This window comes from Oncorhynchus keta, chromosome 16, assembly GCF_023373465.1.
Source record: "Oncorhynchus keta strain PuntledgeMale-10-30-2019 chromosome 16, Oket_V2, whole genome shotgun sequence".
Taxonomy (NCBI): Eukaryota; Metazoa; Chordata; class Actinopteri; order Salmoniformes; family Salmonidae; genus Oncorhynchus; species Oncorhynchus keta.
The window spans coordinates 543866-832223 of NC_068436.1; the positions used below are offsets into that span (position 1 = coordinate 543866).

Below are 288358 nucleotides of genomic sequence, written 5' to 3' on the forward strand. Positions count from 1 at the left end.
TAATGTTAAATAATGGTGCAATTGCCAACAGTGCTAGGCTTGTGTTTAACTGGTATGACGTACCCCCACAATTTATTTTGTCAGGACACCGAACGATACCATCTTACTTTCACCCCTGAGTATACCTTACATTTGCATTGCTGAACTTATCAATGACCTTTGAGTTCCAAGCTCGTACATGGATAAAAATGGAAAACAATTGCTAAAAAATTTAATGACAACGATGTTCCAGCTTCGGCATGTTTACTTAGTTTAGTCTGCATGTTATACATAACTATGGATGCACACAATGGACATTGTACTACATCTTCCCCTCTTATGAACCAGAAGTCAACATTCCTAACATTGGAAAAAAAAAAAAACTTCAATGCAATTTGAGAACAAGTATTCTTTAACAATGCAACTTCGCATCCAGAAACTATATGAAAGCATGAAATTACAGTCTGAACTCTTGGATAGTCTCTCTTTTTGCTGGGTATAGGTCCCCCCAACAGTATATTCTATTCATGTAATATAGTATTTTTGGGTGAGCTTGTGGTTCTGAGGATTCTCTCTCCACCCCCCTCTTTGTGCGTTGTCTGTGGCTGGATCTGGAAGTGCTCTGAGATCTTGTTCCTCCTCTGAGCCTGTGTCCACCACATTGAAGCGTGGTGCATTTGCATTCCGCTGTGCTGTTGCTGGTGTCTTTGAGGTTGTAATCCACACACGTTGACCTTCTCACAGCCCGGTGTCTGATTAAAGTCTACAGTTTGTGTTTGTTTCAGCTGTTTGTCCCTCAAGGAATGCCTTCCTGTTAGGCCATTGGGGATTGAGCTGAGCTGGCGAGACAGGCAATGGGGAACGCAGTCTCTTGCCCATAAGGAGCTCGACAGGCAACGGCCCATGATGCAGTGGTGTGACCCTGTTAGCTAACAGCCCTGTACGGATCCTTGTTCTTTTTCAACAGTCCCTTGACTGTTTTCACAGCCCTCTCAGACTCACAGTTGCTTTGTGCTGTGCGTGGTATTGGTTATTGGTCACGTGTGAAGTCCTGTTGTGCTGAAAAAGCAGAAAAGGAGCTTGTGGAGACCTGGGAAGCATTATCTTTAACCAGGACCTCAGTGACCCCTGGCAAAAATGTACTGTAATCCATTGATAACTCCAGCTGATGTGGTTATGGGTGTCTTTGCTATTTCAATGTATCTTGAATAGTAACCTACAACTAGCACATACGTCATTTTTCCAATAAAACATATATGCCGCTACCTTTTTCAATGGCCATGTGTCCCTCATGCACTCTGTCTAGCATTTCCGGTTGTAAAGTTTCTGGGATTACGATACGTTGTACTATCATGAGAAGGTCCATTACAGTGGAAGTCACTTTGATGAATCCAATAGGGCTTCAGCAGCTGATAAAATTGTACTTTATTAATCCCCCAGAGGGGAAATCTGATTGTACCAGTCAATACCAGTAAATAGACCATAAAAACACAAGGACATACAGACATTAAAAGCAGCACATCATAAATTAATATACAAAAAAACGAAGTGTTTGTGTTCAAAAGTCTCATGGCATATGGTAAGGAGGATCTGCGGAAACTTTTTGTTTTGGCCCTGGGTAAAATAAATCTGTCTGCCATCGCACTGCAATGTTCCAGGCAGGTACTGGGGCTAGTGTTGGCCTCTATACTTCTAAGCTTTTCGAGGAACCATTTATCCAGCAGTCCTGGTTGGTGCTGATGGTAGATCCAGCCTTCTTGATGATTTTGTTTAACCCCCCCCCAGCAGATTACACTGTAAAACAGCCACAACAAAAAAACATTTGGACCATTTTTGAGCAGATGTCAAAGGATCTGAGCTTCCTTAAAAAGAATAGCCTTTTTAAGAACCACGGAGGCAGTCTGCAGTGTAGCGGGTGAAGAGGAATGGTGACAAAAACGTCCCTTGTGGGGCACCTGTGTTAGTCATGATCATGTCTAAGAGAGTGGTTCTGTCGTCTTTTTTTTAACCTATCTTTTACTAGGCAAGTCAGTTAAGAACAAATTCATATTTACAATCACGGCCTACCCCAGCCAAACCCTAACTCGGATGACGCTGGGCCAATTGTGCGCCACCCTATGGGACTCCCAATCATGGCCGGTTGTGATACAGCCTGGAATCGAACCAGGGTCTGTAGTGATTCCTCTAGCACTGAGATGCAGTGCCTTAGACTACTGTAGGTACACTAGAGGTAGACAGTGACTGCATGAAGATAAAGTGCAGGACCCTGCTCAGCTATTCAGCACAGTCCTTGAGCACACAGGGTCTGACTCCATCCGGCACTGCAGCCTTCCTGGCATTTGTCAGTTTTAACTGTTTCCCTACCTGGTCAAGAGTAAATGCAGGACTGCTGCTGTAACCTCTCCATAGACCCTTCTGTCTTTCTGTGGAGAAATCGCAGTTATCAAAGCGTGCAAAGAACTGGTTGAGCTCATTAGCTGGTACCTCCACAGTTCCCTCAGCTGAACGCCCACCATATCCAGTCATGAGCTGCATCCCCTTCCACACCTCCCAGATGTTGTTGCGAGCAAATTGTTGCTCAATCTTACACTTGAAGTCCCTCTTCCCGGCCCGGATCTATTGTTTTAATTCCTTCTGTATCCATTTCACCCTGACTATGTCACCCATTGTTTTTTCATATTGAGTGTGTTCTTAATGTCTCTTGTAATCCATGGTTTGTTATTGGGGAAGCACTTCACAGCTCTCTGTGGAACAACATTATCCACACAGAAGTTGATATAGTCAGCAATACTGTTGGATAGAAGGTTTATGTCACCGCCAGAGGCATCAATGAATGTATTCCACTCAGTACACTCAAAGCATCTCCTCAAAGTTTCACAGCTGTCCTGTGACCATTTCTGTACCATGATGGTTCTGGGCTTCTGGTGCTGGACAAGTGGTCTGTACTTAGGCAGAAGGTGGATCGTATTGATGCAGTTTCTCCTGCCTGGGCAAATCCATCCATTCTGGAAACAGAAGACAAAGGGCTGTGAGACAAGAGCTTAATCCTGGACACATGAAAAGTAGGGTGTATACAGAGGGTACGGGGTAACAGCAGATGAACAGCAGTGGGACTAAGGACTCTAGAGATGGGGAAAGGACCAATGAAACAGGGGGAAAGTGGCAGGGGGTAACGATTCTTTACCGTGATGTTATTGAGTTCCCGGTAGTCGATACATGGACGCAGGGTCTTGTCCTTCTTCTCCACAAAGAAGAACCCTGCACCCGCAGGGGAGGCAGAACAGTGAATGCTCCCGGCAGCCAGAGAGTCCTCGTTGTATTCCTCCATGGCCTTGGTCTCAGGACCAGACAGGGAAAATAGCCAGCCTCGAGGCAGTGTAGAGCCCGGGAGGAGGTCAATAGCGCAGTCGTAAGAACGATGCGGAGGAAGAGAGGTAGCACGAGCCTTGCTGAAAACCTCCAGGTTATGGTACTCTTGAGGGAATGGCAGAGAAATCTGAGGCAGGATGTTCCAGGTGAGGCTGCACCGCCTTAAGGCAATGTGAGTGGTAAAACGGACTCCAACCCAGGATTGAAACCGTGGTCCAGTCAATAACGGGGTTGTGCTTCTGGAGCCATGAGAATTCCAAAACAACTGGGACGTGGGGAGATTCGATGAGGAGAAGATGTATCGACTCACTGTGATTTCTTGATACCCGCAAGTGAATGGGAATTGTGCTGTGCGTTCCCCTGCCAATGGAGTGGCCGTCCAGTGCTCTGGCGTATATGGGAATGGAGAGGAGTTCTGTGGAGATATCTAGCTCGGATACCAGGGTCGCGTCCATAAAACTTTAATCTGCCCCAGAGTCGATGAGCACCCGGAGAGAATTAGACCAGTCACCCCACAGCAGAAGAAAAAGGGAGTACAAGTAATGGGAGTTAGAAAATTCCCAGTCTGGTCCACCAGCGTACTCATTCCTACTGATGAGCCTGGTCTTTTGACTGGGCAGGTGGCTATGTAATGCCCCGCAGCACCACAATACAGACAACAGTTGGAGCTCAGCCTTCGTGAACGTTCCTTAGGCGATAATCTAGCTCTGCCTAGTTGCATAGGCTCCAGAGTAAATGAGTCACCCCTCGCCATTGATTCCCGAGGGAGTTCGGGTGGCTTCAGCTCCTCTCGGATATACAGACATCGGGGACTTCTTTGGAGGTGAGCAGGCAGCAGCGGATGAACGAGTGTGACCGAGATCCTCTCACTCCTGCGGTCCCGTAGATGCCTATCAATCCTAATTGTTAGGGCAATGAGGTGATCGAGGTCCAAAGGTAACTCCCGAGCTGCGAGATCGTCTTTTATCTCCTCCGACAGTCCGTGAAGGAAAGTATCGAATAGGGACTCCGGATTCCAGGCACTCTCGGTGGCCAACTGCGTAGTCTGCCACACTACTGGAGTCTTAACGTAATCCAAGTAGTTTTCAGGCCGCCTCTCTCCCGGGTATAGGAAAATCGAACACCATCCTCCCCTCCGCCATGAAAACTTTCAGATGACGACAAATGGCGGATTGTTGCTCCCAAACTGCCGTTGCCCAGGGGAGCGCCCTTCCAGACATTAGTGTAATCAGATACTCTATCATTGAGCGATCCGAAGGGAACGAAGACAGTTTCTCAGTGCTCAAAAACGAGGGAGCACTGAGAAAGTAACGCCCGGCAGGTTCCAGGATCCCCAGAATATCGCTCAGGAGGAGATAAGTGGGGTCCTCGGAGAGCCGGGTCGGCTGTACCAACCCACCACTGGTAGGGGAGTTACTGAGTGGCTTGGAGGTAATATAATAATAATATATGCCATTTAGCAGACGCTTTTATCCAAAGCGACTTACAGTCATGTGTGCATACATTCTACCTATGGGTGGTCCCGGGAATCGAACCCACTACCCTGGCGTTACAAGCGCCATGCTCTACCAACTGAGCCCTGTTTGGACTTTTCCTGTAAAGGATTGAGGATTATGTTTTCTCTGTTTGGACTTTAATAAACTCAGTTTCTGTTAAGTCGCTTTTGGGTCCTCACTCACCTGCATAACACTTTGAAAGGTTGGTCATGGCTCATATCAACACCATTATCCCAGAAACCCTAAGCCCACTGTAATTTGCATACCGCCCCAACAGATCCACAGATGATGCAATCTCTATTGCACTCCACACTGCCCTTTCCCACCTGGACAAAAGGAACACTTATGTGAGAATGCTATTCATTGACTACAGCTCAGCGTTCAACACCATAGTGCCCTCAAATCTCATCACTTAGCTAAGGATCCTGGGACTAAACACTTCCATCTGCAACTGGATCCTGGACTTCCTGACGGGCCCCCAAGTGGTGAGGGTAGGTAGCAACACATCTTACACGCTGACCCTCAACGCTGGAGCTCCCCAGGGGTGCATGCTCAGTCCCCTCCTGTACTCCTGTTCACCCACGACTGCATGGCCAGGCATGACTCCAACACCATCATTAAGTTTGCAGAATACACACAACAGTGTAGTAGACCTGATCACCAACAACGAAGAGACAGCCTATAGGGAGGAGGTCAGAGACCTGGCCGGGTGGTGCCAGAATAACAACCTATCTCTCAACGTAACCAAGACTAAGGAGATGATTGTGGACTACAGGAAAACGAGGACCGAGCACGCCCCCATTCTCATCGATGGGGCTGTAGTGGAGCAGGTTGAGAGCTTCAAGTTCCTTGGTGTCCACATCAACAACAAACTAGAATGGTCCAAACACACCAAGACAGTCGTGTAGAGAGCACAACAAAGCCTATTCCCCCTCAGGAAACTAAAAAGATTTGGCATGGGTCCTGAGATCCTCAAAAGGTTCTACAGCTGTAACATTGAGAGCATCCTGACTGGTTGCATCACTGCCTGGTACGGCAATTCCTCAGCCTCCGATCGCAAGGCACTACAAAGGGTAGTGCGTACAGCCCAGTACATCACTGGGGCGAAGCTGCCTGCCATCCAGGACCTCTACACCAGGCGGTGTCAGAGGAAGGCCCTAAAAAAGACCCCAGCCACCCCAGTCATAGACTGTTCTCTCTACAACCACATGGCAAGCGGTACCGGAGTGTCACAAGTCTAGGATATGTAATCAAATGGCTACCCGGACCCCCCCTGCAATCCCTCTTTCTATGCTGCTGATATATGTTTATCATACATGCAATGTCACTATAGCTATACACTCATGTACATACTACCTCAATTGGGCTGACCAACCACTGTTCCCACACATTGGCTAACCAGGCTATCTGCATTGTGTCCCACCCACCACACACCAACCCCTCTTTTACACTACTGCTACTCTCTATTCATCATATATGCATAGTCACTTTAACCATATCTACATGTACATACTACCTCAATCAACCTGACCCTGAATAACCGGTGTCTGTATGTAGCCTCACTACTTTTATAGCCTCGCTACTGTATATAGCCTATATTTTTTACTGTTGTTTTTATTTCTTTACCTAACTATTGTTAATACCTTTTTTGCACTATTGGTTAGAGCCTGTAAGTAAGCATTTCACTGTAAAGGTCTACTACACCTGTTGTATTTGGCGCACGTGACAAATAAACTTTGATTTGATTTGCCATTTTTTTTGCAAAGATTTCCGGTGATTCCACGTAGCCTTGTAGCATCACCGTCCATTTCCATTTAGTCCCAAGAAATGTAAACGAGATCCAGTCCTGTGACTCTTCAGCCACAGGGACGCTAAAGAAAGCATTAGCTAAATTAATTACTGATAAACAACAACTACCTGGAGGCACCTGGGATAAAATGGTAACATTGTTAGGCACCAGGGGTGCTCTAGCATGTACAGCATTGTTTACTAGTCTAAGGTCTTGCACAAAACGGTAATCACCAGATGGTTTCCTATCAGGTAAAATTGGTGTGTTTTACAAGGCTAATTCGGGGATGGAACCAGAGCGCCTCTTTCAACTAATGCACTATGAATTAGAATGATACCCTTTTCGGCTTCCTTGCTAAGAAGTTACTGAGATTTGTAAGATCTGTGGGTGCTTTTAGGAATTACCACAACTGGTGGAGCTCCTTTCATGTCTCCAATGTCAGTCTTTGATTTAGCCCACAGTTCTTCAGGGATATCTTTTAGCCAATCAATGTGTGAATTATATTGTAATACCACAGGCATGGTTTCAACGGGAATTCGTTATTTTCTTGGTGTTGTCATTGCAGTAGCTCATTATGGGGAATAGAAAGTTGCTGTAGAAGCTGACCACTGTCCTTACCCTTGCCAGGCCACCCAATCAGTTGCTTCCATCACTTTTTTCATCCAAATACCCACATCTTTCCAATGTTTTTCTGGAGCTTTTGATAAGCTACAATGGGGAACAGAGCCAGGGACTTCATACAAACTCATCTGAGTATCCATCAACAACACTCCAGCTGCTACAAAGTCTTCTCCTCTGTATACTCCATTCATGGTTATCTCCACTTTCTCTTTTTGTTTTGACCATCTCTGTTGGTATTCAGTGTCATCTTCGCATGAGGGAAAAGCAGCAGTACAATGTAGGTATTCAGCAGATAGTTTGAGTGGATCCTCTGCTCTACAGCCCAATTTTGCTGTGACATCTTGGGAAGAGTGCTTGAACAAGGGAGTAGATCAGCGTGGGAGAACTCAGCTGGTATGGCACCCACATCTATGGCGATACACTGGACAGCGACAGGATTTCCTAATGCCTGGCCGTCCTTGAGGTTGAGAATTTTTCAGTAGTATTCCAAATTGATAAAGACCCTTTATCCTCTTGAAAGTACGAAGGAAGATGTGTGTGTCCCCATTCATGTACAATGTTGTTCTGTGTAGTCTTCCAGGGGATATTAGGTGAATGACTTCAATGCAGGTGTTCAAAGCAGGTATGCAATGCAGGAATAAAAATATTATAATAATCTCTGGCTCTAGACTTTGTTGATGGCAAAAAGTCTAATTTCTTATCCGGTTTCAACATTGAAGTTCAAAATAACTATACAGAACAAAAATATAAACACAACATGTAAACACATCAATTTCAAAGATTTTACTGAGCTGCAGTAAGGAAATCAGTCAACTGAAATAAATTCATTAGGCCCTAATCAATGGATTTCACACGACTGGGCAGGGTTGCAGCCACTGGGGAGCCAGGCCCAGCCAATCAGAATGATTTTTTTTTACCACAAAAGGGCTTTATTACAGACAGAAATAGAAATACTCATCAGCAGGTTTAGACAGTCCAGTAAGTTAAGGAAGTCAGAAGCATGGATGTTAAAGTCTCCAAAAATTACAACCTTAGAGAGGTTGTTAGTTTAGAAAAACTCTGAGATAAAAGTCTACAGGGATTTGGTTGTTTACATTTAAAAGCAAGGCACTCAAAAGACTGAAAATCAGCAACAGCCGTTGGGTTTAAAAGAATGCAGTCTTTTTGTAAAACAAGAAGGCCTACACTGTAACCATGGCTGCACAGCTTTTTAAAAAAAGCATTTGTATCCATTAACATGGTAAAAAAAAAACAGTAACCTTCTCTGTGCCATGTTTCAGTGAGGCAGATCATGTCAAAGTCATTGTCATAGATAAACTCATACGGACATTTAACCCAATCCCGCTAAATCAGTGTCTTGCCACGTTTGTGTTGTTTCCCAATCTACTCTGTCACTCACTCTCCCCTCTTCTCTCTCTGTATTCAGATGGTAGGGACCAAGACATAACATATTACAAATCATATTTGTGCAATAGAGCCAACTAACACTGTTTATTGCTCTTCCTGCTATGTATCGTGTCATGAGTGATTGGCTGATATCTGACTGTCGTCTGATGGAGTGAGCCAAGGCATAATCTGTAGAGTTCTGAATTGTTTCTCTCCCCCTAAAATGTTTTTGCTGCAAGGGATATAGCCGTACATGTATTTCCTTCTTCAAAGTGTATCTAATGCAAGGGCCACTAGAGGAAGATGTTGTATAATGTAATTTCTATGAGATGCACCACTTCAAAAGAACTGAAAGGTCTTATGGAGAAAGGAAAGGATGTATATGACAATGAATGAGCAATAGTGTTTGAGTTTATTGTCAAGTCAGCATCGTCAGAATCGCTTCCCAGTTCCATGCAGAGTATCAGTGTAATGTATGGGAACCTTTGTTGGATATGGCAAAAGACATAGGTCATGGCGTGGAAAGCCAAGCGATTCATGCAGCACGAACAGAAAGCCAAAAACAAGACTATCAGGACCATGAAGACCACCGAGCCAGTCAGATCCATAGTCAGCACCTAACTGGTCAGGGCCATGGACAGCGCCTAGTCAGTCAGGACCAGAATACCTAACCCAAGACCTCACCTAGCTATAGGTGTGTGTGTGTGTGTGTGTGTGTGTGTGTGTGTGTGTGTGTGTGTGTGTGTGTGTGTGTGTGTGTGTGTGTGTGTGTGTGTGTGTGTGTGTGTGTGTGTGTGTGTGTGTGTGTGTGTGTGTGTTAGGCAGGATCAGAACACCTAACTCAAGACCTCACCTAGCTATAGGTGTGTGTGTGTGTGTGTGTGTGTGTGTGTGTGTGTGTGTGTGTGTGTGTGTGTGTGTGTGTGTGTGTGTGTGTGTGTGTGTGTGTGTGTGTGTGTGTGTGTGTGTGTGTGTGTGTGTGTGTGTGTGTGTTAGGCAGGATCAGAACACCTAACTCAAGACCTCACCTAGCTATAGGTGTGTGTCTCACAATGCCTCCTCATGCATGTCAAACAAATGTCCGTCAAAAGGGAGAAACATTCCACAGCTTTATTCAGAGGGAACTTGATCCTAATGTTCACTAAGTGTATATCATTATTCCCTCCTCAAATCTTGTTTCAAAACAGCACACATTTCCAATTGTTAGATGAATTATGTTAGATCAGATAATAACAACAGTTATGAATGTTTAGTTACAGTATGTCTGATTTAAACATAAAATCTGGTGCAAACCTACTGACCATCGACGTAAAAAACAACAACAAAGGAAGTAGTATACGTTATATAAGTATTTCCCAACAGTACATATATTTGTTGTGGCCCCAGAAAAGGAGCACTCTAAAAAGGAACATGATCAGGTTCCCCTCAACTAGTATAAGCAAACTAAAGACTGAAAAAAGGACATTCTCTATTTCCTGTTGAGGACACAATGGCATTCCTGCTTTGAATGAGAGTCCCCTTCTTTTTTTTTTTTGGTAGTGGCAGTCCCACTCCTCACGTCTTTGTTTTGTTTGTTGAAAAGATAGATATAGAGGGAGGAGAGAGTGTGCTCAAATAGCGGTGGTATATGTGTTCTGGATGCAGTGGCTTAGACCGTTAGACCACTGTTAGACCGCTACACTATACACTGATTTCTATAATAATAATAATAATAATAATAATAATAATAATTTAATAATAATTTCTCTTACAATGATAAAAGCTTTGGGACGTAGTGAAAAGTGCTATAAAAATTCAATTCAATTGTATCATCTATGAGTTTCACCTAAATAAATAAACATTATTATACAGTATATTGCTATTGTATTTATTACAGACTGACTCTCCCTCTTTAAATATGTCTGTAAAATACTGTATTAAATACTCTCAACCTTTGAAATAAAGCCTACCCCTTGAATACTTTTTGAATACTTTCTACCTGAATGCCAGTAGCAAGTACTTCTTTCTAACTTTGGTCATGATGTCAAATATTGTTATATTGTTTAGAATTTCTGGGATAATAACCAATAGTGAACCAGGAATAAGCAGTTGCTTGAATGGAGAGTGTATGGGTTGGCCTGGCACTCTGACAGTAAATAAGTAACTATAGTTTCAAACACAATTTTTGAACTTGTTCCATTTTTCAATATTTCCTCTCAAGGAATTAAATTCCTTCAAATATGAAGGCATTATTTCTGTAGTGCTGCAGATATTTCAGCATTTTAGATGTACCTTTTTTGCTTTAGACCAGGTAGATGGAATCGCTATTAATGAATTATACTACTAATATTGATCAATTTGCTCATTTGAGTGATTGTTTTTAATTGCATAATGGAGTTGTGTGTTTTGTAATTCCACAAGAGGAATATGCCTACTATTCCTTAGTTCACTTGTGTAGCCCTACAAACTGCTCAACTATGCAAGCAATAAGCCTAATCTACTAAGTAAACATCATTACTAGCCTACATAGACTACACCAACCTGGTTTCTGAAAGGTTCTGTGTTTATTTTCTTAGTCAACCTTGTGTTCTGTTTCGTTGTGTTCTTGAACGTCCTCCTGTCTTTCACTTTTGTTCATCGATTTCACCTGTGTTAGTTACTCACCTGGTCTCATCAGCTCCTTATTTAGGTCAGTTCATTCTGTTTGTAACTTTGTGAGCTATTGTTCGTTCTGACCCCGCAAAGCCTTTTAAAACCTAGCTTGTTTGTGAGGACCTGTTATAGCCTTCAGTCCTAGTTTTGATTCACCTGCCTGTTTGCCTACCTGTGTATGACCATTGCCTGCCTATGACCACATTTCCTGCCTTCTGTGAAGGCAAAATAAACACCTGCCGCGCTCTGCCAAGTATGCCCTCGAGTTCCGCACCATGGCTGCAGGGAGTGGAAGGAGTGAGGCTGCTTTACTTACCGTCGACTGAAGAGGGCTCAACAGGGAACTTCAGGCGGAGCTAGCCTGTAGAGGTGACCTGGAACTACATTGATGAAACACTCAAACGGTTTCATTCGTCCTTCTTCCCTGGCTGCGTCCAGCTTCTCCTTTGGACAAAAAAGACGGTGGTCTTCATCCATGTATTGATTACCGTTCCCTGAATGACGTCACGGTCAAGAGCCATTTCCCTCTGATCCCAGCAACCCTTGAACAAGGGGGCCGTGCCAACATCTATACAAAACTCGACCTGCAAAGTGCATATAACCTTGTCCATATGCGTGAAGGCGACGAATGGAAGACAGCCTTTATCACCGCACGAGGGCACTACGAATACCTGGCGGTGGATGCCTCCGAAGTAGGAGCCATACTCTCTCAGCGGATGGGAACACCTCTCAAATCACATCCCTGTGCCTTCTTCTCCAGGAAGCTTTCCTCCGCTGAGAGGAACTACGATGTGGGGAACAGAACTCCTCGTCATCAAACTGGCCCTCGAGGAGTGGAGCTACTGGTTGGAGGGGGCACAACATCCCTTTCTAATCCTAACAGATCATCGTAACCTGGAATATATCAGAGGGGCCAAAAGGTTAACCCCCAGTCAAGCCCGCTGGGCTCTCCACACGCTTCCATTTTCATGTTTCTACATCCCTAGAAAGAAAAACGTAAAAGCTGATGCTCTCTCCCATCAGTCTGACCTTCCGACCAGTAACTCAGACCCTACACCCATTCTTCCTTCCTCTTGCGTTATGGAACCGGTACAGTGGGAGGTTCACTCTGCCATACAAAAAGCCCTAACCTCAGACCCAGCTCCTCCTGAGACACGAGCTGGGAAGAGGTATGTACCAGCAGCTGTTAGACCCCAACTGATGCAATGGTATCACGTCCTTGGGGTCAGGACATCCGGGCATTACACAAACCACTGAACTTCTAGCCCGGAAGTTCTGGTGGTCATCACTGGCATCCGACGTAAGGGATTACGTACTCTCCTGTCCAGTCTGCGCCCAAACCAAAAGCCCTCATCTCCCTTCCGGTAAGCTTCAATCTTTGCCAATTCCCCACAGACCCTGGTCCCACATAGCAGTTGACTTCATCACAGACCTTCGTAAATCCTCTGGTAACACCACCATCCTTGTCATAGTAGACCGTTTAAATTGTTTTGTCTGGTTCCTCATTTACCTAACGCCATGGAATTGGCTGAGCGTGTGTTCTGGGTATGGGATTCCGGGGGACATCGTCTCTGACCGCGGGCCCTAGTGTGGCGAGCCTTCTGTGACCGACTGGGGGTTATCCTCAAGCTCTCCTCCGGGTACCATCCCCAGACCAACGGGCAGACGGAACGCCTGAACCAAGAAATAGGGAAGTACCTCCGCCAACAGTGTTCTGCCTCTCCACATGACTGGAGTCGGTATATGGCCTGGGCCGAATACGCTCAGAACTCACTCATGCATTCATCCCTCCACCTTAATCCGTTTCAGTCTGTACTTGGTTACCAACCCCCCATGTTTCCCTGGGAGGTGGAGCCTGGTACTGTCCCAGCTCTCGACGACTGGTTTCGGCGTAGTGAGCGGGTATGGGAGACTGCTCACCAGCATCTAATACCCAGAAAAGCATTGCCGACAGACGGCGCCGCCCTACGCCACTCTTTCACCCCGGACAGCGTGTGTGGCTCTCTACCAGAGACATCCGCCTCCCCTGCAAAAAGTTCTGTTCTCGCTTCATTGGTCCCTTCAAGATAACCCATCGCATCAACCCTGTCACGTACCGCCTCCAGTTAACCCGTCAGTATGAAATCTCCTCGTCCTTCCATGTGTCTCTGTTAAAACCAGTCACCTACAGTCCTCTTCATCCTCCAGTCTCTACCCGCAGTGTGCCCCCACCGTTGGACGTCGGAGGGGAACCTGCCTACGCCATTCAGGCCATCCTTAATTCCAAACGCCTGAGGGGCCGCATCCACTATCTAGTGGACTGGGAAGGTTATGGGCATCCTCGACCAGGACATCCTCAACCCAGAGATGATCCAGGCATTCCACTGTAACACCCCCTCCCCGAACAGACCCCCTGGACAGCCTCGACGCAGAACGTCGGGTCAGTCCACAACCTCGTCGAACCAGCCTGGCGGCCGCCTCTGCTCCCCCGCCCGCTCCACCCTCTGGTGCCGTTGGGTTGTCAGGAGCCTACCTTGGGGAGTGGGGGGTACTGAAAGGTTCTGTTTATTTTCTTAGTCAACCTTGTTCTGTTTCTTTGTGTTCTTGAACGTAGCCCTGTCTTTCATTTTTGTTCATTTATTTAACCTGTGTTAGTTACTCACCTGGTCTCATCAGCTCCTTTAGTTTAGTTCATTCTGTTTGTGCCTTTTGGGTGGTATTGTTCGTTTTGACTCTACTAAGCCTTTTCCTAGCTCGTTTGTGAGAACCTGTTATAGCCGTCAGTCCTAGTTTTGATTCACCTGCCTGTTTGCCTACCTGTGTATGACCATTGCCTGCCTATGACCACGTTTCCTGCCTTCCGCGAAGGCAAAATAAACAGCTGCCACGCTCTGCGCGTGAATCTATACTTCTTTCTCTCTGAGTATCCATTACAGTTTCATAGCATTTCATATTATTCTGTATGGAAATCCGAGACACTCCATTTTGTATAATATCTTACGTTTCATATGTATTAATTTGTGGATGTCCATCCATTTCATGTGATATGTTACGAATTGCAGTTAGTACAGTATGTTATGAATTAGTAAAACGCATATGTTATGAATTCCAATTTGCTGTGGCTAACATTAGGAGTGGGTAACAGGTGCGCTCTCTCGCTTTAATAGCTGGGTGCTCTGCCATATGACAATAACCATGCAATGAAACCCCAAGTTCAAGAAACATTGGAAACTCCAAAAAGTCACACAAAAAAGACAGATGTCCCCTCCTTTTCATCTTTTTATTTTCAGCTGGACAGGCATTTCGGCAGTTATGCCTTCATCAGACCAACAGATATTTCACCAGATGTATAAATGTGAAGCATCCGGTTGGCGTTTTCACTCACTACCAAATGTGGTGATGAGAGGAAAACCAGTGGGAGAAGATGAAGCGAAATGGATTTTGGCTGACATTCTGCTAATTATTATTATTGTTATTTTACAGTTGAAACATTTAATCTCCATACAATGTAATGTTTCCAAAACTAGAATATGTAACAGAGTGGACTGCGTTTTGGTTTTGTAGACTTTACCCTTTGACAAAGTTTCTAAAGGCATTGTTCAGGAGTGCAAGGGCGAATTGTGTTATTGCACACTTCACAGAGTAGGAGTTTCCTAACAGAAATATGCAAATAAAGGTTAGAATGCATTAATAGGGGCTCACTAGCTCGTTTTTGGTTGTACTCACCTTCTTGCTTGTTCTGCCCACTATGATTAATTTACTCCCATTTGAAAACGACAGGCTCTGGTCTATCTTGGGTTAGTTATGAAACTCGTTGCTTCTATTTTATGTAACCACACCAAACGTAACATATCATACTCATTTGAGTGGCCTGGATTTAAATTTACTATGTTACGTCTAGACTGAGACCAGTCTGCCTAGACAGGTAGTCTATAGTTCTATCGCCTGTCATTTGACTGTCAAATATTGTTATTTTCACCTGTTGCAATACCCCCGTATGGAGCTCGTGATTTTCAGAGGGTTGGCTGTAGGTGGAGTTACGGTCAAATATTGGGTGGTCCTGATCCTCTTCGATTAGGCTTCTATCTTCTCAAAGAACTGAGGGTTTGACTGAATGGTATACAGTAGGCTATGTGTCATGCGTTTTACACAGAACAGAAGAAAATGTAAACCAGTTTGGATTATTTCTTCATTTTTGGATGAATGTGGAGACGCGGTGCGCTCTCATTGAAAGGGAGGCTGCCTTTTGCACACCAAATGAAGTCATGAACGGCAGAACGATGATGTCATCGCCTGCACTTGCAGCTATATTCCCTATGCACTGATCGACGTACATACACAGCTGAGGGGTTCTCACCGTTTGCGAAAGTAATACGGATAGCCTTCCTTGGGAAGTGGGTCATGGAATAATCGGTTCACCTATTTTCTTCTAAAGGCTATATGTGAAAGCTTGGTTTTGAGAGTTAATTTGTCTGTTAAATTGGTATACTACTGTCGCCTGATAAAAACGTTTGACATGTTAAGATTCGTTTTTGGATACAGATAGCGGGAACATTTATTGTAAGAATAGGCTATAGCCTACATTTCCATTTTGCGTGATGCAGATCAAATGTGTGCTGTCAGGTTTATTGTGTGGTAGCCTACAGTTTTCAATAGGCCTAAATCAAGATTGAAATATCAAGAAGATGTGCACGTTTTGGAAATATATCAAAGTACGGAATAAAACATACTGTAAAACATGCTGCTCTGAGAAATTGGAAGTTGGTATCATTCATAGTGTCGCGGAGAGCGAAGCACTGAGACATGGATAAGTTTCTGCAGATCGCGCCACACTCCCTGGCCATAGTGCTGTCTCGGGTTGGCGCCGAAGAGTCGCCCGCGGTAACCGACAAGCTCCAGCAACATCACACGGGCTACGAGATATTTGCCGACTTCAAAGCTGTCAACATGCAGCACTTCTGGAATAAGAAAGTGACCGATGCGATATCGGAGACTTTTTTCCTAGGCTGGATTGACGAGGATGTCCTGCTGATCCAAGGGAAGGAACACCACCTTGAGGTGCTCAGAGCGGGATGGACGAGGCGGGCCCTCAAACCGCCCGGAGGTTTCGAGATCAAGTGCATCGGTAAGACTGTACTCAATCAATCCTATAGGCTATCTGTGATTATCATCATAATGCCATCCAGACAGGTTGTTGTCACTTCTTTGTTTTGTTTATTGAGTAGCCTAAAGTACGTTTCAGGTCATCTGAACACTGTGGTGGTCCACTCTGCACAATAGGATGGTGTGCCTCAACTTTAATGAATAACAGTAGGCCTTTCCCAATGTACACATTGAACCAACGTAGAATAGGCGTCGAATTGACATCTGTGCGCATTGGGTTGTGATCAAATGGAATGTGTGAGACTCATGGCGCCCAGGAGGAGTAATGGGAGAACCCTGAGGCCAGCAGAAGAGTAAAAATACATGTTAATTTACCTGTGGTTTCCTTAATTCCCACTTTCCTCACCATTGTTCTGCTAGTAAGGGAAATATGTGTGGGACTTGTATTTCAGGTAAACAATCAAAGCAGTAGAGATGCATGTGTGGCTAGAGCGAGTGGTGTGTGTGTGTGTGTGTGTGTGTATGTGTATACCATGAAGTTTGGGGACATGTGAAGATGAACCGAGGTGGTTGTCTAGTGCGGAAAACTTCAGGGTCGGTCACTCATAAATGCTTTGAAAGTCTGAACAAAATATACTTTTAGGGAGAGTAGGCTATGTGTGTTTTTTTTATGTACTGTAAGCAAGAAATCAAATACCTATTGAGAAACACCATTGCTTTGTGAAGAGACCAAGTTCAGGACCATGTAAACAACTATCTATCTCTCTCTCTTTCTACCACATCAACAATTTCAAAAGGATGGGAAAGTTGCAAAACAGTCAAATATTGATTGAGAAAAAGTTTCAAACAAGGGGAGATTCTGTGCTTATTTGTCCATGGAGGGGGGTACCATGCCCTCCCTGACCCTACTACCAAAGCAGCCAGCACTGATAAGCTTTGGAATGTTTCCCTGATAGCTAATAAATAACCACAGATGAATACAGTCTCTAATCTAATGAGGGCTCTATATTAATGCTCATGCAAGCTGCTAGTGTTACTTGTCTTGCTTGGCCAGCGCAGTGCTGAACATACTACAGATGTGGAAAACTCTGTCTGCTGACCCATCTTTCATATGACAAAACACAGTCATACTGTATCAGGTTCATGTCTTACTGAGTGCTGGAACTTGAATTCATATTCACAACAGTTAATAATCACATGCACATTGACTTGGCTTACAAGGTGAGGAAATAGAGCTTTTGAAATTGAAAACAATGGTTGGCTCTGGATAGCAAAGTTCAGAGTCACAAGTTGGTCTAAACTAATAAGTTTGTTGGTTGGAGTTAGCTGGTCTGCTACTCCCATGTCTAGAGAAACTAAGGTGGGGCTTAGAATCACTGGCAGATTCCAGAATTTTCCACATATTTCTAATTCCAATGTTAGGCCATTCTATTCTGTATGTGGCTCTGTTGGACATTTTCTGGTAGTGTTGTGTGGGTGGGCTGTACTTCAGCCCGCAATCCGTATCACATTCAGTACTTTCTTCTGCATAAACCTCTCCCATAGATGTGTGGGATGGCCATGGTTACGTAGACTAGCTAGAAGTCTAGGAAAGTTGTTTCTGTTTACTTGGGATACATGTATATCTGAGGTCTGCTTGTTCCTTTTCATTCTGAACACATACAGCATGCTAGTAGATACTCACAGACTTCCAGTCACTGCGCTAACGCTAGTTACTGGACACAGAGATTTAAAAATGGTATCCACAAGACTCTTGGGAAGTAGATCATTTTTATCATTGCCAAAATCCTGAAATAGCCCTTTAACGAGTGTTTTCTCACTTGCCAGAGTCTGTTTTTGTTTTTGTCGGTTTTTGTTAGGTGCAATTGTGAACAATAGTCATGTCAGACATCAAATAAATTTAATAGGCCATTAATAATTCACTGCAGATCAAGGATAAATTGTCCTACCGGCGATGTGGCTAGATGTTCATGCACTTGACATTTGAAGGTCTGAAGACCAAAGGGCTTAGGTTGATCAAGCCATGTGGGGTGGGCTTTGCCATTTGTAGAAGATAGAAAATCACATAAATTATTGTTTTTACATTTTCGCTTTAACCAGACAAAACTTTAAATGTATATTTGATGCCAATTGTCAATTGTGTTTGTCATATGGCATTTGGCTGATTATAAATTGCTGTAGTGTTGGGATGTCTTCAGTCCTGAACAATGTCCGGAATTGGTAAGCTACTGATTACTGAACAACTAAATATCACCCAAGGGGAGGTTGTGTTTCTTTGAATATCAAAGCTCTTGCATGTAATCTGATTTGTGAATTGCAGCATCCGGCAGCAAATGTTTTTTTGCTATTAGATGTGTGCATCCGTTGACAGTAGCCCCTTCTTCCCCATCATGTCATTGTGGTAGTCACTGAGTAACAAGGGGGGTAGTGGAGGCAGCTGCTCCATGTGCATACCCACTGGGCACAGATGTCAATTCCACGTTGGTTCAACGTTATTTCATTGAAACGACTTGGAAACCACGTTGATTCAACCAGTGTGTGCCCAGTGGGTAGGTACCCTTCATTCACTGACTATTTATCTGGCCCAATTTGACAGAGGTAGTGGAAGAATGTTGTCCTTGGTTTTCTCAAGGTTAAAACCCACACACACCCTTGAATTGAGGAAGGAAAGGCGCATCCCACCTCAGCAGGAAAGCCCATAGCAGCTGTGACTGTGGGGTTCTATTCGATTAAACTCTAACTGGTTAAGTCAAAAAACAACATCCAAAACAAAATGTGCATTCCTGTACTCAACAAAACAATGTTTTCACATTGAAGCCAAAATAAAACTATTGCAATTGGATTGAAACATGCTTTTTCTCGCTGTGCGGAAAAGCCTGTTTTTTTACTTGTCCCAGAAACCAGGTTACAAGTTGAATTGAATGAAAGTCCTTTGTTTCCATTTGCGGGCTTCTAACAAAGGGGCTACGAGAAGTGTCCCATGCAGGAAGGAAAGTAGAGGGTCTGTTCAGGAAAGGAACCGTGCTCAACACTGAAGCACTCTCCCCGATGGAAGGAAGAGGAGGGGCCTGGAAGAGAGAATTGGGGGAAACGATAGACGTCACAGAAATGATTCTGGCAGTATGTCCCAGGTGGTAACAGGAATGACTCTGGCTGTATTTCCAAAAGGGTGACAGGAATAACTCTGACAGTGTTTCTCAAGTGGTGGGTTGGGGCCCCACTGATGCGTTGAGAGTAATTCCTCTCTAGGGTTACAACTTAAGACTGGGTATCGGCCAGAAACATGTTTAATTACTTGGCGGTCGTGATGGAGGAAAAAACTTTTGAAATATATATTTTAAGTAGTATACTTTATTTAGCACTGTCTTTTTCTACATATTTGTGTTTACTTGGTGGGTCACAATAATATAACAAAACCTTTGGATGGGTCACACAATGCAAAGCTTTTTGTCGCCTGCTGCTCATTACTCTATCATTTGTATTCATAGTTATTTGGGATCCCCATTAGGTGGTGCGAACACATTAAAGCACTTACATTACATATATAAAAAGAGATGAAACAGTAACATTATTACACCACTACATACATATCTACAGTACAAAATGTATAATACCACCATACAACAATATTACAATGTATGCGTGTGTCTTTACCTTTGTGTGTGTCTCTTCACAGTTCCCGCTGCTCCATATAAGGTCTATTTTTCAGTGGTGGAAAACATAAGCAATTGTCATATTTGAGTAAAAATAAAGTTACCTTATTAATAGAAAAGGACTCAAGTAAAAGTGAAAGTCACCCAGTAAAATACTTATTGAGTAAAAGTCTTCAAGTATTTGGTTTTAATTATACTTAAGTATCAAAAGTAAAAGTAAATGTTCAAGTCACTTCAAAGTCCTTATATTAAGCAAACCAGATGGCGCCATTTTCTTGTTTTTTATTTATTTATGGAAAGCCAGTGGCACACTCCAACTCTCAGACATAATTTACAAATTAAGCATTTGTGTTTAGTGTGTCCTCCAGATCAGAGGCACTAGAGATGACCAGGGATGTTCTCTTGATAATTGTGTGAATTGGACCCTTTTCCTGTCCTGCTTAACATTCAAAATGTAATGAGTACTTTTGGGCGTCAGGGAAAATGTATGGAATGTAGTGAAGTAAAAGTAGTCAAAAATATAAATAGTAAAGTACACATACCCCCAAAAACTACTTAAGTAGTACTTTAAAGTATTTTTACTTAAGTACTTTACACCACTGGTATTTCTATCTGATTCTACTGCTTGCATCCGTTACCTGATGTGGAATAGAGTTCAATGTAGTCATGGCTCTATGTAGTACTGTGCACCTCCCATAGTCTGTTCTGGACTTGGGGATTGTGAAGAGACCTCTGGTGGCATGTCTTGTGGAGTATGCATCATGGCTTTCATGGTGGTAAATACAGTAGACATCACTCCCAGGTCCCTTAGTTACCTCACAAGGGCAGCACTCATAACCACATAACTTAATTTGAAGTTACTTTGAAATTATTTGTGCATGGAATTTCTTTAAATAATATCAACAAATTGTGTTTTAAAACAGCCATTTAAAGTCAATTGAACAGTTGGGTTGACAATGGCTTTCTAAAGGATCTGGAGAAAGTACTCAACAAAGAAGACAGCGATGAATACATTTTTCTCAGCTTTAATCCATTGTTATGATGAGCAGGTTCCAGGTGACTGACATTTCGATGTCAAGCTGATGTCCTCAGAGTGACCCAACACTTGCACTCAACTCCTATTTAGAGCCTAGTGCCCTATTGAGACACAACAACGTGCAAATAAACACAAGGTTTGGAGAAAGTGTGGGCAATCTTACCCTGTGAGGGGCCGATGTGGGGCCAGGCTTTTGCTCCAGCCAAACAATAGCACCTGATTCTACTAATCTAAGTTTTAATGGAAGACGATGAGCCTTCATGGAATTCAGTGATTCATTGGATGATTCGTAGAATCAGGTGTGTTACTGCAGTGTAGACCAAAAAACGGCACCCACAGAATTGCCCACACCAAATCTATAGCGATCTATACAGTAGTGATGTGTGACATCTTGGAGCAGGCTTAGTTTCTCAGAGATGTAGTACCTTAATGCTTCAAGACATGTCGGCTTGCCCCCTGAGGTCAATGTGGAAACTGTGAGAATTATTTTTTAAATAAAGGTGTTGGAATTATGCTTTTAATTCGTAAGGCTTTCTCAATCTCCTAACCTGTTTCAACTTGAACGTTCACTAGATTTTACATACAAAATTACAGACCTGTAAATAATAGTCCACATCCTGGATGTCTCTGATGTGTGATGGAAAGTGTTCTGTATTTACCCTCATTAGAACACTTCCTTCACTATGATTATGCCAGCAAATGGGGATACTCGGAAAACGAAAAGTACCGCATTTGGAAATGTTTTTTGGTACATGTCTAAAGCGTTTTCTTTTGTGTGGATGTTTGTTTGGAATATAAACTTTGGCAAAAGTTTCTGCACTTTTCGTGGCACCAAAATGTGTTGAATTGTAATTGTCTGCCCAGGCAGCCTACATTGACAAAGCCATAGAGGGAAGTTGATACTGCAGCTGCACTGACCTCATTGGACGATATCAAGTAGCAGTAGCAGATGTGGTTGCACATTGAATTAAGCATAATAAATAGTATTTTGTTTTCTCTCACACACGTACATACTCTTTTCAATTTCGGACCAAAACGGGAAGTTGGTCCCTAGCCTAATGCGGACCATATTTTGACCTATAGTGCATGTTTCCTATACAACGGTTCCATAGAAATTCTAGAATTTAGAAATTCTCCTTTGAACATGCTTCTTAGTCCAGGACAAGGCTTAATCTGTGTCTCGTCAACTGGACAGATTAAGTTTAGTCCAGGACTAAAAAGCATTCTGAATGGAGAATCTCTGTCTGGGAAACCGCATAGGCTTTTCATTTAGCTTTTCATTTAGCAGGGTGAGATTGCTAGTATTGCATTTTATCGCTGCATTCACCTTGCTTAAAACCTGAAGATGATTATTGATGAATTACCCCAGCCGAATGGCGAGTTTACTTGTCTTGTTACTATTTATTATACATAATTGGTTTAGCAGTATTAGGAACTGATTTGTTATTAGGCATATAATATAATTATTCATGCATGTATCTTTAACCGTCTGTCCACTTGGATTATTAACCAAGGAGAATCATGTCTCGTTAGTGAATTTTTAGATTTTATTTTTAATTAACATGCCTCTTGCTGTGGGCTTTTGGTCTCCCTTGCTGTAGAGAAAGAAAGGCATGGAATAAAGGCTCAGTGCACAATGTTTCTTCTAAGACCTCTTCTAACACTGTACTTCTTGTTCGCCAGCTAAGCGGAAGACTCATCTAAGGGGATAGCAGCCACCAGGGGGCACAACACCTGGTTGCATATAACCAGTGGCCCATCTTTTGAATTCTGCATGACCAGATGCACATTTAAGAGCAAGTACTAAAGGCACACCTTGTAAGGTGGACCAACTATTAAAGAGTGGGCCTTTACCACCAATCAAAATGTAAACAATGGTCACACTACATTTTACTTGCAAATAGTGCCTGATCTGTGCTCAATTAATGATATTTGTTTTTTTTTGAACCAGGCAAGTCAGTTAAGAACAAATTCTTATTTTACAATGACGGCCTACCCTGGCCAAATCCGGACCAATTGTGCACTACCCTATGGGACTCCCAATCACAGCCGTTTGTGATACAGCCCATGAACAAACCAGGGTCTGTAGTGACGCCTCTTGCACTGAGATGCAGTGCCTTAGACTGCTGCACCACTCAAGCCCCAGACAGTTCATTGAAATATAACTTTTTGTTGTAATTTAATAGTCATCATCTGTTTACAAACTGTCCAAGTGCCATAAGACAACAAAAACAACTTTGGTTATCACCAGGTAAGAGAGCTGTACTCATTTATTAAGTAATATTCTTTAAACAACCCTAGAGATTTACATTGTTTCCTCAATTGAAATTACTGGACATTTTACAGACTATGGCTTTAACACACACACACACACACACACACACACACACACACACACACACACACACACACACACACACACACACACACACACACACACACACACACACACACACACACACACACACACACACACACACACACAAATATAAAGAAATCCCAAATGCTTGCAAACTATGTATTTCATGTATTTAATAGTGTTTGAAAGTACATTCCAAATACTCAACAAATGCTGTTTCAAATGAGTAATTCAAATACAGCAGATATGTATTTGACCCATATCTGGCTCACTGGTGTGGAACTGAATTGATCTGAACTCGTCCCGGACCTGCTGTTTTCGACTCGTTCTCTCTACCACACCTGCTGTCTCTAACACTGAATGATCGGCTATGAAAAGCCAACAGACATTTACTCCTGAGGTGCTGACCTGTTGCACCCTCTACAACCACTGTGATTATTATTATTTGACCCTGCTGGTCATTTATGAACGTTTGAACATCTTGGCCATGTACTGTTAGAATCTCCACCCGGCACAGCCAGAAGAGGACTGTCCACCCCTCAGAGCCTGGTTCCTCTCTAGGTTTCTTCCTAGGTTCCTGCCTTTCTAGGGAGTTTTTCCTAGCCACCGTGCTTTGACATCTGCATTGCTTGCTGTTTGGGGTTATAGGCTGGTTTTCTGTACAGCACTTTGTGACATAGGCTGATGGAAAAGTGGCTTTATAAATACATTTGAACATTGTTGTACTCTACAATGCCTATTTCTCATACAGCAGCTTCAAAATGTCAGTCTTTTGTATTGCTTTTCCTTGCGTCTGCTGTCTGCCTGTGCCTGGCTCTGTCTGTTTGTCGGTAGTCTGTTCTGTGTCCATAGCTCCAACAACAACTCTTGGCTCTTTTAAGGGATGGCACTCAGGAGCAGCTATGAGATCATCGGACTGGGTTGTCATGGCTACGAGCGCTGTTAAAGCGCGATTGAGAAATAAGATGGCTGGTGTGTTGCGTCTCCCTCCTCCTCCTCTCTTCCTCTCCTATTTTCTCTTTGGTATGAATGAACTTCAACAAATTTGACACTGTCCCCTCCATCCCCCTCCCTCCCTCATCTCCTCTTTCATCCCTCCCTCATTTCTCCCTCCATCTATACTTATGAGTCAGCAGGCTCTGCAGCAAGCAATGGCCGCCACGCTAGAGAGACAATGACTGGGGGCTCCATTGTTAGCTGGGGGCTGTGTTCACACTCAAAAGAGCCCTTTGAGGGTCTTCAACAAAAACAAACGTGCTTTAATTAAGGAAGGCTCAGTTTCTGGAGTGGTTGGCCAAGTTCTTTCTGGCCAATGCACAGTCGCAGTGTCAGTCTGTGGAAACTTATTGTTGCGGGCCGTACATATGTAGTATTTTACTTTGAGACTGTTTGCTACAGCAGGAAAATAATCCTGAAGCAACAGGAAATGTGAATTATTGTGTGGATTATTGTAGGGGTTTATACATTGTTCTTTATGGCAAATCAAGTCTGAAATGTCACAAAGTGGAAATTAAAAACTTTAAAAGCGTTTTAAAAACAAAAATATACTACAAGTTTGCATTTCCTACAAGAACTGGGTGTGAATAAGTATACAGTACTAGTCAAAGGTTTGGACACACCTACTCATTCAAGGGTTTTTCTTAATTTTATTTTTTTACTATATTCTACATTGTAGAATAATAGTGAAGACATCAAAACTATGAAATAACACACGTGGAATCATGTAGTAACAAAAAAGTGTTCAACTGCCTTAATGACAGTTTTGCACACTCTTGGCATTCCCTCAACCAGCTTCATGAGGTAGTCACCTGGAATGCATTTGAATAACAGGGGTGCCTTGTTAAAAGTTCATTTGTTCGAATTTCTATCCTTCTTAATGTGTTTGAGCCGATCAGTTGTGTTGTGACAAGGTAGGGGTGGTATATAGAAGAAGCATGGAGGTGTGATGGTGTAGGGGTGCTTTGCTGGTGACATGGTCTGTGATTTATTTTGAATTGAAGGCACATTTAACCACCATGGCTACCGCAGCATTCTGCAGCGATATGCAATCCCATCTGGTTTGCGCATAGTGGGACTATCATTTGTTTTTCAACAGGCACACCTCCAGGCTGGGCTATTTGACCAAGAAGGAGAGTGATGGGCTCCCGAGTGGCGCAGCAGTCTAAGGCACTGCATCTCAGTGCAAGAGGCTTCACTAGAGTACCTGGTTTGAATCCAGGCTGTATCATGTCTGGCCGTGATTGGGAGTCCCATAGGGCGGCATACAATTGGCCCAGCGTTGTCGGGGTTTGCCGGAGTAGGCTGTCATTGTAAATAAGAATTTGTTTCTTAATTGACTTGCCTAGTTAAATAAAAGTTTTTAAAAAAGTGATGCATCAGATGACCTGGCCTCCACAATCACCCGACCTCAACCCAATTGAGATGGTTTGTGATGAGTTAGACCGCAGAGTGAAGGAAAAGCAGCCAACAATAACTCCTTCAAGACTGTTGGAAAAACATTCTTGGTGAAGCTGCTTTGAAGAATCTAAAATATATTTTGATTTAACACTTTTTTGGTTACTGCATGATTCCATGTGTGTTATTTCATAGTTTGATGTCTTCACTATTATTCTACAATGTAGAAATGATTAAAAATAAAGAAGAATCCTTGAATGAGTAGGTGCGTCCAAACTTTTGATTGGTACTGTAGGTGGAAGGCTAAGCTGTGACTGATCAATTTGTCTAATACAAAACACATTTGAAAGTGTGATAAAAGTGTCAATAGCTGTGCCTTTTAGGCATACTGTACAGTCAGTCATAGTTTTTTGTTGTTGTTGACATCTGCTGTGATGGCAGGAACCACGTACGGTCATGTACCACCATTAGCGGGCAAAGTAGGGTACATTAAGCTACTGAGAGGAGGCTATGACCACACTCAAACGCATGAACACAGATAAAATTGTATTTGACGTACATCATTGTCCGTTTTTTGTACGTCAAAAGTACAACTCAAGTCAACTATTTGGCAACGGACTGTCAGACACAAAGTCCCAGTGTGCCGATGGCCTACAGGTACGAACGACCACATTGAGATGCATGAACACAGATGAAATTGTGTATGACGTACATTGTTGTCCGTTTTTGTCTGTCAGCCCATCTCTATTTTTTGGGGACCAGTTGTATACTTTAAGGCAACCATATTGTGCAACTATTTTATGGACAATCATCTCTGTTGATATTCTTCTGGCAATAGATGACTCACATTCAAAAAACATTGGTTTAATCAGAATTTGCAGGCACAGCATCTCAGTGTGGCCATACCATGAGAGAACTACTGCCCGCTCTCATTGAAGCCACGGAGTTCAAGGCCGACCGCGGTACTGCAGGCTTTGTTAGCAGAAAACAGAAAATATCAAATTGTATTTGTCACATGTGCCGAATACAACAGGTGTAATGCTACAAGCCCATAACCAACAATGCAGTTTTAAGAAAAAAAAGTTAAGTAAAAAATAATTTAATCGAGGGCAAGGGAGTCTCGAGGTTTTGCTCGCCTGAGGTACAGTATCTCATTATAAGCTGTAGACCACACTATCTACCTAGTGAGTTTTCATATGTATTTTTCTTAGCTGTCTTACATATCACCACAGACTGATGCTGGCACTAAGACCACACTCAATGAGCTGTATACCGCCATAAGAAAACAGGGAAACACTCATCCAGAGGCAACGTTCCTAGTGTCCGGGGACTTTAACCTGTTACTCCTACCCCTACTTTTTCGAACATTCTGTTAAAAATCGCGCAACATTTCAGCGCCCTGCTGCTCATGCCAGGAATATAGTATATGCATATGATTAGTATGTGTGGATAGAAAACACTCAGACGTTTATAAAACTGGTTAAATCACGGCTGTGACTATAACAGAACGTGCGTTTCATCGAAAAGTGCAGGAAAATCTGATCACTGAAAATGGAAAAATATATCCATGCGCGACTTGAACCCATTGATAAAGGTGAACCACATTTAATGGGGCTGAGGTTGCAATACCTACAGCTTCCACACGATGTCTAGTCTTGTCATTTGCCTACTATTTGTTTCTTGGTCAAACAGACGCAAGGCAGCGCAGTTTTTCTCGGTCTCCGACCGGATAGTTTGGTTGAGATTTACCCGGACATTATTTCCAGACTGACAGCTAAAGAATATACTTTGCCTCGTGATCAATTTGATCGCTTATTAACGTTTACTAATACCTAAAGTTGCATTACAAAAGTATTTCGCAGTGTTTTGTGAAAGTTTATCGTCGACTTTTTTAATTAAAAAAATGACGTTACGTTATAAGACACTATTTTTTCCGTTTATCACACAGTCTTCATAGATCGATATCTAGGCTATATATGGACCGATTTAATCGAAAAAGACCCAATAGTGATTATGGGACATCTAGGAGTGCCAACAAAGAAGATGGTCAAAGGTAATGAATGTTTTATATTTTATTTGTGCGGTTTGTGTAGCGACGACTATGCTAATTATTTTGTTTACGTCCCCTGCGGGTCTTTTGGGGTGTTACATGCTATCAGATAATAGCTTCTCATGCTTTCGCCGAAAAGCATTTCAAAAATCTGACTTGTTGCCTGGATTCACAACGAGTGTAGCTTTAATTCAATACCCTGCATGTGTATTTTAATGAACGTTTGAGTTTTAACTAGTACTATTAGCATTTAGCGTAGAGCATTTGCATTTCCAGATGTCTAGATGGGACGCCTTCGTGTCAGGTAGGAGCAAGAGGTTAATGCAGTGAAACTTAAATCCGTTTTACCTCATTTCTATCAGCATGTAAAATGTGCAACCAGAGGAAATAAAACTTAGACTCGGAGAGCCGAGTCTAGGTCCAAGAGGCTTCCAAACAGCTTCTACCCCCAAGCCATAAGACTCCTGAACAGCTTATCAAATGGCTACCCCAGAATATTTGCATTGCCCCCCTCTTTATATGCTGCTGCTACTCTTTGTTATTATCTATGCATAGTCACGTTCATAATTCTACCTACATGTACATATTACCTCGACTAACCGGAGTCCCCGCACATTGACTCTGTACCAGTACCCCCTGTATATATCCGCGCTGTTGTTATTTTACTGCTGCTCTTTAATTATTTGTTACTTTTATTTCATACATTTTTAAGGTATTTTTCTTAACTGCATTGATGGTTAAGGGCTTGTAAAGTAAGCACTTTTCTGTAAGGACTACTACACCTGTTGTATTTGGCGCATGTGACAAATACAATTTTATTTGATATCCAAAAGTGTGTTTATATTTGGGGGCACAAGATACATATCATATATAGTGTGTCTTTTATGTACTGTATAACTAGCCTAAATATGGTTTAGTTTACTTACCCACAGAATAAGCATAGTTGCTAAAGATTCAGCTTTTTTCCTTTGAGGGTATCCTATGCTGTGGATATGCGGGAGGTACGGAAAGCTTGGCAGATTTGGTTACTGTTGATATCTGTTTCGGACAGATATGGTCTTGTTATTTATAATAATAACAATATATTTTGGTTAAGGGACAGATACAATTAAAACATTAACACATTGAATCATTAACATTCAGATGCATTGCACCATCATGCTTTAACGTGCACTAATTTAACTCCCATCGGTCTCGAGATGGGATTTAACATAGTAGAAAGGAAAAGTTATGTCATCTTGCTGAATCTACATTAAAGGCCCAATGCAGTCAAAATTCAGATTTCCTGAAACTCACACTGCACAAGTGTGGAACATTTGATCAGTGTTATTTCCTGATAGTCGCTGGTTGAAAATACAATCTACAACAGACTTTGCATGGGTGGAGTTATGGCCTGCCTAGTGGCATTACCAGGCGGCGAAAGTTAATAGACCAACAACAAAAAGATTTCCAAATCTATCTGCCAATAACAGCGAGTTTTCAGGTTACAATTTGGCCCCTCCAATTAGGTCACTCACTATAAGGACCACTCCTAGACAGTACCAAGCTAAATTCTTGCTTGAGAAATTGTTTTTTTGTTTCTTTTTTTTACAATTTTAATGGAAAAATATTACTGTAAGGAACTTAATTGTTACCCAGAAATTATTTGATATTGAGATAAAAACGTCTGGATGCCTTATGTGCCCCTGACATTTAGACAGTTTACAACCAAATTCATGCATGTAATTTTGAGTATGTTAATGTTTTTGTTTGTTGCATACCGTGCCTTGCGAAAGTATTCGGCCCCCTTGAACTTTGCGACCTTTTGCCACATTTCAGGCTTCAAACATAAAGATATAAAACTGTATTTTTTTGTGAAGAATCAACAACAAGTGGGACACAATCATGAAGTGGAACGACATTTATTGGATATTTCAAACTTTTTTAACAAATCAAAAACTGAAAAATTGGGCGTGCAAAATTATTCAGCCCCCTTAAGTTAATACTTTGTAGCGCCACCTTTTGCTGCGATTACAGCTGTAAGTCGCTTGGGGTATGTCTCTATCAGTTTTGCACATCGAGAGACTGATATTTTTTCCCATTCCTCCTTGCAAAACAGCTCGAGCTCAGTGAGGTTGGATGGAGAGCATTTGTGAACAGCAGTTTTCAGTTCTTTCCACAGATTCTCGATTGGATTCAGGTCTGGACTTTGACTTGGCCATTCTAACACCTGGATATGTTGGTCGTTCTGTAGCTCAGTTGGTAGAGCATGGCGCTTGTAACGCCAGGGTAGTGGGTTCAATCCCTGCGACCACCCATACGTAGAATGTATGCACACATGACTGTAAGTCGCTTTGGATAAAAGCGTCTGCTAAATGGCATATATTATTATATGTTTATTTTTGAACCATTCCATTGTAGATTTTGCTTTATGTTTTGGATCATTGTCTTGTTGGAAGACAAATCTCTGTCCCAGTCTCAGGTCTTTTGCAGACTCCATCAGGTTTTCTTCCAAAATGGTCCTGTATTTGGCTCCATCCATCTTCCCATCAATTTTAACCATCTTCCCTGTCTCTGCTGAAGAAAAGCAGGCCCAAACCATGATGCTGCCACCACCATGTTTGACAGTGGGGATGGTGTGTTCAGGGTGATGAGCTGTGTTGCTTTTACGCCAAACATAACATTTTGCCTTGTTGCCAAAAAGTTCAATTTTGGTTTCATCTGACCAGAGCCCCTTCTTCCACATGTTTGGTGTGTCTCCCAGGTGGCTTGTGGCAAACTTTAAACACTTTTTATGGATATCTTTAAGAAATGTCTTTCTTCTTGCCACTCTTCCATAAAGGCCAGATTTGTGCAATACACGACTGATTGTTGTCCTATGGACAGAGTCTCCCACCTCAGCTGTAGATCTCTGCAGTTCATCCAGAGTGATCATGGGCCTCTTGGCTGCATCTCTGATCAGTCTTCTCCTTGTATGAGCTGAAAATTTAGAGGGACGGCCAGGTCTTGGTAGATTTGCAGTGGTCTGATACTCCTTCCATTTCAATATTATCGCTTGCACAGTGCTCCTTGGGATGTTTAAAGCTTGGGAAATCTTTTTGTATCCAAATCCGGCTTTAAACTTCTTCACAACAGTATCTCGGACCTGCCTGGTGTGTTCCTTGTTCTTCATGATGCTCTCTGCGCTTTTAACAGACCTCTGAGACTATCACAGTGCAGGTGCATTTATACGGAGACTTGATTACACACAGGTGGATTGTATTTATCATCATTAGTCATTTAGGTCAACATTGGATCATTCAGGGATCCTCACTGAACTTCTGGAGAGAGTTTGCTGCACTGAAAGTAAAGGGGCTGAATAATTTTGCACGCCCAATTTTTCAGTTTTTAATTTGTTAAAAAAGTTTGAAATATCCAATAAATGTCATTCCACTTCATGATTGTGTCCCACTTGTTGTTGATTCTTCACAAAAAAATACAGTTTTATATCTTTATGTTTGAAGCCTGAAATGTGGCAAAATGTCGCAAAGTTCAAGGGGGCCGAATACTTTCGCAAGGCACTGTAAATAACATAATATTGTTTTTTCAACTGTGATTAAATGTACTCCATGGTGCAGAAGAAGTCAAGAATAGCCAAGAGTTCACGTGTCACGCCCTGACCATAGAGAGCCTTTTTATTCTCTATATTGGGTCGGGGTGTGACTAGGGTGGGTAATCTAGGTTGTTTTTTCTATGTTGGCCTGTTATGTTTCCCAATCAGAGGCAGCTGTTTATCGTTGTCTCTGATTGGGGATCATATTTAGGCAGCCATTTCCACACTGTGTTTTGTGGGATCTTGTTTCTGTATAGTTGCCTGTGAGCGAGCACGGCATGAACTTCACTGGTTGTGTGTTCGTTATTGTTTTTTGTTCGGTTCACTTTAATAAAAAGATGTCAAACCGATTTCATGCTGCACTTTGTTCCGAATGTATTTACGACGCTCGTGACATCACGCCATGACTCATGGAGGATGATGCCTGATAATAGCAAAGTTTCATTGAATTCACCCCCCAAAAAGTTTCATCTAATTAGGTGTGTGTGTGTGTGTGTGTGTGTAGAAGCCTCTCTGATCTCATTAATTTGTCTCTGCCATGGCCCGTATTAATTATTAACGTCCTTGAATTACAAAAAAATTGTCAATTTTGAGGGGAAAAGGATTAAACACCTTTGGCTCTGTACATACTCAAGTTGTACAACTGATGTACAACACATCTGGCACTACTGTTGTGATACAAGCATTTGTCTGCATAAAACTAATTACACAAGTGTTGTGGAGACACTGCACAATTGTTGTGTAAACATTTTGTGTGCAGACAAACTCTCCATTGTATCACAACAATATCAGTTATATCAAAACCTTTGCATCAAGTAAGTTGTACATCAGTTGTTCAACTTGAGTGTGTATGGGGTCTGTGGGTTGGGTGAAGCTGCATATCATCATGCCTCTAATCCCTGTCATCTTCCCTGAAATGTTATTACATCTGGAAAACTCATGTAGACTTCAGGGGAACTCCTGACTTTAAGTAACACTTTAAATCCTTGCCTTTTGGTCTATGATGATTTCATCTACAGTAGAATCTCAAAGATACAAAGCTCAGAGCTAAGGATTGACTGGTCTACCAAACATTGTTGTTGAAATACAACATTTATTAAATACAAAAATTGTCTTCTGTAGGCTACATAAATGTAGATGGGGTCTTACTCTATGATCGTGATGGGACACCTTTAAGTTGTCTTTAGTGGTATCACTCACAAGTGGGAATAAGGGAAAGAAGTCTGAAGCATGACATTTCAAGGAAGAATCCCTGTTGTTTAAAATTTATTTTTATTTAACTAGGAAAGTCAGTTAAGAACAAATTATTATTTACAATAATGGCTTACCCCAACGACGCTGGGCCAATTGTGCACCGCCCTATGGGACTCCCAATCACAGCCAGATGTGATGTAGCCTGGATTTGAACCAGGCACTGCAGTGACTCCTCTTGCATTGAGATGCTGTATCTTAGACCACTGCACCACTCAGGAGCCCATTTAAAAATTGTAAGCCAAGTAAAACTATACGCGGTTTTGAATAGAAATAAGAAATGTGAAATCAATTTAAGTAGGGACAACTGAGTGGCGGAGTGGTCTCAGGCACTGCATCTCAGTGATAGAGGCATCACTATAGACCCTGGTTCGATTCCAGGCTGTATCACAACCAGCTGTCCCATACGGTGGTGTACAATTGGCCCAGCGTAGTCGGGGTTTGGCTGGGGTAGACTGTCATTGTAAAATAAGAATTTGTTCTTAACTGACTTGCCTAGTTAAATGAAAATAATAGTGATGAAGCAAATCCTTGATGGTGTTTATGTTGTTTTATTTAATACCATTCATTGTTATACAGTGGTTATATAGAGGGGCTAATCATTTTAACAATTTCATCTAACAGCAGAGCTTTCATAGGCTGGGCCAGAAGCTGGGGGCGGAGCTTTGTTTTTTTTTCAGTTGCATGTAATGCAGGACTGTTCCTCAATTAGCATGGGACATGTCTCAAGAGGGTAGGGAGGGAGATGGTCTCATGCTTATCCTGCCCCCTTTCCTGCAGTGGCACTGCACAGCTGAGAGAGAGTTAGAGAGGGATGGAGAGCAACAGTGAGGGGGGTGGTTAAAAAAAAACACTCAGCCAGAGGCTCTCATCATTAGTACCTTAATAAATCGCTTGCAGGACACATGTGGCTGCTGCATTTTTGTGTGTGTGGATGTTATTTTCTTTCTTCTCCACTATACTTGTGTCCTCGGTCTCTCTCTCTCTCTCACTCGCTCCCCCCTACCCCTCCCCTTGTCTCAGTCACCCAGACACAGACACACGCATGCTCACGCAGAATCTCGCACAGTGGGCAGGCACGCACACACACACCCTTTCTTGAGGTTCTGGGAGCAGTGGCAGCTGCGGTGGTTACCGTTGAAAGACATTGGCCGTTGACTGGAGTTAGCTGTAGCCCTGTCGGTTGAATGAATGGATGCTCCAACGAGCCTCTTAGGATTGGATTCTCGTATTGGATTTTCACGAGAGAGGAGGAGGATATCTATTCTGGGATTTGTTTTATTTCTATGCGCTCCATCTTTTTTTTTCTCCCCACCCTTTCTCGGTGTGGTGTCGTCGAGGACGAGTGGGTCTTGCGCGGTGGATTTGGCCTCCGCTACACTCTGCAATCTATAGAGTTTTTCTGTGGAGGTCGGGGTAAAGGGCGCTATTCTTTCTCCTTTTTTCCTCAAAGGGGGGGCTCTTTTGTTTTCCGGGGCTCGGCCATGCGAGCCCTTATAGTTCCCATGGTGAATTGAGCTATTGTGGAGAAGAGCCTCGACAGCTAAACTGCCGATTCTCTACTCCCCTCTTCCCCCTCCTCCACAAAAAAACTCCATTCACCTGAATCAACCCCCCTCCAATCTTCTTTTCCCACACCTCCATCTCTCCTCGCCATCCTCTCTCCTTGCCTCCCATGCCCCATTTCCTTCATCCTTACCCCTGCCACCCCTCCCCTCCCGCAGCATAGCGGCTACGTAATGTGCCTCCCGACGCATGCGAACAGGGATGCTACAAATGGTGGTTTGGACTGATCGCTGACATAAAAAAAGGGTGATGCCTCGCGCAACCAGCACCGCCTCCGCCGCAATGGATCAGCCTGGGAAAACGCAGCAGATGCCAATCCACCGCAGTCTGGATTGAGGGGCGGCTGTAGTAGTTTGCCTGTGAATGAGAAAACGTGCGTGTGTGTGTATGCAAGCGTGCACGCTGGTCCTCCGTCATGTCTCTCGCCTGATCCCTTGCACCGGGCATCCTTGATGATTTTTAAATTTATTTTTAATTTAAGGTTTATTTAACTAGGCAAGTCCGTTAAGAACAAATTCTTATTTACAATGACGGCCTACCCCGGCCAAATCCGGGCGACGCTGGGCCAATTGTGCGTCGCCCTATGGGACTCCCAATCACGGCCGGATGTGATGCAGCCTGGTGTGGGGGAGGCACTAAGCCTCTGGTCGGCCTCCCCCCGAACACAGTAGTAGCCCCGTGGCAAGCCGCTTGCCCCAGGGGTCGCTATGAAAAAGACCCGCAGCACTAATTTGCGGCGGGCCTGGCCCAGTTCGGACCTGTCCGAGCGGCTGCCGGAGCGCACCCGCTCCCGGAGCGAGAAGGACTTCCGTCTCCAGCAGAAACACCACCACACTCCCCCTCCTCCACCCCACATCTCACCAGGTCCCCCCCGGGGCTACCAAATGCCAGGTGAGTCTGACAGCACCCCCCAACCACAACCACTACCATCCCTAATTCACCATCTTGTCAGATGTTGGCAAGCATGTGTGAAGTTGTACTTGAGGGTTAATAAGGTCTTGGTTTCTTCCAAGATCACATTTTTTCCAAGGCTACTATTGGGTTTCTATGGATATGGAATATGTGATGACAAAGGGTTGAGTTTGTGAGTGTCTGTGTTCTGTAATGCTTGTGAAATATAAAATAAAAAAGTTTAAGTGACATAGTAAAAGGGTAAAGACAATATTGGAATTGAATGGTCCCAGGCAAGGATATAGCATCATGGCGGTTTGGTTATTTATGAATTAAAACGGTAATATTAGGATTTTAGTACACACCAAGGGCAAAAATGGTAAGCAATGGAATGTTGTTGGAGCTACAGCTTTGAAACCCTCCCATCACAGATTTTTCTTTCCCCTTGAATCATGGGTTGAGGTGTGAGTGATCTGCATATCCATATAGCATGCACATTTCTGTGAGATGCTTGTCCATCTGGTACTGTTGTGTGAAGTGTCAGATAGGACTGTGAAATGGGGTATAATCAATAATGTAGTTCATGTCTATGTTTTTAATGACACCATGGTACGTTTTAAAGGGATATTTCACATTGCTTTTGTTTAAACAGCCAATCTAAAAAACAAAACATTTTCGGATGAAAATAATCTCTCCCGTTTAGCATATTTTCAATTTAATGTAGAAGTCATCTCAAAATAATGTAAAACCAAATCATTGTTGTGCAATACAATTCATTATATAGATGTTTTTGGCATGAAATATAAAAACATTCTAACCTTGGAGTTTGACTTTCATTGGCATGACTTGTTTAAATTGTGATGTTTCATCAGACTAACTAGCTACACGATCTCCTTGCTTGACTGCTTGACAAGCTAGCTAATTTATTAGCCAACATCAGCGACCTGTACTGAACAAAAATATAAACGCAACATGTAAAGTGTTGCTCCCATGTTTCATGAGCTGAAGTAAAAGATCACAGAAATGTTCCAAAAAGCTTATTTCTTTCATATGTTGTGCACAAATTTGTTTACATCCCTGTTAGTGACCATTTCTCCTTTGCCAAGATAATCCATCCACCTGACAGGTGTGGAATATCAAGAAGCTGATTAAACAGCATGATCGTTACACAGGTGAACCTTGTGCTGGGGACAATAAATGTGCAGTTTTGTCACACAACACAATGCCACAGATGTTTCAAGTTTTGAGGAAGCATGCTGAGTGCATGAATGTCCACCAGAGCTTTTGCCAGAGAACTGAATGCTAATTTCTCTACCATAAGCTGAATCCAAGGTTGTTTAAGAGAATTTGGCAGTATGTCCAACCAGCCCCACAACCGCAGACCACATGTAACCATGCCAGCCCAAGAACTCCACATCCGGCTTCTTCATCTGCAGGATTGTCTGAGACCAGCCACCTGGACAACTGATGAAACTGTGGGTTTGCACAACCAAATAATTTCTGCAGGGAAGCTCATCTGCATGCTCATCATCCTCACCAGGGTCTTGACATGACTGTAGTTTGGCGTTGTAATCGACTTCAGTGGGAAAATGCTCACCTTCGATGGCAACTGGCATGCTGGAGAAGTCTGTTCTTCACGGACGAATCCCGGTTTCAACTGTACTGGGGAGATGGCAGACAGCATGTATGGCATCGTGTGGGCGAGAAGTTCGCTGATGTCAGCGTTGCGAACAGAGTGCCCTGTGTTGCTGTGGGATTATGGTATGGGCAGGCATGAACTATAAACAATGAATTACAATAGCATTTTATCGATGTCAAGTTGAATGCACAGAGATACCGTAACGAGATCATGAAGCCCAATTGTCGTGCCATTCATCCGCCGCCATCACCTCATGTTTCAGCATGATAATCTGTACACAATTCCTGGATGCTGAAAATGTCCCACTTCTTCCATGGTCTGTACAATATACTCACCAGACATGTCACCCATTGAGCACATTTGGGATGCTCTGGATCGATTACAACTGTACCCTATACGTTCTTACCTTCCTTGAAGTAATCACAGACGTGAATTGGTTGGAAGTGTGAAAGTAATAGGATGGTACCTTGCTTACCTCCAGAAAACAAGGAAGGAAGGATGCATTTCTAAAGTATTGAAAGAAGTTCCTGGTGGTTCCTGTCCACTAAGCAAAATATAGTTGACAATACAGTAAAAAGGCATCTTTGTCTGACATTTAAGCCACGTTCATTTTCAGTTCTATGTGAAATAGTTTAAAATACAGTTGAAGTCGGAAGTTTACATACACCTTAGCCAAATTAATTTAAACTCAGTTTTTCCACAATTCCTGGCATTTTTAATCCTAGTAAAAATTCCCTGTCTTAGGTCAGTTAGCATCACCACTTTTATTTTAAGAATGTGAAATATCAGAATAATAGTAGAAAATGATTTATTATATATTTTATTTCTTTCAACACATTCCCAGTTGGTCAGAAGTTTACATACACTCATTTAGTATTTGGTAGCATTGTCTTTAGATTGTTTAACTTGGGTCAAATGTTTCATGTATGCTTGGGGTCATTGTCCCATTTGGAAGACCCATTTGTGACCAAGCTTTAACTTTGTGACTGATGTCTTGAGATGTTGCTTCAATATATTCACATAATTTTCCTCCTCATGATGGCATCTGTTTTGTGAAGTGCACCAGTCCATCCATAACATGAAGCTGCCACCCCGTGCTTCACGGTTGGGATGGTGTTCTTCAGCTTGCAAGCCTCTCCCTTTTTCCTCCAAACATAACAATGGTCATTATGGCCAAATAGTTCTATTTTTGTTTCATCAGACCGGAGGACATTTCTCCAAAAAGTACGATCTTTGTCCCCATGCGTGGTCACATAGTGTTTATACTATTGTTTGTACAGATGAATGTGGTACCTTCAGGCGTTTGGAAATTGCTCCCAAGTATGAACCAAACTTGTGAAGGTCTACCATTTTCTTCTGAGGTCTTGGCTGGTTTCTTTTGGTTTTCCCATGATGTCAAGCGTAGAGGCACTGAGTTTGATGGTAGGCCTTGAAATACATTCAACTTTAGATAGAATAACGTATGGAAAATGTATTATTGCACTTCTGTTAGCATTTTAAAAGCTTCTGAACTGGTAGTAATCATGTTCAATGGGTCAAATCAAGGCCAGCCCAAAAATCAACGGCCCAATAAAGGCCAGGGTGGACCAACTTAATGTCAACCATTTATCAATTTACATGGACGTCATGCGTCAGTCTGTACTCACTTGATGGGTGTAGATGGGTGATCTGTAGAAAAAGACAGCCAAACCAGCAATTAGGTTGGTGAAAATAAGTCATTTGTAGGGATCAACTTTGAATCTCATTGGATAGTACTTGAATAATTAATGACATGTAACGGGATGAATTTGAATAAGTGACATATGATAATCAGCCTTTACTCACAGAAATTCACTTACATTTTTAGAGAATCATAACTTTGACAGGGTTTCTCCACCCGTCAACTGATTGTTAGCTGATTCAGAATTTGAAAAGTACACAAAATCATAGAGGAAATAAGAACTTTACTAGTCCCATTTTCTATGGGATCAAAGTGATTTACATTTGTGGAAAGTGATTTATTATTTGGATTGGTGATTCACATTTGCAAATACATTTGGCTTGATATTGATCCCATAATAATACGAGTCTGGTAGCAGCAGTTGTGATGTGTGTGTGTGTATAACATGAATGTGTCTGTGTGGGTGGGTGGGTGGGTGAGTGCGTGTGTGCTAAAGTGCGGCGAGTTAGTGCAGGTGGTCAGTCCAGTTCAAGTGTTCAGCAGTCTGATGGCTTGTAGATAGAAACTGTCTCTGAGCTTGTTGGTGTCAGACCTCATGCTCCAATACCGTTTACCCGACGGTAAGGGAGTGAACAGCTCATAGCTGGAGTGTGTGGGGTCCTTGATGCTGCAGGACTTTCTCAGGCAACGCTTTGAGTAGATGTCCTGGATGGGTGGAAGCACGGTCCCACTGATGTACTTGGACGTCTTCACCACCTGCTGGAGGGCCTTGCAGTCGTAGACAAAACAATTCCCGTACCAGAACATGACGCAACCGTTCAGGATGCTCTCGATGGTGCAGTGGTAGTATTTGGAGAGAACCGGGAGTGGCATGCCAAATTTATTCAGCCCCCTTAGGAAGTAGAGGCGCTGTTGCGCCCTCTTGACAAGAGTGGTGGTGGTGTTGGTCCATGTCAAGTCCTCTGTGATGTGGACACAGAGGAACTTAAAACTGATGACTCTATCTACTGCGGTCTCGTTGATGGGGATCGGCCCATGGTCGCTGCTTCCTGAGGTCAACAATCAACTCCTTTTGTTATGATGTTGAGGGAGAGGTTGTTGTCCTGGCACCACAATGCCAGTTCACTTACCACTTCCTTATAGGCTGACTTGTGGTTGTTGGTTATCAGGCCTACAACCGTGGTGTCATCAGCAAACTTGATGATGGAGTTGGTGTCGTGCAAAGCCACGCAGTTGTGGGTGAACAGGGAGTACAGCAGAGGGCTGAGGACACTCCCCTGGGGAGGCCCTGTGTCAACATGTCACACATTAAGTTGCATGAACTTACTCTGTGTGCAATAATAGTGTTTGACAATGTTTTTTTGAATGACTACCTCATATCTGTACCCCACACATACAATTATATGTAAGGTCCCTCAGTCAACCAGTGAATTTCGAACACAGATTCAACCACAAAGACCATGAAGCTTTTCCAATGCCTCACAAAAAAGGGCACTTGTTGGTTGGTAGATGGGTAAAAAAAACAGACATTGAATATCCCTTTGAGCACAGTGAAGTTATTAATTACACTTTGGATGGTGTATCAATATACACCCAGTCACTCAGTTGCCAGAGAGGAAGGAAACCAATTCAGGGATTTCACAATGAGGCTAATGGTGACTTTAGAACAGTTAGAGTTTTATGGAGAAAACTGAGGATGGATCAACAACATTGTAGTTGCTCCACAATACTAACCTAAATGACAGAGTGAAAAGAGCATGCATTTTGTTTGCAATAAGGCATTAAAGTTAAACAGCTAAAACAATTGCTAAGAATGGAACTTTATGTTCTGAATACAAAGCATTATGTTTGGGGCAAATCTAACATAACACATCACTGAGTACCACTTCATTTTTCTAGCATGGTGGTGGCTGCATCATGTTATAGGTATGCTTGTCATTGGCAGGGATTAGGGTAGTTCTTTAGGATAAAAAATAAATGTAATAGAGCTAAGAACAGGCAAAATCCTAAAGGAAGACCTGGTTCATTCTGCTTTCCAACACACACTGGAAGAACAAATTCACCTTTCAGCAGGACAATAACCTAAAACACAAGGCCAAATATACACTGAAGATGCTTACCAAGACGACGACATTGAATGCTCCTGAGTGGCCTAGTTACAGTTTAGACTTAAATGGCAAGACTTGAAAATGGCTGTCTAGCAACGATCAATAACCAACTTAACACATCTTGTAGAATTTTGAAAATTATAATCTGCAAATATTGTACAATCCAGGTGTGCAAAGCTCTTAGACTTACCCAGAAAGACTCACAGCTGTAATCGCTGTCAAAGGTGAATCTAACATGTATTGAATCTAAAATGTAAATGAGATGTTTCTGTATACATTTTTTTCATACATATGCAAACATTTCTAGTGTATTTAAACAAATTTTGAATTCAGGCTGTAACACAATTAAATGTTGACTAAGTCAAGGGATATGCATATTATGCAGATGTGCTTGAAATCTAGCAAACAGATTCTAAAATTTGTTTGTCTTTGTGAAGTAGAGCTGGGCCTGCTTTCCCAAAAGCATCTGAAGGCTAAATGTTATTTCTGGCTCAATTCTTGGCTAGGACCATGTGGACCTGGGCCCCAGCTGCAGTTGAGGCGTGGGTAGAGAAATCAGGCCACGGTAGTGCTGCGGTGTTAGCCAGCCCTCTATGTAGTAATACGTATAGAGGAGAGGGAGGAGGCTGCGCATGAGTAAGCCCTTGTTCCCTGCCTCCAGTCAGCTGTTTGAGTTGTAGAAAATCAGTCAGCCACTAAGATGACGCCTCTTAAGCCTCTGGAACTGGTACTGTATATCTCTTTTTTTCTCTCTCTCTCTCTCTCTCTCGCTCTCTCTCGCTCTCTCTCGCTCTCTCTCTCTCTCTCTCTCTCTCCTCGCGCTCTCTCTCTCTCTCTCCTCGCTCTGTTACTCACTTTCAGGCCAAATCCTAATTACAGTTACGTGCAACTCAAACGTTCATTCAAATATTCAGTATACAGTATATCAATGAAGGATTTGTGTGACAGTTTGAGCTACTCATCTCGTTGTCTCACTCCACATTCATATACTGAACGAGGATAAAAAATAATCACCCTCATTCTGGCCATCCCAGATGCTGACATCACTGACTAACCTCTGTAGGATTTCCTCAGGATGATTGTATTAAGGGTAGCAGAGAGGAGCTTGAGAGATGGAAGCACTAATAGCTCTCTTCTCTGCATTCTTCAAACATGGACTGTACACAGGCAGCAGAGTTATCATTGTTGATGTTCTTATTAAATGCAAAAACTCAGTTGTTACTGTACAAATTAAGTTATTTTGCTTTTACGAGAAGCTGTAAATTCTAGATGGCATCAGCAAAATGTGACAGATGAATAATAGTAAAACCGGTGTCCTGTCAGGCAAGAATAAATTAATGAATGCAAAGCTTAACTGCCCTGTTTTCGTCATTGGACCTGTGATAGCCTCAATAACCAGGTTTCCATCCAACCATTTCATGTGGATGAATTACCTGACACGTGAAAAAAGTCACGATGGGCTGATGGAAACAACAGGAAATGCCGGTACAATTTATAAATGTCGACAGAATTTGTTCATTCGACATGATGGGGTCTTTTTGGTATGTGAATGCAAGTGTAGCTAATATTTTTTTAGCTAAGATATTTTTGTTCTACCAGTTTTCATGACTACCTACGTTTCCATCCACAAAAAGATATGTGCATTTACCAGCAGTGGTGGGTTTCCATCAAACTGCCTCGTTGTGAATAGCCTGTTAAGGAAGTTGAGAATTCAAGCAGCTTTTCGCAGCTTTTTGTTAAAAATCGTGCAACAATTCAGCGCCCTGCTATTCATGCCAGGAATATAGTATATGCATATGATTAGTATGTGTGGATAGAAAACACTCAGACGTTTCTAAAACTGGTTAAATCACGGCTGTGACTATAACAGAACGCGCGTTTCATCGAAAAGTGCATGAAAATATGATCACTGAAAGTGAAAAAAAATATCCATCCGCGACTTCAAGGAATTGTTTGAAAGTGAACCGAATTAAAGTAGGCCGAGGTTGCAGTGCCTACAGCTTCCACACGTTGTCTAGAGTCTTGTCATTTGATTCGCAATTGATTCTTGGTCTAACCGAATCAGGGGAATTCCTTCCCTCCGGTCTCCGACCGGATGTTTTGATCGAGCTCTCTTCGGACATGTTTTGGACACGGACAGCTAATGAATTTACATCGCCTCCTGATGAATTTTATCGCTTATTAACGTGTACTAATACCTAAAGTTGCATTACAAAAGTATTTCGAAGTGTTTTGTGAAAGTTTATCGTCGACTTTTTGAATTTTAAAAAATGACGTTACGTTATGAAACGCTATATTTTTCCGTTTATATAGTATTCTTAGATCGATATCTAGGCTATATATGGACCGATTTAATCGAAAAAAGACCCTAAATTATGTTTATGGGACATCTAGGAGTGCCAAGAAAGAAGCTCGTCAAAGGTAATGAATGTTTTATATTTTATTTCAGCGTTTTTGGTTTGCGCCGGCTAACGCAAAATCTGTCGTGTTAGGTGACGTTGCAGTATTTTGAGGGTGCATGGTATCAGATAATAGCTTCTCATGCTTTCGCCGAAAAGCATTTTACAAATCTGACTTGGTGGATAGATTCACAACGAGTGTAGCTTTAATTCAGTATATTGTATGTACATTTTTATGAAAGTTTGAGGTTTATCAACCTCTATAGGTGGCGCTCTTTAACATTTCCACTGATTGTGGTTCCCACCTCGGTACCACGTCCTTAAGAAGCTATAGCAAGCTGTGTGTAATGACTTATATACTTTGTCCTATAACGTTTAATTGATCAAATAAAAAACATAATTTATTTGTTTTATTCTGTCAATGGTTTTGCCACAAAAAGCCTTGCGATAAATGTCAAATTTGCCCACCCTGGTCTTGGCACTTGCACTCACTGAATGAACACACTGAATGAACACTTATTTTAACTTAATATAATACATCAATAAAATCAATTTAGACTCAAATAAATAATGAAATATGTTCAATTTGGTTTAAATAATGCAAAAACAAAGTGTCAGACAAGAAAGTAAAAGTGCAATATGTGCCATGTAAGAAAGCTAACGTTTAAGTTCCTTGCTCAGAACATGAGAACATATGAAAGCTGGTGGTTCCTTTTAACAGGAGTCTTCAATATTCCTAGGTAGGAAGGGGCCTCCCGGGTGGCGCAGTGGTTAAGGGCGCTGTACTGCAGCGCCAGCTGTGCCACCAGAGACTCTGGGTTCGTGCCCAGGCTCTGTCTTAACCAGCCGCGACCGGGAGGTCCATGGGGCGATGCACAATTGCATAGCGCCTCCCCAACCCATCGTGCACCTGCGGCTCCTGTGGCGGGCCGTGCACGCTAACCAAGGTTGCCAGGTGCACAGTGTTTTCTCCGACACATTGGTGCGGCTGGCTTCCGGGTTGGATGCTGCTGGGTTGTGTATCGGAGGATGCATGACTTCCAACCTTCGTCTCTCCCGAGCCCGTACAGGAGTTGTAGCAATGAGACAAGATAGTAGCTATTGGATACCACGAAAAAGGGGGGTAAAATTCCCCCAAAAATGTAGGTTGTAGGAATTATAGGACTATTTCATATTGGATGTTCTTATAGGCACTTTAGTATTGCCAGTGTAACAGTATAGCTTCCGTTCCTCTCCTCGCTCCTACCTGGCATCAAACAAGGAAAACGTTGACAACAACCAACGTTCCCCATGCAGAGCAAGGGGCACAACTACTCCAAGTCTCAGAGCGAGTGACGTTTGAAACGCTATTAGCGCGCACCCCGCTAACTAGCTAGCCATTTCACATCACATCGTTACACAAGCCTAATCTCGGGAGTTGATAGGCTTGAATTCATTAACAGCAGAGCTGCTGGCAAAATGCACTAAAGTGCTGTTTGAATGAATGCTTATGAGCCTGCCGGTGCCCACCATCGCTCAGTCACTCTGCTCTATGAAATCATAGACTTAATTATAACATAATAACACACAGAAATACAAGCCTTTGGTCATTAATATGGTCGAATCCGTGAAACTATCATCTCGAAAACAAAACATTTATTCTTTCAGTGAAATACGGAACTGTTCCGTATTTTATCTTAATGAGTGGCATCCATCAGTCTAAATATTCCTGTTACATTGCTCAACCTTCAATGAGTTCACAATGAGCCAGGCTGCCCAAACTGTTGCATAGACTCTGCGTGCAATGAACGCAAGAGAAGTGACACAATTTCACGTGGTTAATATATTGCCTGCTAACCTGGATTTCTTTTAGCTAAATATGCAGGTTTAAAAATATGTACTTCTGTGTATTGATTTTAAGAAAGGCATTGATGTTTATGGTTAGATACAAATGCGCACTGCACCGATTTATATGCAACGCAGGACATGCTAGATAAAGTAGTAATATCCTCAACCATGTGTAGTTATAACTAGTGATTATGATTGATTAAGTTTAATGCTAGCTAGCAACTTACCTTGGCTTTTTACCGCATTCGTGTAACAGGCGGGCTCTTCGTGAGGCAGGTGGTTAGAGCGTTGGACTAGTAACCGGAAGGTTGCAAGATTGAATCCCTAAGCTGACAAGGTAAAAATCTGTCGTTCTGCCCCTGAACAGGCAGGTAACCCACTGTTCCTAGGCCGTCATTGAAGTTACACCACCGCACTGTAATGTCACGCTAGCTATTGCTAGCAGGTGATTTATTGGTAATTAAATACTTCTTTATTGAAATATTAAGTGAATGTTTATTTTGTTACTACCTTAAAAGGTTTTATATAAAAAGGGTTGTACTTGTGTTCTGTATTTATAGATTTATTTCACTTCAGATTGAGGGCTTGTATCATTACTGTTGCTCCTATCTAAAATATATATTGTGTCCTACTTAACCAGTGAACATGTGGCTGTGACCAGCCTGTCATCACTGTTTGTTTATTTTCTTACTACCTTAAAAGGTTTTATATAAAAAGGGTTGTACTTGTGTTCTGTATTTATGGATTTATTTCACTTCAGATTGAGGGCTTGTATATCTTTTACTGCAGTTATGTCTTACTGTATTTTTGTTATTTTCTAAACACAACGCATTTATACTATGCAATCACTTTGTGCATTCAGTCTGATAGAGATATTCTGAGAGCAGTGAGCATGTGGCTGTGACCGTACTGTCAATGCCTGTCATCACTGTTTGATATATTTTACGACAGATAAAAAGTCAATCTGAAGTGTGGGTGTCTGTGTCTTTCTTCTGTGTGGCTATATGAAGTTTGTTACGCTCAGTGTGTATCAGTGGCGGTCGGTGCCGTTTAAGATGAGGGAGGGCGATAAAAAATGGTTATGAGCATGGCCTTATTTCTATTACAGCACATTGGATGACATTCATATTCCATTCACCAGCTCATATATGCCATTTAGCAGACGCTTTTATCCAAAGCGACTTACAGTCATGTGTGCATAAATTCTACGTATGGGTGGTCCCGGGAATCGAACCCACTACCCTGGCGTTACAAGCGCCATGCTCTACCAACTGAGCTACAGAAGGACCCCAGCTCAATGTAACATTGATAGGTTTAGGCTACTACAATGATACTCAAATGTTCCCTATAACCATCATGAGTTTGATACAACCTAGCCTATGAATGAAAGTTTACAATGTGAAAGGTCGAGAGAAATTTGAATAATCAAGGTGACAGACATCAACACATTCAACACCGCCTCGCACACTCTTGCCTGCATCTAGCTGATCTAGGGTGTAACCATTAGTCCAACAGTTGCAAACAAGAGTTTCTATTGAACAAATTCAGCTATGTTTATCCACGTTTCGTTACGTTTGCTTCCGTTTAACAAAAATACATTTAACAGAATCGGAGGAGTGAATACAAAGCTGATCACACGCAGACACAGTTCACTTTCATAACCGCCACATACAAACAGCATGATCCCTTTGATCATTGGATAGTTATTTCTCACATCTACACGCTCACCTTTGCCCTTGGCTTCTGGACTTGAGGACACAACACATCAGCTGTCTGTGACCAGGTGAAAAAACCTTTCCAAGCCAAACCTTCATAGCATAACCACTAATTGCTACACACATCCTACATCGTTGTCACCATATTAGCTGACATCAAGTCAACATAGCTACTAAAATGAATGCCTTAGTAAACCCGCTACAATCATGCGGTACAGTGTACAGTTAGCAAGCAGTTACACCTGCGGGCCTCGTTGGCAATAAATTAATCCAACCAAAAGGTTACCTTAGCTTGGAAGAGTTCCAGTGTTGAATAGTCAGCTAGGTAACATAGCATCCTTCTCAGTTTGAACCGGACGTTTGAGTAGGCTAAACTAGCTAGCTGCATTTGCTAGCTAAGTAAGTAAAAGTGGAGGACGGAAACTAGCTGTCCTCCGGCTACACCATGGTGCTACCCTACAGAGTGCTGTTGAGGCTTCTGTAGACCTTCATTGCGAAATAGTGTGTTTTTAATAAATGATTTGGTATAGTTTTATCTAAAAAGGATACATTTTTTTATGTTTAACTCTTTACATTTTTCTCCCCTGAGGAGCCTTTACTGGTGTGTATAAATAATATGCCATTAATTAGACACTTTTATCCTAAGTGACTCACATCCATGCGTGCTTACATTGAATGGGTGGCGCCAGCAGGAATCAAACCCACTATCCTGGCATTGCAAGCACCATGCTCTACCAACTGAGCCCCAGCTGAGTCACACAGAACTCAACTGTTGCGAGTCCCTTCCCTGATAATCACCCAGCTTGAGTCCTGAAGAGTTAGCTATCAGAACTTCCATAGCTCATGCAGCATTCAAAGATTGATCTATATTTCATCCACATGTCGTTCAAGTGCATGGATCTGTGATACACCACTTTTGAAACTGGCATGTTTACAAAGGGTTACAAAAACCCAGAATGGACATCACACTCTTTGTATAAGAAGGTGTATAATGTCACTTTTTTTCTTATTTTGTCTTGTTATTCTCTTTTCACTTTGTTTTCCCTTCTTTTATTTCTCAATTCTGTCCTTTGTTTTGTCTTTTTTTAATGTAGTTGCTTTTTCAAATCAAGTCTGATTTTGGTTTGACCACATTCTAAGAGTGTCAGATGAGCATTTAAAATATTCTACTGTTATCAATTAACACAATTTACCCTAGAGATCTTCAGAAGAATGGCAGTTGATGCAATTAATGTAATTGATATCAATGACCGAAAATAAATAATCTTCTTTAATATCTGAATGAAATGAGTAGAACCACAATGGACAAGTATTTGTTTACACTACAGCAAACCTCAATTGACGTCAGACACATTTAATCTGAGATTATGGCGATGCCCAAAAAGCAACCAAGGCAAAAGAGCTCAATTGGGATGCATTGTCACGTCAACTGCTTGAGAGAATGTGTGTGCATTACTGGTGGGGAGCTTTGAAAACTTGTGAATGCCGAACTTGATTGTGATTGGTTACACCTCCCTTGTCTTTGCGAGGACTAGTTAACTTGGAACCGGGCTCAGAGTATTCACGCTTGGGTTTCTGAAGGCTTTTGCTTTATAATATGGTGGGATCTGGCTAAATGTGTGGTGAGTGAAGGCAGGGATATTATATAAGGGGAGAGTAGAGCTCAATTAACCCCATTCTCCCCTATAGATGATCACCTTTGTGCCTCCTCATTTATATGGATACATTCAGAGGAAGGCAATTGGGTAACATTTATTGCATGGGACACTTTTAAATGTGCCTTTAGAGGTCACGCAATTCAATACTCATCTTTAAAACAAAAACAATTTAGGTCAAAGTAGTTCATATTAACAAAGGAAATAGAATAAATAACAGTACAGATGGATAGCAATAAAAACTGTACCATAAAGGCACGGAATTAATTGGAGGAAAAACAAAAAGAAATGGAGGATCTTATTCCGGGACAATCAAGTATAATGTATTATAAAAAATAAAGTGAATTGGATGGAAAATAAATAAAATATCACCAAATTATTTTGGAATCTTCGACATAGAAATGCTACCAAAAATAATTTACAGAAACAAATGATCTATGATTCACTAAATGATATTTTGAAAGCGTAAGCAAAGTACTTCTCTTTTCAGTCTCCTCCATTTCCACTAACTGAAGTTAACTGTAAGGAATTTTATCATAATAATAGTTTAAAATTAACAGCTGTACAGAAAGACTTGTGTGAAGGCCAAATTGCAGAGTGGGAACTTCTTGATGCAATTACAGTCTTTAGACCAGGGAAAACTCCAGGGCTGAATGGCATACCAGTTGAGGTATATGAAACCTTTTTTCTATCTACTCAAAGATCCACTATTGGCATGTTTAACCACTCCTAAATGGTAAACTATCAGGTACGCAGCAAGAAGGTTTGATTTCACTATTACTGAAACAGGACCCAGGTAGTAAGTATAAAGATCCTGTTCATTTAAAAAAACTGGAGGCCCCTTAGAATGGTGTTGTGATTCAGAAATCCTAGCTAAATGCATAGCACATAGAATTAAAAAGGTGTTGTCGGATGTTAGTCATCCTGATCATCCCAGCTTTTTTACATGGATGATACATTGGAGATAATGTAAGACGATTCATTGAAACAATAGAACACTATGAAAAATCTAGGAAACCAAGTCTGGTAATCATAGAAGATTTTGAAAAGGCTTTTGATAAAGTTTGACTAGAATTTATATATACATGTCTGGACTATTTTAATTTTGGCGAATCTCCGGGGTAAAGTTATGTATAGTTACCCCAGGTGTAAAATAACAAATAATGTCTACTTCTCAAATTATTCAACTGTCAAGAGGAGTAAAACAAGGTTGTCCGCTGTCGGTGTATCTATGTATCATGGCCATCGAAAAGTTAGCTATTAAAATCAAACAATAAAATCAAGGGGCTAGAAATCCAGAGCTTAAAAACAAAGGTGTCATTCCACGCTAACAACTGAAATGTCCTATTTTATCTGCAATCTGGATCCCTGCACAGCCTCATAGAGGATCTGTCACGCCTTGGTCATTGTATTTTGTGTTTTCGTTATATATTTCGTTAGGCCAGGGTGTGACATGGGTTTATGTTATTGTATTTTCGTATTGGGGTTTGTAGTATTTGGGATCGCGGCTGATTAGGGGTGTTGTATAGGCTTGGCTGCCTGAGGCGGTTCTCAATCAGAGTCAGGTGATTCTCGTTGTCGCTGATTGGGAACCGTATTTAGGTAGCCTGAGTTTCGCTTTGTATTTCGTGGGTGATTGTTCCTGTCTCTGTGTAGTTTCACCAGATAGGCTGTAATAGGTTTCTCGTTCTGTTTGTTGTTTTGTATTTTGTATTGTTATTTCATGTGTCACTTTTTCTATTAAAGTCATGAGTAACCACTACGCTGCATTTCGGTCCGACTCTCTTTCTACAAACGAAGAACGCCGTTACAAGGATCTAGATAATTTTTCTAACATCTCTGGATTACAACTGAACTATGATAATTGTACCATTTTACGTATTGGATTGCTAAAAAATACAACTTTACCATGTAGTTTACCAATAAAATGGTCTGATGGTGAAGTGGACATACCCGGCATTCATATCCCTAAAGAAATAAAGGAACTTACTACAACAAATTTGAACTAAAAGTTGACAAAACAATATATTTCTACCAAGGTCTATTTGTGGAGAAATCACCATGAGTAATTATTTAGTCATATCCCAGTTGACCTATTTACTTATGTGTTCAGGGGGGCATTTAAAAAATATATACAGTACCAGTCAAAAGTTTGGACACACCTACTCATTCAAGGGTTTTTCTTCATTTTTTTACTATTTTCTACAATGTAGAATAATAGTGAAGACATCAAAACTATGAAATAACTCATATGGAATCATGTAGTAACATGTTAAACAAATCCAAATATATTTAAAGTAGCCACCCTTTGCCTTGATGACAGCTTTGCACATGTTTTGCATTCTCTCAACCAGCTTCATGAGGTAGTCACCTGGAATGCGTTTAAATTAACAGGTGTGCCTTGTTAACAGTTAATTTGTGGAATTTCTTTCCTTAATGAGTTTGAGCCAATCAGTTGTGTTGTGACATGGCAGGGATGGTATACAGAACATAGCCCTATTTGGGAAAAGACCAAGTCCATATTATGGCAAGAACATCTAAAATAAGCAAAGAGAAACAACAGTCCACCATTACTTTTAGACATAAATGTCACTCAACCCGGAAAGTTTCTTCAAGTGCAGTCGAAAAAAAGAAAAAGCGCTATGATGAAACTGGCTCTCATGAGGACCGCCATAGAAAAAGAAGACCCAGAGTTACCTCTGCTGCAGAGGCTAAGTTCATTAGAGTTACCAGCCTCAGAAATTGCAGCCCAAATAAATGCTTCACAGAGTTCAAGTAACAGACACATCTCAACATCAACTATTCAGAGGAGACTGCGCGAATCAGGCTTTCATGGTCGAATTGCTGCAAATTAACCACTACTAAAGGACACCAATAAGAAGAAGAGACTTGCTTGGGCCAATAAACACGAGACGCAGAGTAGGTGAATGGATGACCTCTGTATGTCTGGTTCCCACTGTGAAACATGGAGGTGGTGGTGTGGGGGTGCTTTGCTGGTGACACTGTCAGTGATTCATTTAGAATTCAAGGCACACTTAACCAGCGTGGCTACCACAGCATTCTGCAGCGATACGCCATCCCATCTGGTTTGCACGTAGTGGGAATATAATTTGTTTTTCAACAGGACAGTGATCCAACACACCTCCTTTCTGTGTAAGGGCTAATTGACCAAGAAGGAGAGTGATGGAGTGCTGCATCAGATGACCTGGCCTCCACAATCACCCGACCTCAACCCAATTGAGATGGTTTGGGATGAGTTTGACAGCAGAGTGAAGGAAAAGCAGCCAACAAGTGCTCAGCATATGTGTGAACTCCTTCAAGACATTTGTAAAAGCATTCCTCAAGAAGCTGGTTGAGAGAATGCCAAGAGTGTGCAAAGCTGTCATCAAGGCAAAGGGTGGTTGCTTTGAGGAATCTGAAATATATTTAGATTTTTTTTTGATTTTTCTACACTTTTTTGGTTACTATGATTCCATATGTGTTATTTCATAGTTTTAATATCTTCACTATTATTCTACAATGTAGAAAAAAGTAAAAATAAAACCCTTGAATGAGAAGGTGTGTCCAAACTTTAACTGGGACTGTATATTAAAGCATTAATTAAACCTCCCACTAGATTCATCAGTCATACAAAAGTTATACTTAAACCTTCACTAGTTCTCCAGTAGGTTAGTAAGAATGACTCACCCCTTTTTACCTTTATCCAGATTACAGATTATTTGAAAATGGAACCTTTTTCAAAATACCACCCTTTCTAAAAAAAAACAAGCCATGCACAGCCGGTTCTAATTCCAGTTTCATCCTCCAAAAAAGACTGAACAAATATTACAACAAATAATATTTTTAAATTCAAATAATGCTATATTTAAATAATGCAATATTTATATATATAAAAAAAACAAATTATCTTGTCAATTATATTATGAATAAGAAAGGTGGAGTTACAGTGGGGCAAAAAAGTATTTAGTCAGCCACCAATTGTGCAAGTTCTCCCACTTAAAAAGATGAGGCCTGTCATTGTCATCATAGGTACATTTCAAGATCTCTAGAGCAGTGATGTTTTGGGGCTGTTGCTGGGCAACACAGACTTTCAACTCCCTCCAAAGATTTTCTATGGGGTTGAGATCTGGAGACTGGGTAGGCCACTCCAGGACCTTGAAATGCTTCTTACGAAGCCACTCCTTCGTTGCCCGGGCGGTGTGTTTGGGATCATTGTCAGCCAGCCACGTTTCATCTTCAATGCCCTTGCTGATGGAAGGAGGTTTTTACTCAAAATCTCACGATACATGGCCCCATTCATTCTTTCCTTTACACGGATAAGTCATCCTGGTCCTTTTGCAGAAAAACAGCCCCAAAGCATGATGTTTCCACCCCCATGCTTCACAGTAGGTATGGTGTTCTTTGGATGCAACTCAGCATTCTTTGTCCTCCAAACACAACGAGTTGAGTTTTTACCAAAAAGTTATATTTTGGTTTCATCTGACCATATGACATTCTCCCAATCTTCTTCTGGATCATCCAAATGCTCTCTAGCAAACTTCAGACGGGCCTGGACATGTACTGGCTTAAGCAGGGGGACACGTCTGGCACTGCGGCGTAGTGTGTTACTGATGGTAGGCTTTGTTACTTTGGTCCCAGCTCTTTGCAGGTCATTCACTAGGTCCCCCCGTGTGGTTCTGGGATTTTTGCTCACCGTTCTTGTGATCATTTTGACCCCACGGGGTGAGATCTTGCGTGGAGCCCCAGATCGAGGGAGATTATCAGTGGTCTTGTATGTCTTCCATTTCCTAATAATTGCTCCCACAGTTGATTTCTTTAAACCAAGCTGCTTACCTATTGCAGATTCAGTCTTCCCAGCCTGGTGCAGGTCTACAATTTTGTTTCTGGTGTCCTTTGACAGCTCTTTGGTCTTGGCCATAGTGGAGTTTGGAGTGTGACTGTTTGAGGTTGTGGACAGGTGTCTTTTATACTGATAACAAGTTCATACAGGTGCCATTAATACAGGTAACGAGTGGAGGACAGAGGAGCCTCTTAAAGAAGAAGTTACAGGTCTGTGAGAGCCAGAAATCTTGCTTGTTTGTAGGTGACCAAATACTTATTTTCCACCATAATTTGCAAATACATTAATTAAAAATCCTACAATGTGTTTTTCAGTTTTTTTTTTGTGTGATTTTGTCTGTCATAGTTGAAGTGTACCTATGATGAAAATTACAGGCCTCTCATCTTTTTAAGTGGGAGAACTTGCACAATTGGTGGCTGACTAAATACTTTTTTGCCCCACATGTGCAGTTACAAACATATATGGAAATGTTTGCTCTATCCAAAATTACAACAAACTGATTGCAGCATTACCACAAAAATGTAGGTGGCAAGTGGAAGGGGAAGAAGGTAGGGAACTTGTTTGTTTACCCTTTATTAAAGACCAAAAATGGCAACAACAAAAAATGTAATAAATAAGAAAAAACATAAGTTTTACTTGAGGACCAAAATGTTGAACATGGCGCCATAGAGGTTGCAAAATAGTTTTTTTCTTTCTTTGATGTGCTGTTTCTGTGGCACACGGTTTATGAACTGATACGCAATACAACGATTGGTTCAAAAAATGTTGTTTTTCAATTTAAATTACTATTGAAAATTCTTGCCACAAACAGAAGGTTATGTAAATGAGTCATACAACCATCTCAGATCTGCAGATTTTGCTACTAAGAGACAGAATCATTAGATAATTTGATTAATCTGTTATTGCCCCTATGTAGCTTGTTTCCGGTCACAGGTACAGGAATGGCTGAAAAATCACAACATTTACCTTAAATTAACCATACAAATAGCACTGTTGGGAGATTTGGAAAACCATAGTCAATCAACAATATAATAATACTTTTATTAGAAATATTCATCTTTAACAATCTGTAAATACTATGTGATTAGACAGGTTCAGAATTTATGTGAAACAGCACAGTTGAAAAAGATATGGCACATGGAAATCATTAAAGGGCGGTTTACAGAGATGAGTGGATGGACTGAGAGTGGGGTGGATTTAAAAGCTAATTTTATACATTACATCTAGTCATAACTATTATGTCAAAATATCCAATTACTGTATTGTTGCTACTGTAAAAAAAAAAGTGCCATGTATGTAGAATGTACATGTAACAACAAAATAAAAATATTTTTAAACAATGTTTATGGGGGTTGATGGGCCCCCCCAAAATATAAATAAAACACTTAATTGACATGACTTGAAAATGACCATATGGAGCAGTATTAGTTCTGGGAGGAGACTCGGTCATCAGGTGACAGCCAACTGGTGGAACGGGACAGACCGCCCACAGCATCAGCTGAGCTTTGCTACCATTCAGATTCGATCAGTTACTGAGTCCCGGGGCTGTATTATGTAGGAGTGCTGATCTAGGATCAGTTTTGCCTTTTAGATCATAGTAATTATAAGACTATTATCGGCAGGAGGGACCTGATTTCTAGATCAGCACTCCTACTCTGAGATTCTTGATAGATATGGGCCCAGGTTCTTCTCTTCTCTCCTACAGTTCATTCGCTGACTGTTGTCTATTTCTCCCTGCTGTAGGTGATGTGTCTCCCATCAGCATGTCTCCTATCAGCCAGTCCCAGTTCATCCCACTGGGGGAGATCCTGTGTCTGGCTATCTCAGCCATGAACTCTGCTCGCAAGCCCGTCAACCAGGAGGCCCTGATGGAACACCTCGCCACATGCTTCCCAGGTACAGTAGCTACAGGATCAAATTTCTAGCATTTGCTCAATGACTGTGGGTATCTGCTAGTATCTGCAGTCAGTGGGAGAAATGCAAAACTAACCCAAGAACAATGTCTAAGGGCAACTTCTTCACCCTATACAGTTGGCCTATAATTACACCCCAAGACTGTGTTCATTAGGCACTAAAAGTTAAAGAAACAGACTGAAATAAGGAGGAACTACCTTGCCCTCTCCAATAAGAAACATTATTTTTCATTTTCCATTGTGAAACATTTTTAAACACTTCCAGTTGCGTGCCCTAATTAACACAACCCCTGTTACCCCCTAAACACACACACACGCACAATGTCCTTATGGTAATGTATGCATTCATGACCCATTGATGGTGGTATAGAGGCAGTTTGTTTAAGGCATTCAAAATCCCTGTCCCCTTCACTCATTCCAGGGTTCTGAAAACAGACCATAATACCACACTGCAGCAGCATGTTTTATATGCTGAACAAAAAAAATGTAAAAAAGGAATTTCGGATTGTTCTTATTTTCCTCAATTAAGTTGAAAAAATAGGATGATCGAGCAGCAGTAAGGGCTCTTCGATACTGCACGGTACTGTCTTTCCTGGCTAGTCGGAAGACTTCCAGTTTGGTGTGGCGCCATTTCCATTCCAATTTTCTGGAAGCTTGCTTCAGTGCTCGTGTATTTTCTATATACCAGGGAGCTAGTTTCTTATGAGAAATGTTTGTTGGCTTTTCATAGCCGATCATTGAGAGTATCTCTACCGCTCCTGCTGTCTCTAGAGAGTTGAAAACAGCAGGTCTGGGACAAGGTAGCACGTCCGGTGAACAAGTCAGGGTTCCATAGCCGTAGGCAGAACAGTTGAAACTGGAGCAGCAGCACAGCTAGGTGGACTGGGGACAGCAAGGAGTCATCATGCCAGGTAGTCCTGAGGCATGGTCCTAGGGTCCTAGGCCTAGAGAAAGCGTTAGAGAGCGCATACTTAAATTCACACAGGACACCGGATAAGACAGGTGAAATACTCCAGATATAACAGACTGACCCTATTCCCCCGACACATAAACTACTGCAGCATAAATACTGGAGGCTGAGACAGGAGGGGTCAGAAGACACTGTGGCCCCATCCAATGATACCCATGGACAGGGCCAAACATGCAGGATATAATCCCACCAACTTTACCAAAGCACAGCCCCCACACCATTAGAGGGATATCTTACCATCCTGAGACGGAGCCGAGTATAGCCCACAAAGATCTCCATCACGGCACAACCCAAGGGGGGGCGCCAACCCAGACAGAAAGACCACGTCAGCGACTCAACCCACTCAAGTGACGCACCCCTCCTAGGGACGGCATGGAAGAAGAGAAGCTTGAGGCATGGAAGTCTCAAAGCTTGAGACAGCTGTGGCATTGTGTTGTGTGACAAAACTGCACATTTTAGAGTGGCCTTTCATTGTCCCCAGCACAAGGTGCGTCTGTGTAATGATCATGCTGTTTAATCAGCTTCTTGATATGCCACACCTGTCAGGTGGATGGATTATCTTGGCAGAGGAGAAATGTTCACTAACAGGCACAGCCTATTGCACAGCCTATTGCGGACAGTCTGAGCACCGATGGAGGGATTGTGCCTTCCTGGTGTAACTCGGGCAGTTGTTTTTGCCATTCTGTACCGTTCCCGCATGTGTGAGGTTCGGATGTACCATGTTGTTATACGTGGTCTGCCACTGCGAGGATGATCAGCTGCCCGTCCTGTCTCCCTGTAGTGCTGACTTAGGTGTCTCACAGTACGGACATTGCAATTTATTGCCCTGGCCACATCTGCAGTCCTCATGCCTCCTTGCTGCATGCCTAAGGCACGTTCACGCAGATAAGCAGGGACCCTGGACATGTTTCTTTTAATGTTTTCCAGAGTCAGTAGAAAGGCCTCTTTAGTGTCCTAAGTTTTCATAACCGTGACCTTAATTGCCTACCGTCTGTAAGCTGTTAGGGTCTTAACGACCATTCCACAGGTGCATGTTCATTAATTGTTTATGGTTCATTGAACAAGCATGGGAAACAGTGTTTAAACCCTTTACAATGAAGATCTGTGAAGTTATTTGGATTTTTACAAATTATCTTTGAAAGACAGGGTCCTGAAAAGGGGACTTTTTTTTGCTGAGTTTATATCAACCATATTAATTTGTGGGGCATTTAGATCACAATTTATATTTTTATTTTACTAGGCAAGTCAATTAAGAACAAATTCTTATTTTCAATGACGGCTTAGGAACAGTGGGTTAACTGCCTTGTTCAGGGGCAGAATGACAGATTTGTGCCTTGTCAGCTTGGGGAATCGATCCTGCAACCTTTCGGGTTACTACTAGTCCAACGCTCTAATCACTAGGCTACGCTGCCGCCGCAAAATGTCAAAACTACAGTTGTTGCATGTGAAAACTAAAAGAATAAGTCAATCACATTTATTTATATTGCCCTTTTTATGTCAGCAGATTTCACAAAGTTCTTAAAAAGAAACCCAGCCTAAAACCCTAAACAAACAATTCAGATGTAGAAGAAAGGCAGCAACCTATGAAGAAACCTAGTGACGAACCAGGCTCTGAGGGGTGGCCAGGCTGTGCCGGATGGAGATTATAAGAGTACATGGCCATTAAGGCCAGATTGTTCTTCAAGATGTTCAAATGTTCATAGATGACCAGTATGGTAAAATAAGAAAGACATAGGACAAAGTGATCTTCTGTCAGAAGATGGGAATAAAAAGCAGGATCATCTTAGGAAAGCAAAGCAACTCTGACTCAATCTAGCTGTGGGTTTCAGGTAAATAGATACACGATTTACATTAGTAAAACTTTCAGTGTGAATGATTTGAGTTTGATTTGAGTTGAATGATGATGATGTAATGATTAGAAGGTTGTTGGCTATTATTTGGGTAGAGAAATATGACAGCTCTAGTGATGATAGCTGCACAGCTATTTCCAGGTCTTTCCAGAGATGTTTGATCGGGTTCATGTCCAGGCGCTGGATGGGCCACTCAAGGACATTCAGAGACTTGTCCCAAAGCCACTCCTGTGTTGTCTTGACTGTGTGCTTCAGATCGTTGTCCCCAGTCTGAGGTCCTGAGGTCCTGAGCGCTCTCGAGCAGGTTTTCATCAAGGTTCTCTCTCTACTTTGCTCTGTTCATCTTTCCCCCGATCCCGTCCCTGCCGCTGAAAATCATCCCAACAGCATGATGCTGCCACCGTCTGATGCCAGGTTTCCTCCAGGTGTGACGCTTTGCATTCAGGTCAAGGAGTTTCATCAGACCAGAGAATCTTGATTCTCATCGTCTGTGAGTCCTTTAGGTGCCTTTTGGAAAACTCCAAGCAGGCTGTCATGTGCCTTTTACTGGGGAGTGGCTTCCGTCTGGCCACTCTACCACAAAGGCCTGATTTGGTGGAGTGCTGCAGAGATGGTTGTCCTTCTGGAAGGTTCTCCCATCTTCACAGAGGAACACTGGAGCACTGTCAGAGTGACCATCGGGTTCTTGGTCACCTCCCTGACCAAGGCCCTTCTCCCCGATTGCTCAGTTTGGCTGGGCAGCCAGCTCTAGGACGAGTCTTGGTGGTTCCAAACTTCTTCCATTTAGGAATGATGGAGGCCACTGTGTTCTTGGGGACCTTCAATGATGCAGACATTTTTTGGGACACTTTCCCAGATCTGTTCCTCGGCACAATCCTGTTTCGTGGGGCTCTACGGATGATTCCTCATGGCTTGGTTTTTGCTCTGACATGCACTGTCAACTGTGGGACCTACACACATGAGGTGTGTGCCTTTCCAAATCATGTCCAATCAATTGCATTTACCACAGATGGACTCCAATCAAGTTCTAGAAACAAGGATGATCAATGGAAACAGGGTGCACATGAGCTCAATTTCAAGTCTCATAGCAAAGGGTCTGAATACTTATGTAAATGAGGTATGTTTCTTACATTGTACATTTGCAAAAATGTCAACCTGTTTTTGCTTTAATTATGGGATATATGTCGATTTATGATAAAATATTTAATACATTTTAGAAACGGGCTATAAAGTAAAAGAATGTGGAAAAAGTCGAGGGGTTTGAATACTTTCTGAATTAACTGTATGTAAGACCTACTGATAGCTAGCTTTAGGCTAAAAGTACATTTCCTGAAGAAAATGTGGTGTGTAGTGCTAGCTTGTTTTAACTTCTTATGGTTGCAGGGGCAGTATTGAGTAGCCTGGATGGGAGGTTCCCAGAGTAAACAGGCATATTTATAATTAGTATTGGATAGAAAACACTCTGAAGTTTTAAAACTGTTTGAATGATTTCTGTGAGTATAACAGGCACCTGAGAAGAAATCCAAACAGGAAGTGAGAAATCTGAGGTTTGTCGATTTTCAACCCAGGCCCTATTGAATTCACACTGGGATATGGATGAAGTTGCACTTCCTAGGGCTTCCACTAGATGTCAACCATATTTAGAAACTTGAATGAGGCTTCTACTGTGTTGTGGGGCTGAATAAGACCTGAATGAGTCAGGTTCCTGGCAGAGAGCCATTTCCTGGTCACGGGCATTTCACATGATATCTACCTGCGTTCCATGACTTCTCTAGACACAAAGGAATTCTCTGGTTGGAACTTTATTGAACATTTATGATAACAACACCCTAAAGATAGATTCTATACTCAGTTTGAAATGTTTCTTTGACCTGTAATATAACGTTTTGAAGTTTTTGTCCGAAGTTATGCTGGACCTGTGTGAGTGTTTGGATATGTGTACCTAACGCCCTAACAAAAGTAGCTACTTGGATATAAATAATGGACATTATCGAACAAATCAAGCATTTATTGTGGAACTAGGATTCCTGGGAGTGCATTCTGATGAAGATCATCAAAGGTGAGGGAATATTTACAATGTGATTTCTGGTTTCTGTTGACTCCAACATGGCGGATTGTTTTATTTATTTTCTGAGTGCCTTCTCAAATTATTGCATGGTTTGCTTTTTCTGTAAAGTTTTTTTAAAAATCTGACACAGCGGTTGCATTAAGGAGAGGTATATCTATAATTCCATGTGTATAACTTGTATTATCATCTACATTTATGATGAGTATTTCTGTTGAATCGATGTGGCTGTGCAAAATCACTGGATGTTTTTGGAACTAGTGCACCAATGTAAACTCTGATTTTTTTTATATAAATATGAACTTTATCAAACATGCATGTATTGTGTAACATGAAGTCCTATGAGTGTCATCTGATGAAGATCATCAAAGGTTAGTGATTAATTTTATCTCTATTTGTGCTTTTTGTGACGCCTCTCTTTAGCTGGAAAAATGGCTGTGTTTTTCTGTGGCTTGGTGGTGACCTAACATAATCGTTTGTGGTGCTTTCGCTGTAAAGCCTATTTGAAATCGGACACTGTGGTGGGATTAACAACAAGATTACCTTAAAATGGTATGAAATACATGTGTGTTTGAGGAATTTGAATTATGAGATTTCTGTGGTTTTGAATTTGGTGCCCTGCACTTTCACTGGCTGTTGTCATATCGATCCCGCTAACGGGATTGCAGCCATAAGAAGTTTAAAGTATGTATGGTTTTGAAATATGTTATAGTAGTGGTAGTGTCTGCAGTAGTAATGACGGTGACTGATTATAGTTGGAAAAAGTAGGTAGATGAAATATAGAATAGCCTGAATATATGAATGTTGGTTTGGTTTATCTAGCTCGAACGGTTCAAGAGTTATTGTTGGTGAATTATTTTATTGAAATGTATGCAAATTTATATATTTGTACATTTTATTTAACTAGGAAAGTCAGATATTAAGAACAAATACTTATTTACAATGACGGCCTACACCGGCCAAACCCTAACCCAGACAACTCTGGGCCAATTGTGCGCCGGCCTATGGGACTCCCAATCAGGGCCGGTTGTGATACAGCCTGAAATTTAACCAGGGTCTGTAGTGATGCCTCTAGCACTGAACATTGGGTTTGTGTCTCTAGCTTGAACGGTTCAAGAGTTACCCAACAACAATAATTGTATTATATGCTATTGTATTCTCCTTCAAGTAGTTATAATTTATAGTGGAGCCCATTTCTAGACCAGAGTTAGTGAGAACCAGAGCTAGCTAGCTATGCCCAGGACCAGAGCTGGGGTCAGAGGAAGTGCAGACCAGACTGGTAGTTGTGGTCAGTAGGTCTGTAGTTGTGGTCAATAGTTGTGTTGCAGGATCATTGGGCCCTACAGTATAGATGTGGTCAGTACTTGTGGTCTATATGTGGTCAGCAGTTGTGTGGTTGTGGTCAGCAGTTGTGTGGTTCAGTTGTTTTGTGATCAGTGGTTGTGGTCAGTAGTTTTGATCAGTAGTTTGGTAAGTAGCTGTATATTCAGTAGTCGTGTGGTTGTGGTCAGTAGTTTTGTAGTTGTGTTCATTAGTTGTGTGGTCAGAAGTTCTGGTCAGTAGTTGTGTGGTTTTGGTCATTAGTTTAGGTCAGTAGTTGTGGGGTTGTGGTCAGTAGTTTTGGTCAGTGGTTTAGTAAGTAGTTGTTTATTCAGTAGTTGTGTGGTTGTGCCAGTGGTTGTGGTTCAGTAATTGTGTGGTTGTGGTCATTAATTTAGGTCAGTGGTTGTGGTTTGGTAAGAAGTTTTGCGGTTGTGGTCAGTAGTTTTTTGGTTGTGGTCAGTAGTTGTGTGGTTCAGTAGTTGTGTGGTCAGGAGTTATAGTCTGTAGTTGTGTTGTGGTAAGTAGTTGTGTGGTTGTGGTCAGTAGTTTTGGTCAGCAGTTTTGGTCAGTAGTTTTGGTCAGCAGTTTTGGTCAGTAGTTGTCTAGTTGTGGTCAATAGTTGTGTGGTCAGTAGTTGTGGTCTGTAGTTGTGGTGTACTGTAGTTGTGTGGTTGTGGTCAGCAGTTGAGTCAGTAGTTGGTGTTGTGGTCTATAGTTGTGGATAGAGGTGGTGTGTTGTGGTCAGAAGTTTTGGTAAATAGTTGTGTGATTCATTAGTTGTGGTCAGTAGTTATGGTCAGTGGTTGTGGTCAGTCGTTTTGTGGTTGTGGTCATTAGTTGTTTGGTTCAGTAGTTTTGTGGTCAGTGGTTGTGGCCAGTAGTTGTGTAGTCAGTAGTTTTGTAGTTGTGGTGAGTCGTTGTGTGGTTTTAGTCATTAGTTTAGGTCAGTAGTTGTGGGGTTGTGGCCTGTAGTTATGGTCAGTGGTTGTGTATTCAGTAGTTGTGTGGTTGTGGTCAGTAGTTTTGTGGTTGTGGTCAGTATTTGTGTGGTCAGGACTCCTGAACACACAAATACTGACCACAACCACACAACTACTGACCACAACTACTGACAAAAACTATTGACCACAACCACACAACTACTGACCACACATCTACTGAACCACAATCACACAACTACAGACCACAACACAACTACAGAACAACCATACGAACAGACAACGTCGAATAGTAACATTGATTTTTAGGAAGAATGCTACAAAACAAAGCCCAGAGAAGTTCTGGAGTTGGAAAACGTGAGCAATGTGAACATGATGGTTTTTGGTCTGTAGTTGTGTTGGGGTCAGTAGTTGTGCAGTTCTGGTCAGTAGTTATTTGGTTCAGTGGTTGTGGTCAGTAGTTATTTGGTTCAGTAGTTGAGGTCAGGAGTTATGGTCTGTAGTTGTGTTGTGGTCAGTAGTTGTGGGCATTAGTTGTGGTAATTAGTTGTGTTAATTAGTTGTGTGGTTGTGATCAGTAGTTATTGTCCGTGGTTGTGGTCAGTGGTTGTGGTCAGTGGTTTTGTGGTTGTGGTCAGTATTTGTGTGGTCAGTAGTTGTGTGATTCAGTAGTTGTGTGGTCAGTAGTTGAGAGCAGTGGTTGTGGGCATTAGTCGTGGTCTGTAGCTGTGTTGTTATGGTTGTGGGTAGTTACTGCACTCAGACCCACAAAACAAATTACTGCACTCTGACCCACAAAACGTATTTGCTAGATTCATGATAGTGTTAGACAAAGCAAGGAAAGTGAACTCTAAAATGCTATGTATTGTTATTGGAATTTGCAGCTGTTGTTGGTAAGCAATGAATCTGCTAGCTTTTGACATTACTTACTGTATCTATAAAGAGAGAGAGCTGTAACCTATCTATTGATTGGTAGAAGCTATTCCTTATCCGCTTTCAGATTTGAATAGCAGGGAAGTAGACAAAGAAGTCTTACCCTCTAACTTGTCTAAGTTGTTTTCCAAGTGGTCAAAGTAGAGGATGTGTTTCAAAGTTACATTGTTGCATTTACAGTGAATGGAATGTTTGAAGTGATGATGTCACAATGGGGCCTTTAGAATTATGAGGAAATGCCATGAAAGTGGTTGGAGGACTTAAAGTATAAAATATATCAAGAAGTTGTAGGTCAGCACACTGGTCCTGAACAGTCTACTCATTTTAAAGTTTGAACGGCATTTCTAGCTTAAACTGTGTAAGAGGTAGTAGCGACCTAAATAATAATAATAAAAAGTCAGAAGTATGACAAAGATTTAAAGTTGGGACTTTTGCTTTGCAAGTCCCACCTAAAAATACTTTACTCTTAAAATGTAAGTTCTAGAACTCTGGTTTTGAACTGCTGAATGTAAAACTTGTCTTTCCCCCGTCTGTGTTTCTCTCAGGTGTTCCAACACCGAGCTCGGAGATTCTGCGACACACCCTAAACATGCTGGTGCGAGAGAGGAAAATCTACCCAACACCTGAGGGCTACTTCATTGTTACTCCCCAGACCTACTTTATCACCCCCAACCTCATCCGATCCAACAGCAAGTGGTACCACCTGGACGACTGGCAGCAGCAACAGCAACAGCAGTGTACCTCCCCACAGTCGGGCACCATCACGCCCTCCACCCCGGGCTGCGTGAGGGAGAGGCCCAACCAGAAGAACCACGGGGACTCCTACAACACGTACCGCGATGATACGCCCATCCCTCAAGCCCCCACTTACCAGAGGAAGTCTCCCAAGGAGCCTCGGGGAGACCCCCCCTCCTACCCTCAGCCCCCTCCGGCTCCCGTTCAGATACCGACGTCACAGTTGCAAGATCCTTTGACGGACAAGAGCAAGAGTAATGCCCCCTTCCCCTACAAGACCGACACACTGACCAAAAAAAAGGAGGGTGGTGGCAGCAGCAGTGCCGAGAAGCAGTCAAAGAAGTTTGGGCTGAAGCTGTTCAGGTTGAGCTTCAAGAAGGACAAGCTGAGACAGCTGGCCACGTTCTCGGCCCAGTTCCCTCCCGAGGAATGGCCCCTCCGCGATGAAGATGCGCCTGCCATCACCATCCCCCGCACTGTGGAGATGGAGATCATCCGGCGGATCAACCCGGACCTGACGGTGGAGAATGTGGCACGCCACACGGCCGTGATGAAGAGACTGGAGGAGGAGCGTGCCCAGAGGAGAAAAGCAGGCAGCTCGGCTGAGCACAGTGCACGCAGCCGGAGGAGTCGTGGTCATCGTCGGGTGCCGCACGGCAAGTCCCGTTCACACAGCAAGACGCGCGCCTCCCGGGGCGACCCTTCCGATAGTTCCAACCTGGACATGGCCATGGTAGACAGGGATTACAGCCGCTTCTTCAGCCACTCGCTGGTGCGCTCCCCGCGTGAGGCCATGTACACCTTGGAGCGCAAAAGAAGTGGTGGGACTTACGTAGTCCACAGCAACCCCAACATCACAGAGTCCCACTTCCCCATCACCCCGGAGTGGGACGTGTCTGGGGAGTTGGCGAAAAGGAGGACAGAGATGCCTTTCCCCGAGCCCTCGCGCGGGACGTCCAGCGGGAGAGTGCACCGAAGCCACAGTCACACTCAAGAAGGAAGGAAGTCACGTGACGAGCTGACCGACCAGGCTAAGGAAAGGTCCCGCTCCATGGATAACGCTTTGAGCCCTCTGGACGGAATGGGCCCCTCCTCTTTGGGGATGTCAGAGGACTATGAGCGTAGTCCCGATGAACGAAGTCGTTACTACACAGACGATGGGACTTTGCGGGCCTCCCAGAAGTCACCCCACTATTCAAGGATCATGTTCTCGGCTGCTAAGTTCAATTCTGAAATGTGTGTGCCTGATGTGGGGAAGGGGAGCCTGGGGAAGGGGAGCCTGGGGAAGGGGAGCCTGGGGAAGGGGAGCCTGGGGAAGGGGAGCCTGGGGAAGGGGAGCCTAGGGAAGGGGAGCTTGGACGAGTCTAGGATCCGAAGCCCACTGGAAAGGAATAAGAGCAGAGACAGCTTGCCGGCCTACAGTGATCTGAAGGGACTCTCGCCCAAGTCCTCGGCGGACGACTACTTCCAGTGCAATACGTCAAACGAAACAATCCTTACCGCCCCTTCACCTCTGTCAAAAGCAGACCACGACACGTTAACCTTGTCTGAGGGAATCCGGAAGGGCACTCCAGCCGATCGCCACACCCCTCACCTTACCTCTCCCCTCACGATGGAATACAAAGAGGACTCTTTGGCAAAGGGGCAAAACGGCTCAAACCGATCAACACCAAGCCAGACCCCAGAGCCCATGACTAACGGACGTTTGACACAACACCAACACAACGTAGACCCTGGAGGGGGAGGCGGTGGTGGCGTGGCAGACAAGAGGAAGGAGATCTTCAGCAAGGACACTTTGTTCAAGCCTCCACACAACACATTGACTGCAGGCTACGTGGAGGGCACCTACACCAAGTCGGGCACCCTGCGAAAGACCCCACACATCAAATCAGCCGAGGTCCTTGACAATCTAGAGGCCCAGCAGCCTTCGAATTCAGCAGCTTCCCCCGCTTCCGCCCTGGTCCCCCAGGGCTCCGAGCCAGTGGTCCCGTCAGCCTCCGAGGCCGCCTTTGACTACTACAATGTGTCAGATGATGACGAGGAGGTGATGGCGGAGGACACCGCGCGGAAGGAGTTAGTGGTGGCAGAGGGCAAAGGGCACGGGGAGGGTGGGGGTGGAGTTGGAACCATGCAGTGGCTTCTGGAGCGGGAGAAGGAGCATAATCTGCAGCGCAAGTTTGAGACTAACCTCACGCTGCTCAGCCCCAAGGAGACAGAAAACAGTAGCAGCCAGAAGTCAGCGCATTCAGCACGTCTGGATAGCATGGACAGCAGCAGCGTGACTGTAGACAGTGGATTCAACTCCCCAAGGTAAGCTGAACCTAGTCTGTCCACTACAGCAACCAGAGGGTTATGACCAAAGAATACATATAGAAAGTGGATATAATCACAATCTGTAAAATGTAAACACAACTGGAGACAACTTTTGGAGGTATGTTTTGTACACTCCACTACGTATATGTGGCGACAGTACAAAATGTCACCTTTTATCTGAGGGTATGCAATTTATGTAACTAGTCCCTCCATTTGAAGGTGTCATTTGGACAAATTCATTTATGTTCAATTTAGTCAAAAGTTTAGTATTTGGTCCCATATTCCTAGCATGCAATGACTACATTAAGCTTGCAACTCTACAAACGTATTGGACGCATTTGCAGTTTGTTGATCTCAAATCCAAAATGCTGGAGGATAGAGACAAATTAAAAGTTTTAGCATCACTGTCCAAATAAATACGTATGTTTTTGGCACAACATTGTTACGGTATCTTACAATTTTTATTTATTTAACCTTTAAGGCAAGTCAGTTAAAAACAAATTCATATTTACCTTGATGGCCTTTTGCCTATCTAGCAAAACAGTGTAGGAACAGTTGCTAACTAACTGTAAAGAACTCGCTAACTGTGGGGGAAAACATTTCACTTACTTAGTTAGCCAGGTAGTGTACCTCTATTTTCTAGCAAACGTAATGTTGCCTCCCAAAGGGATAAGGTGGCTCCACTAAGGTTTTATTTGGATGTTTGTGATGTGTCCGCTTTCCAAGTGTATTAGCATTAGTAGAACAGACCCATTCTAAGCAATGTACACAGTAGTAGCATGCCAGTGGCTTGGCCATCCTATCCATGCATCATGTTACCACACACACTTGCTCAGAGCAGCTGTCTTTAGAATGGTATTAAAGTGATACTTCGAGATGTTTCCAATGAGGTCCTTTATCTACTTCCCTGGAGTCAGATGAACTCGTGGATACCATGTTTATGTCTGTAAGTCCAGTATGAAGTAAGCTAACTAGCGTTAGCATAATGACTGGAGGTCTATACGTATCTCGCTAGCACACAGAGACACGTAAAAATTATGATTTTCTTTGTCACTGGCAAGACATGTCAGCTTTTTTTAGCTATTTGTAAAAATGTCAAAAAACAATTGGTATATTGTGTGTAGACACAATATACCAATTGTTTTTCAACATTTTTACAAATAACAAAAAAATTATAAAAGCTGACATGTCTTGAGTCAAGTATTCAACCCCTTTGGTATACATTTACATTTAAGTCATTTAGCAGACGCTCTTATCCAGAGCGACTTACAAATTATCTGTAAGATCCCTGAATTTCAAACACAGATTCAACCAGAAAGACCAGGGAGGGCACCTGGTAGATGGGTAAATAAAATAAGACATTGAATATCCCTTACATTTTGGATGGTTTATCAATACACCCAGTCACTACAAAGATACAGGTGACCTGTATCTTTGAGAGGAAGGAAGGAAACCCCTCAGGTATTTCATCATGAGGCCAATGGTGACTTTAAAACAGTTCAAGTTTAATGGCTGTGATAAGAGAAACTGACGATGGAACAACAATATTGTAGTTACTCCACAACACTAACCTAATTGACAGAGTCAAAAGAAGGAAGCCTGTACAGAATAAAAAAATATTCCAATATATGCATCCACTGTTTGGAATAAGTCACTAAAGTTATATTGCAAACAATGTGGCAAAGCAATTACATTTTTGTCCTGAATACAAAGTGTTATGTTTGGAGTTCCACTCTCCATATTTTCAAGCATAGTGGTGGCATCATGTTATGGGTATGCTTGTAATTGTTAAGGACTGGGGAGTTTTTCTGGATAAAAAAGAAACGGAATGCCACTAATCACATTCAAAATCCTAGAGAAAAACCTGGCTCAGTCTGCTTTCCACCAGACACTGGGAGATTAATTCACCTTTCAGGAGGACAATAACCTAAAATACAAGGCCAAATTTCCACTGGAGTTTCTTACCAAGAAGACAGTGAATGTTCCTGAGTGGCCGAGTTACAGTTTTGACTTAGATCTGCTTGAGAATCTATGGCAAGAGCTAAAAATGGTTGAATAGTAATGATCAATTTGACAGAGCCTGAAGAATTTTGAAAGTAATTAGTGGCCAAATGCTGCGCAATCCAGGTATTCAAAGTTTGTAGAGACTAACCCAGAATGACTCACAACTGTAATTGCTGCCAAAGGTGATTCTAACATGTATGTTACTGTTGTATCTTTAATGAATCTTTTACAAATGTCAGAATTTTTCTTTCACTTTGACATTTGAGTATTTGGTATAGATCGTTGACAAAAAAGGACAATTAAATCCATTTTAATCCCACTTTGTAACACAACAAAATGTGGACAAAGTCAAGGGGTGTTAATACTTTATGATAGCACTGTACAGTGGGGCAAAAAAGTATTTAGTCAGCCACCAATTGTGCAAGTTCTCCCACTTAAAAATATGAGAGAGGCCTGTAATTAAATCTAGAAAATCACATTGTAGGATTTTTAATGAATTTATTTGCAAATTATGGTGGAAAATAACTATTTGGTCAATAACAAAAGTCTATCTCAATACTTTGTTATATACCCTTTGTTGGCAATGACAGAGGTCAAATGTTTTCTGTAAGTCTTCACAAGGTTTTCACACACTGTTGCTGGTATTTTGGCCCATTCCTCCATGCAGATCTCCTCTAGAGCAGTGATGTTTGGTGTCTGTTGCTGGGCAACATGGACTTTCAACTCCCTCCAAAGATTTTCTATGGGGTTGAGATCTGGAGACTGGCTAGGCCACTCCAGGACCTTGAAATGCTTCTTACGAAGCCACTCCTTAATTGCCCGGGCGATGTGTTTGGGATCATTGTCATGCTGAAAGACCCAGCCACGTTTCATCTTCAATGCCCTTGCTGATGGAAGAAGGTTTTCATTCAAAATCTCACGATACATGATACATAAGACATTTTGCCACAACTTTGGAAGTATTCTTGGGGTCATTGTCCATTTGGAAGACCCATTTGCGATCAAGCTTTAACTTCCTGACTGATGTCCTCATAATTTTCCTCCCTCATTTTGTGAAGTGCACCAGTCCCGTGCTTCACGGTTGGGATGGTGTTCTTTGGCTTGCAAGCCTCCCCCTTTTTCCTCCAAACATAACGATTGTCATTATGGCCAAACAGTTCTATTTTTGTTTCATCGGACCAGAGAACATTTCCTAAAAAATTACGATCTTTGTCCCCATGTGCAGTTGCAAACTGTCGTCTGGCTTTTTTATGGCGGTTTTGGAGCAGTAGCTTCTTCCTTGCTGAGCGGCCTGTCAGGTTATGTCGATATAGGACTCGTTTTACTGTGGATATAGATATTTTTGTACCTGTTTCCTCCAGCATCTTCACAAGGTCCTTTGCTAAATCAAATCAAATCAAATTTATTTATATAGCCCTTCGTACATCAGCTGATATCTCAAAGTGCTGTACAGAAACCCAGCCTAAAACCCCAAACAGCAAACAATGCAGGTGTAAAAGCACGGTGGCTAGGAAAAACTCCCTAGAAAGGCCAAAACCTAGGAAGAAACCTAGAGAGGAACCGGGCTATGTGGGGTGGCCAGTCCTCTTCTGGCTGTGCCGGGTAGAGATTATAACAGAACATGACCAAGATGTTCAAATGTTCATAAATGACCAGCATGGTCGAATAATAATAAGGCAGAACAGTTGAAACTGGAGCAGCAGCATGGCCAGGTGGACTGGGGACAGCAAGGAGTCCTCATGTCAGGTAGTCCTGGGACATGGTCCTAGGGCCCAGGCCAGTTGAAACTGGAGCAGCAGCATGGCCAGGTGGACTGGGGACAGCAAGGAGTCATCATGTCAGGTAGTCCTGGGGCATGGTCATAGGGCTCAGGTCCTCCGAGAGAGAGAAAGAAAGAGAGAAGGAGAGAATTAGAGAACGCACACTTAGATTCACACAGGACACCGAATAGGACAGGAGAAGTACTCCAGATATAACAAACTGACCCTAGCCCCCCGACACATAAACTACTGCAGCATAAATACTGGAGGCTGAGACAGGAGGGGTCAGGAGACACTGTGGCCCCATCCGAGGACACCCCCGGACAGGGCCAAACAGGAAGGATATAACCCCACCCACTTTGCCAAAGCACAGCCCCCACACCACTAGAGGGATATCTTCAACCACCAACTTACCATCCTGAGACAAGGCCGAGTATAGCCCACAAAGATCTCCGCCACGGCACAACCCAAGGGGAGGCGTCAACCCAGACAGGATGACCACAACAGTGAATCAACCCACCCAGGTGACGCACCCCCCCCAGGGACGGCACGAGAGAGCCCCAGCAAGCCAGTGACTCAGCCCCCGTAACAGGGTTAGAGGCAGAGAATCCCAGTGGAAAGAGGGGATCCGGCCAGGCAAAGACAGCAAGGGCGGTTCGTTGCTCCAGAGCCTTTCCGTTCACCTTCCCACTCCTGGGCCAGACTACACTCAATCATATGACCCACTGAAGAGATGAGTCTTCAGTAAAGACTTAAAGGTTGAGACCGAGTTTGCGTCTCTGACATGGGTAGGCAGACCGTTCCATAAAAATGGAGCTCTATAGGAGAAAGCCCTGCCTCCAGCTGTTTGCTTAGAAATTCTAGGGACAATTAGGAGGCCTGCGTCTTGTGACCGTAGCGTACGTGTAGGTATGTACGGCAGGACCAAATCAGAGAGGTAGGTAGGAGCAAGCCCATGTAATGCTTTGTAGGTTAGCAGTAAAACCTTGAAATCAGCCCTTGCTTTGACAGGAAGCCAGTGTAGAGAGGCTAGCACTGGAGTAATATGATCAAATTTTTTGGTTCTAGTCAGGATTCTAGCAGCCGTATTTAGCACTAACTGAAGTTTATTTAGTGCTTTATCCGGGTAGCCGGAAAATAGAGCATTGCAGTAGTCTAACCTAGAAGTGACAAAAGCATGGATTAATTTTTCTGCATCATTTTTGGACAGAAAGTTTCTGATTTTTGCAATGTTACGTAGATGGAAAAAGCTGTCCTCGAAATGGTCTTGATATGTTCTTCAAAAGAGAGATCAGGGTCCAGAGTAACGCCGAGGTCCTTCACAGTTTTATTTGAGACGACTGTACAACCATTAAGATTAATTGTCAGATTCAACAGAAGATCTCTTTGTTTCTTGGGACCTAGAACAAGCATCTCTGTTTTGTCCGAGTTTAATAGTAGAAAGTTTGCAGCCATCCACTTCCTTATGTCTGAAACACATGCTTCTAGCGAGGGCAATTTTGGGGCTTCACCATGTTTCATTGAAATGTACAGCTGTGTGTCATCCGCATAGCAGTGAAAGTTTACATTATGTTTTCGAATAACATCCCCAAGAGGTAAAATATATAGTGAAAACAATAGTGGTCCTAAAACAGAACCTTGAGGAACACCGAAATGTACAGTTGATTTGTCAGAGGACAAACCATTCACAGAGACAAACTGATATCTTTCCGACAGATAAGACCTAAACCAGGCCAGAACATGTCCGTGTAGACCAATTTGGGTTTCCAATCTCTCCAAAAGAATGTGGTGATCGATGGTATCAAAAGCAGCACTAAGGTCTAGGAGCACGAGGACAGATGCAGAGCCTCGGTCCGATGCCATTAAAATGTCATTTACCACCTTCACAAGTGCCGTCTCAGTGCTATGATGGGGTCTAAAACCAGACTGAAGCATTTCGTATACATTGTTTGTCTTCAGGAAGGCAGTGAGTTGCTGCGCAACAGCCTTCTCTAAAATCTTTGAGAGGAATGGAAGATTCGATATAGGCCGATAGTTTTTATATTTTCTGGGTCAAGGTTTGGCTTTTTCAAGAGAGGCTTTATTACTGCCACTTTTAGTGAGTTTGGTACACATCCAGTGGATAGAGAGCCGTTTATTATGTTCAACATAGGAGGGCCAAGCACAGGAAGCAGCTCTTTCAGTAGTTTAGTTGGAATAGGGTCCAGTATACAGCTTGAAGGTTTAGAGGCCATGATTATTTTCATCATTGTGTCAAGAGATATAGTACTAAAACACTTGAGCGTCTCTCTTGATCCTAGGTCCTGGCAGAGTTGTGCAGACTCAGGACAACTGAGGTTTGGAGGAATACGCAGGTTTAAAGAGGAGTCCGTAATTTGCTTTCTAATAATCATAATCTTTTCCTCAAAGAAGTTCATGAATTTATCACTGCTAAAGTGAAAGTCATCCTCTCTTGGGGAATGCTGCTTTTTAGTTAGCTTTGCCACAGTATCAAAAAGGAATTTCGGATTGTTCTTATTTTCCTCAATTAAGTTAGAAAAATAGGACGATCGAGCAGCAGTAAGGGCTCTTCGGTACTGTACGGTACCGTCCTTCCAAGCTAGTCGGAAGACTTCCAGTTTGGTGTGGCGCCATTTCCGTTCCAATCTTCTGGAAGCTTGCTTCAGAGCTCGGGTATTTTCTGTGTACCAGGGAGCTAGTTTCTTATGAGACATTTTTTTGTTTTTAGGGTGCAACTGCATCTAGGGTATTGCGCAAGGTTAAATTGAGATCCTCAGTTAGGTGGTTAACGGATTTTTGTCCTCTGGCGTCCTTGGGTAGGCAGAGGGAGTCTGGAAGGGCATCAAGGAATCTTTGTGTTGTCTGTGAATTTATAGCACGACTTTTGATGTTCCTTGGTTGGGGTCTGAGCAGATTATTTGTTGCAATTGCAAACGTAATAAAATGGTGGTCCGATAGTCCAGGATTATGAGGAAAACATTATGCTATTGTTCTGGGATTGATTTGCACTTTTCGCACAAGTACGTTCATCTCTAGGAGACAACGTGTCTCCTTCCTGAGCGGTATGACAGCTGCGTGGTCCCATGGTTATTTGTATGTGCGTACTATTGATTGTACAGATGATCGTGGTACCTTCAGACGTTTGGGAATTGCTCCCAAGGATGAACCAGACTTGTGGAGGTCTACAAGTTTTTGTCTGATTTATTTTGATTTTCCTATGATGTCAAGCAAAGAAGCACTGAGTTTGAAGGTAGGCCTTGAAATACATCCACAGGTACACCTCCAATTGGCTCAAATGATGTCAATTAGCCTATCAGAAGCTTCTACAGTCATGACATCATTTCCTGGAATTGTCCAAGCTTTTTAAACCTAGTGTATGTAAACTTCAGACTGGAATTGTGATAAGTGAAATAATATTTTGTTTACTGTTGGAAAAATGATTTGTCATGCACAAAGTAGATGTCCTAACCAACTTGCCAAAACTATAGTTTGTTGACAAGAAATTTGTGGAGTGGTTGAAAAATTAGTTATAGAATTTTAGAATCCAAAATTAGAATCCAACCTAAGTGTATGTAAACTTCTGACTTCAACTGTAACCAGCACAATTTGGGAGCGTATCAGGTTGTAATTTCTGTTGACATAAACGGTTGACTCATCATACTTGCGTGTGTCCTGATTTATACTCATGTATGCAACTTTTTGACAACACTTTCTGTAGTACAGCAATAACATAGTTTCAACAACACAATCAGTGCCATTAAGGAGAACAATTGGGGATGCTGCAAATGTTTAGTAATAATATGATACTGCTGGCTGACTCGTGGGTGTCTGTGGGTCTGGGAGGAGCTGTGTGTGTGTGTGTGTGTGTGTGTGTGTGTGTGTGTGTGTGTGTGTGTGTGTGTGTGTGTGTGTGTGTGTGTGTGTGTGTGTGTGTGTGTGTGTGTGTGTGTCTAGGAAGAGAAATGTGTGGCAATGCACTGAATTTGGAGCACAGCATGTTGGCTGTGTATTCTTCACGGCAAAATGATTTGACAACCCAAATCATTGCCCAGGCCAGATAGAAATGTGGATCCTTGTGTTTGACACATGGGGATTGGGATAGCCAAATGACAATTTTACACATTACCTTGAAAGAAGTCTTTGGACAAGCCTTTGCACCCAACCACTAATATTATTCTAACCAAAACACAATGTCCCCAAGTTAGTATGGTGTAAATTGCATGCCCAAATCCTCCCAAAGTAACTTTCAACTAAGTCATAGAGCTACACAATCCCATTTTTGGTTAGAAAGTGAAGCTGTTGGTGGCAGTGGCTAGTTTGCTTCCCACTTATTGCAAGTCTCCGTTGTCCCCATCCTCTAATTTTCTTTCTCTCTCCTTCTCTTTACTACATGGACGTGTCTCCCTATTACTGTCGTGGCAGGACACGTGAAAGCCTGGCTTCCAACACGTCAAGCATCATGGAGAGCAATAGACGACAGAATCCAGCATTGAGTCCGGGCCACATGGGCACCACCAGCAACGGTCCGCCGTTCAGCTTTCGCGCCATTCCTGAACCCCCCCGTACTGCACAGCCTGAGAAACTGCAGAAGTCTTCAACTTGCCTGGCGTCCATCACCAGCGTCTGACCTGATATACAGACTGACAGACATCAAGGCCTGAGATGGAGGAGGTGGATTATTAAGGTTATGGTAGGGACCGTTGGGGGTAATGAGCGGGGGGGTGGAGAAGGCAGAAGTTGGGTCACGTTGTGCCCCCACCTTCTCCTCACCCATCCACACACACATGTCCACCCTCCCTCACCCAACCCCCAGAAAATCCAACTACTACTGGGACTGTTAACCTCACAGGCATGGCTTCCAGAGACTGTTCCCACAGCTTCAAAAACTTCACTGCAAAAAACAAACAAACAAAATGACAACCATGAAATAACAAAAACTATCCTGACCAGATTCATTTTGTCTCCCATTGCAAGAGAGCCGATCAGGAATTATCTTGATATGGATTATATCAACTTTGATTTTTTGGGGGGGATTTCCAGATTCCTCAGTGTTGGTATTAGAGAAATGTTGATACATTTAGGATTGGAGTCACATTTGGGAAAATCTATACTTTTACATGTTATTTCCAATCCATGTCCAATGAAATGTTTTCTATCAAGAATTAGAAATAATTTATCAGGAGAATTATCATATTTGTATGTTGATGCACAGTATTAAAAATAATGAAGGAAGAGATGAGAAGGTGGAAAGGCAAAATGTCAGAGGTTCCGATTTGTGTAGCGCAAAGCAAAATAGGCTATTGTAGTTCTATCCATACAGTATAATTTATTCATAAGTACAATAATGTATACTCAAATCTTTTTTTTATATTTAAATGACCAAAATGAAATCGTTAAAACGAATATTGACAATTTAGTAAGGGAAAACAGTTGGTTTACATTGTTAGTTGAATTATTAAGTTTCCATCCTGAAGCACTAATGTGCCTTTTCTGTGGTATTTATGACTAAATTAAAAAAAAAAAAAAATCTTTACCCAACATATAATCTCAGGTCATAAGAATATTTTCTTGAACACACGCACACACACTCTGTCTGTAATCTTGTTGGAGGTGTGTGAGGAGTTGGCCTCGCTAATTAGTGGCTTGTTGAGTGTTGTAATTGGTTTGACAGGACTTTACTTTTATGTTTGTTTCAGATGTGTTTGCCTTTTCACAACATGTTTGCCAGAGTATGCATAGATAGACCATCAAATAAATGGTTGCAGCGGGGTGAAAATTGTAACTATATATCCCAGGGGTATAGGACAGACAAACACCTCCCTTAACACGTCTATCACTATCATTGCCAGAGCCATCAAGGCATTTATACAACTTATGTCTGCGGTGTTTATCTGAAATGAAGTGTTTTATGAAATTGATCAGCTCCTAAATTTGTTTTGCAAATTGCAAAATCTCTCCAAATATTAGAGCATGCGGACTAGTGATGGCTACCTTGCAAGAGAATAGTGAAGAGTTATTGCAGTCTTGCCTCTTTATTCACAATATTGTTTGTATCACAATACTGTAAGTATCGTGTATTGGAAATTTGTTTATCTTGTACAGGTGCTAAGATTTCTATAATGAAACGCTCTATTCAATCCGCAACGCTGAAGATCTGCTTTATAGCGTGACTGACAATTAAAGGCAATGTTTTGAAAGGACTTTACTTTATTGTAAATTGTCCTGAAACAAGTCCATGCATCAAAGCTACATTAGGGGTTAAGTTAATGACCTCCCACATGCAGAATTGCAATGTGCATTATTGAAGGAATTGATATATTTATGATGCCCATAAAACACAGTAAGTTTATCAGTCTTGCATGATAGTGATCAATTAATGAACTACACATCCAATTGTACAATTGTATTCACTTCTACTTTGAAACTCTTTTAAAAAAAAAGTTATCAACAGTCTCCTCCCAGTGGGCAAAAATGTTGGTTGAAATGTGATTAAATTTGTCATTTAACCTGACTACAACCAGTTAGAGATACCTTTTTCATAACAACGTCAAGATGCCTGGGAAAGACTGTAACCTGAATACAACGAGGTAAAGGTGTCTTTTTATGGTAGTTAAAAAAATATAAAAACATTATTTTACAGTCATTAGCTAATGACCTAACAAAATATGACCATGACATCACAAAATGTGAACCTGACGGCACTACAACCGGTTTTGCCCGCTGGGATGATTGTAAGGCAGGAAGATTCCATTTTTGTCATGACACAAACAGTGGTGTTCATTATAAAACAAGTGACATATCAACATGCTCGTGAATGTCATATATCACAAAGGCTATGTCAATCACTTAATCAATGTCTGGTAACTATAGGCCAATGGATGATCATGATCACACTTGATAAAAGATTCTGTGAAATCCTAGATTATTATCAAGTTAGTAACAGTGAGACAGAGTGGAGACAGGGAAAGATTAAATAATGGATAATGTAGATTAATCAATATAAGCATAGATTTTGTTTGCAGCCTCCATACAAAACTAGCTTGCTATTCAAGCCAGTTGCTGAGGCCGTAGTTAGTTCGTTTTGTTATCCTAACGTGTCTTTAGCATGATGTCTGCTATCAGAGATGGTGTGGGAATAATTTCTTTTTTCCTTTTTGGTAGCCTATTTGATTGGCAGGAGTCTTCCTTAGTCTATACTCATTTATTGATAGTCTTGCTCACAATAGGCAGGATGCAACATTTAGAAAGTTATAGATAATGAGGATTGTTTGTAAAAGTTGTTTCTAACTGCTTTCAGATAAATGTTGTGAGGGGAGCAACAATCATCCGAAAATCCACAGTGTTTAAACGTTACCGACATAGTTTAGGATGATTAGCCCTGAAGGTCTGTCTAGTGGGCATCTTATCTAATTAAAACATTAAGGTGTAACTGCTGGTAACTTGTTTAAAGATATTTATTTCATGGCTAATAAGCTATACTAGCCAAAGTCCATGAAATAAATATACTGTATGTCCTTTTATTTAAATTATTTTTAAAGAAGGGAATGCAATGCCACGTTCAAAGTTAGACATTTTAGCAATGAAAATACATTTACAATAGCCTATACTAGAGAACATCTACAAGTGATACTTTTGGATTGTTGAACATCTTTGAAGTCAGTAAGAACCAGATCTGAGTTCAAATACCATTTGAAATCTCTCAAATACTTTGAGGTTTTGCGTTAGCCTGCCTGGTGTACCAGGAGGGTGCCGTTTGCACTTTTGGGACTTTTGCAACAGGCAAACTCAATCAAGCACAACTAAGGTATTTGAAATTATTTTAAACCTAGGTTTGAAGAATCTGGACCTCATGATTATTGGGTTATTTCTTTCAGTGAATGTGTGCCTCGAGTGATTTGACTATAGTCAATTGACAAAGGTTCTGGGAAATGTTACTATACTCCATTTTGGGGTAAGCTATGTTTTTGGCCAAGGAATATTAGAGAGCTACAGTCATGGTCAAAAGTTTTGAAAATGACACAAATATTAATTTCCACAAAGTTTGCTGCTTCAGTGTATTTAGATATTTTTGTCAGATTTTACTATGGAATACTGAAGTATAATTACTAGCATTTCATAAGTGTCAAAGGCTTTTATTGACAATTACATGAAGTTGATGCAAAGAGTCAATATTTGCAGTGTTGACACTTCTTTTTCAAGACGTCTGTAAACCGCCCTGGAACGCTGTCAATTAACTTCTGGGCCACATCCTGACTGATGGCAGCCCATTCTTGCATAATCAATGCTTGGAATTTGTCAGAATTTGTGGGTTTTTGTTTGTCCACCCGCTTCTTGAGGATTGACCACAAATTCTCAATGAGATTAAGGTCTGGGGAGATTCCTGGCTATGGACCCAAAATATCTGTTTTGTCCTATATATGTTTTGTTCCCCGAGCCACTTAGTTGGTTGGCACTTTTGCCCTATTCCATCATACTGGAAAGGCATTGTTCGTCACCAAACTGTTCCTGGATGGTTGGGAGAAGTTGCTCTCGAAGAATGTCTTGGTACCATTCTTTATTCATGGCTGTGTTCTTAGGCAAAATTGTGAGTGAGCCCACTCCATTGGCTGAGAAGCAACCCCACACATGAATGGTCTCAGGATGCTTTACTGTTGGCATGACACAGGACTGATGGTACCTTGTCACCTTGTCTTCTCCGGACAAGCTTTTTTCCACATGCCCCAAACAATCGGAAAGGGGATTCATCACAGAAAATGACTTTTCCCCAGTCCTCAGCAGTCCAATCCCTGTACCTTTTGCAGAATATCAGTGTGTCCCTGATGTTTTTCCTGGAGAGAAGTAGCTTCTTTGCTGCCCTTCTTGACACCGGGCCATCCTCCAAAAGTCCTTCGCCTCACTGTGTGTGCAGATGCACTCACACCTGCCTGCTGCCATTCCTGAGCAAGCTCTGTACTGGCGGTGCCCCGATCCCACAGCTGAATCAACTTTAGGAGACGGTCCTGGTGCTTGCTGGACTTTCTTTGGCGCCCTGAAGCCTTCTTCACAACAATTGAACCGCTCTCCTTGAAATTCTTGATGATCCGATAAATGGTTGATTTAGGTGCAATCTCTCTAGCAGCAATATCCTTGCCTGTGAAGCCCTTTTTGTGCAAAGCAATGATGACTGCACGTGTTTCCTTGCAGGTAACCATGATTGAGAGAGGAAGAACATTGATTCCAAGCACCACCCTCCTATTGAAGTTTCCAGTCTGTTATTCTAACTCAATCAGCATGACAGATTGATCTCCAGCCTTGTCCTCGTCAACACTCACACCTGTTTAACAAGAGAATCACTGACATGTCAGCTGGTCCTTTTGTGGCAGGGCTGAAATATAGTGGAAATGTTTTATGGGATTCAGTTCATTTGCCTGGCAAAGAGGGACTTTGCAATTAATTGCAATTAATCTGATCACTCTTCATAACATTCTGGAGTATATGCAAATTGCAGTTATACAAACCGAGGCAGCAGACTTTGTGAAAATGTATATTTGTGTCATTCTCAACTTTAGGCTACGACTGTATACTGTATGTCTGGCAAGCAAAGCTTATAAAGTATCTGGTAAAGGAAATTCATGGGAGAAAGAGGATGACTGGATCCAGATTCCCACATTATTTTCATGTTGTAAGAAAAGGCTTAAGTTAAATTTAAACCACATAGCACTTTAAAGCACATTTAAAGGCAACCCTCCTGGAAAATGTATAATATTGACCGACAACAAGTCATTAGTGGTGCATTACCAAATAGTTCACTGACGGCGCCGTTGGATTCATATAAAAAGTGAATTGTAATGAACCTTTACTTACTCAACAGTAGAGTTGAAGGTGATAAGAGGGACAAAGGAGTTAGGCTACATGGTTGTTACACGAGAGCTCATTTACATGAGTAAATTGGGAAATCAAATGCATTTAATTACACTGAAACCACTTACAACAGTAATTTTTTCATAGTTAGTGGACCATTTGTTAATCCAGCTATAATGTAGCTACTACATTGTTATGGTCAAACATTCTTCTGCAGTGTGACCTAATCCTTCATCAGTGATAAATAAACAAGTTTTAGTGCTCCTCTGCTTTACCGTCTCCATTTGTAGACCTGGACTTTTGTGCACTGTCACTAAACTATAATGTTTTAGTAGACAAAATAGGAATGCAACACTTCCTCCAATGAAAACATTATATGGAAATGATATTGTTAACGTCAACTACTTATTTTACTGTACAGACTAAACATCATACAACTGACTACATTTTTTTTGTTGTTTTCCCCCTTTGCATTGAAGTAAGCTGCCTTAATAAAAACACCCTTGTGAATAATTGGCACAAACATTATACAACTGCAGAAGACATGGCAGTATGTATCTAAATGTGCATATTGGGTAGTGTGATGATGATGATTATACTGGGACAAAGAGGAATTCTGCTTTCAGACTTTGCAGTGCGGGTCATCATCTACTGCACTTCTACTGTGATGTTTGTTGATTTGTTTATGAGGACACACAAGGTACAGGTTTTAATCTCCTCGCCAATGTTTCAGTACAAAGTAATGGACTTGTATCGAGTGACCCTATATAACGACATCAATATCGAACTTTGTAAAATACATTTCAATAAAACCTCCCACTACCGCGTATGGATTATTCATTCTCCGATCCAAAGTTATGCATTCAGTGCTTTGAATGCATTTTAGGGGCATATTCCCCACTGTTTCAACTGTGCAGCTATTGCTGCTCGAATTACAATAAAGAACAGGTGGGGTCCTGTGTCCAATGATTGGATAATGCTTGAAAAGTGTTTTGGTGCAGCCTGCTCTCATAGACTAGACGTTACATAGTAAACGGTAAATCCGAGACACTCAAATATGAAACAGTATGTTACATTTGGTAAGGTTACATAAGACAGAAGGGTACTTAAAGGCAAAAATGAAAGGGAGCGTGGTTGGCTGGGTTGCGAATGTCTAACAACCCAAAGGCTGAGTGATCGAATCTCATCATTGACAATTTTAGCTAATTAGCAATTTTGCAACTACTTTCCAACTACTTAGATTAAACAGTTAAGGTTAGGGAAGGGTTAGCTAACATTTTAAGTCCTAACCTTAACCTTTTAACCTAACCCCTAGCCTAGCTAACGTTAGCTAGGTAGCTAACGTTAAATAGGTGGCTAACATTAGCCACAACAAATTGGAATTCATAACATATTGTCCGAATTGCAATTCGTTTACACATCATACAAATTGTTATTCGTAACATATCATACGGAATGGATGATGGACATCCACAAATATACCATACAAAACATAACATGTCATTCTAAATATGAAATGCTCTTGAGACCAGGTTTGTTGGTGGAGAAAGCTGACATTTCCAACCTATGCAATTTATATTAAAAAACAACTCATGAAGTGGCAATCCTGATGGTTGACATAGCTTTGTTGGGATGACATGGTATTTGTGTTGTTATGACCAGGGATGGGGTGAGTAATTGATTAATTAATTTTGAACTTGAAGATCTTGTCCCTGTCATTGACTTCCATAGTTTTTTGGTTAGCAGCAGCTAGTTAAAGAGATTGAACAGGATCTTAAAGATGCGTTATAAATGTTTTGTGTAATTTCAGTATGTAGTTTTGAAAATAGCGTTGACGATCGTAAGCGGGTCCACGAAAGGTGGGCACAATTATGTACAATGTTATCCACTTTGTATGATATGTTAAATCCTGCAACAACATGTTTTTATTAGCAATTCTTAAGCACTTACAAATTCATAACATATTGCATGAATTGGAATTCGTAACATATACGAATTGCAGGATGTTTTTTTACAGCCCATACACTACTAACCATGAAAAAAAGCACCAGACCATTATTCCTCATCCACCAAACTTTACAGTTGGCACTATACATTGGGGCATGTAGCGTTCTCCTAGCATCCGCCAAACCCAGATTAGTCCGTCGGACAGCCAGATGGGGAGGCGTGATTAATCACTACAGAGACTGCTCCAGAATCCAATGGCGGCGAGCTTTACACCACTCCAGCCGATGCTTGGCATTGCACATGGTGATCTTAGGCTTGTATGCGGCTGCCTAGCCATGAAAACCCATTTTATGAAGCTCCCGACGAACAGTTATTGTGGTGACTTTGCTTCCAGAGGTAGTTTGGAACTCGGTAGTGAGTGTTGCAACTCACTACCGCTTCAGCACTCGCGGTCCCGTTCTGTGAACTTGTGTGGCCTACCACCTCGCGGCTGAGCCGTTGTTGCTCCTAAATCTTTCCACTTCACAATGACAGCACTTACAGTTGACCGGGGCAGCTCTAGCAGGGCAGAAATTTGACGAACTGACTTGTTGGAAAGGTGGCATCCATTGACGGTGCCACGTTGAAAGTCGATGAGCTCTTCAGTAAGGTGTTTACTGACAATGTTTGACTATGGAGATTGAATGGCTGTGTGCTCGATTTTATACACTTGTTAGCAACAGGTGTGGCTGAAATAGTCGAATCCACTAATTTGAAGGGGTGTCCACATACTTTTATATATATATCGTGTATGTTAAGAATTCCCATTCATAGAATATGTTACAAAAAATAGAGGTAAGTCCTAGAATAGTACAGATATGAAATGAACATGTTTAACCTATTAATGTTGCATTTAGGTCCAACGATGTACTTTCCTAGAAGGCCTATTGATGTTTATTGTAATCTACACCTCGATTAGGTTTATAGAAATCATTATTTTGCTAAATTATTTTCAATTTGAGCTTCATTAATTCTATATTGCCTACACTTTCTCGTTCTGAACTTCTAATGCGAGTGGGGCGGGTGTGGCTTTGTTATAATGATCACAAGAGCAGCTGCTCAACGATTTGACAGCTCCAACGCTTCTGACACCGCCAAAACATCAGCTGTGCGGGTGTCGGCTATCATCGGTTAACGCTTGCGCTTGATCTGTTTGAATCTTGGCCTAATTAAAATGTTTACATTTGGAAACAGTGGCCAGGTGAATAAAACCAAAGCATGGGTTGCTGTCATACCTTGTCCATAGACTGCTGACAGCGTAAGGAAACTAATATGTCATTTGGGTGCACTATGCTTTAACAAGTCACAGAACATATTCTGACTGTATCAGTTTCACGGGCAACTAGCCACAGTAAGTTTAGTGATTGTACTGAATATCAACTGGCACCATATTTGCTTAAAGGTGTTCACTTCCTAGCCGGAGCAAGTTGTAGGATTCTTTGGTCATCATTTTGAAGGGAAAGGTCACTGGGAAAAAAAAGTGTACTTTTTTTCACACAAAGAAAATGATTTAAATGAATTTAGGAGTTGCCGCATTTCACATATCCAGGTGCTATATGGTCTCCTGTGCATTTTATTAGACGAGTGGCTCTTGTACACAATCATGAGCGTAGACTGTAAGGATGTTCACAATCCTTTTGTATTTTTCTCTTTATTTTCGTCGCTTTTGTTAACTCCCAATGCACCAGACTCATACACACACATGCTACCTCCACCACCTCTCTGACAGCAGAGCAAGACAGTGTGTCAACATCTAGGTGCTGTGTCTGTGGTACACAGTCATATATAAATATCTATTAAAATATCAGCCCCTACAAAGTTGACTAGTCAAATTCTAAATCAGTTCCCCTCAATTGCAGAAATTACCAGCACTTGATTTTAGGAGTTTGCAACAATATACCATTTTTAAGACCTCTGCATGGCTATTCATCTAAGATGTTACTTGGAAACTTGGGGCAGAAGCAAACCAAGGACTGTGGGAGACTTTCACTGCACAAAATTGTTTAATGTTTCGTAAAATATACTTTCATGTGATGCAGTAATGGCATCACTTTCTTGCAGCGCAAGTTTGTTGTAATTCCAGCCCTGGGGTAGTTTGCTGTAAAATTAAATGGTCACACAGCATTTGGACAGAATGCTGAAATATACAGATTGGTTAAGTAACCTTAATTTCCAGGCTTCCTCGCGTAATGAACGAGATTTGGGATGTATGGTAATGTGAGACTAGCCCGCAGTCTGCTAGGTAAAAAATATGTTGAGTAAGTTTTCCATCAAACTGACATTGAACATCAACAGCTTTTTTTGGTTGAATTCACAGAAAGTGGGCAACATACACAGTTTGTCTAATTTCAACCAGATTTCAACCACAAATCAACAATTTGGATTTCAAGGGTTGGTTAATTTCAAATTCGTTGACAACTCAATTAAATATCCACAAAAATATGATGTTGATTTGAGATTTCGTCAGGTTTTTGCCCCGAGGGGGAACATTTTGGGATTTTAGCGCCGCATAAAACATTCCTAAATTATAACAGTACTGAACCATACTGTAAATGAGTGAAATTAGTTTTTTTTTGTAATGTACAATATTAGAAAAAAGTTCCTATTTGTGTAAAAATGTTGTTTAAGTGTTGGTTATAGGTTTTAAATGGTGCTGTTGTTTTTAAAACACTATAAACATGGCCATCAGATTTGCACATTTTCTTGATATCTGCCTATACACAATGTTAAGATCTGCCAACCTTTTGAAGAGTAAAGCAAGATATACAGTGGGTGTTGCAAGATCTTTCACATGTAAAACAATTATATTTGACATCTTTCATTTGGCAAATTATTACACTTAAATGACCACCTTTTAAATCACTTGTTTAGTGAGGTTTGGACTTGACAGGTGTGCTGCACACTCTTAAAAAATACCTAGTAGAAACTTTGGGTATTTATGTGCTGGCTCTAAATAAATAAAAATACTAAGCATATAACTTTGATATCCTGTGTGTGCTTTTCTCTGTGGATATATTCTTGCATTGACCCTTTTGGAATTAGCACTGCAAACATCTGCTTGGAACCATTTTTTTTATCATCTTGGCTGCAAGGACTTTTGTTTGAACTTGACAGGATGTTGACCAGAAGGGAGTATTTATCAAGGGTTTCATGGTGTTTAGGTTTTAGTTTAGTTTTTATTCATGTTACACATTTTCATCTAAAACCTGAATTGCAGGTTTTGGATGAAATAATTATACTAGTGGTGGAGTTTAATGATGGAGTTATGGTAAACTTTTTTTGCTTTGTAATTCATAGATAGGTTTGTGTCCTATAATTCACCCGGGGTGTGTGAAATCATAAAATTGATTAAATCTTTTTTTTCCCCTCATCAATCTACACACAATACCCCATAATGACAAAGCAAAAACAGTTTTGAATTTTTTTGCACATTTATTTTTTTAAAAAGAGAAGAAAATTAAATATAAAAATTCCATAAGTATTCAAAACTTTTACTCAGTACTTTGTTGAAGCACCTTTGGCAGCGATTACAGCCTCAAGTCTTCTTGGGAATGACACTACAAGCTTGGCACACCTGTATTTGGGGAGTTTCTCCCATTCCTTGCAGATCCTCTCATGTCTGTCAGGTTGGATGAGGATCGTCGCTGCACAGCTATTTTCAGGTCTCTCCAGAGATGTTCAATCTGGTTCAAGTCTGGGCTCTGGCTGGGCCACTCAAGGACATTCAGAGACTTGTCCCAAAGCTGTGTTGTTTTGACTGTGTGCTTAGGGTCGTTGTCCTGTTGGAAGGTGAACCTTCGCCCCCAGTCTGAGGTCCTGAGCGTTCTGGGCAGGTTTTCATCAAGGAGCTTTCTGTATTTTTCTCCGTTCATCTTTCCCTCGATCCTGGCTAGTCTCCCAGCCCTTGCCTCTGAAAAACTTATCCACAGCATGATGCTGCCACCATGCTTCACTGTAGGGTTGGTGCAAGGTTTCCTCCAGACGTGACACTTGGCATTCAGGCCGAAGAGTTCAATCTTGGTTTCATCAGACCACATAATAATCTTGTTTCTCATGGTCTGAGAGTCTTTAGGTGCCTTTTGGCAAACTTCAAGCAGGCTGTCATGTGCCTTTTACTGGGGAGTGGCTTTTGTCTGGCCACTCTACCACAAAGGCCTGATTAGTGGAGTGCAGCAGAAATGATTGTCCTTCTGGAAGGTTCTCCCATGTCCACAGACGAACTCTGGAGCACTGTCAGAGTGACCAATGGAGTGAGCACTGTCAGTCAGAGTGACCAGAAGGTCCTTCTCCCCCGATTGCTCAGTTTGGCCGGGCAGCCAGCTCTCTTGTTCTTGGGGACCTTCAATGCTGCAGAAATGTTTTGGTACCCTTCCCCAGATCTGTGCCTCGACACAATCCTGTCTCGGAGCTCTACGGACAATTCCTTCGACCGCATGGCTTGGTTTTTGCTCTGACATGCAGTGTCAACTGTGTGACCTTATGAAGACAGGTGTGTGCCTTTCGCAATCATGTCCAATCAATTGAATTTACCACAGGTGGACTCCAAGTTGTAGAATCATCTCAAGGATGATCAATGGAAACAGGATGCACCTGAGCTCAATTTCGAGTCTCATAGCAAAGAGTCTGAATACTTATGTAAATAAGGTATTTCTGTTTTTCTATTTTATAAATTTGCAAACATTTCATAAAAACCTGTTTTCAGTTTGTCATTATAGAGTATTCTGTGTAGATTAATGAGGGGGAAAAGTAATTTAATACATTTTAGAACGAGGCCGTAACGTAACAAAATGTGGAAAAAGTCAACAGGTCTGAATACTTTCCGAATGCACTGTATATTAATATATGGGTTCAATTCAATCAAGCTTACATGCAGTACATTATTTTACCCAAATACATAAACTGTATCTTTTTATTACTCAAATAAAACAGCAGAATGATTTTGTGGTAATGTAATCAAATAGCAGACAGACTCCCTTCTCAAGTAAACCTTATGAAGGGCACGTTCCTCTGCCCATGCGTTGCTGATGCATTCCATATCTTGCAACACCTGGATAGGTATTTTCAGTATCAGCTAACCACATCCATTATGTTATAGCAATTTGTCATTTGATGACCCTGTCGATGACGTGGCAAGCAACCATTGATTGATGCCTGCAAGGTCTGAGCAGGGGAACGCGATCCATATGTTATAGCATGCCGCTTTTCAAACCAACTGGGAACTCAGAAAAATACAAGGTCAAATCATGACGTCAGTGATCTTCAGGTCGGAAAGTCAGAGCTCTAGAAAGAGGCCTGAGTTCCCGAGTTGGAATTCTGAGTTGCATGACCATTCAAATTTCCCAGCCGGAGCTGTTTTTTCCTGAGTTCCCAGTTGTTTTGAACGCACTGAAGTCGGAATTTGGAGATTCCCGATTTCTCATTTGTTTTGAACACAGCAACTATCTGATGCCCGACTGCACAGTCAGTGACGTGGCACGCAGACATTGGTTGATATATGCAGCATCTGAGCCGGGGAATGTGACCAATATCGGCCTCAGTCTCAAATCCAATCACCTTCAAGTACTACTATCTGGTGACTGAAGGAGCACGCTGCTTCAAAACAACTGGGAACTCAGAACTGGAAAATCTCAGACTTCCAACTTCAGTACGTTCAAGACAACTGGAAACTCTGAAAAAAACCTAGCTCCTTTTTTTTTGAACGGTCATCCAACTCAGGCATCTTTCCAAAACTCCGACCTGAAGATGACCGATGTCATGACTAGACCTTGTTCCCAGTTGTCTTGAAATCACCATTAAGAGGTTAGTGATGCACCCGTACCATATGACTAAACTAATATGAGGGCCTAGACCCATTTCAGTCCCTTGCCCCTACCTATGTCGTATAAAAGACCGGAAAGGACTAGATAAGGGTAAACAATATGTTGGTCTTCCTAGACCTGCAGTCGGCAGAGTGGGGATTCTTCCATATTGCTTTCACGTTTCCAGCCCTATCTGTGGAGACAAAAGGGGCTAGGTATTGAAATGGAATGTGGCCATTAAAACTTAATCTTCACTCCAGCCAACAGAAATTGCAGCAACAGCAACCTCTTGTGGCACAAGTAACAGCACCAGTGCCCTACATTGTTGTCATCAAAATCAGAAAGGTATTTTGCTTAGGGCCAGGATTCAATGTAATTCGCATTATAGCGAGCATGACCTTTAAATGTTAATGCAATCATTGTGAAAGCCAGAACATTGCCTTTAAAAAATGCATTGTCTATAAGTGTGATCGGATTGAATTGCATCCTAGTTTGGACCTCAAACATTGTACAAATATTTCTACTGTTGGCTTATATTGTGTTTTTTTTTATACAGATGGCAATTTTGATACTCATCACTGCATCCTGTAGGCTTATCAAAAGGTTGGCTGGACTTTGCTAAAGACCCATAGATCTCTTCATTACTCCATTTTTGTATACAAGGCCCTACTTCATAGACTTCCGTCTTATCTAATTTTGCTCTTGAAGTATAGACACCTGAGTTGCCTATAACCCCTTCACAGGATTGGTTAACACTTGATGTTCCTAGGGTCTCCACCGAGCTAGGTAAATATGCTTTTAGTTTTAATGCACCGTATTGCTGGAACAGAATTCTAAATACATTTGATCTTAATATTCTTGTGCTGTTCGGTATTGATTGGGTAATTATTAGTTTTTCGGGGTGATTTGTGATGTTTTACTTGTGCGTCCCATGACTGTATTTTGATTCATGTATATTTTTTGTATAATGTAGGTATTTGTGTTGCATTGTGCAGGACACATTTGAAAAAGAGGCCTAGGTCTCAATATGTCTTATGATAAAATAAAGGTCAAATAAAAACAATATTTACATGGTCATTTACCAGATGAAGGGTGAAATAATTTTACAAACTCCAAAAAACTACTTTTATTTTCTGTAGACAGCAGGTGGTACTGACTAGACAAAATGTGAGGACATTAAATTATTGAGGATGGTACAGTTTCTATGACAATGGAGCAGATTATTTTTTCATTGCACTCAATAGAACTAACAGTGTAAAATTAGACATGACCAATGTTGCCTCTAAGCGGTGCGCATGCTAGGCCTATATTATGACCAAATAGCCACAGTAGCCTACTTGACCACTGTTAAAACTAACTTAAAGCAGGTACAGTGTTCACAGTAAACGCGCTCCGGACGTTGCACAGAATATTCGCAACATTAAAGTTTGCGCTCAGCAGACCTGAAATTTGCTCAGTGATTTAAAAATATGTGGGAACATTGGACATGATGTAATCATGTTGTACAGCGACAGCTTATGGACAAAGGTAATACATACATGTTTCTCTATGGACAACCATATCACCAAAGGACAGTATTAAAAGTTATTAGCAAAAATGTATCATAACTCCATGCATTGAATTTGTAAAATTACAATATAATAATTGATTTACATGGTAGGCCTAATTACTTTGTAGGTACTGTCGGGTTCACCTACGGGTCATGAAAAGGGTTGTACCAAGATGTTTGATGTATTGGAATAATTTATTATTCTCATGTTGTATTAATAGAAGGGGAGGGGCTATAAGACCTCTTTGCCTCATTAAAAAGAGGCTCCTCTGAGTAATGTGTGACTGTGAAGAAGAAGCTCTGCAGGGGAGGGAAGGAGATAAGACTAGTCAAACATTCCACAATAAATCAACTTTGGGGAGTGGACGTTTACTGCTAAGTTTTAGATAACACTAAAAGCCATTGTGTATATAGCTTGGGAGGCAGGGTTTTGGTCTCAGGAGTAAAAAGCTAATGACGTAGGTAGTGACATCACCAGGCGAGACTGAGGATCTAACAAAACAACTTGAGACTTTTTGTTTGATGCAGAACTTACTCTGAAACATGCCTGCTATGTTCCTGATTGTCAACTTCTGTCTGCAATTGTATTAAAAGGTTTTGAATTATTTAATTAAATATATGGTCATAATGCATGCACCTATGTGTCATCTCCTCGTTGGTTTTTAGGAGCACATACCCACGTGGGTGATTGAAAGAGGAAGTGAGGTCCACACTTCAGGTAAAATAACAACCCAATGTTTATATCACAGGACAAATTAGCTAGCAACAGCAAAAGCTAGCTAAATTGTCATAAATGTTTGCTTATCAACCTGTCCCGAAATTAATGTAATTGGTTCAGAATTTGTTTTGATATTTCAACCTGTGTGTCCGGATCGCATCTGGTGTGGATGGGCAAAATCAACATGCGTGCGATGGCGCACATCTGGTCAGTATGTAACTGTACGCGCAGCAAATACATGCCAATTTCCACATGCTTTTGGAAACTTGGGCAGAAAAGTTAACTTCGACCCACTGAGAAAAAAGAGACAATGTTGAAGTGTAATTCAAAATGGAGAGTTGAAAATTAAAAGAAGTGAGGACCAGAACAGTGGCCTAATGTTTGGGAAAGATGTTTGTGTGATGATTTTGAGACACGATACAAATTTGACAGTCACAAGATGGGGAACTGTACTGTTCAGATGGATAATAAACTGTAAACTGCTATCACAATAAACTGTTCTCTGTAACAATGTGCCTAATCAGTGTAAAAAAAATGGGGGGGGGAGTAGGAGCGCCAAATAGTCCAGGTAGCCATTTGATTAGCTGTTCAGTAGTCTTGGGGGTAGAAGCTGATCAGAGGCGTTTTGAAACTAGACTTGGCGCTCCGGCACCGCTTGCCGTGTGGCAGAAGAGAGAACAGTCTATGACAAGGGTGGCAATATTTAGGGCCTTCCTCTTACACCCACCATCTGGTATATGGCAGGAAGCTCGGCCCCAATGATGTACTGGGCCGTACCCACTACACTCTGTAGCGTCTTGCTGTCAAAAGCCGAGCAGTTGCCATACCACTCAACCAGTGCTCTCGATGGTGCAGCTGTTGAACTTTTTGAGGATCTGATTACCCATGCCAAACATTTTCAGTCTCCTGAGGGGGACTGAAAAGATCATCGTCGTGCCCTCATCACAACTGTCTTGGTGTGTTTGGATCATGATATTTTGTTGGTGATGTGGACACCAAGGAACTTGAAGCTCTCACATTGAGGGAGACACTTCCAGGTCTCTGACGTCCTTCTTGTGGGCGGTCTCATCGTTGTTGGTGATCAGGCCTACCACCATTGTGTCATTTGCAAATTTAATGGTGTTGGAGCCGTGCCTGGCCGTGCAGTCGTGAGTGAACAGGGAGTACTAAGCACACAACACTGGGGCCCCTCAGGGGTGAGGATCAGTGTGGCAAATGTGTTGTCCAGTTTGAGGTGAATTATCACTGTTCTGATATCTAGAAGCTCGTTTCGGTCCTAATAGACGGTGGCAGAAACATTATGTACTAAGTTACAAATAACGCAACAAAAACACATACAAAATAGCACAATTGGTTAAGAGCCATCTCCTCTGGCACCATTATGATTATTTATAATATAATTAACTCCTGCAGAATTAAGCAGTTCTTGCAGCCGAACTGAAATCTTATCAGAAACATGTTAGGTCATTTTCACAGCTTTAATTCGTCAAACTGATGTCACGTGTACATTTTGCACAGAAAATCTTATTGCATTTTCACTTTATCACATATAGTTGGGTGGTTGCAGATGGGTTATTAGCAATTGCGGGCGGGTGAATAAAACAGCTGACCCGCACATCACTACCGGAGTGCACCTTTAAGCTTCTACAACTGGGCCTTTAATATATAGACAAAATGTCTGCCAAGTTAGAGAGGACACATCCTGTCTATCAGCATACCTGGAAACACTTTGTTGTTTGTTCAGCTTCCTGTTTAGCTGAAGCTGCCTTCCCCCTGGCTTCCTGTTTAGCTAAAGCTGCCTTCCCCCTGGCTTCCTGTTTAGCTGAAGCTGCCTTTCACCCTGTATCCACTCGATGCACAGTAAACTTTTTATTTTGTTGTCGCGTGTCTTGTCTTTCTTTACCTGCCTTTATCTTTCTAAGGGGGGAAAAAAAGATTGACACCTGAAGGATTGGAAGAGTTTGTTTGACGTGGATCTTTTTTTTGCTATTAGAGAAGAATATAGTCATTTTTTAAAGTGATGAATGAACATGACTGCAGGGAGAGATGAAAAGAGTATTGTACTGCATGTTCTGCCCACAGGAAAATTTAACTGTTGTTTAGTATTCTGAGGTCCTTCTGTAGCTCAGTTGGTAGAGCATGGTGCTTGTAACGCCAGGGTAGTGGGTTCGATCCCCGGGACCACCCATACGTAGAATGTATGCACACATGACTGTAAGTCGCTTTGGATAAAAGCGTCTGCTAAATGGCATATATTATTATTATATTTAGCATACACATCCTATCAACATACCACACATTTGTTACGCCAGGACAGGAGAAAAATGTTTTTAACCTACAAACAGAGTAAGCATTTGGTCATGTTCAGGTCAGGAAGAGCTTTCAATTGACCAACTTTGAAGCCTTATTTCTGCAGAATTAATTTAACAGGATTGTTTTTTTTCACAGAATAACTATAATGAACTTACACAATATCCGGCAATTTAAAAAATATCATCAATTTAAACCCACACAAAAGACAAATGTAACATAATCCCTTCAGAAATGCACTTTGACTACTCATTCAAGTATCCAACAAAATGTGTGGTTCTAGACATTGTAAAAATAATAAAATAAAAAGTTTAAAGAATAATGAGGGAGAAATGCTGGTGCTTGTAGATGAGTTGCACGTCCACGATTTGATTACTACACACTACCCCTGCAATCTACTCCCAAAACGTTATAGACATCCTCCGTTAAACTTTACACACAAGGGATCATTCAGTAAGAAACAGGGTTGGGGTCAATTCAACTTTCAAATCAATCAGTGCATTTAGGAAGTTTTTTTAAATTTAACATTTACAATTAGGATTTCACACTTCCCCAGTTGATGGAATTGAAATGTGAACTGACCCCTACTCTGAAGAAGAGTCAACTTCTTGACATCAGGCTGAAAGCATGACAGAGGTTTCAACCTCCAACATAAAATGTGATACTTAAGCCTACAAGTTTAAACCAAGTCCAACTTGAGCTAGAGTGATTGAGCAGTGGTGTTAAAAATTCAGCTAATACAATCCACAACCAAAACAAACACACATCTATTGCCCTCACTCAGAAGCTGGTACCAGGAGTGTGACCATAGGAGTGGCGAGACAGACCATAGGAGTTGGCGAGACAGCTAAAACCAATCTGGGACCAGGCAAATGAGGAGCTTCTTCAAACCTTTCTCCGTTCAGGATGTAAAGTACATCTCTTTGGTCAGCATTGATACAATGCAGGGGATCTGCTTCTTGGCATCGAAGCCGGGAGAGTTTGACGCAGACTCAAACTCTGTCGCCACCTTGTGGTTGACCCGGGTCAGGATGTGTTGGACCTCCAGCTCTTTGCTGTACTTGCCAATCATCTCACACAGAGATTGGATAAACCAGGAGCCAGTCTGAGTGTTTCTCCATGAGTAGTAGCCTGTGGGAAGACATGTGAGAGCACATAAGAGTCAAGGGCCTGGTTTGAATAATTCAGAAAATGCATCCATGCTCAGATAATAACAGATCTAAATTGGATGGATTGGTAAAGTAAGAGGGTGGTAGCCTTGCATTCACAGATCCAATTACTTATAGATCTGTGCACACCTCAAGGAAACCTGACTGGAGACTGCTTCTATGTGTGTGTGTGTGTGTGGCTTTGGAACATGTCTTGGACCTGGAGCTGTGGAGTAGGCATAGAGGAAGTCTGCTTCCACAGGGATCTTGGTTGAACTCCCATCTGAACTGCTGTCTGCCTCGATGCCCCCGTCCAGATCAGTACCTCTGCAAGCCTGCTTGTCACACACACGGGGGGAACAGGAGACATGGATCAGTCACAGTCACACACGAACGCAAAGGCTACCTTTTGAACAATCCCTCCCTCACCTCGTCCTGTCATCCAGGACCTCTATACCAGGCAGTGTCAGAGGAAGGCCCTAAAAATTGTCAGACTCCAGCCACCCTAGCCATAGACTGTTCTCTGCTACTGCACGGCAAGCGGTATAAGAGTGCCAATTCTAGATCCAAGAGGCTTCTAAACAGCTTCTAGCCCCAAGCCATAAGACTCAAATAAAATGGTTACCCAGACTATTTGCATTGCCCCCCCACCCCCTATTTTACACTGCTGATACTCTCTATTATCTATGCAGTCACTTTAATAACTACCTACATGTACATATTACCTAAAATACCTTAACTAACCGGTGCCCCCACACATCGACTGTGTACCGGTACCCCCTGTATATAGCCTCGCTATTCTTAATTTACTGCTGCTTTTTAATTATTTGTTACTTTTATTTCTTAGTATTTTTTTCTTAACTGCTTTGTTGGTTAAGGGCTTATAAGTAAGCATTTCACTGTAAGGTTGTATTCGGCGCATGTGACAAATACATTTTTTATTTGATTTGACTGTGGACGAGACGAACCTGTTTTGTCAGTAGGGTATTCAATTAGCCTCTATCTTATACCTTCTTTTAACCTTAACTTCATATTGTTGTTCTAGTGCTTTGGAACTACAAAAATCTCTGAAACTGGAAACACTTATCTCCCTCACTAGCTTTAAGCACCAGCTGTTAGAGCAGCTCACAGATTACTGCACCTGTGCATAGCCCATCTATAATTTAGCCAAACAACTACCTCTTTCCCTACTGTATTTATTTTATTTATTTTGCTCCTTTGCACCCCATTATTTTTATTTCTACTTTGCACATTCTTCCACTGCAAATCTACCATTCCAGTGTTTTACTTGCTATATTGTATTTACTTTGCCACCATGGCCTTTGTTTTGCCTTTACCTCCCTTATCTCACCTCATTTGCTCACATCGTATATAGACTTGTTTCTACTGTATTATTGAATGTATGTTTGTTTTACTCCGTGTGTAACTCTGTGTTGTTGTATGTGTCGAAATGCTTTGCTTTATCTTGGCCAGGTCGCAATTGTAAATGAGAACTTGTTCTCAACTTGCCTACCTGGTTAAATAAAGGTGAAATAAAAATAAATAAATAATAATGCCCACAGTACCTGGATGAAGAAGAGTTTGGGCTTGCCCACCAGCGAGTTGCAGCGGTCGCCCCGGAACAGGCTGGTGAGGCTCTTGAGCTCGATGGAGGCATCCGTCCCGAAGAACACGCCATCATCCCCGTGACTCAGCAGGACACACACGAACGAAGCGGAGCAGCTGTGGTCCTCCTTGGAGGCTGGAAACAGCATCAAGTTTTTAATTGGTCCTTCACAGAATTTAAAAGGCTCTATCTGCTGTTGCTACATATATTCTTTACTTATAAATGATTGATTATTGATGTACCCATTGATTCTTGAAGAACATAACATAAATTCCTCATGAGCTTAGTTAAACTGTCATACTCCATCAGAACCCAAAATATAAGCTTGCATTACTTCAATGTTTGTAAACAAAGTAAATGTAAACAGACACTGTACAGCGTTTTAAAGCATGGTTAAAACTATAATGTTGATATCATGAATGATCAGTCCTGGCATCCATAGCTCTGTCTATGAGTTGGGAATGGTTACATTTCTTCAGCCCCATCTCTCAACTTTTTACTGAAACATTTGTGGGGAAGGCGTTTTGTTATTGTTTCAACTGCAGATTGCCCCTTTAAAAAGGTAGACAAGAGCAGTAATTGAGACAATTTCCAGAACAACAAGAAGTGAGAAACGAGACGCTCATTTTCTTCACCAATGTTTTCACACAGCTATCACGTTGCAGGTGAGTGAATGAAGCGCAACAGACACAGAGCACATGTGCAGACACTGAGAGCGGATCGTTTTGCATCGTGCTCACCATGCTATGTTTTTGCTTAACCCTGTTGCTCGTGGAAACGCAATATTGTTGATTCTCAGTTTAAGTACAGGAGACCATGTACTTTCACTTGTTTTTATTGTGAATGGGCTGCTTTTAAAACGTAATTTACTGAATGTCTTCTGTGTATGATCTTTATACGAAGAAAAACCCATCTTCGTGGTGGTTGTCAGTGGTGGTGCTGACTTTCAAACATGCTTACCTGTGGTTAAAACATGCTTGATCTGGTCCACTTTCTGGTCATTGTAAACCTTCACCTTATAACCCAGTTTCCCAAACACCTTCATCACGTTGCCTGCATCCACATCTGTGCCATTGCGTACATTCATACCTTTAAAAACAAAGTAAAGTTATTAGACTAATTCAATTTGCTTTCTGGATATGTAATGTGTGTCATCATTGTGTACATACAGCCTTTACACAGTAGTGGAAAATGTACCTTATTGTCATACTTGAGTAAAAGTAAAGATACCTTAAAATGACAAGTAAAAGTGAGTCAACCAGTAAAATACTACTTGAGTAAGTCTAAAAGTTTTGGGTTTTAAATATAATTAAGTATCAAAAGTAAATGTAATTCCAAAAATATCGGGGCCTCCCGAGTGGCGAAGTGGTCTAAGGCACTGATTCGCAGTGCTAGCTGTGCCACTAGAGGCTCTGTTGCAGCCAGCCGCAACCGGGAGACCCATGGGGCGGCGCACAATTGGCCCAGCGTAGTCCGAGTAAGGGGAGGGCTTGGCCGGCGGGGATGTTCTTGTCCCATCGCTCACAAGCTCCTGTGGCAGGCCTGACACAGTCGCCAGGTGTATGGTGTTTCCTCCAACACATTGGTGTGGCTGGCTTCCGGGTTAAGCGGGCATTGTGTCAAGAAGCAGTGTGGCTTGGCTGAGTTGTGTTTCGGAGGATGCACGGCTCTTGACCTTCGCCTCTCCTGAGTCTGTATGGGAGTTGCAGCAATGGGACAATACTGTAAACTACCAATTGTAATACCATGAAAAAGGGGTAATATATATATATATATTTAAGTATCAAAAGGTAAAAACATAAATAATTGCAAATTCCTTATATAAAGCAAACCAGACAGAACCATTTTAATTTTATTTGGCTAGCCAGAGGCACACTCCAACACTCACACACATAATTTACAAAACAAGCATGTGTGTTCAGTGAGTCCTCCAGGTCAGAGGCAGTAGGGATGACCAGGGATGTTCTCTTGATAAGTGTGAATTGGACCATTTTCCTGTTCTGCTAAGCATTCAAAATGTAACATACTTTTGGATATCAGGGAAAATGTATGGAGTAAAAAGTACATTATTTTCTTTAGGAATGTAGTGAAGTAAAAGTTGTATAAAATCTGAATAGTAAAGTACAGATACTGCAAAAAAAACTACTTAAATAGTACTTTAAAGTATTTTTACTTTACATCACTGCCTTTACAAATATTCATACAGTAGTAACCCAGCAGACAAAGCTGGGTGAGGTAATGTCATTACAACCATTTTACATAATCATGTTATAATGATGTAATTTCAACTAGTTTCCTCCACTGAGAAGCTGAACAACAAGCTTTATGCAAATACAAAACATAAGTATTAGACATAGCCTACACCCGGAGTCTACAAATGAACGAACACAATACCTGTTCTTCTGTCAAAGTTCTTGTTGTTAATGATGATACACTGGCCAATGCTGGGGTAGCTGAGGCTGTACCTGAAGCTATGGGACTGAGGCTTGGCATCCACCTGCATAGACCCAGAGCCACCACAGGGGCCCTCTGACCTAGGAAACAAATAGATGCCACTTAGCAGACGCTTTCATCCAAAGTCACTTACATTTTCGTGCGTCATGCACACTGAGAATCCCTCTGAGAATTGAACGTACGACTTTGTCATTGGTAGCTCTTACCAACTGAGAAACACAGGACCACTGGGTTTTGAGTAAGTATACACTTGAACCGTTGAAATACTTTTGAGCATCCTTCCCTTAAAGTAATAACTGATCAGACATGTGGATTGTGTGGAAGCTGTGAGATGGTACCCTTACTTTGCATCTGTAGAATCAGTGATTACTTTAAGAAAGGGTGGAAGGATGCATTTCAAAAGCATTTCCCAGGCAGGCCCATAACCCAAAATTATCCCAGGGGTGTTGCCATGTGGCTGACCCTGTGCCTTCTCTCTCTCTCAGACTGTTAAGCAATATCTATGAATACAAATATAATACTTTTTCAAAAGAGATACAATAGATCTCCTTTTGTAAAACGTCTCTTTTTAGTCATATATATGGCTGTGTGTTCGTGTGTCAACTATAGGCGTGACACAATAACAATTTTGGCAATTTCCTGTATGTTGTCTAAGCATGGACCAAATATAGGCATCAAACTCCATGGCCGCAACACGATCATCAAGTAACAATGTCGCCTAATGTCCTGATTTCATTACAAAAATGTATGATAACATGTGGTCGTCCGAATGACTGGTGAATATCGCAACTCAAAACAACTTTACCACGGTTTGCTAGGCTACTTCGTAAAATACATGCATTGAGATAAACAAAGAATCTCACTCTTGTCCATCGCCCCGCCTAGCGTCAACGCAGTCCCCAGCACTCAACTCGTTTGCTGCTGACATGGTATTCTGCGAATCGATTTCAAACAAATGTCAGTGACTATATAAAAATGTTGTTAGTAAAGTTTTGGTCAGACCGTGCAAATGGCCACCCTTATATCAAGCCAATATATTGTATGCACATGTCTTCCTATAGTTCTTTGTTACAAACAACAGTCCGCAACCAACCAATAGTAGCGTCCGGAGTAAACAATATTAGAATACGTCACAATCGAAACCAATGTAAGGGGGCGTTCGGTTTCCACACTTCCACACAACTCATATGATCCCATTTAAAACAATATTGATAATAATAAACGTGTACATATAAATGGTGGCTCCATATTGGTGGGCTATATGCATTTGCAATATTTAATATCCATATTGCACGAATTCAGCATGTGCTCAATTAATTGGATTAGTAAAGGCACACTTCTAGCGCACTGGAACGCACCATACGTTCTTCCATGAAGTACGTAACATTTCGCTGAAAAACAACGTTTTCAACACGGGTTCCTGTAAGTAGATAGATTCAGTTCCTGCTTTAAGTCGAATTCTGTAACGTTAGCTAGCTAGCCAATTAGCTTAGTTTAGGAAACGTTAAGCAGGTTTGACATATTATTATACATTTTAGTGTTACTAGTAGTAACAACATTACATATTAAACTCAACTCCGGCGAAATGTGCAGTGTGTATGGCTAGTCTGATTTAATCAGGCTGTATACACATTTAATTGGTACCAATTCATACACAATCGAATGCTTGCATACAAATGTATGAATGTCGCTAAAACAATCTTGTCATTCTCACGGGCTGTCAGTCATTGCATCCAATGTGTCTGAATTTGAAAGTTGGCCCTAGCTAGGTACATTAATCCAGCCACATTCCATCCATTCTCTGCTAGGCCTAATAATGATTGGGCTTCACAATCACGTTGCTGTGAATGAAAAATCAGAGATGGAGCCATAGGTCTATTGTAATGCCTTCAGTATTGATCATTGCTAAGTTAGATATTAATAACACTAATCAAAAACTTGTTTTTATTTTATTTCTTACATGCAGAAATGACTGGTGGCAGCCAGCATCACATAGAAGATGAACAAAGGTGATTGGGAAAACAGATTGAAGAAGGTGGAAGAACTAGCTCAGTCCTTCCAGCAGTGTCCTTTGACCTCATGCTACAAACCTAGGCTGTCCCGGCCATGGCAGCCATCCTCCATATGGAAGCTCTTCCCTCGTCAATGTATGGCTATCAACTTTGCACAGAGTTGCAGAGAGGTATGCACCAGCATGTCTGGAGTAACATGGTGCCAGATCTGTTTGTGCTGTCATGTTTGACATTGACCATAGGATTTGACAAGAGAGCACAAACAGATCTGTGAGCAGGCTTTATGTCCTTTCGTGTGATGTGTGTTTCATTGCACTTCCGTTTTATATTACCTTTATTTAACTAGGCAAGTCAGTTAAGATCATATTATTATTTTCAATGACGACCTAGGAACATTGGGTTAACTGCCCTGTTCAGGGGCAGAATGACAGATTTGTACCTTGTCAGCTCGGGGATTCGACCATGCAACCTTTCGGTTACTAGTCCAACGCTCTAACCACTAGGCTACACTGCCGCCCCAATGAGTCATAATAACAGAAAAAATGACATTGTTTTCAGCTAACTGTAGTTTTGACTGCCCTCTAATTCAAAGGACGTACACGTGTTTGCACTTGAGAAGGAACAGGCAAAGATGGGTCAGAGGATCTTCCTGGTCACCAGTTACAGTGAGCTATGGCATTACTACAGGTATGTATAAGGTTACACCATTCACTTCAATACAACTTTATTTATACCTTCATAGGCAGTTAAGAAATAAGAAAGTCCTATTTGTCATAACTGAAGACTGTTAACCAATGGTACTACTGCACTTCAACCCTTTCAATTTCAACTAATTAGTACCTACAGGCAATCTCTGATGCATTGCTATGAGGTGATCCCAGAGGGGGCTGTTTGCAAGCTATATTTTGACTTGGAGTTCCACAGGCCCTCCAATAAGGGCTTTGATGGGAAGTGCATGGTGGCCTCCCTCATCCAGGTACGCAAACATTGAATGCTTCCTTCCCTCTCAAGTGCAAAATAGACTTGGGTCAAATATGTTGTTTATGGTGTTAGTTATGTCATTGTTATGACAATTTACTTTACACTGACATGACACACACAATGTTTAGATCAGCCTATTGGCGAGGCAAACTAGCTAGCAAACTGGCTAATCAAATGAATGGTTTGTGGCATGACAGTGTAAAGTCAGTTGCCATAAGGTGAAGCCAGCTGCCAAGACTGTTTAGGACAAATGTTATTTCATTGTTATGACAGTGTTATGTAGCCCTTATGACTGATGGTCCAAATGAAGTGGGGATCTGTAGAAAGTTGTTTTTTGTTGTACATTCTGAGGAATTAAATATTAATGTATCCACTCTCAAATTCATAGACAGAGCTATGGATGCAAATACTCACTTGCATAATTTTAATAATGTTTTGAGGCTATACAGTGTTTGTTTACAGCTACATTGTTTACAAACAATGGAGAAAAACAAGCTTATATTTTAGGTTCTGATGGTATGACAGTTCAACATAAGTTACATTCTTCAAGAATCAATACCGTTCAAAAGTTTGAGGTCACTTAGAAATGTCCTTGTTTTCCATGAAAACATATATGAAATTAGTTGCAAAATGAATAGGAAATATAGTCAAGACAAGGTTATAAATAATGATTTTTAATTGAAATAATAATTGTGTCCTTCAAACTTTGCTTTTGTCAAAGAATCCTCCATTTGCAGCAATTACAGCCTTGCAGACCTTTGGCATTCTAGTTGTCAATTTGTTGAGGTAATCTGAAGAGATTTCACCCCATGCTTCCTGAAGCACCTCCCACAAGTTGGACTGGCTTGATGGGCACTTCTTTATGTACCATACGGTCAAGCTGCTCCCACAACAGCTCAATAGGGCTGAGGTCCGGTGACTGTGCTGGCCACTCCATTATAGACAGAATACCAGCTGACTGCTTCTTCTCTAAATAGTTATTGCATAGTTTGGAGCTGTGCTTTGGGTTCCTGTTGTAGGAAAAAGTTGGCTCCAATTACGCACATACAGGGTATGGCATGACGTTGCAAAATGGAGTGTTAGCCTTCCTTCTTTAAAATCCCCTTTACAAATCCCCCACTTTACCACCACCAAAGCACCCCATGACCATCACATTGCCTCCACCATGCTTGACAGATGGTGTCAACACTCCTCCAGCATCTTTTCATTTTTTCTGCATCTCACGAACGTTGTTCTTTGTGATCTGAACACCTCAAACTTAGATTTGTCTGTCCATAACACTTTTTTTCCAAATCTTCCTCTGTCCAGTGTCTGTGTTCTTTTGCCCATATTAATCTTTTCTTTTTATTGGCCACTGAGATATGGCTTTTTCTTTGCAACTCTGTCTAAATGCCCAGCATCCCAGAGTCGCCTCTTCACTGTTGACATTGCGGGTACTATTTAATGAAGCTACCAGTTTAGGACTTGTGAGGCATCTGTTTCTCAAACTAGTCACTATAATGTACTTGTCCTCTTGCTCAGTTGTGCACCGGGGCCTCCCACTCCTGTTTCTATTCTGGTTAGGGCCAGTTTGTGCTGTTCTGTGAAGGGAGTAGTACACAGCGTTGCACGAGATATTAAGTTTCTTGGCAATTTATCGCATGGAATACCCTTCATTTCTCAGAACAAGAATAGACTGATGAGTTTCAGCCTGTAATCGAACCCACAGATGCTGATGCTCCACATACTCAACTCTTTCAAAAACAAGGACATTTCTAAGTGACCCCAAACTTTTGAATGGTAGTGTACATAATTTATTATAAAAGTCCAAAAATGGATGTAGCAATCAAAGATTGAACCTTTAATGTCGATGGTACATACTGCAACATGTTTATTAATATTTATATTTGGTAACGCTGTTTTCTCCTGTGTGTTTACAGTATGTGTGTGAGAAGCTGGAGGAGGTGTATGGGATTGAGTGCTCTGGGAAAGATGTTCTGAACCTTGACTCCAGCACAGAGGAAAAATTCAGTCGCCATCTCATCTTCATTTTACCAAATGCAGCTTTTAAGGATAACCTACATGTCGGTACGTAATCTCCTACTGTCTCTGATGAAAAAAGTGGAAACGAGACCGTAGATAGAGATATACAGTTGAAGTCAGAAGTTTACACCTTAGCTAAATACATTTAATCCTCGTAAAAATTCCCTGTCTTAGGTCAGTTAGGATCACCACTTTATTTTAAGAATGTGAAATGTCAGAATAATAGTAGAGAGAATGATTTATTTCATATTCTATTTATTTCCTCACATTCCCAGTGGGTCAGAAGTTTTCATACACTCAATTAGTATTTGGTAGCATTGCCTTTAAACTGTTGAACTTGGGTCAAACATTTTGGGTAGCCTTCCACAAGCTTCCCACAATAAGTTGGGGGAATGTTGGCCCATTCCTCCTGACAGAGTTGGTGTAACTGAAACAGGTTTGTTGTCCTCCTTGCTCGCACACACCTTTTCAGTTCTGCCCACAAAGTGCTTCACAGTTGGGATGGGTTCTTCGGCTTGCAAGCCTCCCCCTTTTTCCTGCTCACACAACGATGGTCATTATGGCCAAACAGTTGAATTTTTTTGGTTCATCAGACCAGAGGATATTTCTCCAAAAAGTACGATCTTTGTCCCCATGTGCAGTTGCGAACCGCAGTCTGGCTTTTTCAGGTTATGTCGATATAGGACCTGTTTTACTATGGATACTTTTGTACCGGTTTCCTCCAGTATCTTCACAAGGTCCTTTGCTTTTTGTTCTGGGATTGATTTGCACTTTTCGCACCAAAGCACGTTCATCTCTAGGAGATAGCGCTCACCAAGGAGACGCGTTCTATGACGGCTGCGTAGTCCCATGGTGTTTATACTTGCATGCTATTGTTTGTACAGATGAGCGTGGTACCTTCAGACATTTGGAAACTGCTCCCAAGGATGAACCAGACTTGTGGAGGTCTTGGCTGATTTATTTTTATTTTGCCATGTTGTCAAGCAAAGAGGGACAGAGTTTGAAGGTAGGGATTTAAATACATTCACAAGTACACCTCCAATTGACTCAAATGATGTCAATTAGCCTATCAGAAACTTCTAAAGCCATGACATAATTTTCTGGAATGTTCCAAGCTGTTTAAAGGCACAGTTAACTTAGTGTATGTCAACTTCTGACCCACTGGAATTGTGATACAGTGAATTATAAGTGAAATGATCTGTCTGTAAACAATTGTTGGAAAAATGACTTTTGTCATGCACAAAGGAGATGTCCTAACCGACTTACCAAAACTATAGTTTGTTTAACAATTCATTTCTGGAGAGGTTGAAAAACAAGTTTGAATGACACATGTAAACTTCCGACTTCAACTGTATACACTGAACAACAGTATAAACACAACATGTAAAGTGTTGGTCCCATGTTTCATGAACTGAAATTAAAGATCCCAGAAATGTTCTGTTGGCATGCTGACTGCAGGAATGTCCACCTGAGCAGTTGCCAGATAATTTCATGTTAATTCCTCTACCATAACGCCTCCAATGTCTTTTTAGAGAATTTGGCAGTATGTCCAACCAGCCTCACATCTGCAGACCACGTGTATGGCATCGTATGGGCGAGCAGTTTGCTGTTGTGAACAGAGTGCCCCTTTGTGGGGGTGGGGTTATGGTATGGGCAGGCATAAGCTATGGACAACAAACGCAATTAGATTTTATCGATGGCAATTTGAATGCACAAAAATACAGTGATGAGATCCTGAGGCCCATTTCTTTTGTGACCAACATATGCATATCTGTATTCCCAGTCATGTGATATTCATAGATTTGGGCCTAATTTATTTATTTCAATTGACTGATTTCCTCATATGAAATACTGTAACTCTGTAAAATCAATGAAATTGTTGCATGTTGATTTTATATTCTTGTTCATTTTCGATATTAAACTCAACTTCACAATATTATTGCTTCATATTGGAGGTAGAAAATAAAATGAATTTCTAATCCATGTAGGCTTGTGCTGATTTAAAAAAATATCTCTCATCAGTAAATCAAGTATGCATTTTGTCTTTTTTAAAGGGCAATTTATCCATTTGATTCTGCAACCAGTGCTGAGCGTGAATAGGAGGGGAAGTGAACTTGAGAATGACATGTGTGGAGTCACAGAGGACAGTGGCAAAAGGTCTGTCATTTGATGTTCTAAAACAAATTTTGGTAACACTTTATCTTATTATTCCAAGAGATTTAACGCAATTACTAACTAAGAAACTAATTGATAGATTCATTCAATACTACAACACAATACTTAAGGGTTTAGAAAAGTCAGGTCCATAATAATTGGCACCCTTGATAAATATTGGCACAAAATACTGTATAAAATAAATAATACAAATACTGAGATATATTGCATGTTCCATATAATGGAGAAATTATATTTTATACTAATACAATTGCTTAATGAAATATATTTTGTTTAAACAGTAATACAAAAATTCTCAAATATAGGGGTCAAAATAATTGGCCCCTCTCTTTTCAGTACACTAGCACCCTCCCCTTGTGAGGATAGCAAAACTGAGCTTAATTCTAAAATGTTTAATAAGGTTGGATTGAAGAGGGCAATCCATAAGAGCAGACAAAGGATATCAAGGATCTTGAAAGACTCTGTATGGAGGAATGGTCTAAGATCCTTCTCAACGTGTTCTCCAATCTCATTAAACATTTTCGAAAAAGGCTCAGTTTTGTTATACTCCATACATTGAAAACGGGGGTGCCAATAATTTTGACCCCTATCTTTCTTATGAAACAAAATCTCTTTCCCTGTGCAGTTATATTACTATAAAATAATATAATAAAAAAATGGAATTACATTGAGCATACAATATAGCTCAGTATTTGTATTATTTATCTTATACAGTCTTTTTATGGTTATCTTTATCAAGGGTACCAATAATTATGGACCTGACATTAAAATCCTATGTATTATTATTATTATTAGGGGGCTGATTGGAAGTCCACAGGCCAAGAGGCCCAGACAGGAAGAGAGGGACCTCAGCTTCCTGTTGGTGAAAAACAAGGACGGACATGATGGGCTTTTTGTTGACCTCGGTAAGTGTCACCTGAAGCATCTTGAAAAGTCGATTTTAACTTTACTTTCAAATGAGGCTTAAATAGTAGATACAAGCATTGAAAACTAATCTTTTTATCTTTGAATTTTGTTCTGTTTTAGATGATTATATCTCTATTTTATTGCTGTGTTTGTCCATCAATTATTAATTTTTTATAACCAGTCTATAGTTGTATGGAATTTGATTTATCTTGTCAATGCATTGTAAATTGTGTCAGTAATACTAATTTCCACTTGTTTGTGTTAATTTATGTTACAATGGATGAAATGTAGGTGTGTACACCAAGAACAGAAACTTCCGTCTCTACAAGTCATCTAAGGTGGGGAAGAATGTAGCCTTCACTGTCGCAGAGGACAACAAGTTCATCACCAAGCCTAAAAGGAACATCTCTATAGAGGAGAGCTTGTTCCAGTCCTCCTTAATCAGCAACGTAAGGTACAGATGAAGTGAAGGGTGGAGTTGCCCCTAGATTCTGATCTTTGGTCAGTTTAGCATTTTCCCCATAACTGGGCAGGTTGGCATTTATTGGGATGTCTCAGGGGATGGTGATCCTAGATCTGTACCTAGGGGAAACTTTACCCAGGAACTACAGGTGACTTGACTGTGTACTGACCTGGCAAAGCTGGTTGAAATCATTTAAAAAAAAATGCTATCAAACAAGCCCACTGAATGCTGGTTTCGTCATGCGACATTAAGTGGGAGGAAGAGCAGGGGTGTGTCTTGAAGATTAACATTTGGATTGAGATGGAAGTGCTTGACTATTCAACATGCTTAATATTCTGACATTTCAATTAGAGGTTCGACCGATTGTGATTTTTCAACGCCGATACCGATTATTGTTGTAATAATGACAATTACAACAATACTGAATTAACACTTATTTTAACTTAATATAATACATCAATAAAATCAATTTAGCCTCAAGTAAATAATGCAAAAACAAAGTGTTGGAGAAGAAAGTAAAAGTGCAATATATGCTATGTAAGAAAGCTAACGTTTCAGTTCCTTGCTCAGAACATGAGAACATATGAAAGCTGGTGGTTCCTTTTAACATGATTCTTCAATATTCCCAGGTAAGAAGTTTTAGGTTGTAGTTATTATAGGAATTATAGGACTATTTCCCTTCCCTCTATACCGTTTGTATTTCATTAACCTATGATTATTGGATGTTCTTATTGGCACTTTAGTATTGCTAGTGAAACAGTATAGCTTCCGTCCCTCTCGTTAGCGTATGCTAACTAGCTAGCCATTTCACTTCGGTTACACCAGCCTCATCTCGGGAGTTGATAGGCTTGAAGTAATAAACAGCGCAATGCTTGACGCACAACGAAGAGCTGCTGGCAAAAAACGCACAAAAGTGCTGTTTGAATGAATGTTTATGCGCCTGCTTCTGCCTACCACCGCTCAGTCAGATACTTGTATGGTCAGTCAGATTATATGCAACGTAGGACACACTACATAATATATAGTAATATCATCAACCATGTGTAGTTAACTAGTGATTATGATTGATTGTTTTTTATAAGTTAAGTTTAATGCTAGCTAGCAACTTACCTTGGCTTACTGCATTCGCGTCTCCTTGTGTAGTGCTACGAGAGAGAGGCAGGTCGTTATTGCGTTGGATTAGTTAACTGCAAGGTTGCAAGATTGGATCCCCTGAGCTGACAAGGTGAAAATCTGTCTTTCTGCCCCTGAACAAGGCAGTTAACCCACCGTTCCTAGGCCGTCATTGAAAATAAGAATGAGTTCTTAACCTGACTTGCCTAGTTAAATAAATAAAATAAAAAAAATTAAAAAATTAAATCAGCAAATCCGATTGTTGTGAAAACTTGAAATCGTCCCTAATTAATCGGTCGACCTCTAATTTCAATATTGGTCTGCAGTTTCACCGGTCAGAAGATTCTGACATGGGACCTCCATGACGAGAGGGATGGGATATGCCCCAAGCCTCATGCTCAGCTGGGTTCGACTTCACCCTGTGTTTCAGGTACTGACCCCAGAAGACAGAGCTGTGTGTGTGTGTTGTGTACGTGCGAGCAAAGTTGTTAATGACCTCACCCAAACCAGGTGAATCATTCTATAAAATACGAGATTATTTGTCACTGGTCTACACACAATACCCCATAATGTCATGGAATTATGTTTTTAGAAATGTTTACAATTGAAAAGCTGAAATGTCTTGAGTCAATAGGTATTCAACCCCTTTGTTATGGCAAGCCTAAATCAGTTCATAACAATTTGCTTAACAACTCAGATAATAAGTTACATGGACCCACTTTGTGCAATAATGGTGTTTAACACCATACTACCTCATCTCTGTACCCCACACATAATTGTATGACCCCTCAATCGAGCAATGAATTTCAAACACAGATTCAACCAGGGAGGTTTTCTAAACCCTCGCAAAATAGTGCACCTATTGGTAGAAAGGTCTTAATTATTTTTTTTTTTTAAAATAATGCAGACATTGAACATCCCTTTGAGCATAGTGAAGTTATTAATAAGGCTTTGGATGGTGTGTCAATACACCAAGTCACTACAAAGATAAAGGCATCCATCCCAACTCAGTGGCCAGATAGGAAGGAAACCACTCATGGATTTCACCATGAGGCCAATGATGACTTTAAAACAGTTAGAGTTTAATGGCTGTGACAGGAGAAAACTGAGGCTGGATCAACAAAATTGTAGTAACTCCACAATACTAACCTAAATGACAAAGTGAAAAGAAGGAAGCATGTACATAATAAAAAAATTGGCAAAATCCTAGAGGAAAACCTCCTTCATTCTGCTTTACATCAGACACTGGGAGATTAATTCACCTTTCACCATGACAATAACCTAAAACACAAGGCCACATCTACACTGGAGGTGCTTACCAAGAAGACAGTGAATGTTCCTGAGTGAACAAGTTACATTTTTGACCTGAAAATAGTTGTCTAGCAATGATCAACAACCAGTTGAACAGAGCTGAAAGAATTTTGAAAAGAATGTGGTAATGTTAAACAATCCAGATGTGGGAAGCTCTTAGACGTACCCAGTAAGACTCAGGGGTGTGAATAATTTTGTAAATTATTTCTGCATTTTATTTTAAATGAATGCTCCAAAAAAAAAAAACATATTTTCACTTTGTTATTATGAAGTATTGTGTGTAGATGGGTGAGAGAAAAAATCTGTTGAATACATTTTTTTTTCAGGCTGTAACACAACAAAATGTGAAATAAGTCAAGGGAATGAATACTCTGTGTGCAAAGCTGTCAAGGCGAAGGTTGGCTACTTTGAAGAATTTCAAATATAAAATATATTTTGATTTGTTTAACACTTTTTTTGGTTACTACATGATTCCATATGTTATTTAATAGTTTTGATGTCTTCACTATAATTCTAGAAAAGAGTAAAAATAAAGACAAACCCGGGAATGAGTAGGTGTGTCCAAACTTTTGACTGGTACTGTATATATATACAGACACAGATGAATACACTTTTGTATTTTGTATGCACTTTTGGGACTATTCCATTGCGCCAGGCAGGCTATGTCAAGCTCACGTCAAGTATTTTAAGGAATATGACATATGTATTTGACCCAGGTCTGAAGATTTCATTGCCAATGTTAAACTTCTGGCTAATACTGGTTTTGACTGAAGAAAACAGGGGTTATTGAATTTAATAGCCTTTCTATGAAAGATATTGTTTTGTTTGTCATCCTTCAATATAAGACTCTTTGGGAGGCTACCAGTGTTCTCCCCACAAAGAAGTGGACAACTTTGTTCTTTCTGTGGTGAAAAAGGATGGCATCCAAGGAAGTAAGTTTTTAAGCAGCTGTTAGATAAATACTGTATGTATTATTTTAGATGCACTGTATGTAATAGAGGTCGACCTATTATTAATTTTCAAAGCCGATACCGATTTATTGGAGGACCAAGAAAAGCAGATACCGATTAATCGGACGATATTTTACAATTTATTTGTAATAATGACAATTACAACAATACTGAATTAACACTCATTTTAACTTAATATAATACATCAATAAAATCAATTTTGCCTCAAATAAATAATGAAACATGTTCAATTTGGTTTAAATAATGCAAAAACAAAGTGTTGGAGAAGAAAGTAAAAGTGCAATATGTGTCATGTAAGAAAGCTAACATTTCAGTTCTAACATGAGTCTTCAATATTCCCAGGTAAGAAGTTTTAGGTTGTAGTTATAATGTGAATTATAGGACTATTTCTCTCTATACGATTTGTATTTCATATACCTTTCACTATAGGATATTCTTATAGGCACTTTAATATTGCCAGTGTAATAGCTTCCGTCCCTCTCCTCGCTCCTACCTGGGCTCGAACCAGGAACACATCGACAACAGTCACCCTCGAAGCAGTGTTACCCATGCAGAGCAAGGGGAACAACTACTTCAAGTCTCAGAGTGAGTGACGTTTGAAACGCTATTAGCGCGCACCCCGCTAACTAGCTAGCCATTTCACATCGGTTACACCAGTCTAATCTTGGGAGTTGATAGGCTTGAAGTCATAAACAGCGCAATGCTTGAAGCATTGCGAAGAGCTGCTGGCAAAACGCACGAAAGCGCTGTTTGAATGAATGCTTACGAGCCTGCTGGTGCCTACCACCGCTCAGTCAGACTGCTCTATCAAATCATAGACTTAATTATAATATAATAACACACAGAAATACGAGTCTTAGGTAATTAATATGGTCGAATCCGGAAATTATCATCTCGAAAACAAAACATTTATTCTTTCAGTGAAATACGGAACTGTTCCGTATTTTATCTAACGGGTAGCATCCATCAGTCTAAATATTCCTGTTACATTGCACAACCTTCAATGTTATGTCATAATTATGTAAAATTCTGGCAAATTTGTTCGCAACGAGCCAGGCGGCCCAAACTGTTGCATATACCCTGACTCTGCGTGCAATAAATGCAAGAGAAGTGAACACAATGTCACCTAAATATGCAGGTTTAAAAATGTATACTTCTGTGTATTGATTTTAAGAAAGGCATTGATGTTTATGGTTAGGTACAGTCGTGCAACGATTGTGCTTTTTCCCCCGCAAATGCACTTTTGTTAAATCATCCCCCATTTGGCGAAGTTGGCTGTCGTTGTTAGGAAGAAATAGTCTTCACACAGTAACACAATTTTCCTAGTTAAAAGAAATTCATGTTAGCAGGCAATATTAACTAAATATACAGGTTTAAAAAACTATACTTGTGTATTGATTTTAAGAAAGGCATTGATGTTTATGGTTAGGTACACGTTGGTGCAACGACAGTCCTTTTTCGCTAATGCACACCGCATCGATTATATGCAACGCAAGACACGCTAGATAACTAGTGATTATGATTGATTGTTTTATATAAGATAAGTTTAATGCTAGCTAGCAACTTACCGTGGCTTCTTACTTCATTCGCGTAACAGGCAGGCTCCTTGTGGAGTGCAATGTAAGGCAGGTGGTTTGAGCGTTGGACTAGTTAACCGTAAGGTTGCAAGACTGAATCACTGAGCTGACAAGGTAAAAATCTGTCATTCTGCCCCTGAACAAGGTAGTTCACCCACCGTTCCTAGGCCGTCATTAAAAATAAGTATGTTCTTAACTTCTTGATGCACCTGTTAGCGGGATCATTTTCGTCGACAACCGCTGAATTGCAGAGCGCCAAATTCAAATTAAATTACTAAAAATATTTAATTTTCATGAAATCACAAGTGCAATATAGCAAAACACAGCGTAGCTTGTTGTCAATCCACCTGGCATGTCAGATTTCAAAAAAGCTTTTATGTAAGGACATCTCTCTCAGTAGACAAAACATTACAAACAGCTAGCAGCCAAGTAGATTGTTTTTCTGACTTTCGTGACCAATCAAATGAATCGCTTACCTTTGATGATCTTCGGATGTTTGCACTCATGAGACTCCTGGTTACACAATAAATGTTCCTTTTGTTCCATAAAGATTATTTTTATATCCAAAATACCTCCATTTGGTTGGCGTGTTATGTTCAGAAATCCACAAGCTCGAGCGGTCACGACTGGGCAGACGAAAATTCCGTAAAGTTCATAGAAGCATGTAAAAGTTTTTTTATAATCAATCCTCAGGTTGTTTTTACAATATAATCGATAATATTTCAACCGGACTGTACCTTCTTCAATAGGAGAGAGGGAGAAAATGTCTGCTCCGCATTCCAAACGCTTCTGGCACCCAGCCATACAATGGTGCGGTGTGATCTTTCTCACTAATTTTTCAAAATAAAAGCCCGACACTATGTCTAAGACTGTTCACAACATGTGGAAGCCATAGGAAAAGGAATCTGGTTGATATCCCTTTAAATGGAGCGAAGGCAGGCAATGGAACAGAGAGCTTTCAGGAAAAACAGCACTTCCGGGTTGGATTTTCCTCAGGTTTTCGCCTGCAATATCAGTTCTGTTTTACTCACAGACAATATTTTGACAGTTTGAATCTTTTGAGTTTTTTCTATCCTAATCTGACAATTACATGCATATTCTAGATACTGGCCTGAGAAATAGGCAGTTTAATTTGGGTACGTTTTTCATCCAAACATCAAAATACTGCCCCCTACACTCAACAGGTTAACTGACTTGCCTAGTTAAAACCTCTTAAGCCCACCCGACACGCAGGCGTCCCATCTAGCCATCAGGAAATGCATATGCGCCACGCCAAATGCTAATAGCACTCGTTAAAACTCAAACGTTTTTAAAACACACATGCAGGGTACTGAATTAAAGCTACACTCGTTGTGAATCTAGCCAACAAGTCAGATTTTTAAAATGCTTTTCGGCGAAAGCATGAGAAGCTATTACCTGATAGCATGCAACACCCCGAAATACCTGAAGGGGACGTAAACAAAATAATTAGCATAGCCGGCGCTACACAAAACGCAGAAATAAAATTCATTACATTCATTACATTCATTAAACATTCATTACCTTTGACGAGCTTCTTTGTTGGCACTCCTATATGTCCCATAAACATCACTATTGGGTATTTTTTCGATTAAATCGGTCCATATATACCCAAAATATCGATCTATGAAAAGTGTGTGATCCAGAAAAAAACAGCGTTTTAAAACGCAACGTAATTTTTAAAATAAAAAAGTCGACGATAAACTTTCACAAAACACTTCGAAATACTTTTCTAATCCAACTTTAGGTATTAGTAAATGTTAATAATCTATCAAATTGATCACGGGGCGATGTGTATTCAATAGCTCCACATCTTCAAATCATGGTCGGAAATCTCTCTTCCAAAACATCCTGTCGGAGACCGGAAGGAATCTCTCTTATTCGTTTGACCAAGAAACAACCCCCAGGCAATTGACAAGACTGGCGACATCGTGTGGAAGCTGTAGGACTTGCGATCTCGGCCCCATCTAATTCGCTGTTCCATAGACAATACATGCAAGTGGCGCATTGATATTTTTTCCAGTTTTTGGTGATCAGTTTTCCTTGCGCTTTTCGACGAAACACACGTTCTGTTATAGTCACAGCCGTGATTTAACCAGTTTTAGAAAAACGTCAGTGTTTTCTATCCACACATACTAATCATATGCATATACTATATTCCTGGCATGAGTAGCAGGACGCTGAAATGTTGCGCGATTTTTAACAGAATGTTCGAAAAAGTAAGCCCTAAGCTTAAGTGGTTTTAAATAAAGGTTTTTAAATCGGTGTCCAAAAATACAGATTTCCGATTGTTATGAAAACTTGAAATCGGCCCTAATTAATCGGCCATTCCAATTTAATCGGTCGACCTCTAGTATATAATAAAACAATCTAACTGCTGCTGCATTAAAGATCTGTAGTGTATCAAATTAACCAAGTTGAAGTGTTGAAATATAAAAGTTTCCAATATTTTCCCTAACAGGCATACGACGGTGGAATTACTTTGTTTCAGAGCAGTTACTTGTCTACGACATCCTAAAGTACCGCTGGTGTCAGAATGTTCACCGGTGCCACAAAAGCAACAACATCATGTGAGTGTCTAGTTTGGAATTGAGGGGATCTGTCTCAGTAGTCCAAAGTGTCATCCTTCCTTCCTCTCCTTTTCTCCTTACTGGATTATGTATTGATCTAAAATAACTGGACGGGTGAAAGCAAATAGCCCTATAGGTGTCCACCATGTTCTTTCCACCTATCCTGTTCTTTCAGATCAGTGCAGTTGAAGGAGAGGAAGCCATTTAAATGCATCGTGATAAAGCCCTTTGTTACTGAATCCAGAGAGGAAGAGGCAAAGCATCTGTCCACGCGAAAATATAGCGTCAAGCAGTGGGAGTGGGGATTTTTGTATAGAGTTCAATGGAAGAGTGTTGTTTGGTCAACATAAAAAAATGTATTGCTAATTTGCTACTTGAGGCTTATTTGATTGAATTTAAGTTTTGTAATGTTTAGGTTGTTACAAATGTACATAAACAGTGGATTCGAAGGTATTCAGATCCCTTCCCCTTTTCCACATTTTGTTATGTTCTAATCTAAAATGTATGAAATTACAATTTTCATAAATCTACACACAATACCCCATAATGACAAATCGAAAACAGTTAAAAACATAAATACCTTAGTATTCAGAACCTTTGCTATGAGAGTCAAAATTGAGCTCAGGTGCATCCCGTTTCCATTGATCATCCTTGCGATGTTTCTACAAATTGATTGGAGTCCACCTGTGGTCAATTCAATTGATTGTGCATGATTTGTAAAGGCACACACCTGTCTATATAAGGTCCCACAGTTAACAGTGTATGTCAGAGCAAAAACCAAGCCATGAGGTCGAAAGCTCCGTGAATTTGTCCGTGGAGCCTCCCTGGAGCATTGTCCCCAGGGAGGTGACATTCTTAAATAGAAGAGTTTGAAACCCCAAGATGGTCATTCTGACAGAGATGGTCATTCTGACAGAGTTTCTCTGTGGAGATGGGAGAACAATCATCTCTGCAGCACTCCACCAATGATAGAGTGGCCAGATGGAAGCCACTCCTCAGTAAAAGGCACATGACACTCCTATTTGCCACATCTTCAATTTAAGCCTACTGGAGAGCGTGTGCCCTCAGGCCTGGGGGGAAGCTAAAGTCATTCTGTTACCCAAGAATAGTAAACCCCCTTTAGTGGCTCAAATAGTAGACCAATCAGCCTATTACCAACCCTTAGTAAACTTCTGGGAAAAAATTGTGCTTGACCAGATACAATGCTATTTCACAGTAAACAAAATGACAACAGCATTTCAGCATACTTATAGGGAAGGACATTCAACAAGCACAACACAAATGACCGATTGGCTGAGAGAAATTGACGATAAAATGATTGTGGGGGTTGTCTTGTTAGACTTCAGTGCCGCTTGTGACATTATCGATCATAGTCTGCTGCTGGAAAAAAGTATGTGTTATGACTTTACATCCCCTGCTATAATGTGGAGAAAGAGTTACTTGTCTAACAAAACACACAGGGAGTTCTTTAATGGCGGCCTCTCAAATATAATCCAGTTAGAATCAGGAATCACCCAGGGTAGCTGTTTAGGCCCTTTACTTTTTAAACTTGCCACGGACATGCCACGGACATGCCACGGACTTTGAGTAAAGAGTGTCTATGAGTAAAGAGTGTCTATGTATGCGGATGACTCAACACTATACACGTCAGCTACTACAGCGACTGAAATGATTGCAACCCTCAACAAAGAGCTGCAGTTAGTTTCAGAGCAGGTGGCAAGGAATAAGTTATCCCTAAATATTTCTAAAACTAAAAGCATTGTATTTGGAACCAAACACTCACTAATCCCTAAACCTCAACTAAATCTTGTAATAAATAATGTGAAAATTGAGATGACTAAACTGCTTGGAGTAACCCTGGATTGTAAACTGTCATGGTCAAAACATATTGATGCAGTAGTAGCTAAGATGGGGAGACTGTCTATAATAAAGTGATGCTCTGCCTTCCTAACAACACTATCAACGAGGCAGGTCCTACAGGCCCTAGTTTTGTTGCACCTTGACTACTGTTCAGTCGTGTGGTCAGGTGCCACAAAAAAAAGGTCTTAGGAAAATTGCAACTGGCTCAGAACAGGGCAGCATGGCTGGCCCTTGGATTTACACAGAGCGCGAATATTAATAATATGCATGTCAATCTCTCCTGGCTGAAAGTGGAAGAGATTGACTTCATCACTACTTTTATTTATGAGAAGTATTGACATGTTGAATGCACCAACCCATGCATACCCCACAAGACATGCTACAAGAGGTCTCTTCACAGTCCCCAAGTCCAGAACAGACTATGGGAGACACACAGTACTACATAGAGCCATGACTACATGGAACTCTATTCCACATCAAGTAACTGACGCAAGCAGTAGAATTCGATTTTAAAAAACAGATAAAAAAAAACACCTTATGGAACAGCGGAGACTGTGAAGCAACACAAACATTGGTAGAGACACACACACACACACACACGATAACATACGCACTACACATAAACATGGATTTAGTACTGTAGATATGTGGTAGTGGTGGAGTAGGGGCCTGAGGGCACACCGTGTGTTGTAAATGTATTGTAATGTTTTTTTTTTATTGTATAAACTGCCTCAATTTTGCTGGACCCCAAAAAGATTAGCTGCTGCTTTGGCATCTGTAATAAGTACAAATACAGCCGGCTTGAACTTTGCAAAAAAGGACTCTCAGACCATAAGAAACAAGATTCTCTGAACTCTTTGGCCTGAATTCCAAGCTTCACGTCTGGAGAAAACCTGACACCATCCACCATTATGGTGGTGGAGATGTATTTCAGTGACAGGGACTAGTCAGGATTGAGGGAAAGATGAACAGAGCAAATTACAGAGAGATTCTTGATGAAAACCTGCTCAGGACCTCACCTTCCAACAGGACAATGACCATGAGCACACATCCAAGATAACACAGGAATGTCCTTGAGTGGCCCAGCCAGAGCCCGGACTTGAACCCGAGCCAACATCTGGAGAGACCTGAAAATAGCTGTGCAGCGACATTCCCCATCCAACCAGACAGAGCTTGAGAGGATCTTCAGATTAGAATGGTAGAAACTCCCCAAATACAGGTGTGCCAAACTTGTAGCATCATACCCAAGAAGACTCGAGGCTGTAATCGCTGCCAAATGTGCTTCAGGACTGGCTACCCCTCATAGCCTGGTTTCTCTCTAGGTTTCTTCCTAAGTTCCGGCCTTTCAAGAAATTTTCCTAGCCACCGTGCTTCTACACCTGCATTGCTTGCTGTTTGGGGTTTTAGGCTAGGTTTCTATACAGCACTTTGACATCAGCTGATATAAGGAGGGCTTTATAAATACATTTGATTGATTGATTCAACAAAGTACTGAGTAAAGGGTCTGAATACTTATGTGAATGTAATAGTTCAGTTCAGTTTTTCAACATTTCAAAAAATCTGTTTTTGCTTTGTCATTATGGGGTATTGTGTGTAAATTGAGAAAAAAAGAATAAGGCTGTAGAGAAATGTCAAAATTCAAGGGGTCTGAATACTTTCCGAATGCACTGTAAGTGGACACATGGCATCCCTGCAACTGAGATTTTTTTTATATACACTGCTCAAAAAAATAAAGGGAATACTAAAATAACACATCCTAGATCTGAATAAATGAAATATTCTTATGAAATACTTTTTTCTTTACATAGTTGAATGTGCTGACAACAAAATCACACAAATTATCAATGGAAATCAAATTTATCAACCCATGGAGGTCTGGATTTGGAGTCACACTCAAAACTAAAGTGGATCACCACACTACAGGCTGATCCAACTTTGATGTAATGTCCTTAAAACAAGTCAAAATGAGGCTCAGTAGTGTGTGTGGCCTCCACGTGCCTGTATGACCTCCCTACAACTCCTGGACAGTCTGTGGTGGAACGTGGCGTTAGTGGATGGAGCGAGACATGATGTCCTAGATGTGCTCAATTGGATTCAGGTCTGGGGAACGGGCGGGCCAGTCCATAGCATCAATGCCTTCCTCTTGCAGGAACTGCTGACACACTCCAGCCACATGCATTGTCTTGCATTAGGAGGAACCCAGGACCAACCGCACCAGCATATGGTCTCACAAGGGGTCTGAGGATCTCATCTCGGTACCTAATGGCAGTCAGGCTACCTCTGGCGAGCACATGGAGGGCTGTGCGGCCCCCCAAAGAAATGCCACCCCACACCATGACTGACCCACCGCCAAACTGGTCATGCTGGAGGATGTTGCAGGCAGCAGAACGTTCAGTGGCGAATTTGCCAATCTTGGCGTTCTCTGGCAAATGCCAAACGTTCTGCACGGTGTTAGGCTGCGTAAGCACAACCGTCACCTGTGGACGTCAGGCCCTCATACCACCCTCATGGAGTCTGTTTCTGACCATTTGAGCAGACACATGCACATTTGTGACCTGCTGGAGGTCATTTTGCAGGGCTCTGGCAGTGCTCCTCCTACTCCTCATTGCACAAAGGCTGAGGTAGCGGTCCTGCTGCTGGGTTGTTGCCCTCCTACGGCCTCCTCAACGTCTCCTGATGTACTGGCCTGTCTCCTGGTAGCACCTCCATGCTCTGGACACTACGCTGACAGATACAGCAAACTGTCTAGCCACAGCTCGCATTGATGTGCCATCCTGGATGAGCTGCACTACCTGAGCCACTTGTGTGGGTTGTAGACTCCGTCTCATGCTACCACTAGCGTGAAAGCACCGCCAGCATTCAAAAGTGACCAAAACATCAGCCAGGAAGCATAGGAACTGAAAAGTGGTCTGTGGTCACCACCTGCAGAACCACTCCTTTATTGGGGGTGTCTTGCTAATTGCCTATAATTTCCACCTGTTGTCTATTCCATTTGCACAACAGCATGTGAAATTTGTCAATCAGTGTTGCTTCCTAAGTGGACAGTTTGATTTCACAGAAGTGTGATTGACTTGGAGTTACATTGTGTTGTTTAAGTGTTCCCTTTTTTTTTGAGCAGTGTATATATATTGGAGTTGTGCCTGTTGTTCACATGCAAATCTGCCCTCTCATTGGCTAGAATGTTCCCACCTGCTCCAATTGTTAGAGCACTCAATCCCGTCTCTTGTCAGTATATTGATACTCTTTGGTGAATCTAACGTTTTCTTGATTCCTTAACCACCTCCTCAAAATGCATCTGAGGAGATCCTTGATTCCTCCCCTAGGACCTTCTCTTGCCTCCTCCTCACAACAAGGAATTTACTTTTGTCCCCCTGACTGTTCTTTCTCTTTTTCCCCCACAGGATTCTGGTGGATCTTAAACAGGAGGTCTGGTACCAGAAATGTCATGACCCTGCTTGCAAGAGCTTCAGATCTTCTAGTATGTGCTGGTTTACATTGAAATATTATTGAAGTAATAATAGTGCAGACTTTGATTTCAATAGATCTAATGCTATTGACACACGTAGTCTTATCACCACAATCAAGAGCCTGTGTTTTAGGTGATTGGTGTACCAGTATGTCATGAATTGAAATGACTGGAACAGCAGGAAATCTTACAGATTGTGCCTTTTAAACCAGTCATTACTCTTCCAGGTTACCCATTACCACAGGACATCTGCATCAGCTACCTCATAACAATGGTGAGTTCTGCACCTGTTCCCCTCACTGCTACGAAAGTCTGATTCGCCTGTCACACTTGTAATTTTCTATTAAAATGGCCACATCACCACAAGAAACAGAAAGAGACTGTTGGGTACACAACTTCCTCTGGCTACATTTTATTTTTTATTTTACTAGGCAAGTCAGTTAAGAACAAATTCTTATTTTCAATGACGGCCTAGGAACAGTGGGTTAACCGCCTGTTCAGGGGCAGAATGACAGATTTGTACATTGTCAGCTTGGGGATTCGAACTTGCAACCTTTCGGTTACTAGTCCAACGCTCTAACCACTAGGCTACCCTACCTGCCGACCCACATGAATGGGTTTCAAAAAAGAATCCCACAATAACAAAAGTAAAAAAATAAAGCTATTAAGCTGTGTGTTTGTCTATTTGGTGGCAGGATGAGGAGGACCAGGCATATCTGATGGACGACGTGGGGAACATCGAGCTCAGCCAGACACTCCTAGTGGAGAAATACTTGGGGGGCCCGGCAGCAACACTTCTCCAGGGAGAAGACCGCGATCCCTGGGGGGATGACCAGGCTTACCTGGAGGCCCTGGAGGATGTTGAGAGAAGCACAGGCGATTTGGCAGAGGATGATGTCCCAGATGAGCTTCTGCTTCAAAACATGACTGAGTTTGAGTCCCTCAAAGATTTGTGCTTGTCGGCCACTAAGTGCTAAGTGCATTTTCCCTCAATTCTGTTCATGGAGAGACGGGGTGACCAGGCTTTTGCTCCAGCTCAGGGGGAACCCACCCCATTCAACTATTCGAGGGTTTGATGGTGTGTTGGTGGTGTCAGGTGCTGGGCTGGAACAAAAGCCTGCCAGCCTGTGAGTCTACAGGAGCAGAATGGAAGAAGACTGCATTAGAGGGAGGTTATACTTGTCCAACAGTTCATTTCTCATTTGTAATACAGGCTCCTGAGTGACGCAGTGGTCTAAGGCACTGCATCTTAGTGCTAAAGGAGTCACTACAGACCCTGGTTCGATTCCAGGCTGCATCACAACCGGCCGCACAATTTGCCCATTGTCGTCCGGGTTAGGCAGTCATTGTAAATAAGAATTTGTTCTTAACTGACTTGCCTGGTTAAATAAAGGCTAAATAAAAACATTGAAATTCAGTACAATCCTCAATTTCAATTACTGGCAGTTAATGCACTTTATAAAAGAGGTTTTTCCCAATTACCTAGGCCTATAGCAGGGATCTCCAACAGGTCGATCGCAAGGTGCAGATAGCTCGCAGCCCACCTATGAGTAGCAAGCCAAACAATTCTGAAAGTACATGCAATTATCATGTGTTCCACTGCAAAAGGTCATAAACAAATCTCACAAGTATCAGACACTGCAAGCTCTCAGCTACTATCTAGTCAATGCCGCATTGACATTATCAAACCCCTGGTCAGCCACTATTGGATTAAAAACCCAAACCAATATCTGCCATATTAATTTCCAGTAATATTGCATTTGTCTATCACTCTGTGTAGCCAGAAATACTTTCCCAAAACCTTTATCATTTGCAAACTTTGCCATGAAATGAGCAGCAGCAGTACACATTCCACAGATCTGCAATTAAAGGATAATTACACATGGATTTTTTAAGTTTCCTCCAGATTCAAGCATTGCCATGGACTCAGAACATCCAATTGTTTCTATATGAAAAAAAAAAAAAGTTAAGTAGCTCTCATGGAACAAAATGTTGGATGCGTTAGTGTGACAATTACCACAAATGTCTGGGAATATGCCATTAAAAAGAGCATCGTCAGCTGTGTAGTGCGCTGCACAATAAAGCACCTTGCTTTGAATGTCGGCCCTACTGGTTCTGATAGCGTAGAATTGTATATAGGATGTTTCTGATAACTGAACATTTACCAACTCCTTACCTGTTTTCTGGTCCTTGTTTGTTCTGGGTGATTTGACTGTGAACCATTTCTGCAAATTGAGTCACCAAGCATGGAAGGAAGCTAAAGTAATTCCACTGCCTAAAAATAGTAAAGCACACTTTGCTGGCCAATCAGTTTGCAGCCTGTTCTTAGTAAACTGATGGAGAAAATTGGGCTTGATCAAATACATTTTACATTTAGCAGAGCAACTTACAGTAGTGAGTGGATACATTTATTTGTACTGGTCACCCGTGCAAATTGCACCGACAATCCAGGCGTTGGAAGTGCCATGCTCTACCAACTGAGCCACACAAGGTAATTCTTCAGGCACTCAACTAGTACTGCATTGACTAGGATGAAAGATTGGTTGAAATAAATGGATAATAAGATGAGTTGGAGCTGTATTGTTAGATTTCAGGGTAGCCTTTGTTTGATCTTAAATTGTTAAAAACTCACTTGCTATGACTTTACGTCACCTGCAATCACATGGTTGGATAGTTATTTAGCCAATAGAACCCAGTGTCAAATGGATGTTTAACATCAGATATGTAAAGTGCAGTGTCCCTTAGGGCAATTGCCTTGGTCCGTTAAAGCCTCTATTTTTACAAATGATTTGCCACAGGTCGTACACGAAGCTAAAATGACTGTGGATGATTCCACACAACATATCAGCACCCAAAAGCCAGTGAGCTCACTGAAATAAAGAGTTAGTATCAGAATGAGTGTCTGTCCATCTGGTAATATGGTAAAGTGCGGCAAAGAAAGACCTAGCAAAGCTGCAGCTGGCTCAAAACAGCAGCCCATACATAAGATGCACGCCAGTCTATCCTGGGGTCAGGGTTCATGATGGATGAACCGCTTCTCTTCTAGTTTGAGAAATATTACTGCAAATGAAAATTCCAGGATTGTATGCATTATCAAATAGCATTTAGCTTAGACACCTATACATATCCCACAAGACATGCCACCAGGGGCCTCTTCACAGTCCCGAAGTCCAAAACGAATTCACAGCAACGCACACTATACAGAGCCATGAATGTATGGAACTCCCAATTACAATTACTCAAGCAAATATCAAAATTACATTTTGGAAACGGATTAAATATCTCATGGAGCAGAGGGAACTATCAGGCAACAAACATTTTTTAGATGCATTGTTTGTATATTGTATTTTTTTGTTATGTGACTGTCCTTGTCTATCAGTGTTTTGTTACTTGTCATGTTCTGTGTTTTTTGTGGACCCCGGGAAGAGTAGCAGATGCTTCTGAAAACACGAATGGGAATCTAAATAAACAAATAATGAATAAAGTTTCACGTTTTTTTGTGATGCCTGAAATCAGTTTCATCATAGTGTACATCTAAAATAATGTCTGTGTACAACAACAAAGTACAATGAAGCAGAGAGGTCTACAGTAGGACAAACAGGTTTATTTGGTACAGTGGAGTAAATGAAAAGGTATGAATTTTACTCCTGTACAAAAAAACATCGAAACCGAACTCTGTCGATTTAAGGAGAGCTCAAGTTCCTAGTATTGGCCGTCTGTGATGGTGTCTTGAAACATGATCAAGCAGATAAACCCAATCATGTACAGAACAATGTTAACACAATCATGTACAGAACAATGTTAACAAACAGGTCAATGTGCATCATGAGCACTTAATTCATTGTTAAATAACCTGAATTCATAAAGGACCCTTTTGTTCTTTGTTAGATCTCAAAGGAGACTGAAATGTCTATAGTGTGGTTCCTTATAGAGGTAAATGATGGTTAGGCCTAACAAATAAGTCACTATTTTTGTCCCAAAAAAACAAACTCAAGGGGCAAGCGAGCCATGGCTTGATACTGGCCAGCTTAACCTGATCATTCTCCAGGGTCTTTCATTAGGCATCAAATGGGAGAAAACATCTTCAAAACGGACGGTGAGTGTGCATTTCAAATGGACAAAAGTCAGTTCCACCACCTCCGATTGAAGCATTGGATTTGTGTAAGCATGGGCTATCTGGAAAGACCTTGCGCCATTTTACATCCATGGGGGGGGACAAGTGCACATTTCAGTGAGAGAATTGGGCTGCTAGGCTCCTGATTGATGCCTGCTGAATATGACCCAGGTATCACTTGGCCGAGAGGACTGTTTTCTATGGATAGAACAGGTCCCAGCGTGTGCATTTTGGCACATTGAGGCCACTGTAGTTTTCAAAGGACACTTACGGAATAAATGTTTCTGTGTGAGAGCAGAGACATTGGTGGCACTTTAGGTTGTGTGTTTTTGTTCTGGTATTGCACATGCAGTCTTTTATCCCTGCTGTGTGGGAGGCTTATTTCCTTTGCGGCCATTCACAAGATCCTAACACCTTTCTGAATGGACATCTTCCTACTTGTCTTGTGCTAAAATAGTTACGGAAGGTTCAGAAAGGTTTAGACAAGGCCTTCTGACAGTACAACGTTGAAAAACAAGGGAATGAAGAAAAAATAAAGAAAGAAAACATGCACTTCTACTGTAGGAGCCGTGACCCATTGAAGTCCTCTCGTGACTTTTCTACAGATACACTATTTACAGTAACATTCAATGATATTAAATATCAACTTAAATTAAAAGAAACAAACATTAGGCTGCTATAAATAGCTACTGTATTTCTCAAGTTGAACAAGACCGTACTAATATGTTGCGTATGGTGATTTGTCTCAGTCTTTCAACAACTGAAATGTCTGCATGGATGTAGTCTTGAAACATAAAAAAGCAGATACACAAACAAAAGAGAATAAAACTAAAATATATGTCAGAACTTAGAGATTAGTAAAAAACGGGTTAATTGAAACTGACAATTGAGGGATGACAGACTGAGATAGTCGAGAAATTCCTAACAGGCGACTCGATCGGCACTTGAAATGGCTCACAGGAATGGTTGACAGAGTCACATGGACAATAAGGCATGAACCTCTTCCCCCTTTCACTATGGCCTAAATATAAACAAATGTAGATAAACCTGTGCACTGCAATCTACTCCTAAAAGTGATTGCGCTGACATGCGCTGCGTTTATGGCAAACGTGATCTCTGTGAAATCACCTTTAAAAAAAGTCTAATCACAGTGCATGGGTCTACCTACGTTTGTTTGAATCGCGGTTTAACATAAGTCACTCTCTCTCACACACGCCATCTCTTCTACAGCACAAGGGGACCAAAGACACTATCACAGTAGACAAGAGAGGGCCACAACAGTCACCTCCGATGAGCATTACAGTCAAGGGGAGCAGGCTATGGTTTCCAGATTGTCACCCTCTGCTTCCCTTTCCCCTCTACCTGGGATTCACATCTTGATCTTGGCATAGAGCAGGTCAATCTGCTCTCGGAAGTGACTGCGGAGGTCTGTCCTCTTGGCCTTTAGCGTGGGCGTCAGGAGGCCGTTCTGGACGGAGAACATCTCCGTGTGCAGCGAGATATCTCTCACCTGCACGAGACAGCATGTTATTAATTATTCAGCTTATTATGTGTTTAGGATCCCATTGAGATGCAAATGTTGTTTAGTTTTTTCCCTCCAAGAGTACTCTGTGCTAGAGGCAGCATTATAATCATGCACAATTTGGAACCAACATCACTTGTGAGTGTTACCGTGTCTAAATGGTCCCTAAGGAATGTGTGGATCGTTAGGAAGGATTCCTCACCTGCTCAAAAGACTTCAGCCCCCCTTCTTTCCCCAGCCTCAGAATGTCCTCCAGAATGGCATTTTTCATCTCCTGGAAAGATAGGCACTTCAGACAAGGCAGTGTAGACAATACATCTTAATGGCTGTACTTAAAAAGTTCACTCAAATTTTCTTTCAGTATTTTGTTCTTTAGTCTATCATTAATACAGTCCCACCCAAAATGTGCATGTCAGAAGTCACATTTTCTATATGGAGCACTTTCAGTACAAACAAAATCTGTGATGCGTTTGAGATGAGATTGGTTCTGTTCTGATATCCACACTAGCATGCACAAAAATGGTAACCGTGCAAGCCTTCATTCTAAGGCTTTAAACGCAAATCTTATTTGTCACATGCGCCAAACACAACAGGTGCAGAGCTTACTGTGAAATGCTTACACAGAAGCTCTTGACCAACAACACAGTTCAATAAATAGAGTTAAGAAAATATTTACTAAATAAACTGAATAATATAAAAAGAATAACAAGGCTATATACAGAGGGTACCTGTACCGCGTGAATGTGCGGGGGTACATGTTAGCCAAGGTAATTTGTACATGTCGGCAGGGGTAAAGTGACTATGCATAGATAATAAGAAGAGTAACAGCAGTGTAAAAACAAGAGGGGGGGCATTTGATTAATTGTTCAGCAGACTTATGACTTGGGGGTAGAAGCTGTTAAGGAGCCTTTTGGACCTTGACTTGGCGTAGTCGAGACAACAGTCTAGAAAATAATTTTTTGGGGCGTTCCTCTGACACTGTATATACAGTATATACAGTATATACAGTCGGTCCTGGATGGCAGGAAGCTTGGCCCCAGTGATGTACTGGTGCATACGCACTACCCTCTAAGGGGGTATGGCATCACCATACCACGTAGTGATGCAACCGGTCAGAATGCTCTCAATGGTGCAGCTGTAGAATTTTCAGGATCTAGGGACCCATGCCATATTTTTTTCAGTCTCCTGAAGGAGGAAAAGGCATTGTCGTGCCCTCTTCGCGACTCTCTTGTTGTGTTTGGACCATGAGTTACTGTAGAGGCTCTGCAAGATCCAGTGACATTTTGCTGAGGACAACACTTGTTGAAGTGTAAGAGGTATGCTAGCATGGACTGTGGAAATCAGCCACTGAATACACTGTCAGGTAAATCTGCCATACCATTGAAGCTAGCTAACCTTGCTTGCACACATCTCCAAATAAGAACCCTCGATGCCCTTCTTCTTTGCCCATCCTGGTAAGAAGTCTGGATCAGGCACCACAATGCCCACCAGGCATGCCTGTGTCAAACAAGACATTTTAAAACATTTAGCTTTTTAGAACCACAAACAACGTGTTTCAATAGCACAGCAGAAGACTTGGCACACATGATTTGGTTTGTCACAAACCTGCAAGCTATCGCCATGGACAAAGATCTGGGCCACCGGGTCGCTCCGGATGTAGATGTTCTCGACCTTCTCTGGGGCAATGTACTCTCCTTGAGCCAGCTTGAAGATGTGCTTCTTCCTGTCCACGATCTTCAGAATACCATTCTGAAAGTAGAGTAAACAAACTTAATCAGTACTTAGTTAACTACATCAGATTTCACCCCATTACTACTTTCCCACTCTTAGTCAGTCATAGATTGAGGCATAATGTCTGCTGATCTCTTTTGCCTGGTACTTATTTCATCATCATCATCATCATCAGCTGAGCAGGGTAGGTCCTGGGTCATCAGCTAAGCAGGGTCAGTCCTGGTCACTCCCTAGATGGGATAACAGATGCTGCTGGCAGTGGTGTTGGAGGGCTAAGGAGATCCCAATGCCCCAGGGCAGTGAAGGGAACATTGCCCTGCGTAGTGTGCCATCTTTTGGATGGGACAATAAACGGGTGTCCTGACCCTCTGTGGTCATTAAAAATCCCATTGCAATTATCATAAGAGGGGTGTTAGCCCCATTGTCATGGCTAAACTCCCACCCTGGCCCCATTTCATCATGGCCACCTGATCATCCCCCTTACTCCAAACTGGCATATTTCACTCCTCACCTCTCTACCCGATGTGTGGTGAGTATTCTTGGGCATTATGTGGCGGCAGGTAGCCTTGTGGTTAGAGTGTTGGACTAGTAACCGAAAGGTTGCATGATCGAATCCTCGAGCTGCCAAGGTAAAAAAAAATCTGTCCTTCTGCCCCTGAACAGGCAGTTTACCCACGGTTCCTAGGCCATCATTGAAAATAAGAATTTGTTCTTAACTGACTTGCCTAGTGAAATAAAGTTAAAAATAAAATAAATTTAAATTCTGGCACAAAAATGGTAACCGTGCAAGCCCCACCAGAGGACAATTTCCCATCCCCACCTTATAGGCTAGCTCAATGTTTCCCAATCTTGGTCCTGGGGCCCCAAAGGGGTGCACATTTTTGTTTTTGCCATAGCACTAACAGTTGATTCAACTAATCAAGTCATCATGCCTAAAGATTGGGTCTCCAGGATCAGAATTGGGAAACAGAGCTAGCGGATTTAAAAAAAAAAAAAAACATTAAAAAGCGTAGCCTAGTGTAGAGTTGACAGTACTTACAGGCAGCCACTTCCCAATGTCTCCGGTGTGGAGCCAGCCATCCTGATCCAAGGCCTCCTTTGTCTTCTCCGGGTCATTCAGGTAGCCCTTGAATACGTTTGGTCCTTTCACACACACCTGCGAAGAAGCAGAATTATATATACATCAAATACAAACATGGGACCAGGATACACGCCCACTTCCTCAATTGTGAAGTATCAAAGCAAGCTGGGAACACCCCCACCCCAGTATTCCAGTTGGTCCCAATACACACGGTAAAGAGATCAATGGAAGGGAGACCAAGGACACAGTCATTGGCGCCCATTCAAAACAACGTGGATATTAATCAAATCCGTTCTAGCAGGCCCATAATGTGGTTACTAAAATTTGATTTGGCCGTTTTCGCTGCATAATGTTTAGAAGTTGTTCTTTAGGGTTTAGACAATCCACTACGTGACCAAAAGTATATGGACACATGCTGGTCAAACATCTCATTCCAAAATCATGTGCATTAATATGGAGTTGATACCCCTTTGCTGCAATAAAAGCCTTCACTCTTCTGGGAAGGCTTTCCACTAGATGTTGGAACATTGCTGCGGAGATTGCGTTCATTCAGCCACAAAAGCATTCGTGAGGTCGGGCACTGATGAGTGATTAGGCCTGGTTGCAGTCGGCCTTTCAATTCATCCCAAACGTGTTTGATGGGGTTGAGGTCAGGGCTCTGTGCAGGCCAGTTAAGTTCTTCCACACCGATCACGACAAACCATTTGTGTGGACCTCGCTTTGTGCACAGGGGCATTATAATGCTGAAACAGGAAAAGGCCTTCCCCAAACTGTTGATACAAAGTTGGAAGCACAGCATCGTCTAGAATGTCATTGTATGCTGTAGCATTAAGATTTCCCTTCACTGTAACTAAGGGGCTTAGCCCAAACCATAAAAAAATAGCCCCATTATTCCTCCTCCACCAAATGCATTGGGGCAGGTAGCGTTCTCCTGGCATCCACCAAACCCAGACACATCAGTCTGACTGCTAGATGGTGAATAGTGATTCATCACTCCAGATAATGAGTTTCCACAGAGTCTAATAGCAGTGAGCTTTACACTACTCCAGCCGACGCTTGGCATTGAGCACGGTGACCTTAGTCATGTGTGCGGCTGCTCGGCCATAGGGAAACCCATTTCACAAAGCTCCCGACAAACAGTCTCTTGTGCCGATGTTGCTTCCGGAGGCATCTTAGAACTCAGAGGGGGTGTTGCAACCAACAGACAATTTTACGCACTACATGCTTCGGCACTCCCGTTACGTGAGCTTGTGTGGTCTACCACTTCGTGGCTGAGCCGTTGCTCCTAGACGTTTCCATTTCACAATAACAGCACTTACAGTTGACTGGGGCAGCTTTAGCAGAGCAGAAGTTCTCCGAACTGACTTGTTGGAAAGGTGGCATCCTATGACGGTGCCATGTTGAATGCCCTGGAGCCCTTCAGTAAGGCCATTCTACTGCCAATGATTGGCTGTGGAGATTTCATGGTTGTGTGCTCGATTTTATACACCCATCAGCAACAGGTGTGACTAAATAGCTGAATCCACTAATTTGAAGGCATGTCCACATACCTTTGTATATATAGTGTCTGTCTGCTAAATGCTAACTCCGGTTCAGATAAGCTGGTAGCATAGCTAGCCATATAGAGAGCGATGGTGGTATATGAAGTCGCTTTTTAAGTGTAATGCAGTTGATTGGTGACGATGACATGAACATGTATTGGAGTTGACAGGCTAATTTTGATGGGTGTTAATGAGGAGATTCTGATCTAGCAACAACACGGGGGCCCCATGTGTGGAATTTCCATGGTGTTTACATTGACAAAACAAACGTAAAACAAACTTAAAACCCTACCACAGGGCTTAGCCCTTATTCTTCAATGTTTGCAGATCAGTATGGTGGAAGCTTTACCACTGTAGTGCTTATACCTATCCAGACCCTTCAGATATGCTAACATCGACTAGTTAGGGCCAAGGGGGAGGGACAGGGAGCAATTTGAGACGGAGGTGGGACTTCCATTGGTCTAAACACCTCACCTCTCCTTCCCCATTGGCAGCAAAGTAGTTCATCTCAGTCACGTCCACCAGCTTTACATAGTTGCAGGGCAGTGGAGCCCCCACATGACCTGGGCAAAAAGAGATGAGTTGTCACATTCCAGTAACACTTTATTTGGCTGGTCTTTCATAATACCAACATGGTCTCATAAGGTTTCATGAAGGTTCCAGTGAGCCACACAAGACACCGAAGTAAAACTGTTCTTGTTCATTGTAGAATCAGAGTAGAGACATTTGTATGTTATGCATTGTTGCGATGTGGTATGTTATGCATTGTTGCGATGTGGTATGTTATGCATTGTTGCGATGTGGTATGTTATGCATTGTTGCGATGTTATGCATTGTTGCGATGTTATGCAACACATGGTTGCGATGTGCGATGTTATGCATGGTTGCGATGTGGTATGTTATGCATGGTTGCGATGTGGTATGTTATGCATGGTTGCGATGTGGTATGTTATGCATGGTTGCGATGTGGTATGTTATGCATGGTTGCGATGTGGTATGTTATGCATGGTTGCGATGTGGTATGTTATGCATGGTTGCGATGTGGTATGTTATGCATGGTTGCGTGTGGTATGTTATGCATGGTTGCGATGTGGTATGTTATGCATGGTTGCGATGTGGTATGTTATGCATGGTTGCGATGTGGTATGTTATGCATGGTTGCGATGTGGTATGTTATGCATGGTTGCGATGTGGTATGTTATGCATGGTTGCGATGTGGTATGTTATGCATGGTTGCGATGTGGTATGTTATGCATGGTTGCGATGTGGTATGTTATGCATGGTTGATGTGGTATGTTATGCATGGTTGCGATGTGGTATGTTATGCATGGTTGCGATGTGGTATGTTATGCATGGTTGCGATGTGGTATGTTATGCATGGTTGCATGTGGTATGTTATGCATGGTGGCGATGTGGTATGTTATGCATTGTTGCGATGTGGTATGTTATGCATTGTTGCGATGTGGTATGTTATGCATTGTTGCGATGTGGTATGTTATGCACTGTTGCGATGTGGTATGTTATGCACTGTTGCGATGTGGTATGTTATGCACTGTTGCGATGTGGTATGTTATGCACTGTTGCGATGTGGTATGTTATGCACTGTTGCGATGTGGTATGTTATGCACTGTTGCGATGTGGTATGTTATGCACTGTTGCGATGTGGTATGTTATGCACTGTTGCGATGTGGTATGTTATGCACTGTTGCGATGTGGTATGTTATGCACTGTTGCGATGTGGTATGTTATGCACTGTTGCGATGTGGTATGTTATGCACTGTTGCGATGTGGTATGTTATGCACTGTTGCGATGTGGTATGTTATGCACTGTTGCGATGTGGTATGTTATGCATTGTTGCGATGTGGTATGTTATGCATTGTTGCGATGTGGTATGTTATGCATTGTTGCGATGTGGTATGTTATGCATTGTTGCGATGTGGTATGTTATGCATTGTTGCGATGTGGTATGTTATGCATTGTTGCGATGTGGTATGTTATGCATTGTTGCCATGTGGTATGTTATGCATTGTTGCCATGTGGTATGTTATGCATTGTTGCCATGTGGTATGTTATGCATTGTTGCCATGTGGTATGTTATGCATTGTTGCGATGTGGTATGTTATGCATTGTTGCGATGTGGTATGTTATGCATTGTTGCGATGTGGTATGTTATGCATTGTTGCGATGTGGTATGTTATGCATTGTTGCGATGTGGTATGTTATGCATTGTTGCGATGTGGTATGTTATGCATTGTTGCGATGTGGTATGTTATGCATTGTTGCGATGTGGTATGTTATGCATTGTGCGATGTGGTATGTTATGCATTGTGCGATGTGGTATGTTATGCATTGTGCGATGTGGTATGTTATGCATTGTGCGATGTGGTATGTTATGCATTGTGCGATGTGGTATGTTATGCATTGTGCGATGTGGTAGCAATTGAATGCTTCAGTAACGCTTGAATGTGTATTACCTGCTGTCCAATCCCCAGGCATGGACATGGTGCACCCGGCTGTGCACTCAGTCTGACCATAGCCTTCGTAAAACTGTCAAGTAGAGGCAGCAGATATTTATTTGAAAGCATTGTAATTAAGTAACCTGTGTTTCTCATGCTAGTGTCATCTATCTTTCTGCACCACAGCAGCCTGAGTGCCGAAAGGTGTGAGGTTGATTCCCAAGCATGACTTGATTGTTTTGACTGATAGAAAGAACATAATTGCCAATCTTTCTAAGGCGAATCCTGTTGAACAAACAGGAAAGTTCAAAAGAGGGACCTGCCTCTCTAGGGTATGAGATGGGCTAGATTAAAATTCTCTACTTGTAAACTTCCCCTGAAGGATTTAAAAGGTGTGATGAATATGGGGGAAACTCCTTCCAGCCATGCTTGCACCAATCCAAACAATGCTTTTAAAAAGGCATGAGAATTAGGTTAGAGAATTGGAACGCAACCAGGCTCCGCATCCAAATTCCTGAGAAAGGTTGCATTTGTGCACTCTTCCCCACGCATTTATAAGCATTGGATTGGTGGAAGCATGGATTAGAGGGAGTTTATCCTTTCTTGCACCTGTCATTTAAATTGTAAATCCATGAAGGGAAGTCTCACCTGGCAGCCAAGAGCGGCCCGAATGAAGGTCAGGACGGTTGGAGACACTGGGGCCGCTCCTGTGATCATCAGCCTCACACGACCCCCAAGACTGTTCTGGAGAACAAAAAGGAGGAAAGACGTTATTGACATCCATGGTTGTACCTCACACAATAGAACAGAGATTATCAAATTTGGGGTCGCACATGTCTGAGTAATTATATATATTTTTGGGGGGGATTTTTTTTTTAAAGAAGAGAAAAACAAAATGGCAGTCGTAGAAATTATGAATTTACAATTTTAAATAATTTAATCTTTAAACTATTTTTTCAATAATTTAATAGAGCTATTAGCAGTGCCATTTTTGGTTGATTTTCTGGTCTCAAACCAGTGAGTTTGTTAACCTTCAACGACAGTGACGACCAGTTTTGAAGCCTACCAGTTATTTTATTGTTGCCTGTATTAAATGTTATTTTGGCATTAATGTGTCAGCATTACTTCCATGCTCACAATGAGGCAAGTAACAGTGAAACATGCAGCCGATGTAAGACTTTTACACAGGTCAACATTCACAAGGTCGCAGGGCCAGACGGATTACCAGAACGTCTAGTCAGAGCATGCGCTGACCAACTGGCAAGTGCTTTCACTGACATTTTCAACCAGTCCCTGACTGAGTCTGTAATAACAACATGTTTCAACCAGACCACCATAGTCATTGTGCCAAAGAACACTAAGGTAACCTGCCTAAATGACTACCGACCTGTAGCACTCGCATATGTAGCATGAAATGCTTTAAAATGCTGGTCATGGCTCATATCAACACCATTATCACAGAAACCATCCTTAGTTGACAAGATAAAAAAATCTGTCGTTCTGCCCCTGAACAAGGCAGTTATAACTCACTGTTCCCCAGTAGGCTGTCATTGTATATAAGAATTTGTTCAGTGTTAAAAAAAAAAAAAGTTTAATACATCTACCAAATATTAATTTCCACAGTTTTCTGCTTCAGTGTCTTTAAATATTTTTGTCAGATGGAATACTGAAGTATAATTACAAGCATTTCATAAGTGTCAAAGGCTTTTATTGACAATTACATGAAGTCGATGCAAACAGTCAATAGTTGCAGTTTTGACCCTTTTTCAAGACCTCGGCAATCCGCCCTGGCATGCTGTCAATTAACTTCTGGGCCACATCCTGACTGATGGCAGCCAATTCTTGCATAATGCTTGGAGTTTGTCAGAATTTGTGGGTTTTTGGTTGTCCACCCGCCTCTTAAGGATTGACCAGTTCAATGGGATTAAGGTCTGGGGAGTTTCCTGGCCATGGACCCAAAATATAGATGTTTTGCTCCCCGAGCCACTTAGTTATCACTTTTGCCTTATGGCAAGGTGCTCCATGCTGGAAAAGGCACGGTTCATCACCAAACTGTTCCTGGATGGTTGGGAGAAGTTTCTCTCGGAGGATGTGTTGTTACCATTCTTTATTCATGGCTGTGTTCAAATTGTGAGTGAGCCCACTCCCTTGGCAGAGAAGCAACCCCACACATGAATGGTCCCAGGATGCTTTACTGTTGGCATCACGCAGGACTGATGGTAGCGCTCACCTTGTCTTCTCTGGACAAGCTTTTTTCCAGATGCCCCAAACAATCGGAAAGGGGATTCAGAGAAAATGACTTTATCCCAGTCTTCAGCAGTCCAATCCCTGTACCTTTTGCAGAATATCAGTCTTTCCCTGATGTTTTTCCCGGAGAGAAGTGGCTTCTTTGCTGCCCTTCTTGACACCAGGCCATCCTCCAAAAGTCTTTCGCCTTACTGTGCATGCAGATGCACTCACACCTGCCTGCTGCCATTCCTGAGCAAGCTCTGTACTGGTGGTGCCTTGATCCCGCAGCTAAAATCGACTTTAGGAGACGGTCCTGGTGCTTGCAGGACTTTCTTGGGCACCCTGAAGCCTTCTTCACAACTATTGAATTGCTCTCCTTGAAGTTCTTGATGATCCGATAAAATGGTTAATTTAGGTGCAATCTTACTGGCAGCAATATCCTTGCCGGTGAAGCCCTTTTTGTGCAAAGCAATGATGACAGCACGTGTTTCCTTGCAGGTAACCATGTTTGACAGAGAAAGAAAAATGATTCCAAGCACCACCCTCCTTTTGAAGCTTCCAGTCTGTTATTCAAACTCAAATCAGCATGACAGATTGATCTCCAGCCTTGTCCTCGTCAACTCACACCTGTGTTAACGAGAGAATCACTGACATTATGTCAGCTGGTACTGTTGTGGCAGGGCTGAAATTCAGTGGAAATGTTTTGGGGCGATTCAGTTTATTTGCATGGCAAAGAGGGACTTCGCAATTAATTGCAATTCATCTGATCATTCTTCATAACATTCTGGAGTATATGCAAATTGCCATCATACAAACTGAGGCAGCAGACTGAAAATTAATATTTGTACTGTACACATTACCTCCATTAACCTGTACCCCCGCACACTGACTCCATACCGGTACCCCCTGTATAGCCTCGCTATTGTTATTGTACTGCTGAGCATTAATTATTTGTTACTTTTATATTAAGAAAAATACCTAAATAAAAAAATATATTAACTGCATTGATGGTTAAGGGCTTGTAAGTAAGCATTTCACTGTAAAGTCTACCTGTTGTAATTCAGCACATGTGACAAATAACATTTGATATCTGCCAGCAAATAACAAAAAAAAAAAATATATATATATATATATATATAAATAAAATCATTGAGTTAATAAAGCCGCATAGAAATAGTCTCTTTTTTGCTATCTGTGGTGGTGGGGCAGCCAGCAGAAAATACTGAGCGTAGGGGTTGGTAATGTTCTCTAGTTGCCACATGATTGACTTAGTGTTGTGTCACTCATAGGGACACTACATCACCGCAAAATCTAAGGTGAGTGCTAGAAAATTCAAGCCCCTTGGGTGCTGCCATAGTTATATTACAAGTGCCCATCCAAGAAGGCAAAAGGTCATTGGCCACAGATAAATTTACATCAAATAACACATCTACCGTAACTATGATTGGACTGATCATCATGAAGGAATCAAGTCGACAATCTACTGGCAAATCCTTTTCAATCTTTGTCATATGAAGAGAAATTATCGATAAAGCGAATTGGTGCTCATCGGCCATAAACATTACACAAGAAGTTGAAAATCGCAAATTCAACAATGAGTGGTTTGGAAGGAATCTGCTAAACAGTCACTAGCCTGCTATTCAGGGGAGTTGGTGTGTGGGCCAAGTCTGGGATTAAGAGTCTCTTTTCCAAGCTTCAAAGGATAAACATTCAACATTGGCCATGCTGTCAATCCAGCACGACTTCTGCTGCATTCAAAACAACTGGAAACTTGGACATTTCAGACTTCAGTGAGTTCAAGAGAACCTTACCACTGCTACTACACCTGACTTTGGGACTGCTGTTGCGACAGCTTTGTGTAGGCCCTAACATTGTGGGCACTTTCACCATTATAGTCCAATTAATGTATTGTTTAGTGCTGTGTTGTGTAGCGGCTTTGCTGCCAAGCATTCAAAAAAATAGTGGCGAGTCTGCCCCACCAAGATTTATATGCTAAAATCGTCACTGATCAAGAATATGGGCAAAAAGTAATTACTAACAATGAAAAAGTGTTGGGAATGTTGTTCCCATGATATTACATGTAGAAATGTAATGAAAACACAGCATTTAAAAGACAGAAAAAAATATTAAAACGTAACATGTAAAGTGTTGGTCCCATGTTTCATGAGCTGAGAAAAGAACCCAGAAATGTTCCATAGACACATTAGGCTTCTCTCTCTCTCAAGTTGTGTGCGCATCCCTGTTAGTGAGCATTTCCCCTTTGCAAAGTGAATCCATCCACCTGACAGGTGTGGCTCTCAAGAAGCTCATTAAAATAGCATGATCATTACACAGGTCCACCTTGTGCTGAGGACAATAAAAAGGCCACTAAAATATGCAGTTGAGGGTGCATGCAATTGGCATGCTGACTGCAGAAATGTTCAATTAATGTTAATTCTCTACCATAAGCTGCATCCAACATTGTTTTAGACTATTCGGCAGCATGTCCAACCAGACTCACAACCGCAGACCACATGTAACACCAGCCCAGGACCGCCACAGACTTCTTCACCTGCGGGTTCGTCTGAGTGGGTGTGTCTATAATAAAGCCCTTTTGGGAGAGAAAAACAAATTCTGATTGGCTGGGCCTTTGCCTTATCAGGCCAAACCATGGCTGTGCTCTTGCCCAGTCATGTAAAATCCATAGATTAGGGCATTTATTTCAATTGACCGATTTCTTTATCTGAACTGTAACTCAGTAGAATCAATGACATTTTTGCATCTATATTTTTGTTCAGTATAGTTTTACAGATTGCATTTCAAGCTATTTTTTGCAATGCAAATACTGGGTCGCGACAGACCTGGTTAAATATGGGTCCAGAGGCAAAACCATTTGAGAACCACTGCAATAGACAACCTTAAGATAAGTATTTTTCGATATTGGGGTCTGTGGGGGTATTAAATCGGGGACGATGTTGGAAACAACATGTCATCCTCTGGATTCTACTCAGTGCATTTTTCCCCCCAATCAAACTCCTTTGGGATCTGTGTGCCTTCCACGGGACGGTTGAGCTAACATAGGCTAATGCCATTAGCATGAAGTTGTAAGTAACATTTCTCAGGACAGACATATCTGGACATAGACATATCTGATCTTGGCAGACAGATTCAATTCTTGTTATCCAACTCCAATGTCCAATTTATAGTAGCTATTTCAGTGAAAGAATATCATACTATTGTTTGAGAAGAGTGCACAATTTTGAACATGAAAAGTTATTAAGAAACAAATTAGGAACATTTGGGCAGTCTTGATACAACATTTTGAACAGAAATGCAATGGTTCATTGGATAAGGCTAAAACTTGACATACACTGATGCCATCTAGTGGCCAACATCTAAATTGCACCTGGGCTGGAATAACATGGCCTTTCAAAGATGACACACACACATATATATTTCCTTTTTTCTTTGTATTATATTTTACCAGATCTAATGTGTTATATTCTCCTACATTCCCTTCACATTTCCATAAACTTCAAAGTGTTTCCTTTCAAATGGTACCAAAACATGCATATCCTTGCTTCAGGGCCTGAGCTACAGGCAGTTAGATTTGGGTATGTCATCTCAGGTGAATGTTGTTGTTTATTTTAAAGGGAGCTAATCCTTTTAAGTGTTGCATTATAATGCTTCATACAAATTTGCCATGATGAAAAATACTAGTGTGGCACTTTCTTACCACCAATTATTTTTACCATTAACCCTCATCTTTACAATATCCACAATCCTAAAAAACATTTTTATTTAACATATTTTTACCTTTACCTTGCTCGGGGATTCGATCTAGCAACCTTTTGGCTCATGGCCCAACACTAACCACTAGGCTACCTGCCGTTCCTAACCTTAACCCTCACCCAGAACCAAAACTTGGCTCATATAAGTTGCAACATTAAAGTCAACATTGTCCATTCTAGCACGACCATCAGGTTCCTATCCATGGGTACCTGGACTTTTTGGAAGATGAGCTTGTCCCACAAGCTGTCCTTCCTGACTATGCCATTCATCATCTCCGCATGCTTCCTCCTGGAGGCGAAAACCAGCAGCCATCTTTTCAGTGGCGTGTTGGCCTGTCCGAAGATCTTTGAAGGAGAGAGGAAAATAAATCGTATTTATTTATCTTGCAAAGGATATTGGTCTTATGCCCAGCTCCCAACCTTGTGCCTTCATCAAGGGCAAAACTGGAGTGGATGGATAGCAACAATCTGGAAAGAAGCAGATCATTGGTTGACAGTTCAGTTTGCTCTTTTATAGCCCAAGCCCAGGATTTGAACCAGTGCCTGTCCAGCTACTGGTCCACCCGTCTGACCTCTGGGCTACCTACCACCCCTTCTCCAAAGAAAAGAGAGTATTCAACAATATATCAAACCCCAAAGCAATCTAGGCCACTGAGCTATTTGAAACCTTTGTGGTCAAATTCAGTTCAACCCACCTTTGCAATGTTTATGAAGCGTCTTGGTTTTCATACCATTGCCTACACCTACCCATACTTTAAGGTTTCAATACACATGTACAACTATTCCAAGACATTTTTGTATTCATCTTTTATATATGTCCCATTAAAATAAATCCAGCTACTGGTACTAAATGATACGGTCATATTATTGTTGAAAACATCCTTCAGGGTCTACAGTTTATCTGACCTTGTCAAACATGCGGTTGAGCAGGCGGGGGACGACAGGGAAGACTGTTGGCTGCAGGGTCTTCAGGTCGTCCATCAGGAGCCGAATGTCCCCCTGGAAGTAGCCAATCCGTGCACCGTGCACCAGGATCACTCCCTGGAGAAGGGTGGAGGTGTGAGAAGGAGGCAGATGAAAAAGGAAGTGTCCGTTAACTGTCAAGTACACGTGTCAAACATGTTCCAATCAATTTTAGGTGATCTAGCTTTGAGTTTGCACTTTTGTGGTAGTGGGCAAACTAAATCAAGCTAAGCTCAATTATTTGACATGAAGTGTATTTTTAAAAAAGGGGGGCAATCCACAATTGCTACAACCATTTTTGGCCTCTACACACACACAGATTCTTGAAGAATGTAACTTATGCCTGATGAGCTGCGTCCAACTGTCTTACCCCTTCAGAATCCAAAACAAGCTTATTTCACTCCAAAAATGTAAACAAAACACTATACAGCCACAAAACAAGGTTAAAACTCCAATTCTGATATCATGGATGGTCAATCCTTGCAGTCTCAGTTTTAACAAGGGTCAAATGAAACGAGGGGTTCCTGCTTCTCGTCATTCTATCAGTTTCAGTACGTACCTCCACTACCCTCTCAAACATGTGTGCTAGAGGTAGGTAGGACATGTGAATGTCGTGGAGGTTCAGCATGCAGTGCACCTGCGGAAGACACACACCCACCCGTGTCAGGCATTGCATTACCTCAAAAACCCTCTCAAACATGTGGGCCAATGGCAGGAAGGAGATGAGCACATCCTTAGTGCTGGGCTTGAGTATGCTCTGAGTAGACAGAGCGGAAAAAAGATATGGAAGGGAAAAAAAGGGAACGGATAGGAGAGGACAGACAGGAAAGTCAGGCAACATGAAGATTGAGGAACAAGAGCGAGAAGAAAAAAAATAACTGACTGGATTTTGAAGGGCATTTAGCAGGGGGGTGGGTAAAGAAGTGCAAAGAAGGCTTGGTAATAGCAGCTTTCCACACATTGTGGAATACAACATTAACATGACACTAAGCATAATAAAGTGCCCAATTTGTTTTACTTGCCCATCCTAGCAGAGGAAAATGTTAAGATAAAAATAGCAGTTTTTAAGCCAGGTTTGTTATTGCAAATAAGAACTTGTTTTCTATTGTTACCAGGTTGAATAAATTCTACTTACTGTTATAAGAAAACACTTAGTTTCACGATACCTATATTTCTTTTGATATTCAAAATGCTTACACTTCCTTTGATAAGCCATTCAAGGAACAAATTAATCAAAAGGGTGGTTAGTTTACCTCTGTTATCTTGATGAAAGCAGCACAATTGGCAATAACATTGCCATGTGTAAGCATTCCACCCTTCGGGTTTCCTGGGAGTAAAAGAAAACCATTTATTAAATCTTGAAGGTTAGATGCTTCACGTTTTCAGTACACAATATCACTAATAAAAAAAAGAGTCAGTAATTCATGTGTGTGGGAGAGTCTCCATTCATGGAAACAGATTTAGTACAGTTTATCAACTGGATCATTCTTGTCACGAGGGTCCAAGTGTAACACACATCCTCCTGATCATGCATGTGCACAGTATGTCAGTGAGTGTTTCTTCACACTTGACTATCATACTATTTGTATTACATTATACATGTCAGTGTCCTGGCCTATTTTTCTACTGTGTTCCTTTTGAACTAAGACTGTTCATACTTTAAAAAAAATGTCTACTCTCTCTACTTTGAATCCCTGACTATGAAAAGCCTGACCTTAAAGAGAGTCTTTAAGTGTTTGAACCCTCTATAGCCATTATGGTTATTCTCCGACCCTGCTGGTCCCCTATGAACATCTTGGCAAAACAAAATCGGGACTTAAATGGTACTCAAATCTCTACCCGGTACAGCGAGAAGAGGACTGGTCACCCCTCTGTTTCTTCCTGTTCCAATTAGTTTTTCCTGGCCACAGTGCTTCTACCTCTGCATTGCTTATTCTATGGGGTTTTAGGATGTCTATCTCAAATCAATTCATATTTTATTTGTCACATGCGCCAAACAAACAACAGGTGTAGGTAGACCTTACCGTGAAATGCTTACTTACAAGTCCTTAACCAACAATACAGTTCAAGAAATAGAATTAAGAAAATGTTTACTAAAATCAAATAAAAAGTCATAACGAGGCTATATACAGGGGTACCGGTAACGAGTCAATGGGCAGGGGTACAGGTTAGTTGAGGTAATTTGCAGTAGTGTAGTATTTTTACTTCGCTATTTATATTTGGGACAACTTTTACTTCACTATATTCCTAAACAAAAGGTACTTTTTACTTCTTACATTTTCCCAGACATTTTGAATGCTTAGCAGGACAAATGGTTCAATTCACAATCTTATAATTTATTTGTAAATTATGTCTAAGCGTTGGAGTGTGCCCCTGGCTATCTGTAAATTTAAAAAAATGTAAACATGGTTCTGTCTGGTTTGCGTAATATAAGGAATTTGAAATTATTAACACTTGACCCTGATGTATATTTGATCAATTACAAGTATTTTTGCTACTTAAGTATATTGAAAAACCAAATACTTCTAGACTTTTACTCAAGTAGGATTGGGTAATTTGTACATGTAGGTAGGGGTAAAGTGACTATGCATTGATAATAAACAACAAGTAGCAGCAGTGTAAAACAAAAGAGGGGGGGGGGGGGCAATGCAAATAGTCCGGGTGGCAATTTAATTAATTTCTTCAGCAGTCTTATGCCTTGGGGGTAGAAGCTGTAAAGCAATTTGTGACAACTACCGATGTAAAAAAAAAAAAAAAAAGAAGCTTTATAAAATACATTTGATTGTTTTAATGTGGGATATGCAAATTCTGAAATACAGAGTAATGACATGAAGGCAGAGTTAATGCGCACACACCTGTGGTTCCACTAGTGAAGCAGATGAGTGCCAGGTCCTCTGGTGTTGGGGGCTATAGCAGACCACAAAGAGATTTAAGAGCAAACTAGTAGCTCTTTATTTTAACAGTACAGACAAACAAATAACATAGTAAAGACAGTAATAACCTACTACTTATATTTGTTTCTTTGGGATTCATTAAATCACCACTGTTTGAATGAACCGCAATATGGATTTGAACAGTCCTACTCACCAATGGCTGGTGGTGGTGGGCCTTGCCAACATCCTGAGGGTGACAATGGAACAGTAAAGAAAATATGACAATTCAGTTACATTTTTCCCCACATTGAAACATCAGCTCTAACATAAGAAAACATATCTGGGATAAGCATAACCAAACAAAACTAGAGAAAATATTAAAATGAGGACCCTGCTCGAACAAGCTGGTTCTCTCAATGAGCCTCTGGATAAGAGCCTTGGCTAAACGGGAATACTGTAAACATAGAAGTACATTACATTTTAGAGCTTACCTCTAAATCCTTCAGGCTAAGGATCTCGATGCTGCTCTGCTGCCCGCGGGCCATCAGCTCCTCGTCAAAGGCCTCCATGAGCACGATGGTCTTCAATGTGTGCTCCTTGCCACTCACGCAGTCCAGGATGAGCCGCGCTTTCTCCGCCAAGTCGCAGATCACCGTAGAGACGGCGGCTGAAAACATGGGATGGCACTGGGTTATTTATTGTCAACTTATTTTTTTAATGTTCCGTGACGGTCGAGGTTTAGTCCTGTCTTTTGTCCTGAGAAATGAATTTAGTTACACATTAATTGAGCGTTCTTTGTATAATGCCTACAGCAGTGACATAACCATGACTTGTCATCTAATGACATGTAATCTGCGTAAACTCTTTTACGTTTTCAAGTGCTATTGTGAGATTTCAGTGTATCATAATGCTTCATAAGTTTATATGACAATCTAAAGTAATGTTTGAAATAATAACTTCTATATCATAAACAAATATTTGAGGGCCGCCGTGCATGCTGGTTGATACTAGTTCATTCTACAGCTGGTGAGGAAGCCAAGAGACACATTTGCCAGTGTGGAATGTAGCTACTGTAGCCCCTTCGCACATGTAGATCTGTAATATAGAATATTGTATGTGTGGTACCCATGAGTAAATTTGACAGACTAAGGGGCTTTTCCTGTTCTAGTTATTCTGTTTCTAAGGAAAAGTCTAGGGGTCGATTTTGGATATCAGCCCGCACTTTTGTGACCTTGTTCCAAATGGTGTTTGTGGTTGACTTGTGACATACCTTGGTTGATGATGTATTCAATGGCCTCAAGGCCTAGCGTGTCATACAGTGGTACACACACCAGGGAGTATGTGTAACAGGCCAGCTCTGAAATGGTCCACTGTAGGAGAGGACATGGATAACATCAGTACAGGGGTAAGATTTTATCAAGGTTTGACGCAGAGGTCCGAAATCGTTCTTGCTAAAGCGTATTCTAAAATCAGCAAAAAAAGAAACGTCCTCACTGTCAACTGCATTTATTTTCAGCAAACTTAACATGTCTAAGTATTTGTATGAATATTAAGATTCAACAAACGAACTACACAGACAGTATCTGATGGGCCACCAGTCACATAAGTACTGCAGTGCATCTCCTCCTCATGGACTGCACCAGATTTGCCAGTTCTTGCTGTGAGATGTTACCTCACTCTTCCACCAAGGCACCTGGAAGTTGCCTTCCCTGTAACGCACAGCGTTGATTGCCTGCAATGACAACAAGCTCAGTCCGATGATACTGTGACACACCTCCACAGACCATGACGGACCCTCCACCTCGATCCCGCTCCAGAGTATAGGTCTCTGTGCAAAACTCATTACATGACGATAAACACGACTCGTCAGTGAAGAGCACTTTTTGCCAGTCCGGTCTGGTCCAGCGACGGTGGGTTTGTGCCCATAGGCAACGTTGTTGCTGGCGATGTCTAGTGAGGACCGGCCTTAAAACAGGCCTATATATATATAAAAGGAGATGTGCGCACAAGTAAAAGGAAGAGTGTGCAAGAAAGAGGGAGAGAAAGAATTGTTGCTGCTCATTCCTCTTACCTCTGGCCTGTTCTGGGAAAAGATGCCGATATGCTTGTCTCCAGTCTGGGAGTGCCCCCTGTGGAGGAGAGCCGAGCCAATGCACTCGGCTTTGTCTGCAACCTTCACAAAACAAATAGCAAAAGACGCTCTTACTTTTCCCCATTTGAACAATCATATGACCCATACCGGTTTGAAGGAATTCATTATGAATTACAAAGATAAAAAAGTAAAACATCTATATAAAGATGGGCACTATGCAAAGCTCATTTGTTAATGGCGTATATATCCTATTCAGTTAATTGTTTTTTAAAAACTGACTGAAGAACGAACTAATTAACCAAATTAGCTATAAAATGTCTAAAGTCCGTTGCTCAAAGAGAAGCCAACTGGAACTACCTTTTCCATCTAAAAAAAAATGCCAATATAGCTCACCTCTCGGTATGACAGCCACTCGTAAGGCTGGTTGGGTTTTCTTGATCCTAGACAGGGCCCATCATCTGGAAAGTAAAAAGACAGTGCCCTTGTGACGACAACACTGCAGTTCTCTAAATGCTTACTGATGGAATACCATGGTCCTTATACGATATTCTTCTCACAACTTAATACAAAAGCTGTAGAATTTTGTTCACATTGTTCATTATTACTCCAGTGTTGGCCCGCGGGAACATAAACATTTTGCTGCACCTGCGATAATGTGCAAATCTGTGTACGCGACCAATACAAGTTGATTTTATAATAATAAGTCAGTTAGAACCAGACCAGGGTTAAAATACTATTCAAACTCATTTTTGTCGGTGCTTGATTGAGCTTGCCTGGCACAATGGAACCAATAGAATACAAATCCTTCCATCTGGCGCTCCAGGCGACAAAAGCTAAGGCTAAAAGTATTTGAAAGATAACAAATAGTATTTGAACCTAGGTCTGGTTACAACCATAGGTCGGCAGGATTACACCAATCTTGCAGAGAATAATGCACACATCCCAATAGTGTGCTGCTGAAAATAAAAGCATGATGCAGACAGTTTTAGTAGAACAACTAATGAAAAAAGTTAAGAAACCCTAAATTCCTAGAGGTAGAGTTTCAGACGATGATAACTGTATAATATTGCATGTGGTGATTTCAATTGAATTAGGCACATTACCATCAAATCATTGTGTTGTGGTTTACCTTGCCATGTTTTTGCAATATATACAGACTATTTATCAGCATAACATACATCTCCCTCAACTGTATATTACTCAAATGAACTATCAAAATATTGATTTACTAATAAGGTTGCTTACTATTAAGACTGACTTGTCTGTGGCTGCATGCCTGTTGTCCTTTGAGTCTACGCATGAACTAAATAAAGAAAATATTTTAAAAAAATACACACCACCCCCCAAAAAAAAAGAAAGTGTTGTGTTTTGTTGAAGAGTACTCACTGGACACCCGCAGGCCTCGGAGGAATACTTCGTACATGGTCCGCGCGTCACTGTAGTAGTGTGTCATGTGCTCATCGTCGTTATTCAGAATAGACCGCCTGACGTAACCGTCACCCTGTGAGGAGAGAGACATAGTTAAGTTGGGTCTTAAGAACATTTTGAAATAGAGGTCGACCGATTAATTAGGGCCGATTCCAAGTTCATAACAAATCGGAAATCTGTATTTTTGGACACCGATTTGGCATTTTTTTTTTCTTTATTTAACTAGGCAAGTCAGTTAAAAACACATACTTATTTAAAATGACTGCCTAGGAACGGTGGGTCAACTGCCTTGTTCAGGGGCAGAACGACAGATTTTTACCTTGTCAGCTCAGGGATTCAGTCTTGCAACCTTACGGTTAACTAGTCCAACGCTCTAACCACCTGCCTCTCATTGCACTCCACGAGGAGCCTGCCTGTTACGTGAATGCAGTAAGAAGCCACGGTAAGTTGCTAGCTAGCATTAAAACTTCTTATATCATCAACCATGTGTAGTTAACTAGTGATTATGATTGTTTTTTTTATTACTACTTTATCTAGCGTGTCATGTGTTGCATATAAATCGATGAGGTGCGCATTTGTGAAAAAGGACTGTCGTTGGGTTGCTCCAACGTGTACCTAACCATAAACATCAATGCCTTTCTTAAAATCAATACACAAGTATATATTTTTTTAAACCTGCATATTTAGCTAAAATAAATCCAGATTAGCAGGCAATATGTGGTGGACAGAGTCAGTCTTACATTTACATTTACATTTAAGTCATTTAGCAGACGCTCTTATCCAGAGCAACTTACAAATTGGTGGCATACACCATTTGCAAAAAAAAAAATGACAACCAGTGGAACAGCCACTTGCATCTAAATCTTGTTGGGGGTGAGAAGGATTATATATTTTTAAACCTGCATATTTCCTAAAGAATTCCAGATTGAAGAATATGTGGGGTTTCAGGGTGTCTCCGATGAGGGCTGTTGCTTGCTAGAACAGAATTCTGTACACACAGCAACACACCTAATTCAAATAACCAAATTCTAAATGGAAGATTATGGTTAGGTGATTAGTAGAATAGTAACTGCTTGGCTGGAACAAAGGCATGCATCCACACCAGTCCTTGCAGGGGGAAGATTCATTGCCCATTACTCAATGAGAGCAGTTTTATTCAGTCTTGGTCCTGGGGCCCACAGGATGTGCTGGCTTTTGTTCAACACCGTATGAACACACCTGATTCAATGAATCAAGGGCTGGATCGATTGAAATTAAAAAGTGTTACTGCTAGGCAGGAAGATAATGCTTACTGTGTGTGTGTCCCCCAAAAACCATGGTTATAAAAATAAAAAATATTAGTCTGGAAAAAAAAGGTAGAAAGAAATATTGTTACCAAGATTTTTAATACATATTTCATAATTCCACACTTAACCTCCTCCATTCAAACCAACCATGAACAAATGTCTCATGTCTTAACTAAAATAGAGTGTAAATGGTGTCATGCTCTCTGTGTAACCCTTGTGTTAACATGTTGCAAGTGGCCTCGCTGCTGCACTCAGGAATCGCTTTTATGTAGCTCTAAGAAATAAGCCAAACATCCAAAGGCACTCCCCAGATCCTATTTCAGTCACAATGAGACCATTCAGGCTGACTTGACAGACAGACACAGAAACTTGATCATCGTGGTTGTGTGTCATATTTATAATGGCAGTTCGGTCACACACACACAACCTTTCTTATGGATACGTAAAAAGTATTCTATGGCGCAAAAGATTCAGCACAGATTTCAGGTTATTTACTTGGCTACAGCTGTAGCATGGTTTAGTGCAAAACAATATGTACGTTAGGACCCATGTTAGCATGCTCCAAATAGCATGGGTTCACATTATTAGTCATATGTATGGGAAACCTGTGTTATACATCTAACGAAAGGCTTACTTGCATGTTCCTTCAACTTGTAAACAATAAAAGATAAGAATATGAACAGAAAGTATAATACAGGAAGGCACAATTTAGTCCAATATTTACATGTGTATTGGAGAAGGATGTGCAAGTATATAAATTGAGCAGTATAAATAGAGCCTGGTAGCAGTATTTGAGATCTGTGAGTGTAGCATGAATATAAACTGCATGAATGGAGCACACAAAAACATGAACACCTGCTCTTTCCATGACAGACTGACCAGGTGAACACTATGATCCCTTAATAAATTCACTTCAATCAGTGTAGATGAAGGGGAGGAGACAGGTCAAAGAAGGATTTTTAAGCCTCGAGACAACGGAGACATGGATTGTGCATGTGTGCCATTTAGAGGTTGAACTGCCAGGACAAAATATTTAAGTGCTTTGAACAGGGTATGGTAGGTGCCAGGCATATCGATTTGTGTCAAGAACTACAATGCTGCTGGTTTTTTTCCACACTCAACAGTTTCCCGTGTGTATCAAGAATGGTCCTCCACCCAAAGGACATACAGCCAACTTGAGACAACTGTGGGAAGCATTGGCGTCAACATGGGCCAGCATCCCTGTGGAACGCTTTCCACACCTTGTAGAGTCCCTGCCCCAACTAACTGAGGCTGTTCGGAGGGCAAAAGGGGTGGTGTGTGTGTGTGTGTGCTTGGACATGAGTGAGCGCATGTGTGATATGTTGCGTATAAATCAGAGCAGGTGGTCAGTCCAGTTCAAGTGTTCAGCAGTCCGATGGCTTTTCGAGCTTCTGAGCCTGTTGGGACCAGACCTCATGCTTCGATACTGTCGGGGAGACTAAGGGAGAGAACAGCTTGTGGCTGGGGTTGTGGGAGTCCTTGATGCGAGTGCCTTCCTCATGCACCGTTTTGAGTAGATGTCCTGGATGTGTGGGAGCACGGTCCCGGTGATGTACTGGGCCGTCTTCACCACCCACTGGAGGGCTTTGCACTCGTACAGGAATTGCTCCGTCCACCAGGCCATGGTGCAACCTGTCAGTATGTTAAAATGGTGCAGTGGTAGTATTTGGAGAGGACCCAGGGCGGCATGCCAAATTTCTTCAGCTGCCTTAGGAAGGAGAGACGCTGTTGCGCCCTCTCGCATAGAATGATGGTGTTATTGGTCCATGGAAAGTTCTCGGTGATGTGGACACTGAGGAACTTAAACATATGACTCTACTGCAGTCCCGTTGATGTGGATTGGGGCATGTTTCCTCTTCTGCTTCCTGAAGTCAAGAATCAACTCCTTTGTTTTGCTGACGTTGAGGGAGAGTTTGGTGTAATGACACCACAATGCCAGCTCACCTCCTCCCTATAGGCTTTGTTGATTTGTTGTTGGTTCAGGCCTACAACCATGGTGTCGTCAGCAAAATTGATGGAATTGGTGTCGTGCAAACCCACGCAGTTGTGGGTGAACACTGAGAACTGAGAACACACCCCTGGTGGGCCGCTGCTTCAAGAGTCTGTGTAGGGGATATTGTTGCTGATCCTCACAGCTTGTGGTCTTACCTGCCGGTCAGGAAGTCCAGGATCCAGTTGTAGAGGGTGGTGTCCAGACCCAGGATTCTGAGCTTGGTGGGAACAATAGTGTTGAATGCTGAACTGTAGTCAATGAACAGCATTCTCACACAGGAGTTAATCTTGTCCAGATGTGTTATTGTCATGTAAATAGCGGTGAAAAAGCCATCTTCTGTGGATCTGTTGGAGCGGTAAGCAAATTGGAGTGTGCCTGGCATTCTGGCCTTGATGTGGGCCATGACCAGCCACTCGAAGCACTTAAATGACGGAGGTGAGTGCAATGGGGCGAGAGTCTTGGGCATGTCACCTAGTTATGGTTGCCTCCTTAAAGTTGGTGGGCACTATAGCCTGGGACAGGGACAGGTTGAAAATGTCAGAGAAGACACCCAGCTGGTCAGCACACACTGGCCAGGGAAGCCATCATGACAGGCGACTGAGTATTTATTCATTCATTCGAGAGTTTCTCACGTCAGCCTCGGTGAACAAAAGCATCTGGACATCCGGAGCAGCGAGAGTCTTCCAGGATGGCTCGGTATTTTCTGTCTCAAATTGACCATAGACTGTGTTAAGCTTGTCTGAGAGGGAGGCTTCTATGGGAACCGCACAGATGGATTTGCTTTTGTAGTCTGTAGTCCTTACCACATGCGACAAGAGTTAGCTGTCAAACATGTGTTGTCTTTTTGCAGCCCTAATAGATTTACAGAGCTCTTAACTGCTTGCCTTGTACGAGTCACATGCCACCGAGTCATTGGGGTTCGTTCTGCTGACATTGACCCCTGCAGAACAAGCTCTCAGCATTGTACAGATATTTTAATTCATCCAGGGATTTTGGTTGGGGTAGGATGTCCGGATTGTTATTGTGGGTATAAGCAACACATTTCCTAATGAAGCCTGTGACTTACAATGCATATTCCGCAATGTTGATGGATAAGTCCTGGGTGGATGAATCTTTGAACATACATTATACAGTGCATTGGGAAAGTATTCAGACCCCTTGACTTCACATTCTTACACCTTATTCTAAAAAATAAAATAAATGAATTCCCCCCTAAATCTACACACACCCATGATGACAAAGCAAAAGTGTAAATTTATAACAAATATAAAAACTTGAAATATTACGCAGTACTTTGTTGAAGCACCTTTGGCAGCAACTACAGCCACTAGTCTTCTGGGATATGACACTACAAGCTTGGTACACCTGTATTTGGGAAGTTTCTCCCATTCTTTTCTGCAGAGCCTCAAGCTCTGTCAGGTTGGATGGGGAGCATCGCTGCACAGCTATTTTCAGGTCTCACAGAGATGTTCAAGACCAGGCTCTGGCTGGGCCAATCAAGGGCATTGAGAATAGTCCCAAAGCCACTCCTGCGTTGTCTTGGCTGTGTGCTTAGGGTCGTTGTCTGTTGGAAGGTGAACCTTCACCCCATTCTGAGGTCCTGAGCAGGTTTTCATCAAGGATCTCTGTACTTTGCTCTTTTCAGCTGTCCCTTGATCCCAACTAGTCTCCCAGTCCCTGAAAAACATCCCCACAGCATGATGCTGCCACCACCATGCTTTACCGTAGGAATGGTGCCAGGTTTCCTCCAGACGTGACGCTTAGCATTCAGGCGAAAGAGTTCAATCTTGGTTTCAGCAGAACAGAACATTTTGTTTCTCATGGTCTGAAAGTCTTTAGGTGCCTTTTGGAGAACTCCAAGTGGGCTGTCATGTGCCTTTTATTGAGGAGTGGCTTCCGTCTGGCCACTCTACCATAAAGGCCTGATTGGTGGAGCGCTGCAGATGAACTCTAGTGCTCTGTCCGAGTGACCTCCCTGACCAAGGCCCTTCACCCTCGATTGCTCAGTTTGGCTGGGCGGCCAGCTCTAGGAAGAGTCTTGGTGGTTCCAAACTTCTTCCATTTAAGTATGATGAGGCCACTGTGTTCTTGGGACCTTCAATGCTGCAGACATTTTTTGGTACCCATCCCCAGATCTGTGTCTTGACTCAAACCCTGTCTCGTAGCTCTATGGACAATTCAATTTCATTTCAAAAATCAGTATACTCATTTATTTTTTAATTCTTTAAATGTTTTATTTAGTTAAATATAAAGGTTAAGGAACACAACAATTATTTGTTTTGAGTATTAAGGGTGGGGCAACTGTACAGTGTGTACATCAAACTCCTTCCCTCTCTATCAATACCAACTCCTCAATCATTTCCCTCCAAGAACCCCAAATTTGACCAGATACTTTGGCCCATTTTTCTCTTTTTCTTCTTTGGGCCCCCATTAACCAAATTAGCATAAAATTCTATGCAAAACATATATTTACAAATGTCCACGGGTTTAAGATGGACCAGTCCATCTGGCATTTGTCTTAACTGCCCGATGGCCAATCCGTTTCTGCAACCGTCAACCACAGAGCAAAACAAAAAAACTACTAAAAACTGCTACGTGCTCTGTGTTGGCCACAGCTGCACTCGACAAAACACCAAGCCTGCTTTTCATTGCAGAATGTTGTTTCCTACCCTCCTGCCCCAGTTCACTCCCCCTTTGAGGATCTGAAATGACTAAATAAAGCTAGGGTAAAGCTAGCTAGGCTACCTGGGGTGGCTGAGGTTAGAGAAACTGGTCACCTTCCACTCACAGCGAATGAGTGCGAGTGAAGGGGGGCAGAGAAGAGGCAAGTTGTAGCTGGGTGAAGTGGAGTGAACAAGGACAGAGGGGGTGAGTGAGGAGTGGTGGCTATTTCTCGAATAGAACACAGCCTAGATGGTTGTCATGGTGACAAAGGGGCCCATGCTGACAGGCCCAGTTACATTGTGGTCTCTCTCAGATTCTCCGCTCTGGGTGAAGTTTCCTCAAGGTACAGATCTAGGATCAGCTTCCTCTCACCCAATCCTAACCTTAAACATTTCTAGGGAAAATGCTAAACTGACCCAAGATCAGTGTCTAGAGTGTAATTACACCCTACTCTCTGGTCCTCCTGGGACCCGCTTTGAGAACTGTATATCATTAGGGTTTGTGTATGTGTGTTCAAACCACTGCTACATCTTCTCAAACAAGACAAAGATGGACTTTTTACCTTTTCAAACTTCATAGAAAAACAGGCAGCAGATGCTAGAAGAGAAGACTGCCCCCACGCCAGTATTTACCATTAGTAATGAATGAGTATGAGGATCGGCCTGCATAATGACTTTGTATTGGACGTTGAATAGAGGGCTGGCTGAAAGAATGCAGACACTAGTGTTTTTCATTACACAACTCTATTATTACACATTTTCATTGTCGTGGACACACACACAAGAAGATGAGGACTGTAGGAATGCAGTGCTGGCACAGTAAAGAACTTCTTGTGTTTACGTAGGTCAGAGCAGGAACAGATTTCTCAAGTCTTCCCACTGCCAACACCAGGGTGTGTGCACTTACTCACACACCCATTAATCTCACTTCTTAAGCAAGACAAATACAGGGACTTACTTGGTATCCAATTGAATCGGGGGAGTCCCGTAAAATACTTCAATCTGTACTAGTACACACAGTGACTCACTCAAAAATCTAAATAGTCTTGGACTACATGCTCAGACAAGCACACTTGTTGTCTGGCCTCCTACTCTGTTACTGGGATATAATATTTTGAAAGTAGAAAGAGAAAAATCTGGTCCAACACTTCAAAGTGTTGTTAATAAAATGAACCTGTATATTAACCTGTGCAGACACAAACCAACGGCTACAGTACTAAAAACACATGACACATTGTCCAAAGCACCCATATTAACGGTCTGAACTTTTGAACCGCCTTAAACCAAGTTAACATTACAACACTCTTTAGAAATGTACACAAGAATAACTTACTGTGGACAAGTACAATGCCATACAGTAATGTACCTCCAGGCTCTGATCAGGCCCTACACCCAAACAAGGGCACTGCGTTCATCCACCTCTGGCCTGCTCGCCTCCCTACCACTGAGGAAGTACAGTTCCCGCTCAGCCCAGTCAAAACTGTTCGCTGGTCTGGGCCCCCAATGGTGGAACAAACTCCCTCACGACGCCAGGACAGCGGAGTCAATCACCACCTTCCGGAGACACCTGAAACCCCACCTCTTTAAGGAATACCTAGGATAGGATAAAGTAATCCTTCTCACCCCCCCCCCCTTAAAATATTTAGATGCACTATTGTAAAGTGGCTGTTCCACTGGATGTCATAAGGTGAATGCACCAATTTGTAAGTCGCTCTGGATAAGAGCGTCTGCTAAATGACTTAAATGTAAAATGAAGACTGATGCATCTATAGACAGTTGTCTTTTGTCACGGGTAGCCTTTTTTTGATGACAAATCCAGCCATTATTTCCTCATCACTTCCTCCTATGCTGTTAGGCAAGTTGTCTCAGAAACAAAGGAAACCTATGCTCTTTGGACTTATCTGGAATTTTTTTTTAAAAAGGGGCACACTGGGATTTGAACATAAAGAAATAGAAGTAATGAAAACGTTCCCTTACCGCCATGGCCACTGACTGCATGTTGAGGTCGCAGGGTGGCTTGAGGGCCTTGGGCCGCGTGGCGTACCAGTAGGTGGTGAGGGCGGCAAGGGCGCCCACACCCATCAGCATGTTGGTGGGCAGGCTGTGCATGTACTGGCGCACATCCTCCAACTCTGGGATCCGCAGCTGTCTCAGGAGCTCCTGGGCCTGCATCTTCTCTGTTGTAGAGAGAGAGAGAGAGGGAGAGAAAGAGAGAACAAACATTTAGTGTAACACATCTGTAGTATTCTCCCCTAGCACCTAACTACCTCCTCAATATGTAAAGACATGAAAGAACTGCATTAGGGGAAAGCAATAATCGCCAGAGGAGGCCTCGTGCCCGGTTCCATTCGCCTACCCTGCACACTGAGGACTGAGCACATTTGGGGTGACATGTTTTACTTCAAGGTGCTTTGGTTGAGGGTGGAGCTACATTTATTACCAACATTGTTTGTATCCATCTTATCCCCTTGGTTCTAGAAACATAGTAGATACTACTGAAATTGGTTGGTCCCATTACTCTCAAATGGCTTCCTTTCCTTTGTCTGCACTCACCTATAATAAGTAGATTGCTTAAAAATCGACAGTAATAGTAGGCTTCCTTGATCACATACAATCTTAGACCAGTGCAGCTGACGGAAATGAGGAAATTACTTCAGAACATTGACAGAGCTACACACTACTCATGAAAACCGTAAACAAGATGGGAGAGAAAGGGTTTAGCGCAACACCTCACCAAACTGAAACCAAGGGAGGAAAATAGTTCCTTTTTAATTTTACCCCTTTTTCATGGTAGCCAATCGGTAGTTACAATCTTGTCCCGTTGCTGAAACTCCCGTACGGACTCGGGAGAGGCGAAGGTCGAGAGCAGTGGGTCCTCCGGAATAAAACCCAGCCAAGCCGCACTGCTTCTTGACACAATGCCCACTTAATCCGGAAACACATTGGTGACAATGTAGTTGCTAGTGGGCAACGGGACAAGAACTTCCCTGCCGGCCAAACCCTCCCCTAACTCGGATGACGCTGGGCCAAATTGTGCGCCACTTTGGTCTTGGCCATAGTGGACTTTGGAGTGTGACTGTTTGAGGTTGTGGACAGGTGTCTTTTATACTGATAACAAGTTCAAACTGGTGCCATTAATACAGGTAACGAGTGGAGGACAGAGGAGCCTCTTAAAGAAGTTTACAGGTCTGTGAGAGCCAGAAATCTTGCTTGTTTGTAGGTGACCAAATACTTATTTTCCACCATATTTGCAAATACATTCATTAAAAATCCTACAATGTGATTTTCTGGATTGCTCTCATTTTGTCTATCATAGTTGAAGAGTACCTATGATGAACATTACAGGCCTCATCTTTTTAAGTGGGAGAACTTGCACAATTGGTGGCTGACTAAATACTTTTTTGCCCCACTGTATATTCTATTGTTTTCCCCATCACATACACTTGACGTGCAAACATAATGAATGCCTTAGGAGGGCAAACTGACACTCAAAACATTCCACAAACCAATCTTGAAAACAGGTTTCCATCATGATATCAGGACACCTGCACATGGCACCTCTCATTTTCTGTGGGGAAGTAAGACGGTGACATTTCCTGTTTGGAGTGCTTTGATAGTGAGCTCACTGGAATCCCCTCTTCCCTGCACACAAGGCCAGAGCCCTGTATAAACACTTCCTTGAAGTCAGCATTAAATCTCATGATCCAGCACGGTTTAATTGATCCAAGCAAAGGAGGTGGATTGATAGTCCACGGTGTAAGGCAACATGTGATAACTGTGGGGGTACTTTCTACAGCAGGGATTGTCAACAATAATCAGCAGCGGGCCGATTGTTTCTTGAGCGGCTGGTCGAGGTGCTGGAGCTTAAAAATAAAATAATTTGTAGACTGCAAATTGACCACAAGAAGCCCAAACAGATCATATATTTCACTAAGACATTTTTTATTTTACCTTTATTTAACTAGGCAAGTCAGTTAAGAACAAATTCTTATTTTCAATGACGGCCTAGGAAGTGGGTTAACTGCCTGTTCAGGGGCAGAACGACATATTTGTACCTTGTCAGCTCGGGGTTTTGAACTTGAAACCTTCCGGTTGCTAGTCCAACACACTAGGCTACCCTGCCACCCCATTTCAAACATCTACAACGCATGAGAATACTTGGGAACATATTTCCTAAATAAAAAATTTAAAAAAATTGATTTCCTGGTGTTAAGTCATATGTCCAACAATGAAAATACAAAGAAATATACTTTTTTGAATAGTATTACCGTAAGGAAGAAAGAGGCATCTTATAGTACAAGGCCCTGAGGCTCTTGTCACTCACTCTCCACATGGAGACCAGTGTGACCGTCATATGTCACAGTCTGAAGGAAAGTCACCTCACAACATGTTCAATGTCAACTGCTCTTACATTTACATTACATTTAACTGCTCTTCTGTCAATACAATGACATTCAGCCATACTGAAAGTTTTATTAGTGGTCTATTTTATTATTTTACCAGTAAGTTGACTGAGAACAAATTCTCATTTACAGCAACGACCTGGGGAATAGTTAAAGGGGAGAGGGATGAATGAGCCAATTGTAAGCTGTGGATGATTAGGTGGCCATGATGGTATGAAGGCCAGATTGGAAATTTAGCCAGGACACCGGGGTTAACACCCCTACTCTTACGACAAGTGTCATGGGAACTTTAGTGACCACAGAGAGTCAGGACATCCGTTTAACATCCCATCTGAAAGACAGCACCCTACACAGGGCAATGTCCCCAATCACTGCTCTGGGGAATTGGGATCTGAAGTAGTAGCAATTGCTCACAGAGGGAACTGAGCTACAGTAGACCTCTTAGTTGTGAAAACTATGAACAGGGCGACGCTCACTTTCAAAACAGCAGGCGCATGAGGCGCTGGCCCTCTTCTGAGCCACTCATTGGAGCTCCACTCAAGGAGGCAGTCCTTGAAAACCGTGTGCCGGTCTGGGTTAGGACCACGAATAGGGCTGTGACGGTCATGGACGTTTTGAAGTGACCATCGTTGTAAAAAATATATTTATTAAATACATTGTCCTCTCCTTCAATCTTAACTGCATGTGCTACTGCTTCAGGGGTGGGGTATTGTCTAAGCAACCAAAGACTCAAATCAGACTGTTCTGTGTTTACTTACTAGCAGCCACCCGCACCTCTCTGATTCAGAGGAGTTGGGTTAAATGCAGAAGGAACATTTCAGTTGAATGCATTTAGTTGTACAACTGACTAGGTATCCCCTTTCCTAAACTGACAGCTTGGGGATAGCTAGCCTAACTTGCTGAGATATCAGCGAAGATATCAAATACTAATTTAATGTATTTAAACTTCTGACCCATAGGGAATGTGACGAAAGAAATAAAAATCACTATTATTCTGACATTCTTAAAATAAAAGTGGTGATCCTAACTGACCTAACCCAGGGAATTTTTACTAGGATTAAATGTCAGGAATGGTGAAAAACTGAGTTGAAATGTAGTTGGCTAAGGTCTAAGTAAACTTCGACTAATATAAATTCTAAAATGAATGTATTACAACATTTTCATGATGTCTTAATCCATTATCGTCGGTTACACGATTATAGAATTACCGTGCCAGCCCCAACCACAAAAGCCCGAATAGATCCCCATCATAGTGATTGAAGATTTAGTCCAGGATGCTAATGGCAGAGCCATCACATCTGAGACATGTTAATGAAGAAGAATCTAATCTCATGTAAACAGGCCCCGGGGTAGACCATTCACAGGAATAGCTGGTAGCATGATGCACACACACTGCCAGGGAAATTAGAGATTATATCAAAGAAGACGTAGAGGGTAAATGTTTCTGTTTTTCCTGAACAACCTCTAGATATGGAAAACTGCTTAGGTCAAACAAAATGGTGGAATTATTAAGACTAGGGTAACTACCACAGCCGAATGCTCGCTATACTTAAAACCATTGTCATTTCCCTCTCAGCCCCACTCTTATCTTTGGGCAGGTTGGTATGGAAACACTCTCCTAAGTGTGTGGTATGTGCATACAAGCGTCTGTATGCATGTATACCACACACATAAGGCGCATATGTGCGCGCCTCAGTCAGCTGGCGGGGGGGGGGGGAGAAGGGACATGCCACAGGCATCACATGGCTTGGCTGGGACTCGTTTCCAGGCTAAAGGTAACCCTCCGCTGCTTCTCCCCCTCCAGCCAGCCCCTCCATAATTGGCCTGGGAGGATGATGGGCCAATGGCAGCACTCGCCCACCAGTCACCCCACTCAGCCAGAAAACTGAAGACATTGGAAAAAACTGAGGGGGGGGGGGGTTCACAATCCAGCTGGTCTGTTTGACCGCAGAACGCACAGAATACAGCGAGTGGTATGGTAAGAAAGTGGTATGTGGTTCAGTCATTTCAGGGCAAGTCAAGTGCATGAGTCAGACGATCTAGGTTTATACAGAAACATTCTTGCAGATCCCCGGGATATGGCGTGTAGATACTTTTACTTAGGAAAACTAACAGAGTGGTTAACCTGAGCCATGTTCAAAATATAAAATTGTAAAATTCAGGTTGTTAAATGGTAGGTTACTTGTTGGTGCCTTGCACAAGTTTTGAATACGCTGCAACAAAGTATTCACATACAGGATAACTGTAGGGGATTGACAAGAGAAGGATCAACTATACTGAACAAAAATATAAAAACGCAACATGTGTTAGTCCCATGTTTCATGAGCTGAATTAAAAGATCACAGAACTGTTCAATGCACAAAGCTTTTATTTTTCTCAAATTTTGCACACAAATTTACATCACTATTACTGAGCATCCTTTGCCAAGATAATCCATCCATCTCGCAGGTGCGGCATTTCAAGATGCTGATTAAACAGCATAATCATTACACAGCACCTTGTGCTGGGGACAATAAGATTAAGTTGTCACAACACAATGCCACAGATGTCTCAAATTGAGGGAATGTGCAGTTGGCATGCTGACTGCAGGAATGTCCACCAGAGCAGTTGCCAGAGAATTTAATGTTCATTTCTCTACCATAAGCCACCTCCGTAATTGTTTTACCCCCTTTTTCGTCATAGCCAATTGGTAGTTAGTTTTGGCCATATGGGAGTTGCAGCGATGGGACTCGGGAAAGGTGAAGGTCGAGAGTTGTGTGTTCTCTGAAACACAACCCCGCCAAGCTGCACTGTTTCTTGACTCTTAACCCGGAAGCCAGCCGCACCAATGTGTCGGAGGAAATTCTGTACACCTTGCAACCGTGTCAGCGTGCATGCGCCGAGCCTCCTACAGGAGTCGCTAGAGCGTGATGTGACAAGGACATCCCGGCCAGCCAAACCGTCCCTAACCCGGATGACACTGGGCCAATTACCCGTCGCCTCACGGTTCTCCCAATAATGGCTGGCTGCGACACAGCCCGGCCTCAAAAACCACAACCCACGTGTAACCAAGCCAGCCTCTCCACATCCGGCTTCTTCACCTGTGGGATCATCGGAGTCCAGCCACTCGGACTGGTCGGAGTGCGATGGGATAAGGAAATCCTGGCCGGCCAAACCCTCCCCTAACCGGGACTACACTGGGCCAATTGTGTGTCGCCTCATGAACCTCAAGGTCACGGGCGGCTGTGACACAGCCTGGGATCGAACTCAGGTCTGTAGTGACACCTCAAGCACTGCGATGCAGCGCCTTAGACCACTGCGCCACTCGGGAGGCCCCAACATCTTCTCACAACCATTGAAGGAGTGGGACAACATTCCACAGGCCACAAGAAACAGCCTGATCAACTCTATGCGAAGGAGAGGTGTCACACTGCATGAGGCAAATGGTAGTCAACCATTCAGTATCTGGGGTTTCTGATCCACACTTAAGTCATCTGACAAACAGATGCATATCTGTACTCCTAATGATGTGAAATCCATAGATCAGGGCCTAATGGATTTATTTCAATTGACTGATACAAACTTTAAAATCTTTGAAACGGTTGCATTTATATTTTTGTTCAGCGTAGCATAGTTTGGCTGTAGACAATGGCTTCCCCTTGTTATGGGGGGAAAGCTATAAGTTTGCTATAACGTACTCAATTCAGAGAAAGCTCTTCCTAGAAAAACATGGGGCAGTGAAGCCAGATGACGTCACCAGTCCAGGTCTAAGATGATAGAATCAACCATATATATATATATATATATATATATATATATATTTTTTTTAAAGAAAAAAAAAAAAGTGTGACTTCCCATATCCGAAAAGGAGATTTAAGACTTGAAATGGTAACACTTCCTATTTATTTTATTGTTTTATTTCACCTTTATTTAACCAGGTAGGCTAGTTGAGAACAAGTTCTCATTTGCAACTGCAACCTGGCAAACAAAGCATAGCAATTCGACACATACAACAACAGAGTTACACATGGAATAAAAACAGTCAATAATAGAGTAGAAAAAAACAAAACATAAAGTCTATATACAGTGAGTGCAAATGAGGTAAGATAAGGAGTTAAGGCAATAAATAGGCCATGGTAGCGGAGTAATTACAATATAGCAATTAAAACACTAATGGTAGATCGGCAGAAGATGAATGTGCAAGTAGAAATACTGGGGTGCAAAGGAGCAAAATAAATAAATAACAGTATGGAGATGAGGTAGGTAGATAGATGGGCTATGTACAGGTGCAGTGATCTTTGAGCTGCTCTGACAGCTGGTGCTTAAAGCTAGTGAGGGAGATGCGAGTCTCCAGCTTCAGAGATTTTTGCAATTTGTTCCAGTCATGGGCAGCAGAGAACTGGAAGGAAAGACAACCAAAGGAGGAATTGGGTTTGGGGGTGACCACTGAGATATACCTGCTGGAGCATGTGCTACGAGAGGGTGCTGCTGTGGTGACCAGTAATAAGGCGGGGCTTTACCGAGGAGAGACTTGTAGATAACCTGTAGCCAGTGGGTTTGGCGACGAGTATGAAGCAAGGGCCAACCAACGAGAGCGTACAGGTCGCAATGGTGGGTAGTGTATGGGGCTTTGATGACAAAACAGATGGCACTGTGATAGACCGCATCCAGTTTGTTGAGTAGAGTGTTAGAGGCAATTTTATAGATGACATCACCAAAGTCGAGGATCAGTAGGATGGTCAGTTTTACGAGGGTATGTTTGGCATGTTTACAGTCTGACCAGACACACAGGTATTTGTAGTTGTCCACGTATTCTAAGTCAGAGCCGTCCAGAGTAGTGATGCTGGACGGGCAAGCAGGTGTGGGCAGATTGAATAGCATGCATTTAGTTTTGCTTGTGTTTAAGAGCAGTTGGAGGCCACGGAAGGAGAGTTGTATGGTATTGAAGCTCATCTGGAGGTTAGTTAACACAGTGTCCAAAGAGGGGCCAGAAGTATACAGAATGGTGTCGTCTGCGTAGAGGTGGAGCAGAGAATCACCAGCAGCAATAGCAGCATCATTTATGTATACAGAAAAGAGTGTCGGCCCAAGAATTGAACCCTGTGGCACACCCATAGAGACTGTCAGAGGACTGGACAACAGGCCCTCTGATTTGACACACTGAACTCTCAGAGAAGTAGTTGGTAAACCAGGCGAGGCAATCATTTGAGAAACCAAGGCTGTCGAGCCTGCCAATAAGAATGTTGTGATTGACAGAGTTGAAAGCCTTGGCCAGGTCGCTGAATACGGCTGCACAGTAATGTCTTATCGATGGCAGTTATGATGTCGTTTAGAACTTGAGCGCGGCTGAGGTGCACCCATGACCAGCTTGCATAGCGGAGAAGGTATGGTGGGATTCGAAAATGGTCAGTAATCTTTTAACTTGGCTCCCAAAGACCTTAGAAAGACAGGTCTGTAGCAGTTTGGGTCTAGAGTGTCACCCCCTTTGAAGAGGGGGATGACCGAGGCAGCTTTCCAATCTTTGGAAAGCTATGAAGCAACTATGAGCACCTAAAGCATGCAGTGTGGTGCATTATGCAGTACATAATGCAAAAAATGCGTATAACGCATCAAAGAGATGGAAATGTACAGTATGTCTTAATAAAAAAAGAGAATAAAAATACTGAACAATAAGTTTAATAAGTGTTGCCATCTCACACCCAGTCACAAACAAAGAAATTCAAGGAAAGTCTCCATTGTACATGATTAGGTCCATGAATGAGCTTATTCTGAATTAAGTCAACTACCCTACACCTGAGACAGACCAACAGAAAAGTACCACACCTGGGTTCAAATATATTAACAATTTCGAGCATTTGAGTCTGCCTGGAGTGCCAGATTGGGCAGGATTTGCAGTTTTGCAGTTTTGGGACTTTTCTATTGGTTTATCGAACCAGACAAACTCAAACCCGGCACGGAAATTATGTTTAATGTATTTGAAACTAGAGGTCGGCCGATTAAATAAGGGCCGAGTCCAAGTTTTCATAATCGGAAATCGGCATTTTTGGACGGCAATTCTGCAGTTTTTATTTTTTACAACTTTAATGAGGCAAGTCAGTTAAAAACACATTCTTATTTTCAATGACGGCCTAGGAACAGTTGGTTAACTGCCTTGTTCAGGGGCAGAACGACAGATTGCAATCCACGAGGAGTTACGCGAATGCAGTAAGAAGCCAAGTTAAGTTGCTAGCTAGCATTAAACTTATCTTATAAAAAAAACAATCATAATCACTAGTGATAACTACACATGGTTGATGATATTCCTACTTTATCTAGCATGTCCTGCGTTGCATATAATCGATGCGCATTCGCGAAAAAGGACTGTCGTTGCTCCAACGTGTACCTAACCATAAACATCAATGCCTTTCCTAAAATCAATACACAGAAGTATATATTTTTCAACCTGCATATTAGCTAAAAGAAAGGTTAGCAGGCAATATTAACCAGGTGAAATTGTGTCACTTCTCTTTCATTCATTGCACGCAGAGTCAGGGTATATGCAACAGTTTGGGCCGCTTGGCTCGCTGAGAACTAATTTGCCAGAATTGTACATATTTATGACATAACATTGAAGGTTGTGCAATGTAACAGCAATGTTTAGACTTAGGGATGCCACCCGATAGATATAATACGGAACGGTTCCGTATTTCACTGAAAGAATAAACGTTTTGTTTTCGAAATGATAGTGTTGACCATATTAATGACCTAAGACCCGTATTTCTGTGTGTTATTATATTTAAGTCTATGATTTGATAGAGCAGTGACAGCGGTGGTAGGCACCTGCGGGCTCGTAAGCATTCATTCAAACAGCACATTTGTGCATTTTGACAGCAGCTCTTCAAGCATTGCGCTGTTTATGACTTCAAGCCTATCAACTCCCGAGATTTGGTTGGTGTAACTGATGTGAAATGGCTAGCTAGTTAGCGGGGTGCGCGCTAATAGAGTTTCAAACAATCGCTCTGAGACTTGGAGTTGTTCCCCTTGCTCTGCATGGGTAACGCTGCTTCGAGGGTGGCTGTTGTCGATGTTTTCCTTGTTTGATGCCAGGGAGGATCGAGGAGAGGGACGGAAGCTATACTGTTACTGGCAATACTAAAGTGCCTATAAGAATATCCAATAGTCAAAGGTTAATGAAATACAAAATGGTATAGAGCGAAAGAGTCCTATAATAATTACAACCTAAAACTTCTTACCTGGGAACATTGAAGACTCATGTTAAAAGGAACCACCAGCTTTCATATGTTCTCCTGTTCTGAGCAAGGAACTGAAACATTAGCTTTCTTACATGGCACATATTGCACTTTTACCTTCTTCTCCGACACTGTTTTTGCATTATTTAAACCAAATGTAACATGTTTCATTATTTATTTGAGGCTAAATTGATTTTATTGATGTATTAAGTTAAGTGTTCATTCAGTAATGTAATTGTCATTATTACAAATAAATAAATAAAAATGTAAATAAGTGGATTAATCGGATTCAGCTTTTTTGGTCCTCCAATAAAATCGGTATCGGCGTTGAAAAATCATAATCTAGGCATTGTCACTCCAAGGCCTGGTCCAGAAACATATCCTCTAAAGCTAAAATTAAGGGAATTCTTTAGAAGACTAGGGATTTAAACTGCTATAGGTGTATGAAAGCAGCGTGCTAGCTCAGTTTCAATTGTTTACAGTTAGAAATGACCAGAGGGCTTACACTGTCACAATACCAGCAACTCTACTTCTAGATGTAGTGTATTCAGTGAAGTGGGACTTTCTGAACCTGGCAATTGACATACATCTAATTCAAATAGAGCTCACTTTGAGATAGAACATTCAGGAAGATGCAATTCTGTAACGTCGCACCCTCCTGAAAAGCCCCTCTTGAATCCACCTTGAATTCTCAGGACCAAAACCAACAGGCTTCCAGTCTCAGTGATGTGAAACTCCCATAAATTGGAGGAAATCAGCAGCACCATCCATGTAGCATATTTATTCTCTCCTGAATTAGCACAGTATGGATACTCTAGCCTAGTGCAACAACCTTTGGCATACAGAAGAAAAAAAAAAAACTAATCTGCCATGCACTATTCAGTTATTGAATAGGCTGTGTGTGCGCGCATGCGTGTTGTGATTTGTTAAGCGCTGATGCCTCATTGATAATTCAACAGCATTAGCTACAAATAGCTCTGGATGATGTTGTAGTAAAGGGGCAGGGCGATCGTCATTCTATACATACAAAGTTAACGTACGAGACACACGCGTCGGGGGCAGCATAATAGATGTATTTTACTGCAAGGATAGCAGGGAGGTCAATCCAGACTAGTGTGACTGAGGTGGCTAGTTGTGGACTGAGTGTAGGGGGGTGGGAAGGTAGAGGTAACTGCAAAGCGATCCATCCTTCTATAATTAGCCCTGCACGGACACAGCCTCATCTTTCACCCTCTATCCCCACAAAAGTGACTTTGGTGGGGAGAGAAGCATTCATGAGGACAGCAGGTGACCAGAGAGGAAATCAAATGTGCTGGGTCACGAACACACTGTACAGGGTCATAAAGAGATGGGACATTGGGGAGGGGTGAATGTGAGGGAAGGTTGTCCGCACTGCAGGCTCGGTGACTTCAGCCTCCCGGTCAACAGGACCGAAAGACAGTCTGCTAAAATGGCTTCAAAACTAGCCATAGCCCGGTCCCAAATCTGTTTGTGCCGTCTTGCCAACTCCTATGGTCATTCTCACACCTAACTGTAGCCATATAGCACAAACAGGATATGGAAACTTGGCAGGTTAGGAAAGCCTGGTCCCACGAGGCTCCCACCAACACACTGCAGAGTGTAGAATCCCTTTATTTGCCAAGACCCATCACTCCAATTTATAAATAAAACCAGGGTCAGCACTTTCATTTGGAAATGACATTTACAGATTGCACCTAAGTATCTGAGTCTGGGCTATGAATCCTAAAAACATGGTAGAGGACAATTTCAAAGTCATACTTGATAAAAATCAGACCCAATTTTCACCTAGTTTAATTTCAAACTGCATGTGCGTTTGTCAAAAAGCCATTCATAATCATGATCAAAAAGAGAATAGCTCTGTACGCATCTCTCAACATGTAGCATCAAACAAAGCGCCAAACCTGCGGTCTTAACATTCAAATAAAATGCAGGCGTGCAAAGGTTTCCTAAATCCATGAGTCATGGTTCGGTTCATACCTTAGCTCAAAAAGACTGTCACAGGATATATTGTCATCCAGTGGTGAAGAACCATTAGGCCTAAACCCCAAATGTTATAACGCACATTCATACATAAAAATATCAACAGTTCGTTACAGCACTCCGATCCCACTGTGGCTATACATTATCATCATCATCATCATCTTTTTTAGGGACTATTGATTTGTCGCAAACAATTTAAAATCACCACGCCTTCACAACGAAATGCTACAAAACAATTTGGACTAATATCCATTTAACATCTAACTATCAATGGAAAGCATTAAATACCCTTAATCATCAGCTTTAGCTCATTTAGCCGTTTACAGAGACAGAGGTAAGCTCTAACTTTCCACTCAACAGAATGGCCAATGACGCGCTATTACGCGCTATTACCTTACCATTACCTCTGACCCTGCCAGAGTGCCGATTTCCTGTTTGACCAGGCCGTGGTCAGAGCCTTGGTAGAAGTGTTGTGTAAATAAAGGCTCACTGACTTGCTGTGGCCTGAGGGCTTTGGCCGTTAGTAACCCCCGCCAAAGATGAGCAGAGCAGGCGGGTCGTGGTGGAGAAGCAGTGCACCCTTGGCCCTGTTCCACAGAGTGGTGTGAGAAGGGAGGGAGGAAGAAAGAACAGGGGAGCGAGAACTCCACAATCTGAAGTGGAAAATGCTAGATTCTCATGTGAGAGACGCCGAACATTCGAGACGAATGAGAGAGAGAGAGGACCAAGAGTTTCCACACCACATGCCTCCATTTCTAGATTCCCTTGAATGGTTTGGGATGAATGCGGTCATTGTACTTCAAAGCTAACAGGACAAGAATCCTCCGCATGATAATCACAAGTTTGTAAACAAGAGCAATTTGCTGCGGTGCACACAGACTAATTAAATCAAATGTTATTTGTCACATGAGCCGAATACAACAGGTGTAGTAGACCTTACAGTGAAAGGCTTACTTACATGCCCTTACCCAACAAGGCAGTTCTAGAAAATACCTAAAAAAAAAAGACAAAAGAATAACAAATTATTAAAGAGCAGCAGTAAATAACAATAGCGGGGCTTTATACAGGGGGAACCGGTACAGAGTCAATGTGCGGGGGGCACCGGTGTCGAGGTAATATGTGCAGGTAGGGCTGGGCATTCTGGCCAAAATCTCACATCACGATATAGGTCATTTCATATCCCGATAACGATACATATTGCACATTCTGTAATATCAATTAATAAATAGTTTATATAAAATGACCACATGTAAAGGCCTACTTCTAATTACCTTTTGAATTATACTCAACATATAAAAATGTACTTACTCATTTGATTCTCTCCTTTTATTTAGAACCATATTTAGAATTTTAAATTAAGCATATAAAAATCTGTCTCTAAAAATATCATTGTGTATACACACACAGGGGCAAAAAAGTATTTAGCCACCAATTGTGCAAGTTCTCCCACTTAAAAATATGAGGCCTGTAATTTTCATCATAGGTACACTTCAACTATGACAGACTAAATGAGAAAAATCACAGGAATTTTAATGAATTTATTTGCAAATTATGGTGGGGGAAAAAAATGGTATTTGGTCACCTACAAACAAACTTGTAACACAGACCTGTAAGAGGCTCCTCTGTCCTCCACTCATTACCTGTATTAATGGCACCTTTTTGAACTTGTTATCAGTATAAAAGACACCTGTCCACAACCTCAAAACAGTCACACTGCAAACTCCAAAATGGCCAAGACTAAAGAGCTGTCAAAGGACACCAGAAACAAAATTGTAGACCTGCACCAGGCTGGGAAGACTGAATCTGCAATAGGTAAGCAGCTTGGTTTGAAGAAATCAACTGTGGGAGCAATTATTAGGAAATGGAAGACATACAAGACCACTGATAATCTCCCTCGATCTGGGGCTCCACGCAAGATCTCACCCCGTAGGGTCAAAATGATCACAAGAACAGTGAACAAAAATCCCAGAACCACACGGGGGTACCTAGTGAATGACCTGCAGAGAGCTGGGACCAAACAAAGCCTACCATCAGTAACACTACGCCGCCAGGGACTCAAATCCTGCAGTGCCAGACGTGTCCCCCTGCTTATGCCAGTACATGTCCAGGCCCGTCTGAAGTTCGCTAGAGAGCATTTGGATGATCCAGAAGAAAATTGGGAGAATGTCATATGTCATATGGTCAGATGAAACCAAAATATACATTTTTGGTAAAAACTCAACGTCGTGTTTGGAGGACAAAGAATGCTGAGTTGCATCCAAAGAACACCATACCTACTGTGAAGCATGGGGGTGGAAACATCATGCGTTGGGGCTGTTTTTCTGCAAAGGGACCAGGACGACTGATCCGTGTAAAAGACAGAATGAGTGGGGCCATGTATCGTAAGAAAGGGCATTGAAGTTTAAACTTGGCTGGGTCTTTCAGCATGACAATGATACAAAACACACCGCTTGGGCATCGAAGGAGTGCCTTCGTAAGAACCATTTCAATCAAGGTCCTGGAGTGGCCAAGCCAGTCTCCAGATCTCAACCCCATAGAGAATCTTTGGAGGGAGTTGAAAGTCCGTGTTGCCCAGCAACAGCCCCAAAACATCACTGCTCTAGAGGAGATCTGCATGGAGGAATGGGCCAAAATACCAGCAACAGTGTATGAAAACCTTGACGACTTACAGAAAACATTTGACCTCTGTCATTGCCAACAAAGGGTATATAAAGTATTGAGAAACTTTTATTTCCCAATGACTTATTTTCCAACAGAATGAAAATAAATTCATGAAAAATCCTACAATGTGATTTTCTGGATTTTTCCCCCTCATTTTGTCTGTCATAGTTGAAGTGTACCTATGATGAAAACTACAGGCCTCTCTCATCTTAAGTGGGAGAACTTGCACAATTGGTGGCTGACTAAATACTTTTTTGGCCCATTAATTAATTCATATATATAAAAAACACTTTAGGGGGGGGGGCTGCCTGTTTTGCGTGGTATTTTGGCATTAATATGTGTCGCATATCAATTTGTATTTGGTACATTGGGTCGAGTGTTAGCACCAATTCACAAAACCCCCGTTACTCAACCGTGTAAATTGGGGCCATGTCTTTGCAGATGTAAATTATAACGGCAGCTGTTCTCATTCCATCTTCGTGATTCTTTGCCATATGGTGTGACGTGGGCAAAAGCCTCTTGCAACATCAGAGTCGGGGGGGTTGTGTTGAGCGCTCGACTGTACTGTCGTTGGTCTCATCTGTAGACTCCCTCCGTACTGTTTCACATGATTCTTGCATAGGTGGTAAGAGGTTAGTGGTGTTTGTGCCCGTTGTCAGTACCGGCCTGAGGAATATTTAGCAGAGGACGGTTTTCTGGTCAGTGTCAGACTTCACAAACCACGTCCATCGGACCGAAGTAGCCCTTCTTTTAGGTACAAGTTCCGTGTCGCCGTGATCTGTCACATTCACTCTCCTCCATGTTTGTTTGTGATGCAAATTCTTCCACAGGGCACGTGGAAGAATGCAAAGAGTCGTCCAATTGATAAAAAAAATATTGCTGTAAAGTGTGATTTGCGACAAAATAAACGAGAGCAACATAGGATACCATAGACGTTTAATCATCATCACACACACACATATGCATAGTCATATAGCCCAGCCCTACATATAGATAGTCACTTTAAGACTATGCATAGATAATAACAGAGTAGCAGCAGCATTCCAGAGGTGGGGGGGATGCACATAGTCTGGATAGCCATTTGATTAGCTGTTCAGGAGTCTTAAGGCTTGGGGGAGGAAGCGATTTAGGAGCCTCTTGGACCTGGCGCTCAGTTACCGCTTCCGGTGCAGTAGCAGAAAGAACAGTCTATGATTAGGGTGGCTGGTTTCTTTTACAATTTAAGGCCTTCCTCTGACACAGCCTGGTACAGAGGTCCTGGATGGCAAGGAAGCTTGGCCCCGGTGATGTACTACCCTCTGGAGTGCCTTGCAATTGGAGGCCGAGCAGTTGCCATACCAGGTAGTGATGCAACCATGCTCTCGGAGGTGCAGCTGTAGAACCTTTTGAGGATCTGAGGAGCTATGCCAAATCTTTGTCTCCTGAGGGGGAAATAGGTTGTCGTGTCCTCTTGACGACTGTCGTTGCGTGCTTGGACCATGTTAGTTTGTTGGTGACGTGGATGCCAAGGAACTTGAAGCGCTTATTCTGCTCCACAACAGCCCCGTCGATGAGAATGGGGGCATAAATCGGTCCTCCTTTTCCTGTAGTCCACAATCATCTCCTTTGTCTTGATCACGTTGAGGGAGAGGTTGTTGCCCTTGCACCACACGGTCAGGTCTCTGAATTCCTCCCTATAGGCCGTCTCATCGTTGTTGGCGATCAGGCCTACCACTGTTGTCATCAGAAAACATAATGATAGAGTTGGAGTTGTGCAGTCATGAGTGAACAGGGAGTATAGGAGGGGACTGAACACACACCCCCTGAGGGGCCCCCATGCTGAGGATCAGCTTGGCGGATGTGTTGTTACCTACCCTTACCACCTGGGGCCAGCCTGTCAGGAAGTCCAGTATCCAGTTGCAGAGGGAGATGTTTAGTCCTGAGGTCCTTAGTTTAGTGATGAGCGTTGTACCCACGATCACTGTGGGTACAACGTCATCGATGCAATTATTGACAAAGCCAGTGACTGATGTGGTGTACTCCTCAATGCCATCAGAAGAGTCGAGGGAGAGCTTGGTGCGCGTTTGTGTGTGAAGTAAAGTAAAGTAAAGGTGGTCTAGAATTTTTTTTGCCCTCTGGTTGCATGTTTAACATGCTGATAGAAATGAGGTAAAACTGATTTAAGTTTTCCCTGCATTAAAGTCCCCGGACACTAGGAGCGCCGCCTCTGGATGAGTGTTTCCCTGTTTTCTTATGGCGGTATACAGCTCAGAGTGCGGTTTTAGTGCCAGCATTGGTCTGTGGTGGTTTGTAGACAGCTATGAAAAATACAGATGAAACTATCTACTTAGAGAATTGTGGTCTACAGCTTATGAGATACTCTACCTCAGGCGAGCAAAACCTCAAGACTTCCTTAGATTGTGGACCAGCTGTTTACATAAATGCATAAGCCCCCGACCCGTGTCTTACCAGAGGCTGCTGTTCTGTCGAAAGAGTGTATAACCCGCCAGCTGTATGTTCTTAATATCATCGTTCAGCCACCTGTGAAACTTAAGATATTACCGTTTTTTCTGTTTTTTATGTCCCGTTGGTAGGATAAACATGCTTTCAGTTGGTCCCATTTTATTTTCCGGCGATTGAACGTTAGGCTAGCAGGATGGACGGCAAAGGCAGATGAGCCACTCATCGCCTGATCCGCACAAGGCACCCCGATCTCTTTCCGCAAAATCTGCATTTCCTTCTTCAGTGAATAACGGGGATCTGGGCCTGGTGTCTGTATTATATCCTTCACCTCCGACTCATTGAAGAAGAACTCTTGGTCCAGTTTAAGGTGAGCCATCGCAGTTCTGATGTCCAGAAGCTCTTTTCTGTCATAAGAGACAGTAGCAGCAACACCATGTACAAAACAAGTTATGAACAACGCGCCAAAAAAAAAAGAAAAAAAAAGCATGGTTGGTTATGAGCTAACACGACCCGTGTTACTGATTGGCAATTCCACGGTAGAGGCAATGCAACTTTAAAATCTATGGCAAAAAAAAAAAAAATTTGATTTAAGAGTAACGAACCATACAACTCTATGCACAAGGACCACTTAACAATTTACAGACATTTTTACAAAAACACATTTACTGGAAGTAGTGTGCAGGTACAAAGTTTGGTAAAGAATTTCAGTAAAATCCCCTTTAGGTGACCCCATTTTCCATAAACGCTTAAATATCTGCTCTGAATTAATAATAAAAATAAATGTCTGCAGAAATAATGAGGTGTCAGCTATGACATGACACCTGGAGCTTAAAAAAAAAAATGTCCACAGACATCCGGTGTCAGTCAGTGCTCTTTGGGTGAGGATGCTGGTTAATGGAAAGAGGGTCACGAAACTGTCGGTCTCAAAGTAACTGACCATTTGAATTAACAAACACGTTCAGCATCTCCTAGCTTCCACAGAGCCTTCAAACCATTGATGCAGACCGTAGGAACATCTATATTTTAAAAAGTCTAATATCCATTTAATATAGCCTACATCACAATAAATCCATTATTTATTTTAGACAGGTCTAAAGAAAATGTAGCCCATTTCAGAAGAACAAAATATTCTGAGTTTACCTTATGTTAGGCCCTGATCTGGCTATTCCATATGGCTGTGGGCTACACTAGTTAATTTAGCAGACATGGTTTGCTTAGAATTATGTGGCAATATTTTACAGTATGTGGAATACAAATAAACATAGCTGAATAAAACTGATATTTTCTCCAAACGATTTTCAAACGAGTGCTCACATGAGGCTATTCTGTGTTGAGCAATTAACAAAGAAACAGGTCCTCCTATATGCTTCATTTAGAGTTATTTATGACACTTCAGTTGTGATACAAGCATTAGGCTATACTTTTAGATTTGTAATACTTTCTAAAGACTGCATGATGCAACTAAGGATGATTTGAAGAAGGAAAATCATGAGTTCTGCTTCTTGCGCAGGCTGCACACACTTCAGTCTCTCATTCACAATTTGACAAGCACTTGATAATTCTCACCCCTTAATTTAATCTCGTCTTTACATAGAGCCTATGGATGGAACCATTTATTTAGAATGGCCTACAAAAAAAAGATATAAAAAAAAAAGTAATCCATAGCCTGTACTCAAATAGCGAATGAGGTTGTTATTAATATGCAAGCAGAGGCAGTGCATCCATAAGGCTAGGGGAAGCTTTTCCTAAAGTAAATTGAATTAAAATTATATAGCCTACTATTGTCTATACAAAACAGGCTAGTAAAGCATGATTTGGCCACAGAAAATCATTTGATTATAAATCGTATTGCATAGTCGGAAGGAAATGCAGCAGACATAATTGGGGAAGGTTATAGTTAAATTGCGACCGTCTGAAAAGTAGGAGGCGCCAAGCCAGGCATACGGCAATATTTCAAAATACAAATTTCAGGAAAACATGGTTTGGAAAGTAAATGCTGTAAAGAGAAGATAATGAGACAACTCATCTGTCTTTTAGTTATCAAAATTCTCAATTTAACTGAGCGAACAGTATAGCCCATCTTATTGGCACCAGCGGGGAGCATCGGCAATATCCCAGGTGAGTGCGCACATTCACCATTTATCATCATTGTTGCGTCAGTGGTACTTACTTTTTTTATTATTTCCTCCTCCAATTTAGATGGACATATATTTTGTCTCTCCCTTTCTTGTAGGCATATTATATGGACAATGTAGTTTTTATTGAGGCATTTGTCAGTTTCAGCAGAGTAGGCTACCCTGTAATTTGTCATTTAAAAAAAAGATTCTGCTAGTGTCTCCAGTCATATAAAGTGTAGTAGAATTGCATGAAATTTATTTTTATAAAGAAAGGCCATATTTTTCCCGATGCAAAGAAATAAGCCATGCAAAAAAAGCCAGGCTTTTTGGTATCTTTCAGTTGTCATTGTAATGGCTCAGTTTTCACATGCGTTTGTGCAAAGACCGGGTTTATAAGAAGCTGTTTCACTAGGCTGTGTTCTCCAACGGTGTTCCAGGGAACCTAGGACTATAGGCTACATTTGGCCTGTTTAGTTAGATACCAACCTTACCAAAACATATAGGCCTATGGGCTAGGCTACATGTGTGTGCCTAGGATTTGAAAAAGTTGCCTTACTGCACATAGCTGGGCATCATTCACAAGTGATAAGAATAGAAACGTGATAATAAAAAGAAACGTCCCTTTTCGGGACCCTGTCTTTCAAATAATTCGTAAAAATCCAAATAACTTCACAGATCTCCAATGTAAAGGTGTAAAGGGTTTAAATACTGTTTCCCATGCATGTTCAATGAACCATAAACAATTAATGAACATGTACCTGTGGGAACGGTCTTTAAGACACTAACTACTTACAGACGGTAGGCGATGAAGGTCACAGTGATGAAAACTTAGGACACTAAAGAGGTCTTCCTACCGACTGAAAAAAAAACTAGAGAGATGCCCAGAGTCCCTGCTCATCTGCGGGAACATGCATTAAACATGCTGCAAGGGGGCATGAAGACTGCAGATGTGGCTAGGGCAATAAATTGCCATGTCTGTACTGTGAAATGCCTAAGACTGCGCTACAGGGAGACAGGACGGACAGCTGATTGTCCTCGAAGGACAGGACTGGCAAAAAGTGCTCTTCACTGACGAGTTGCGGTTTTGTCTCACCAGGGGTGATGGTCGGATTCATGTTTATCGTCGAAGGAATGAGCATTACACCGAGGACTGTACTCTGGAGCGGGATCGATTTGGAGGTGGAGGGTCCATCATGGTCTGGGGCGGTGTGTCACAGCATCATCGGACTGAGCTTGTCGTCATTACAGGCAATCTCAACGCTGTGCATTACAGGGAAGACATCCTCCTCCCTCATGTGGTACCCTTCCTGCAGGCTCATCCTGACAGGACCCTCCAGCATGACAATGCCACCAACTTTTCTGCTCGTTCTGTGCGTGATTTTCTGCAAGACAGGAATGTCAGTGTTCTGCAATGGCCAGCGAAGAGCCCGGTCTCAATCCCATTTAGCACATCTGGGACCTGTTGGAACCGAGGGTGAGTGCTAGGGCCATTCCCCCACAGAAATGTCCAGGAACTTGCAGGTGCCTTGGTGGAAGAGTGGGCTAACATCTCACAGCAAGAACTAGCAAATATGGTGCAGCCCATGAGTAGGAGATGCACTGCAGTACTTAATGCAGCTGGTGGCCACACCAGATACTGACTGTTACTTTTGATTTTGACCCCCCCCTCTTTGTTCAGGGACACATTACTCCATTTATGTTTGTCACACATCTGTGGAACAGTTTGTCAGTTTGTGTCTCAGTTGTTGAATCTTGTTATGATCATACAAATATTTACACTTGTTAACTTTTCTGAAAATAAACAGTTGACAATGAGGACATTTATTTTTTGCTGAGTTTATCCATCTCAATTTAAGTCCACAAAGGGATGTAGCAATTGAAGATTTAAAGTATGTCATGCCTAACTTTAGACAGCTAAATGCAGTTAGATTCAAGCAACTAGGCCTAAACTTCCTGAGGATTTCCACCTTTGATTAATAAAATAAAAAATAGACACATTGTGGTCCATCACCTACTTCAGGCATACAGTCATTTAAAAAAAAAAACACACTGCTTAAAAAAATAAAGGGAACACTAAAAGAACACATCCTAGATCTGAATAAATGAAATTTTCTTATTAAATAGTTTTTTCTTTACATAGTTGAATGTGCTGACAACAAAATGACAAATGTATCAATGGAAATCAAATTTATCAACCCAATGGAGGTCTGGATTTGGAGTCACACTCAAAATCAAAATGGAAAACCACACTACAGGCTGATCCAACTTTGATGTAATGTCCTTAAAACTAGTTCAAATGAGGCTCAGTAGTGTGTATGGCCTCCACGTGCCTGTATGACCTCCCTACAACTCCTGGACAGTCTGTTGGTGGATGGAGCAAGACATGATGTCCCAGATGTGCTCAATTGTATTCAGGTCTGGGGAACAGGCGTGCCGGGCCAGTCCATAGCATCAATGCCTTCCTCTTGCAGGGACTGCTGACACACTCCAGCCACATGAGGTCTAGCATTGTCTTGCATTAGGAGGAACCCAGGGCCAACCGCACCAGCATATGGTCTCACAAGGGGTCTGAGGATCTCATCTCGGTACCTAATGGCAGTCAGGCTACCTCTGGCGAGCACATGGAGGGCTGTGGGGCCCCACCAAAGAAATGCCACTCCACACCATGACTGACCCACCGCCAAACCGGTCATGCTGGAGGATGTTGCAGGCAGCAGAACGTTTTCCATGGCGTCTCCAGACTGTCACATGTGCTCAGTGTGAACCTGCTTTCATCTGTGAAGAGCACAGGGCACCAGTGGCGAATTTGCCAATCTTGGGTGTTCTCTGGCAAATGCCAAACATCCTGCACGGTGTTGGGCTGTAAGCACAACCCCCACCTGTGGACGTCGGACCCTCATGGAGTCTGTTTCTGACTGTTTGAGCAGACATGTACATTTGTGGCCTACTGGAGGTTATTTTGCAGGGCTCTGGCAGTGCTCCTCCTTGCACAAAGGCGGAGGTAGCGGTCCTGCTGCTGGGTTGTTGCCCTCCTACAGCCTCCTCCACATCTCCTGATGTACTGGCCTGTCTCCTGGTAGCGCCTCCATGTTCTGGACACTACGCCGACAGACACAGCAAACCTTCTTGCCACATCTCACATTGATGTGCCATCCTGGATGAGCTGCACTACCTGAGCCACTTATGTGGGTTGTAGACTCCGTCATGCTACCACTAGAGTGAAAGCACCGCCAGCATTCAAGTGACCAAAACATCAGCCAGGAAGCATAGGAACTGAGAAGTGGTCTGTGGTCCCCACCTGCAGAACCACTATTGGGAGTGTCTTGCTAATTGCCTATCATTTCCACCTGTTGTCTATTCCATTTGCACAACAGCATGTGAAATTTATTGTCAATCAGTTTTGCTTCCTAAGTGGACAGTTTGATTTCACAGAAGTGTGATTGACTTAGAGTTACATTGTGTTTAAGTGTTCCCTTTCTTTTTTTGAACAGTGTATATGTTTCCGGGTCTATTTTGTGGCACATTTGGAGAGATACAACATCTGTAACATACAAATACGAACCAGACATCGTAGCAGAATCCCTTTGTAATATATCGTAAAAGGCGTGAGAAGATCTTCTGTAGAAGTTACCACATGGTTGTCAGTCAACACATCACTTCATATCTGAATTCAAAGAGGCATGAATGCATGCTACTACTGCCAACATTTTTTTTTTTTTAATTATGCGGACTACTCCAGATTTTCAGGAACACACTGTCCCTGGGGGTTGTAGTCAACTCTCAATAGGAGACTTTCACCTTTCACCTAAAGAAAAGGAACAGCAGTACTGTAATACTGACAAAATACTTTCCCCTTTGTAGTATATGAACAATGCTACGCCAGATAACCACATGGCAGACCAATCCAGTGGAGAAAAAAAAGGGGGTTGCATCTCAAGAATATTGTCAACAGGAGAGCCGGTTAAAAGCAGCGCACTCACAACAGTGAATCAATGTCAAAAACAGACTCCAGGCAACATTCCACACAATTCCTCTAATGTGGTTGTCTGCTGTACCACAACGAACCAGGTATTGGGATACCTAGCTTATGACGTCAAATGTTCAGGTGTTCTACCAAAACAAGTTTCAATGGCACCTGTCAATATTTGAACTTGGGCCTAATAAGTAGGCTACAACCATTGGTAGCAAGTGTATGCCTTTGAAATTGCTGTGAACTTGAAGCCACCCTGGACTGGCCTGGGCAGGGCAGGGTTAAGAAAGTGTGCATTACAGATTTCTGAGCAAAGAACATTGAGGACTTAGTAACACCAACAGGTCTAAATCTTGCCACCTGTACTAAGCTTAATAATGCTTAGGAATTAACTGTTTAGAGAAAGAAAAAATAAACCTTAACTGAAAAGGTCACTAAGACTGAAACCCTGAGTAGGCTAATGCAGCATTAATAGGCTTTGAGCTCCTCTTTGAAAATAAATAGCTACATTGCAATTTCAACAGAACCTTGCACGATCACTTAAATGGGTATCCCAATTTCCCTTTAAAATGAAACATGATAAAGAAAGTTACTGTTAATTTCAAAATCAAAAGTATTTCAATTGTTTTCTCTATGCATCGGAGTAGCCTATCGCTTTTGCTTTACTAGTGGAAATATTGTATTTTATGTTGCTCGTTTAAATAAATGGTTTTTAAAAGTAAATCAATTGACCTATGAATATTTTTCGAGATTCACTTATAGTAACTCAGCAAACTGTCGAAGCAAATGACAAGGCGGGGATGCCACAACACGAGTTTGACAATGGATACATTGTCTCCTTCTAAACTTCTATTACAATATTAGCGAATTAACTAACAATGGCGTCATTCGGGCTCCTTTCACAAGTTCTAAGAGCGCGCATCACGATAAAACGTTTCTAAACAAAGTTGAGTGTCTCACAAACGTAATATCTCCTTTCAGTTCACAACTCATGCGACCTTTTTACTCAATCTCTTCCACTAGACTGCCTTGAAAATGTCGTCTTTAGTTTGCGGTCGCAAGAAGTTGATATATAGTTCAGAGGAAGAAAAAGTTATACAGCAGATAGCTATTTTTATGACTCCGTGTTGATTCACCGAGCATGCTACGAAATAGGGAACGCCTGTAAAATATAAATATTGTTTTTGTATAGGCCTACGTCTTAAAATGCGTAGTCTATCCAGCCAGCGATGTGCACGTAATCTGTATTGACAATATGATGGATATTATCTACATTTAAAACGAATTAATCCACCATCAGACATCTAACGTTACGCCTTTTGAAAACTGAGCGACTGTTGTTTTTTTAATGACCCAGTTATTGCGCAAACAAACACACGATGCATTTCTTATTTTCACATAGTTATTGAGTACAAACTTGGAATAATATAATTGAACAGGCAAAGCATAAAGTTAAACATCCAACAAACCTGTGTCAGGCAGCCTCCTAGGCGTGAACCATTCACAATCTTTAAAGAGGATGTAAGCGCTCAACAGTGGATCTCACTTGTAAAGCAGCTGCTTGGCCAATCAGTGATGCTGTCTAATATTTTCCCCATACAACTTTCAAAGGCGTGTTTTCATTGGACAATATTTATTGAACGCTACGTCCGCGTCCATCTTTTTGCACATTCCATCACACTTTATTTACGTCACATTATTCAAATTTGCTCAAACAACTTGTATTTGTTTTTTAAATATGCTTCGGATGCAAGTTTGTTCAGACAAGTTCAATTTAGTTCCAAATTCAATTTCAATACAATCTTTATCAGAACAATTCAGCCTACGATTTTATTACATTTTTTGTTGTTTTTGACAACACAGTTTTGCCACATTATCAGACATCCATTAATTAGGCCTACCCTTTTTCTCATACGGACAAACAATGATATTCCACCAGGCTAAAGGACAATATAGCCTACAGTATGTAAAGGACATTGTATGGAGCCAACTGCTCATTTGCTTATGCTGTCTAGCCTAACTTAACTTCATCCAACCAACTAATATTAAGATTGTCAGTCAACAGTCAAGTTACTCACGCACTGTATTCTGTGATCTGATGGTGACAACTAACATTTACAGGATGAATTTATGCTTTAATGTCACTTTAAAATCCTTTTTAAAAAATCCCTTTAGCCTTGTGCCCTAAACCTGTGCTTCTATTGTGCCAAAAAAGCTCCCTGAAAAGAATTGAAAGTTTGATCACATATTGACAAACCAACATATACATCATCAAACACATTCAATCCCATTTGATAAATGGCAAAAAGGAACACAAACTTGTTCTTGTTCTTGACCGGCCATCAGTGTCCAGATCTCCAATTCAATAGAGCAATTGTGGTGTGTCGACTCATGGAAGCAAGCATTCAACAAAAGAGCACAGAGAAATCTGAGGGAGCTGGTGACATTCCCTAGGATTGGTCAACAACATCCCGAGCAGGTGCCTCAGCCAAGCCAGTGGCTGATCCCAATGATGGGGAATGAATGTAAAGTCAAAAAACATACTATTGTCCAAATACGTACATTAAAAAAATGTGTGTACAATCTGTGTACAACACTGTTTGTCTGAGAAAAGGATGTTTCATGTCCACCTGTTTTATGAAATAATATAATAATAATAATAATAATAATAATATATGCCTTTTAGCAGTCTTACAGTAAAGCGTGCATACAATTTTTACGTTAGGGAGAACCCAGGAATTAAACCACTATCCTGGTGTTGCAAAAGCCATGCTCTACCAACTACCAGCTGCAGAGGACTGAACGTAAAGGACAGTACATAAATAGCAAATAAAAGTTTTGAGAAAGAATACGTGTATGTGTGTAGATGTGTAGTAATAGTGTAGATGAAGACAGTTTTTGGTGTTTTATCCTTTACTGAAAGAAACAGGTGCCAATATGGCATCTAGTGCAAACTTGGGTAAATCTGGCCAATAGTTCTGTGCAGAGCCCCATCTGCAGCCACAACCGCAAAGTCATAAAGCAACCCACCACTACATCCCATCTCTCACTTTTTCCCACTTGGGAAAAACAGTAGGTTGAATGGACTTTCCATAGAGCAGTTCAGGTTCATGTTACAAGGGGGAAAAATGGGCTGATGTGGGGGCCATCCCTGACATTAGGTCTACATGTTCTACCTCTTTAAGCTGATGACAAACAATAATTATGAACATAATGGATTGGATTTCTATAGTGCTTTTCCACGAGGTGCTCAATGCACTTAGAGTTGAATGGGTGTCAACTCAACTCATCCAACACCAAGGTCTGCCATCAAATCAAATCAAATCAAATCAAATTGGTCACATACACATGGTTAGCAGATGTTATTGCGAGTGTAGCGAAATGTTTGTGCTTCTAGTTCCGACTGTACAGTAATATCTAACGAGTAATCTAACAATTTCACAACAACTACCTTAACAACTACCACACAAGTGTAAAGGGATGAATAAGAATATGTACATATAAATATATTGATGAGCGATGGCCGTGTGGCATAGGCAAGATGCAGTAGATGGTATAGAGTACAGTATATACATATGAGATGAGTAATGTAGGGTATGTATACATTATATAAAGTGGCATTGTTTAAAGTGACTAGGGATACATTTACATCCAATTTTTAATGATTAAAGTGGCTAGAGATCTGAGTCAGTATGTTGGCAGCAGTCACTCAATGTTAGTAATGACCTTGAGATAGAAGCTGTTTTTCAGTCTCTCGGTCCCAGCTTTGATGCACCTGTACTGACCTCATCTTCTGGGTGATAGCGGGGTGAACAGGCAGTGGCTTGGGTGGTTGTTGTCCGTCATGATTTTTTTGGCCTTTCTGTGACATCAGGTGGTGTAGGTGTCCTGGAGGGCAGATAGTTTTCCCCCGGTGATGCGTTGTGCAGACCTCACTACCCTCTGGAGAGCCTTACGGTTGTGGGCGGAGCAGTTGCCGTACCAGGTGGTGATACAGCCTGACAGGATGCTCTCGATTGTGCATCTGTAAAAGTTTGTGTGTGTTTTCGGTGAGTATGAGGTTATTTTCCTGACACCACACTCCGAGGGCCCCCACCTCCTTCCTGTAGGCAGTCTCATCGTTGTTGGTAATCAAGCCTACCACTGTAGTGTCGCCTGCAAACTTGATGATTGAGTTGGAGGCGTGCATGGCCACACAGATGACTGACGAGTTTAATGTCTACAATGTATGTTTGCTTCCTATTGTGGTCATAACTGGAATCTGTTCATACTGTAATAACAATATTTCATATTCATATACAGGTACATCATCAATAGTACAAAGTGTTTTATCAATCAACTTTTTTATGTTAAATTACAGGCTTTTAATTTTACATCATTGGAAAGCTTTGCCTTTCTTTCGAACCATAAATGTTTGATTATGGAAAACTGTTATTTGATCAAATGATGAACCCCATGATTTGTTTTGCTCATTATTTAATGTGACCAGACCAATGGCGCACTCTAGAGTAGGACCCATCAAAGTGAGACTCAGCAAATCATTGATGTCAGACTATCAGTTATGTTTATTCAATGAAATGTCAAAGACAAAAGGTTCTAATCTAAAGCTTAAACTAAAGAGGATAATTTAGTCATTATTTCATTGTCAATTTGAAGAGTATTTATTTGAATGGCTGACTACATATTACTTTATTCGGTATTGCAATAAAATGCATAACATTCATAAACATGTGAATGCTAGAATTGTTTTAAACCATGGACCCCTAGGTACGGTAGTGCAAACTTCACTTCTAATTGCCCCCTTTTGGCGATTCTAAATATTTAATATTCATTCAAATCCCCCTGCAGCAGGACTGTTTTCCTCCTGCGACAAAATGGGTCCTATCAAGATCTGACATCTGTAGGCTGCAAAATAGGCATTTTTTTTTTCGGATAAAAAATTATCAGCACTTCAATTATAGGTAGCGTTACAGTTTTTACAATCACTTTGGTGCAAGTATGTTGTACATTTTAACTCTAAGCAAAAAAATCTAAGTAGATTCTCAAAATGGCTTATGTTTCAAAACGATAAGCACATTTTGACTGAGTAAAACAAATACATTTACAAAGTCACTTGTTCATTGCAGAAAATCACTCTTTCAATTTGGAAAGTCTACATATTCAATCAAAGTATCTGCTTTTCTCAAAATGCAATATTCACTTTACTTTTAATATTATTTTCTTGTCATTTTTTAACAACATTATTATCACCTAATCAAACTGCTAAAAATGGATAACTACTGAACTCAAATGATATAGTGCTTAGTTAACGTATAGTTTGCTAACTGGTGAACACTGTACATTTCTACATGTTGACCTCATATCAATTTGACATGAGTATATGGATGTGGCTGTAAGTACTACATCATTATTCTCCATCCACCAGTGTGCTCCAATAGGACAAAGTGGAAAGATTCACTCTACACTCTAAAATGAAAAGGTTCCTGGAGTATCCTTTGGGGGTTCTTCAAATTGAAACTGTGGGGGAACCCCTATATGTTATTCAAAGAACCCTTTAAATGGATCCTCGAAAAACATTTTGAAGAACCTTTTGTGGTTTGTTTTTGAACTATCCCCCCCTGCCCTATTATTACTATTATTATTATTATTATTATTATTATTATTATTATTATTATTATTATTATTATTATTATTACTATTATTATTATTATTATTAATATGCATAGCAGTAACACAATATCTTAGTTGTCAGTGTTAATAATGATTTTAGTGACATGTTAATGTGTTGATGTTCTCCATATCCATAGCCAGAATGAGTGAGTTTGCATTGTATGGTGATCGAACCAGTTTCCTGTTGTAATTGTCACGCCCTGAGTGTTTTAGGTCAGGGCGTGACGAGGGGGGTTTCTAGGTATTATATTTCTATGTTGGTGTGTGTGTGTGTGTATGGTTCCCAATTGGAGGCAGCTGATGATCGTTACCTCTAATTGGGGATCATACTTAGTGTGTCCTTTTTCCCACCTGCGATGTGGGATATTGTTTTGTATGACCTACATATGCCTATGTAGGTCGCGATCGTTATAGCGTTGTTGTTTAGGAAATGTCACTATCAATCAAATGTGAAACGCTGGTCCAATTATTCATACGACAGTCGTGACATACATTCATCAGAGGTGTAGGGAGGGTGAAGTCTGTGAATCGCAAAAAATAGTACAGGTGTTTAATTTTTTTTAAATGCACACGACAGAACATGCACACGATACCTTGGTTTTTGTAGTGAATGAAAAAAACTGTTTTGATAATGGTTTTCGTGCACATACCTTGTCCGTAATGTAGAGGCCTATGGAATTTTAATTGAAGAGGTAAGGGAGAAGGATGGTACATACCAATACCAATTGACATACCTTTGTATGCCTCCTCTATATACCTACAGACACAAAAGTGAGCAGTTCAGTCACCTCTACCCAATACAGCTAACCTTCAACATATTTTTATAGTATACATATTCTTACCTCTATTGATTGATATCCATTGAAATTTGTCAATTTTTTGTTTTACAAAGATTTGCACAAATATGAAAAGATGGTATCATCATAAAACAATATCACTTTAGATCATATAAGGGACAAACCTTACCTTAAATTGAGATCTTTACATTTTTCAGTTAAGTGTCTGGGCCTGCTCTCCTTTCGTATTCAAATCCAAATGTTTCAGTTGGGCAGTTGGGTTCCTGCAAAAAAGAAAATAAATAAAAACTAAGGAGGTTTCTCAATGAACCCCACCTCCTATGGGGTTCTTGAAGAACCCTTTGGGGGTGATTTTCAGTGCCAAGAACCCTAAGGTTTCTCAAACTTTAATGATCTTAGAAGAACCCTTGTAGAACACCACATTTTTTAGAGTGTTGTTGCTACCATTATGAATTATAGTGTTGTGTATGTACCATGCACTTCTGTAATACCTGGGTTGTATTTAATAATATATTCCAGTCATTATCTAAATGCCAATGATACACTGTGAGCTGATTCATTTCAAGCAGGGGATACAGCATCAGTTTACAAGTCATGTGGAAAAGGTGATTTAGTACAATGTTGCATGCGGCAGAAGTGGAATACATAACTGTCCTACGTTTTCACAGTAGCCAATACCCCTATTTCTGATGATTTGTCTTACGTATGTACTGTATAAGGATAATGAAACTGTAAGACACACATTTCTCAACTTGCTCACAACTTGCCATTACAATCAATCAAATCAATTATAAAGCACTTCTTACATAAGCTGGTGTCAGAAAGTGCTGTACAGAAACCCAGCCTAAAACCCCAAACAGCAAGCAATGCAGGTGTAGAATCACGGTGGCTAGGAAAAACTCCATAGAAAGGACAGAACCTAGGAAGAAACCTAGAGAGGACCAGGCTATGAGATTATAACAGAACATGGCCAAGATGTTAAAATGTTCATAGATGATCAGCAGGGTCAAATAATAATAATCACAGTGGTTGTCGAATGTGCAACAGGTCAGCACCTCAGGAGTAAATGTTAGCTGGCTTTTCATAGCCGATCATTCAGAGTATCTCTACCACTCCTGCTGTCTCTAGAGAGTTGAAAACAACAGGTCTGGGACAGGTAGTACATCTGGTGAACAGGTCAGGGTTCCATAGCCACAGGCAGAACAGTTGAAACTGGAGCAGCAGCATGGCCAGGTGGACTGGGGACAGCAAGGAGTCATCAGGCCAGGTAGTCCTGAGGCATGGTGCTAGGGCTCAGGTCCTCAGAGAGAGAGAGAAAGAAAGAAAGTAAGAAAGAGAGAAAGAAAGAAAGAAAGAGAGAAAGAGAGAAAGAGAGAGAATTAGAGAGAACATACTTAAATTCACACAGGACACCGGATAAGACAGTTGAGACAGGAGGGGTCGGGAGACACTGTGGTCCCGTCCGACAATACCCCCGGACAGGGCCAAACAGGCAGGATATAACCCCACCCACTTTGCCAAGCAAAACCCCCACACCACTAGAGGGATATCTTCAACCACCAACTTACCATCCTGAGACAATGCCGAGTATAGCCCCCAAAGGTCTCCGCCACGGCACAACCCAAGGAGGGTTACAGGCAGCATTAGCCTCGTTGTTAGAACATTGTGCCAGTAATTGAAAAGTTGCTGGTTTGAATACCGGAGGCGACAATGTGAAAAATCTGTCGATGTGCCCTTATGTTTCAAAACTATAAGCACATTTTGATTATGATGATAACAATTAGGATTTTACTTCACAGTAAGTAAAATATGTATATATATTTACAAATCAGAGATGTAGTCTACTGTATGTAACAACTGCATCTCCTATACCAAGGGGTACTCAACGACTATTTGAGAAGATACCTTTGCCACAAATTTCCTAGGTGGCAAAGGTATGGATATTGTAAATTATCGGTTTATAGTTACCAAGCCCCACCTTGCGACTCACCCATGCAACCCCAAAATGCATTAAATTGAAAGCCTGACTGAGTTCCTAAAAAATAAAAACTATTGTTAAAGTCGGGAAACACGCAGTCCGCATTGACCCCATTCTGGGTTCGGATCTGGACCGCGGTCTGCCTGTAGAATATGGCTGCCCTAAAAATAAAACAAACCCTCCGGTGTTGCTAATCCTCAAAAGAGGCTTGTCAGGCTTTAATTTGTTTAATTTGATTACAGTACACCTATGTTGTCATTATATTTGAGCAACACATTTATTTTGTTGCATCACTGATTGTGAATGATGTCTTCAGTGATCACACCTTTGGTCAACACATGGCATAGAAATGATGGAAATTTGATTTTCAGGAAATGTTTATGGGTAGTGCAATGTGTAATGTGAAAACAGTGTAATGTACTGTCATTTACAGTACTGTAGCATATTATATTCAAAGGGCAATTTTTAAAAACGCATTTTTCGCTATTGGATTAAATGGTTGTTGAAAGGACTCAATTGAGAAGATATCATTATGTTGTGTTTTGGTGATTAACTCAATGTTCTCATGGTATTCCACAGTAAACTTATATTTTGGATCAAAGGTTGTGTGGTGAAAGATGTCTCCAAACAATATGAATACACAATAACATATTTTTAATACAAGGCTTTACAAGGGTTACCAGTTTGGAGTTTTGAAAATTCCCCACATAGGCATACTTCTGAAAATAGCACCAAAGCCATTGAAAAAAACTGTAAATTGTAGCCTAGTTAAAATGACTAAATGGTCAGCCTATCATTCATTATCTGATGAATTGGTGACTAAACAAAATGTTCTCATGGTATTTCACAGAATAACTTGATTTTGCATGAATGGCTCAGGGAAAAAACTGTGAAAAACGCAAAGAATGCGCAATCAAAAGATAGGGCATTACAATTGTTATCAGTTTAGAGTTTTGTACTTAGTTTTTTTAAATATAGTACCACATACATCTAAAAAAATTTGCCAAAGTGATTGAAAAAAAACGGCAATATGATATATATATATAACATTGATGATTTACATTCAACCATCGTTATTTTCACCATGTATTATTTCTGTTTGTATTCCTTATTTATTTGATTTTCACATACAATGGTGAGCGTGTGAACTGAGGCAGATCAGACTCAGGGTGGCGCGAGAAGCTAAAGGATTGGTGTCTGGGACTCACGATAGGTCATTGCGGGTCACAGCGCAGCGCATGACAACGCAGCGTCCAGTGGTTGACACTTCATTACCATAAGGACTGGATTTTTTTTTGTTTTTGTAAGAATCATTCTTATACCTACAACTAATAATTTCAGAAATATGTTAAAAACATTGACTACCTCATATGCCTACGCAGTTCTTAGAATTGAGTTTTTAACCTATATGAGTAGAATATTATTGTAATGAAAGAAAATAAAAATAAAAATTGCATGGTTTAATACATTCGTTTGATGAGTATGTTAAATTGTACTTAGGGAGAACCATTGGTTGATTCTGATTTTATGTGATGGTACTTGCTGGAATATTCAATAATAACATTATGCAGGGGGATTATGATACAGTGCCTTAAACATTTATGAAAAATAAAACACTAATCTTCATTAGATAAGTATTCCACGCCCTGAGTCAATACATGTTAGAATCACCTTGGGCAGCTGTTACAGGTGTGAGTCTTTCTGGGTAAATCTCTAAGCACTATTCACAACTGAATTGTGCAACATTTGCCCATTATTCTTTTCAAAATTCTTCAAGCTCTGTCAAATTGGTTGTTGATCATTGCTAGACAACCATTTTCAGGTCTTGCCATAACTTTTCAATCAGATTTAAGTCAAAACTGTAACTCTGCTGCTTAGGAATATTCACTGTTCTTAGTAAGCAACTTCAGTGTGCATTTGGCCTTGTGTTTTAGGTTATTGTCCTGCGGAAAGGTGAATTCATCTCCCAGTGTCTGCTGGAAAGCAGACCGAACCAGGTTTTCCTCTAGGATTTTGCCTGTGCTTGAAGCCATTCCATTTCTTCAGTCCATAACGATTACATTTATGAAAAATATGCTTGAGAATATGGAGCGTGGTAATCAGTAATGTGTTGCATTGGATTTGCCCAAAACATAACACTGTATTCAGGAAAAAAATGATTGCTTTACCACATTTTGTGAAGTATTAGTGCCTTGTTGCAAACAGGATGCATGTTTTGGAATATTTGTATTATGTACAGACTTAATCCTTTTTACTCTTTCAATTAGGTTAGTATTGTGGAGAAACTACTATGTTGTTGAGGCATCCTCAGTTTTCTTCTATCACAGCTATTAAACTCTGCAACTGTTTGCCGGAGAGGAAGGGAATCCCTGAGCGGTTACCTTCTTCTCCGGCAACTGAGTTAGGAAGGACGCCTGTATCTTAGTAGTGACTCGGTGTATTGATTAACTTTACCATGGTTAAAGGGATATTTAATATATATTTTTTCCTTTTTTTTTTTTTTTTACCCATTTACCAATAGGTACCCTTCTTTGTGACACATTGGAACACCTCCCCTGGTCCTTGTGGTTGTATCTGTGTTTGGAAATCATTGCTCAACTGAAGGACCTTAAAGATAATTGTATGTGTGGGGTACAGAATCATGTTAAACACTGTTATGGCAGACAGAATGAGTCTATGCAATTTATTATGGGATTTATGCGATTTGTTTTCACCCAACTTTTAACCTAAATCCAATGACAGGATGACATTTTTTGCTGAATTCACATTAGTTAACAACAACCAAATTTAAATCAAAACTGGACGTTGAACTGACATCTGTGCCCAGTGGGATGCAACGCTGCCAATATGATTTTGTTTTACATGGATGCAGGCTGTTAGGTAGCCTAGACCTTTTCTTCCTTTCACCCACTTTAACCTGCCATTGCACCTAAACTGTTTACGCTTGGATCAACCCTACTCATGTTAACTTTCAGCGAACATTTGGATAACCATGATAGCTTTGCCCTCATGTGGGTGCTAGCAAGTATACTCGGTAGTGTTAGGTATCAACAGTTAATCCAGTAGGGGTTTAACCTAACGTAGCAGGCGTAAGATAAACGCCTGAGCAGAGTTTCTAGATGTGGTTTTCAAAAGGAAAAGGAAGCTAAGTTTAAAATTGCAACTCCACTCAGTCTAGTAGGGGCTGGAAGCTATAGTGAGCTTTGATTGGTCAATAGCACAACTATGTCTCTGATTATTTGCATTATTTGCATTGAAAATTAATATGACTCAACTCCTAATGTATAACTGTGCATTTTCTTAAGAAAATACTATGTGTTTGCTGTTGGTGGTATTATGTTGCTCAGATAATAATCTATTGGCATATTTTACCAGCCTGGTCTCACAGACTAGACGTAACATAGTAAATGTAAATCTGGGACACTCAAATTAGTATGATATGTTACGTTTTGAATGGTTACATAAAACAGATGGTTACTTAACGCAAAAACGAAAGTAGGATGGTTGGTCAGGGTGAATGGGTGAGCATGTATAGTGAACATCAAGCAACCCGAAGGTTGCGAGTTCGAATCTCATCGTGGTCAACTTTAGCATGTTAGCAACTTTTTGACTACTTACTACTTTTTAGCTACTTTCAAACTACTTAGCATGTTAGCTACCCCTTCCCCTAACCTTAACCCTTTTAGCTAACCCTTCCCCTAACCCTAACCTTAGCTAACACTTCCCCTAACCCTAACCATAACCCTTTTAGCTAACCCTTCCCTTAACCCTTTAACCAAACTCCTAAACTAACCCTAACCTTAACCATAACCCTAACCCCTAGACTAGCTAACATTATTGTTAGCCACCTAACCAAATTTGAAACATATTGTACGTTTTGCAAATTCTTAACATATACATTTTTCAAATTTGTAACATATAATATGAATTGTAATTCATAACATATCATGGACATCCAAAAATGAATACATCCCATACAAAATGTAACATATCATACTAAATGGTGTGTCTCTGATTTACATACAGAATAAACATGAAATGCTCTGAGACCAGGTAGATTTTACATTACCTATATAAGGCATTTGGTGCTTACATTTTATTAAGTTTATTAATTATTGCAAATTATTAGAGTTTGTCATGGACTTGATCTGCTCTTATGCACTTATTATTTTTGTTTAATGCAGAACCTAATATACAATCTGAGCTCCCCTTAAGTTATTGTATTTTATGGTATTAATAAATAATTAGGCTTCATACATCAGATGACTGAATATGATATTTGTTTTATTGTGGTTAGAATACTGAACAAATAACGCCATATGAAAATATATTTATCATTATTTTAAACATCCCACGTGATCTGAACATTTAAAATGTGTATAGTACGGAGCATTATGGTATATGGAGTATACAGCATGGAGACGCAGTAGTCCAAGTGCCCAAACATCCACCAGTGCACCATGCCTGTTTTACATCTATGTAAATCGTACAAATGACAATAACAAATCATTAAGCAAATTCATAACTCGATTTTTACCACAATGGTTAGAAAACATGTAATTTAACGTTTGAAAAAATAAAATGTAGTTATAAAACGTGTCACACGGTAAGAAAACTCTATGACGCATCGTATTTAACCAACGTGTATAGTTCCTAAAGTCTCGTTTTAGACTTTCGACAGAAAATAGTCATACTATAAAACTGAATAAAAAGTCTTAAAAACGTTGTTGTTCTTATTTCAAAGACCACATGTATAAAGACGTGTTAAAAAATCCACAATATAAGTAATGGGATTTAATGCCCCAGTCCTGTTCAACGGCGCCTTTCTCTAGTGGTGCTATAAAAGTCTCCAACACTTTAGAAGTCCTGGGATCCTTTATATTTTATTTAATCTCCATTTCTTTTATTTCTTTTTTTCTCTCCAAAGTTGCACACAGGATCAATTATATGAAACACGGCGAAACTTTCAAGATTAAAACGTCCTGATGAAAAAAAGCAGACGAGCAAACGGTTTTGGCGCATGAGACCCAAGGCTGAATCTGTGAGACGGAGCGTACACAATAAACCTGTTGTTAAACTTGCTGTGAAAATATGTTTGAAGAAAATAGACAATTGTTGTACGAAATGTATTCAAGTATAAAATAATGCCCTTTGTTGGGGAAAACTTGAGCAATGTGAGGGTACAAAAGTCCCCTGTGGTATTTACTAGGCTCCTTTGTGAAGTTTGCGCTTTGGCGTCTCCACTTGGCGCATTACCCAGGCCCCTTTAAACACGATTGTTTCTTTCTTTCTAATGACGTTTACCGGATCAAAACATGCTCTTAATTCGATCAGAAAGCTTCACCCTTCACAACAATACCAGAATAATTTCTCCCAAAGTTTGTTAAGTTGACCGAAATTAGGCAAATGAATAGGGGTCTCCAGGCTACCCCTGACGCAGGTGACGGGGATAATGCACGTTCACACCAGCTGTATTCTTCTTTATTTCTCCCTTTTCTTTCACAGCATTATTAAAATTTAGGCCAATGAAACTATTCACTCGACTCAATAGACATTTTCTTATAGGATAATAGGATACAAATTGAGCCTCTCCAAAGAGTCCTCAGTGGTGGGTAACCCTCGTGTGCCAAAGACTGCTGGAGACGCCGGCCGGTACGCAGGCGACGCTCGTGTGCCAGGCCCATCACACACCTGCCTAGGACTCACACGAAAAAAAGAATGTAAACAAAAAGCTTGCCATCTCTCATAAAAGATGGACGTGTCACCAAGTCGTGTGAGAAACGAGGAGAACAAACGGGGGACTCCGTCTCCAAAAGATCTCCCTTGAACTTGGCGGAACAGCCTATTAAAGGCTTACTTAATTACTCTAATGGCACTGGACAGGCCTTAAAACTCAGACAGGGCTTGGGTGGAAGTTAAGTTCGCTTGCTGGGATTTGTAAACAGGCGATCGTGTGAGAAACGCGAGTTGGAAAAAAGAGGGGTCTTTTTTCGGCGGCTTTGTTTTCAGTGCGCGCACTGCGCCTGGTCGGATCAGGCGAACCCAACGCTCAATTCACATTTCCCGCCTGGGTTGTTACTATGCAAATAATATTCTAAAAGCAATCACGTGCATGTCTTTTGAACAGCCACGTGGATGAACAAAGCAAGTCTGCCCCCCTGCTAGCCGATGGCTTCAGACTTTTTACTTGTTCTTTAACTGATCCTAAATGCACACATTTACTAGAAGCTTGCTCTTTAATCCTACGGAATAATTTAGACCATGAATGCTGGAGTCCCTCGGATGATCGCCTTATAAGGGGCAGCTTCTCAGCTCACCTCTCAGTCTACCTTGTCTACAAGCTAAGGAACACATCCACACTGCCTCGCGGCATTACTATTTTGAATTAGAACTTTATCGGCACTTTGCTAAAGGATGGCATCCAAGATGAAGGATCGCAAGGTAGGCGCTTCCCTTCTGCGCTCTGGGATGGAAACCTACTCGGAAACCGTAGCCTTTTCTAGTCGTTATTTGAATATTTATTACAATATTTTACTTTGGTACTCATAATGTACCATCATTATGTATATGTGTAGTCAAAGGCGAAATTTGGTTCCATGGAAATTGATCTGATAGCCTACTATGCTTTTGCGCACTTTAGCTAAAACGTAACCAATATAGTACACATTTGAGTTAGCAAAAACGACAAAAAAATGTAAATAATTATTTTAAAGAAGAAAAGTGGCTGAAGTTGTCACTGCAATAGTATAATTGACGGTTCGAAGGACATTAGTGCCATACTCCATGGTTGTGTTTGAGCTTTGGCACCTGCCTTGGCCCATGTGATGCTCAGTAGCGCTGTTGCGCTCTAGTGCGCCAAAGCGCACCAAGGTGGCTAGGCAAGGCAAGGCAAGTCTCTTTGCCGTTTGGTTTCCAAGTAGTTTCGTCTTCTTTCTAGTTTCAATCAGCTTTTTGTTCTAGGTTTCCAGAGCTATACACTTTAGACATGGCCTACTGTTGATTATGTTTGTTTGTCTAATCATTTGTGTTGTTATTTTTCAACAGAGAACTCCCATCTCCCATAAAGTAATAGAAAAAAGAAGACGAGATCGCATCAACCGCTGCCTAAACGAACTGGGGAAAACCGTGCCAATGGCGCGCGCGAAACAGGTAGCATGCAGTTGTACAATTAAATAATCTTATTCACAATTCATAAACAATCGCCTAAATTATCTTAGTCAACGTTTTATATTGGCTAAATGTATGTCTTATTATTGCATTATTAAATCCTTGCTATGCGTGACAAATAGCGTAGCCTACATAATGTCTGCCACCTGTTTGATTTTGTGTATATAAACGACGTAATATTATTTTTCTAATATTTTTTTTCTTCTGATGATAGAACTCTGGAAAGCTGGAGAAGGCCGAGATTCTGGAGATGACAGTTCAGTATCTACGAGCGCTCCACTCTGCAGACTTCCCCCGAGGCAGAGAAAAGGGTGAGTTTTCCTGTCCACTCCAAAGCGCACAGAACCGGGGCTCTCACTCAGAGCGCATCCGTATCCTGTTCCACCTTCCTTGACTCCATTCCGGCTGTCTCGTTGACATATTTATCGTCGTAATATCAATCATCATCACTGTAGTCTATATCGTAAATATATGCTCACATTTGAATGTAGTAGCTTAAAGAATATTGGAGTTTCTGTGTGTTTTCTAATCGTCACCTTCTTCGGATTCCTTTTAGGTGAGCTACTGGGGGAGTTCGCCAACTACTTCCACTACGGCTACCACGAGTGCATGAAGAACCTGGTGCACTACCTGACCACGGAGGAAAGGGTTGAGACCAAAGACATCAAGTACGCAAGGATCCTGGCCTTTCTTCAATCCAAGTCCCGGGTCGCCACCGAGCCGGTTTTCGGCTCACTGGGCGCGTTTCCAGACCAGGCAGATTATCTGTGCCAGTTGCACTCCTCCCCGGAGTCACTCCAGAGTCACAGCCCCAACGACTCCGTGTTTCAGCAGAGCCCACCCGGACACTTCTCTTGGCACAGCACGGCGCGCAGCCCGACCATCTCGTACCCAACGGTGCCGCTTTCCGCACCGACGCAACAGCACCATGGTGGCTACCTGTCACCAGTGCAAGGACTTGACCATCACTACTTCAACTTTTTCAACGGTCACCCGCACGCGAATGCGTTCAGTTTGCACAGTACGCAACATGCGTTGTAAATAGAACCGGTTACCATTTTGTGTTGTCTTTATTTATATATGTGTTCATAATAAATACTTACAGATTGTGGATATTGTATACTGTACAATACATCTTTCTTTTTTAAAGAAAAGTAAATGTTTATTTCCCACAGTTTGATGTTTTCTTGTGGTGTTATAACGTACATTGTTAATCAATTGGTGAAAACCTCCCTAAAAACCTGATGGTATAATAGCGTTGGTCTATTGATTATGAATAGGCCTAATTGTTCATTCTTCTAAATCATTTATTACAGAAGAGCTCTGCCCATTTCTACACAAATATATATTAGTTAACTTTTTTTTCACAGCTTATTTTCAACTAACCAAGGGTGTGGTGCTTTTATTCAAACCGTTTTTAATCAAATTCAATCACATTTTATTGGTCACATGCACACATTTAGAAAGTGTTTATTGCGGGTGTAGCGAAATGCTTGTGTTACAAGCTACAACAGTGCAGTAGCATATAATAATTCACAACAATACATCAACATCTAAAAGTAAAATAATGGAATTAAGAAATATATATAACGTCCTTAACAGGTTATTTAGCAAGTTCCAGAATATCCTAGCATTTTTGGAGCGTATGGCAATGTTAGTGGACACGGATTGTGGCCTATTTAATTGCCAGTAAGATGCTTGTTGACAAGCAACCGTGGTCCACTTCTCTTTAACCTCTATAGGCAGGTGTCATGTATCGATAGGACCTTAGGACACTTACAATTAAATAAACACTGAACTAACTCACTAAACTGGGACTTCTCTTCTTCTGTGAAGGATGAACTCTTGTTAACTCAGATATGAATTATATGTTGAGGTTGACAGTTAGGCTACTCTCCTCTTCCTCATCAGACAGTTTCTTTCCTCTTCCTCTTCAGTTACTCCTCTTACTTATTAAAGCATATGACCAGAATAAACATGCTGGAGGTTGCTTTTCTATGAATTGACGATTTTGAATGGCTATTGAAAGTTGAAAAAAGAAAGGAAGTCACACTCCCAAATACATATCATTCATTATAACTCATTGCTGAACTAATGTTTTGGCACCCTTCTGGGTGAAGTACAGATGTAAGACCTAAAACTGACCACCCTGTTGCAGGATTACAAAAACGTGTAGTGTATGTGAGATTTAAAAACACTTCTGAGTTTGTAATTTTCACTTTTAAATGTCAGGCTTGATTTTTCCTTACAAAAAAATCTATCACCCCTACCAACATTTCCATGAATTATAATCCACATAATAATTCACATTTCCTGTTGCTGCAGTATTATTTTCCAGCTGTAGTGTACTGGCTCAAATTAAGATCCTACATATTTATCAATGCTTTTACTAAGTTAATTAAAGGCAGTGCATCAGTGCAACCAATGGCTATAGTGAGAGGTGTTGTCTTGTTAAGTGATGGGATAATATATATACATATTAAAATCATTGAGTAAAATAATAGCACATTATGAAATATGATTATGAAAATATTGATGACAACATATTAGGTCATACACAAGCTCCATCATATACTTCTGCCAGATTTGGGCTACACATTTTTTAAGATGAGGTCAATAAGGTATTGTGCACTTCTTCTTGGTTAAACACAAATCAACAAGCTGATCATATTATCCATCAGAATAGGTGATTGGAATAAGTGTAATTTTATGCAATGGTCTGTTGAACTCCAACACCATGATTGACATTAAGCTTCTTTCCTTGGTGAGATCCATTAATAACAGTGCATATTCACAGTGCACCATCCATCCATCCCTAGTTTTCTCCACCTATATTTAAATCAAATGCAAATAACAAAATATAGCTGCAAGCAGCAATGCCGGGGTTCAAGCTGTGGGCCCAATGTGCCACCATCAGGACAAATTTGACACACCACCCTAAAATGAGCTAAATCTGTGCTCCTTATCACACTTTGCCAAATATCCAAACTCCAAATTAAACAGATCATGCAATATGCACATTTTGGACTATTTTGAATGATGTTGACTCCTTTAAAAGTCTTCTTCTCCAGAACCACTACACCAGCCAGCACCACATTTGGTATGTACAGTGCCTTTAGAAAGTATTCACACTCCTTTATTTTTTCCACATTTTGTTGTGTTACAAAGTGGGATTAAAATGGATTTAATTGTATTTTTGGTCAATGATCTATACAAAATACTTTGTAATGTAAAGTGGAAGAAAAATTCTAACTTTTTTTTTAATGAATGGAAAATAAAACACAAATATATTTTGATTAGATAAGTATTCAACCCCCTAAATCATTGCATGTGAGAATCATTTTTGCAGTGATTACAGCTGTGAGTCTTTCTGGGTAAGTCTCTAAGACTTTTGCAAACCTGGATAGTACAATATTTTCCCATGATTATTTTTAAAAAGTCGCCATAGATTGCCATAGATTTTCAAGACAATTCAAGTCAAAACTGTAACTCAGCCACAGGAACATTCAATGTTGTCTTGGTAAATAACTCCAGTGTGCATTTGGGCTTGTGTTTTAGGTTATTGTACTGCTGAAAAGTGGATTTGTCTCCCAGTTTCTGTTGGAAAGCAGACTCAACCAGGTTTTCCTCTAGGACTTTGCCTGTGCTTAGCTCTATTCCTTTTCTTTTTATGCTTAATAATAATAATAATATATGCCATTTATCAGACGCTTTTATCCAAAGCGACTTACAGTCATGTGTGCATACATTCTACGTATGGGTGGTCCCGGGGATCGAACCCACTACCCTGGCGTTACAAGCGCCATGCTCTACCAACTGAGCTACAGAAGGACCACTTAGTCCTTGCCAACGACAAGCATACCCATAACACGACACAGCGTCAACAATGCTTATAAATATGAAGAGTGGTACTCAGTGATGTGTTGTGTTGGATTTGCCCCAAACATAATGTTTTGTGTTCAGGACAAAAAGTTAATTACTTTGACACATTTTTTTTGCAGTATTTAGTGACTTATTGCAAACAGGATGCATGTTTTGGAATATTTGTATTATGTGCAGGCTTTCGTCTTTTCGCTCTGTAATTTAGGTTAGTATTGTGGAGTAACTACAGTGTTCTTTATCCATCCTCAGTTTTCTCCTATCACAGGCATTTAACTCTGTAACTGGTTTAAAATCACCATTGGCCCCCATGGTGAAATCCCTGAGTGGTTTCCTTTCTCTCCAAGTTAGGAAGGACTCTTGTATCGACTCTTGTAGTGAATAATTGTTGACTCAAGACATTTCAGTTTTTAATTGGACTAAAAACATAATTCCATCTGATATGTGGTATTGTGTGTGTCAGTGGCATAAAAATAACTATTTGAAAGTCAGGCTGTAACACAACAAAATATGGAAAAAGTCCAGGGGTGTGAATACTTTCTGAAGGCATCTACAAATCCATCATGGTGGACATTATGGGTCCTTGAGGTTTCACGTTCGTCATATAGAGGAGACCAAGGTGCAGCATGATGAGAATACATACTTCTTTTTAATAAACGAAGAACACTTAACAAATGTGCCGCTATATAAACTAAGTGCTGACACAGGCAACTACACATAGACAATAACCCACAGACAAACCAAGGAATATGGCTACCTAAATATGGTTCCCAATCAGAGACAACGATAAACAGCTGCCGCTAATTGAGAACCAATCTAGGCAACCATAGACATACATTTACCTAGACAAACCAAAACCCCATAGATGTACAAAAACCCATAGACAAGACGAGAACTAAACAAACCACCCTTGTCACACCCTGACCAAACCAAAATAATAAAGAAAACAAAGAATACTACGGTCAGGGTGTGACATAAGGCACATTTGTTGACTGTGAGGAGAGGGAAATGAGTACCACATTTCAGGACTATGTCACACAGATGGGGTGAGGTGCATGACCTTTCAAAGTTTGCATTTTAAATAAATTGTTATAGCTCCACCAAGTGGCCAATTTGCATGCCATTGTAGGATATGGTGAGGCCCTTGGCCTTTTACCATCATGCAAGGTTGCACTCGCCCTAGTTTTCTCCACCTATATTTAAATAGATTGCTTATAACAAATACGAATATGCGACACTCTCTCTCACACACAGAGAGGGTTGAGGGCTAAAGGAAAGGATTAATCTCCTTGTTTCAACATAGAGAGAAGCAATGGTTTCTAGGGGCACTTCCAGCTATATTTAAATATAATTCAAATGACAAACACGATTTGTCGACATTCTCTCTCAAAGAGGAGGGGAAGGGTTCATCTCTGTCCGTTAACATCATGAGAAACAGGGGTTTCTGGGAAGGGGGGCAACTCCATGCTTTAAGCCCCTAACTTAAACAAGCTTGCATGTTAGGTCCCATTCACCCCTCGCTCCCTCAGCCAAGCTAAAGTTTATCAACGAGCTTTCAATTACCAACAACAGTCTTTTGTCACAAATATCAATCCATGTCTGTATCTACACTTGTTATTCATGGTTATAATGGGTGAACTATTGTTAGTAGGGAAAAGATCAGTTCTTCATGCCAGTAAGAAATAAAGAGATCTCTTGATGTATTCTGACAATGAAGTGAAAATGTTCCACAACACCAGTAATGCAAATGTTTTTTAAGATTATGATTTGGGGATTCTTCATGATGGGATTTTCAAGGATTACAAATGAAATATGAGAGTTCTCACACACTTTCGGCATAGGCAAGTTGCATAATTTCCATTTATTTAGGCAAATTAGGGTAGACTATTCATCATTGTGGGTCGGATTAAGGTTTGCAGTTCCGAGAACAAGATGAGGGCCACCTTGGTTTAAAAGTTGCCCTTCATTTGCATACAATTGTCAGTGAGCCATGGTGTGCATTGTTGATCCAACATTGGAGGAGGACAGTGCTCTAGCTCAACCATTTTATCAGCAGAGAGATAAAATCAACCTTGGGTTTTGCAAGCCAACTAAAAAAGTGCTCTTGCCTCGACCAGGGTCCATGTCTTATGCCATCATGAAAATATATGTATATTTCAACCCTTCCATGAAAATTTAGTACATTTTCAGTCCTATTGCCATCCTTTAAAAAATCTTCGAACCTTCAATTTAAATTTAGACCATTTCAGCCTTTTTCCCCTCCTTTAAAAATATTTGGACCCATTTCAATTTGGAAAAACTTTTAGCTAGACTCTGAGAACTCAATTGTGGCAGGGCCTCTGACTTTCCCTCACATAGAAAATAAAATGTCTTCAGACCAGTAGGGAGCTGATTTTGTCCAGCTTGTGCCTTAAATGCTCTTCCCTTGTCTCTCAATAACTCAACTAATCTCCTCCCCAACCCCTGTCCCTTCACTCTTTCTTTAAGTAAGTTGTATGGCATTGCTTACCAAAAGAGCGGTGAGAAAAGAGAGGTAAAAAAGAAAGTGAGAAACTCATAGTGGTTTTTGCTAGGGTTGCCCCATTGTGGTGGGCCTGAATGGGAGGACAATCTCTGGTTCCTTGGGCTTCATCCTTGAGCGATTCGGAAGAAAAATAATCACCCCCATGAAATCAAAGTGTTCTCTGTAGAAGGGAAGGACTAAAGCTGCTTGCTGGGCACCCCAGGCCCCTCTCCCCCAGGCCCTCTCCCCTCTTCTGCCCAGGTCAGGGAGCCCTGCTACCATTCTCCTCTCCTGCTTCCACCAACAAGTACACTTTCACACACACACACACACACACACACACACACACACACACACACACACACACACACACACACACACACACACACACACACACACACACACACACACACACACACACACACACACACACACACACACACACACACACACACACACACACACACACACACACACTAATTAGCCAGAGTGTCCCATGGGTGCGAGTTAAAGCAAAGAGAGTGAGGAGTCTGCAGGTGTCCTTGTGTGGACTAGAGGATGGATAAATGGACAACGTTCATCGCCTCGCCAGCTACTGACCAAAAGGGGAAGAAAGACAAAGTGCCCACGCAGATGGAGAAGTGATAATAAGATAAAAGAGGAGGGCTTTTAAAAGAATACTTGGTCCCAACAGCCCCAATATTGGTTTTAAATCCGTGCTCTAAAAACAGAGTTTAGTGGAGAAAAAAAGACTCCCTTTTCAGCCAGATGAGTAAGATTTAGCAACAGCACTCACCATGAATAATAATAAATTGAACACAGAAACAAAGGATCCCGCCCAAAACATTTATTGTTATGTAAACTGTTTCTCAATGGGTGAGCTTTGCATGTCTCACTGGTTAGAGAATGTTCATCTTTTGTATTAATATCACACACTGAAATGTCACAATCCACTCTTTCAGAGTTCCCTCTTTACAGGAATGTTGAAACTGAAGCACATGGAGTGTTTGTTACATATGAGCACCAAAAGCATTGGGACAGTGACATACTATTTGTTGTTTTGGATTTGAAATGATACAAAGACAGTCAGCTTTAATTTGAGAGTGTTTTCTTCATTCATATCAGGTTAACTGTTTAGAAATTATAGCACATTATGTACATAGTCCCCCCATTTTAGGGGACCAAAAGTATTGGGGCAAATTCATTTCCATGTGTATGAAAGTAGTCAAATGTTTCATATTTGGTACCACAAACAATTGCTGTATTTTTTTGTTGTGTTTCAGATGAATACCAATGAATAGTAAATAATGTATAATGTCATTTTGGAGTCACTTTTATCATGAACAAGAATTGAATATGTTTCTAAACACTACTAGACCATGATTACGGATAGTCCTGAATGAATCGTGAATAATGATGAGTGAGAAAGCTACAGATGCAGATGCAGATAACAGGGGGGATATTTGATATCTTTCTCACTCACATGTACAGTACCAGTCAAAAGTTTGGATACACCTACTCAGTCAAGGGTCTTTCTTTATTTGTTTTACTATTTTCGACATTGTAGAATAATAGTAAAGACATCAAAACTATGAAATAACAGATACGGAGTTATATAATAACCAAAAAAGTGTCAAACAAATCCATATATATTTTATATTTTATATTCTTCAAAGTAGCCACTCTTTGCCTTGATGACAGCTTTGCACACTCTTGGCATTCTCTCAACAAGTTTTGATGTCTTCACTATTATTCCACAATGTAGAAAATAGTCCAAATAAAGAAAAACCCTTGAATGAGTAGGTGTGTACAAACTTTTGACTAGTACTGTATATCTACCAGATCTCACAGTCTCAATCGTTAAAATAATTTATGTTTAACCTTTATTTAACTAGGCAAGTCAGTTAGGAACAAAGTCTTATTTACAATGACGGCCTACCCCGGCCAAACCCTCCCCTAACCCGGACAGCGCTGGGCCAATTGTGCGCCGCCCTATGGGACTCCCGATCATGGCCGGTTGTGATCTGTAGTGATGCCTCTAGCACTGAGACAGCTCCTTAGACTGCTGCACCACTCGGGAGACAAAGTAAGAGTTTAGGTTTGGGATAGGCTTAAAACAAAAATATAAAAAACAACTTTCTATCGCTGGATTCAAACATGCAACCTTCGGAATCAGAGGCAGATTCTTGCATGGGAGGTTGACATTTTTTTGGTCTAATTTTCTCAATCATATATGTAGCTTCTAGCTCTCACAGTCTCACATCAGAATTAGAAGTTCATTCATGTTTCTCAAACGTCAAATTTCAAAGTTGTTCCAAACGTCAAATTTCAAAGTATATAAGAATAAATTAAGGCATTAACTCTAAAATGTTAAGGTTAACTTATTCTTATACAAAGTGTATAAGAATAAGTTAAGGCATTAACTCTAAAATGTTAAGGTTACTGTTAAGTTTAGGCATTAACTCTGAATGTTTAAGGTAAGAGTTAAGGTTTGCGATAGTCTTAAAACAAAAACTATGAAAAACAACCTTCTATTACTGGATTCAAACTTGCAACCTTTGGAATCAGAGGCAGATACAATGCCATAACTAAATCGAAACCTACTTGAAGATAACACTGTTGCCCCTTGTGGCTGGTTTCCACGTCATCTCCCAATTGTCCTCAGACATGGATGGATGTCAAATACTGACTTGTATCACGGGTGATCCGGCTGAAATATATACACTCCCCTCCTCATTTATTTGAACAGTGAAGCAATTATTTATTTATTTTACATTTGGCTCTTTCCTCAAGCATTTTGAATTTGAGATCAAATGTTTCATATGAGGGTATTTTCATACATATCTGTTTAACCGCTGAAAATGAAAACCCTATGTATCTAGTGCCCTCATTTGAAGAATTATTTGTATTTGGAAAAATTCACTAATAGTGTATTAAAGCAGTCAAAAGTTAAGTATTTGGTCCCATATTCCTAGCACGCAATGACTACAACAAACGATTGACTCTACAAACTTGTTGGATCCATTTTGAAGTTTGTTTTAATTGTGTTTTGGATAATGTTTTGCCCAATAGGAACTGAATGGTGAATAACGTATTGTGTCATTTTGGCGTCAGTTTGATTGTAAATAAGAATAGAAGATGTTTCTGAACACTTATGGATAATCATGAACAAATTATGAATATGGGACCAAATACTAAGCTTTTGACTACTTTAATAGACTTCAAGTGAATTTGTCCAAATACTTCTGACTGGGGCGAGTAGATAGATATTGTTTTTTCATTCTCAACAGTGAAACAGATACAATGGGCATCGTAAGTCTTTTTTCACATTGTTGCGTTACAAAGTGGGATTGATATAGATTGAATTTGGATTTTTTTTTCTACACACTCTGTGTGAAATAATAGAGGTTGACATTTTTTTTTTAAGGACTACTACTTCCTCTGTCACCCATACATACAACATCTATCCGTAAGGTCCCTCAGTCAAATATTGAACTTGAAGCACAGTTTCAACTACAAAGACCAGGGAAAAGCCTCATAAAGAGGGTCAGTGATTGGTAGATGGGTAAAAATAATAAATCAGACATTGAATATCTCTTTAAGAATGGTCAAGATAATAGTTATGCTGTGGATGATATATTAAACCACACAGACACATGAGATACCTTTGTCCTTATGAACTGAGCTGCAGGACAGGAAGGAAACTCAGGGATGTCACCATGAGGGCAATGCTGATTTTAAAACAGCTACAGAGTTCAATGACTGTGATGGGAGAAAACTGTGGACAGATCAACAACATTGTAGTGACTCCACAATAATGACCTCAAAGACAGAGTAAAAAAAATAATACAAATATACAGAATAAAAATATTCAATACTGCAAAATACTGCAAAAAATACACGTTTTGGCCTAAATGCAAAGCCTTATGTTTGGGAAAATCCAACACATCACTGAGGAACTGCCTCCTTATTTTCAAGCATGGTGGTGGCTGCATCATGAAATGGTTATGCTTGACAACTGTCTGGATAAGAGCGTCTGCTAAATGACTTAAATGTAAATGTAAATGTAACTGCAAAGACTGGGGAGTTTTTCAGGATACAAATAAATGGGATAGAGCTAAGCTCAGGCATAATTCTAGAGGAAACCTTTATCAGTCTGCTTTACACCAGACACTGGGAGAGGAATTCATATTTCAGCAGGACAATAACCTACAACACAAAGTGAAATCTACACTATAGTTGCTTACCATGAAGACAATGAATATTCCTGAGCGGCTGTTCAGCCATGATGCCCAACTCCTTGACAGAGATTGAATATTTTTATTTTAATAATGGACAATCCAGGTGTACAAAGCTGTTAGAGACTTATCCATGAAGACTCATACCTCTAATGACTGCCAAACGTGTTTCTAACATGTATTTACTCAGTGGGGTGAATACTTATCTAATTTTTTATTAATCTTTAAAATGTAAAAAGGTACTTGCTCATCTGAGCTATCCTTGTTGCAGGTGCATTTCCACAACTGAATAACATCCCTTGATAAAGATCAACTGCCATGTCTAAAAACATGTTTTTCGAAATGTTTGGAAATGTAATATGTAATACAGAAATTTCTCATTTACATAATTATTCACACCCCTAAGTCAATACATGTTAGAATCACCTTTGGCAGTGATTACAGCTGTGAGTCTTTCTAGGTAAGTCTTTAAGTGCTTTGCACACACGGATTGTACAATATTTGCTCATTTACACAAAAACTCTTCAAGCTCTGTCAAGTTGTTTGTTGATGATTGCTAGACAGCCATTTTGAAGTCTTGCCATAGATTTTCAAGCTGATTCAAGTCAAAACTGTAACTAGGCCACTCAAGAGCATTCAACGTCGTCTTGGTAAGCAATTCCAATGTATATTTGGCCTTGTCCTGCTGAAAGATGAATTTGTCTGCCCGTGTCTGTTGGAAAGCAGACTGAACCAGGTTTTCCTCTAGGATTTTGCCTGTGCTTAGCTTTATTCCATTTATTTTTATCCTAAAAAAAAGTCCTATTACTTGCCGATGACAAGCATGCCCATAACATGATGCAGCCACCACTATGCTTGAAAATATGAAGGGTGGTACTTAGTGATGTGTTGAGTTGGATTTGCCCCAAACATAACGCTTTCTATTCAGGATGAAAAATGTATTTCTTTGCCAAGTTTTGCAGTTTTACTTTAGTGCCTTAATGCAAACAGGATGCATGTTTTGGGATATATATTCCTTCTTTTCACTCTGTCATTTAGGTTAGCATTTTGGAGTAACTACAATGTTATTGATCCATCCTCAATTTTCTCCTATCAGAGCCTTTTAACTCTGTAACTGTTTTAAAGTGACTATTGGCCTCATGGTGAAATCCCTGAGCAGTTTCCTTCTTCTCTGAAAACTGAGTTAGGAAGGACGCCTGTTGATACACTATCCAAATCCTAATTCATAACTTCACTATGCTCATAGGGATATTTAGTGTCTGTTTTTTTATTTTTACACTACCAATCGGTGCCCTTTGCGAGGTGTTGAAAAATCTCCTTGGTCTTTGCGGTTGAATCTGTGCTTGAAATGTACTACTCGATTGAGGGACATTCACAGATAATTGTATGTGTGGGGTACAACGATGGGGTAGTTATAAAAAAATTATGTTAACCACTATTATTGAACACAGAATGAGTCCATGCAACTTATTTTGCGATTTGTTAAGCACATCTTTACTTCTAAACTTATTTAGGCTTGCCATAACAAAGGGGCTGAATACTTATTGATTGCCTCATGACATTTCAGCTTTAAATGTTTTATATAAAAAAAAATCTACAAACAAAATCCCACTTTGACATTATGGGGTATTGTGTGTAGACTAGTGAAAGAAAATCTCAATATAATCCATTTTTAATTCAGACTGTAACACAACAAAATGTGAAAAAAGTCAAGGGGTGTAAATACTTTCAGAAGGCACTGTATATATTTTCACACTATGACGTTGGAATAATATTGGGAAATCATGAAAATGATGACAATACCCTTTTAGTGTGAGACGTGTTTGAAAAGATTGGTAAATTTGTTAATTGACTACTAAGAGCGAGAGTTCCAAACCTCTCTGTCAATAACAGCTAGTTTTCAGTTTTCCCCTTCCACTCAGACCACTGCCAGAAAGTCCTAGCAACTACATTGTTTCTTAACATTCTCTGAATGTTCTGAGAACATGACATTATATAGAACCATGAAGAAACTTGCAGAAAATGTTACGCTGAAGTACTGAAATTCCCACAGAAGAACGTTGTTTTTTAAAGTTCTCTGAACATCCTGAGAATATTATTTTAAATAGAACAACGAGGAAACCTATAGAAAACGTTATGCTGAAGTACTGGCATTCTCACAGAAGAACATTGTTTCTTAATTTATAACATAATTCTCAGAATGTTATGTGCTAGCTGGGTATCCTGCACCATTCCCAGGACAACCACACTTTCACCAAGCTCTAAGAAACGTGTTTCTCAAAACGTTATGTGATAGCTGGGTTGTATTATTGTGGAGTGACACTTAAATAAATACAGTCATGTACAGCATTTCGCCACACCCGCAATAACATCTGCTCAACATGTGTATGTGACCAATACATTTGATTTGATGTCTAAATGTTGTTTGTACGTCATTTTGACAACCTAATGCAAAGCAAATTGCCCCTGCTGATTTGCCCAGCAGGCAAATCTGGTTGCAATGACAAGCTGGCATATTTTGTAACATCACGGTCAGGTTGTAAGGCGATTGTAAAAGGACGTTATTTAGACATCTTTTTAGTGACCAGGAAAATACATCTTAAATTTGTTGTATAATCTGACGTCACATCAACCAGAAAAAACAATTTGATGATGACTCTTTACTTTACTCTAGTCCCAGAGGTTCTTCTCTTGCGTATGTCCTGGATCAGCCGGCGATAGGCCACCCGGCCTGCCAGGTCTCGGTCCAGCCCGGCCAAGACATGGTAGTACTCCTTCGGGTCCAAGGGTACGTCACACAGCCGCAGAGCCGCTCGGAACTCGCCTGGGGAGAGGTAGCCACTGTCGGAGCTGTCCAGCCTGTGGAAGGCCCGACGCAGAATCTTGCCCTGCCGCTGAAGCTGGGTGGAGGGTGTCATGGGGAGGTGGGGAGGTTTTTAACTCAAAGCAACATTAATAAAACTATAGTGTAATTCTTATTAATCGTTCTGCTTATGTGACTCAATAAAAACAATTGTTCAGAAGAAAAAAACAATACTAATATTGTTCTCATACAAGAAGTCTCGCATAACTCTAACTTTTTCCAAAGGAGTGTTATAATTCTCTTTTAGCAGCAATTATTCGATAAAGCTCATTATGAAATTGAATCAGTGTAAGGTTTTCATCATGCAGAATGGGGTTTAACTAGATCTTGCAGTCTATGATGATATGGAAGTGGATTGAAATATCCTAAATCTATGGTGGAACGCACTGATTAAAAGTTAGTCGGTGTACCTTCTTCCTTAGTCTTGAGCTCAGTGGTACTTGATCACACAAGGAAGAGCCTTTCTCTGCAGACAGATCCTCTGTTTCGTTATGGAACTGCAGTATGCCGGCCATGTTGGATCCATGCCTCCACGGCTGTTTCCGTCTCCCAAAGGGCCTCAGGAACTCAACGAAGGAAACCCTGAGGATGGAGTGTTGCTGCTCATTCACGATATAAGGATCGAAACCATTGGCCATAGCCACTTGAGGAATGTAGCTGAGGCACAATCAGATGAAACATCAGTCTGATGGTTCCAGATCCATGCTCTGATTCTATAAGCAATTTTATGTTTGTGCAAAAATGTTAGGTTTGTGTAAAAAACTTAAACAGGGATAGGCCATCCTGTATGTCGACTAGTCAGAATTTCTGGCAATTCACCCACCTTCCATCCCTGTTGATGTCAAACTTTCGAGCCAGCATCTCCCACTCGTAATCATCGAGGTGCACACACAGACCTTTCAGCACTTCCTGGAACTCCTCCTGGCTCACAAACCCCGTCCTATAAGGATCCAACTCCTCAAACTCCGCCCGCAACTCATCCAATGACAGCTCCACCTAGGCCAGTGTAGAATGAGGGAAATAATGGCGACAATGAGAAAAAGTTGACCTGGGCCAAAGATGGGGTTAGGTACATTAACCTGAAAAAACCCTGGACAGACTGCAGATGTGAACAGTGGCTAGCACAGTCTACATAAACACTTTGGGATGACAAGGGCATTAGCAAAGCTAAAGATGTAGGAATATTACATCTCCACATTTTTCAGCGGCTAGTAGCTGCTGTGAAAGGATCTTAAGCACACTAGACACGTCTCAGGATGAACTAAAGGCTTAGAGATTGGGCGTAAGTGACGTGTTCCACTTAGAGACAACACAACAGTTCTGGATAAACTCAATCACTTTCTGGGCCATAAAAGGACCTTACACTAGAACCGCCATAGGCCATGAGGTTTGATTTTGTAATTAAGATAAATCTGCCTTTTCCTAATTGCCCAGTTATTAGAATTTTAAAATCACAAACAGCAAAGTATTGAGAGCCGTTTTTCCTGTTTTTCCCCCCTAATTTAAGGGGCCAAGACAAATGCGCTGCTGGGCGTTGGTACCCAAGCGGGCTGTACGTGAGTCCTGCTGCTCTGATTGGATAAAGCAAAGCTGTCACCATTCACTCGCTTCATATTTCACGCAAGCTGTCTCAGTTCACTCACTTCATAATCTACCCGATCACTTCTCACAGCATGTTTCGGGTCTGATCATTTAGATTGCTGCTTCAGCCTGTTAGCCTGATTCTATAATAAATCAATAGGCGAGGATGTTTGCTAGCAAGCTATCAATGTGCATAAAATCTTAGAAGCGAAGTGAGATTAGGGAAAGTTCTGTGATAGCCTAATCAATTATGTTTGTTTTGTTCCTTTATGTTTTCCAGACACCTTGATCACTGAACCCGAGACCATGGTGGATGGGGAAACGTCACTGGATTTGGTAGCTGGCACCGATCGATCCAAGGATTCTCCCCCAAACAAATGTCCTCGGCTCCTAACCCGTTATCAAACTCACAGGAACCAGTGCTACTCAGTCCGGGATGCAAGCATCTCTACTCAGATAAGCAAATACTTTGATGTCATCCAAGACATTGACACAGATGCTGCACTTATCTTCTGGGCTAAATTCAAAGGAAGATTCCCAAATCTATACACATGGGCAATGAAGGTCTTATCAATCCTTGTCAACCTCAGCACTGGTGGAGAGGGTTTTTAGTAGAGGGTGGCTCATCATGAGACCCCACTGCGCTCGTTTAGGTCATAGAAGGGTCACTGCACCTGTATTTCTGAAATGCAATCATACCCCATTGTAGTTGATCTCTGATAAGAGCTACACCAATCCATTCACTTTCTTCAAGCAATTCAAACTGGTATGAAATGGCTTAATTGAAGCTGGTAATGTGATTTGAAATGCCAAGATTATACATTTGAAGTCGGACGTTTACATACAGTACATACATTTAAACTCAGTTTTTCCCAATTCCTGACATTTAATCCTAGTAAAAATGTCCTGTCTTAGGTCAGTTGGGATCACTACTTTATTTTAATAATGTTAAATGTCAGAATAATAGTAGAGAGAATGAATTATCTCAGCTTTTATTTCTTTCATCATATTCCCAGTGGGTCACACTCAATTAGTATTTGGTAGCATTGCCTTTAAATTGTTTAACTTGGGTCAAACGTTTTGAGTAACCTTCCACAATCTTCCCACAATAAGTTGAGTGAATTTTGGCCTACAAATTTTCTATGAGATTGAGATCAGGGCTTTGTGATGGCCACTCCAATACCTTGACTTTGTTGTCCTTAAGCCATTTTGCCACAAAGTATTCTTGGGGTCATTGTCCATTTGGAAGACCCATTTGCGACCAAGCTTTAACTTCCTGACTGATGTCTTGAGATGTTGCTTCAATATATCCACATCATTTTCCTTTCTCATGATGTGACGTGCACCAGTCCCTCCTGCAGCAAAACACCCCCACAACATGATGCTGCCACCCCCGTGCTTCACGGTTGGGATGGGTTCTTCGGCTTGCAAGCCTCCCTCTTTTTCTTCCAAACATAACGATGGTCATTATGGCCAAACAGTTCTATATTTGTTTCATCAGACCAGAGAACATTTTTTTGAGAGGACAATCTTTGTCCGCATGTGCATTTGCAAACCGTAGTCCGTTTTTTTATTGCGGTTTTGGAGCAGTGGCTTCTTCCTGGCTGAGCGGCCTTTCAGGTTATGTCGATATAGGACTCGTTTTACTGTGGATATAGATACTTTTGTACCTGTTTCCTCCAGCATCTTCACAAGGTCCTCTGTTGTTGTTCAATAATTGATTTGCACTTTTCATACCAAAATATATTCATCTCTAGGAGGTAGAACGTGTCTCCTTCCTGAGTGGTATGACGGCTGCGTGGTCCCATGGTGTTTATACTTGCATACTATTGTTTATACAGATGAACGTGGTACCTTCAGGCGTTTGGAAATTGCTCCCAAGGATCAACCAGATTTGTGGAGGTTTACAATGTTTTTCCTGAGGTCTTGGCTGATTTCTTTTGATTTTACCATGAGTTTGAAGGGAGCCCTTGAAATACATGCACAGGTACACCTCCAGTTCACTCAAATTATGTCAATCAGCCTATCAGAAGCTTCTAAAATCATGACATAATTTTCTGGAATTTTCCAAGCTGTTTAAAGGCACAGTCAACTTAGTGTATGTAAGTAAGTAAGCTTCTGACCCACTGGAATTGTGATACAGTGAAATATGACTTAAATGTTAGAAATATTACTTGTGTCATGCACAAAGTAGATGTCCTAACCGACTTGCCAAAATTATAGTTTGTTAACAAGACATTTGTGGAGTGGTTGAAAAAACAAGTTTTAATGACTGCGACCTATGTGTATGTAAACGTCCGACTTCAACCTTATGTGCACAGTATACTCTAGCCTGTGAAATGAAAATATTGGCTTTATGATTTATTTTTGGACCTCACTTTGTGCACAGGGGCATTGTCATGCTGAAACAGGAAAGGGCCTTCCCCAAACTGTTGCCACAAAGTTGGAAGCACAGAATCGTCTAGAATGTCATTGTCTACTTGTAGCGTTAAGATTTCCCTTCACTGGAAGTAAGAGGCCTAGCCCAACCAATGAAAAACAGCCCCAGACCATTATTCGTACTCCACCAGACGTTATAATTTGCATCTATGCATTGGGGCAAATAGCTTTCTCCTGGCATACGCCAAACCCTAATTCGTCCGATGGTGAAGCCAGATGCCAGAGGGTGAAGCATGATTCATCACTCCAAAGAACGTGCTTCCACCACTCCAGAGTTCAATGGCGGCGAGCTTTACACCACTCCAGCCGACGCTTGGCATTGCGAATTGTGATCTTAGGCATGTGTGTAGCTGCTCAGCCATGGAAAACCATATCACGAAGCTCTTGACGAGTAGTTATTGTGCCGACATTGCTTCCAGAGGCAGTTTGGAATTCGGTAGTGAGTGTTGCAACCGAGGACAGACAATTTTTACGTGCTGCGTGCTTCAGCACTTGGTGGTCCCCGCTCTGTGAGCTTGTGTGGCCTACAATTTCGCGGCTGAACCGTTGCTCCTAGACGTTTACACTTCACAATAACAGCACTTACAGTTGACTGGGGCAGCTCAAGCAGGGCAGAAATGTAACGACCTGCCTCGTTGCAAAGGTGGCATTCAGTAAGGCCATTCTACTGACAATGTTTGTCTATGGAGATTGCATGGCTGTGTGCTCAATTTTATACACCTGTCAGCAATGGATGTGGCTGAAATAGCCCGAAACAACTCATTTAAAGTTGTGTCCACATACTTTTGTATATATATTGTATGTCATAGTAGTTCCTTATAAATACCTTTGCTGTCTTTTAATCAGGATAGTTTGCTGAAGTGACAATTCAAATAAACTTTTGTTTTCGATATGATCACCATAAACTGCAAAGCTGTCATCTATTGATATCAGTACTACACTGTACTGTATATACCACATGCAATGGTGGAAAGGCTCAATTAGTCTCAAAGGAAAGGCTCAATTAGTCTGTCCCCCAATTTAAACGCACACCAGCTGATGGGGAAATTCTATGTATGTAGTGGCTAATCCCTGAGCCACCTCCTGCACATGTTGAGAGCAGTTAATGACGCAAGTCAGTCATTTGAAACGCAATTTTTTAGATAAATGGATTGGCTTCTGTCACTTAGTAAATGATCCAGTATAGTGGATTTAGTTTCTAAAGAATGGGGTGGAAGAGAGAAAGAATTTGGCATCACCCATTTTTTTTTTGTTGAGTGAAAGTATTAAAAGGTGCATGAGGGAAGCCCTACAATATTATGCTTTTCTAAGTAGTGATAAAGCCTGTGAGCAGGCAATGTTGGAAAGTAATCTTTAGACATGCTGTTTCCTTTCTTAAATGTAGTTTTGTAATTGACTAAAACAAGCAGACAACAATATATTTTTTCCCTGGGCCAATGGGGTAACATAGGTAACCACAGGTTGTTTTCTCCACAGACTGGGACAGGGGGCCATGTTCTATCTAGTACCAACTGAGACAATACGGAAAGATTTTGGAAGCATCTATATACAGTAGGTCTTATAAATGGCTTATAGTGTAACGAGCCGTTGGTCTAGTGGTAAATCTCCTGGCTCAAGACACATATGTCGGCTGTACCACTCTCTCCACCAGAGATCGAGGTTCAAACCCAGCTCCAACCCTTCAATCTGTTTGTCCAATCTGTATCCCCCTCTGTCATTTCAAATCTGGAAAATATATAAGTGGAATTCCACTATCCTTTAAAAAAGGGGTTATAAAGGCTTCGTTAATCCTTAAAAGTTGTGCTTTGTTTAAAGTGGGATGATTATTATTATCATGATCACAGGGAAGGTAGAAGGGAAGGGGCAGTTGGGAGGTTCTCTGAGAGTTGCACCAAAGCTGAGTGGCCTCCCCAAATCCAAACTCACATGAGTGGGGATATGGTGGTAGGGAGACAGCAGTGGAGGTCCTCTGGTTCTCCCATGTGAAGGACAATGCTCTCTCTGCTGGGTGAGTGTGAGCAGCAAGTCCCCCCAGTGAACTTCCATGGCCCCCTGTTCTCATACCCTCCCAACAGCCAACAGTCCCCCCTAACACACACACACACACACACACACACTATGCTGTAACAAGCTCGCAATTGAGGTCCCATTAGACAGACGTGGGTAGCACAGTGTTGTATGTGTGTGTGTGTTGAAGGCGATAGGGGCTTACCCTGGTTCGCTTTGTAAGTCCCCTCTACCCCCGCTCTTATCTTCCCACCCCTGCCCCCTTACCCCTACCTTGGCACGCACTCCATCTGCAAGTATGTCAGACACACAGTGGAGCTTTCTGGAGCACTGCCGGAGATTCTCATCCCCTTTCTTCGGGGGGCTGCGCTTGGCGTTGGGAAAGCACGAGGACTTGGGAGAGTAGCCAAAGTGGCGCGCAAGCTGCAAGAAATCCAGCGTCCTGTCCTGGTTGGTAATCAAAGTGACCCAAAGATGTCGGATCTCCCCCCGGCTCACTTCGGGGTGGATGTCAAATCTGCAGGATGAAAAGATGAAAAGAGAGAGACAGAGCGAGAGGGAGAGAAGGAACAAGAGAGTGAGAAAAGGGGGAGAGAGGGATGGAGAAAGAAGAGGGGGACAATTCCCACTACATATAGATGAATAACTACTATCTCACAGGGTTTAAGGGCCCCCTTTTTGCTTGCCCAATCCCCCTCACCCACCCACCCATCCCCCAATCCCCACTTCACCAATAACAATGCCAAAACTTGGCAGCCAACCCAGCACATAAGCAACAGTTTCCCATCAGAGAGCAAGCAGCTATCTTAGGCCTTGTTGGCATCGACCGGAGGCCAAAGAATGGGAAGCACTGTAAGAGAGCAGACATGAATGGGTCTGTAAGAAATGTAAAAAAATATATAAAAAAATAAACGTCTACACAGTTATACTACCTGACTCTCAGCTCCCTGAGAATATGTTATTGATGAGTAAAGAAGAGAAACAGATTTGACCCTGATAATTGAACTATTTTCGTTATTCGATTTTATATAACCCATGTAGATGGATATATGTCAGATATAAAATGTTTTCAAATGACAAATCCTAAAATATATATATAACATCCCAAAAAAACTGGATTGAGTGGAAAATATTACAGATAGCGGAAGTATCTCAGAAGGGAACGTTTTAACTGGCTAGATGTGGTATATTAGCTGTGGACCTGGTGGATTCTGACTACTAAGTTATTGTACTAAGACTCTGGAAGGGTAGGGTGAGTGTCCCCCCTGCCAAGGGATGAAGGGTTTACCTTTTCGCAGTTGGCACGACCCTCAATGTGCTCACCCGCACTGAGAACCCCAATGCCCGAGATTATGCAAATCCATGGAGATGTTCTATTCAACACTACCTCTATTTAGGGCAGCCACTGGGATATTCCAGCCAAAAAATGAATAGACAGATAAAGGAGGGAAACGATATAAAGGAGAAAACAAGTGGGAAAGGGTCAAAAGAAGACTCAGATAAATGAACAATACATTTTTTTTCAAAATGTTCCCCAAACTTTGAAAAGGTATCCCCAGTCTCTCAGTCTTTGTCACTCTTCTTTGGTAGTGGGATTCTGAGAGACATGGAGCCCAATGCAGAACAGAGCATGACATGGGAACACCAAAACAAGCGTGCAATACGCCATAGAAAATGGTCTGCCTGTGCTCTCAAGAAAAACAAAATCAACAGTAAACGCTTTGTTATTCATGGGAAAAAAAGAGCAGGCTTGTTAACTCCCACAATTAAGGCATCATTTGCCAGGAGACAGTGCTGCTTCTGATGGCCATTGTTTTTGTGGACAAAAGGTCTCCAAAGCGACCCTCTGATCAGTGCGTATGACTGTGTGAGTATCGCGAGGGTGGCTTTGGTTATCGTGTAGCGCCACAACAAGGGGCACTTGTGTCACGAGGAGAGACAGGGTTGTGTGACATCTGAGAAGTACTAAAGATGAATCAGTTGATTTGACACGGTGGTAAGACAAAGAGGCAGTATGCATTCCATAACTCTGTGAAACCATTGAGAGATGCTCACAGGAACTGGGGGCATATAATGCATTTTGAGTAATTTCCCAAGACATTGCCTGAAGAATAGTATTATTCTGTCGGGGAAAAAGTTCAGATTAAAAGCCTTTTTGTTATAGACTATAATATCATTATATCTAAACACCAATCAATTATTCATATTTTGAGTAATGTTTTCCATCAAAAGAGCTTAGGTACAAAATGATTATTTAAAACAAATTTAGAATTACTATGGAAATAGTAGTTCTGTGGAAATAAAGATGAAAATCATGTCTTGTCAAATGGCAAATGATTACTTTAGATAACAAAACACAATATTTTCAGTTGCAGCAAAGTTGAGGGTCTAAATTAGTTCTGCAAACGAAACACATTGTGTGGTTGACTCAGCTACTGTAGTTGCAAAGTCAAACTTCAATACCTACAATAAGTTCACACAACATAATTTTTTAAAATTCAGCTTAAAGTGAACAAACTGCCTTGGCTAGTAAAGTATTCCATGTCAGCTCAACATGTTTTAGGCCAGCAAACTTAGACATTTAAACAGTTACATTTGTATTTATTTTACAGTGAAGCAAAACAATATAAGCGATTCAGAGAAACATTTCACATTTTTAGGAATGATCTGTGTTTGTTGGGGCATCATCCCTTTACCAATGAGTTGAACTTGTGTGTGAACAGTGTTGGGGAAAGTACCCAATTGTCATACTTGAGTAAAAGTAAAGATAACTTAAAAGAAAATGACTCAAGTAAAAGTCTCCCAGTAAAATACTACTTGAGTAAAAGCCTAAAAGTATTTGGTTTAAATGTACTTAAGTATCAAAAGTAAATGTAATCGCTAAAATATACTTAAGTATCAAAAGTATAAATCATTTCAAATTCCTTCAACACTCAGACATAATTTACCAACGAAGCATTAGTGCTTAGTGAGTCTGCCAGATCAGAGGCAGTAGGGATGACCACAGATTTTCTCTTCACGTGTGTGAATTAGACAATTTTCCTGTCCTGCTAAGCATTCAAAATGTAACTAGTACTTTTGGGTGTCAGGGACAATGTAAGGAGTAAAAAGTACATTATTTCTTTAGGAATGTAGTGGAGTAAAATAAAAAGTAATCAAAAATACAAATAGTAAAGTAAAGTACAGATACCCCAAAAAACAACTTAAGTAGTACTTTAAAGTATTTTTACTTAAGTACTTTACACCACTGTGTGTGAATATATGTTCATGTATATTCACATACAGTATATACTGTACGTTGATATAATGATCATATTGTTTTTGTGATAATTAACATGATTTAAGAGAAAGACAAGTGATGCGTCACAAATAGCATCCTATTTTCTTACATAGTGTACTACTTTGCTCAAAAGTAGTGCAGATTGTAGGGAATAGGGTGCCATTTGCGAAACAGGCAGAATGTACCTCTTTAGAAGCTGGTAGAAGGTCTCTTGACTGAGACGTTTGGTGTTCTTCTCATCCAGCTTCTCAAAGACTCGCTCTGCTGCCTGGTAGTGGTTCTTCACCAGGGCCTTGATGATCTGGAACAGCTATTGAAAAGAGACAGATGTGCCACATCTGACATTTACACCATGCACTCTTAAAATTCACAATGGAATTCTATGGATATCAATAGTGTCAACTTATGAATCTGGCAAAACATATGACATCTACAGAACTACCCATCCCGGATCCGGGAGAATTGTCATCAACTAGACTAATTAGCATAGCGCAACGGTCAAAACATATTACTAGAAAATATTCACAAGTGAAATATAGTTAAACACAGCTTAGGCTTTTGTTAATTAATCACCCTGTCATCTCAGATTTTGAAATTATGCTTTTATCGAAATTAAGTTTATCGATAGCCTAGCATAGCAGTATGTCCAGCTAGCAGCAGGAAGCTTGGTCACGAAAATCAGAAAAGCAATCAAATTAACCGTTTACCCTTGATGATCTTCGAATGTTTTCACTGACGAGACTCCCAGTTAGACAGCAAATGTTCCTTTTGATCCATAAAGATTATTTTTATACCCAAAATACCTCCGTTTGTTTGTCACGTTATGTTCAGAAATCCACCGGAAATAGCAGTCATGACAACGGCGAAAAAAATTACAAATTATATTCATAATATCGACAGAAACATGGAAAATGTTTTTTATAATCAATCCTCAAGGTGTTTTTCAAATATCTATTCGATAATATATCAACCGGGACAATTGGCTTTTCAGTATGAGTGAGAGGAAAGATGATTACCTCTGTCTTTTACGCAAGAATCACTCTGAGAGCCCTCAGCTGGCCACTTACGCAATGTAGTCGTTTATGCTCATTCTTCAACATAAAGGTGTGAAACTATGTCACGTAGAAAAAGGAATCTGGTTAATATCCCTTTCAGTGGCCAATAGGGGTGTATAGGAACACAACGGCTTCAAAACATGAGTCACTTCCTGATTGGATTTTTCTTAGGCTTTCGCCTGCAATATCAGTTCTGTTATACTCACAGACAATATTTTGACAGTTTTGGAAACTTTAGAGTGTTTTCTATCCTAAGCTGTCAATTATATGCATATTCAAGCATCTGGTCCTGAGAAATAGGCGGTTTACTTTGGGAACGTTATTTTTCCAAAAATAAAAATAGTGCCCCCTAGTTTCAAGAGGCAACAACTCATTTTATTATTACTACTATTATTACTACTACTACTACTATTAATAATAATACAACAACAAAAAAACAGTTCCAAAAGGGTTCCTCGGCTGTCCCCATAGGAGAACCCTTTTGGGTTCCACGTAAAACCCTCTGTGGAAAGGGTCCGACATGGAACCCATCAGGGTTCTACCTGGAACCAAAAAGTGTTCTTTAAAGGCTTCTCCTACGGGGACAGCCAAAGAACCCATTTAGGTTCGAGATAGACCCTTTTTTTCTTAGATTGTAGTACAGCTACTACTACTACTACCTTTAATGCTGATAATAATAATAATAATACATAACGTAATGTCACGTTCTGACCATAGTTCTTTTGTGTTTTCTTTGTTTTAGTGTTGGTCAGGACGTGAGCTGAGTGGGTATTCTATGTTGTGTGTCTAGTTTTCTCGTTTCTATGTTTGGCCTGATATGGTTCTCAATCAGAGGCAGGTGTTAGTCGTTGTCTCTGATTGATAACCATATATAGGTAGCCTGTTTTGTGTTGGGTTTTGTGGGTGGTTGTCTTCTGTCTTCATGTGTCTACACCAGACAGAACTGTTTCGGTTTTTTCACATTAGATGTTTTGTATTTTGTAGTGTTCGCGTTTATCGTCGTTATTAAACATGATGAACACTAACCACGCTGCTCTTTGGTCCTCGCCTTCGTCCACAGAAGAAAGCCGTTACACATAAGCTCTTATTTTGACTCTGCAAGTAGGAAAGCTGCTCAAGCAGGCAGAAATACAGCTGGAATGACACTTTATATGAGGGAAAATCATTAATGGCAAAACGATCAGATACACATGAAATGACCCCGGGAATCGATAGTACATCGCTCAGAGTTGCACAAATATGACACAACATTCAAAATGGGTGAATCTTTCCTTTAAAAGTCCAGAATGTAGCTTTGTGGGTGAACTGACCAAATTCATATAGAAATGTGTGTTACAGATCTGTCATTGTCATTGAAGGCAAGTCTGAAGAACATTATTTCTATGCTTCCAGTTCCGGTTTTGCGTCTTTTTACTTTCTGAGTGAAAATGCTTTCGCTCAGATTTTTCTTTAGCATGACTTTTAAAAAAACGTAAGCTATGCAACATTGACATTATGTTTGTGCAGTAGGCCATAGGCCCAATACATTATCACTGCATATTAGCTATGCTTGAATCTTTTTTGTACTGGACTGATGGCCTGCATCTGATGGTCAGTCTGAGGGGAGGGAGTGAGTAGCAGTGAGGCTGCCTCTCACCCAAGTGACCCGACTCACAGTCCCTCCCTCCTCTGAGAAAAGGGGACACGGTCTTCCAGTTGATGGCAAACTCATGTCGCACTGCATTATTTCTGCCTCATTGCCCAATTCCTGTTGTTATTCCTATGACCAAAGAAAGTGAAATATTCCTTGATATTAAAAAAGACACAAGTGTATAACAGTAACAATGCAAGCTTATCGGAACACTTTGTTATACTCCTTCTTTGCAGCTGCTGTGCTGGTTGTAGCGTGAGTGGAAGTAGGGAGAATGCGCATTTTATGGATTATAAAAGTGTTGAACAAAGTGTTGCCAGTGCTAAATAACTACCTAAACATGACATTTAAAAAAAAGTCTCTCTCAGGTCAAAAGTTTAGAAATCTCACAGTATAAACTTTGCTCTGCGTTCAATGCTTCTTTTTACAGTCTATGGCTCGAGGAAACTGTGCAGACATGTTCATTTGAACTATCTGATTTGCCAGTGGTAGGCCTATAGGTGCACTTGATTTGTTCTCTGGGCCTGCCGGGTAGGCGGAGTCCTACCTTCAGACACATGAAATGGTTGAAAAAGCCTTCCCGGCAGGCTAGGACAGCTGAATCAAGTGCACCTTTCAATTAATAGCGCAAAACAAAAAATTAAAACATTGGAATGCTAGGCTTTATCTTTGTATTTTTTACAGAAAGGATCGACAGGTTGGTGACCACTGCTCTACACTATTCAGGTAACTGCCAAAATAATGAACACTTTTGTAAATGAGGAATACAAAGTATATTGAAAACCAGTGTGGTTTGAGTAAATTAAGCAATTAACATTTCATCATTCTTAGGGCCATCTATAAAAATGCTGGGCATGCCATTATTTTGGCTACCATGGCTATGCCCCTGTGGGATGACAATGCCCCTGTCCACGAGTGGTCACTGAATGGTTTGATGAGCATGAAAATTATGTAAACCCTATACCATGGCCATCTCAGACACCAGGGCCCAGAGTCACAAAATCTTCTTAAGAAGCAATTTCTTCTTAACTGCCATTGTTTTCTTAATTATAGACTTAAGAAGAAATTTAAGCAAAGTTGCTATTCCTCGAAAAGGTTATTGGACATTTTCTTGCGCTATTTCTTATGTTTATCCTTAAGCATAAAGTTAAGAAGAAATTTGAATCTTGAAAATAAAGTTGTATATGTTGTTAATTCCAAGATAGCTAAACCCTTGTCTTAAACTCAGGGCAGTGAGACAAAAAGCACATGAAAGTAATTGAACATGTTTAGTTCACTCACAAACCCCATCTGAAAGTTACTTTAAACCCAAGAACATGTTTTAGAATGATAATCCCAGTAAGAAATATGCTAACATGATTGCCATTGCAAGCTAGATACCAAAAACCGTTGCCTAGCAACAAACATCTTAAGAGGCCTGTATGAAGATATTTGAGAAGCTCGGAAGAAAATCATTAAATCTTACGATATTGTTGAGGAATTGCACTAACAAACTATTTTATGAACTTCTTATTTTTATCTAAAGAACATTCTTAAGTTTTTGCATAAGAAGTGTTCCGTGAATCTGGGCCCAGGTCGTCAAAATCAATGGCACTCCATCGATATAAAGTTGTTTTTGACAAAAATGTATCAGTTTGTCACTTTCACAAGGTTGGAGTAATAACATGTTCAACTACCTAAGAGATTGGCTTGAATCTAGGTTGGACCTTTTAGATTTTGAGCAAAATAACTAGGGAAGAATTTTTCACTTCACTCATTGAGTTTAAGACAAGGGTTTAGCTATCTTGGAATTAAGAACAAATTGAAAAACGTTATTTTCAAGAATCTAAGGCGAACATAAGAGATAGCCCAAGAATATTTCCAATAACTTTTTTGAGGTATAGCAACTTTGCTTAACTTTCTTTTGAAGTCTACAGTTAAGGACAAAATGGCAGTTAAGAAGAAATTTCTTCTTAAGAAGGTTTTGTGAATCTGGACCCAGATCTCTACACAATTGAACCATTATGGGAGATTCTGGAGCAGAGCTTGAGACAGCATTTTCTACCACCATCAACAAAACACCAAATTATGGAATTTCTTATGGAAGAATGGTGTTGCGTTCCTCCAATAGAGTTCCAGAATCTATCCCAAAGTGTATTGAATCTGTTCTGGTAGCTCGTAGTGGCCCAACACCCTATTAAGACGCTTTATGTTGGTGTTTCCTTTATCTTGGTAGTTACCTGTACATTGTTTTGTCACAAACTGAAATTAGACGAAGATGATAGAACATTAGGAACTAGATAATGGCGGATATATGCAAAACATGCAAAACATAATAAGATATGAGGAAAAGTCAATATACCTGTTCCACACTCCGTCCCTGTCCCAGAGTCCCACTCTCCTCATTCTCGAGTTGCACGTTTAGCCCCTCCTGTTCTTCGTTTGTACGCCCCAAATTCCCCGCAGGACTTGCCTCGAAAAGGCTGGGAACTCCTCTCCTGGAATTCAATTAACAGAGAGATTATTTCAGTCTCAATTGCACTGTTTTGTGCTCTGGGAGATTTTTCTCACTTGAAAAGGTCGCTTGAAGAATGTCTTAAAGGGCAGGATAATGTAGCAGTGCAGTGAGTCTCTTAATAAAAGCAGGGGTTGCTTTGTGTCAGGGCCCCCAAGCCTGCACCTTTTCTACACATATGCTTCAGTGGCCCAACGAGGCACATACGCAAAGCGACAACACGAATCAGGGACGAAGACATGAAACGCTTTGAGGCAGCCTGAAAGGACGTGTGATGTGGTCAAACAGTTTGAGTGCACCTGACAAACTTGACATGCCAGTCAACCCTGTAAAGGAGCCAAAAGAAAGGGCAGACAAAAACCACTGGTCCTAATTTGCTCCCTGTCCGCTTGGCTGGACTCATAAGGGGCTGGGCTGGTGTGTCCTCCCAGCCACCCCTGCCGCCCTGCTTTTGTCTGGAGAAATGGCCCAGCCACTCCTCTGCCTTTGGCTCCTTTGGCTGTGGGCCGGGGCCAGTGTCAGAGCCAGTGTTGGGGACGACTGTAGGTTTTAAGAGGTCACAATCAGGAGACCAATCGAGACAAAACCAATCAGGCGTAAAAAACAAAGCTGAAATATGAGCTGACAGGGTAGTTGGGTTGAGGACTTTATCACAAGTAACTGAATGATTTGAATCAATAACCTGTGTGTGTGTGTGTGTGTTTATTGTGTAAAGTGTGGTGAGGGGGGACATTCTTTACACCAACATGGGGCTGTAGGTGACACTCCCACTGAACTACAGGTCTGAAGCAGAGGCTAGATATTTACAAAAGCCAATCCCCTATTTCATTCTACCAGATCAGGGTTGAAATGAATTGGTATTCTTTAAAATAATTTAGGCACACTTGATTTAATTTTATCAATAGAAAAGTCCCGAAAGTGCAAACCCAGTGCACCGGCTAGGCCAAATCAAGCACACCTATAGTGTTTGCCAGACTATTTCAACCCAGATCTGCATTCCACTCACACTATGGCTCCACACAACTACAGACCTATCCAGGCTAGCACATAACAATCTGAAAACCATATATTTCTTAGAGCTTGGTGAGAATTCACAGAACATTAAGAAACAACACTCTGCTGTGAGAATTTTGGTACTTCAGCGCAACATTTCAGCGCCCTGCTGCTCATGCCAGGAATATAGTATATGTATATATAGTATATATATATATTATTTCGAATTCTGTAAAGTAATGACAAGCCACCGGGGTCTGACAACTTGGATGGAAAATTACTGAGGATAATAGCGGACGATATTGCCACTGCTGCTTGCCATATCTTCAATATATGCCTACTGGAAAGTGTGTGCCCTCTGGCCTGGAGGGAAGCAAAAGTTATTTGCCTACCTAAGAAGAGTAAAGCCCCCTTTACTTGCTCATAGCCCACCAATCAGCCTGTTACCAATCCTTAGTAAACTTTTTTTTTAAATTGTGTTTGACCAGATACAATGCTATTTTACAGTAAACAAATTGACAAGACTTTCAGCATGCTTATAGGGAAGGACATTCAACAAGCACAGCACTTACACACATTACTGAGGATTGGCTGAGAGAAATGGACGATAAAAAGATTGTTGGGGCTGTTTTTTTCGACTTCAGTGCGGCTTTTGACATTATCGATCATAGTCTGTTGCTGGAAAAACGTATATGTTATGACTTTACACCCCCTGCTATAATGTGGAGAAAGAGTTACCTGTCTAACAGAACACAGAGGGTGTTCTTTAATGGAAGATTTTTTTCAATCTTTATTTACAACATGCCACTGGCTTTGAATAAAGTGTGTCTATGTATGTGGATGACACTATACACGTCAGCTACTACATCGACTGAAATGTCTGCAACACTTAACAAAGAGCTGCAGTTAGTTTCAGAATGGGTGGCAAGGAATAAGTTAGTGATAAATATTTCAACAACTAAAAGTTATGTATTTGAGACAAATCGTTCACGAAACCCTAAACCTCAATAATGTGGAAATTGAGAAAGTTGAGGAGACTAAACTGCTTGGTGTAAGCCTGGATTGTAAACGATCATGGTCAAAACAAATTGATACAATAGTAGCTTGGATGGGGGGAAGTCTGTCCATAATAAAGCACTGCTCTGCATTCTCAACAGCACTTCTAACAAGGTAGGTCCTACAGGCCCTAGTTTTGTCGCAGCTGAACTACTGATCAGTCGTGTGGTCAGGTGACACAGAGGGACTTAGGAAAATTGCAATTTGCTCAGAACAGGGCAGCACAGATAGCCCCTGGATAAACACAGGGAGCTAACATTAATAATGTGCATGCCAATGTCACCTGGCTCAAAGTGGAGGAGAGATTGACTTCATCACTACTTGTATACATGAGAGGTATTGACATGTTAAAAACGTCTTAGGGCTGCAATTCCGTTAACGGGATCGATATGACAACAGCCAGTGAAAGTGCAGGGCACCAAATTCAAAACAACAGAAATCTCATAATTAAAATTCCTCAAGCATACAAGTATCTTATACCATTTTAAAGGTAATCGTGTTGTGTCCAAATAGGCTTTACAGCGAAAGCACCACAAACGATTATGTTAGGTCAGAGCCAAGCCACAGAAAAACACAGCCATTTTTTCCAGCCAAAGAGAGGAGTCACAAAAAGCACAAATAGAGATAAAATGAATCACTAACCTTTGATGATCTTCATCAGATGACACTCATAGGACTTCATGTTACACTATACATGTATGTTTTGTTTGGTAAAGTTCATATTTATATAAAAAAAAAATCTCAGTATACATTGGGCGCGTTGTGTTCAGTAGTTCCAAAAACATCCGGTGATTTTGCAGAGAGCCACATCATTTTACAGAAATACTCATCATAAATGTTGATGAAAATACAAGTGTTATACATGGAATTAAAAATATACTTCTCCTTAATGCAACCGCTGTATCAGATTTCAAAAAAACTTTATCGAAAAAGCAAACCATGCTATAATCTGAGAACAGCGCTCAGAGAACAAATACATATATCCGCCATGTTGGAGTCAACAGAAGACAGAAATAACATTATAAATATTCACTTACCTTTGATGATCTTCATCAGAATGCACTCCCAGGAAACCCAGGTCCACAATAAATGTTGATTTGTTCGATAACGTTATGTCCAAATAGCTACTTTTGTTAGTGTGTTTGGTAAACAAATCAATACTCACGAAGTTGCAGACGAAATGTCAAAATGTTCGTTTACAGACCGTAGAAACTTGTCAAACGATGTATGGAATCAATCTTTAGGATGTTTTTAACATAAATCTTCAATAATATTCCAACCGGAGAATTCCTTTGTCTTCTGAAAAGCAAAGGAACGGGAGATACCTCTCGTGTGAAATGCGCGTGACTGCTGGCAGACCTCTGACTCATTTCCCTCTCATTCCCCACTTCACAGTAGAAGCCTCAAACAAGTTTCTAAAGACGGTTGGCATCTAGCGGAAGCCTTAGGAAGTGCAAGATGACCAATATCCCACTGTAACTGAGTTGAAAATCGACCAACCTCAGATTTCCCACTTCCTGGTTGGATTTTTTCTCAGATTTTTGCCTGCCATTTAAGTTCTGTTTTACTCACAGACATCATTCAAACAGTTTTAGAAACTTCAGAGTGTTTTCCAATACTAATAATAATATGCATATAGTAGGAACTGGGACTGAGGAGCAGGCAGTTTACTCTGGGCACCTTTTCATCCAAGCTACTCAATACTGCCCCTGCAGCCATAAGAAGTTAAACGCACTAAGCTGTCTGTTTGAATTACTGGCATTCAACTCGGACACCCATGCATACCCCACAAGACATGCCACCAGAGGTATCTTCACAAGTCCAGAACAGACCATGGGAGGCGCACAATACTACATAGAGCCATGACTACATGGAACTCTATTCAACATCAAGTAATTCATGCAAGCAGTAATATTAGATTTTTAAAAAACATTTTGTTCATTTTCTTTGAAAAAAAGAGCCAATTTAAAAGCATTCTCTAGTGTGGTTGTAAGAGTAATGTGTTGTGTGCGGTCCAGGATAGGGAAGGATGAGGGACTGAGGGAGGGAGAGGTGTGGAGAGTGTGAACGGAAAAGGCTGAGGGGGTTAGGTAACCTTATAACCCCACGGTGGCCATCACAGTGGGGCATCCAGGTCAGACACCAGGGCACAAACAACAGCACAGCAGGACCAGGCAAGAACACAAGTCAGCACAGACACGCATGCAGGAACACACACACCCGGGTCTCCTGCCGTCACAATACTGTGATAGCCCGCAGAACTAAAGCCTAGACATTATGCTGGTAAGCCAACACAAGTCTTAAGGCGTCAGGTCACTCATCAAGTGTGTTTCTGAAGCATCTCTTTTACATAAACACTCGCAATAAACACTCTATTTAGCCATTTCCACATTTTTCCTACATCTTTTGCACCATTAAACTACGTTCTCTGGTTGATCTGAACAATATGCAAAGGATCTCTCTGTCTGTCTGTCTGTCTGTCTGTCTGTCTGTCTGTCTGTCTGTCTGTCTGTCTGTCTGTCTGTCTGTCTGTCTGTCTGTCTGTCTGTCTGCCTGTCTGCCTGTCTGTCTGTCTGTTTGCTTTTCCTAGGGTATCTAACAAGGCTTTTCATAAATTAGAACACCAAGTCCACAAAACAAGTCTGCTTTCTGTCTATGTAACAAAAAGTGTATTTTTGGGGGGGCAAAACAAACAAGGGCTTGAGAGGCCATTATTGGAGGGCATCTGAGAGGGCAGTGCTGGGTTGGCAGTGCCCTCTGCCAAGTTACTTTGTCCTTTCTAGCTCAGTTGGCAGAGCATGGCGCTGGTAACGCCAAGGTAGTGGGTATGATTCCTGGGACCACCCATACGTCAAATGTATGCACGCACGACTGTAAGTTGCTTTGGATAAAAGCATCTGTAAAATGGCATATATTATTGTTAGTAGTCTCAAGGGAGTGTGCTTTTTGGGACACAACCACTCTTGTACAACCCAGCCCAGCATGGGGTGACCATTTCCATGGCACAGGGGTCATTGTGATGTCAGAGGCTGGGCCCTGGGTTATTATTTGGGGTCAGAGGGGTTCAGAGGAGACGGTGTCACATGTAGCAGGGAAAGAAACCCACTACGGCTACAACTGAAACCCTCAGAGAGCCCAGCCAACAATAATACCACAAGTACGACCAATAACATGTTAAAAAACAAGCAAAAAAAAAGATGTATATACAATATTGTATAGCAAGTCCCTTTCATTTACACAAGAAATCTATATAAACAAATAAATTTGAATGAAGGCCAAATAAATACTCACTCATTTAAGTAAATACATTTGATGGCCTTCTATTGGAGCACAAGTGGAGGACAATAGGGTCCAACAATCTTCGAGGTAAAACATATTATACTTTCACTTTTTGAACAATGAAAGATAGAAGACTTAGGAAACTGCTTTTTACTGCAAGTAAAAAGACTGCATTATGAGTGCTACTAGGAATCCTGGCTCCATGTACTGTGAGAAACCAAGTCTGAGAGTTCTTTAGGGGCAAACATGCTTGATCAAAATTGACTTGCATACATCGTTTGTGAGTTATATGTATGTTTGTGTGTTTGTAAGCATGACAATCTTATGGTCTGATAAAACCAAGATAGAAACTCTTTGGCCTGAATGCCAAGCGTCACGTCTGGAGGAAACCTGGCACCATCCCTAAGGTGAGGCATGGTGGTGGTAGCATCATGCTGTAGGGATGTTTTTCAGTGGCAGGGACTGGGAGACTAGTCGGCATCGAGGGAAAGATGAATGGAGCAAAGCGCTCAGGACCTCAGACTGGGGAGAAGGTTCACCTTCCAACGGGACAACGACCCTAAGCACACAGCCAAGACACCGCAGGAGTGGCTTCGGGACAAGTCTCTGAATGTCCTTGAGTAGCCTAGCCAGAGCCCGGACTTGAACCTAATCGAACATCTCTGGAGAGACCTGAAAATAGCTTTGCAGCGACTCTCTCCATTCAACCTGACAGAGCTTGAGAGAATCTGCAGAGAAGAATGGGAGAAACAGGTGTGCCGAGCTTTTAGCGTTATACCCAAGAAGACTCAAGGCTGTAGTTGCTGCCAAAGATGCTTCAACAAAGTACTGGGTAAAGGGTCTAAATATTACATTTGCAAACATTTGGAGAAAAAAAATATGTTTTTGCTTTGTCAATATGGGGTATTGTGTGTAGATTGATGAGGGAAAAATCTATTTAATCAATTTTAGAATAAAGCTGTAATGCAACAAGGTGGACATATTTTGAAAAAGTGAATACCCTCAAAGGAAAAAAGCTGAATCTTTAGCTACGTACATATACAGTACGTATACAAAGCTGAAAGAAATGACTGAGACACTGACATTCTTGCTGCTCCCTCTGCACTGTGGTAAATAACGTCGAACTGAAAAACAGAGTGAGAGAGAGATAAAGAGAATTCTCCATCGTTTGCCGAGACAAGACACCCAGAGATAACTTGGTGAATGGTCCTCTTATTCCCTTTCTCTATCCCATCCCAGGGTAAAAGAGTAGAGATGGAGGGATAAAAAAGAGCCTAACTAGATGCACATTTTACATTGAAAACTGTATTGTTCGCCTCCTAATCTGGCCCACCATCTGAGAGGAGTGCCGTGCGTGTCGAAGAAGGGAGGCCTGAATGGGAGGACGAGAGCCAGGAGCGCTGGGACAGGGGACTGGGGGCGAAGGGGAGTAACTGGGGGGAGGACGGGGAGGGTGGCGAGGCTTTGGCTTTACGGAGGGGATCAGGGTGGGTGGAAGTTCAGAATGGATGTTTCTTTTTCTCCAAAAAGGGGGGAACTTTGTATTTGACTGTTGTTTGTATCTGTCTTTCAGGGGGCCTGATCCCCGCCAGGCCGTCCAGGACGTACTGGGAGATGCCCTGTGTGTGTAAGAGAGTGTGAGAGAGTGTGTGAGAGAGTGTGAAGAGAGAGAGAGAGAGAGAGAGAGAGAGAGAGAGAGAGAGAGAGAGAGAGAGAGGGAGAGGAGAGAGAGAGAGAGAGAGAGAGAGAGAGAGAGAGAGAGAGGGAGAGAGAGAGAGAGAGAGAGAGAGAGAGAGAGAGAGAGAGAGAGAGAGAGAGAGTTTGGATCTGCCCCTCTCCTTCCCTACAGCTGCAGGCTCAGAGGATTAGGCGTCATCCACAAGGCAACATTACAACAAGTAGCCTTTGAACAAAAGTCATGGATACTATTAATGAGATGGTAATCCTTAATGGAGCTACCTCCCAGTAGTGATTATACTCACATGGGAAGAATGTCCGAAAGTCCTGGACGCAACTCCCTCAACAACACTGTGGCCATTGTTATTGTTACCATAGGCCCTGGTCCGAGGCCTAAAACCAAGTTGTACTGCTATTGCCCCAACCATCAATACATGTATGCATGCACACACACACACACATGCGTATATGCACACGCTCGCTCGCTCCTACACACACACTCGCACGCACACCTCTGCCTCCTTGCTCTCCACAGCACCCTTCCCTCCACCCCTATCACCCTATGAATAAAAAATGAAAACCCCAAAAATGGACAGAGAGAAAAAGGGATGGGGGAAGGCGGGGGGGGGTGTCCTGGCGTGGATTTCTCCCCCTGTGGTTCCCACACACGGATCTGAGCTGGAGCCGAACGTTTTCCTGTTCCCTCCCTCTCCCCTCCTCTCCTCCTTACCAGGAAGACCACACAAACACTGGATGATTTAATCGGAGCCTGTTTAAGCAGTTATGGCCGCCACCTCAGAGACGGAGGATAAGGATGACATCTTTTTTGTTTTGGCCGCATCTTTCTTGGGGGGATTCCAGGAGTCAGAGTGTGGCCTCTGTATGCCTGAGTAAATGCCTCCACCCGTTCAACGGGCCTATGTCACATCAGCGGTGTTTAACCCCTCCAAAACCTTTGAGTCCTTTAAATCCCAATTATTCCTTCACACACTCTTATGGGCTCTCATTAACCCAATCACTGTTGAAACTGATCTAAGTGTGGACAATTCTAAAGCATTCATTTTTCAGTAAATACGACAGATAGCAAGCAACCTTTTGTCAAAAAAGTGTCACCCAAAGTTGTACCTTTGCAGGCCAAATTCATGCTTCATGCAAAATTCATGCCAAAATCATGCTTTTAATCATGCTTTCAAAATGTCTTGATGGCGACATCCTAAAGACTCTGTCAGGTGCGCTAGTACAGTGTCAGTGACTATGTGTGCACATCATGGTTCACCAGCATCCCCGAACATCTAAAGAATAAACTACAGACCAGTCAAAACAAGCGTGTTTTGTTTCAGCAATATGAGGTAGATATAAAGTAAGAAAGTAAACAGCATAGTGGGTACATTTCTGCAAAAACTACGAGCGTTGAAGTGCGAGGCTGAACTCTTCCGCTGTTTTGGTCCCCTGGCCACCACTCTGTACACAGTGTGAAGTTAGCATGTGCACATGCGCAGTGACTGTGTTAGAGTGAAGTGTTACGTCATTTTGCTACCTTTAAACTCGCTCTATGTACTAATCTGGAGGTTGAGCAATTTAATCTGCTCGGCTGGAAATCGGTAGAGTAAAGGGTTGTATTAATTTAACTTGGTCTGGTCCAAATCATTATTACCGACACAGCTCCCAGGTAGCCTACCTATCCAATGATTTTACTTTTATTATGAGATGTTCACCAAAAACTCTGATATTGACCGTTTCAAATGTAAGACTATCCGGTAAGAACACTTTTCTATATAGTGTTACTTTTGAGTGGAACAAACTACTACAACAACTTAAAGCTATACCAACCTGATAAAAATATATATATATATATATGCCAAAAGCTGGCTGATGACTGAAGCCATGTTCATGTCTGCATCTATAATGTATCAATTCCTGTATCTATGTAATGTGTTTTGCCATGCACTTTAAGGGACCACAATGGAAATAAGTAATAGATTGTGTGATTCCCATGTTTCAAAAATGTATGGACTGTGTGTATGTATATATTTTTTTACTGTCAAATAAAATCCATCAATACATCAACCTTTAAATAATAATACAATTATGATCAGATTATATTAGTGAATCAGAGTTGCCGCTTGTTGTCTGATGTATTAGTGAATCAGAGTTGTCTGATGTTGATGTACATTTTGGGGGATAGGGTAAAGTTGTCCTTAGAGTAGACGCTGATCTTGGGAGAGTTTTGAATTCACAACACTATTGGTTACGGTTAGGATTGGGGGATGGAGGCTGATCCTTTATCTGCACCTAGGGGAATCTTGTCTCATGCTGGTTGATATGTTATCTGCTTTCCATCCAAAACATGTCACTCAGGACCAAAAAGGATGGCCTTCGCAAGTGTATGTAATACCAAAGTAGAAACACAACAGGCACACTGATTGGCTGGCGTATATTGAACTACACTGTTGTGGTTGTCTCAGTTGTTGTTTGAGATTGATTAGGTTTGTACTCGATACCATAGGGAAATGAGAACATGAGTTGTTTGGAGTAGTTGTCTGAACATAAGTTAAGTTTGTTAATTATTCTCACTGTGTTTGTGTCACAAACCAAGTTTTGGATATGGTATGTAATTAGCAGACGTTAATTCCAAAACAATTTATCCAACATTTCAAACATTCAGCCGCCTCTGGAGCAGGCCTCTGTATGGACAGCCCAGGGCCCTGCCTGACTGATATGTCAAAGTTGAGGACAAACAGGAAGAAAAGGGAGTGAAAATACCACACAGGCACTGACACAGGGGATCAATCCGATTGAAATTATTTAGCTTTTTCTCCGGTTTGAATAAAAATGAGCGCGCTAGACAGTGGAGCAGTTTGATTAGGGAGATCCTAAGTCCCCCGGAGTCTCGGGTGGCTTTTCTCTCCTCCTTTGCTAGCATAAAAGTTCTCTTTCTCCCTTTTCAGGGCTCCCTTGGTACCCAGGCCTTTCCACACTGTTGGTATTACAAAATCCCCATTCAAAATAACCCTTGTCACCTGTCAACTAAGCCAGGCTGGTTTTCTAGGTCTTTATCCCATACACACACACACACACACACACACACACACACACACACACACACACACACACACACACACACACACACACACACACACACACACACACACACACACACACACACACACACACACACACACACACACACACACGTGCACACACACACACACACACACACACACACACACACACACACATGTGCACACACACACACACATTCATACACACACACAGAGACACAGACACATCCACAAATCCAAACCACACACACCCACCCACGCTCACACACTAAAACCACATGTCTGGGAGAAGTTACTATAGCAGTTTAAAATTCATTACCCTGTTCAATTTAAGAAACGTTTACACTGGGATGGCAACTTGGGGGTTCACGTGCATAAGATGCTGTCCTCTCACTCGCCCATCACGTTTAACCTTGTTGACCTATATATCTTCAACCCTAACTTTGTGTCAAGTGAATAGAAACAACTTGAGAATAAGTGAATAAATGATGAAAAATTATATATTTGAAAATAATAACATACTTAACTATTTGTGTAATATCAGGATTTAATCTATAGTAAAATTTAATCTGAATTTGATTGATATATATAGAGGTGGGATCTTAATTTGTTCACTCCTTTTTTTGCTGAGTATGTTTTGTGATTTACACAAATTCACTGAAAACCCACACTAACACATAGCTGTATAAACAGTATTGCACATTCATGTAGCCTATTTCGGCCAGCTAATAGCCTAGACACCAATCTAGGAACATTATGGACTAAACGTTCAAATCTGAAGGATTATTTGTCTGTGACAATATAGGTCAAATTAAGAAGAAGGAAAACACACTACCAAGTAGTTTGTGATTCTTCGAGCCTAAAACACATGGCAATGTAAAAATGCTGAATACTATGAATCCAAATCTACATTCAAGACATTACTTGGTGAAATAAAATACATGTTTTGACTGGCCTTCTGCAGTCTAAAAGGAATATTAAAAATGTCAAAAATCAAAACAAATAATTGAGTGTGGAATAGTATTCTGAAAGTTGTCAATGTCAGCAATGTTTCAGGATGCAAACAAAAGCAATGAGCTACAGCGGTGGGAATACATACAATGCTTTTTTAATTTGTACAAAATATGTTTAAACATATATATTTTAAAATTCTATATGATTATCCTTTGAATTAAAATGTTTCACAGGAATGTAAAATAAAAAACTGGCTCTGTTCCATATTCCATTATGAACCCCCCCCAAAGAACCAAGCAAGAAGAGCAATATTAGTTTATTTTGAGGTTTGAAAGGTTATGGAGGATGATTACATATACATATAAATGAACAGTACTGGACCATAAACCTCTCCATAAAACTTTACTGGCTACTATTGTACTTCATTTGACATTACTTTATGATCTTCTATGATTTTCCTAGGATTGATTCAAGACTGAGGATTTCTAAATGAGTGTGCAAGACCAATAACTAAAAGAGGATCTATGATAGTTAATTGTAGAGCCTTAACCCTTTACTTCACCATTTGGATATAATAGTGGTTTAGGGCAGTAGTTCTCAACTGGTTTTGCCTCAGGACCCAAATTGAACCAGGTTGTCTCAGTCACAATCCAATATTCGCAGCGTGATTTTTTTGTTGTTGCAAAAATGCAATCTGGAAACTTTGTTTAATCCTATATTGATAGTAAATGTACAAATGATATGACAAGGGAACAATAGTCCCACCTTTTCCATTGTCAATAATTACATTTTGCCCATATTCTCGATGAAGAATGTTAAGCTCACTGCTTTGAGACCACAAAATAGTTCAGAGAATAAATTATTTAAAATATAGGTTCAGTATCATTTATACACATTTTATACCTAGTCATTTAAGTTCCGACTGTAGTATGTGTACTCTTTTCACTCAGACACTCGCAACCCATTCAAAACCTCCAACAACCAAAATTTGGGTCCACCGGTTGAGAATCGCTTAAGGGGAAGCTTACACGTGCCGAAAACGGAGACAGAGCTAATTAACAACAAATAAAAATACATTTTAAAGCTGCATTCAGGGAGCAAAGTGGAGAGATTTCCCTGAAGAGAGAGAACGAGAAAGTAAAAGAGAGAGAGAGTGAAAGAGTGAGAAAGGGGAGAGAGAGAGAGAGAGAGAGAGAGAGAGAGAGAGAGAGAGAGAGAGAGAGAGAGAGAGAGAGAGAGAGAGAGAGAGAGAGAGAGAGAGAGAGAGAGAGAGAAAGGGGGAGGCAAGTTAACACCAGTGAAGGGATGGTAGAGTGGTCAAGGAGAGAAGGGGTGGGGGTGAGTCAGGGGGATTACCTTGTGTCGAAAGCGGCCATGAAGACTGGGTACTGGACATTTCCGTCCTTGTCCAGGGGCAGCCTGTCCAGCAGCTGGTCAAACTCAGGTTCCGCGACCTCCAGGCCAAATCTAGAGAGGGTGTGTGTGTATATGTGTGTCCAGAGGGGTTAACGGTGCAAGAAAAGGGTTTGAGGGGGGACAAAAGAGAGGCATTGGGTCAGAACAGAGGGTGGTCATCCGGCCCAGTCACTTAGCCATGGCCCACAATGCCCCTGAGCAGCCGCTGGTCATTAGCCCTCTGACAAGGCCCCCTCCTCGCCCCACACAGCCGGGTCAAGTGTCAATCAGCTCTCTCTCCAGCCATCACATTGAGATGGACACATCCTCTCTCAATCAGAGGATTAATGGTGCACAACGATGTCACACACAAATATATGCTCATACACTCACACGCAGGCAGACACACACATATATACACAGACAGACATGCAGTACACCTCAAACTAGTCAACCGGAGAAATACACATAGAGGCAAACTAACTTAGCACAGATTAATTTGACATTTTCAAAACAACATATCTGGATGGTTGAGGGTTATATAGACGAAGACACCTTCATCCAGTCTACATGAGGAGGACATATACTGTTTTTTCCCCATCGCTTTGGTGCTATTTTCACAAGTATGTTGTGAATTTTCAAAACTATTTACAAAACTCCAAATTGGTAACACTTGTAACGCAGAAAGTTTTATGTTCAAAACCTTATTGTGCATTAATCTTTGTTTGGAGACATCACAACCATTGATCCAAAATATAAGTTTACTGTGGAATACCATGAGATCCTCGATTGAATCACCTAAACACAAATAATGATATCTTCTCAATTTAGTTATTTCAACAACCCGGGTTAATCCAATAACAAGAAAATGAAAGAAACATGTTTCAAAATTGCCATTTGGATGTCATATGCTACAGTATTGTAAATTACAGTACGTTACACCGATTTCACATTTCCATCATTTTTATCCCATCAAAGGTGTGATCGTTGATGACATCTTTCACAATCATTTAAGCAAAAAATAAATGTGTTGTTCAGATATGATTACAACAGGTGTAATGTAATCAAATAAACAGATAAAACTAGAAATGGAAGTTTCAGTAGAAGTGTCGTGTGCTTGCTCATCTGGCTGAAATAATTAGTACTAATGATAGCGGAAGAAGTTTACATAGTGAGATAATTAAGCCTGTCTTTGAGATATCTTTCAGTAAAACCAATGCCTGTAAACGCTTAAAGGTTAAAAGGTATAGCCCAAAGGGCCATCCACACCAAGGATGATAACTATAACGAACTATAATGACAAATTATCCATAACTATAAACGTTGGCGAGCATCCACACCAGCAGACCTTTACCATTTATCGTTCTACAGTAGGCCTACACCTGTCAGTGAACTGTCACCTGTCAGTTAACGCATCCTACTGTACGCTGTAGGCCTATTAACCCTCTGTTGCTCTGCTGTTGTGTGTGAGTGAGTGAGTGAGTGAGTGAGTGAGTGAGTGAGTGAGTGAGTGAGTGAGTGAGTGCGAGCGTGCGAGCGAGCGTGCGTGCGTGTGTGTGTGTGCTCAAACACACATGCATGTGGAGGTCTGGGAAAGGAAGTGTGTCCTGAACTCAAGTGCCTGGCAAGGCAAGTGCCTGAACTCAATTTTATTCACTAATTGTAGTCTCACCTGTTCATCTCTAATGACCGGACATTTTGACGGGAATACCACAGGTGTAAAACACCCAAAATGTAATGAAAGTCATCTAAATGTATTTTGTGTGTTCAGATGCCCTGTGTGGACAAAGTCATGGAACCTTACGACAATCAGATTAAATTAACTACATTTTTCAGAGAGAAAACTTGTAAATCGGTGGCAACACAGACCATTCAGTGCTTCAGGTTATGTTCATTGTCATAGTGACAGCTGCAAATAATTATTCAATGTACATGTAATGATTTTTTTCTTAACTCAATAAATGTAGCAAATCAACAACAAACGCTGTTTAGCCATCTTTTACATTATGTCATCATGATTTCCATTTTTCTAATGATTGTCAATTCGTTTGGTTCTTCTTTTTCGCTGTGCTTTCTCCCTGTCTGTCCCCATTAATGCAATAATATAAATAATAATGCCATTTAGCAATGTTCTCCATCCCTGGTGAACCCACTACCCCCAAAGCGCCATGCTCTACCAACTCAGAAGGACCACACAATGTTCTCATCCCTTGCCATCCCTTGCCAAAGTGATCACACCAACGCTCCTTAACTTTCCCCGACAGTTCGTTTGGCCTAGGCCTATTTTACATTCAGCAAGCCTGCTTCTCGCCACGAAAAGGCGAGTAGGTCTAATATAAAAAAGGCTAAAAAGATATGTCCTGTAGCTTTTGTAGCCTATAGATTTTCCTGGGATTTCACGTGAAGAGGAATAGCGGAGAGGCTTGCGTTGCCTATAGCCTATAGTGCGCACAGGAACAGCTGGAAGAGAGAGGCTACAGATGTGTAATCGAAGTAAGATGCTAAATATCAGCTACATATTAGGCCATTCATTAGATGAATAGTAGAAATAAATAGTGAATTTAAAAATAAATTTAAAATAATGAAATTACATGGATATCCCGAGTGGCACGGCGGTCCAAGGCACTCCAGTGTTTGCAAAAATGCAATCTGCAATGTAAACTACAAAATGCAATGGAAACTACAGATCCGGGCTCGATCCCGGACTGTGTCGCAGCTGGCCTCGACCGGGAGACCCATGAGGAGAAGCACAATTGGCCAAGAAAATAGTAAAAAATAAAGAAAAATCCTGGAATGAGTAGGTGTGTCCAAACTTTTGACTGGTACTGTGTGTGAAACAACAATGCGCTTCAAATTAAATTAGCTGGACAATCCAAAGATGTTCTAAAAATGGCACCTCAATACAACAAAGTCAAAACATACGAGAGGAACAGGAGAGGGACAGAATACCTGCTCTCAATCGCTGCTCGGAACTCCTCCTGGCTCACCACCCTCCTGTGGCATTTATCAATGCTCCTGTAGGAGAGACAAAACACCTCAATAAGACCAGGACAAATGTTAATGTGACGGATGTATTATTTCACTGACCTCCATGTTGAATTCCACTCAACATTTGTGCCAAGTACATATGTATTCACAGTTCACAGTTCAAGATAATCACAAACGTTTGGGACTGGGTCAGTTAAGTTGTTTTTTTTAGCATTAGGACAGCTTGGGCTTTGAGTTTGGAGAGGTTGTTTTCTATTCAAAAGCAGCAAGGACCAGCTGACATAGATTTCCTGAAGTGAAGAGGTACTATACACTTTAAGGGCTTGATCTTAATGAGGTATGACTAAGGTGAAATGTAGGAGTTTATGACCTCTGACCAGGCAAAAGCCTGCGTGTGACCCCAATCATATTGAGACACGAAATGTAGAGAAAGGTAGTGGAAAGGGGTAAAGAGTGGGCCTGGTTCACTAAAACACAGCACTGAGAGAAAGAGCAGAGATGGTATATCTATATTCACCACTGCACAGAAGGGCTAGAATCAAAGACTCATTCTCAAAACTATTCTACACTGAGTATACCAAACATTAAGAACACCTTACTAATATTGAGTTTCACCCCCCTTGCCCTCAGGACAGCCGAAATTCGTCCAGGCATGGACTCTTGAACGCGTCGAAAGCGTTTCACGGGGATAATGGCCCATGTTGATTCCAATGCTTCCCACAGTTGTATCAAGTTGGCTGGATGTCCATTGAGGGGTGAGCCATTCTTGATACACACTGGAAACTGTTGAGTGTGCAAAACCCAGCAGCGTTGCAGTTCTTGACACAAACCGGTGCTCCTGGCACCTACCATTCCCTGTTCAAAGGCACTTAAATATTTTCTCTTCCCCATTCTCCCTCTGAATGGCACACATACACAATCCATGTCTCAATTGTCTCAAGGCTTAGAAATCCTTCTTTATTAACCTGTCTTCTCCCCTTCATCTACACTGTTTGAAGTTGATTTAACAAGTGACATCAATAAGGTATCATATCTTTCACCTGGATTCACCTGGTTAGGCTATGTCATGGAAAGAGCAGGTGTTCTTAATGTTTTGTATACTCAGTGCATATCTGAAACTATAAAATGTATCGCTTTCCCCATTATGTTCTGTTGAATGAACTTTTGGAAAGCACATTGAAAGAGAGTGAGACAGAGAGAGAAATAAAGAAAGACAGGAACCAACTGAGATGACCATACACTATCTATACAAAAGTATGTGGACACCCCTTCGATTTAGTGGATTCGGCTATTTAAGCCACACCTGTTGCTGACAGGTGTATTAAACATGGCATCGTCATAGGATGCCACCTTTCCAGCAAGTCAGTTTGTCATATTTCGCCCTGCTAGAGTTACCCCAGCCAATTGTAAGTGCTGATATTGTGAAGTGGAAATGTCTAGGAGCAGCAAAGGCTCAGCTGCGAAGTGGTGGGTCACAATGGGCCTACCTAGTACTGAAACTCGTAAACATTTTTTGCCTGTCCTCAGGTGGCAGGTTAGCCTAGTGGTTAGAGCATTGGTCTAGTAACTGAAAGGTTGCAAGTTTGAATCCCCCAGCTGAAAAGGTACAAATCTGTTGTTCTGCCACTGAACAAGGCAGTTAACCCACTGTTCCTAGGCTGTCATTGAAAATAAGAATTTGTTCTTAATTGACTTGCCTAGTTAAATAAAGGTACATTTAAAAATAAAAAATGATCAATTTTTACTCACTAGCGAGTTCCAAACTGCCTCTGGAAGCAATGCCAGCACAAGAACTGTTCGTTGGGGACCTCTTTGTAAAATGGGTTACCTTGGCCGAGCTGCCGCACACATGAGCCTAAGATCACCAAGTGCAATGCCAAGTGTTGGCTGGAGTGGTGTAAAATTTACCGCCATTGGACTCTGGAGCAGTGGAAGCGTGTTCTCTGGAGTGATGAATTACGCTTCACCATCTGGTAGTCCGACGGACGAATCTGGGTTTGGCGGATGCCAGGAGAACGCTACCTGCCCTAAATTTATAGTGCCAACTATAAAGTTTGGTGGAGGGGGAATAATGGTCTGGGGCTAAGACTGTTGCGGTGATCGTATTAAGGCCACACCAGCGGTCAAGAGTCATGAAGGCAGTCATATTCCATGTGACCGTTTTGTCACCATAAAATGAGGCTTCTCCAAACTATGATGCTGCTCATGGTCATTAGTAGCCTACCAAACTTGCTAACTGCCTGGTAGTCAGCACTCTATTGTCCCTTTAGTCTAATCGCTCTGACATCAATGAAAATATGCTCGAAAATCAAACACTTCATGAGAGCCTATGAGCTCACGTTGCGCAACATTCCTATAGACTATACAATTGATGGCCTCTACTAAAAAAAGGAGGATCCGATCAGCTTTCTATAGGCTAGTCCTACTATATTTATTTCTCAACTTTCCTAATATTAAGCACATCGGTTTGAAGCACATATCTTTCTTAAGAACTACATTAGTATCTTCTTATGTTGCATTGACATTAGTGACGTGCTTGAAACCAATAAATAAGCCTATGTGACAGGGATGATCGGATTTGGTTATTTGGTTATTTTTCACACATTATAGACATCAGACTAGCTATATCAAAATCAAAAATGGATGACCAGGAAAAGAGATTGAAGTGATGGTGGATGAAAGAAACCCAGCAAAAAAAGAAACGTCCCTTTTTCAGGACCCTGTCTTTAAAAGATAATTAGTAAAAATCCAAATAACTTCACAGATCTTCATTGTAAAGGGTTTAAACACGGTTTCCCATGCTTGTTCAATGAAAAATAAACAATTAATGAACATGCACCTGTGGAACGGTCGTTTACAGTTTACAGATGGTAGACAATTAAGGTCACAGTTGTGAAAACTTAGGACACTAAAGAGGCCTTTCTACTGACTCTGAAAAACACCAAAAGAAAGATGCCCAGGGTCCCTGCTCATCTGTGGGAACATGCCTTAGGCATGCTGCAAGGAGGCATGAGGACTGCAGATGTGGCTAGGTCAATAAATTGTAATGTCCGTACTGTGAGACGCCTAAGACAGCGTTACAGGGAGACAGGACGGATAGCTGATCGTCCTCGCAGTGGCAGACCACGTGTAACAACACCTGCACAGGATCGGTACATCCGAACATCACACCTGCGGGACAGGTACAGGATGCCAACAACAACTGCCCGAGTTACACCAGGAACGCACAATCCCTCCATCAGTGCTCAGACTGCCCGGAAGATGCTGAGAGAGGCTGGACTGAGGGCTTGTATAGGCCTGTTGTAAGGCAGGTCCTCACCAGACATCACCGGCAACAATGTTGCCTATGAGCACAAATCCACCATCGCTGGACCAGACAAGACTAGCAAAAAGTGCTCTTCACTGACGAGTCGCGGTTTTGTCTCACCAGGGGTGATGGTCAGATTCGTGTTTATCGTCGAAGGAATGAGCGTTAGATCGAGGCCTGTACTCTGGAGCGGGATCGATTTTGGAGGTGGAGGGTCCGTCATGGTCTGGGGTGTGTCACAGCATCATCGGACTGAGCTTGTTGTCATTACAGGCAATCTCAACCCTGTATGTTACAGGGAAGACATTCTCCTCCCTCATTGTGGTACCCTTCCTGTAGGCTCATCCTGACATGACCCTTCAGCATGACCATGACACCATGTCACCAGCCATACTGCTCATTCTGTGCATGATTTTCTGCAAGACAAGAATGTCAGTGTTCTGCCATGGCCAGCGAAGAGCCCGCATCTCAATCCCATTGAACACGCCTGGGAGCTGTTGGATCGGAGAGTGAGGGCGAGGGCCATTCCCCCCAGATATGTCCGGGAACTTGCAGGTGCCTTGGTGGAATAGTGGGGTAACATCTCACAGCAAGAACTGGCAAATCTGGTGCAGTCCATGAGGAGGAGATGCACTGCAGTACTTAAACTTCTTATGGCTGCAGGGGCAGTATTGAGTAGCTTGGATGGAAGGTACCCAGAGGTGCCCAGAGTAAATGGCCTGCTCCTCAGTCCCAGTTGCTAATATATGCATATTAGTATTAGTATTGGATAGAAAACACTCTGAAGTTTCTAAAACTGTTTGAATGATGTCTGTGAGTATAAGAGAACTCATATGGCATGCAAAAGCCTGAGAAGAAATCCAAACCGGAAGTGAGAAATCTGAGGTTGGTAGATTTTCAACCTAGCCCCTATTGAATTCACAGTGGGATATGGATGAAGTTGCACTTCCTAGGGCTTCCACTAGATGTCAACCGTCTTTAGAAACTTGAATGAGGCTTCTACTGTGATGTGGGGCTGAATAAGAGCTGAATAAGTCAGGTTACTGGCAGAGAGCCATTTCCTGGTCTTGCGCATTTCACATGATAGCGACCTGCGTTCCATGGCTTCTCTAAACACAAAGCAATTCTCCGGTTGGAACATTAGTGAAGATTTATGATAAAAACATCCAAAAGATTGAATCTATACTTAGTTTGAAATGTTTCTACGACCTGTAATATAACTTTTTGTCCGACGTTATGCCTGACCTGCACGAGCGTTTGGATATGTGTACCTAACGCCCGAACAAAAGTAGCTACTTGGACATAATTAATGGACATTATCGAACAAATCAAACATTTATTGTGGAACTGCGATTCCTGGGAGTGCATTCTGATGAAGATCATCAAAGGTAAGGGAATATTTGTAATGTAATTTCTGATTTCTGTTGACTCCAACATGGCGGATAATTGTATTTGTTTTCTGAGCGCCATCTCAGATTATTGCATGGTTTGCTTTCTCCGTAAAGTTATTTTTAAATCTGACATAGCAGTTGCATTAAGGAGAGGTATATATTTTGGGGGTGTCCTCAGATGGGGCCACAATGTCTCCTGACCCCTCCTGTCTCAGCCTCCAGTATTTTGCTGCAGTAGTTTATGTGTCTTGGGGCTAGGGTCAGTTTGTTATATCTGGAGTACTTCTCCTGTCCTATTCGGTGTCCTGTGTGAATCTAAGTGTGCGTTCTCTAATTCTCTCCTCTCTTTCTTTCTCTCTCTCAGAGGACCTGAGCCCTAGGACCATGCCCCAGGACTACCTGACATGATGACTCCTTGCTGTCCCCAGTCCACCTGGCCATGCTGCTGCTCCAGTTTCAACTGACTTGAGCCCTAGGACCATGCCCCAGGACTACCTGACATGATGACTCCTTGCTGTCCCCAGTCCACCTGGCCATGCTGCTGCTCCAGTTTCAACTGTTCTGCGTTACTATTATTCGACCATGCTGGTTATTTATGAACATTTGAACATCTTGGCCATGTTCTGTTATAATCTCCACCCGGCACAGCCAGAAGAGGACTGGCCACCCCACATATGCTCTCTCCAATTCTCTCTTTCTTTCTCTCTCTCGGAGGACCTGAGCCCTAGGACCGTGCCCCAGGACTACCTGACATGATGACTCCTTGCTGTCCCCAGTCCACCTGACTGTGCTGCTGCTCCAGTTTCAACTGTTCTGCCTTATTATTATTCGACCATGCTGGTCATTTATGAACATTTGAACATCTTGGCCATGTTCTGTTATAATCTCCACCCAGCACAGCCAGAAGAGGACTGGCCACCCCACATAGCCTGGTTCCTCTCTAGGTTTCTTCCTAGGTTTTGGCCTTTCTAGGGAGTTTTTCCTAGCCACCATGCTTCTACACCTGCATTGCTTTCTGTTTGGGGTTTTAGGCTGGGTTTCTGTACAGCACTTTGAGATATCAGCTGATGTACGAAGGGCTATATAAAGGGCTCCGGGCAGCCGAGCGGAAATGGAGGAAAACTCGCCTCCCTGCGGACCTGGCATCCTTTCACTCCCTCCTCTCTACATTTTCCTCCTCTGTCTCTGCTGCTAAAGCCACTTTCTATCACTCTAAATTCCAAGCATCTGCCTCTAACCCTAGGAAGCTCTTTGCCACCTTCTCCTCCCTCCTGAATCCCCCCCCCCTCCTCCCTCTCTGCAGATGACTTCGTCAAACATTTTGAAAAGAAGGTCGACGACATCCGATCCTCGTTTGCTAAGTCAAACGACACCGCTGGTTCTGCTCACACTGCCCCACCCTGTGCTCTGACCTCTTTCTCCCCTCTCTCTCCAGATGAAATCTTGCGTCTTGTGACGGCCGGCCGCCCAACAACCTGCCCGCTTGACCCTATCCCCTCCTCTCTTCTCCAGACCATTTCCGGAGACCTTCTCCCTTACCTCACCTCGCTCATCAACTCATCCCTGACCGCTGGCTACGTCCCTTCCGTCTTCAAGAGAGCGAGAGTTGCACCCCTTCTGAAAAACCTACACTCGATCCCTCCGATGTCAACAACTACAGACCAGTATCCCTTCTTTCTTTTCTCTCCAAAACTCTTGAACGTGCCGTCCTTGGCCAGCTCTCCCGCTATCTCTCTCAGAATGACCTTCTTGATCCAAATCAGTCAGGTTTCAAGACTAGTCATTCAACTGAGACTGCTCTTCTCTGTATCACGGAGGCGCTACGCACTGCTAAAGCTAACTCTCTTTCCTCTGCTCTCATCCTTCTAGACCTATCGGCTGCCTTCGATACTGTGAACCATCAGATCCTCCTCTCCACCCTCTCCGAGTTGGGCATCTCCGGCGGCCCACGCTTGGATTGCGTCCTACCTGACAGGTCGCTCCTACCAGGTGGCGTGGCGAGAATCTGTCTCCTCACCACGCGCTCTCACCACTGGTGTCCCCAGGGCTCTGTTCTAGGCCCTCTCCTATTCTCGCTATACACCAAGTCACTTGGCTCTGTCATAACCTCACATGGTCTCTCCTATCATTGCTATGCAGACGACACACAATTAATCTTCCTTTCCCCCTTCTGATGACCAGGTGGCGAATCACATCTCTGCATGTCTGGCAGACATATCAGTGTGGATGACGGATCACCACCTCAAGCTGAACCTCGGCAAGACGGAGCTGCTCCTCCTCCCGGGAAGGACTGCCCGTTCCATGATCTCGCCATCACGGTTGACAACTCCATTGTGTCCTCCTCCCAGAGCGCTAAGAACCTTGGCGTGATCCTGGACAACACCCTGTCGTTCTCAACTAACATCAAGGCGGTGGCCCGTTCCTGTAGGTTCATGCTCTACAACATCCGCAGAGTACGACCCTGCCTCACACAGGAAGCGGCGCAGGTCCTAATCCAGGCACTTGTCATCTCCCGTCTGGATTACTGCAACTCGCTGTTGGCTGGGCTCCCTGCCTGTGCCATTAAACACCTACAACTCATCCAGAACGCCGCAGCCCGTCTGGTGTTCAACCTTCCCAAGTTCTCTCACGTCACCCCGCTCCTCCGCTCTCTCCACTGGCTTCCAGTTGAAGCTCGCATCCACTACAAGACCATGGTGCTTGCCTACGGAGCTGTGAGGGGAACGGCACCTCAGTACCTCCAGGCTCTGATCAGGCCCTACACCCAAACAAGGGCACTGCGTTCATCCACCTCTGGCCTGCTCGCCTCCCTACCACTGAGGAAGTACAGTTCCCGCTCAGCCCAGTCAAAACTGTTCGCTGCTCTGGCCCCCAATGGTGGAACAAACTCCCTCACGACGCCAGGACAGCGGAGTCAATCACCACCTTCCGGAGACACCTGAAACCCCACCTCTTTAAGGAATACCTAGGATAGGATAAGTAATCCTTCTCACCCCCCTAAAAGATTTAGATGCACTATTGTAAAGTGGCTGTTCCACTGGATGTCATAAGGTGAATGCACCAATTTGTAAGTCGCTCTGGATAAGAGCGTCTGCTAAATGACTTAAATGTAAATGTAAATGTAATTTGATATTTCCATGTCTAACACTTCATCAACATTTATAATGAGTATTTCTGTAAAATGATGTGGCTCTCTGCAATATCACCGGATGTTTTTGGAACTAGTGAACGTAACGCTCCAATGTATACTGAGATTTTTTTATATAAATATGAACTTTATCAAACAAAACATATATGTATTGTGTAACATGAAGTCCTATGAGTGTCCTCTGATGAAGATCATCAAAGGTTAGTGATTAATTTTATCTCTATTTGTGCTTTTTGTGACTCCTCTCTTTGTCTGGAAAAATGGCTGTCTTTCTGTGGCTTGGTGGTGACCTAACATAACCGTTTGTGGTGCTTTTGACTGTAAAGCCTATTTAAAATCGGACACTGTGGTGGGATTAACAACAAGATTACCTTTAAAACGGTATAAGATACTTGTATGTTTGAGGAGTTTTAATTTTGAGGTTTCTGTTGTTTTGAATTTGGCGCCCTGCACTTTCACTGGCTGTTGTCATATCGATCCCTTTAACAGGATTGCAGCCCTAAGTTAATGCATCTGGTGGCCACACCAGATACTGACTGTTACTTTTTATTTTGACCCCCCTTTGTTCAGGGACACATTATCCCATTTCTGTTAGTCACATGTCTGTGGAACTTGTTCAATTTATGTCTCAGTTGTTGAATCTTGTTATGTTCATACAAATATTACACTTGTTAAGTTTGCTGAAAATAAACGCAGTTGACAGCGAGAGGACGTTCTCTTTTTTTGCTGAGTTTGGCACCCAGGAAAAGGTTGCTGTTGGGGAGACTTGATAGCTGCGGGGTCACTGCAGAGACCAAAAAGAAAGGATGGGCGAGAGTGGCCAAGTCTGTCTCTGCCGTTGGGGGTATGGCAAGAGACAGTGACACCGTAAAAAAGAAGTGGTCCGACATCAAGTTGGCTGCTAAGAAGAAGGGAGCTGAGAGACCATTCATGTGGACCAGCTGGAGGAGAGGGTGTCGTCCATCATAGAGATGGTGGTAGAGGGACTGTGCGACCGGTAAGTTAATTAGTTACGTTAGCTAGCTAAAGTGCAAAGACATTATAGCCAACATAGCTAACGACGTAAATGTTAGCTAAGCTAGCCAAGTTATTCTTTGCAAATTGACAAGATAGCGCTAGCTTTTTACGCTTCTAGAATATTGTAATATATTGTAAATTACTAGTTAGCTAGATAATGCATGTTTAATTTGTATTCTTGCTGTATTTAAATATCCGGTAGCCAACTCTGTCTGTGGGGCAAGAAAACATTTATGGTTACAAAAGTATCCATTCGTCTCAAGACAAGGGTTTAGCTGTCCTAAAGTTAAGTACATTTCCAAGAAGAAATTCTAAAGCATTATTTCATGAATCCCATTCCTTCTTCTACTTATTTCTTAGGACGAAACTTAGGAAAAACCTTGTTAAGAACATTTCCAATAACTTTATTGAGGAATGGCAATGTTTCTTAACTTTGTTCTTAAGCCTATAGTTAAGGAAAAAATGTCACTTAAGAAGGAATTTCTTCTTAAGAAGGTTTTGTGAATACTGCCCCAGGACCTAACATAAGAAGAGCTCAGAGTATGCTATTCTGTATTTCTGAAATAGAATACATTTTCTTCATATCATGCTTCTTTAAACCTGTCTAAAATAAATAACGTATTTATTGTGAAGGTGTAGGCTATATAGCATGGATTTATTACTTTTTAAAATGCTTTTCAATGCTTTGAACTTTGTGGCAATAGTTTGGGGAAGGCCTTTTCCTGTTTCAGCATGATAATGCCCCTGTGCTCAAAGCGAGGTCCATACAGAAATGGTTTGTTGAGATCAGTGTGGAAGAACTTGACTGGCTTGACTGATTGAGCCCTGACCTAAACCCCAACGAACACCTTTGGAATGAATGACTGCAAGCCAGGCCTAATCGTCCAACATCAGTGCCTGCTCTTGTGACTGAATGGTCCCCGCGGCAATGTTCCGACATCTATTGGAAGGCCTTCCCAGAAGACTGGAGGCTGTTATAACAGCAAACTCCATATTAATGTCCATGATTTTGTATTGAGATGTTCAATGAGCAGGTGTCCACGTACCTTTAGTCATGTAGTGTATGTAGCTGCTACAATATGCTCATATTTGCTATTTGTTGAGTCACCATGTGACTCTATACTTACTGAAACATTTCTAACAGAGCGAGGTACTCTGACTGGAAGAGTCGAGCCAGTTTAGCCTCCACCATGGTGACTGTGGATGCATGGCTGATGCTCCCCTGGATATGGTGAAACCTGTGTTAAAAAGAAGACATTGGCCTTGTCCGAATACCCGTTCTTGCATAAACAGTAGGCATTTTGGTTCTGCAAAAACATTAAGTTTTATAGTATATGACATTTAAAAAATGTAATACCGGTATGCTTTGTGTTTGAAAACAGCTTGATAATCAGAGAAGGTGACACACTGTACCAAAATGAACGAATGGAGTGCCTGGATACAGCACTTAGCCGTCGTATAATCGATGGTAATTTGATTGGACAGCGATACCATGACGAATGGGCCATCATATAGATGGCCCATTGTCATGCCATTTATATGCCGCCATCACCTCATGTTTCCGCATGATAATGCAACGATCTGTACACATTTCCTGGAAGCTGAAAATCACACTATCACAGGCCCCTATCAACAGCCTGATCAACTCTATGTGTAGGAGATGCGTCACACTGCATGAGGCAAATGGTGGTCACACAAGATATATTTCCGTATATGAACTGTAGCTCAGTAACATTTTTGAAATTGTTGCATGTTGCATTTGTGTTTCTATTCAGTGTACTTGTGCTGTGACCATAGATCCCTAACTCCAGTTTACAGGCTTCAACAACCCAACGTAAATACCCCAAAGCCCAAAGTACACAATGATACGTAAAACCCACCCATCAAGTCCAGTTCGCAAGTCTTATGTCAAGCAGCCTCCCAAACACACACACGCACACACACTTCGCTTAATCTGGGTAGAGCTAACCTCCGACAAAGGACGGCTGACTTCTGTATGCTATCGTCGTGGTAACTCATCCCCGGGAAAGGGACTGTAAAATCAGCTAAATTAATCTGTGCTAATGTTTGCTAGTCCCACTTTATCCAATTTAGGGTCCTTAATCAGGAAAGTAATAAATTAGCCTATGAATACCCTACTAGCTAGCATAGTGTAAACCTCTGCTGCCTTTTAAACATTTAAGCATAAATTGATACGTGTGGCACAGAGGAAGGCTAGATGTGATCGGGAGTACTCTGGGCACGTTTTACTGTAAAAATCGCAGCTCAAGGGTGCACTTCCAGAAGCCTTCGTAACTCGAACTCTAAACTACATGTAAAAGATACAATCTGTAACTTCGATTAAGTCCCCTCAGGGCATGAGGACGAAATACAAAATCAAATCACACATCCATAAACAAGAACAAACCAGTTCCACTGAACCAGTCATTGCGTGAGTGCGTAGCCAAATAATGACATCACTGAAGGGTCTAAACTGGTTTTCTGGTTAATGAGATGTCACATAAATAGATTGCAACCAGGTAAAGACATTCTGTGGTCGCTAATAATACAGTTGTGGCCAAAAGTTGAGAATGACACAAATATTAATTTCCAAAGTTTGCAGCTTCAGTGTCTTTAGATATTTTTGTCAGATGTTACTATGGAATACTGAACTATAATTACAAGCATTTCATACGTGTCAAAGGCTTTTATTGACAATTCCATGAGGTTGATGCAAACAGTCAATATTTGCAGTTTTGACCCTTCTTTTTCAAGACCTCTTCAATCCATCCTGGCATGCTGTCAATTAACTTCTGGGCCACATCCTGAACTGATGGCAGCCCATTCTTGCATAATCAATGCTTGGAGTTTGTCAGAATTTGTGGATTTTTGTTTGTCCACCCGCCTCTTGAGGATTGACCACATGTTCTCAATGGGATTAAGGTCCTTCTGTAGCTCAGTTGGTAGAGCATGGTGCTTGTAACGCCAGGGTAGTGGGTTCGATCCCCGGGACCACCCATACGTAGAATGTATGCACACATGACTGTAAGTCGCTTTGGATAAAAGCGTCTGCTAAATGGCATATATTAATATTATTAATATTAATATTAATAAGGTCTGGGGAGTTTCCTGGCCATGGACCCAAAATATCAATGTTTTGTTCCCCGAGCCACTTAGTTATCACTTTTGCCTTATGGCAAGGTGCTCCATCATGCTGGAAAAGACATTGTTCGTCACCAAACTGTTCCTGGATGGTTGGTAGAAGTTGCTCTCTGAGGTACCATTCTTTATTCATGGCTGTGTTCTTAGGCAAAATTGTGAGTGAGCTTGGCTGAGAAGCAACCCCACAAATGAATGGTTTCAGGATGCTTTACTGTTGGCATGACACAGGACTGATGGTAGCGCTCACCTTGTCTTCTCCGGACAAGCTTTTTTCCGGATGCCCCAAACAATCTGAAAATCAGAGAAAATGACTTTACCCCAGTCCTCAGCAGTCCAATCCCTCTACCTTTTGCAGAATATCATTCTTTCCCTGATGTTTTTCCTGGAGAGTAGTGGCTTCTTTGCTGCCCTTCTTGACACCAGGCTATCCTCCAAAAGTCTTTGCCTCACTGTGCGTGCAGATGCACTCACACCTGCCTGCTGCCATTCCTGAGCAAGCTTTGTACTGGTGGTGCCCCGATCCCGCAGCTGAATCAACTTTTGGAGACGGTCCTGGCGCTTGCTGGACTTTCTTGGGTGCCCTGAAGCCTTCTTCACAACAATTGAACTGCTCTCTTTGAAGTTTTAGATGATCCGATAAATGGTTGATTTAGGTGCAATCTTACTGGCAGCAATATCCTTGCCGGTGAAGCCCTTTTTGTGCAAAAGCAATGATGACAGCACGTGTTTCCTTGTAGGTAACCATAGTTGACAGAGAAAGAACAATGATTCCAAGCACCACCCTCCTTTTGAAGCTTCCAGTCTGTTGTTCGAACTCAATCAGCATAACAGAGTGATCTCCAGCCTTGTCCTCGTCAACACTCACACCTGTGTTAACGAGAGAATCACTGACATGATGTCAGCTGGTCCTATTGTGGCAGGGCTGAAATGTAGTGTAAATGTTTTTGGGGGATTAGGTTCATTTGCATGGCAAAGAGGGACTTTGCAATTAATTGCAATTCATCTGATCACTCCTCATAACATTCTGGAGTATATGCCAATTGCCATCATACAAACTGAGGCAGCACACTTTGTGAAAATATATATTTGTGTCATTCTCAAAACTTTTGGCCATGACTGTACGTGAAGTATTGGGCCTCCCGAGTGGCTCAGTGCTCTAAGGCACTGCATCTCAGCGCTAGAGGTGTCACTACAGACCCCCTGGTTTGAATCCAGGCTGTATGACAACCGGCTGTGATTGGGAGACCCATAGGGAGGTGCACAACTGGCCCAGTCGTCCGGGTTTGACCGGTGTAGGCCGTCATAGTAAATAAGAATTTGTTTTTAACTGACTTGCCTAGTTAAATAGAATAAAAACAGTTTACAACTGGACAACAATGTCACAAAAGAACTTCAAGGACACAACCAGTTTTGCCCATTGGATTGTAACTGTCCGGCTGTGACCTCTGACCTGTGTTGTGGATTGGATAGGATCCTATGTGTGACCCCTTCCTCGCTGCGGTCCTGAAACATGCGGAGGAACTCTGGGTAATGGATCACACCTGTCTTGTTCAGTCCCAGGCCACAGCGAGCCAAAAACAAGCCCACATGCTCCCTCTTTAGATTCAGGCCAAAGATCTTCAGCACCTGCAGAAACTCCTCCAGGCCCACCTAGACAAATGACCCGGCAAACACACAGACCTAGTTTCAATACGTTGAATTTCTTTATTTCATTCTTCAGTTCAATACCAGGCCAATAGTTTGACTAAAAGTTAAACAATATTGAATCTTCACCTGTTTCCAATTCCTAGCTGTCAACAGACTCACCTTGCAGGTCTGGTCTGGATCCAGTTGGTCAAACTGGGATTTCATTCTCTGGACGCCCTCCCTAAACTTGTCCTTCAGCCACTTCTCCATGGTGATGGATACCCCACGCTCCTCCTCCGACTTCGACAGGGCCCTGGGTCTGGCTGAAAGCATAAGGCCATGAAGGGTAAAAAAAGAGTGGTTTAGTATCTATGAGCAAACTTTAAAATTCCCCACTGGCACGCATCAATGATAATTTCAGCTACAGACACATAGCCCTCGAACTTTGAAGAATTCACATGTACCTAAACTTAACTAATAAATAATTTATGAATTTATGAATGAATAGTTATTTAAGACAATAAGGCTTGTTTGCATGTGGAAAACCTACAGATCGCACCTTTAATTTCAGCGGAAATTTCCCATTATTTCCCAACTGTGAATTGCATATTAACCCAGTCATACCTTGGAGAGTAACAGCTTCAATATCATAGGGGTTATGGGGTACTCAGATTAGAAGAACATCCAACATCAATCATTTAAAATTATACATATTAATTTAGTGGACTTTGAATGGATTAAAGATGTAGAACTGTGCAGTATTTTATAAGGGAGGTGCCTTTGACTGGTATGATACTACAGTGCCCTCTATTGGTAACTATTGGTCACAGCAATCACTAACTGTTCTTGTCTCTGGATGTATTGTATGACAATAGTGTTGATAACATGGTCATTTAGCAGATGCTTCTATCCATGCAACATATGAAAGGGACACCTACATTAAGTGTGTTACACTACGGGAGTCAAAGGCACAACCCTGGTGTTTCAAGAGCCATGCTTCAACCCACTGAAACGTTGACAAATGTTTGTACATGCAGTAGTTAATACTTACTTAAAAACATAATACTTAAAAGTGATGCTCCAGAACGTTTGTTTAATTTCAGACAGCAGTTTTGAAAGTGGTGCTCACGAGACAAAACGGGTTCCCGTTTTTTGTGTACTACGTCATCCAATTGTGTACAATGTCATCCATTTAGTCTGATATGTTACTTCCTGCAAAAAAAACTTTTTTTGTGTGTGTGTGTGTGCAATTCATATGATATGCTATGAATTCAATTGGTAAAATATGTTACGAATTTGTTGTGCTTGAGTCAAAACTTTAGTAAATACTGAAGTTTAAGTAACAACAAAGAGACATTACCAAATGTGGTGAACAGCATCACATCTTTTGACTCATACCGTTTCTGATGGAATATGAAGATATGCAGAATGTCTTTCCTTTGTTCTTACCTTTGGTGTCTTCACCATTGCTAGAAGATGAAACTTGATCATTATTATCGTTGGTGTCTGAGGTCTTTCTCTGGCTCAGTCCAAGTTTCCTTAGCAAACCTCTCACGGTCACGGCTCCAAGTCCTTCGCTGTCAAATCTGTTCGTCAACATATTTTCTAAAATCATACAATGAGGTGTACCACTACAGTTTTCCTCATACAATGCACACAGACAGTACATGAATACATAAAGGAAATACTGAACATGCATACATGCATATGGTGAACATTGGAATTGAAGTCACTCAATATACGAAGTGGTTTGAATATATACAGTACCAGTCAAAAGTTTGGACACACCTACTCATTCAAGGGTTTTTCTTTATTTTTTTTATATTTTCTACATTGTAGAATAATTGTGAAGACATCAAAACTATGAAACACATATTGAATCATGTAGTAAACAAAAAAGTGTTAAACAAATAAAAATATAGTTTAGACTTAACATTTTTCAAAGTAGCCACCCTTTGCCTTGATGACAGCTTTGCACACTATTGGCATTATCTAAACTAGCTTCACCTGGAAAGCTTTTCCCACAGTCTTGAAGGAGTTTGCACATATTCTGAGCACTTGTTGGCTGCTTTTCCTTCACTCTGCGGTCCAACTCATCCCAAACCCTCTCAATTGGGTTGAGGTCGGGTGATTATGGAGGCCAGGTCATCTGATGCAGCACTCCATCAATCTCCTTCTTGGTTAAATAGCTCTTATACAGCCTCAAGGTGTGTTGAGTCATTGTCCTGTTGAAAAACAAATGATAGTCCCACTAAGCGCAAACCAGATGGGATGGCGTATCGCTGCAGAATGCTGTGGTAGCCATGCTGGTTAAGTGTGCCTTGAATTCTAAATAAATCACAGACAGTGTCACCAGCAAAGCACCTTCCACCACCACACCTCCTCCTCCATGCTTCACGGTGGGAACCACACATGCGGCGCTCATCCATTCACCTACTCTGCATCTCACAAAGACACGGCGGTTGGAACCAAAAATCTCAAATTTGGACTCATCAGACCAAAGGACAGATTTCCACCGGTCTAATGTCCATTGTTCGTGTTTCTTGGCCCAATAAAGTCTCTTCTTATTATTGGTGTCCTTTAATAGTGTTTCTGTGCAGCAATTCGACCATGAAGACCTAATTCACACAGTCTCCTCTAAACAGTTGATGTTGAGGTGTCTGTTATTTGAACTCAATGAAGCATTATAATAATAATAATATATATTTATTTATTTATTTATTTATTTATTTGGTCTGCAATTTCCGAAGATGGAAACTCTAATGAACATCCTCTGCAGCAGAGGTAACTCTAGGTCTTCCTTTCCTGTGATGGTCCTCATGTGAGCCAGTTTCATCATAACACTTTATGGTTTTAGCGACTGCACTTGACGAAACGTTCAAAATTCTTGAAATGTTCCGGATTGACTGACCTTCATGTCTTAAAGTAATGATGGACTTTTGTTTCTCTTTGCTTCTTTGAGCTGTTCTTGCCATATTATGGACTTGGTCTTTTACCAAATCACTATCTTATTTATAACACCCCTACAATACCTTGTAACAAAACAACTGATTGACTCAAATGCATTAGAAGGAAAGAAATTCCACAAATTAACTTTTAACATGGCACACCTGTTAATTGAAATGCATTCCAGGTGACTGGCTCATGAAGATGGTTGAGAGAATGCCAGGAGTCTGCAAAGCTGTCATCAAGGCAAAGAGTGGCTACGTTGAAGAATCTCAAATATATATTCTACACTGTAGAAAAAGTACAAATAAAGACAACCCCTGGAATAAGTAGGTGTGACCAAACCTTTGACTGGTACTGTATATACAGTTGAAGTTGGAAGTTTACATAAACTTAGGTTGGAGACATTAAAACTCGTTTTTCCACCACTCCACAAAATGTCTTTTTAACAAACTATAGTTTTGGCAAGTCGGTTAGGACATCTACTTTGTGCATGACACAAGTCATTTTTCCAACAATTGTTTCCTTGGGAACAATTTCCGAACGCCTGAAGGTACCACATTTATCTGTACAAACAATAGTACGCAAGCATAAACACCATGGAACCATGCAGCCGTTATAGCGCTCACGAAGGAGACGCGTTCTGTCTCCTAGAGATGAATGTACTTTGGTGCAAAAAGTGCAAATCAATCCCAGAACGACAGCAAAGGACCTTGTGAAGATGCTGGAGGAAACAGGTACAAAAGTATCTATATCCACAGTAAACGAGTCCTATATCTACATAACCTGAAAGGCCGCTCAGCAAGGAAGAAGCCACTGCTCCAAAACCACCATAAAAAAGCCAGACTATGATTTGCAACTTGCACATGGGGACAAAGATTGTACTTTTTGAGAAAAGTCCTTTAGTCTGATGAAACAAGAATAGAACTGTTTGGCCATAATGACCATCATTATGTTTGGAGGAAAAAGGGGGAGGCTTGCAAGCCGAGGACACCATCCCAACCGTGAAGCACGGGGGTGGCAGCATCATGTTGTGGGGGTGCTTTGCTGCAGGAGGGACTGGTGCACTTCACAAAATAGATGGCATCATGAGGAAGGAAAATGATGTGGATATATTGAAGCAACATCTCAAGACATCAGTCAGGAAGTTAAAGCTTGGTCGCAAATGGGTCTTCCAAATGGACAATGACCCCAAGTATTCTTCCAAAGTTGTGGCAAAATGGCTTAAGGACAACAAAGTCAAGGTATTGGAGTGGCCATCACAAAGCCCTGACCTTCTCTCTACTATTATTCTGACATTTCACATTCTTAAATTAAAGTGGTGATCCTAACTGACCTAAGAAAGGGAATTTTTACTAGGAGTTTAAATGTATTTGGCTAAGGTGTATGTAAACTCCTGACTTCAACTGCATATATATATTTTTAAACATTTAAAAAAAAAATGCTTCACCTTTTCAGCTTTTTTAGGGAAATTTGATTTGACTTAAATTTGATTTGACTCGAACTCTGATGCACATACTTAATGCAGTATATAATGTTGAACGTTTCAAAAATCATCATACTTTACTTATGTACCACATCGTATTATTCATGAATTATTTCTACATATATAGAGATTTTGAGGGGGGAAACACACTTCTTCCAAAGCTTCTCAAACTCCCGGTCCTCTAAGTTGAGGCCCAACTGTGCAAGACATCTCTTCAGCTCTGGAGCTACAATCAAACTGATCCTCTGTAGGCCGAGCTCTGTGGGACGTGACTCTATGACCTCCAGGAACCTGTGGTGGGGAGAACCACATCATTTACATTTTAGTCAGCTGTAAGCAGATGCTCTTGTCTAGCTATCTTTGGTCTAGCATTCAGCTTCGGAAAGTGAAAACTTTTCTGTGACATTCAGATACATATACAGTGGGGCAAAAAAGTATTTAGTCAGCCACCAATTGTGCAAGTTCTCCCACTTAAAAAGATGAGAGAGGCTTATTTTCCACCATAATTTGCAAATAAATTCATTAAAAATCCTACAATGTGATTTTCTGGATTTTTCTTTCTCATTTTGTCTGTCATAGTTGAAGTGTACCTATGATGACAATTACAGGCCTCTCTCATCTTTTTAAGTGGGAGAACTTGCACAATTGGTGTCTGACTAAATACTTTTTTGCCCCACTGTACATACTGTGTGTGTGTGTGTGTGTGTGTGTGTGTGTGTGTGTGTGTGTGTGTGTGTGTGTGTGTGTGTGTGTGTGTGTGTGTGTGTGTGTGTGTGTGTGTGTGTGTGTGTGTGTGTGTGTGTTTGGATTCATGATGACTATTTAAGCACCAAACATAGCAGATTCTTGGTTGCAATTCATATTGCAGATATAAAGTACGATCTCTATTAAAAAAAGACTGCTTCTTTGTTTTCCAAATGTCACTCCAATTAAGTAGTGATATCCAAATATCCAATCATTTTTTTTTTTGACCAAAAAGTCACACTAATACTTTGTAAATGTTAAGGAGATAGATTGGGTGTAAGGCCCTGCGATAGACTAGTGTCCTGTCCAGGGGGTGTACTTGTACATCAAGCTGCCTCAGGCTACATAAACAGATTATTTCCATTTCCAATGAGCCATTCTGGCTCGCACAAATGCCTAGGCTTGTACAAGGCTAGTTACTTTTACTTACTTTATAAATGTAGCCTAGTGTCCACAGGGTGGCTGCTAGTGTGACTGACTAACAGACGTTTTCAAAAGATAACAATACTAGGACGCCTGCGGGTGAACGCCTTATGGAAAGCGAGCAAAAAGTCCTGTCAATCAGACACATCAGTAAGGGGTAACAGGATTAAACAGTTCACAACCATTTGACTCTCCCTCCCTCTCTCTTTCTTCTCTCTCTCTCTCTCTCTCTCTCTCTCTCTCTCTCTCTCTCTCTCTCTCTCTCTCTCTCTCTCTCTCTCTCTCCTTTCTGTGCTTCTCACTCCTCTCTCTTCCTGAGTTTTTCTTTCTCTCCCTTACCCCTTTCTCTTGCTCGCACCGTTTTATCTGTCCCTCTAACTCCTCTCTATTCCTGAGTTCCATTTCTCTCCACCCTCTTACTTTCTCTCTCTTCCTTTCAGTGGAAAACGTACTCAATTGTCATTCTTGAATATAGGTAAAGATACCTCAAGTAAAGATGACTCAAGTAAAAGTGTGTGAAAGTCACACAGTAAAATACTACTTGTGTAAAAGTCTAAACGTATCTGGTTTTAAATGTACTTAATTAAGTACAGTGGTGGAAAAAGTACTCAATTGTCATACTTGAGTAAAAGTAAAAGGTGAAAGTAAATTAAATGTAAGGACAGCCAGGGGCACACTCCAACACTCAGACATAATTTACAAGCACATGATTTCTGCTTAGTGAGTCGGCCAGATCAGAGTCAGTAGGGATGACAGCGTGTTATATTGATAGGTTTTTCATTTGGACCATATTGCTGTCCTGCCTGAGCATTTGATATGTAACTGGTACTTTCGGGTGTCAGGGAAAATGTATGGGAGCAAAATTACATATATTTGTTTCTAATTTGGTGGAGTAAAAGTAAAAGTAGTCAAAAATATAAATAGTAAAGTAGAGTACACATATTCCCAAAAACGACTTAAGTAGTACTTAGTTACTACTTAGTTACTTTACACGACTGCCTCGTTTTTCATGCTGTTCTTTTTTGGTCACTCTTTCTCTTGTATTCCCTCCCTTTCAATCCCCTACTGCTCTCTTTCCCTCACTCTTCCCTCTTTCTCTCCCTCTCCCACCCACCCCCTGTCTCTCACTCCCCCTCTCCCCTTCTCTTTGCTCCAACTGACTAGGAGTCTCCAGGTCTTCCTAATTGGTCACGGGGATTTCTGAACTGGTGGCTCTCAGGCCTTCTCAGCCTCCGCTGGAATGTGTTTATGTGTGTGTCTGTGTGTTTGTCTGTCTGTCTGTCCACCACAGCCGGTTTGCCAGTTTGCCCTGACAGGGGAGACACACATACCTCCCCGGTGGAGAGCTGCTGATGACAAACTGTCTCTTGCGCATGCGCCCACACCCACCCACACACACTCACACATATACACACACACACACCATTTGACACCCCGACAATGGCACCAAAGAGAAGAGGTAAATACTTAAATAATCTCCTTTCCCCTGAGTCCTGTGGTTTTGGGCTCCTCTGTCGATAGAAAGGGAGTATGAATGTGCCCAGTGTTTAAAGCATCCTACCAAGTTTGAACTGAGATTGCTCTAAAGCGGGAGAATTGCGTCAGCATTAACTTAAAACAGAAAGGGCCATTTTGGCTCTGCATTGTTTGAATCTGACTATCCAGGGGGTGAGTTTCCCGAAAGCTTTGTAGCTAACTCACCCTAAGCCTGCCTTTTGTCTAGAGTTATCTTTCCAGGGTTAGTCAATCCCCAGCCTTCTTTGACCCAGAGATTTCAGAACTGATGGTCTAGTAATGTAGTTTTTGGGGTTGTGGTACAGTATCTGTCCCAACCAATATCATGATTTCACTATGTTGGAATTTAGACACTGCATTGCCAAGCCATTTCTAGGCTGTGGGGCGACAGTACTTCAGCTCTCAGGAAGGCAATAGAGATGCTAACTTAACCATCCACCTGTCTGACACTTGCAGATCTCAGCCATAACACACTCACACTTTCCTTAAAGTCTGAAGTACAACCCCGGCACAACCATAGCATGACTTACAATATTTATACTTATAAAACAAACCAAAAAATTGGGGGATAGATCACCTTTAACATTTAATTTAGATTGTAGCTTCCATCAATGTAATTGTCTGCATAATTTCCATATATATGCAAGTGACTTGCGAAAGTATTCGGCCCCCTTGAACTTTGCGACCTTTTGCCACATTTCAGGCTTCAAACATAAAGATATAAAACTGTATTTTTTGGTGAAGAATCAACAACCAGTGGGACACAATCATGAAGTGGAACGACATTTATTGGATATTTCAAACTTTTTTAACAAATCAAAAACTGAAAAATTGGGCGTGCAAAATTATTCAGCCCCCTTAAGTTAATATTTTGTAGCGCCACCTTTTGCTGTGATTACAGCTGTAAGTCGCTTGGGGTATGTCTCTATCAGTTTTGCACATCGAGAGACTGAAAATTTTTCCCATTCCTCCTTGCAAAACAGCTCTAGCTCAGTGAGGTTGGATGGAGAGCATTTGTGAACAGCAGTTTTCAGTTCTTTCCACAGATTCTCGATTGGATTCCGGTCTGGACTTTGACTTGGCCATTCCAACACCTGGATATGTTTATTTTTTAACCATTCCATTGTAGATTTTGCTTTATGTTTTGGATCATTGTCTTGTTGGAAGACAAATCTCCGTCCCAGTCTCAGGTCTTTTGCAGACTCCATCAGGTTTTCTTCCAGAATGGTCCTGTATTTGGCTCCATCAATTTTAACCATCTTCCCTGTCCCTGCTGAAGAAAAGCAGGCCCAAACCATGATGCTGCCACCACCATGTTTGACAGTGGGGATGGTATATTCAGGGTGATGAGCTGTGTTGCTTTTACACCAAACATAACATTTTGCATTGTTGCCAAAAAGTTCAATTTTGGTTTCATCTGACCAGAGCACCTTCTTCCACATGTTTGGTGTGTCTCCCAGGTGGCTTGTGGCAAACTTTAAACGACACTTTTTATGGATATCTTTAAAAAATGGCTTTCTTCTTGCCACTTTTCCATAAAGGCCAGATTTGTGCAATATACAACTGATTGTTGTCCTATGGACAGAGTCTCCCACCTCAGCTGTAGATCTCTGCAGTTCATCCAGAGTGATCATGGGCCTCTTGGCTGCATCTCTGATCAGTCTTCTCCTTGTATGAGCTGAAAGTTTAGAGGGGCGGCCAGGTCTTGGTAGATTTGCAGTGGTCTGATACTCCTTCCATTTCAATATTATCGCTTGCACAGTGCTCCTTGGGATGTTTAAAGCTTGGGAAATCTTTTTGTATCCAAATCCGGCTTTAAACTTCTTCACAACAGTATCTCGGACCTGCCTGGTGTGTTCCTTGTTCTTCATGATGCTCTCTGCGCTTTTAACGGACCTCTGAGACTATCACAGTGCAGGTGCATTTATACGGAGACTTGATTACACACAGGTGGATTGTATTTATCATCATTAGTCATTTAGGTCAACATTGGATCATTCAGAGATCCTCACTGAACTTCTGGAGAGAGTTTGCTGCACTGAAAGTAAAGGGGCTGAATAATTTTGCACGCCCAATTTTTCAGTTTTTGATTTGTTAAAAAAGTTTGAAATATCCTATAAATGTCGTTCCACTTCATGATTGTGTCCCACTTGTTGTTGATTCTTCACAAAAAAATACAGTTTTATATCTTTATGTTTGAAGCCTGAAATGTGGCAAAAGGTCGCAAAGTTCAAGGGGGCCGAATACTTTCGCAAGGCACTGTATATCAGTGCATTTGGAAAGTATTCAGAACCCTTGACTTTTTCCACATTTTGTTTAAGTTACAACCTTATTCTAAAATTGATTAAATCGTTTTCCCCCCTCATCAATCTACACAGAATACCCCGTAATGACAAAGTACAAGATTTTTTAAATGTTTGCAAATGTATTAAAAATAAAAAACTGAAATATGACATTTACATAAGTATTCAGACTGTTTACTCAGTACTTAGTTGAAATACCTTTGGCAGCGATTACAGCCTCAAGTCTTCTTGGGTACGACGCTACAGGCTTGGCACACCTGTATTTGGGGAATTTCTCTCATTCTTCTATGCAGATCATCTCAAAATCTGTCAGGTTGGATGTGGAGTGTCGCACCAGTTTGAGGTCCTGAGCGGTGTGGAGCAGCATTCATCTTTCCCTCAATCCTGACTAGGCTTCTAGTCCCTGCACTGAAAAACATCCCACAGCATGATGCTGCCACCACCATGCTTCACCGTAGAGATGGTATTGGCCAGGTGATGAGCGGTGCCTGCTTTCCTCTAGACGCTTGGCATTCAGGCCAAAGAGTTCAATCTTGGTTTCATCAGGCCAGAGAATCTTGTTTCTCATGGTCTGAGAGTCCTTTAGGTGCCTTTTGGCAAACTCCAAGAGGCCGTCATGTGCCTTTTACTGAGGAGTGGCTTCTGTCTTCTGTCTTCTGTCTACCATAAATGCCTGATTGGTGGAGTGATGCAGAGATAGTTGTCCTTCTGGAAGGTTGTCCCTCCTCCACAGAGGAACTCTGGAGCTCTGTCAGAGTGACCATCGGGTCCTTGGTCACCTCCCTGACCACGGTCCTTCTTCCCCAATTGGTCAGTTCGGCCGGAAAGCCAGCTCTAGGAAGAGTCTTGGTGGTTCCAAACTTTTTCCATTTAAGAATGATGGCAGCCACTGTGTTCTTGGGGACCTTCAATGCTGCAGACATTTTTTGGTACCTTTCCCCAGATCTGTGCCTCGACACAATCCTATCTCGGAGCTCTACGGACAATTCCTTCGACCTCATGGCTTGGTTTCTGCGCTGACATGCCAAGGGAACCGTGGGAACTTATATAGACAGGTGTGTGCCTTTCCAAATCATGTCCAATCTAATGAATTTACCTCAGGTGGACTCCAATCAAGTTGTGGAAACATCTCAAGGATGATCAATGGAAACAGGATGCACCTGAGCTCAATTTCGAGTCCCGTGGCAAAGGGTTTGAATACTTATGTAAATAAAGTTTTTCTGTTTATTTATTTCTTAAAACCTGTTTTCGCTATGTTATTATGGGCATTGTGTTTAGATTGGTGAGGGAAAAAACATAATTTCATAAATTTTAGAATATAAAATGTATTTATACATGTTCCTTTATTATGTTCTCCTAACCCTGCCATCCCTCCCCTAATGGAGTAAACTAATGGACAACAACAGTTAGGCTTCTACTTACATCTTTTACATACTATATACATTTTAGCTTTCTATTCTCATAGCTTCTCAATCCAGACTTACCTGTTCTGGGCCTGTCCCCGCAATAGGGATAGGGTCTGGGAGGCTGTGACTTTAGCTGGAGAAAGGGGAGGGGCTGTGCTGGGATCCTGGGTGGGGTTAAACCAAGTGACTGGTCCAGACTCTCTTATGGCCTCCCACAGCTCCTCAAAGCTAATGGCTGCCTTCTTCGACAAATGCAGTCTGGAGGATTCAAAACGGATATGTTTTACTGTATGGTTTAGTCCAGTGATGGAGTTAACTGCAGGGATGAATTGAGATTATTTTAGATTTGATCAAATTTAAGAATTATTCATGGTTTTCTATGAGAAGTTTTGAGTTTTAAAAATTTAGTTGAAATTGAATTGACCCCAACCCAGGTTCATTGGTTTTGTTTTTAGATGACTCTATTACACATGGCAAGTTCATTGTAGGCTAGTTCATGTTTTGTTTCAGTGAATCAAACCAAAACATTCACACACAGTCAGATTTTAGAAAAGGAGTTTCCTAGACAAAACAAATATATATATAGAGTACCAGTCAAAAGTTTGGACACACCTACTCATTCAAGTTATTTTTAAATGTTTACTATTTTCTACATAGAATAATAGTAAAGACATCAAAACTATGAAATAACACATATTGAATCATGTAGTAACCAAAAAAGTGTTAAACAAATCAAAATATATTTTATATTTGAGATTCTTCAAATTCTTCTTCACCCTTTGCCTTGATGACAACCTTGCACACTCTTGGCATTCTGTCAACCAGCTTCATGAGATAGTCACCTGGAATGCATTTAAATTAACAGGTGTGCCATGTTAACAGTTAATATGTGGAATGTCTTCCCTTCTTAATGCATTTGAGCCAATCAGTTGTGTTGGGACAAGGTAGGGGTGGTATACAGAAGATAGACCTATTTGGTCAAAGACCAAGTCCATATTATGTCAAGAACAACTCAAATAAGCAAAGAGAAACGACAGTCCATCATTACTTTGAGACATGAAGGTCAGTCAATCTGGGAAACATTTCAAGAACTTTTAAAGTTTCTTCAAGTGCAGTCGCACAAACCATAAACCACAGGAAAGGAAGACCTAGAGTTACTTCTGCTGCAGAGGACAAGTTCATTCGAGTTGGCAGCTTCAGGAATTGCAGAACAAATAAATGCAATTTAAAATAAATGCCCTATTTGGTAAAAGACTAAGTCCATATTATGGCAAGAACAGATAATTGTATGTTTTGATTTGTTAAACACTTCTTTGGTTACTACATGTTTCCATGTATTTCATAGTTATGATGTCTTCACTATTATTCTACCATGTAGAAAAGAGTAAAAATAAAGAAAAACACTTGAATGAGTAGGTGTGTTCAAACTTTTGACTGGTACTACCAGATAGGTACAGTGAAATGTGTCGTTTCAAACGGTCAGCCATAGTAGGAGTTTATTCTTTCTTTCTGTAAGGGAGCAAATTAGAGTGAAGTGCCTTTCTCAAGGGCACATCAACAGATTTTCCACCGTGTCAGTTCGTGTATTCGAACCAGCGACCTTTCAGTTACTGCCCCAACACTCTACCCGCTAGGCTACCTGCCGCCCTATAGAGTTTTAGACTTCTATTATGTTTTTTCTTTATATTGTCAACCTCGCTGACTCCTTTACCCAGCACTTTGCAACAAATGCATTTGAATGCACTATACTACTAAAATGTGATATTTATTGAAATTGGTTGATGTACTAACCGGAGCAGCAACTGGCTGTACTGCTGCAGTGTGATGAATCGGCCCAGAAACTTGGTGAGGATCATCAGCAACACATCTCTGTGAGCATAGACAAGAGAGAGGGGAGGGATCTAGAAACCATATAGGATAAAGGACATCCTGTAGCTGTGTGTTTGTAGGTGTTAATGTATAGGGAGAAGATTTTGTGTAGGTAATATCATTTTTTTAAAGTGTGTGTGTGTGTGTGTGTGTGTGTGTGTGTGTGTGTGTGTGTGTGTGTGTGTGTGTGTGTGTGTGTGCGTGCGTGCGTGCGTGCATGCGTGCGTGCGTGCGTGCGTGTGTGTGTGTGTGTACACGTGCGTGCTCGTGTTAGTCAAAGCTTAACCTGTTGGCCAGTGCTTTTCGCTCCGGATGGTTGTTCTTGAACATTCGTTGAAGGTTCAAATGTCCTAACAACTGAATGTTCTGCCTTAGCTCGTGCTCAAGCTGGAGGTAGAACACAAAGATATCAATGCAGTGACTATAGCTCGCTCAGTCTATTCAGTGCATTCATTTGTTAATTCGTTTGGTCAGTTGTTCATTCGTTTTGTTAGTTCATTCAATACACCAATCAACCATCAGAACATGAAACATTTCATCAAAATTAATTTTGACAGATTTGACCATGTCAAAACAATAATGACTCAACATCTCACATCCAACAAAACAGAGGAAGCTAAGTGACATCCACTAGGAACTATGCTGATGTCATAGGCAGGCTAGCCCTTCCTGCTGGTAGGTTAGGACTTTGACTGACGTTCATCGTCTCTATTATCAGGGGACTTCTTCTGATCTAAGGAAGAGCAAGGGAGGGGGTTTGGGTATTAAGATAACTGTTGTGGATCCCTTTTGACAGGCAGTATCCCTGACTGTCTGTGCATTTTTATGTTTGCCTTGGTGTGTGTGTCTATGTGTGCACACAGTAGGTGTACTCTGAACACTGCATTGTGCATGAGTGTACAGCATATTATGTACGACTGAACTGTGTGTGTGTGTGTGTGTGTGTGTGTGTGTGTGTGTGTGTGTGTGTGTGTGTGTGTGTGTGTGTGTGTGTGTGTGTGTGTGTGTGTGTGTGTGTGTGTGTGTGTGTGTGTGTGTGTGTGTGTGTGTGTGTGTTGTGTGTGTGTGTGTGTGTGTGTGTGTGTGTGTGTGTGTGTGTGTGTGTGTGTGTGTGTGTGTGTGTGTGTGTGTGTGTGTGCGCGCGCACTTGCATGCCTGCGTGGGCGCATTTGTGCTTTGCCTTCACTGTTATTCTACAATGTAGAAAATAGTAAAAATAAAGAAAAACAATTGGTTCTAGACAGGGCTAAACCTGGTCAGCTATTCCCGTCTGACATCTGCAGATTTCAGCCATAACACACTCACACTCAAAATGCTAATCTCTACCTCTCTACCTCTTAACCATTCTTGACCAATGGGGATGAGGTTCTCTGGGTACCTATGGGTTTTCCCTCAGCATGGTTCAAGGACCCCACTGAACCCCCTTTCGTTACTCCGGACCCCAACTCCACATCATATCTGTGTCTGTTATTTAAACTAAGAACGAGACTGACTTTGATGTGGAAGGAGGGCAACACTGTCTGACTTTCTGCACAATCCTGCTGTTGTCGAGCTCATAGCTAAGAAGCTGTCTGTGGTCTTGGAATATATAATATGGATCAAATGGTCAGACTTAGACCTAAATCAAGAATTCCATTGAGTGTTGAACAGGAATAAGCACCCTTGAAAACTGGAGAGAAGTTGAATAGGAGATGTCAGGTGGAGTGAAATGTAGTGAAAAGAGGGAAAAAGAGACCCAAAACGGATGAAAGGAGAGAGGCGGAAAGAGGGAGGGACAGTACCTGGTCCACTTGGATCCTGAGCTGGGCCTCATGGCAGGAGGCTGCGGTAGTAGTTCTGGTAAGGATACTGGTTCTGCTGGTATTGGTTTGGCTGGTGATGCTGGTTTTAATGGTACTGGTTAGGCTGGTGACTCGGCTCCCCCTGCTCTCTGGTGCCACCCGTTGACCTATCCAAAGTACAACCACATTCACAGCATACCAGGATCATGACCACTCATGATAAGTGCAAACTCTGTTTAATTGCATTGCAGTTCACCAGTCCTAATTTTAACACATTAATTGTAATTATTTCTGGGTATCGGCATTCTCCAGTTTAGTGCACACAGTCACAAAGTCATTGTGGATTGCATTTAGGCTAGTCGATCTGATGGGATAGGTGTAAAAAATCTACCATTTTGAAGTCAGTTCAGGAAGTAATTTGAATTTATGAATATATTCTACTATTCCTTTCAGTTTATTGAGAAGTTATTGAAAATAGTTGCCCTTTCTTCCTATTATTGGAACTTTATCCCAACCCTGCAATCCAGCAGTTCATGGAATTTGTAATAACACTAGACATTGAGTTCTACATTACATTTGCCATATTCGAAGAGACTAGACCTAGTAGTCTATCATATCTAGTGGTGTAAAAAGTACTTAAGTAAAAATACTTTAAAGCACTACTTAAGTTGTTTTTTGGGGTATCTGTACTTTACTTAGCTATTTAGATATTTGCCAACTTTTATTTTTACTTCACTACATTCCTGAATATAATCATGTACTTTTTACTCCATACATTTTCCCTGACACCCAAAAGTACTCGTTACATTTTGACAGGAAAATGGTCCAATTCCCAAACTTATCAAGAGAACATCTCTGGTCCTCCCTACTGCCTCTGATCTGGCAGACTCACTAAACACAAATGCTTTGTTTGTAAATTATGTCTGAGTGTTGGGTGTGGCCCTGGCTATCAGTAAATATATATAATTGAGCCATCTGGTTTGCTTAATATAAGGAATTTGAAATGGTTAATAATTGTACTTGTGCTTTTGATGCTTATGTACATTTCATCAAATCCATTTACTTTTCATACTTAAGTTTGTTTAAAACCAAATACTTTTAGACTTTTACTCAAGTTGTATTTTAATGGGTGACTTTCACTTTTACTTGAGTTATTTTCTATTAAGGTATCTTTACTTTTACTCAAGTATGAAAACGGAGTACTTTTTCCCACCACTGATCATATCCACTTTAATAAATAAATAAAAATTCCTCCCAAGATAATCAACAATTACCAACTCCAATAGTAGAAGCATCTGGCCAAACGTCGCACATTTGTTTGTAGAAGGGCGCCACCACATGGAGATTTGGACCAGAGAAACTGTTCTGGTGCTGTTTATGGTACTGAAAGGAATTCGTGTGTGTGTGTGTGTGTGTGTGTGTGAGAGAGAGAGAGAGAGAGAGAGAGAGAGAGAGAGAGAGAGGGACTATTCAAATTTGTTGCGCAGTATTTCTCCATCCTTTTATTCGTTTAGATAGAGATCACGTTGCAATAGGCCACTCACCAAAGATGGGCAGCCGTGGTTTAACCGGATCAAGGGCTACTGAGACTTCGACTCCTTCGGGGATTGGCTGCGAGACCAGGCTGAAACCGCTCTGCTTCGGCGGAGCCTTGTCATAAGGATAACCTGTGGCCCTTCTTGTGTTTTGACCTCGGAAAACAAAGTCGAGGTCCCCATCCCGCAACAGCGGCGGTACAACTTCGTCACTCCCAGCGTAATCTCTGGAGTAGCCTCTGAGAGAGAGGGTTTCTGGGTCTATGAGTCTTGATAACGGGTGCTGAATGGCTGGTAGTCGAAGAGAAGCAACCGAGGACAGTCTAGACATTGTATCTGTCATACTCCAGGATAAAAACGGTCGCAAACGTCACATGGTGATGATAGCAACTATATTCGTTATTAATGCTTCCTCGATAGCTTATGCTACTCTATGCTGAAGTTCCTTCACTGCGTACGACGGCAAAGGTTAACTTTTTGTGCCTCGTCTCCAACTCGAGTTGGTTTTGCAGAATAGGCTATAGGTGCGCGGTTGCTACAGACAACAGAAAGCACTCCAACCCTCTCCATCAATGTTTATTTATTGCGGTGGTAAATGGTGGGGTGGAGTTGTCAACTCAAAGAACAATGGTGTTCTTGGCTTTATGTGGTATTTTTATGTGTGCAACTTGACAAATTGATAGCCTCACAGCTGAAATACCCCACTGCGCAAAAACTGGTTGAATCAACGTTGTTTACATGTCATTTCTACAAAAAAAAATGCAATGTGATGTAGTTGAATCAACGTGGAAAACTGGTTGGATTTCCAAAAAGCCATCAATGTAAGGTTTTTATTTTTAACTTTTTAAACAACACACTTTCCGAACTGTGGGAAATGTAACCTACATGCAACATTTACATTTACATTTAAGTCATTTAGCAGACGCTCTTATCCAGAGCGACTTACAAATTGATTTCAAATCAGTTTTTCACAATTCCTGACATTTTAATCCTAGTAAAAAATGCCCTGTTTAAGGTCAGTTAGGATCACCACTTTATTTTAAGAATGTGACATTTCAGAATAATAGTAGAGAGAATGATTTATTTCAGCTTTTATTTCTTTCATCACATTCCCAGTGGGTCAGAAGTTTACAAACTCAGTTAGTATTTGGTAGAATTTCCTTTTAAATTGTTTAACTTGGGTCAAAAGTTTTGGGTAGCCTTCCACAAGCTTCCCACAATAAGTTGGGTGAATTTTGGCCCATTCCTCCTGACAGAGCTGGTGCAACTGAGTCAGATTTGTAGGCCTCCTTGCTCACACACGCTTTTTCAGTTCTGCCCACAAATTTTCCATATAATTGAGGTCAGGGCTTTGTGATGTTCACTCCAATACCTTGACTTTGTTCAATTATACTTGTTTTAAAGTAGGCCTATAACATTCGTCCAATTTAAAGTTATTTGAGTGGGTTTCAATAGCATATTATATTTATTGCTGCCTGTCAAAATGCAATGCACTGATCGCAGTTGCTATGCAGCCTGCAAACAACTGCTAAAATTGGTGTGCAGCAAAACCAGGGAAATATGAGAGCATTACTCGCATTACTCATTGCAGAACTGTAGTCATATAGTGATAATAAATCCCACCATCCATTTGCGTAATTTGCGCAGTTAGCCTATTGCAATGTGCGGGCACGTGCGCTTAAGATTTGGTCCCATTGCAACAGGGCACAAGTCAAGCTCCTATGCACGTCGAGCACGGAGCAACGCATTTGTCGGGTAATTATCGGTAGACATCGACATGCGCGCACACATGACCTATTCCATGACCTATTCGTGCAGGATCTCTTGATCTCCACGAAGCAGCCATAGGTCTCATGGAATTGCTGACACGAGGAGCATGTATAGGTTATTAACGTTGTGCTTGGAATTTGAAACAAGGTGGGCTTCTATAACCACACAGACTCATTAGCTTATTAGTTATCAATGGGATTCTGCTGGCATTCACCTATATTATTAATTGTCACAGGTGAAAGGGCAAAGCAATGGTTTTGGGGCAGATAGTTTATAATTAACTCGGTAATCAGGGTTGTGAGTATAGGAAAACTATAGTAAAATAGTAGGCTATATTCTTCCCACACAGTACAGACTATAGACAGCAAGTAGGCTATAACTTAATATGTGTGTACATTAACATCTCTTTGATTCAAAACATTAGTATTTTAGGTACATTATTGTTGTGCAAACAGAAGTATTGTGTTTTGCTTGATTCAAAACATTAGTATTTTAGGTACATTATTGTTGTGCAAACAGAAGTATTGTGTTTTGCCATCCAGAAATACCAATAAAATAGAGCTTGATTGAATTCGACTGTTACTGTCTCAGCAACCAAGTGGAGAGTGAATGGTGTGGGCGCAACGCGGGTGTTTGGCAGCAACTCCAGGTCCTTTTGTACATTTAATTACAGGGCTTATGTTTTGTTGACATAGGTTACTATTGTGTTGGTTAAGTCACAAGCTACATAATGTTCTGGAAGAGACTATATTCGGCCGTATCCAAGCAACGACCAAACATGCTTTCCTGTGTGTGAGAAATGCAAGAATATGAGTCTGTTTTCAAAGCTGGAACAACAGGTTAGAAATGGTCAAAACGACGAACCTACTGTAACATGTTTGGCTGAAGGTGTTGGCCTAATGCATACAAAACGGAGGAATACTTTCGTTCCAGGGGTGAAAGCTGGTCCTAAATAGCCAACGTTGTTAGCAGGAACATGCCTGAAGATATGAAAAATACAATTCCATTGACAATTAATGATAATTACAAAGAAGGCCATAATCAGCTCATATGACCTACTTCTGCGCTGTAGGTCACATTGACATTCTGTTAAATGGAGACGCGCGCGCGCTTCCGGCTCTTCAAAACGCATCATAGGCTACAGGTCAGGCTATGAAGCAAATCCTCACCACACCACCACAATGTTAAAAAGTTGGCAAGCTAAGTTAAAGTCTTCAAAGTCGCATTCATACCAGCAACAATGTCACACTCTCCCTCTCGCTGTTAATGTGTGAATTTTTATGGCCTAATTGCCAGGCCTAACCTCTTAAATCACATTTATCATAACAATAAGACCTATATTGAATTATGAAGATACATTAAAGCTAAACTAAGCTAGCCTACCCATGTGTTAATTGCACACGGTATCATGGTGCCCACCCTAAACTGCGATAAAACTTTGGCCTAAAGAATAAATAGTGCATAAATAATGATAAATAGCTGTGATGTTGTGATGTTATTAAATAGCATAATTATTATTATTATCTAACACCACTGTATAACTGGAAAATGACTTGAATTTGCCCTTTAAAAGTCCCGAAGTGTTCTATTACACTTTATTTAATAGACATGGCTAAGATTCGAACCTTAACCTAGGATATTTATTTAGCCTAGCCAATCTGTTCGACCGTCTGCATATCCATGACCCCCAAATTCTCGCGATATATAGCCCAGATATATTATGCGGGATGGGGGCGCTTCGTCCACTTGGAGGGGCGTTGGGTTTCTTTGAGGGTGTCTTGGTGAGGACTGTCTGGAACTTTTACGGTCTGACCTCTACTCCACGAGGAGGAACTTGAAAACATGTCGGACGCGGTGGTTAGCTTCATTAAGGACTTTTTGGCTGGTGGCATTGCTGCTGCCATCTCCAAGACAGCTGTTGCTCCAATTGAGAGAGTGAAGTTGTTGCTCCAGGTAAGACTGAGTGAGAATAATTGTTTTCCAGTCTCTGTCATAAAGTTAATATATTATTGGTTATCCATTGAGTAAGATTGTAATACAATTAGATTAATTTGGCAAATGGTTTTCATTCAGAAAGACATGCGAAAAGCGCATTGGAGACGTTTCTTACGCACATGACTTGTCGCTGTCCAAGGTGGTATTGAGTTTTCTAATTGGATTCGATAGGACTCAGGATTTGGCCTTTCATTCAGAACAGAAACCGAATCATATGAATTTCAGGTCATAAAAGAAAAATGACTATTTTGAATAACAAAAAGTTAATTTATTTGATGCGTTCTTATATTCTAATGTTGATTTCAAGTACACGTAATGCTATGTTTCGATTAATAGGATGATAATTAATTATTCCAAAATGTCGATAATCATTTGGATATAAGAGCGGCGATATTTGGTTTAGGCCTAGGCGACAGCTAAATTTATCCAGACGCATGCAACCCAATACACTCAGACTGTGCTCGAGTGACATGAAGCAATGGCCAGTATACAACAGCGCTGAGAATAGCTCATTATAACAAAAATTGCACACATGCATTCCTACAAACCCGTGAGTATCATTGAATTAAAGTGAATTAGGAATTTTCCCAACAACAAACTCAATATTGTTACACTCTTGCTATAAGCATACCACCCTGCATACCACTGCTGGCTTGCTTCTGAAGCTAAGCAGGGTTGGTCCTGGTCAGTTCCTGGATGGGAGACCAGATGTTGCTGGAAGTGGTGTTGGAGGGCCGGTAGGAGGCACTCTTTCCTCTGGTCTAAAATAAATATCCCAATGCCCCAGGGCAGTGATTGGGGACACTGCCCTGTGTAGGGTGCCGTCTTTCAGATGGGACGTTAAACGGGTTTCCTGACTCTGAGGTCATTAAAGATCCCATGGCACTTATTGTAAGAGTAGGGGTGTTAACCCCGGTGTCCTGGCTAAATTCCCAATCTGGCCCTCAAACTATCACGGTCACCTAATAATCCCCAGTTTACAATTGGCTCATTCATCCCCCTGTAACTTTTCCCCAGGTTGTTGCTGCAAATGAGAACTTGTTCTCAGTCAATTTACCTGGTAAAATAATGGATAAATAAATAAAAATAAGTAAAAAAGATAAACTTCAGTTGCGTAATACAAAGTAGGCCTAAAGTACAATGATAAAATCCGATTGACATGTTTTTTTTTGCATACTGAATTGAGGCTAAATTGAAAAATTAATTGTCTTCTGTTGTTCTGCTCTACAGGTCCAACATGCCAGCCAACAAATCACAAAGGAAATGCAGTACAAAGGGATCATGGACTGCGTCAGGAGGATTCCCAAAGAGCAAGGCTTTATCTCCTTCTGGAGAGGCAACCTGGCCAATGTGATCCGTTACTTCCCCACCCAAGCCCTCAACTTCGCTTTCAAGGACAAGTACAAGAAGATCTTCCTTGGAGGAGTGGACCAGAAGACACAGTTCTGGCGTTGGTTCGCCGGGAACCTGGCATCCGGTGGCGCGGCCGGTGCCACCTCTCTTTGCTTCGTTTACCCACTTGACTTCGCCAGAACCAGGCTCGCGGCCGACATCGGAAAAAGTGGAGCTGAGAGAGAGTTCAGCGGTCTTGGCAGCTGTCTCAGCAAAATCTACAAAGCCGACGGTATCAAGGGCCTGTACCAGGGATTCAACGTGTCTGTCCAGGGCATCATCATCTACAGAGCTGCTTACTTCGGAGTCTATGACACAGCCAAGGGTGAGGAGCATGAGCTAAAGTAAAATCATACATATAAGTAGCTGTTTGCAATTGGACGTTGTTTAAAGTATTGTATTTTACAAAAAATAGGCACAGAATCCCAATTATGTTGCTCTGCGTCATCGTCTAGGTATGCTGCCCGACCCCAAGAACACGCACATCTTCATCAGCTGGATGATTGCCCAGAGCGTCACCGCAGTTGCCGGTATTATTTCATACCCATTTGACACGGTCAGACGTCGTATGATGATGCAGTCTGGACGCAAATCAGGTGAGCTGGTTGTAGGCCTACTCGTTGAATCATATCAATGAATGACCGTCATAGTAAATAAGAATATGTTCTTAACTGACTTGCCTAGTAAAATAAAGGTTACGGCACATTACGCATGGCAATTGTCATTGAATTGCCTACAGTAGGCCTATATTTCACATTTTAATGATCAATGTGTCGATTTCAATAGCGGACATCATGTACACTGGCACAATCGACTGCTGGAAGAAGATCGCCAAGAATGAGGGAGGCAAAGCCTTCTTCAAGGGGGCCTGGTCCAACGTGATCCGAGGCATGGGCGGCGCCTTCGTCTTGGTGCTCTACGACGAGATCAAGAAGTACACATAAACATTCACAACTCCATAGGAAACCCTTCACCACATGTCTTAATTGGATCATATAATGATAACAGCTTGGGTGAATTATCGGGGGTATATGTGTATTCTATTGAGCCAGCCCAGGAGTTGGTTGCTAGTTATCCTTCTCGCCAGTGTATATGGTCATGTGAGGAACGCACCGACTCTGAAAGCTGTATATATCTTACCCAAGATGTACAGATAAACGCACATCCAGGCCTGCCAGTTGACTGTCAAACTGGTCCAGAAAAGGGATTTTTCCATTTAATTACATACCTACTGCAAACAAAGATTCATCCACTCTCCTCAGTTCTTTCTTTCTCTCATAGTAAGTCTAATGAATGTACTCTTCACAGCAGCTGCTGTCTTCCAAGGGCCTTATGTTCCTGTGTTGTGTCATATCTCATGTCCCACAATAAACATTATTTAACTTATTTGAATAAAGATGAAAATACTTACTAAGCCCTCTGCTTTGGTGCATTCCTTTGTCATTCATATTTCATATATGTTTTATTGAAATATTGTATACAATATATAACATAATATACAGTATAACATTATACATCAAAACATTTAGGCAAGGGTTACTAGTTCCAGGGTCTGACTTGGGGACTTAGGGTTAGAAATATCATCCATCCCATTTTCTTGGGCTGGCTATAGAGATCATTCTATTGGGAGCCAGCCTAGATGGGAATCATATAGCCCAGTGCCTCATCAGCTGACATGCTTCATAGTATTTGTTATGTACATAACAGATACAAATCTAATATTACTCCAATTTTCTCAAACATCAGGTTTTACTAGGCTATACATACACATTACTATAAATTACATAAAAAAATACAAAAAAGGCCAACAAACTTGATGTTTGCAATACCACTACCAACATACAAATGTATTACTTTTCCTGTGCCAACCCTCAAAAAACAATTTATTTGAGTAAGCTTATAGTACTAATTAATTACAACTACTGGTTAATATTTTCCTTGTTTTCTTTTCTCTGTTGATGACTTATAGTGCTGGGTCAGGACTTCTGACCATGACACAGCCAATCACTGGTCTATTTCCCCTGCCGCTGTTGTAGCCATCGTGTGTGTGTGCGTGTGACATTATGTCATTGTGGGTGATAATTATTCCTGTCCACAACATGCCAGATTTGCTGCCCGTTAAGTGTGTCTGCATTGGCAGTCTTTGTTGCCACGTGGATGGTATGCAGCTAACTGGCCTACAAAAGACAGCTGCCACAAGTGTAAAAGTCCTGTGGACATTGTTTGAGCTCATTTGACCACGGACAGACATGATTGGTGCGCGCAACAAGCAGCTTTATTGGAAAACATCAAGAAATTTGCACAGGATCACAATAAAAAATATATATGACTAATTCTCCCATAATATTCTAAAAAAAAGCTTTACCAGACCACAAAGATATATCTCTCTCATTATTCATGATAATGTAAGAACAATTACAGAAAAGTTCCACTTGAAAATATTTCACAAGAGTGCAAATACAGCACAGAATACTTAGTGCTTACTTAGTTACTCTATTCACTAAGCATATTGATAAGCACCACCTGCTAAGCTGACAAAGGAATGTTTTTTTATAGTTGAACCATATTACCTATATCTAGGCTATAGCCAGGCTATATCTTCCATTACAACAGAAGAACAGTTCACAATACTTTATGGCAGCTAGCCGTAGTTCCTGGGAAGCAATAGTGAAGCAGTTTTATGAGAATTGTTGTATAACGGCAACACCATCATTCTTACATCATATAGGACTGGTTTTTCGGACCCAAATGAAGCCTACTACTCCTGGACTAAAAAGTATGCTCCAAGGGGAAAAAAATTATCGAACGTTATTTTAGGCTTAGTCTAAATCTGGGAAACAGACAATCAGTGTCAGATCCCTTTATATATTAGAATTGAGGGCTAAAACAGAATCACTGGACAAGTGCATGATCAGAGCACAATGGAGATTTAGTTTGGACAAAGTGTGACCAATTTCTGGCTTCGCACATCTCTGACACAGATCCTACATTGTGTGGGACACCCCTAACAACCTCAACTTAACCATCTGGGGGAAGAATGTCAAACTGACCTTGGATCAATGTTTAGGGGCAACTATTGACTTATAGGTAAGGACTTGGAAGGGGTGGGGGAGTTGGGGAATGGGGCTCCTCCCTGAGCACAGCTCTCAGGACCATGCTGCTCGGGACGCTGCCGTACTGGCGTGCCTGGGTAGGGGTGTGGAGGTGGTAGCGATGGCAGATGATGCCCTGGCACTATGGTGGTTGCGGTTGGTACTGCCAGGCCTGGGGCTCTTTCCTGAAGAAAAAACAACAAGACAACAGGGGTCAATAGTCCTACTGATTTACATACTATTACTACTACATTAATTATATGCTAGTATTACTATACTACACATATGATGAAACAACAAGACAACATGCATCAATAGTACTACTGATATACATACTATTACTACTACATTAATTATATGCTAGTATTACTATACTACACATATGATGAAACAACAAGACAACATGCGTCAATAGTACTACTGATATACATACTATTACTACTACATCAATTACATACTAGTATTATCATACTACACATGATGTACTACCTTCTACCAAATTTAACTCCCTCAATGTAAAAATATATGGGCTATGTACATTCGAGTACAACAGTACATCACATTTGACGTTTGTGGGGTGGGAAAAAGGGAAACAAAAAAACAGCTGTGAGCATTTGTTATCATTTTGTGCATTTTAAACACAGATAGATCACTCAAAAACTATATTTTAATATTTGTTCATAAGACAAATGGTGCATGTCAGCAGCCACTTTCAGTACAGTATGCAGTACGGCCACACAAAGGGGATGCCGCCGGGAAATTTGAGGCATTATCAAGTGCTTGTCAAATTGTGAAAGAGAGAGATTGATAAAGTGTGTACAGCCTGCACAAAAAACTAAGCAGAGCTCATGCCTTTCATGCAACTTTTTTTCAAATCATCATTAGAGTCGCATCATGTCGCCTTAGAAAGTATTAAAAATCCAAACATATAGCTCAACTAAAGTTACATAAATAACTCTAAATTAAGCATATAGGAGTAACTGTTTCTTTGTCAACCGCTCACCACAGATTTCCACATGTGCGCATTCACTCAAATCGTGTGGGAAAAATGTGTTTTATTTTATTCAATTGTATTCTTCATACTATAAAATAATTCCATGGAATTCTAAGCAAATGTTGTCTGCTAAATGAACTAGTGTAGCCCACAGCCATATGGCATAGCCAGATCAGTACCATACATAAGGACAACTCAGAGTATGCTATTCTGTTCTTCTGAAATAACTATATTTTCTTCATATCATGTTTCTTTAGACCTGTCTAAAATAAATAATGGATTTATTGTGATGGTGTAGGCTATATTACATGGATTTATTGTGATGGTGTAGGCTATATTACATGGATTTATTGTGATGGTGTAGGCTATATTACATGGATTTATTGTGATGGTGTAGGCTATATTACATGGATTTATTGTGATGGTGTAGGCTATATTACATGGATTTATTGTGATGGTGTAGGCTATATTACATGGATTTATTAGACTTTATAAAATGTAGATGCTCCAAAAGGTCTGCATCAGTGGCTTGTAGGCTTATGTGTTGAAGCCAGAAGATGCTACATTATGTTAATTAATGGTCAATTACCGTGAGACCGACAGTTATTTGCTTGACAATCACCGTGAGCAGCCCTATGCGTGAGCAGATAATTTATCAAAATACAAGTAATCTGAACACAAGTGTGACACGTGTGCATGTTTTAGTCTTCACATATCACAACTTATTTCAGCATATTGATTATGAATTTGGACATTTAAAACCGGTGACTCGGCTACAGTATATAGTATATATAAAAAATACAGGAAGCAGCAACAATATCATTTCCAACTTATGTTTTAGGAATATACATTTGAATATTATTTCTCATCATGATTCTACTTCATCATGTAAAAATTAGTGAATGCTATGATTCATTTTTTATACGAAAATGTGTTTGCCCTGGCTACAGTGGAAGTGCTCAGTGCTTATGATCTCGAAAACATTACATGCTAAAAAAAAGGGGGGATTATATTAACAGTGGACTAATGGAAAAAATACCAAAATATGTTTTGAGTAAAGTGATCCTTCAAAAGAACAAAAATAAAAGATGCCAATTCAGTCGCTCTTAATGAATGACAGAAATAAGTATTGTCTTTGGGCTATTGAGAGCTATTGAGCATCAGTTCTTCAGAGAGTTGACCTGGTGACGTTCTGCTGGAGGACCGCTCCATCTTGGAGGGCGATCTGTCCATGGCAGAGAGTGAGGTGGCGATGCCCAGGTATCCGGCCTGGCGCTGGTAGTCTGCCAGCTGCTCTGCCCTCTTCATGCCCCGGGTAGGCCTCACTGACTCTAGCCTCCGCAGGAAAGCCTGGTGAGAAATGGTGGTAACAATTTCCATGAAGGTACCTGTATAATGTCTTCCTAAGACATTCATAACCTATACATATCACATTCAAATGCAGTGCAAACACCAATTGCAAGACATAACTACAATATTAACTTGCGGTCGTTGTCATAAGGTGACGTATGCAGATATGAAATGGCTATTAACTGCTCTATTAATACGGTGAGGGTTATGAAGCCATTCGGTGCCCATCAACATTTTCAAACACTGGCAGAGCATAAATCACTATTTTACATTCCTTTTCCAGATTGGACCTGAAAATCATAATGTAATTGTGTGTCTAGCAATGGATACCTTTAAGTACTGCAAAGTATTCAACACCATTGGTAACTATCTGGTACCGAATGATATACAGTCATGGCCAAAGGTTTTAGGAATGACAAAAATATTAATTTCCACAAAGCTTGCTGCTTCAGTGTCTTTAGATATTTTGTCAGATGTTACTATGGAACACTGAAGTATAATTGCAAGCATTTCATAACTGTGTCAAAGGCTTTTATTAACAATTACATGAAGTTGATGCAGAGTCAATATTTGCAAGTTTTGAGCCTTCTTTTTCAAGACCTCTGCAATCCACCCTGGCATGCTGTCAATTAACTTCTGAGCCACATCCTGACTGATGGCAGCCCATTCTTGCATAATCAATGCTTTGAGTTTGTCAGAATTTGTGGGTTATTGTTTGTCCACCCACCTCTCGAGGATTGACCACAAGTTCTCAATGGGATTAAGGTCTTTGGAGTTTCCTGGCCATGGACCCAAAATATCGATCTTTGGTCCCCGAGCCACTTAGTTATCACTTTTGCCTTATGGCAAGGTGCTCCACCATAATGGAAAAGGCATTGTTCGTCACCAAACTGTTCCTGGATGGTTGGGAAAAGTTGCTCTCGGAGGACGTGTTGGTACCATTCTTTATTCTTGGCTGTGTTCTTAGGCAAAATTGTGAGTGAGCCCACTCCATTGGCTGAGAAGCAACCCCACACATGAATGGTCTCAGGATGATTTACTGTTGGCATGACACAGGACAGATGGTAGCGCTCACCTTGTCTTCTCCAGACAAGCTTTTGTTCAGATGCCCCAAACAATCGGAAAGGGGATTCATTACAGAAAATTACTTTACCCCAGTCCTCAGCAGTCCAATCCCTGCACCTTTTGCAGAATATTATTCTTTCCCTGGATAGAAGTGGCTTCTTTGCTGCCCTTCTTGACACTGGGCCATCCTCCAAAAGTATTCGCCTCACTGTGCGTGCAGATGCACTCACACCTGCCTGCTGCCATTCCTGAGCAAGCTCTGTACTGGTGGTGCCCCGATCCCGCAGCTGAATCAACTGTAGGAGACGGTCCTGGCGCTAGCTGGACTTTCTTGGGCGCTCTGAAGACTTCTTCACAACAATTGAACCGCTTTCCTTGAAGTTCTTGATGATCCGATAAATGGTTGATTTAGGTGCAATCTTACTGGCAGCAATATCCTTGCCGGTGAAGCCCTTTTTGTGCAAAGCAATGATGACTGCACGTGTTTCCTTGCAGGTAACCATGTTTGACAGAGAAAGAACAATGATTCCAAGCACCACCCTCCTTTTGAAGCTTCCAGTCTGTTATTCAAACTCAATCATCATGACAGAGTGATCTCCAGCCTTGTCCTCGTCAACACTCACACCTGTGTTAACGAGAGAATCACTGACATTATGTCAGCTGGTACTTTTGTGGCAGGGCTGAAATGCAGTGGAAATGTTTTGGGGGGATTCAGTTCATTTGCATGGCAATTCATCTGATCACTCTTCATAACATTCTGGAGTATATGCAAATTGCCATCATACAAACTGAGGCAGTAGACTTTGTGAAAATTAATATTTGTGTCATTCTCAACTTTTGGCCACGACTGTACAGTATAAGCGAATAGTGTTTCAAAAGGTAAATATTGTGTAATTGTGCACTACAGACCACTTTGTCTATTTTGATTATGCCAGCCCAGTGTCATTGATAGTAGGCAGCTGCAGGCATGCTGCACACACATAATATTATTAGCACACTTCAGTTAAACAAATTGGATCTGTCAACAGTGTCAAAGGGAACAAGCCTTACAAATCCACTGGACATGAGCCATTACCATTATAAAACCAAAATAAACGTCCTCTCGCTGTCAACTGCGTTTACTTAACACGTGTAAATATTTGTATGAACATAACAAGATTATACAACTGAGATACAAACTAAACAAGTTCCACAGACATGTGACTAACAGAAATGGAATAAAGTATCCCTGAACAAAGGGGGGTAAAAGTAACAGTGTGGCCACCAGCTGCATTAAGTACTGCAGTGCATCTCCTCCTCATGGACTCCACCAGATTTGCCAGTTCTTGCTGTGAGATGTTACCCCACTCATCCACCAAGGCACCAGAAAGTTCCCGGACATTTCTGGGGGGAATGGCCCTAGCTCTCACCCTCCGATACAACAGGTCCCAGACGTGCTCAATGGGATTGAGATCCGGGCTCTTCGCTGGCCATGGCAGAACACTGACATTCCTGTCCGGCAGGAAATCACACACAGAACAAGCAGTACGGCTGGTGGCATTGTCATGCTGGATGGTCATGTCAGGATGAGCCTGCGGGAAGGGTACCACATGAGGGAGGAGGATGTCTCCCCTGTAACGCACAGCGTTGAGATTTCCTGTAATGACAACAAGCTCAGTCCAATGATACTGTGACCCACCGCCCCAGACCATGACGGGCCCTCCACCTCCAAATCGATCCCGCTCCAGAGTACAGGCCTCAATGTAACGCTCATTTCTTCGACCATAAACGCGAATCCGACCATCACCCCTGGTGAGACAAAACCGCGACTCGTCAGTGAAGAGCACTTTTTGCCAGTCCTCTCTGGTCCAGAGATGGTGGGTTTGTGCCCATAGGCAACGTTGTTGCCGGTGATGTCTGGTGCGAACATGCCTTTACAACAGGCCGAAAAGCCCTCAGTCCAGCCTCTCTCAGCCTATTGTGGACACTGATGGTGGGATTGTGCGTTCCTGGTGTAACTCGGGTAGTTGTTGTTGCCATCCTGTCAGGTGTGATTTTCGGATGTACCGATCCTGTGCAGGTGCTGTTACATGTGGTCTGCCACTGCGAGGATGATCAGCTGTCAGTCCTGTCTCCCTGTAGCTCTGTCTTAGGCGTCTCACAGTACAGACATTGCAATTTATTGCCCTGGCCACATCTGCAGTCCTCATGCCTCCTTGCAGCATGCCTAGATGAGCAAGGACCCTGGCCATCTTTCTTTTGGTGTTTTTCAGAGTCAGTAGAAAGGCCTTTTTAGTGTCCTAAGTTTTCATAACTGTGACCTTAATTGCCTACCATCTGTCAGCTGTTTGTGTCTTAATGACCGTTCCACAGGTGCATGTTCATGAATTGGCTGTAGAAATATAACCACTCTCAAATTCAAAGACAGAGTTAAGGATGAAAGGACTGACCATCCATGATAGGGCCATGATGGGGCCAAACCCTCCCCTAACCCGGACGATGCTGGGCCAATTGCACACCGCCCCATGGGTCTCCAGGTCGCGGCTGGCTGTGACCGAGCCTGGACTCAAACCAATCTCTAGTGGCCTTAGACCACTGCACCACTCGGGAGGCCCATATTTAGGGTTCTGATGGGGTATGAAAGTTGAACTAAGCTCATGAGGCATATATAAGTCATATTCTTCAAGAATCAATGGGTATATACAGTGCCTTCGGTAAGTATTCAGACCCCTTGACTTTTTCCACAATTTGTTACGTTACAGCCTTTTTCTAAAATGTATTAAATTATAGTTTTCCCTCAATCTACACACAATACCCCACAATAAAAAGGTGAAAACAGGTTGATTTTCTTTTGCAAATTTATTTAAAAAAACTAAAAACAGAAATACCTAATTTAAGTGTTCAGACCCTTCGCTATGAGACTCGAAATTGAGCTCAGGTGCATCCTGTTTCCATTGATCATCCTTGAGATGTTTCTACAACTTGGAATCCAATAGTGGTAAATTCAACTGATTAGACATCATTTGTAAAGGCACACATTTTTCTATATAAAAAGGTCCTACAGTTGACAATTCATGTCAGAGCAAAAACGTAATTGTCCATAGAGCTCCGAGACAGGATTCTGTTGATGCACAGATCTGGGGAAAGGTATCAAAAAATGTCTGCCGCATTGAAGTTCCCCAAGAACACAGTAGCCACCATCATTCTTAAATGGAAGAAGTTTGGAACGAGCAAGACACTTCCTAGAGCTGACCGCCCGGCCAAACTGAGCAATTGGGGGAGTAGGGCCGTGGTCAGGGAGATGACCAAGAACCCGATGGTCACTCTGACAGAGTTCCTCTGTGCAGATGGGATAACCTTCCAGAAGGACCACCAACTCCATCAATCAGGCCTTTATGGTAGAGTGGCCAGACAGAAGCCACTTTTCAGTAAAAGGCACATGACAGCCCGCTTGGAGTTTTCCAAAAGGCACCTAAACGAAACTCCGACCATGAGAAACAAGATTCTCTGGTCTGATGAAACCAAGATTGAACTCTTTGGCCTGAATGCCAAGCATCACATCTAGAAGAAACCTGGCACCATCCCTACGGTGAAGCATGGTGGTGGTTTTTCAGCGCCCAGGACTGTCATGATCGAGGGAAAGATGAAAGGAGCAATGTACAGAGAGAGATCCTTGACGAAAACCTGCTCCAGAGCACTCAGGACCTCAGACTGGGACGAAGGTTCACCTTCCAACAGGACAACGACCCTAAGCAAACAGCCAAGACAGCACATACGTAGAATGTATGCACACATGACTGTAAGTCGCTTTGGATAAAAGCGTCTGCTAAATGGCATTTATTATTATTTATTAAGCGCAGGAGTGGCTTCGGGACAAGTCTCTGAATGTCCTTGTTTGGCCCAGCCAGAGCCCGGACTTGAACCCGATCCAACATCTCTGGAGAGACCTGAAAATGGCTGTGCAGCGACTCTCCCCATCCAACCTGACAGAGTTTGAGAGGATCTACAGAGAAGAATGGGAGAAACTCCCCAAATACAGGTGTGATATTTCTTTCTTTTTTAGACATTTGCAAAAATTTCTAAAAACCTGTATTTCCTTTGTCATTTTGGGGTATTATGTGTAGATTGATGAGTATTTTAAAATAAGGCTGTAATGTAACAAAATGTGGAACTAGTCAAGGTGTCTGAATACTTTCCAAATGAACTATGAGTCCATAAATGGATATGGCAACTGTTGATTGCCCTTTTAAAGGCGAAATGATGCGAAATGATGTTGCCACGAGCAGCACTGCAGATATTGAGATGAGCCAGGGCACCAAAACAGCAGTGAAGTTGATCCTCGCGCTTCAACGCACTAAGTTGTTACGGAAATGGAACTACTATGCTCTTTACTTTCTGCATCTACGTCATATCGCTGACTCTATCTTTAACACATTATTAACAAAAGATTACATATTTTGATTTGCAACAGCCGCAAAGTATGTGTGCTGGTAGTTAGTTAAAAACACAACATATGTACATTAACTGTGAACACCGTACTACTGCACAGCTTTTGTATGTGTTTGAGTGAGTGAGTGAGTCAGTGAGTGAGTAAGAGAAAGAGAGAGAGAGTCCTATTCAATTTATGTTGCGCAGTAGTTCATTCAGAGATGGATTTGGTTAAATCCGGTCAATAAGATGAGCATGCAGATGAGGTTCTACGATGTCATAACCCCCCCCAACCAACCCCCACACCCCTTTACCATTCCTTGTGACATTACACAAGAGAAACGCTTTGCTGACTTATGAGGCTTTGGGCCCCTCTCCCTAATTTAACTGGTTGGTTGGCCCTTAGCCATGACCTTGCCCTTATTGGAAGTACATGGCACGAGTTCACATGAACTCTTCTTTAGACACAGTCCACACTAATTAAAACTACTTGACCCCTCCGATCATGTTCAATAGCTAGGTCTCTTGCAAATAGATTTTATTTCAATGAGAAACTGGATAAATAAAAGTGGAAATTAAACTAAAGTATTAGCCAAACACATTACCAAAACACTCAATAATTGGGTCACTGTGGCAAGATCATCTGGCATTTTTTATATATATTTCAACGATCTAATGTGAGTAGACAGTTCATGTAGAAACAGAAACATTTCCAAGGCCATTACCACCAGAGACCTTAATGAAACTGGGAGAGGATAGTGAGCCCTGAAAAGCAGAGGTAAAAAACGTGGCCCATTGAGAGTAAAAATAACCAGCCAGTAGCTCAAAATGTCACATGCAGTCACGCTCCCACCAACAAGCCATACGGAGAGGAAATATCAGTAAGTGAGACCGTCAGGAAGAACTAGGAATGGAAATAGGGGAAAGGTTAAGAATGACCCCCCATATTCCATAGGAGGCAGAACTGACCGGTACTATATCTAAACCCCTTGCTATAAAATATATATAAAATGTTTTGTGTAAACCAATACAATCTCTCAGACAATGTGTATAACAATATCATAAAATATGCATAGAGCCAGGTAAGGACAAGGTATTCATATTTCTCTCAGGTCACACTTTGGATAGTCCCAAATTATGATCTACAGATGGTCAAACTTTCTGTTGATATGCTTAAGGTTAAGGTGAGGGTTAGGGCTATTGTTAGTGGATTGTTAGTTGAAATGTTGTTGATGGTAATTGAACATCTACAAACCATCTACTTGGGATTCTACACATAAAGTGATACCTTCTCTCAAACTGTATAGTGTACAATGAGTGAGAAGGACAGTCAACTACCCTGAACAACTCCAATGCTGGACAAATGTGCCATCTGTCAATGGAGAGACAGAGTGTGTGTGTGTGCGCGCGAGTTTATGTGAGAGGTGTATATACATCACACGGTATATTCAATTACCACACTAAGAATAGAGGGAGGGAGAGCGTGAGGGAGAGAAACTCTCCTCCCCCTCTTGATGAGTTAAGAGAGAGAGAGCAAGAAAGAGCGAAAGAGAGCACTGCAAGACAGCTACAGTACTGTACAGCCTGTCCCAGCCAGCACTGCTCATTGCACAATAACAGTGCGAGTTTTGGAGATACAAGGGTGACTTTCTGACATATAGGATGACATACTTTATCTAATCACTGCAAACAATGATTAGATCAATTCCAGAATATTTGTCAAGTTCTTTTGTAGAGACGGACCAGAGACAGATGTTGAGTTCCACATAATTTATTGAAAGTGAAACTTAGCAAAACAAAATAATAAACAAACAACAAACCATGACTACAGAGGTGCTACGTGCACTTACTAAAAACAATATCCCATAAAACACAGGTGGGAAAAAAATGGTACTTAAATATGATCCCCAATTAGAGACAACGATAGCCAGCTGACTCTAATTGAGAATCATACCAAACACTAACATGGCCGGAAGCTCCGGACCGGGGACCCGTCGCCTGAAGCTCCGGACCGGGGACCCGTCGCCTGAAGCTCCGGACTGGGGAGGCGCACTGGAGGCCTGATGCGTGAGGCCGGCACAGGTGGCACCTGACTGGGAACACGCACTTCAGAGAGAGTGTGAGGAGCAGGCACAGGATGTACCTGACTGGGACCACGCACTTCAGGGAGAGTGTGAGGAGCAGGCACAGGACGTACCTGAATGGGAAGGAGCACTTGAGGGAGAGTGCGAGGAGGAGACATGACGTAACGGACTGGAGAGGCACACTTGAGGCCAGAAACGTGGAACCGACACAGGTTGCACCAGACTGCCACCCAGATCCTCTGGTCGAATGTTGAGCAGAACACACTTTCACAACATCTCTCTCATCTCACTCTCTCCCAACTTCGCCATTGCCTTCCTGACAGTCTCTGGCTCTTCCCTCTGCTCAATCGCCAGCTCCATATGTCCCCCTCCCCCAAAACTTGGGGTTGTCTTTGGGCTTTCTGTAGCCGCGAACCCTGTCGTCGTCGCTGTCCTCCATTATCTCCCTCCGTCTGTCGCCAAGGAAGGGTTTCGCATCTCCCCATCACTTCTTCCAATGTCCAGAAATCCTTCCCACTTTGGGCACGCTGCTTGGTCCTGGTTTGATGGGATATTCATTTGTAGAGACGGACCAAGGTGCAGCAGATTTTGAGTTCCACATAATTTATTGAAAGTGAAACTTAGCAAAACAAAAAATGAACAACTGTGACTACAGTGGTGCTACGTGCACATACTCAAAACAATATCCCATAAAACACAGGTGGAAAAAATGCTACTTAAATGTGATCCCCAATTAGATACAGTGATAGCCAGCTGCCTCTAATTGGGAATCATACCAAACACCAACATAGAAAAACTATACTAGAACATCACATAGAAAATAATAACTAGAAACCCCCCAGTCACGCCCTGACCTACTTACTATACCATAGAAAAACAAAGGCTCTATGGTCAGGGAGTGACAATATTTTTTTTTACAAATGAAAAAAAACAACAACATTTAAGCTGAAATGTCTTCAGTCATTAAGTATTCATCCCCTTTGTTATGGAAAGCATAAACAAGTTCAGGAGTCACATAATAAGTTGCATGGTCTCACTGTGTGTGCAATAATAGTGTTTGACATGTTTTTTTTTAATGACTACGTCATCTCTGTACCCCACATGCAATTATCTGTAAAGTCCCTCAGTTGAGCAGTGAATTGGGACTAAACACCTCCCTCTGCATCTGGACCCTGGACTTCCTGACGGGCCGCCTCCCAGGTGGTAAGGGTAGGCAACAACACATCTGCCACGCTGATCATCAGCGTGCTCAGTCCCCTCCTGTACTCACTGTTCACCCACAACTGCATGGCCAAGTCAGGATGCTCTCGATGGTGCAGCTGCAGCTGTAGAAATTTTTGAGTACCTGAGGACCCATGCCAAATCTTTTGAGTTTCCTGAGGGGGAATAGGCTTTGTCGTGCCCTCTTCACGGCTGTCTTAGTGTGCATGGACCATGTTAGTTCGTTGGTGATATGGACACCTGAAGGAACCTGAAGCTCTCAACCTGCTCCACTCCAGCCCAATCGATGAGAATGGGGGCATGCTCGATCCTCTTTTTCCTGTAGTCCACAATCATCTCTTTCATCACGTTGAGGGAGAAGTTGTTGTCCTGGCCCCACATGGCCAGGTCTCTGACCTCCTCTTTATAGGTTGTCTCGTCATTGTTGGTGACACTATTGTGTCATCGGCAAGCTTAATGATGATGTTGGAGTCGTGCCTGACCGTGCAGTTATGAGTGAACAGGGAGTACAAGAGGGGACTGAGCACCCACCTCTGTGTTGAGTAACATTTCGCTTGTTTGCAATTGTACGCTGTTTAAATACGGTGCCAAACATTGGGATGCTGGACACAAGCAGGGATGATGAGAGCAATCTAGATGAGATAGTCGATGTATCAGCAGTGGGCACAGAAAATGACATGTTTGACTGAGAGGACTTCATTTTATCCATGTGAACGCACGGAGCCTTCTGCCGAAATTAGAGGAACTAAAACTCCTTGCTTCTAACACACAGGCTGCAGTAGTCGCTGTGACTGAGACATGGCTCGATGGGTCAATTGAGGACGATGAGGTTGAGCTTCCAGGTTATAGCATTCATAGAATTGACGGAAACCGAAACTGTGTTTTACAGGGAATGATGTGCCTTTTAACCCTCGTTCAGATCTGTAAATGGATGTTCTTGAGGTTGCATGGGTAAATATACTTATTCCTAAATGTCGTCCTATACTTGTTGGTGTGTGCTATCTGCCTCCTAAGCAGAATCATTTATGATTTACTTGAATCGAATTGCTGTGATCAAAATGTATTTGCTGACAGAGACTGTATTCTGCTTGGTGATTTTAATACAATTGTGCAGTTATCCCCCCCAGAGAAGTACACTAGTAAATGCCCTGTATAACTTTAATCAGTTATTTTGACTAAAACAACTGATTGTTGAGCCAACCCGGGTGTGTACTGACAGTAAATCAACTTTGGATTTGATTATTGTATCAGATCAAGAGAACGTCTGTCATGTACAAAACTGTGATGATGTTGATCAAGCTTGGTCTCTTTTTAAAGATCTGTTTCTGTCTGCACTAGACTCTCTGGCTCCGATGAAACAAATTCAAATCAAACAGTGGTCAGGGAAATAGATCACTTCTGAGATCTTAGACCTCATAAAGAAAAGGGATCGCTACCTGTCCAGATTCAGAAGGACAAATCTACGACAAGATTATGATGCTTATATTAACTGCAGAAACCAGGCAATATACAAAATGGATAAGGCCAAATCCCAACATTATATAGATGCCGTTAATGATAACTTAAACTGTGGAAAATTTTAAAGGACATTGGCTCGAAACCTCCCCATAAGGTAAAATCCTGTAGCATTGGCCTGGATATTGATGAGGTTTTATGTCATGACTGTGCAAAGGTTGCACATTTTTTTTTTTTTTTTACCACTATAGCCTCATCTCTGGTTAAGAAGTTTACCCACCTGCTCTGGACACTATGGCTAGTCTTTCATTTAAAAATTTTACCATAGCAGAAGTATTACAAATAATTTGTTTGAGCTGTGCATGGTAACAGAGGACAACGTTTCCAATCTACTATGCTTTAATGAGCACAAACAACGCAACTGGGCTGGTTAACCTCGATGCAAGATTCATAAAGGATAGTGCTTGTGTCACCGCTAAAATGATAATGCATTTTGTAAACCTTTCTATTAGTCGTGGTACATTTCCCAAGGATCTCAAAACAGCCTGGGTGGTTCCACTCCACAAGAAGAGCAGTAAAACAAATGTAATAACCTACAGGCCTGTGTCAATCCTCAAAACCTTATCCAAAGTGGTTGAGAGATATGTTATTAATCAACTTGAGGGATACCTTATTGAGCACAAACTTCTTTATGAACTACAATCTGGTTTTAGAACAGCTCATTCCACTGATACTTATCCACCTTTTTGACCACGTTAAGCAGGAAAGTGAGAAGGGGAACTATATACAGTTATGGTCATGTTAGACTTGCAGAAAGCTTTTGACACTGTGGACCATGATATTCTCCTGATGAAACTGAAATGCATGGGTCTAAATTATGTAGCAGTGAATTGGTTTATCTTTTTTTTTTACCCCCTTTTTCGTGGTATCCAATTGCTACAACTCCCGTACGGGCTCGGGAGAGACGAAGGTCGAGAGTCATGCGTCCTCCGAAAAACAACCCAACCAAGCCGCACTGCTTCTTAACATTAGCGTGCATCCAACCCGGCACCAATGTGTCAGAGGAAACACAGTACACCTAGCGACCTGCGCCCAGCCCGCCACAGGAGTCGCTAGTGCGCGATGAGACAAGGATATCCCTACCGGCCAAACCGTCCCTAACTCGGACGATGCTAGGCCAATTGTGGGTCGCCCCATGGACCTCTCGGTCGCGGCCGGCTGCGACAGGGCCTGGGCTCAAACCCAGAGTCTCTGGTGGCACAGCTAGCACTGCGCCACCCGGGACGCCCGGTTTAGGTCTTATCTGACCAACAGAACATAAGTATGTAATGTTGGTGATGTTCTGTCAGAGGCCAAAGAAATATCCTGTGGAGTACCGCAGGGATCAATTTTAGGGCCTCTTATTTTAAATATACGTTAATGATATGCCAGATACAGTAACGTGCAAAATCTTGCTTATGCTGATGATTCAGCCATACTGGTATCAGGTAAGGATACAGTTTACATTGAGAAGACCCTGAGTAAAGAATTGCATTTTGTTAAGAGATTGATGGTCTGACAACAAATTGTCACTACATTTGGGAAAAACTGATTCGATTTCTTTTGTAACAAAACGTAGATTGCTTAGGGCTGACAAGATAACGGTAAACTGTGCAGGCAAGGAGATTGAATCTAAAACAAGTATCTTATCTTGGTGTGTCCCTACATCAATCCTTTTTCTAGAGACCTGATTGCTGCTAAAATCCTTTCTAAAATGAACAAATTGAAATGTTTATATCATAACACTCAATATTTGAACATTAAAGTTAAGAAACTGCTGGTCTCAACCTTGATTCAGTGTCATTTTGATTATGCCTGCTCTGCTTGGTATAGTGGACTATCAAAAAGCTGAAAAAGAGAATGCAGGTCATGCAAAATAACGTTATCAGGTACAGTGGGGCAAAAAAGTATTTAGTCAGCCACCAATTGTGCAAGTTCTCCCACTTAAAAAAAATGAGAGAGGCCTGTAATCATAGGTACACTTCAACTATGACAGACAAAATTAGAAAAAAAAAATCCAGAAAATCACATTGTAGGATTTTTAATGAATTTATTTGCAAATTATGGTGGAAAATAAGTATTTGGTCACCTACAAACAAACAATATTTCTGGCTCTCACAGACACTAGTGACCACCTAAACAATGATTATTTTAATGGAATGCCTTTTTTATGTCTCAGTGCATGATTGTGTTTAATATTTCCATACTTCAGATAAAGTTTGGAGAGCAATAGATTAGGCGCTAAACCAATTTAAGGCCAGATCCAACCCAAAAATGGTATGAGCGCTAGGAAGGAATAGGCGTGACTCTCCTATATTAAATATAGTAATCTGTGCCATAACACCTTTAAATTAAACATTTACAGTGTTTAAAACAATTCTCATTGTATAAACTGCCTTAATTTTGCTGGACCCAGGAAGAGTAGCTGCTGCAATGGCAGCATAAAAATAAATAAATACTAAAACAAATCTCTCTTAGTACAGGGCTGTTGGAGTAGAGGTTGGGGTTGGCCTTGAACTCTATATAATGTCAATCTGTGCTGCCACCACTGTTGTGTCCACTGCCACCTGCTACCGTCTCTCTATGGCTGTACTGTGTCTGCTTTCACTGACCGGCCTGTGCTCTCAGACACACAGACAGCATACACAACCCTCCCTCCCTCCCTCCCTCCCTCCCTCCCTCCCTCCCTCCCTCCCTCCCTCCCTCCCTCCCTCCCTCCCTCCCTCCCTCCCTCCCTCCCTCCCTCCCTCCCTCCCTCCCTCCCTCCCTCCCTCCCTCCCTCCCCTCCCTCCCTCCCTCCCCCACACACACACACACACACACACACACACACACACACACACACACACACACACACACACACACACACACACACACACACACACACACACACACACACACACACACACACACTTCAAAATATTCAGTTTCACACATGTGCAACAAGTGGCTCCGTGGCGCAATGGATAGCGCATTGGACTTCTAGGCTTGTGAGGTGATTCAAAGGTTGTGGGTTCGAGTCCCACCGGAGTCGCACTTTTTTTTTTAAAAGAAAGTGATACAGGAAAAAATCATAAAGGAAGACAAAATTATCTTTAGTTACTCTAACAAATTTTCGTTGTTAAAAGTAGTATAGCATTTCGAAAGAGACTTGAGTAAGGCAAAATTCTGATATGCATCTTTGGCTAAATACATATAATAATTTCTCAACGAGCTACTAAAACACACATTTTTGTGAGCTAAATTGAACATAGTGACTTTTTCAACATTTTGTTACAGCCTTATTCTAAAATTGATTAAATAGTTCCCCCCCCTCATCAATCTACACACAATACCACACCATGACAAGCAAAAACAGGTGAAACCTTTTTTTGTAAATATATTCAAAATAAAAAGTATACAGACCCTTTACTCAGTACTTTGTTGAAGCACCTTTGGAATCTTTGCCTGGATCCTGACTAGTCTCCCAGTACGTGCTCCTGAAAAACATCCCCACAGCATGATGCTGCCACCACCATGCTTCACCGTAGGGATGGTGCCAGGTTTCATGCAGTTGTGACGCTTGGCATTCAGACCAAAGAGTTCCATCTTGGTTTCATCAGACCAGAGAATCTTGTTTCTTTAGGTGCCTTTTGGCAAACTCCAAGCGGGCTGTCATGTGCCTTTTACTGAGGAGTGGT

The 288358-nt window shown here is 41.5% G+C and overlaps 8 protein-coding genes and 1 non-coding gene across 15 annotated transcripts in view; 5 read left to right on the forward strand and 4 right to left on the reverse strand.

Annotated features, from left to right (window-relative positions):
- The first annotated feature begins 33299 nt into the window (after window positions 1-33299).
- LOC118395313 (storkhead-box protein 2-like) lies at window positions 33300-80436 on the forward strand. Its single transcript, XM_035789026.2, has 5 exons — window positions 33300-35124; window positions 54711-54863; window positions 63505-64943; window positions 65028-66004; window positions 74194-80436. Exons 1-5 carry the CDS (start codon window positions 34941-34943, stop codon window positions 74396-74398), a joined length of 2958 nt encoding a protein of 985 aa, XP_035644919.1. The 5' UTR covers window positions 33300-34940; the 3' UTR covers window positions 74399-80436.
- A 10690-nt stretch (window positions 80437-91126) lies between these two features.
- Window positions 91127-98277, reverse strand: casp3a (caspase 3, apoptosis-related cysteine peptidase a). Its single transcript, XM_035789034.2, has 6 exons — window positions 98044-98277; window positions 97121-97260; window positions 95687-95815; window positions 94686-94861; window positions 93341-93455; window positions 91127-93103 (listed from the first exon to the last, which is right to left on the reverse strand). Exons 1-6 carry the CDS (start codon window positions 98106-98108, stop codon window positions 92874-92876), a joined length of 855 nt encoding a protein of 284 aa, XP_035644927.1. The 5' UTR covers window positions 98109-98277; the 3' UTR covers window positions 91127-92873.
- Window positions 98278-98409: 132 nt separating this feature from the next.
- Window positions 98410-120728, forward strand: primpol (primase and polymerase (DNA-directed)). Of its 3 annotated transcripts, none has more exons than XM_035789032.2 (14): window positions 98410-98602; window positions 99147-99362; window positions 99785-99879; window positions 100030-100168; window positions 102093-102240; window positions 104250-104352; window positions 105166-105275; window positions 105568-105730; window positions 107179-107282; window positions 109009-109095; window positions 113191-113299; window positions 118561-118637; window positions 118853-118899; window positions 119321-120728. In XM_035789032.2, exons 2-14 carry the CDS (start codon window positions 99180-99182, stop codon window positions 119600-119602), a joined length of 1647 nt encoding a protein of 548 aa, XP_035644925.1. In that variant the 5' UTR covers window positions 98410-98602; window positions 99147-99179; the 3' UTR covers window positions 119603-120728. The 3 variants fall into 3 exon arrangements, with proteins under 3 accessions (XP_035644925.1, XP_052320334.1, XP_035644924.1); XM_035789031.2 differs by lacking the exon at window positions 98410-98602 and adding an exon at window positions 98617-98692; XM_052464374.1 differs by lacking the exons at window positions 118561-118637; window positions 118853-118899; window positions 119321-120728 and adding an exon at window positions 113475-113675.
- Window positions 120729-122209: 1481 nt separating this feature from the next.
- Window positions 122210-176796, reverse strand: acsl1a (acyl-CoA synthetase long chain family member 1a). 3 transcript variants are annotated; one of them, XM_035789028.2, is made up of 21 exons: window positions 176661-176796; window positions 152367-152566; window positions 144385-144499; window positions 143392-143456; window positions 142978-143079; window positions 142177-142276; window positions 141398-141573; window positions 141121-141153; window positions 140889-140940; window positions 139287-139360; window positions 138593-138670; window positions 137977-138111; window positions 137281-137415; window positions 131720-131815; window positions 131090-131162; window positions 129089-129177; window positions 127032-127148; window positions 125867-126010; window positions 125657-125758; window positions 124464-124535; window positions 122210-124249 (listed from the first exon to the last, which is right to left on the reverse strand). In XM_035789028.2, exons 2-21 carry the CDS (start codon window positions 152559-152561, stop codon window positions 124109-124111), a joined length of 2094 nt encoding a protein of 697 aa, XP_035644921.1. In that variant the 5' UTR covers window positions 152562-152566; window positions 176661-176796; the 3' UTR covers window positions 122210-124108. The 3 variants fall into 3 exon arrangements, with proteins under 3 accessions (XP_035644921.1, XP_035644922.1, XP_052320333.1); XM_035789029.2 differs by lacking the exon at window positions 176661-176796 and adding an exon at window positions 164960-164981; XM_052464373.1 differs by lacking the exons at window positions 138593-138670; window positions 176661-176796 and adding exons at window positions 138713-138790; window positions 164960-164981.
- A 12752-nt stretch (window positions 176797-189548) lies between these two features.
- On the forward strand, window positions 189549-191977 carry helt (helt bHLH transcription factor). Of its 2 annotated transcripts, XM_035789530.2 has the most exons (4): window positions 189549-190077; window positions 190681-190785; window positions 191018-191114; window positions 191360-191977. In XM_035789530.2, the coding sequence occupies exons 1-4, from the start codon at window positions 190051-190053 to the stop codon at window positions 191842-191844; spliced, it is 714 nt and encodes a 237-aa protein (XP_035645423.1). In that variant the 5' UTR covers window positions 189549-190050; the 3' UTR covers window positions 191845-191977. The 2 variants fall into 2 exon arrangements, with proteins under 2 accessions (XP_035645423.1, XP_035645422.1); XM_035789529.2 differs by lacking the exon at window positions 189549-190077 and having other exon boundaries at window positions 190132-190785.
- Window positions 191978-202533: 10556 nt separating this feature from the next.
- On the reverse strand, window positions 202534-266384 carry si:ch211-197n1.2 (EF-hand calcium-binding domain-containing protein 6). Its single transcript, XM_052464375.1, has 18 exons — window positions 263824-266384; window positions 262280-262446; window positions 260785-260885; window positions 260421-260498; window positions 258708-258887; window positions 252389-252529; window positions 249256-249392; window positions 247987-248129; window positions 247631-247830; window positions 244167-244277; window positions 234138-234203; window positions 231150-231260; window positions 218620-218755; window positions 213779-213903; window positions 210587-210830; window positions 205110-205282; window positions 204697-204868; window positions 202534-204323 (listed from the first exon to the last, which is right to left on the reverse strand). The coding sequence occupies exons 1-18, from the start codon at window positions 264155-264157 to the stop codon at window positions 204084-204086; spliced, it is 2859 nt and encodes a 952-aa protein (XP_052320335.1). The 5' UTR covers window positions 264158-266384; the 3' UTR covers window positions 202534-204083.
- Window positions 266385-267312: 928 nt separating this feature from the next.
- On the forward strand, window positions 267313-270385 carry slc25a4 (solute carrier family 25 member 4). The gene is made up of 4 exons (XM_035789035.2): window positions 267313-267537; window positions 268810-269296; window positions 269427-269567; window positions 269758-270385. Exons 1-4 carry the CDS (start codon window positions 267427-267429, stop codon window positions 269913-269915), a joined length of 897 nt encoding a protein of 298 aa, XP_035644928.1. The 5' UTR covers window positions 267313-267426; the 3' UTR covers window positions 269916-270385.
- An 838-nt stretch (window positions 270386-271223) lies between these two features.
- cfap97 (cilia and flagella associated protein 97) overlaps window positions 271224-288358 on the reverse strand; it is a 26816-nt gene continuing 9681 nt past the window's right edge. The window contains exons 7-8 of one of the 2 annotated variants that reach the window (XM_052464376.1): window positions 274239-274407; window positions 271224-272248 (exon numbers count right to left, since the gene is read on the reverse strand). In XM_052464376.1, the coding sequence (XP_052320336.1) occupies window positions 272118-272248; window positions 274239-274407 (300 nt within the window). In that variant the 3' untranslated portion in view covers window positions 271224-272117. The remainder of the gene's footprint in view (window positions 272249-274238; window positions 274408-288358) is intronic. The other variant, XM_052464377.1, reaches the window with a different exon arrangement.
- Window positions 287627-287712, forward strand: trnar-ucu (transfer RNA arginine (anticodon UCU)). Its single transcript is given in 2 exon segments — window positions 287627-287663; window positions 287677-287712. It is a non-coding gene; the product is annotated as a tRNA-Arg (tRNA).

Excerpts from the sequence above, each read along its gene's own strand:
- helt (XM_035789529.2), top strand. The coding sequence starts at position 190,639 with ATGTTTGTTTGTCTAATCATTTGTGTTGTTATTTTTCAACAGAGAACT. Across the intron at positions 190,786-191,017 it reads CAATGGCGCGCGCGAAACAG|AACTCTGGAAAGCTGGAGAA; the intron begins GTAGCATGCAGT and ends TTCTGATGATAG. Across the intron at positions 191,115-191,359 it reads CCCCCGAGGCAGAGAAAAGG|GTGAGCTACTGGGGGAGTTC; the intron begins GTGAGTTTTCCT and ends GATTCCTTTTAG.
- casp3a (XM_035789034.2), bottom strand. The coding sequence starts at position 98,108 with ATGTCAGCAGCAAACGAGTTGAGTGCTGGGGACTGCGTTGACGCTAGG. Across the intron at positions 97,261-98,043 it reads AGGCGGGGCGATGGACAAGA|GTCAGAGGGCCCCTGTGGTG; the intron begins GTGAGATTCTTT and ends TTTGTTTCCTAG. Across the intron at positions 95,816-97,120 it reads GAACTTTGACAGAAGAACAG|GTATGAATGTACGCAATGGC; the intron begins GTATTGTGTTCG and ends TTGTTTTTAAAG.
- slc25a4 (XM_035789035.2), top strand. The coding sequence starts at position 267,427 with ATGTCGGACGCGGTGGTTAGCTTCATTAAGGACTTTTTGGCTGGTGGC. Across the intron at positions 267,538-268,809 it reads GAGTGAAGTTGTTGCTCCAG|GTCCAACATGCCAGCCAACA; the intron begins GTAAGACTGAGT and ends TCTGCTCTACAG. Across the intron at positions 269,297-269,426 it reads AGTCTATGACACAGCCAAGG|GTATGCTGCCCGACCCCAAG; the intron begins GTGAGGAGCATG and ends GTCATCGTCTAG.
- LOC118395313 (XM_035789026.2), top strand. The coding sequence starts at position 34,941 with ATGAAAAAGACCCGCAGCACTAATTTGCGGCGGGCCTGGCCCAGTTCG. Across the intron at positions 64,944-65,027 it reads CTGAAATGTGTGTGCCTGAT|GGGAGCCTAGGGAAGGGGAG; the intron begins GTGGGGAAGGGG and ends AGCCTGGGGAAG. Across the intron at positions 66,005-74,193 it reads AGTGGATTCAACTCCCCAAG|GACACGTGAAAGCCTGGCTT; the intron begins GTAAGCTGAACC and ends CTGTCGTGGCAG.
- primpol (XM_035789032.2), top strand. The coding sequence starts at position 99,180 with ATGAACAAAGGTGATTGGGAAAACAGATTGAAGAAGGTGGAAGAACTA. Across the intron at positions 102,241-104,249 it reads TAAGGATAACCTACATGTCG|GGCAATTTATCCATTTGATT; the intron begins GTACGTAATCTC and ends TCTTTTTTAAAG. Across the intron at positions 104,353-105,165 it reads ACAGAGGACAGTGGCAAAAG|GGGGCTGATTGGAAGTCCAC; the intron begins GTCTGTCATTTG and ends TATTATTATTAG.
- acsl1a (XM_035789028.2), bottom strand. The coding sequence starts at position 152,561 with ATGCAGGCCCAGGAGCTCCTGAGACAGCTGCGGATCCCAGAGTTGGAG. Across the intron at positions 126,011-127,031 it reads ACATTGGGAAGTGGCTGCCT|AATGGTATTCTGAAGATCGT; the intron begins GTAAGTACTGTC and ends CTCTACTTTCAG. Across the intron at positions 124,536-125,656 it reads TGGAGATGTGTGCAAGCAAG|GAGATGAAAAATGCCATTCT; the intron begins GTTAGCTAGCTT and ends CTATCTTTCCAG.
- si:ch211-197n1.2 (XM_052464375.1), bottom strand. The coding sequence starts at position 264,157 with ATGACAGATACAATGTCTAGACTGTCCTCGGTTGCTTCTCTTCGACTA. Across the intron at positions 248,130-249,255 it reads CAATGGTGAAGACACCAAAG|CCAGACCCAGGGCCCTGTCG; the intron begins GTAAGAACAAAG and ends TTATGCTTTCAG. Across the intron at positions 218,756-231,149 it reads ATGGCCGCTTTCGACACAAG|GAGAGGAGTTCCCAGCCTTT; the intron begins GTAATCCCCCTG and ends ATTGAATTCCAG.